This window comes from Microcaecilia unicolor, chromosome 5 (genome assembly GCF_901765095.1).
Source record: "Microcaecilia unicolor chromosome 5, aMicUni1.1, whole genome shotgun sequence".
NCBI classification, from domain to species: domain Eukaryota; kingdom Metazoa; phylum Chordata; class Amphibia; order Gymnophiona; family Siphonopidae; genus Microcaecilia; species Microcaecilia unicolor.
Window position 1 is genome coordinate 224,658,807 of NC_044035.1, and position 288,358 is coordinate 224,947,164.

The 288,358-nt window shown below is 45.6% G+C and overlaps 2 protein-coding genes across 2 annotated transcripts in view; both read right to left on the reverse strand.

Annotated features, from left to right (window-relative positions):
• Positions 1–12,597: 12,597 nt before the first annotated feature.
• LOC115470562 (interferon-induced GTP-binding protein Mx3-like) lies at positions 12,598–168,211 on the reverse strand. Its single transcript, XM_030203821.1, has 13 exons — positions 168,153–168,211; positions 139,047–139,230; positions 135,496–135,633; positions 125,681–125,835; positions 122,111–122,249; positions 112,835–113,033; positions 105,030–105,108; positions 100,498–100,620; positions 86,139–86,283; positions 67,931–68,089; positions 59,965–60,041; positions 45,477–45,722; positions 12,598–12,883 (listed from the first exon to the last, which is right to left on the reverse strand). Exons 2-13 carry the CDS (start codon positions 139,225–139,227, stop codon positions 12,653–12,655), a joined length of 1,872 nt encoding a protein of 623 aa, XP_030059681.1. The 5' UTR covers positions 139,228–139,230; positions 168,153–168,211; the 3' UTR covers positions 12,598–12,652.
• A 116,689-nt stretch (positions 168,212–284,900) lies between these two features.
• The window catches only part of LOC115471321 (protein FAM3B-like), an 81,391-nt gene continuing 77,933 nt past the window's right edge, over positions 284,901–288,358 (reverse strand). The window contains exon 5 of the mRNA XM_030205022.1: positions 284,901–285,637. Coding sequence (XP_030060882.1) covers positions 285,554–285,637 — 84 coding nt within the window. The 3' untranslated portion in view covers positions 284,901–285,553. The remainder of the gene's footprint in view (positions 285,638–288,358) is intronic.

Genomic DNA, 288,358 nt, shown 5'->3' on the forward strand with positions numbered 1-288,358 from the left:
GAGAGAATGGGTGAAGGCACCGGAGGCCACATGAGAGAGAGAGAGAGAGAATGGGTGAAGGCTAGAAGCACATCGCTGACTTCCTCACTCCTGAGGCAGCACAAAGAGGAAGGGGCCACTTTGGCAGTGGGTTTCTTTGACTGGTGGGGCTTTGGCATCCCCACCAGCAAAGGTATGATATCTAATGTGTGGTGTTGGGAGGAAGAGGAAATTTGTGCCCCCCCCCCCCCCCCCGGACTAATCAAAATGCAGCCCTGAATATTTGCTCGTTCTGCACTACTCAGTATTTTGTAGACCTCAATCACATCTCTCTTCAGCCATCTCTTCTCCAAGTTGAAGTGCCTAACCTCTTTAGCCTTTCCTCATATGAGAGGATTTCCATCTCCTTTATCATTTTGGTTGCTCTTCTTTCTATCTTTTCTGCTATATCTTTTTTGAGATATGGCAAGCAGAATTGAATGCAATACTCAAGGTGAGGTCACACCATGGAGCAATAGAGGCATTATAGTATTCTTGGTATTTACCATCCCTTTCCTAATAATTTCTAGCATCCTGTTTGCTTTATTTTGGCTGCTGCCGCACACTGGACGGAAGGTCTTTTTCTTGGGTGCTAACTCCTAATGTGGACGCATGCATCAGGTAACTATGATGTGGACTATTCTTCTCAATGTGCATTACTTTGCATTTGTCCACATTAAATTTCATCTGCTATTTGGATGCCCAGTCTTCCAATTTCCTACGATCTTCCTGCAATTTTTCACAGTCCACATGTGTTTTAACAACTTTGAATAGTTTTGTGTCACCTGTAAATTTAATCACCTTTCTTGTCGTTCTGATTTCCAAATCATTTATAAATATGTTAATGTAACCCGGTGGGTTATATTTATTTTTTTAATTTTATTTTTTATCTGGGGTCCAGGAGAGGATCCGCGCTTCTAGTGATTGTTGATGGACAGTGCTGTGGCTCCAGAAGTAGTCCTGGGCTTCATGCGCAGAACTGCGCTGTCTGTGACTTGCCCCAATGCTCTGGGCTTTGGATTTGTTTTTTTTGAGTGGGCATCGCTTGGGCATGTATGTGTGGTGATGCAGATGTAATTAGAGCGAACATCTCTAGTTTTATAGAAGTTATGATAGAGATTTATGATAAAAATCTGTAAATATCTTTAAATGTGTGTTTAAATTTATAAAAAATGCACTGTATGTATAGTTTGATGGCATTAATGATTACAAGATATTTTGATCAGATTGTATAGAAATTTTATGTTTGTTTTTCTAAAAATATAACTTTTCTATTATTTTCTATGGAAAGTTATTTTTCAAAATAGAGATTGTGAAAAAATGCTAATTAGGGTCCATGAGGCAATAAGTACATAAGTACATAAGTAATGCCATACTGGGAAAAGACCAAGGGTCCATCGAGCCCAGCATCCTGTCCACGACAGCGGCCAATCCAGGCCAAGGGCACCTGGCAAGCTTCCCAAACGTACAAACATTCTATACATGTTATTCCTGGAATTTTGGATTTTTCCAAGTCCGTTTAGTAGCGGTTTATGGACTTGTCCTTTAGGAATCCGTCCAACCCCTTTTTAAACTCTGCTAAGCTAACCGCCTTCACCACTTTCTCCGGCAACGAATTCCAGAGTTTAATTACACGTTGGGTGAAGAAAACTTTTCTCTGATTTGTTTTAAATTTACTACACTGTAGTTTCATCGCATGCCCCCTAGTCCTAGTATTTTTGGAAAGCGTGAACAGACGCTTCACATCCACCTGTTCCACTCCACTCATTATTTTATATACCTCTATCATGTCTCCCCTCAGCCGTCTCTTCTCCAAGCTTTATAGCCCTAGCCTCCTTAGTCTTTCTTCATAGGGAAGTCGTCCCATCCCCGCTATCATTTTAGTCGCCCTTCGCTGCACCTTTTCCAATTCTACTATATCTTTCTTGAGATGCGGCGACCAGAATTGAACACAATACTCAAGGTGCGGTCGCACCATGGAGCGATACAACGGCATTATAACATCCTCACACCTGTTTTCCATACCTTTCCTAATAATACCCAACATTCTATTTGCTTTCTTAGCCGCAGCAGCACACTGAGCAGAAGGTTTCAGTGTGTTATCGACGACGACACCCAGATCCCTTTCTTGGTCCGTAACTCCTAACGTGGAACCTTGCATGACGTAGCTATAATTCGGGTTCTTTTTTCCCACATGCATCACCTTGCACTTGCTCACATTAAATATCATCTGCCATTTAGCCGCCCAGTCTCCCAGTCTCGTAAGGTCCTCTTGTAATTTTTCACAATCCTGTTGCGATTTAACGACTTTGAATAACTTTGTGTCATCAGCAAATTTAATTACCTCGCTAGTTACTCCCATCTCTAAATCATTTATAAATATATTAAAAAGCAGCGGTCCTAGCACGGACCCCTGAGGAACCCCACTAACTACCCTTCTCCATTGTGAATACTGCCCATTTAACCCCACTCTCTGTTTCCTATCCTTCAACCAGTTTTTAATCCACAATAGGACATTTCCTCCTATCCCATGACCCTCCAATTTCCTCTGTAGCCTTTCATGAGGTACCTTGTCAAACGCCTTTTGAAAATCCAGATACACAATATCAACCGACTCCCCTTTGTCCACATGTTTGTTCACTCCTTCAAAGAATTGAAGTAAATTGGTCAGGCAAGATTTCCCCACACAAAAGCCATGCTGACTTGGTCTCAGTAATCCATGTCCTCGGATGTGCTCTGTAATTTTGTTTTTAATAATAGCCTCTACCATTTTCCCCGGCACCGACGTCAGACTCACCGGTCTATAATTTCCCGGATCTCCCCTGGAGCCTTTTTTAAAAATGGGCGTTACATTGGCCACCTTCCAATCTTCCGGTACCACGCTCGATTTTAAGGATAAGTTGCATATCAGAGGTCAGTCAGGAAGTGGAGGAGGGGCTGAAGACACTGAAGAGGGAAGATGTGTGTAGAGCTCTGACTGCTTGACAGGATTTCTGAGACAGAAAATAGTAAGTTTTTCTATAAGTGTTTGAGTTCTGAATGTAGGTGAAGTGAGCTGGAGGAGAAAGGTGTTGGATTTGAGCAGAGAAAAAAAAGAACTACAACTGATTTTTTTTGTTCCTTGTGTGCAGTTTAAAAGTTTTGCAGTTAAGACTGAGGTAGAGAGACCATGTGCATGATTGTGTAAAACAAGTTTATGCAAGTGAATTAATCCCAGTTAAGCCACTAGGAAAACTGGTCTCTAAACTTAAGGCTGGGCTGGCAGCATGTGTGTTCTGCATGGTTTACTGGTGTACTAGTGTGGAAGTTTGTATGATTTTGGAGAGACCAAGTTGCTCTGGGCAGTGTGACTACAGGATCCAATGAAGTTAGGGAACTCAGTAAAAGAATAAAAAAAAACTATTTAACATTACACAATTATTATTTATTTTGTTAGTTTGAAAGCCACAGTTATCCCTGAATCCCAGCTAGTGCTGTAACTGCTGTTAGTCAGGGAGGAAGTCTTTTTTTGTTGATTTTATTTAAAGTGTGAGGCAGTAGGTTCCTGTACTGGAAGAAAAGAACCTGACTACTGCAACCTACTCCTCACTGGCCTCCCACTTAGCCATCTATCTCCTCTTCAGTCCATTCAGAACTCTGCTGCATGTCTTATCTTCCGCCTGGACCGATATACTCATATCATCCCTCTCCTCAAGTCACTTCACTGGCTTCCGATTAGGTACCGCATACAGTTCAAGCTTCTCCTACTAACCTACAAATGCACTCGATCTGCAGCCCCTCCCTACCTCTCTACCCTCATCTCCCTACCCGTAACCTCCGCTCTCAAGACAAATCCCTCCTTTCAGTACCCTTCTCCACCACCGCCAACTCCAGGCTCCGCCCTTTCTGCCTCGCCTCACCCCATGCTTTGAATAAACTCCCTGAGCCCATTCGCCAGGCCCCCTCCTTGCCCATCGTCAAATCCTTGTTCAAAGCCCACCAATGTCGCCTTCAGCACCTAACCACCTACCTCTATTCAGGAAATCTAGACTGCTCCAACTTGACATTTCGTCCTTTAGATTGTAAGCTCCTTTGAGCAGGGACTGTCCTTCTTTGCTAAATTGTACAGCGCTGCGTAACCCTAGTAGCGCTCTAGAAATGTTAAGTAGTAGTAGTAGTTCCAACGTGCAAGCAAGGAGAAGAAAGAAGAAGCTCCAAGAAAGACCAAAGATAAGTCTTCACTCCCATGCACAGCTACGAAAGGACACTGAAAGGCCACTGAGATATATTAAGATATAAATTAGTTCAAAAAGAATCAATTCCTGAGACATACACTATAAAGGAAAATTTAAATAAACAACTAGTAACTTGTACTTATCATCTGTCTGGTTATTGGGTCTTAAAATCCTTAGTTTTCTTTCCTTTCCATGGTCTAGGACTTTGGAGGCGAGGTTAGTTTGTCTCCGAGCTCAGAAGTGAACTGCAGGCTTGAGGTATTTGGCCACGGGTAATAGTATTATTATTATTATTTGTTACATTTGTATCCCACATTTTACCACCTATTTGCAGGCTCAATGTGGCTTACACAGTACTGGAATCGGCTTTCACCAATACCGGTGTGAACAAATACAAGGTGATCTTGTGGTAGAATAAGGTTCATGTGTGATAGAGCTTGCAGGGCCTTCTGAGACAAAGAAGCTACATTAAAAAGCACTGGTCCCAGTACAGATCCTTGTGGTACTTCGCTATTCACCTTATTCCATTGAGAAAAATAGCCATTTAACCCTACCCTCTGTATTTTGTTCAATAACTAGTTCAGTTGCGTAACCAGACCTGATATTTTGGCTGGGCCCAGAGCTAATATGGGTGGGTACTATATATATATATATTCGAGATATATATATATATATATATATATATATATATAGTGCCCACCCATATTACCAAGGGCAATGAGGAGCCCATCCCCACCCAGAAATTCCCCAACAATAAATTTTAATAGTGACCACCAGCCCCAGGCAGGCAGCAGGCCCCAGCTAGCTCAATTTAAAAAAAATTACACAGCACACATCACACAATGTTAAAAATTATGATGAAAAAAAAAGTATTTAAATTTTTATTACCGACTCCTATTGCTGCTGGGCTCGCCTTGAAATAATGTCGAATCATGAAGAAGAACCTTCCAGGGCCAGGCTCATGCTCCTCACCTCCGCTCCGCAACCCTCCTGTAAAACATGCACTGCATGGCGTGCACGTGGTGGTGGTGGGCTGGACTGGAGTCCTGGACTGGCAGCTGAGCGGGTGCCACCATTCATTCCAGGCAGCTCCGCGCTCCGGAACTTTCATCCGATCTGGGCGCATTCAGAGCTGCCAAGGGGTCCCAATTTTTGAGAGGGAGATTTTTAGTACACACCCCCAGCCCTGCCCTACTCTGTATTGGCTCCACTCCCTGACACACCATAATCCCACTGCCATTTCAGAAAATATTTTATTTAATAGTCTAATACCCTTTTCAATTAACTTTCAGAGGCCAAATCCTCCTGCCTCAGGTCAGGACATCCTCTCCTGACCTGAGGAAGGAAGTGCTGGTCTCTGAAGACTAATCAAAAGTGTTTTAAAAATCAGTGAAGCTATCACCTTATTTTCTATTTTATGTTTTATTTGCATTTATTAGCCTTCATTAACACAGCTACCACATTGCTTTATCCTAAATTAAAAATAAAATTATTTTCTGTACCTTTGTTGTCTAGCCATTTACTTTTTCTAATTGTGTTGGTCCCAGTCAAGATTCTGCATTCCTTTGTCTTGTCTTAACTCTCTTGCCAGGGTTTCCTGTTCATTTGTAATTTTTCTCTCCTTTTTCTTTGTTTTCTTCAATTTATTTTTCTGTCTCACTCTCTATCCAGATTTAATTAATTCTTACTATCCATTCTTTAATTTCCCTCTTTTTACTTTATCTACCTATCCCTTTTCATCTTTTCCTCACTTTTGTTCTCCCCCTGCCCCTTCCTCTTATTCTCCAGTCTTTCATTAACTCTATCCTCTCCCCCTTTCTCTCCCTATCCTTTCAGTGTCTCTCCCTCTCTCTGAATCCAGCGTCTCCTCTTTCTCTCCTACCCTTCCATCCAGTGTAATCCCTCTTTCTCTCTCCATCCTTCCACCTATTACCCTCTCCCAATCCATCCATCCATTGTCTCCCTCTATCTCCCCTTCCTTCTAGACAGTTATCTCTCTACCCTTTTCCATTCAGCATGTCCTCTCTCATCCTACCAGTGGCTTTCCTCTTCCTACCCTTCCATCCAGCGTCTTCCCTCTTTCTGCTCCCAGCATTTTCCCTCTTTCTCCCTCCTTTCATCCAGCATTTCTCCATTTGACCAGCTAAGGTCTCCCCCAGTTTCTCTCCAGCAGCTTCTCTCTCTCTCTTTCCTGCCATTTTCCATGTCCCCTCCTTCTCTCCCCCATCTTGCTACTCATCTGACTCTCTCTCTGTACCCCTCTTCCATCTAGCATCTTCCCTCTTTCTGCCCCTCCTTCTAGCATTTTTCCTCTTCCACCCTCCTTTCATCCAGCATTTCTCCTCTTTGTCTCTCCATCTGACCAGTCAGGGTATCCCCCTTGTTCCCCTTCCTTCTCCCCAGCAGCCTGTCTCTCCCCTGCTCTTTTCCATGTCCCCTCTTTCTCTCCCCATCTCTCTCTGGCTCTCCCCTGCTCTTTTCCATGTACCTTCTCTCCCCATCTCCCACATGGCTCTCCCCTCTTTCTCTCCCCTGCTCTTTTCCATGTTCTCTCCCAATTTCTCTCTCTCTGGCTCTCCCCTGCTCTTTTCCATGTCCCCTCTCTCCCACTCTCTCTCTGTACTCTCCAGGGTCCTCTTCTTTTTTTCTCTCCCCTCTGCTCTCTCAGACACCCTTCCCCTACCAGCCACGTTTCCTCTCTCACTCTGGCCCTCTGAAGCAGGAGCAGCAGCAGCGTCGTCGTCAACACAAGAAGAAAAACAAGCACGGGGCCGCCCGCAGCAGCCTTCAGTCATGCGCTTTCGGCTCTCCCATCCTCTGCCCCCGCTGACGTCAATTTCCCGTTCCGGGAGCACAGGACAGGCAGAGCCGACAGCACATGACTGAAGGCTGCTGTGGGCGGCCCCGCGCTTGTTTATCTTCTTATGCCGGCTGAACTGAAGTGGTGGCTCGGCGATGCGCCTGTTTTTGTTCCTGCTGCTGCTCAGGAGAGAAGCGGCGGCGGCGGCGGCAGCGGCAGCAGCAGCTGCAGCAGTGGAGTTAAGCGGGAGACCGGAACGAAGGTGGAGATGTCGATGGGCGGGCCTGGAGGGAAAGTGGGTGGGCCTGGGCCCACCCAGGCCCACCCGTGGCTACGCCCCTGAACTAGTTCCTAATCCACAACAGACCATTGCCTCCTATCCCCATGACTCTTTAATTTTCTCAGGAGTCTCTCATGAGAAACTTTGTCAAAATCTTTCTGAAACTCTAGGTACACTACATCAACTGGCTCACCTTTATCAACACATTTATTCATGCTTTCAAAGAAATGAAGCAAATTGGTGAGGCAAGACTTCCCTTGGTTGAATCCAGTATCAGGCGAGTTCCCACCAGACAGTTTCCACCCACCAATTCCCCCCAAGACAATTTCCACTTAAGGGGGACAATTCCCACCAAGGACTTCCCCCCCCCCCCCCCCCCCAGTTATTTCCCACCCTCCCTAGCCTTTTTTTTTTACCCAACCATAGCTTCTTTCTTCTATTGCATCCCATAAGTCCTGGCGGTCCTTTTTTTTTTTTTTTTTAACGGCATCTGGAACAAGGAAGTTAGAGCAGCATATGGATGTATACAGAGGGCAAATAATAACAAAATAACTTTTCATAGGTAGCGTAGTAATTTGTTATAAATTGTAATCAGTGTGTCATTTTGAGGGGCTAAATTAGATTGAAACATAGTTTGGGAGGGGGTGTGGTGGGCATTGCCCCCCCCCACATGAACTGAATTTTGTATTTATCTATTTATGTATTTACTTATTTATGACATTTAGATCCCGGATTAAACATGAATTAGGTTGAAACCTAGTTTGGGGGGTGGGGGGGGACATTGCCCCCCCCCCCACACACATGAACTGTATGTCTGGAAGGGGAAAGGGATATATAAAAGATAATGTTGGGGGGGTGAGGGGTACTGCCCCCCCCCAAATGATCTAGAAGAGAAAAGGAAAGGAGATTACTTGCCTTGTGTGTTTTGTATTTTTTGGGTTATGGGTGGGAATTGTCCTCCCTGGTGTGGTGAGAATTGGTTCAGTGGGAATTGTCCAGATGGAAATTGGTGGGTGGGAATTGTCTGGTGAGAACTTTCCAGTTGGGAACTGACCTAGAGCCATTGCATCCATGCTAACTCTGTCCCATTAAACCATGTTTGTGTATGTGTTCTGTAATTTTATTCTTTATAATAGTTCCATTATTTTTCCCAGCACTGAAGTCAGGCTAAATTTGGCTTCCAGAACCTCCCTCCCACATTTTCCTGTCATTGGTACTAGCCTGTACCAAGACAGCCAGCTCCTCACCAGCACTATCTAAAATCATATCTAGGTGACGAGTGAGGTCTGCAACCTTCACACCAGGCAGGCAAGTGATGAGGCGATCCTCATGTCTACCAGTCACCTGGCTATCTATATACCTAATAATCAAATCACCAACTATAACAGCAGTTCCAACCCTTCCCTTTTGGGCAGAGGATCCTGGAGACACATCCTCGGGGCGACAGGATGTTGCATCCCCTGGTGGGCAGTTCCTGGCAACAGGATTACTTCCTACTTCACCTACTTCTTTCAGGAGACCTCCCTCCTCTAAGGCAGCACAGAGGTTTCCAGGCTGGAGGTGGGACTTCTCTACAAAAAAGTCCCTGTTGGCCTCCTTTATGTACTTCTCTGTCTCCCGCAGCTCCTCCAGGTCTGAGACTCTAGCCTCAAAAGAACGGACTCGTTCTCAGAACTAGGAGCTTTTTGCATCCAGCACACACATATAACCTTTTGTCAACTGGGAGATAATCATACATACAGTGGGGGAAATAAGTATTTGATCCCTTGCTGATTTTGTAAGTTTGCCCACTGACAAAGACATGAGCAGCCCATAATTGAAGGGTAGGTTATTGGTAACAGTGAGAGATAGCACATCACAAATTAAATCCGGAAAATCACATTGTGGAAAGTATATGAATTTATTTGCATTCTGCAGAGGGAAATAAGTATTAATCCCTCCGGCAAACAAGACCTAATACTTGGTGGCAAAACCCTTGTTGGCAAGCACAGCGGTCAGACGTCTTCTGTAGTTGATGATGAGGTTTGCACACATGTCAGGAGGAATTTTGGTCCACTCCTCTTTGCAGATCATCTCTAAATCATTAAGAGTTCTGGGCTGTCGCTTGGCAACTCGCAGCTTCAGCTCCCTCCATAAGTTTTCAATGGGATTAAGGTCTGGTGACTGGCTAGGCCACTCCATGACCCTAATGTGCTTCTTCCTGAGCCACTCCTTTGTTGCCTTGGCTGTATGTTTTGGGTCATTGTCGTGCTGGAAGACCCAGCCACGACCCATTTTAAGGCCCTGGCGGAGGGAAGGAGGTTGTCACTCAGAATTGTACGGTACATGGCCCCATCCATTCTCCCATTGATGCGGTGAAGTAGTCCTGTGCCCTTAGCAGAGAAACACCCCCAAAACATAACATTTCCACCTCCATGCTTGACAGTGGGGACGGTGTTCTTTGGGTCATAGGCAGCATTTCTCTTCCTCCAAACACGGCGAGTTGAGTTCATGCCAAAGAGCTCAATTTTTGTTTCATCTGACCACAGCACCTTCTCCCAATCACTCTCGGCATCATCCAGGTGTTCACTGGCAAACTTCAGACGGGCCGTCACATGTGCCTTCCGGAGCAGGGGGACCTTGCGGGCACTGCAGGATTGCAATCCGTTATGTCGTAATGTGTTACCAATGGTTTTCGTGGTGACAGTGGTCCCAGCTGCCTTGAGATCATTGACAAGTTCCCCCCTTGTAGTTGTAGGCTGATTTCTAACCTTCCTCATGATCAAGGATACCCCACGAGGTGAGATTTTGCGTGGAGCCCCAGATCTTTGTCGATTGACAGTCATTTTGTACTTCTTCCATTTTCTTACTATGGCACCAACAGTTGTCTCCTTCTCGCCCAGCGTCTTACTGATGGTTTTGTAGCCCATTCCAGCCTTGTGCAGGTGTATGATCTTGTCCCTGACATCCTTAGACAGCTCCTTGCTCTTGGCCATTTTGTAGAGGTTAGAGTCTGACTGATTCACTGAGTCTGTGGACAGGTGTCTTTCATACAGGTGACCATTGCCGACAGCTGTCTGTCATGCAGGTAACGAGTTGATTTGGAGCATCTACCTGGTCTGTAGGGGCCAGATCTCTTACTGGTTGGTGGGGGATCAAATACTTATTTCCCTCTGCAGAATGCAAATAAATTCATATACTTTCCACAATGTGATTTTCCGGATTTAATTTGTGATGTGCTATCTCTCACTGTTACCAATAACCTACCCTTCAATTATGGGCTGCTCATGTCTTTGTCAGTGGGCAAACTTACAAAATCAGCAAGGGATCAAATACTTATTTCCCCCACTGTATGACACTCAAAGCAAAAGACTAGGTAGCACCCCTCTCACTGCTGGACTGCTGTCTACATCTTAGTATTACTGAGTTGTTTAATTAAAATTTGTTAAGCTACTAGATGTATTAGACTAAGATAAAGAGCCTTAAGATTACATTTATTTAATGTTTGTTTCTCAGAAAGTAATGAAATGTAATTAAAACTCTGTAATGAAAATGCTCTTCTTGTTATCCTAACTAGAATAATTGACTATACATTTAAGACTATAAATGAAGAGATGTGCTAAGGGTGGGTCAGAGTTGGAGAGCTTGGGTGGGTATGAAGACTGAACTTGGCCCTGCTGTGCCTTCTTGAGGCTGTTAATGCTGTAGACTGTCACAATTAAGTTTCTACCTCTGGCAGAAAAAGTTTAAAACTATGGGGAAAAGGGTTTTACACTATGAAATCTAGTTAATAAGTTTGCTTTTCTAAATTCAAACTGTCTTTATCAATAAACCTACAATTTCTCTTGTATACCCAATATTTAAATCACCAAAGTACAGAGCAAAAAAAATTTTTTTTCACTTATCCAGAGAACATCCTCTTCTCTCAGAACCAAGGCTTGTATGAATAAAAAATAAAGGGGCCATTTTATTAAAGTGTGTTGGACCCTTAACATGTGGTTCAGTACATAGTAACGGATTTTGTATTACGACAGTTACCATACAGTAAATTGTGCATTAAAGGCATTTGGTGTTAGGGGGTGGGGACTAGGCAGGACATGGGTGGAGAAGGGGTGCGGAAGGCATTTTTGCTGGGCATGCCCCCAATAGATTTGCAGCTACTGTGTGTTATTATTCTGTGTTAAGTCACAGTAACTGCAAAATTTAACACAAAACTTTAGAAAAAGGGCTCAAACACATGTAATCTAATTTTAGGAAGTATGAAAAAACTTGAATTTTCACAGACTATTCATAATTGATTATTTTAAGCCAATACTGAATTTTGTTTTGTTAAAATAGAAACATAAAAGCATGCACAGAAAAGAGCTATTTATTTTAAAATCTTTAATTTCTTGAAACTCAAAGGTGAAAAAGTCAGTTGTAATGATCCCCTTAAGAATGAGTGATTCCATAAACCCAATCTGTAACATGTTAATCTCACAGGCACAAAATAAGTTACAAACCTTTTATAAATTGGACCCATCTTTTATTGTTTTAGGTATTACTTAATATGTGAGATTGTTACAGGACATAATGTTTGCAAGAATACTACAGTCCACTGCATTTGAATTTATTTTCAAGCACCTGTTACTTTCATAATCCTATGTGTTTTATCTTAAGTGAAGTTCTCCCCAGTAAAAATGTACCAAAGGGAAGTTTCTGTTTAGAAAACAGTGGGACAGTTCAGCTGCTCTTCTACTGTGCAGGAGGAAAGATACAGGGCCGGTCTTAGGCAGGGGTGACAGGGGAAGTCACACAGGGCCTCGTGCTCCTAGGGGCCCCGCATCTCTGGCACATCTGTCTTCCTGTCTCGGAACACCTCCCTGCTCCGTACCTTAATGTGCATCCACATTTCAGTAGAGAGCATCAGGCAGAAGCAGCAATTGTCGTATCCTTTCAGTTGCTGAGCCCAGAGCCTTTTTGCTGCTGCGTCCCGCCCCCTTTTGATGTCACTTCCTGCTTCCGCAAGGGTGGTATGCAGCAGGGAGGAGGCTCTTCTGGGCTAGGCAGCTGATGGGATATGAAAATTGCTGCTGTTGTCTGCCACTCTACTGAAACGTGGTGGATGCATATCAAGGTGTGGAGTGAGGTGGGGTTCCAAGAGATCTAAAACTCCTTTTAAACTGATAAATTATGGTTTATGGTGGTGGGCACAGGCAGGCATGGTCGGGGGGGGGGGGGACTGAACTGGTCTGCACGGGGCCCCGCAATTGCTAAGACCGGCCCTGGAAAGACAAGGGGAAAAAAGAGGAGTATAATCTAAGCTATAATTTGATTCTCTGAATGCACCATCGGTGCTTTATTATAAATCATAGAACTGGCTTAACCTGACAAATCCAACAGGTTCTTGCGAGCTTCTCCGAGACGCTCAACTTGATTCTCCAGTGCCATCCTCTTCTCCACAAAATCAGGCTGCTCCTCTAGAAGATTGTCAAATTCAGTCTTATCTTGAAGAATCTGAAACATTGCTTTTCCCACCTTATCGCCATATTCATGGAGAGCACAGAAATACAGTATCATAGGGATCTGACTGGAGAGACGGAGGAATGCACCCTGAAAATTGCAAGATTTTTAGATATATTGTTTATCTTTCAAAATCTGAGGTGAAAGTGAGTTACAAATTCAGGAATAATTAATAGGTCCTGACAGAGCATGCAATCTAACTTTATACCTGAGGCAATGGCGGGTGAAAGGACATTCCCAGTGCCACAAATATCATCTGGGGGGAAAAAGCACAATGTAATCTCTGGTGTCTGTGGGGGCTTTAGCCACTGGGTCACTCCTTCATCCCAGTCAACAAAACAAGAAGATTCCATCTGGAAAACTCACTGAGGGTGGGGAAGGGTTCAATTAATTATTTGGTGTTTTTTTTCATTGTATATATAGAGATATAGTTCTGCTTTTCTTAAGGAAATCAGTACTGCATCACCACAGATGCAACGAGGCAAAACAATATCAGCCTATTTCTTTGACATAAACCTATAAGATTAGCTAGCCATGAGGTGTTTTTTTTTTTTGTTACATTTGTACCCCACACTTTCCCCACTCATGGCAGGCTCAATGCGGCATTCATATTGTATACAGGTACTTATTTGTTCCTGGGGCAATGGAGGGTTAAGTGACTTGCCCAGAGTCACAAGGAGCTACCTATGCGTGAAGTGGGAATTAAACTCAGTTCCTCAATACCAAAGTCCACCACCCTAACCACTAGACCACTCCTCCACTCCCAAACCTGGTCCTGGAAGCACCCCAGCCACTCAGGTTTTCAGGGCATCTACAATGAATATTCATGACACAGATTTGCATGCCCTGCCTCCACTGCATGCAAGTCTCTCTCATGAATATTCATTGTGGATATCCTGAAAACCTGACTGGCTGGGGTGCCTCCAGGGCCAGGTTTGGGAACCACTGAACTAGCCCTAATATTTAAGTGGTTAATTTTCATAAGCACTCATCTGGACAACAGCACCTGTTATCCAGATAAGTGCTGCTCACCAGGATATTCAGAGGCACTATTTTATCTATTTATTGGAATTTATTAACTGCCTTTCTAAAGAAATTCACCCAAGGCAGTGTACAGTAGGTACAGCTTGAGGTAAAACTTAAAAATTTTGTTTACAGCGTAAGAATAGTAAATTGGCCAAATATAAGCATAAATACAATCAATGATATAAATGTGGAAATGGCAAATTGAACCCTAGTAATATGACTAAAATGATACGGTATCAGATATATAAACATTTAACAGCACTATAAAACAATCATATAACAGAAAAATGATGAATGCCAGCAGAATAGGAATGGTACCATAATGGGCAACATCAAACAACATTCATACAACACTTACATGATACTCAGAATGTCAGCACAATACAAATGAAACATCTTAATACGCATTTGTTAGAATATTCAGATAACATAGATCAGTGATGGTGAACCTATGGCACGCGTGCCAGAGAGCGCACGCAGAGCCCTCTCTGTTGGCATGCATGCCCAGCCACTTTCCCTTCATCCTTCGTGGCCGCTATAAAAAGAAAAAAAAACAAGCAATCGTGGCACCGCAGCCCAGGCAGCCATTGCATTGGCTGTTCGGCTCTGCAGCCAGTAGGGGGGTGTCGCCGGTGCACACCTTCCACTTAGCCACGTTCGCTGCGTCGTCTCCTCTCACTGTAAGGCTCCTCTCTCCCGAGTCCCGCCCAAGGAAGTTTGCTCCGTCTCCAGTCCAGCCCATCTGGACTAAACCTCACGGCTTCGCATCTTCCCCTACACCAGCACATCAGTGCGCCCGCCCACTGGTCTTCAGTGCTGCCACCGCTCCGCGACTCCCGCCTTCTGCTTCAGCTGCAGTGCTGCACTCCACCCCCGCCGAGCCACCGGTATCGTCGGCACTCGGCAGAAGAGAAAGTGAATGATACATACCTGTAGCAGGTGTTCTCCGAGGACAGCAGGCTGATTGTTCTCACGACTGGGTGACGTCCGCGGCAGCCCCCACCAACCGGAAAGAAGCTTCGCGGGACGGTCGGCACGCAGGGCACGCCCACCGCGCATGCGCGGCCGTCTTCCCGCCCGTGCGCGACCGCTCCCACCAGTTGAATGACTAGCAAAAGATGAAACACACAACTCCAAAGGGGAGGAGGGAGGGTAGGTGAGAACAATCAGCCTGCTGTCCTCGGAGAACACCTGCTACAGGTATGTATCATTCACTTTCTCCGAGGACAAGCAGGCTGCTTGTTCTCACGACTGGGGTATCCCTAGCTCTCAGGCTCACTCAAAACAAGAACCCAGGTCAATTGAACCTCGCAACGGCGAGGGTACAACAGAAATTGACCTACGAAGAACAACTAACTGAGAGTGCAGCCTGACCAGAATAAATTCGGGTCCTGGAGGGTGGAGTTGGATTTACACCCCAAACAGATTCTGCAGCACCGACTGCCCGAACCGACTGTCGCGTCGGGTATCCTGCTGGAGGCAGTAATGAGATGTGAATGTGTGGACAGATGACCACGTCGCAGCCTTGCAGATCTCTTCAATAGTGGCTGACTTCAAGTGGGCCACCGACGCTGCCATGGCTCTGACACTATGAGCCGTGACATGACCCTCAAGAGTCAGCCCAGCCTGGGCGTAAGTGAAGGAAATGCAATCTGCTAGCCAATTGGAGATGGTGCGTTTCCCGACAGCGACCCCTAGCCTGTTAGGGTCGAAAGAAATAAACAATTGGGCGGACTGTCTGTTGGGCTGTGTCCGCTCCAAGTAGAAGGCCAATGCTCTCTTGCAGTCCAATGTGTGCAACTGACGTTCAGCAGGGCGGGTATGCGGCCTGGGGAAGAATGTTGGCAAGACAATTGACTGGTTAAGATGGAACTCCGACACCACCTTCGGCAGGAACTTTGGGTGGGTGCGGAGCACCACTCTGTTGTGATGAAATTTGGTATATGGAGCATGAGCTACTAGGGCTTGAAGCTCACTGACCCTACGAGCGGAAGTAACTGCCACCAAGAAAATGACCTTCCAGGTCAAGTACTTCAGATGGCAGGTATTCAATGGCTCAAAAGGAGGTTTCATCAGCTGGGTGAGGACGACGTTGAGATCCCATGACACAGTAGGAGGCTTGATAGGGGGCTTTGACAAAAGCAAGCCTTTCATGAATCGAACGACTAAAGGCTCTCCAGAGATGGCTTTACCTTCCACACGATAATGGTAAGCACTAATCGCACTAAGGTGATTCCTTACTGAGTTGGTCTTGAGGCCAGACTCTGATAAGTGCAGAAGGTATTCAAGCAGGTTCTGTGCAGGGCAAGAACGAGGTTCTAGGGCCTTGCTCTCACACCACACGACAAACCTCCTCCACTTGAAAAAGTAACTCTTTTTAGTGGAATCCTTCCTAGAGGCAAGCAAGACCCGGGAGACACCCTCAGACAGACCCAACGCAGTGAAGTCTACGCCCTCAACATCCAGGCCGTGAGAGCCAGGGACTGAAGGTTGGGGTGCAGCAACGCTCCGTCGTTCTGCGAGATGAGAGTCGGAAAACACTCCAATCTCCACGGTTCCTCGGAGGACAACTCCAGAAGAAGAGGGAACCAGATCTGACGGGGCCAAAAGGGCGCAATCAGAATCATGGTGCCGCGGTCCTTGCTTGAGCTTCAGTAAGGTCTTCCCCACCAAAGGTATGGGAGGATAAGCATACAGGAGGCCGGTCCCCCAATGGAGGAGAAAAGCATCCGACGCTAGCCTGCCGTGTGCCTGAAGTCTGGAACAGAACAGAGGCAGCTTGTGGTTGGTCTGAGAGGCGAAAAGGTCCACCGAGGGGGTGCCCCACGCTCGGAAGATCTTGCGTACCACTCTGGCATGGAGCGACCACTCGTGCGGTTGCATGACTCTGCTCAGTCTGTCGGCCAGACTGTTGTTTACGCCTGCCAGGTACGTGGCTTGGAGGAGCATGCCGAACCGACACGCCCAACGCCACATCCCGACGGCCTCCTGACACAGGGGGCGAGATCCGGTGCCCCCCTGCTTGTTGACGTAATACATTGCAACCTGATTGTCTGTCCGAATTTGGATAATTTGGCAGGACAACCGATCTCTGAAAGCCTTCAGTGCGTTCCAGATCGCTCGGAGCTCCAGGAGGTTGATCTGCAGATCCTTTTCCTGGAGGGACCACAGACCCTGGGTGTGAAGCCCATCGACATGAGCTCCCCACCCCAGGCGAGAGGCATCCGTCGTCAACACTTTCGTGGGCTGTGGAATTTGAAATGGATGTCCCAGTGTCAAATTGGTCCGAATGGTCCACCAGAGCAGTGAAGTGCGGCAACTGGTGGAGAGGCGGATGACATCTTCTAGATTCCCGGTGGCTTGGAACCACTGGGAAGCTAGGGTCCATTGAGCAGATCTCATGTGAAGACGAGCCATGGGAGTCACATGAACTGTGGAGGCCATATGACCCAGAAGTCTCAACATCTGCCGAGCTGTGATCTGCTGAGACGCTCTGGTCTGCGAAGCCAGGGCCAGGAGATTGGTGGCCCTCGCTTCGGGAAGGTAGGCCTGAGCCGTCTGGGTATTCAGCAGCGCTCCTACGAATTCCAGAGACTGGGTTGGCTGGAGATGGGACTTTGGGTAATTTATCACAAACCCCAGCAGCTCCAGAAGTTGAATAGTGCACTGCATGGACCGGAGGGCTCCTGCCTCCGAGGTGTTCTTGACCAGCCAATCGTCGAGATATGGGAACACGTGCACTCCCAGCTTGCGTAGGTAGGCCGCTACCACCACGAGGCACTTGGTAAACACTCGTGGGGCAGAGGCGAGCCCAAAGGGCAGCACACAATACTGAAAGTGCCGTGCGCCCAGGCGGAATCTGAGATACTGTCTGTGAGCTGGCAGTATCGGTATGTGAGTATATGCGTCCTTTAAATCCAGGGAACATAGCCAATCGTTTTTCTGAATCATTGGCAGAAGGGTGCCCAAGGAAAGCATCCTGAACTTTTCTTTGACCAGGAATTTGTTCAGGCCTCTCAGGTCTAGGATGGGACGCATCCCCCCTGTTTTCTTTTCCACGAGGAAGTACCTGGAATAGAATCCCTGCCCTTCCTGCCCGGGTGGTACGGGCTCGACCGCATTGGCGCTGAGAAGGGCGGAGAGTTCCTCTGCAAGTACCTGCTTGTGATGGGAGCTGAAAGACTGAGCTCCCGGAGGACAATTTGGAGGCAGGGAGGCCAAATTCAGGGCGTATCCGCACCGCACTATTTGGAGAACCCACTGGTCGGAGGTTATGAGAGGCCACCTTTGGTGAAAAAATTTTAACCTCCCTCCGACCGGCAGATCGTCCGGTACGGACACTTGTAGGGCGGCTATGTTCCCGTGGATCCAGTCAAAAGCCCGTCCCCGGCTTTTGCTGTGGAGGCGCAGGGGGCTGCTTAGGCGCACGCTGTTGACGAGAACGAGCGCGCTGGGGCTGTCCCTGTGCCTGACGAGGCCTTCGGGCCGGCTGGTTGTACCTACGCTTCGCAAAAGAATAGGGTGCAGCCTGCCGGGCCCGGGAAAAACGTCCACCTGTGGAGGTGGATGCTGAAGGCGCCCGGTGGGAGAGCTTGTCGAGAGCGGTTTCCCGCTGATGTAGTTGGTCCACCATCTGCTCGACCTTCTCACCAAAATGTTATCCCCCCGGCAAGGGACGTCGGCCAGTCTCTGCTGGGTGTGGTTGTCCAGGTCAGAGGCACGCAGCCATGAGAGCCTGCGCATCACTATACCTTGGGCCGCAGCACGAGATGCCACGTCACAGGTGTCATAGATACCCCTGGACAGGAACTTTCTGCACGCCTTCAGCTGCCTGACCACCTCCTGATAAGGCCTGGACTGCTCCGGCGGGAGCTTCTCGACCAGGTCCGCCAGTTGTTGCACATAGGTCCGCATGTGAATGCTCATATAGAGCAGGTATGATTGGATGCGGGTCACGAGCATGGAGGATTGGTAGGCCTTCCTCCCAAACGAGTCCAGAGTGTGAGACTCCCGCCCCGGGGGCGCCGAGGCGGTATCCCTCGAACTCCGTGCCCTCTTGAGAGCAGAATCCACGACCGCTGAGTCATGGGGCAGTTGTGGCCGCATTAGCTCTGGGTCGGAGTGGATCCTGTACTGGGACTCTGCTTTCTTGGGAATGGTGGGGTTAGTTAATGGTCGCACCCAGTTCCGAAGCAGCGTCTCCTTAAGGACATTGTGCAGCGGCACCGTGGAGGACTCTCTAGGTGGTGATGGATAGTCGAGGACCTCGAGCATCTCGGCCCTCGGCTCTTCCACAGAGACCACGGGGAAGGGAATGCTAATAGACATATCCCGCACAAAGGAGGCAAAGGAGAGACTCTCGGGAGGTGAGAGTTTCCTCTCCGGTGAAGGCGTGGGGTCCGAGGGAAGGCCCGTAGACTCCTCTGAGGAGAAATATCTAGGGTCCTCCTCTTCCCCCCACGAGTCCTCATCCTCGGTGTCGGACATAAGCTCATGTAGCTGAGTCCTGAACCGGGCCCGGCTCGACGTCGAGGCACCAAGGTCTCGGTGTCGTCGAGCGGTGGACTCCCGCGCCGGCGGGGACGGAGCTCCCTCCATCGACGTCGACGGGGACTCCACCTGCGTGGCGGTCGAGACCGGCACCGCAAGCGGCGGCGGTGTCGACGGCCCCGGCGCCGGGCTAGAGCTCGCCGGCGCCACAGTCATCGGCGCCGAGGGCGCAAGCACCCCCGGCGCCGGCACAGCCTGGCGCATCAGCCCTTCCAGGATCCCCGGAAGGATGGCTCTGAGGCACTCGTCCAGGCCCGCTGCCCGGAAAGGCGGTGGGGCCGGTAGGGGTGTCGGCGCCAGAAGCTGCTGGGGGCCAGGAGACGGCACCGAGGTGCCGGAACCCCGACGCGTCGGTACCTCCACAACCGACGGAGACCTCTCCTCTCGACGATGACGCTTCGGCGTCGCCTCCTCTCCGATATCCGGATGCACCGAGGGCGACCGGTGACGACGCTTCTTATCTTTCTTACGATGCCCGTCACCGGCGCCGGAGGGCATGGAGGAGGAGGAGGTCGATCCCCCTCGGTCTCGAGGTACCGGGTCAGACAGGGTTCGGTCCCGTGGCCCACGAGCTGAGGGAGTGACCGGGGCCGACTGCCCACGCGGCCTCTCACCCCCACTCTCACCGGAGGACCGGCGGGCCGACGGGACCTGTTCTCCTGGGGTCGCTGCCATCGGTGCCGATGTCTCGGGCATCGATACCGGTACCGAAGGGCCGGGCGTCGATACCGATGCCTTCGAGGTCGACGTCGAGGGGCCGGCGCAAGTTCCAAAAAGACGGTCCCGCAGAACTTGCCTCGCAACCTGAGTCCGTTTCCGGAGACCGAGACACAGAGAACACGACTTGATATTGTGCTCCGGCCCGAGGCACTGGAGGCACCAAGCGTGGGTGTCGGTCTGCGAGATCGGCCGGCCGCAGCGACCACACTTTTTAAATCCACTCGGGACCTTCGAGGACATCGACGGAAAAATCGCGTCGGCGAAGTCAAAGTCGTCAATGGTGGCTGAAATCACACCACGAAAAGGAAAACGACCGTGCGGCCACTAGGCTGCAATGCGGTGTCCCCGCTGGAAGCGAGGGAAAAAGGGAGCGCGTGCTCCACACGCGCAGGGTTTCTTTTTTTTTTTTTTTTCAAAAAGAAACCGGACGGTAACTAACCTAAATAAACAAAGAAAAGCACGATCGGCGTAAACGCGATCGAAAATCCGGCGGCTGAATCAGAGAGAGCGGCGAGGCACGACTCTCTCCAGACGCGGAAAAAAAGGAACTGGCGGGAGCGGTCGCGCACGGGCGGGAAGACGGCCGCGCATGCGCGGTGGGCGTGCCCTGCGTGCCGACCGTCCCGCGAAGCTTCTTTCCGGTTGGTGGGGGCTGCCGCGGACGTCACCCAGTCATGAGAACAAGCAGCCTGCTTGTCCTCGGAGAAGAATCTTGACTTGCAGTTGGAGGAGCAGAGCAGACAGAGCCCAAGTAATATCCCCAAACTTTGGAGTTTTTGTCACCGTGAAATTCTTTATAGATTAGTTAGAAGTTTAATTGGCAGTGGAAGTTGAGGGTGGGGGTGGGTAGCCTTATTTATTGTCTCTCTTCCACCCTCCCTTAATACTTTCTCACAGATATATACACATTCTCTCCTTTGTTACCCCTGGAACTGGGAGGGCGGGAAGAGGGAGGAGGGGACCCTGGAACTCGGTGGGGGGGGAGGGAGGGCCGACTCTGGAACTGGGAGGGAGGGAGGGGGCCTGGAACTCGAAGGGAGGTGGAGGGGGGAAGGGGAGGGGGACGGGAGGGAGGGGGGAATAGCACTTTGCGATAAATAATTAGATTTTGGGTTGCTGTTTGGGCACTCAGTCTCTGAAAGGTTCGCCATCACTGACATAGATGATATATTAACACCCTGTGCTAAGGGCGACTCTAGCATTTAGCATGCACTAAAAATGCTAGAGCACCTTAGTAAACAAGGCCCCTACTCTAATATTTAAAGGAAGTTAATTCCAAATAGCAATAGCCTGGAAAGAAAACAGAATAGAGTTGAAGCCTGTAATGTAGACCTTTAAGAACTAGAAATTTTAGTAAAAGGCTGTTAAGAACCCTAGCGGAAAAAAAAAATGAATGTGAAAAAAACTGAATTAATAATTCTGAAAAGCTATCATAAAATACATGAAAAACCAAACAAATAGGTTAAAAAATATGTGCTTTTAAAGGAAGCCAAAGTCCCTGAAAATATTCAGAAACATTGTCATATTGTTTGAGGCAAAAAACCAGTCGCACTGCCGTGTTTTGTATCAATTGCAATTTATGTAACAGTTTAGCACTCAACCTAATCTATAAAGAATTGCTGTAGTTCAAATGCACTAATGACAACATTTGGACCAAAAGGGCAAAATGAGATCATGAAAAAAGGGTCTAACTAAACGTAACTGTCTCATACGACGGAAAGTTCTTCTCTATAGATTATTAATCTGAGATTCAAAAGTGAGAGAGCAATCTAAGGGGGTCTTTTATTTATTTTATTTATTTATTGCATTTGTATCCCACATTTTCCCATCATATGGCAGGTTCAATGTGGCTTACATATTGCTGAAAAGGCAGTTACAAAATTTATGAAGGTAGACCTTGGAAAAGCCACTGGTCATACCAATCTTGCTACTTTTGGGATCCTGACTGGTACAGGTGACCTGGACTGGCCACTGTTTGAAACAGAATACTGAGCTTGATGGACCTTTTATCTAACCTGTGTTACGATTCTTATGTACTCAACAGACAGAAAGCTAAAGGGCAGAATGAGATACTGGTAGTTGTGGTTACCTAATCTAAGGCGTGCTCACGATTTTAGCGCATGCTAAATGTTAGAGACGCTAATGCATTTATTTGGGCATCTCTAATGCTTAGTGTGCTCACATTTTTAGCGCGTGCTAAAATCGTGAGCGCGCCTTAGTAAATGATGCCCTAAAATAACTCCCAAAACCCTGGAATTGTTGTCAACCTGTAGGGTTTTACCACTAGGCAGCAGTATTGTTGAAGGAACTAACACTGATGGATTCCGAAACCAGAGAACTTTTGTTTTGTTTGGATTTAACTTAAGCATATTATCAGTAGCCCAACACTGAATTTTATTCATACAGTGAGATATCCTGGCAAAGGTATCATCCAGGGTGGCATATACCGGGACTAACATCAAAATATCAGCTGCATAGGAATACAAACATTCACCGTCTATCAGTGAGATGGCACCCAAAGAACTCATAAACTGATTGAATATCCTGGGCGATAATATAGAGCCCTGAACACCTCCACACTCTGAGTGCCAGCTCTGAGGGAACTTGCTGCCCTTCCAAAGACAATAAGAGGGGCATAATCGAACTGGGCGCCCAAGTTTTCATGAGGACGTCCTTGCAGGACTTCCCGGCAAAGGGGCGGGGAAACCCGTATTATTGAAACAAGATGGGCAGCCATCTTTCGTTTCAATAATACGGTCAGGGATGCCCAAATTGTGAAATTTAGGTCGACCTTGGAGATGGTCGTCCCTGGTTTTCGGTGCTAATGGAAACTGAGGACTCCCATCTCAGAAACGACCAAATGCAAGCCCTTTGGTCATGGGAGGAGCCAGCATTCGTAGTGCACTGGTCCCCCTGACAAGCCAGGACACCAACTGGGCACCCTAGAAGGCACTGCAGTGGACTTCAGAAATTGCTCCCAGGTGCTTAGCTCCCTTACCTTGTGTGCTGAGCCCCCCAAAATCCACTACCCACAACTGTACAATACTACCATAGCCCTAAGGGGTGAAGGGGGACACCTAGATGTGAGTACAGTGGGTTTCTGGTGGGTTTTGAAGGGCTCACATTTAGCTCCACAAGTGTAACAGGTAGGGGGGATGGGCCTGGGTCCGCCTGCCTGAAGTGCACTGCAGTACCCACTAAAACTGCTCCAGGGACCTGCATACTGTTGTCGTGGAGCTGGGTATGACATTTCAGGCTGGCATAGAGGCTGGCAAAAAATATTTTAAAAGTTTTTTTTAGGGTGGGAGGGGGTTAGTGACCACTGGGGGAGTCAGGGGAGGTCATCCCCGATTCCCTCCGGTGGTCATCTGGTCAGTTCGGGCAACTTTTTGAAGCTTGGTCACAAGAAAAAATGGACCAAGTAAAGTCGGCCAAGTGTTTGTCTGGGACGCCCTTCTTTTTTCCATTATGGGCCAAGGATGCCCATATGTTAAGCACGCCCCAGTCCCGCCTTCGCTATGCTTACGACATGCCCCCGGGAACTTTGGTCGTCCCCGCAACGGAAAACAGTTGAGGGCACCCAAAATCGGCTTTCGATTATGCCGATTTGGGCAACCCTGGGAGAAGGACGCCCATCTCCCAATTTGTGTCAAAAGATGGGCGCCCTTCTCTTTCAAAAATGAGCCCATAAGTCCTATTAAGTAACAATTCCTTAAACCAATTCAAGGCTGGGCCAACCATCCCAATCTCACTCAATTTGCACAATTACAGATCGTGGTTCACTGAGTTGAATGCAGCTGATATATCATACTGGAGAAAAAGTATCTGTTTATCCCTACACAAGTAACCTTTGACTTCAGTGGTCAAGGTCGGTAGTAAAGATCCTGTATTATGTTGGTCACCATATGTATTAAATGCTTGGAAGAAGAGCCAGGATTTTGTCTGCTTTCTGAAGTAGAGGTAGTCTTGAGTTTGGTGTAGCCCCATTAGGAGTCCGTCTCAGAGTATAGAGGTTACTCCTAAGAAGACTCGCTAGTGGGTATCACAATGTGCAATTTATTTTGAGGAGTGTACAGGTGATACTCCTTGAGAGGAACTTAGAACCCTCAAAGGTGTGTAGAGGGCTAACATTCTTTAGGTACTGTGGCCCATTTTGTCTGAGAACCTTGAAAATCAAAGATAAGAGTTTTATATTCCTCCCTGTAAGATACCGGTAGCCAGTGTAGTTTCTACAGAGAGGCTGTGATGTGATCAAACCACTTGCAGCCCTGTATCAGTTGTTCTGCAGCATTCTGAATTAGGTGGAGCTGGTGCAAACTCTTTTTGGTTTGACCAATGTTAGCATGGCATGGACCACTGTGGTCAGACTTGTCAATATATGGAGAGAGATTTTGTAGTTGCCACAGGTAACATAGTAGATGACGTCAGAAAAAGACCTGCACGGTCCATCCAGTCTGCCCAACTACTACTACTACTACTTAACATTTCTAGAGTGCTACTAGGGTTACGCAGCGCTGTACAGTTTAACAAAGAAGGACAGTCCAACAAGATAAACTCATATGTGCTACTTTTTGTGTACACCCTACCTTGATTTGTACCTGTCCTCTTCAGAGCACAGACCGTATAAGTCTGCCCAGCATTATCCCTGCCTCCCAACCACCAGCCCCGCCTCCCACCACCGGCTCTGGCACAGACCGTATAAGTCTGCCCAGCACTATCCCCGCCTCCCAACCACCAGTCCCGCCTCCCACCACTGGCTCTGGCACAGACCGTATAAGTCTGCCCAGCACTATCCCCGCCTCCCAACCACCAGCCCCGCCTCCCACCACCAGCTCTGGCACAGACCGTATAAGTCTGCCCAGCACTATCCCCGCCTCCAAAGCACCAGTCCCGCCTCCCACCACCGGCTCTGGCACAGACCATATAAGTCTGCCCAGCACTATCCCCGCCTCCCAACCACCAGGCCCGCCTCCCACCACCGGCTCTGCCACCCAATCTCGGCTTGTATCAGGTGATACAAACAGTTTTTAAAGGTTGTTTGAATTTGCAGGCTCAAAGTAAGTGATTAGTCTAGCAATATCCAAAGATTCTTGACGTGCGATTTTAGGAGGAGTTCACACGCCCAAATGGTATTTTGAAGTCAGACACCTGTCCACTTGTGTTAGGAACCCATATCCTATATAATAATTCTCACCTCCAACGTTCTGAGGCTGCCTGGAACCGTGGATCTCTCAAAGGTGGTCTGGTAGATGGAGTAGATCATCCCACTGATTGGCTGCGTCTCGGATGACGTCACCAGCCCAACGCACAGCAACAAACCACGACCCAGGCAGGGGGAGGAGTAGCCTCCCCTGCCAACCGCCCTCAAAAAACCGCCACCGAACTCCCTCTCCTCTCCCGAACCGCTGCCGCCTCTTGGAGCCTGAGTTGTTGGCTGCCGCCCTCCCTCTCCTCCAAGTTCCAGCCCCACCCTTGGACCCGCAGCACGCTCTCTCCCTCTCCCCGGGCCCCCTCCTGTCCCAACTCGCCGGCGCCGCTGGACATCACCCCGCCCTGAGCCCTCCCTCACTCACCCTCCTCCCCGATGTTCGCAGTTGCTCGCGCTCGCCATCCCGCCAGTGTTGCCAGGTGGAAAATTTTTTTCCCACCCAATCCAGCCCAAAACCAGCCCAAAACCCGCCCAAACTCAAACCCCGCCCCTGACACCCCCGCGTCATCACCCCGCCCCCGCCGTCATCAACCCCGCCCCCGCCGGCCCCGCCTCCCCGTCACCGGCCCCGCCTCCCCCGTCATCGGCCCCGCCTCCCACGTCATCGGCCCCGCCTCCCACGTCATCGGCCCCGCCCAAAAACATCACTAACCCCGCCCAAAAATGTCACTAACCCCGCCCCCCCACGGCCGAAAAAACCGCCGTGAAGCCGAAAAACAGCCCAAAAAACCGCAACCCGCCGCGGGCAAAAATTTCCCGCGGCGGGTCGCAGAAAACCGCCCAATTGGGCGGTAAAACCGCCCACCTGGCAACACTGCATCCCGCCGCGCCAGCAGCAGAACGACAGCGTGGATGCAGCACCTCACACGTTTCCTTAAATATGAGTGTATGGGAATGACGGCTGCATGGCACAGGGGAAACAGAGATTACCCTAATTGCCTTCCTTCCTTACACTGGACTACATAGGCTTACTTCCACTCCTGTCTACTACAAGATGGGAGGGAGGACGGTGAACAACAACGTGGATACAGCACCTCACAGGTTTGCTTTGAATTGAGTGTATGGCAATGACGGCTGCACGGCACAGGGGAAACAGAGATTACTCTGATTGCCTCCCTGGCTTACAGTGGACTACAAAGGTTTACTTTGAGTGTATGGCAATGACGGCTGCACGTTGCAGGGGAAACAGAGATTACCCTAATTGCCTTCCTTGCTTACATAGGCTTACTTCCACTCCTCGGAGGGGACCGAGGGAGGGAGGGAGGGAGGGATAATCTTGCTAGCGCCTGTTTCATTTCAGCCAGAAACGGGCCTTTTTTTACTAGTAATCTCTGTTTTGCTTGTGTTCATGCAGGGCCGTGCCTAGGGTCTCTGGCGCCCCCCTGCAGACTATCAATTGGCGCCCCCCCCCCCCGTGAAAATGATCACGCCCCCCCCCCCCATGAAATGATCGCTCACCACTTGCCACACTGAAAGGAATTGTCAGCAATATTCTTAGAAACAAATTGGTATACATTGCAAAATAAGATAGCAGATGTAAATTCTCAAAGTGGACATATTCCAAATGCTAAAATGAAAATAAAATGATTTTTTTTTCTACCTTTGTTGTCTGGTGACTTTCTTTTTTCAATCATGCTGGTCCAGTATCTGATTCTGCTGCTATCTGTCCTCTTAACTCCATTTCCAGGGCTTCCTTTCCATTTATTTCTTTACTTTTCTCCTTTCTTCTTCATTTCTTGCTCTATATCCATTTCCAGCAATTTCTCCTCTCTCCCTGGGTCCTGCCCTCCCATCCATGTCCATTCTTGTCCCTCTCTGCCCTTCCCTCCTCCATCCATAGCCAGCAATCCTCCTCTCTCCCCTCCCCTCCATTTCCAGCAATTTGTCCTCTCCCTGGGCCCCCATGTCCATCCTTGTCCCTCTCTGCCCTTCCCTCCTCCATCCATAGCCAGCAATCCTCTCTCCCCTCCCCTTCCAGCAATTTGTCCTCTCCCTGGGCCCTGCCCTCCCATCGATGCCTCTCTGCCCTCCCATCCATGCCTCTCTGCCCTTCCCTCCGCGCCCTGGGGCCTTTAAATCTTTTACTTCTGGTCGCAGCAGCGTCAGTGAAAGCGGAGCGCTGCCGACATCTCCCTTCCCTTTGCGCTCTTGGTTCCCTCAGTGTCCGCCTTCTTCTGACGTCAGAAGAAGGCGGGACACTGAGGGAACCAACAAGTGCAAGGGAAGGGAGACGTCGGCAGCAGTGGCGTAGCTAGGGTAGTTGACACCCGGGGCCGGACATTTTTTTAACACCCCCCCCCCCCCCAAATCCAGTACTAGGCATACCGAGAATACAAAACAAGACCTATATAGCAATTTTACCATACCATAAGCAGTCGTTTCTATGAGTCACACAAGGCAAAGGAAAGCATCTTAAGCACTACAGTGAGCACTAGAACATCAATTCACCTATTGTAAAACGAAACCAGACAGAATAGTACAGATCGTCGATCCTGCACAGTCAATGCCAACTGAAAGCCATGTCTTTTTCACAAACACAGATACACCCTAATCCACTATAGAATAAGTAATCATAAACTTTCTATTTAGACAAAAATTAAACTGAACCCCCAATGCCAGACTCTGCATACAATGCAACACCACAGAAACAGAAAATGTCTCCTAGTACTGTGCAAAATATAAAGACAGCAGATGTAAATTTGAAAAAACTAACAAATACCAATCACCACTTTACAAATTAACAAATAGAAATAAAACAAATACAGAAAATAAAATAATACCATTTTATTGGACTAATACATTTAACTTCCAGAGGCCAAAATCTCCTTCCTCAGGTCAATACAGTATAGTGCTGTTACAGTATCCTATCCTGATCTGAGGAAGGGGGTTTTGTTCTCTGAAAGTTAAGTCAAAATGTATTAAAATTAGTCCAATAAAAAGATTACCTTATTTACATGTTCTATTTATAAACATTTATTAACACAGCTAAAATACTATATCCTAAAGCATCTGTCTCCCACCCAGTCCCTTCTGCCCATCCAAGTCCCCCTCACCCCATCTGTCTCCCACCCAGTCCCTTCTGCTATCCAAGTGCCCCCACCCTCACCCCATCTGTCTCCCACCCAGTCCCTTCTGCCCATCCGAGTCCCCCTCACCCCATCTGTCTCCCACCCAGTCCCTTCTGCCCATCTGAGTCCCCCTCACCCATCTGTCTCCCACCCAGTCCCTTCTGCTATCCAAGTGCCCCACCCTCACCCCATTTGTCTCCCACCCAGTCCCTTCTGCTATCCATGTGCCCCCCCACCCTCACCCCCACCCCATCTGTCTCCCACCCAGTCCCTTCTGCCCATCCGAGTCCCCCTCACCCCATCTGGCTCCCACCCAGTCCCTTCTGCTATCCAAGTGCCCCCCACCCTCACCCTGTCTCCCATCCAGTCCCTTCTGCCCATCCGAGTCCCCCTCACCTCATCTGTCTCCCACCCAGTCCCTTCTGCTATCCAAGTGCCCCTCACTCTCACCCCATCTGTCTCCCACCCAGTCCCTTCTGCTATCCATGTGCCCCCCCACCCTCACCCCCACCCCCACCCTCACCCCATCTGTCTCCCACCCAGTCCCTTCTGCCCATCCGAGTCCCCCTCACCCCATCTGGCTCCCACCCAGTCCCTTCTGCTATCCAAATGCCCCCCACCCTCACCCCATCTGTCTCCCACCCAGTCCCTTCTGCCCATCCGAGTCCCCCTCACCCCATCTGGCTCCCACCCAGTCCCTTCTGCTATCCAAGTGCCCCTCACTCTCACCCCATCTGTCTCCCACCCAGTCCCTTCTGCCCATCCGAGTCCCCCTCACCCCATCTGTGTCCCACCCAGTCCCTTCTGCTATCCAAGTGCCCCCCACCCTCACCCTATCATCTGTCTCCCACCCAGTCCCTTCTGCCCATCCGAGTCCCCCTCACCCCATCTGGCTCCCACCCAGTCCCTTCTGCCCATCCGAGTCCCCCTCACCCCATCTTTCTCCCACCCAGTCCCTTCTGCTATCCAAGTGCCCCCCACCCTCACCCCATCTGTCTCCCACCCAGTCCCTTCTGCCCATCCGAGTCCCCCTCACCCCATCTGGCTCCCACCCAGTCCCTTCTGCCCATCCGAGTCCCCCTCACCCCATCTGGCTCCCACCCAGTCCCTTCTGCTATCCAAGTGCCCCCCACCCTCACCCCATCTGTCTCCCACCCAGTCCCTTCTGCCCATCCGAGTCCCCCTCACCCCATCTGTCTCCCACACCCAGTCCCTTCTGCTATCCGAGTCCCCCCCACCTTCACCCCATCTGTCCCCCACCCTCACCCTGCCTCGTCTTCTCCCTGCCACCCGGTCTTTAAAAATAAATTGCCGACGCGATAGGGAGCGCAGCACCTCTTGTGCAAGTAAAAGAAGCGGATCCGATCATCTCATTGGGCCTTCCTTCACTGTCCCGCCCTAGAGGAAATAGGAAGTTGCGTCAGAGGAGGGCGGGACAGTGAGGGAAGGCCCAATGAGATGATCGGATCCGCTTCTTTTACTTGTACACGAGGTGCTGCGCTCACTATTCGCGTCGGCAATTTATTTTTAAAGGGCTGGTGCGGGGGAGGGGCTGCCAGGAAGAAGAGCAGCGGGAGCGGCGGCACCCCCCTTTTTTTATGACACTCGGGGCGGACCGCCCCCACCGCCCCGCCCTTGCTGGTCGGCAGCGCTTTCACTGACGCTGCTGCGACCCAGGTGAAATATTTAAAGGCCTTTGCGGCGCGGGGCGAGGGTAAGCACCGCGGCGGCGCCCTCCAGAGGTGGGCGCCCCCCTGCGGCGCTTACCTCGCTTACCGCATCGGCACGGCCCTGTGTTCATGATTTTTGTTAATACCTGAGTTGTTGTTAGACTGGCAGTTGGTCAAAGCTGTGGGTAAGTCTGGTTCAGTGCGTCCGAGTGGTTGCAGATCATCGGCATAGATCAGAGAGTTGCACGGGGACAGAAATCTTACCCGTCCCCCTCTAGAATCTTACCCATCCCCACCTGTCCCCACAAGAATTTAACCCATCCCCACCCATCCCCGCAAGAATTTAATGGTACATAAAAAAAAATTCCAGTCGGCTCTCTGTCTCTCTCCAGGTTTGAGCCGCAGTACTGCAGGCAAGGAAGGAACAGAAGTTGGAACTTGGAACACTCTGGTGCACACATGTAAGGTGGCCCAGATGGCTGTACATGGTTCAGAACAAGGTATCTTTCAAAGATATCACCAAAACAGGGAAGATAGGGCATCCCAATAGTGAGGTTGCTATAACCAGCAGGCTCATTTTTGAAAGAGATGGACGTCCATCTTCCAACATAAATCGGAACATAGACGTCCATCTCCCAGGGATGTCCAAATCGGTATAATCGAAACCCGATTTTGGACGTCTCTAACTGAAGTCCGTCACAAGGACATCCAAATTTCAAGGGGCATGTCGATGGTGGGACTTGGGCGTGCCTAACACTTGGACGTCTTTGAGTCATAATTGAAAAAAGCAGGGACGTAACTTGGACGTTTTCACCTGGACATGTATTTATTACGAATAAGGCACAAAAAGGTGCCCGAAATGACTAGATGACCACCAGAGGGAATCGGGGATGACCTCCCGTTACTCCCCCAGTGGTCACTAACCCCCTCCCACCCTCAAAAAAGTCTTTAAAAAAATTTTGTGCTAGCCTCTATGCCAGCCTCAGATGTCATACTCAGGTCCATGACAGCGCATGCAGATCCCTGGAGCAGTTTTAGTCGTTGCAGTGCACTTCAGACAGGCGGACCCAGGCCCATACCCCCCTACCTGTTACGTTTGTGGAGGAAACAGTGAGCCCTCCAAAACCCACCACAAACCCACTGTACCCACATCTAGGTGCCCCCCTTCAACTGTAAGGGCTATGGTAGTGGTGTACAGTTGGGGGTAGTGGGTTTTGGGGGGGCTCAGCACACAAGTTAAGGGAGCTGTGTACCTGGGAGCAATTTATGAAGTCCACTGCAGTGTCCCCTAGGGTGCCCGGTTGGTGTCCTGGCTTGTCAGGGGGACCAGTGCATTACAAATACTGGCTCCTCCCACATCCAAATGGATTGCATGTTCTGAGGAGAGACTTGCGGACCTGAACATGTATACCCTGGAGGAAAGGAGGAACAGGGGTGATATGATACAGATGTTCAAATATTTGAAAGGTATTAATCCGCAAACGAACCTTTTCCAGAGATGGGAAGGCGGTAGAATGAGAGGGCATGAAATGAGATTGAAGGGGGGCAGACTCAAGAAGAATGTCAGGAAGTATTTTTTCACGGAGAGGGTGGTGGATGCTTGGAGAACTCTTTTATTTATAGAGACGGAAATCAATAGACAACTGTACATTAAAAATACATAAATACAAATCAGCCCACTATATACATATTCACAAGTCCCCCCCCCTACCCGGGAACCCTAATAAAACCAATACCCACCTGAAACCAAAAAAAATCATGACAGTTTTAACTTAACATGCTTCCACCAAATAAAAAATTTACCAATCCCTACCTCCGCCCTTTCCCACCGTGCTACCTCCTGGACCGCCCTTACTATATCCCAACTGACCCCCTCAACAGACCTGTACTCCTGACGCAGGGAAACCCCGCAGCGCGCCATCCAAAGACAGAACCTGACAATGACAGAGATCAGAAACCCCGTTACCGGCTCCAGCTGCCCTTTCCCCTGCTGTCTCCCATAAACCCAATCCGCGTAGGTGTAAGATCGAAAACTGGGAATTTGTAACAGAGAAGCCACTCTGTCACACACCTGAATGGAAAAAGGGCATTCCTTTAAAAAATGGTTCATGGTTTCTTCCTTTCCAACACATTCCCCCCTCGGACAGTCACGGTCCTTCATGTTCCTGTCCTTCAGATTTCCCCTTACATATAGCTTTCCATGCAAGGACAGCCAAGCAATGTCCCTGTACTTGTGTGGGATCCTTTCTGATGACACCATCCGCAAACCCCGCTCCAATACCGGCCCAGGAGCATCCCTAAGTACCAGTGGAGAGGAAAATCTCTGAGTGCGCACCCTTTCCAACCAAACCTCCCTCCTCCCTTCCTTTATTTCCTCTACCATAACACCCCACAACCGTACTAACTTGACCAGGGTCCGATAATACCCTACCCCCTCCGGAAAGCCTTTCCTCAAAACCCTCACCCTCCCCCCTCCCAGCCAGGGGACCCAATATTCCTTCCACCACTGAATAACACTCTCTGCCCACCCCGGGGGTTCTTGATCTACTGCCCGACCCAAATTAAATTGAAGAAACAAAGAACTGAAAACTAACACTGGGTTAACCATACCTACCCCTCCCTCATTCCTTGGCAAGTATGTGATGTTTCTTTTGACTGGGTTCATCCGGTTACCCCATAGCATTTGAAAAAACACACTGTAAAGTGCCGTGTAACAACGCTCTGGTAACAGACAGATGTAACTTAAAAATAAAAACATTGGCACTACATGGGATTTGATCAAACGAACCCGATCTGCCATCGACATCCTCCAGCCCTTCCACCTCTCTACCTTTGCCCTTGCCTCTTCAATCTTCTGATTCCAATTAATCAATCCATAGTCCCCTGCCTCAAACTGTATCCCCAGAACCCTTATCCTCTCTGTAGCCTGTGGGAACCCACCCTCCAATTCAAACCTTGCCCCTGCCGGTCCCACCCATAAGCTTTTACATTTCTGATAATTCACCCGCGATCCTGACGCTTGCGAATACCTTGAAATCATCCCTTGCAATTTCCTGCCTTCTGTCTTATCTGCTACCCAGACCGTAATATCGTCCGCCTAGGCCACCACCCGTAGTTGCTTCCCCTTGCTCACCTCCACCCCTTGCAATCCCTCTTCACCACTCAACTCCAAACGCCGCACAAATGAGTCAATGGCAAAGGTATACAGCAAAGAGCTCAAGGGGCACCCTTGTCGCATTCCTGCCGTAATCCCAAAATCCTTCCCCTTCCAGCCATTCACCAATGGAAAACACCGCACATTGGTATACAACAACCGAAGCTGTTCTACCCATCCCCTTGGAAACCCATAATGAATTAACACCTCCCATAAAAAATCCCACTGTACCCTATCGAAGGCTTTGTCCTGGTCCAGGGCTACCAGTAACCGCCCTTTCTGATCCTCCCGACTGCGCTCCAGACTCTCCCGTACCCATGCCACTGCCTCCAACACCCCCCTGCCCTGTACCCCACAACCTTGTGAGATCGCCAGCACCCCCCTAGATACCTGTCTCATCCGTGCTAAGAGCATATGCGCAAAAACCTTCCGGTTGCTATTTAACAATGCTATAGGCCGCCAATTAGCCATAAGCCGAGAATCTTTGCCTTTACTAAGGAGAACCAGTGCTGACTCTGAAAAAGACTTTGGCAAGGAACCTGTCCTCCGTGCCACCTCCCAGACCTCCAACAAAATCGGAGCCAGCTGGTGTTTGAACGCCTGATAAAACTCCGCTGGGAGCCCATCAGGTTCCGGCGAGGTCCTGCTCCGCAAGGCCCCAATGGCCTCCTCCACTTCCTGCAACGTCCAGGGCTGTTCCAGAACCTGGAGATGAGGCCCCCAGTTTCCCACCCCCGGGGTCCCTTCTACATACTTCTTCATGACCTCCTTGTCCAAATTCTGATCAGAAAAAAACTGCTCAAAATGATCCCCCACCACCCCCAGGATCCCTTCCCTTGAATCTCTGATGACCCCCCTTTCATCCCTTAACCCCTCTATTATCCTACGTTCCCTTCTCTCCTTGCAGCATACGAAAGGATCCGGGCTCAACAGTTTCCCAAAATCCCTTTCGTACACCAAAGAGGCGTACCTGTTATATTGCACCTTCTCCATTTCTGACTGCACCACCTCTATATCCTCCCTCCTCCCCCTCTAGAAATTAAATTATCTCTCCTCTTCTTTAATGCCATCCCTAGCCGGGTTACCTCCCGTCCCTCCCGTCTCGCCTGACGTATGAAAAAGACCTTCGTGCGCCGTTTCACTTCCTCCCACCAATCCCCTGGAGATGAAAAAATACCCTGTAAAGACGATTGATCTATCAGAAACTCCAAAAATTCCCTCTGTACCAGCCCCTCCCTTAGCCATTTTAAATTTAGTCTCCACATACCCCTTCCTGACCTGTGGATTCCCGCACCCCCTAACTTAATTAACACCAACCTGTGATCTGAAAAATCCACCTCCACCAGTCTAGGCCCCTGCCCACATGCCCCTCCCCGAACCAAAAACCTATCTATCCTACTTCTACAACTACCCCTGGAAAACGTAAAACCCTCCCTTCCTGCAAAATGTTCCAAAAACACGTCCACCAACCCTGCTCCCTTCATGATCCCTGCCAACTTCACCCCATCATAACGCACCTGTGCTGACCTACCCCCACTATCTTCTTTCCTCAGGATCGTATTAAAATCCCCTCCCCACACCAACTGACGGGACGTATACAGATATGGCCTGATTTTCCCGAACAACAGTGACCTCCCCCTCTTACTCTGGGGCCCATAGATATTAATAATTCTTAAAGCCACCCCGTGCAATAACACATCCACCACCAAACACCTCCCTACCCCTAACTCCACCACCCGTTGAATTACCACCTTATGTGTCTTGAACAAAATACCTACCCCCCCATACCTTTCCCCTGCCAGCCCCCAAACTGAAGGACCCCATCTCCATGCCTGTTTCGCCCGCCTGACAGCATCCAATGTCTGCAATCTCGTCTCCTGAATCAAGAAACAATCTGCCTGTATAGCAGAGAGGCCATCGAAGGCCACACATCTCGCCCTCTGGGAGGAGACACTGGCCACATTAAGCGTGGCAAAGAATAACAGCACTCCCGCCATCACCTCTATCTAGAGAAACGCCTCCCCTGCACAGACTTCTCCTTCCTCCCTTCCTTCTGCTCTAACCCGCCACCTAAATCCTGTACCTTACCATCCCCCACATCTTCCTCCTCCGCCCAGTCCCTCACTCCAAATTCAGAAATCCTCTCTTTCCTTCCCCCCTCCCCCCTTTTCTTCCTCCCCTTCTTCTTCTTCTCCTCACCTACAACCCCTCCTCCCCCTAAGGCACAACCATCTCCCCGCTCCCCCTCCTCCCCACCCTCCCCCCCCTCTCTCTCGTCCTCCGACCCTTCCCCCCCCTTATCTACTGCTTGAAAAACACCATTTCTTCCAGATTTCCTCTTCCCCCCTTCTCCCCTTCCTATACCCCCTTCCCCCCTCCCCACTCTCAACTTCCATATCCCCCCCCTCTTCCAAGCAACCCTCCTCCATCCTAACCTTTCCCCCCTTCTTCCTACCCCTCACCTTTCCCCCTCCCTCCCTCACTGCCTCCTGCCTGCTTCCTTCCCCCTCCTGCAATCCTCTATTATCCCCTCTTCCCTCCTCTACTATCTCCTCCTCCCTTCCTTCTACTTCCAAACCCCTAAATTTATTCCCAACCTCTATCCCTTGCTCTAACCCCCTCCCAGCAGCTACCCGCATCCCCATCCCCCTTCCCTCCCTTTTGTTTCTTTGAGACCCATAACCATCCTTCGTCCTTACCCTCCTGCCTCTGAGCTCCCCCCCGTTTCTCCCCCCCCTGACTTGTCAACTCTTCCTCCACACCATCCGTACCCTGGACCCCTGTCCCCTGTCCCTCCTCTCCCCTCCCCCCTCCTGCATTTGACTATCCCTTCCCGTGCCATCCTCTCCCCCATTATGAGAAGCCTGCGGACAATCTCTAAATGCGTGCCCCAGACCCCCACAAAGATTGCATCTAATGGAGGTACAATCCTCCGTGGAATGCTCCTTGGCATTACTGGGCAGGACATGCTAAAGTGCCGAAAGGACCCACACTTAAAACACTGCTTCGGCTGTCCTTTATAGAAGCACAAAATTCTGTCCCTCCCTATGAACGCCGCTGAGGGAATGTGCTGTATCACCTGGCCCACTTGATTTAATTTAACCAAAGCCCCCCATCCACCCGCCCATACCCTACTGGGGTCCGGGAGTTTAGTCAATGGAGTTCTCAACTCTGCATACCTCTGTAACCAGAAAGCCAGGTCTGCCCCTGAAATGGACTCGTTCCGCACCAACAGAGTCACCTGCACCAGGTCAGGTCTGCTGATCGGAACCACTTTATAATTTTTCCACTCCCCTCTCCCCCTTACCCCTTCATACCTCTCCCAGAAGACCTCCATTCCTCTCTGTGTCAAGAAACTGACATCGTACTCCGGGATGTTCACCGGATGTATGCATGCATAAAGGTCCTCTGGGATAAACCCTAGCCCCAAAACCAACCTCAATACTGTGTCCCTGGAAGGCATCCCCCCTCCCCCACCCATCTAACTTGTACCACATTCCGCCTCCTGGGTACTTGCCCACGACCTCTCCCCTCTTCCCCAAAACCTGCCCCAGCCCTACCACCCCATGGAAACCCTCCCCCCTCTCTTCTCCCCCCACTACCCACTACAGCAGCAAAGGACTTAGCCCCCTGCCCCAACCGCCCTCTCCCACCTTTCCCTGAACTCAGTGCATCCTGCCCATCTCGTACCGTCCCCCCCCCTCCGATTGCCCCCCTGCTATCCCTTCACTTGCCTCACCCTCCCCCCCCTGCAGTGCCGTGCCCCCTCCCCCTTGATCCCCACCTCCCTTTTCCCCAACAGACAAATGTATCAATTCAGAAAATTCCCCTTCACCCCCCTCCCCCCTCTTATCAATACACATATTTATCACATCAGATATGCCCCCCTCCTTCAAACATTCTCTATCCATAGCAACCCTCCCCCCCAAGTCCAAACTCAATCCCTCTACAGAGCTGTCCTTATCCTGCAGCAATACCCCACAGTTCAAAACCCCACAGGCCTGGGCTGAAGATCTGGTGTTTAGTTCTGTCTGCAGAGCATCTTCTGACCCCTGCTGGCTGTCTGTATGCTGTCCTCTCCACACAGGCAGGTCTTGCAGGAGACTGGTAGTTGATTTCACCTCAGGCTTTCCCCCTTCTCCTTCCTGATTGGATGGGAACTCCTGTCCATCCAACCCTCTGGGGCGTAGCTCCTCAGAACCTGGCTGCACAGCAATCTGAACTCCTGAATGAGAAAAATCGGTTGCTGCAATCAGAGAGTCAACTGGCTGCACCTGAGCCAGCCTTCCAGAGTACTGCAGTCCTTCTGCCATCTCTGTACAAGCTGTATCCACTCCTTTAACATGCAAACTGCTTTCCTCCTTCCTGGATGTTTCTACTAACACCTGCTTGGAAAGCAGACTGCCTCCCAAGTCTCCTTTCTCAGTTTCTACAATGTGCAACAGTTTAGGAATCTTTCTTGTTTCAGATTCTTGTCCCTTAGGTGGTATCACAGGTTCTGAAAAGACACCAGAACCAAGTCCAACCACCTCCTGTCTGGAGTCTTTTTCCACAGTGAGTACATCTGGCTGGCTTGCCAAAGCCTTCATAAAAGTTAAAGTAGCTTGATTATCAGACCCTGATAAGTCCTCTGTTACAGGCTGACGTTTAAACATACAAGCTGAGCCAGACTCTGCCTTTTCTCCTGCTTTCATAGACACCGTAGCCTCTTTCTGGCACACTTCTCTCTCTGGACACAAATGTTCAGAAGCAGAGGCCATTCTTTCCTGATTCAAATAAAGCTCCCTCAAGGGATTATCACTGCCCTTTTTTTAAGGAGCCCAACAGCTTCTCTTTCTGCTGGAGCTGTTTTATCAGTCGGATTTCCTCCTTCTTGTAAGCCTTCCTGTGTTCAGCTGGGGCTAACTTGCTCAAAGCCTTAGCCATTTTTTGCTTCTTCCCCAGCTCTGCACACTCCTTTTCCAGGGCCTTGATTTTCCTGACCCTCTCTTCCACGCCTTTAGCCGTGTCTTCTGGATCACAGCTTTCTAACTGGACCTCCTCCTCTTCCTCCTCCTCAGACCAGCCATCCTCGCTCTCTACCTGATCAGGAACAGGCAGAGGCTCCTGGCTCACCTCCATTCCCTCCTCTCCAACCATCCCCTTAGAGAGTTCTTCAGGGGTCTTTACCAACTTCCTCCCCTCTCCACATTCTTCACGCTCACCTTCCATGAGCAGCTGAGTCGTGGAGGGGGTAACGATCCGGCTTCCACCCCTGGACGTCTGCACTCTGCGGTCCACAGGACTCCTCTCCCTCCTCTCTGGGGCCAATCCAGAAAGAGAGCTACTCCTCCGGGCCTTCTGGTCCCTGGCCCCAGTAGGCCCCATGGCCTGGGACCTTCCTGAGGACTTCTCCCCAGGGACCCTCCTCATTGCTGGGGAAGGAGCTAGGCCCCGCTCCCCTCCCTCCTGGTACTGGCAGAGCCTCCGGCAGCACTTCCTCCTCTGTCAAGGACTAGCCAACAACTGAGCTGGAAAGCCCTCCCGCGGGAGGTGGTGGAGATGAAAACGGTAACGGAATTCAAACATGCATGGGATAAACATAAAGGAATCCTGTGCAGAAGAAAGGGATCCTCAGGAGCTTAGCCTAGAATGGGTGGCAGAGCTGGTGGTTGGGAGGCGGGGCTAGTGTGGGCAGGCATATACGGTCTGTGCTGGGGCTGGTGGTTGGTAGGCGGGACTAGTGCTGGGCAGACTTATACGGTCTGTGCCGGGGCTGGTGGTTGGGCGGCGGGGATAGTGCTGGGCAGACATACGGTCTGTGCCAGAGCCGGTGGTGGGTGGCAGGGATAGTGCTGGGCAGACTTATACGGTCTGTGCCAGAGCTGGTGGTTGGGAGGCGGGGTTGGTGGATGGGAGGCGGGGATAGGGCTGGCCAGACTTATACGGTCTGTGCACTGAAGAGGACAGTACAAATAAAAAAAGTAGCACATATGAATTTATCTTCTTGGGCAGACTGGATGGACCGTGCAGGTCTTTTTCTGCCGTCATCTACTATGTTACTATGGAAGGGTAGGACAGAGTGTTCTGTTCATTAGCTGGTGGGAGGTTTGATGAAACTGTTGGTCCTGATGGAGACCTTTACTTTTGTTGACAAATTATTTGGCAAGATCATTGCTGGTTAGCTGTGACTGGTGAGGCTAGTTCTGTTGTGGGGTTTGCAGTAGATGCTTACTGTTTTGAATAGCTGCTTGATTGAATTTGCAGTCTGTTCAACATGTTGAGAGAACTATTGTTAAGGCCTGGCAGTATCTTAACATGAGTTTTCATACAGTTAAGCCTGTCTTCATCTAGGTGAGATTTCCACCATTTTCTTTCAGGGTTGACCTTGACGGTTAAGGAACCATAGTTCTGGGGACAATGAAGAGGAGCATTTGTGCAAAGAGCATAGGACCTTCTTTAGTGGAGACATTTTTTTTCTAAGGCCATTGCTAAAGGGGAAAGGGAAATGGGACTTGATATACCGCCTTTCTGAAGTTTTTGCAAGTACATTCAAAGTGGTTTACATATATTCAGGTACTTATTTTGTACCAGGGGCAATGGAGTGTTAGGTGACTTGCCCAGAGTCACAAGGAGCTGCAGTGGGAATTGAACTCAGTTCCCCAGGATCAAAGTCCACTGACCTAACCACTAGGCTACTCCTCCACTGCACCAGTGGCGTACCTAGGGTAGTTGACACCCGGGGCTGGTCATTTTTTAACACCCCCCTCCAAAATCCAGTACTAGGCATACAGAGAATACAAAACACTCAGGACCTATAGAGCAATTCTACCATACCATAAGCAGTCATTTCCACGAGTCACACAAGGAAAAAGAAAGCATCTTAAACACTACAGTGAGCACTAGAACATCAATACACCTATTGTAAAACGAAACCAGACAGAATAGTACAGATCGTCAAGCCTGCACAGTCAATGCCAACTGAAAGTCATGTCTTTTTCACAAACACAGATACACCCTAATCCACTATAGAACAAGTAATCATAAACTTTCTATTTAGACAAAAATTAAACTGAACCCCCAAGATGCCAGACTCTGCATACAATGCAACGCCACAGAAACAGAAAATGTCCCCTAGTACTGTGCAAAATATAAAGACAGCAGATATAAATCTGAAAAAAAACTAACAAATACCAATCACTACTTTACAAATTAACAAATAGAAATAAAACAAATATATAAAATAAAATACCATTTTATTGGACTAATACATTTAGCTGTCAGAGGCCAAAACCTTCTTCCTCAGGTCAATACAGTATAGTGTGTTACAGTGTCCTATCCTGACCTGAGGAAGGGGGTTTTGTTCTCCGAAAGTTAGTCAAAATTTATTAAAATTAGTCCAATAAAAAGATTACCTTATTTACATGTTCTATTATAAACATTTATTAACACAGCTACAATACTACTTTATCCTAAAGCAAAAAAAAATAAAAATATATATTTTATTTACAGTTTGTTGTCTCTGGTTTCTGCTTTCCTCATCTTCTTTTCACTGTCTTCCTTCCATCCAGCATCTGTCTTCGTTCTTTCTCTCTGCCATCCAGTGTCTGCCCTCTCTCGCTGCCCCTTCCATTCACTGTCTGCCCTCTCTCTCTCCCCCTTCCATTTTATTTTTGTTACATTTGTACCCCGCGATTTCCCACTCATGGCAGGCTCAATGCGGCTTACATATTGTATACAGGTACTTATTTGTACCTGGGACAATGGAGGGTTAAGTGACTTGCCCAGAGTCACAAGGAGCTGCCTTTGCCTGAAGTGGGAATTGAACTCAGTTCCTCAGGACCAAAGTCCACCACCCTAACCACTAGGCCACTCCTCACTGCCTGCCCTCCCTTCCCCCCCCATCCATCCAGGGTCTGCCCTCCTTCTCCCCCCCCTCCATCAAGGGTCTGCCCTCCCCTCTCCCCCATCCATCCAGGGTCTGCCCTCCCCTCTCCCCCCCATCCATCCATCCATCCATCCATCGTCTGTCTCCGCTCTCTCTCTGCCCCTTTTTTAAGCCCCCAGTTCCAGCCCTCTTATCCCACCTGCCCCTAGTTCTAGCCCCAGCCCACATCTCCCACTTGCCCCCCCTTTTCAGCCCCACTATCCCATCACTCCACAGTTTCAGCCCCAGCCCTTTTCTCTCACCAGTCCCGAGCTTCAGCCCCAGCCACTTCTCCCTGTCCCCTTTTCAGCCCCCAGTCCCCCCAGTTTCAGCCCCTGCCCTTTTCCAGCCCCCAGTTCCAGTACTACCCCCTTATCCCACCTACCCTCCTTTTCAGCCCCCAGTTCCAGCCCCCTTCAGCCACATGCCTTGCATTAGGGACCCCTTTTCAGCCCCAGACCCATTTTCTCACCAACCCCAGGCATGGCTCCCATTTTCTTGCATGGCCCCTTCCCCACCCCACCCCCTTCTCCCCACCCATCCCCTTCTCCCCTTTTCTCCCATCTGAGATACCCCTCCCCACCCCAGTCCCCTTCTCCCATCTGAGACCCCCTACCTCCCTTCTCCCCACCCCAGTCCCCTTCTCCTCCCATCTGAGACCCCCCTCCCCACATCCCCTTCTCCCATCTGAGACCCCCCACCCCCTTATCCCATCTGAGATCCCCCTCCCCACCCCAGTCCCCTTCTCCCCTCTTCTCCCATCTGAGACCCCCTCCCCATACCAGTCCCCTTCTCCCATCTGAGGCCCCCCTCCCCAGTCCCCTTCTCCCATCTGAAACCCCCTCCCCAGTCCCCCTCTCCCATCTAAGCCCCCCCGACCCACCTACCACCTTCATCGAGAGACGACAGCCCTCGTCTCCTGCCTCCACCCTGCCTTTAAAGAAAAATCTGAAAAGCGGTGTGGCAGGCAGCGCTTCGCGTCTGCCCTGCTTGTGAAAGAAAGCAGCAAATCTCCTCGTCGACGTCACATCGGTTCTTCCCTCACTGGGTCCTGCCCTCCTCTGAGGTAACTTCCTATTTCTGCGAGGGCAGGACCCAGTGAGGAAAGACCTGACGTCGATGAGGAGATTTGCTGCTTTCTTTTACAAGCAGGGCAGACGCGAAGCGCTGCCCTTTTCAGATTTTTCTTTAAAGGCACACGATGGAGGCAGGAGACGAGGGCTGACTGCAGCGCCAACGGAGCACCCCCCCACCCACTGACACCCGGGGAGGACTGCCCCCACTGCCCCCCCCCCCACCTTGGTACGCCACTGCACTGCACTAAAGGTGCTTTCTAGATGGGTCAACCTGTTCCAACAATGTGAGCATCTTTTCATCCACATGGGGGTAGTACAAGACCTTTAGAAAACTCTCAGCAGTCAGTTTTCTCCTATCTCAAGTTTCCTTCCAAACTTTGGTTGGGCCAACTGTTTTAGGAAGGCCTTCATAGAAATTTTTAGTAGAAAATAATCTGCTGATAATTGTGGTGTTATCTCAACACCGCCAGCCTTGTTTTTAAAGATGTTGACTCCTTTGCAGAACACCAAGTCTAGCATATGGCCAGATAGTGCCTCTGACTATCCTCACAGACTGCCTCTGCACCATCCGGATAGTGCTTCTGTATATCCTTACAGACCACTTTTATACTATGCAGATACTGCTGAGGCAGAACATGGATGGAACCAGTGCAGTACCAGAACTTATTCACATGGTGGCAGTATTCAGTCTGCTACCCCAGTATTTCCATCATCCACAATGTCTTGTAAGCCACACTGAGCCCGCAAATAGGTGGGAAAATGTGGGATACAAATGCAATAATAAATAAATAAAACTTAGGGCAGATAGAATGCTGTCCTCAAACTGAATATTGCCACTATACAGCACTGACCACCTTATCTGAAAAATCATCATCAGTCACTATCCAGATAGTGGTACAAAATACCCTTGATATTTTTTAACCATGGCAGCTGGCATTTAAAAAAATGTGGACTACAGGGGCTCAATATTGTTCTGTAAGTGGATTGGGACAGTAAATGGTTTTTAAGGATGAGCACAGATACAAGAATGGGCACTAAAGAGAAAGGCCTTTGCCTTTGGATACTGACTGGGAATAAATGTAGTGAATGAATTCTGAAAATTTGACTTCCTACTTTTTGGCACTCACACCTTTAAGTTAGGTGGCTGAAAAACTTTCCCTTTATAACCTGTGTATCCCATTGAGATATGAGTAACTATTTTGGTGCCACTCTATAGCTCTTTGATATCTAGAAGGCGGTTATAGCCCCTCGGGCTCACTCCAACTGTAAAGGACACTAAAGATTCCATGAGAAAATAAGCATAAAGTAGTCTGGGCATTCACAAGTATGATAGAGCATATGTTGGGCTCCTGTATTTAGTATTTATAAACTATGGGGTCAATTATTCAACATTATTTAACGGGATAGGAAGCCTACTCAGTTAAATCATGCTGACCAGTACCACTCATCATTTTCAGCAACACTTAGCGGCACTATCTGGTTGAACATCATGTGTGACTCCCGTGGAACTATCCAGATAGTGCTAGGGCGGTCCGTGAGCTTTGCTGAGGCTGAGCCAGAAATTATCTGAGCACTGCCAATATGTAGTGGTTATGTCCAGAAAATTATCTGGGCAAATAGGACTACATATATAACAGTCCTAACTTCTCTGGATAGCTATCCAGATACTGGCACTGACACAACGCAACAATGATTTTGCTACTGAGAGATATACTATCAACTAACACATTTGCTTATTTCCGATCTGACGAAGAAGGGCAACCTTCGAAAGCTAATCAAGAAATGTATTAAGTTATGTCCAATAAAAAAATGTATCATCTTATTTTCTTTTCCATGTTTTATTTTGTTTGATTTCTACTGATAACCTTTAAGAGTGGACTATCACGGCTACCACACCTCTCTGCTGAGAGAAAAACACGTGATTTATACTAAATTGAACCCGCCAATTCCAAATATGAACTCTGAATTTGCCTGACACGTCTAGATTTTAAGTTATACATGCAAAGCCTATTCACTTATAATATTAATGCTTGGGATGCATTTGTGCTAGAAGTGCAGAACTTCCTTGGGAACAGACGAGCTGAAAACTATGCTGAACTAGTAGACAGCATGCTTAAAGCATATGAACAACTTGGCTGCCGAATGTCATTGAAAATGCATTTTTATTACATTCCCATCTTGACTTTTTCCCACCCAATTTGGGACACGTAAGTGACAAACATGGAGAGAGGTTCCATAAAGACATTTCTACAATGGAGAACAGATATCAAGGCCGCTGGAATCCCAACATGACAGGGGACTACTGTTGGTTTTTGCAAAGTGAAAATATGACTGGTCACAAACGCAAAAGTAGATGCCTGAAGCACCTTTAACAGTACTGGGCCTTGCTGAAGTAAGACTTTAAAACTGGAATATGAGACTTTTTTGAAATTTTGTTATTCCATTACATTTTCATATACTGTTTACTACGAAAACTTTGATGTAGATCAGGTAATTGTTGGAGTAAAACTTGTTCTGTAAAACATTATTCAATGCTTTCCAAGTGCTTAATTCATTTGGGCAAACTTATGCATAACAAAATTTCCTGACATGTTACAACAATTCTGACTTCGGATTTGGGAATATGCATACTGAATTTAGTATAGGACAAATGGTTATTGTCCAGTAGCACATGAAAATTTTTTTGTTGTGCTGTGATATCAGCAGCACCAGAATAACTTCTAGGAGCCAATGATGACCTGGATATTGAGTTCCAGTACCTGGATATGGGCTGCCACTGAATACTGGCAATCACCAGATAACTTCTGGGAGGCATGGATGAGCCAGATAGTCAGTGCCAGTACCTGGATATGGGCTGGCACTGACAATCTGGTCTAATTCAGTGTCGTATATTAAACAAATGCCCAATATAAATTTAGATGTTTATTTTCCAGTTAATTAGGGGTTCTTAGAAGGTATAAAAAATCTATATTTCTCAGTGTATTTGTGCCACAGGTACTGTTGCTAGGTACCTTTTCTAGCAGCATCAAATATGTACATTTGTGCCACCTTGGAGAAGCAATGTAAAAAAGGCACAAAAACTGAATGGAGGGCACAAACCATGTAAAGGGTAAAGAATATTAGGGGAAGTGGCGTTTTCCAAAACCACTTATTTTAATTTTTCTACATCAGGAGTGTGTCAGTGTTTTATTGGTTAAAACCTAAAATCAGAATCTCTAAGTATATGGAATGCACATATGCACTTCCAAAAGAAATACACCAGAATCAAATTCAAGGATCTATTTTTCAAAGTATGGCAACTCACCGAACAGTAAGCCTTTACATGATGTGCTGTCTCTGTAATCTGAGGCAGGTGTGGATTAACCACCCCAAGTATAAGATCATTTGCTGATCTTTTTTTACTTGCAGCACCATCTTGCTGTTGCTCTTTTAGTAAATCTCTGCAGTAATTCTTGTCCTGGACATATAGATGGTTTTCCATTGCAAACTGGGTTTCAATCATGTGTGCAGTTATTTCTTCTTGTTTTCTTCTTAGATTTTCAATTTTTGTCTGTTATAAAACACAAAGAAAAGAATATACACAGAGAGAAATAGTATCACATAAATGTTACCTTTCTAGTTTAGGATTAATTATTGTAGTACTCATTTTTTGATTAATGTGGCTTCATGACTTCTTGTGAATAAATATGAGAGTAATTGTGAATCAGTTTGATGTCAGATTCATATTTAATGCTTTATTTAGATCTGACTTACAAATTCCCCCAATGCACTATTCATTTCTTCTGGAATAACTACCCCAAGAAAAATTAAATTCAAAGATTGCACCTGAACCACACTCTCCTCCTCTAGCACCCAAGACGTGACTCATGATTTGAATGCCAAGGCAGTTGGGTAGCAGGTGCAGTTTAAAGCATAATTCAGGGCTTGGATAGTAGTAGCAGAAGGAAGAGGAGGATATATGATCTGAAGCACAGCCACTCTCCTACTACTAGTTGATCAGCACAGGGAAAGTGGATGACAATTATAATAAAATAAAAACTGGTGATGGGAAAATTAACAGAGAACAGCAGCAGATCTTAATGATGTTCCATTGGACGTTATGACGAAACAGGTGGAACAGAGGGACCAGTAAATAACATGCTTGTCTATAGGGCTGGCGGGACTAGGTGTCAAAGTCATAGTGCCTCAAACTTTCCGCTTCCTTTTCCCCTTTAGATCTTACAGTGTACTCACAATTTCTCCAAGGTATCTGTTTTCGTATTAATTCTCACTCTTCGGTGCTCCTAAGTGGCTCCCAATCAGCCACGCTCTGCAGCGCTGCAGCACTGCAAGGCATTTTGGACTTTAAAGGGAGAGATTGCATCTTGATGACATCAGATGCCGTGCATCTCCGATGTCCTAAAGCCCGATTCCACTTGCAAACAAAATTGTTCTTATGGTACAAGAAACCTCCATCGAAACTGGTGCTACCACTCTCTTTGTAAGCCTGTTCTTACTTCTTTCTCAATTTCCCTCTAGGTGCTCGGGGCTTTATTGGGAGATGTCGCGCCTTGATGACATCAGACACTTCACCTCTTTTATGTCCCGAAGCTTCCATTCCACTTGCAGGCAAATAGCTCTTCCATCACAAGATGTCTCCATCCAAACTGGTACTGCCAAACCATCTGAGTAAGCCTGGTATTCCCCACACTCTCTTTTCTCTCTTGATACTCCTTTAATACCTTACTCCTTTCTTCAATTACCTGGTTGTGGTGAATCAGCTCAACCAGCCAAAGCACACCAGCACCATAATACAGTGTTTAGCCAGCTAAAGACAGAAAATGTCCTTGGGCTGTAATATTTATAGATTTATGCATCCCTCCCTTTTCTGCAGGGGCTTCTCCTACTATTACAAACCATCCCAAATCTGGTTTGTTTAGTGTTTTAGAAAATGTTAACTCCTATACCTGGAAGAGTCACCAGAGGTCTTTACAATGAACAGAAGGACAGGGTGCTATGAGAAAGTTTAGCAGCAGATGTACTCTAGTCCAGGCATGAGACTTGTGACATAAGCATTTGGCTCCCTCCTCCAGCTCACATGAAAACAAGATGCTTCTCTCATTCGTTCTCTCCCTGCTTCTGTTCCTCCAACATCTATTCCCCCCTCACTCTCTCTCCCTTCCCCCCTCCCATGAGTTTGGCATCTCTCCTCACTTCACTCCCAATCCTTTCCCCCTGCAGTCCTCCAGACCTGTGTGTCTTTGCCGGCAGTTGCAGAGATTGAGCCAGGCTGCGTCCTGCTGGCTCTAGGGCCTTCCTTTTGCTGTGTCCTGCCTCCTCTGATGTAATTTCTTGTTGCTGTGTGGGAGGAACATGGCAGAAGGAATGCCCCAGAGATGGCTGGAGGCAGCCTGAAATAAACACTGCTGCTACAAGCAAGAACACACATTTGGAGGGCCATGGGGGGGGGGGGGGGGTGAAAGAGAGGGAGAGAGATGGACCCATGGAGGGAGGAAGGGGAAGATGCCAGACCAATTTCCTAATCCCTTTTCAGATCTGTCTTTTTCATCTGTTCCTTTCCAGTGTCTCTCAACCCTTTTCCACCTTCTCCAGTTCCTTCCCCTTCCCCACCCTCTCCCATCTTCCCCGTTCATCCACACTTTTCCCTTCTTACCCCCTCCTCTGTTCTGATCCCTTCTTGAAACTTCCCTCCTTCTTTCTTTTCATTCTGACTCCTTCCCTCCATTCTGAGCTCCTTCTCACCCTTTGCCTTCTTCCCCTGCCCATCCCCTTCCTCCAGCCCCAGGCTCTTACCTACCTCTTTGTTAGCCCTCAGCTCCCTTCAGTACTAGAACCCTTCTCCTACACCTATCCCTTAACATCTGCCCTTTCTCCCACTCCAGGCTGCCTTCTCCCAGCCCTAGAATCAGATCTTTTCCCTAGCCATAGTATGAGCCCCTTCTATCTCCCCACCATCTGCCAACAACAGCTCTCTTCTCCCACCACCAGCTATGTGTCAGCCCCCTTCTCCCACCCCCACCCCCAGCCCCATGTAAGCCTGCAGCCCTCTTCTTCCACCCCTAGCCCCTACGATAGCCTCTGGCGACTCCTGGCTTAGTGATTCAGCATCTCTCCCTCTCTTTTTTAACTTTCTGTTTTTTTTAGTTGAAAAATGTGGTTTGACAATAGAATAATGCAATCAACACAAAAAAGCAATAATGCCAACATATTCTCCCCACCCCATCCCCCTTACAATACAAAGAAGACCCCACACAATAACAATAGGACTCCCACAGGGACTCTTCACTTGGAGCCCAACACAAGCGCAAGGGGGAATCCACCCCTCCTCCCTCCTCATGTTCCAAAGACAAACTTAAATGGTGGAAAGCAAAGCAGATAGGTGACACTATTCCTCTTGCTCTGGATTAAAGCGTCCAAGATAGTGATCAGTCAGTTACTCCATATCTCAAACCACCCTGACCCGAGTCAGCCATTCATGCAATGAGGGACCAACTGGTTGCTTCCAACAGGCCGTAATCTCACACTTTGCTGTAGTCAGTCAGACAGATGTGTTTAACTCTAGTCTGTCATTTATGACCCCTGGAATTGCCCAAGCCAAGAAAACAAAATTTAGGAGTGCAGGGAAAGTCAGTACTCAGGGTTTGAGTAAGCATTCGAGTCACCTGCAACCAAAAAAAGCTGCAGGAGTGCACAGGGTCACCAGATGTGAAACAAATACCCCACATTTCCCCACAGCACCAACAGACTTCTGAAGGCAACTGAGGGAACATCTGCTTAAGTCTCTCAGGTGTATAATACCAACGGCTCACAACTTTATAGGCATTTTCCTTAAGCTGCACGCAAATAGAAACCTTTTTAACTTCCAAAAAGGCTCTGCCAGGCGGGCATATCCAGTTCTTCCCCCAGGTCCCTCTCCCAATCTAACATAAATTTATATTTCTGAAACCCCCTACCTACTAAAAAACGATGCAGAATAGATATAGGTCCAATAACTTTTCCCAGTTCCACCCATAAGTTTTCAAGATGTTCTACACATCCTCAAGATCCTCCTGCAATCAGCCCTGGAAGGAGATAAAATGCTTAACCTGCAGATAGGGAAAAAGATCCCGAGGCTGTAGAGAATACTGCTCCTGAAGCTCTGGAAAGCAACAGAGCTCTCCCACATCTATAAGTTGTCAAAAGCGAGTGAACCCTGCACAAGCCCACCTAGAAAAAACAGAGTTGTCCCTCCCGGCTACAAAAAGGGGTTCACAGTGAATAGGAGCCAAAGAAGACACCTGAAGCTCACCCCTCTGGTGCCTACACACCCTAAACCAAACCCACAACAAGTGCTTCATAAAAGGATGAGCAATTTGAATCTTGGCTAGGTGATCTCCATTAGAGACCCAGAGCAAATGCTTAAGAGAAAAATCAGGAAAGTGTGCTTGTTCTAAAGAAATTCCTGCCTTAAAAGGGCTAGTCTGAAAACTGTCACAATAATACTGCAATAGCTCTGTCTCCTAATTCCACCCACTGCCATAAAAGATGCCCATTCAACCGAGGTTGCCAACCTCCCCAAATAAACTCAGAAACCTCCCTTTGTAAATGAGTCAGCTGCCCAGTTGGAACTGCTATAGGAAGAGTTTGAAAGCAAAATAATCATCTAGGTAAGATATTCATTTTAATCGCACAGTACAGCCCACCAAGACAACCAAACCCTTTCCATCCAGCCAGGTACCAAGGAATCTAGATCAAAAGATTCACATAATTATATTTATAAAGATGACGAAGATGTCTAGAAATCTGAACTCCCAAATAACGAATCCGCTCTTTAGCCCATTTAAAGGCAAAAGAATCCTGCAACAGTTCTTCCTCCTGTGGCACAGTGGTAACACCTAATAGCTCAGATTTATGAAAATTCAGCTTGAACCCAGAAACCAAACCAAAATCTGTTAATTAACATAAAATAATTGGCAAAGTAATCTGGAGATGCCACATAAAAAAGAATATCATCCGCAAAGAGCGCAATTTTATGGGAGCAACCCACCATTGAAAAACCTCTACTGTCTCCATTTGCCCTGACCTACTGAGCCAAAAGCTTTATAAAAAGAGCAATCAAGACACGTCCCCCATTGAATAGGAACAGCTTCTGTATAACCCCCATTAATTTTGCTACAAGCCAGGGGTGCTTCATAGAGTTTATGTATCCATGAACAAAACCGGTCACCTAATCCAACCTTTGTCAAGACCCTCCACAAAAAGGACCAGCTAACCCGGTCAAACGCCTTATCTGCATCCATTGCTAACAAATGCCCCGATGATCAATTCCCTGCGCTGTTCAGAAATAGCACCTTAAAAATAGTGCTGGAATAACGCAGGGAATTAACTCCCCAGTGATCAACGCTAATAACATGCAAATTTATGTACATTAGTAGCATTGATCATCCTGGGAAAGTGCAGGAGGATTGTGCCTAAGTGCATCCTCCTGCACTTGTTTGACAGGTCTGGGCTGTCAAAAGCCTGGACCTGTCAAACATGGGCTGGAGGTCCGTGGGACCCCTGGACACCCCTCCCAAAACAAGGACCTGGTGGCCTAGTGCCCCCCAAACACCCACACATCCCCTCTACCATGAGGACATGCAGGGCTGGAGGTCCAGCAGACATCCAGACCCCTGAATACCTCCACACCCAAAAAAATATACCTGGTGGCCCAGGTGGGCTGCAGATTCAACCCCCCCCCCCCACCCTCGTTGGTGGTCTAGTGGTAAAAACTCCCCCCCCCCCCATACCTCTTGTGGGAGGAGGGAGCTACACTCCTTCCTCTTCCAGCCAGCGCCACCTACAAAATAGTGGAGCCCTGCCCTACCTGGTGCATCCTGGGATGCACCGGGTAGGGCTTCCCTACTATATAAGGGTAGGGGGCAGTGCCACCCAAACGGCTTGCCACCTCCTGCATCACTAGACCTGCCAAGTCTCCCTCATTGAGTGGAGACTCCCGCTTTGGCGGGTTATCTCCCACACTCCCACCAAAGTGGGAACGTCTCCTGCTGACAGGAGCGGTCCTGTGAGGCACCAAGTCTGCCGCACTTCTCCGGCATCTTTCCCTTCCTGCCACAGCTGCTCCCCAGACCGGCATCTCCTCTTTTCTTTCTTCCCTCCTTCAACCCTCTTCCTCTGAGTGCTACCTTTAATTTGTTTCAAAACTTGCCAGGTGGTGGCAGCAATTCAGAGGCGCTGTCCTGCTGCCAGACCGACATTCTCTCTCTACTGCGGTGCCCCCGCCCCCCCAAAGTAACTTCCTGTTTCCGCTGGGGCAGGCCACATAGCAAAGAGAGAAGATGTCGGCTGGCTGCAGGGCAGCACCTGTGAATCGCTGCTGCCCGCAAGTTTTGAAACAGATTAAAGGTAGGCTCGGAGGAAGAAGGTTGAGGGAGGGAGAAATAACAATTGAATATCACTAAAACAGCTTAAAACATTATTTCAGCTGGTAGAGAAACAACAGTTATAAACTGTAGTTTCTGTTCATTTTTCTACACTGTTCTATACAATACAGATGGCCAAATTTCAGTGAGGATATCCTGTTTCTTGATTTGATCACCTTAACTGTTGTTGTAATCTGCCTTGGGAAGCCTGGTGTTATAAAGATGGAATATACTGAAATTAAATGGAAGTAAAATTAAACTCTCCTTTCATTGGGGCACATGGAATCCTATCTGCATCTGGGAGAGGTGGGGCAGAGGGAAGGAGCAGAAGATGGATGGGACTGGGAGGAGCGGTGAGCAGAGGGCAGGAGCAGAAGATGGATGGGACTGGGAGGAGTGGTGAGCAGAGGGAAGGAGTAGGAGATGGATGGGACTGGGAGGGGTGGTGAGCAGAGGGAAGGAGCAGGAGAAGGATGGGACTGGGGGGTGGGAGAGGGGAAGAAGCAGGATATGAAATGAGGGATATGAGAAGAAGGGCAAGAAAAGAGGATGATGTGGGGAAAGGTTGAGACTGTGAATGATATGGAAGACTGGAGAGAGGATAAGAGGCATTGTAAAGGGATTTGGGTACTGGTGAGGGGTATAAGAGAAGGGGGTTGAGTTAAGGTGGAAAAGGGCTAAAAAGATGGTGAAAGAGAAGCTATTGGGCATGGGGTATAGGGTAACAGACAGAAGAGTGGCCTTGGAGGCAAGGGAAGGAAGGAGAGACATGGATGGAGCTGGGACCGATAGGGTGATGAGATGCAGTGGAAGGTAGATGAGGGCAAAGAGGGTGAGTACAGAGTATGGGAATGGGGGGCTAATGAAGTGGGTGAAAGATGGGAGAGGAATTTAGGAAACTGGGTAAGGGAGAGGCAGAGGGGGGAACGGGAGTGCTGCAGAGAGAAAGAGAGGAAGATGGTCTAAGCCAGTAGGTAGATGGATACTGAGAATTAAAGAATGAGAGAAAAGTGTGTGTGTGTGTGTTGGGGGGGGGGGGGGACGTAAAATGAAAGATCAGTGCCAGATAGATGCAGAGAAAGACAGGAAGAAGACAAGAGAAGAGCAAAGAAATGGAAAAACCAACCTGGAAAAGAATTTAGGAGAAGATTGACACATGGAAAGTGGAAAAGAGACCGGGACCAGACCAACTAGAAAAATAGAATGCTTAGACAGCAAAGGTAGAAAAGAAAACAGTCCTTAAAAAGCATTAAATAAAAAGAATAAGATGTGCCTGCTTTGTGAAATGTACATTTTTTTCTATTGTTGTATTTTGCAGACTACCGGAGAAAATACATTTCTGTTTCTCTTTTACCAGTATTTGCACTGCTTACAGAGTCTGGCTTTCTTGAAGAAATCTATATTTCAGTTTTTGTGGGCATGTTTTTTGTGGTTCCCTATTTTGTATCACATAAGAGTCTGTCCATGTTCTGCATATGTGACTGAGGTGATGGATTCTGCTGGCATGTAGTGTTTATGTAGGAATGTAGGAATGAAAACAACAAGAAGCAGCATAAGGAGTGTCAAAGCAAATGCAAGGCGCAGATAAAGAAGGCCAAGAGGGATTACGAAGAAAAGATAGCATTAGAGGCAGAAAAGCATAGTAAAAAATTTTTTCGGTATATTAAAAGCAGGAAGCAAGCAAAAGAATCGGTTGGACCGCTGGATGACCGAGGGGTAAAAGGGGCGATCAAGGAAGACAAAGACGTAGCGGAGAGATTGAATGAATTCTTTGCTTCGGTCTTCACCGAGGAAGATTTGGGTGGGATACCGGTGTTGGAAATGATATTTCAAGCGGACGAGTCGGAGAAACTTACTGACTTCACGGTAAACCTGGAGGACGTAATGGGGCAGTTCAGCAAACTGAGGAGTAGCAAATCTCCTGGACTGGATGGTATTCATCCTAGAGTACTGATAGAACTGAAAAATGAGCTTGCGGAGCTACTGCTAGTGATATGCAATTTATCCTTAAAATCGAGCGTGGTACTGGAAGATTGGAGGGTGGCCAATGTAACGCCCATTTTTAAAAAAGGTTCCAGGGGAGATCCAGGAAATTATAGACCGGTGAGTCTGACGTCGGTGCCGGGGAAAATGGTAGAGGCTATTATTAAAAACAAAATTACAGAGTACATCCGAGGACATGGATTACTGAGACCGAGTCAGCATGGCTTTTGTGTGGGGAAATCTTGCCTGACCAATTTACTTCAATTCTTTGAAGGAGTAAACAAACATGTGGACAAAGGGGAGCCGGTTGATATTGTGTATCTGGATTTTCAAAATGGCGTTTGACAAGGTACCTCATGAAAGACTACAGAGGAAATTGGAGGGTCATGGAATAGGAGGAAAAGTCCTATTGTGGATTAAAAACTGGTTGAAGGATAGGAAACAGAGAGTGGGGTTAAATGGGCAGTATTCACAATGGAGAAGGGTAGTTAGTGGGGTTCCTCAGGGGTCTGTGCTAGGACCGCTGCTTTTTAATATATTTATAAATGATTTAGAGATGGGAGTAACTAGCGAGGTAATTAAATTTGCTGATGACACAAAGTTATTCAAAGTCGTTAACTCGCTACAGGATTGTGAAAAATTACAGAAGGACCTTTCGAGACTGGGAGACTGGACGGCTAAATGGCAGATGATGTTTAATGTGAGCAAGTGCAAGGTGATGCATGTGGGAAAAAAGAACCCAAATTATAGCTACGTCATGCAAGGTTCCACGTTAGGAGTTACGGACCAAGAAAGGGATCTGGGTGTTTTCGTCGATAATACGCTGAAACCTTCTGCTCAGTGTGCTGCTGCGGCTCGGAAAGTGAATAGAATGTTGGGTATTATTAGGAAAGGTATAGAAAACAGGTGTGAAGATGTTATAATGCCATTATATTGCTCCATGGTGCGACCGCACCTTGAGTATTGTGTTCAATTCTGGTCGCTGTATCTCAAGAAAGATATAGTGGAATTGGAAAAGGTGCAGCGAAGGGCGACTAAAATGATAGCTGGGATGGGACGACTTCCCTATGAAGAAAGACTAAGGAGGCTAGGGCTTTTCAGCTTGGAGAAGAGACGGCTGAGGGGAGACATGATAGAGGTATATAAAATAATGAGTGGAGTGGAACAGGTGGATGTGAAGCGTCTGTTCACGCTTTCCAAAAATACTAGAACTAGGGGGCATGTGATGAAACTACAGTGTAGTAAATTTAAAACAAATTGGAGGAAGTTTTCTTCACCCAATGCGTAATTAAACTCTGGAATTCATTGCCGGAGAACGTGGTGAAGGCGGTTAGCTTGGCAGAGTTTAAAAAAGGGTTAGACGGTTTCCTAAGGACAAGTCCATAAACCGCTACTAAATAGACTTGGGAAAAATCCACAATTCCGGGAAGCTTGCCAGGTGCCCTTGGCCTGGATTGACCACTGTCGTGGACAGGATGCTGGGCTCGATGGACCCTTGGTCTTTTCCCAGTGTGGCATTACTTATGTACTTATGTAATGTGTAACAGTCCAGCTTGCTACAGTTTTCCAGTAGCAGGTATATTGGTGCTCTAGGGTCCAGTGTAATATTTATATCACTTTTTCATAGGTGGGTTAGGGCTGTTGTGTGTTTTCTGTATAGATTTTGAGTGTCTTTTTGTAGGGTTTTGTGTTATTTCATAAAGTGGCCCTATTGTTGTTGATATTTTGGCTTCATATTCAGCATTTTAGTCTGGTGCATGTGTGTTTGTTGTTGTTGGTTTTTTAATAGCCATAATGAATATGTATGAGATGTATATATGCATATGTGCAAAGCCACACCCTTTGACCCCAAATGAAACAAACTACACCAATGGTAGGGAAGCCCCACCCAGTGCATCCCAGGATGCTGCCATTTTGTACGTGGCACAGGCTGGAAGAGGATGGAGTGTTGCTCCCTCCTCCAACAAAAGGTAAGGGGGGGGGGAAGATTCACCACTAGACCTACAGAGATGGGGGGTTGTGTCGGCAGCCCACTTGGGCCACCATGTATATTTTTTTGGGTGTGGGCTGGTTAGAGGGGCTGGAGATCCATTGGACCTCCAGTCCCACGTGCCCTCTTGGCAGGGGGGGATTGGGGGCTGGAGGTCCGCTGGACCTGCAGCCCCACATGTCCTCATGGTGGTGGGGTGGTGCTTGGGGGGGCACTAGGCTACCAGGTGCTGCTTGACTCTGATTGGGTGGGGGAGACAGCTTTAGCCCTAACACCAGCTCTGAGCTAGCATAGGGTTAAGTTGCTATTCCACCCCTACGATCAGAGCCCTGTTCTCTGAGCATAGGGGTGGAATACAAGCAGAGCTGATTTAAATCTAATTTGAATGAGCTCTGCGTTATGGCTTTCCTCTGGCGCTTTCAGTCCGAAGATCATGAGGGTGCATGTAAATGCGGACACTAGTCAGGCACTAGTGGCCTCTAGCACCCGCATTTACCTTTGATTATTGGGCCCAAAGTGAGGTTACATCGGGTTAGCTGGGCCCCCATACTACATTCAAGGTACAGCGGACGTTATCAGCAACCTGGCATCAGGGGAAAAACCCTGATTGATCATTATGAATCAACGCGGGAAAAACCAGTGCCAACCGCTGAGATAAAATCTTAGCCATTAACTTAACATCCAAATTCAACTGTGAAATGGGTCACTAAGACCTGCAGAGCACAGGGTCCCTACCTGGCTTGTGAAGACCAAGATCCCCACTTTAGTCATACCAGGAGGTAAAGGATTGTCCTCCAAAAGGCCATTACCATTGAGGGGACTCAGCTCTCCTGCATACAATTTGTAAAAGTTGGACGAAAAGCCATCGAGCCCCGGAGCTATCCCACTTTTTAATTGTTTAATAGCCCAAAAGACTTCTGTACGTGCTATAGGTGCATCCAACTGTTCCCGATCCTCAGAGGACGAGGGAAGCTCAACAATATGCAAATACCTATCCATCTCATTCCCCCCCATATAATCCCAGGTAAAAATCGTAAAACCTCTTCCCCAATGTTTTTATAAGAATAGTAGAGCACATCACATTTGCCCTTAATTTTTGTAATGGTCTGGGAAACCTTGGCCAGCAGTGTGCCCGATTTATTATTATAATCAAAAAATTGCTGCCGCAGCCTTCTGCACATATAATCAATCTTTTCCAACTGAAGCCTATTTAACTCAGGCGAAGCCTCCTCACGTCTTGCAATAACTGTGAAGTAGGTCGAGCTTTATGCTGACTCTCCAAAAAAACAAATACTTCTCGTAAGGCTAGCACATCTCTATCATAGCTCCACTTCTTGCACACCCCCACTTTATCAGATGGCCCCTCACCACTGCCTTGAGCATATCCCACAAAAAACTCATTCACAGAGCCATTATCATTATCCTGTAAAAAATGCTGAATGACCTGACAAATATCCTTGCAAACCACTTTGTCTTCCAAAATATTTTCATTAAGCCTCCAAAAGGTCTGGCATCGAACAGGTTCCCATGGGATCACCTCTACCCAAATAGGGGCATGATCAAAAATGTGAATAGATTTGATATGGGTGTCATAAATTTGTCCCCTCTCTCTTTCCTCCCGCACCCCCTCCTCCACCATGGACCTGCATTTATCCCTCTCTGTTCACTCCACTTGTCCAAAATCTCTTCTTTCCTTCCTTCTGCCGCCAGATCCAACACCACCTTTCCCTCTCATTTCCCTCCTTCCTGTTCAGCATCTCTCCCTCCTCTGCCCCAAGGTCCAGAATTTCTTCCTCCCACCACCCCCACCCCAGCCCCTCCTTCCAGCATCTCTCCTCCAATTCCATCTTTCCCTGCCCGCAGTCCAGCATCTCTTTTTCTCAACTATCAACACCCCTCCCCAACTGCTAAAGTTCATTGGCAGTGGTAGGGCTTCACAGTCATTGCCTGCCTCAAGATTATCCCTCTAATGCAACTTCCTAAGTAGTGTATCTCACCGGCATTTGTCAAACTAATTGATTTAGACAGGTGACATGTCCACTTCCAGGTTCTCAGCCAATCAGAAGCAAGAACACACCCATATACCTCTCGAGTAATGCCCACTCCCTGCCCAAATCACACCCCCTTTGATGACATCACTGGATGTGACATCATAGCCCTGCCTAAGCCCCACCCTTTGCCCCACTTTATTTGCATTGCCCCACCCTAAATCCTGTCCTTTTGCATAATCCCATCTCAAACTCTGCCCCTTTTGATGATGTCACAGGAAGTGACATCATAGCCACACCCTTTTCCAAAGATCACGGCTACTACTGGACACATCGCGGTCACTTCCTGTTTCCACTACTAGCTGCCATCTTGGATGGGGTTACGTGATGGGAAGTGATGTCAAACACCCCTGACACCGCCCCCTACAGCCGCGGAGGAATGTGTGCAGCTTAAATTTTTTTCTCACAGTAAAGAAAATAGATATTTGGGGGGGGGGGGGAGTTTCTTTTTCTTTCAAAAGGACACCTTGTCCTTATTTTAAGCTGGATTGAGTTAGGTTCATCTGTTTTTAAGAACAACAGGCTGACTGCTGAATGATAACTGTTTTAGTTTTTAAAACAAAAGGCTCGCCCCCAGACCCTCCTCCAGGGCTGGCAGAACATGGTAAGCAGGGTATGCACAGCAGAGGCATGCCAACATTTGGGGGTGCTAGAAACAGCGTGTGTTGGACCGGCATATCTTTTCCTTCTCTCTACCCCCATCCATAATCTCCCTTACCTGCCCGGTGTAACTTAAAAAGTTACTGTATCTCACCAGAGGGTTTCCGTTGCAGGAGCAATTCAAACATGCTGCCTTCAGCCTCTTCGGCACTCTTCTTCTGCCGCCACGGTCTGCCCAGGTGGAATCAGGAAGTTGCATCAGAGGTGGGGCAGACCATGGCAGAGGGAGAGTGCCAAGGAGGCTGAAGGCAGTGTGTTTGAATCACTCCTGCAACAGAAACCCTCTGTTTAGACAAAAAACTAATTGGTTTCAATGTGTTGACGTCATTTTGTCTCATGTTTTATCCAACCTCCTTGGTAGCCACCATCTTGGAAAAAGGGGCTTGGCTGACATCATTTCCCGTGATACCACCTTAAGAGGAGGGGTTTGGGGTGGGGTTATGCAAAAAGGGTGATGTCACTAAAGGGGTGAGGTGTGGCTTAGGTGGAGTGTGGGCATGGTTTTGGCATGTCCTCGCTTCTGATTGGCTGAGAACCTGGAAGTGGGCATGTTAACTGTCAAAATCAATTAATTTGAATAATGTTGGTGAGATACAGTACTTTCCTGTTTTCATGTGGGGGGAACACGTCAGTATTTCCTGATATTACTCTAAAGTCTTCCACTCTGCAACTTCAATTCATCTCCTCTGGCTCTATCACTTTTCCATCTCTAGTAGAGATTTCGGTGTATATTAATATCTCACCAAACCACGTGAAAAAGGTGGTTTGGGCTCCTGGATTCTGGCTGATATGCACTTGTTAGTTATGTGAAGCACTTATGTGACTGATTGAAAGAATCAGGAGATTTTTTTGGCCACCAGTATTGAAGTAGCCCTGGGAAGGGTGATCCATTTTAAATATAACTTACATGAGAAGGCTAATAAGGTGAGAGAAGTAATTAAGAGACATATATACATTCGCCAGTACAGGTTGCCCAGAGGAGCCTGTTTTAGTTATTATGATATAGCCAGTCATTGCCCCATTATTGTCAATATGTGGACATTCAGATATTCCTTTCAGTTTAGATTCTTTAACCTTTTGAACCTGGGAGGCCAAGGGTATTAAATACTTTTTCCATGTTCTCAATGCAGAAAGTTGAGTAAAGGCAATTATATATTCAATGCTGCTGGTGATCACATAATTGCCTTAACCATGTATTTTCAGAAAAAAAAAATACATAGACGATATTGGGCCATTTAAATTGCTAAATGGCCAGATATTATCTTTATATTTGTGGGCTGGGTTAGGGCAGGAATGAGGGTAGGCTGAAAAATTATCTGTTTACTGCTTATGCTCCACCTAAATATTTCTGCTGCACATACCTACTTTAGGGGGTCTTTTACTAAAGCTTAGCTCGAGTTATCTGCAGCAGGTCCATTTTATTCCAATGGACCCTGCTGCAGATAACTTGAGATAAGCTTTAGTAAAAGACCCCCTTAATGTCACAACTATGCATCTATTTGTGCCACATATACTTTGAAGCATGAGGTAATTTTTTAAAAGTCTTTCATGTGTTAGAAAACAGCATTTTAAATGCAAAAATGGTTGATAAAATTATCTCCTTAATGTCCAGTTTTACTGCTGCCTAACAAGCCTCAGAGCTGAAGCAAAGTGCATACAGAGCCAGCTTCATACTTCTATCAACTTTTAGTATATGAGGGTCTCGCTTACCTTAGCAGTTTTGTCAAGATTGTGAAAAATACCAAAATGTTTTGTGGAATATTTTAAAAATGTTTCTTCTACAATCCCTATTAAAAAGAGAAAAAGAACATTTAACAAGTTATATGTCAAAGAACACTTCCTTTTACCAGATTATTTTTGGGGATTTAGCTCTCACTGAATGCAAGTTAGATTCATATACAGTGCATATATATATATATATATATATATATATATATATATATATATATATATATATATATATATATTTTTTTTTTAGTTACCTTTAAACTATGTGTACCTGTTTATCAAATTTTCCTCCCTTGTACAAAGCTGTGTGGTAATGCCAACACAGCCCGTTCACTTTGAATGGGCTGTGTCGGCATTACCGTACCGGAAGCCGCTAGTGCAGCTTTGTAAAAGGGGGGGTTTATTTGGTTTTTACCTGACTATATGCATTTTTCATATTTATTAATAAACCATCACAATTTCTCTTTAAATTCTTACTGCCATAGGCGCCCCGTATAAGAGGCTTGGGGAGGCTAAGCCTCCCCAGCCCAATCGTGGACTTTCTTTGGCTGCTGCCTTCACAAACGCAGCGGCAGCACTTTCGCCAGATAGCTCTCCCTCCGCCTCCTTCCTTCCCACTCTTGCAAGTCGCCGGCTTCCCGATTGGCAGCCCGCCATCCTCCTCCCTTACACCCCCTCTGGGCGCGCGCTTTAACCTTTTACTTCCCAGCGACGTCAATCAAGAAAAAGGCACTACAGGCTCGCCTCCGGCTCCAGCTTCTCCCTTCACACAGTGTCTCGCCTTCTCCGATGATGCATTTCCTGTTTCAGCGAGGGTGGGACACTGTGTGAAGGGAGAAGCTGGAGGCGAGCCTGTAATGCCTTTTTCTTGATTGACGTTGCTGGTTTGTGGCTGTTGCCTTCACTACCTTCTCTTCTGCTGATACTGACAGTCTTCTGCTGGCTTCCACCTCAACCACACAGCTACAGAGCAACCCCCAAAGCTAGTTGTGCTCCCAGGGTTCTCTCTCTTGCTAGCCATCCTTCAAAAACATTGCAGCCATCAGAAGGACAGTAACTTTTTTCCCCTTTTTTTTAAAACCTCAGATTACACAGGGATGAAAAGAAAGAGGCAGAGGGCTATTAAGGGGTAAGAGAAGTTATTGATGGAGGTGTGAGAGGTTAGAAATGGGGAAGTAAAAGTGGGGTAGGAGTGTAGATAAGGGGTGTGATGTAAGTCAGGAACTGAAGGTGGAGAGAGGATGAGTGATGAGGAAGAAACTGGTTGGTGAAGGGATGAGAGGCAGATGAATGTAGATGAATCTAGGAAGAGGATGATCACAAAGAGTGGAAATGGGCAACTAAAAAGTAGCTGAAAGACAAGGGAATAGGAGGCTGACAAAGAATGAGAGACATGAAAATGGGAGGACTAGAGAGGTAAGTGGAGGGAGACTGAGGACTGGAGGAGAGATAAAAACATAGATGAGAAACAAAGATCAGTGTCAGAGACAGATATAGGAGAGGAGAGAAAGGAAAAGAAAGGAGTTGGGCGTCATGAAGAAACAAAATGGAAATAAGATCTTGAAAAAGGACATGGTGAGAGAAAAAATATCAAATGGAAAGAAGACACTGCATAAAACAGAAGACACTAATAGAAAAACTAAATGCTCAGACAGCAAAGGTAGAAAACATTTTTTTATTCAGAATTTATTAATTGGAATATGTCAGCTTTTGGAAATGTGCATCTGTGATATTTTGCATGTAAGTTTCAATTTTTCTAGTATTGCTGCATGCTGAGTCCGACTTCTTGAGGTAATTTTCCAGTTCAGTATTTTGCCTTCATATCTGTTGTGTCGTGTATTTCATGTGTGATCAAGGTGCAGTATTCTGCTAGCGAGTAGTATTTGCAGCTCTTTTTGTTTTTTTGTTTTTTGTTTCACTAGGTTGTTTCACTAGGAGGGGCATAATCGAACGCGAACGCCCATTTGTAAAAACGTCCATCTCCGAGAACGGGTCCGTGAAGGGGCGGGCCGAATCGTATTTTCGAAAAAGATGGATGTTTATCTTTGGTTTCGAAAATACGGTTTGTGCCGGGCAAATGCATAGGATTTGGGCGTTTTTTGAGCTAGGCGTTTTTGTTTTTCAGCAATAATCGAAACCAAAGCGCCCCAGCTCAAAAACAAACAAATCCAAGGCATTTGGTCGTGGGAGGGGCCAGCATTGGTAGTGCTCTGGTCCCCCTGAGTTGCCTCTATGCCAGCCTCAAATATCATCCCAAGCTCTATGACAGCAGTATGCAGGTCCCCCAAGCAAATTTAGTTTAGTTGGTGCTGCCCGGACCCATGCAGAGAGCAAAAATCGGAAGAAAAAAAAACATGCAAGTGCAGTTGGGGACGTCCAAATTAAAAAAAATAGTAAAAGGGAGATTTGAACCAGCCACCTTCTGATTCCTAGCCCAGTGCTCTAAGCACTGCACCACATGAATCAGCTGTTTAGATGGCCTTCCCTTTCCATTAAGTCCCTCCAAGTTTCTGTCAGCCAATCACAGCTCATTTGGGCACCCACAAGAGAAAGACGTCCATCTCCCGATTTAGGTCGGAATTTGGGCGTTTTTCTCTTTCGAAAATAAGCTGGTAGGTGTTTTAGAGCCCGGTGTAATTACAGTGCTGCCTTTCCACGCATAAGGTTGTAGCTCGTCCTGTCCTTGGAATTAGTGCTGTTATGGTTTGGTAAGGTTATGAGTGTGTTTTTGCACAAGTTTGTGTATAGTGTTTTGCGGTGGAGAGATTGTGTATTGGCCAAACATCAGAAAGGGTTTTAGAGCCTAAATCATGACACACTACCTCTTGAAGGATCTACATATGGTCGTTAATAAAAGGAGCTCATTGTGAACACTATCCACCCTAAAAGGATGTTCAATGATTCTACATGAGAATTGCGATATCATGATCCCTTGTTTCATATTGTTGACGGTCTGCATTTTCCGTATGGGTGGTGTATTGGGGTCTGCCCAGTGTAATATTTATGGTACAGTAAGGTTCTGAGTGTGTTTTTGCACAATGTTGTGCATAGTGTTTTGCAGTCGAGCAATTGTGGTTAGTATATGCTTTGAGCAACCACTTTATTCTTTGACATATGATACATATCTAATATCTAAATTTAATAAAAGGTATTAATTGTGACTATTATTTTTACTTATTTTTTTTTCTGTGTGTTGTCAGACAATTATGGAGGTAAGGTCTGCCCCCTGGCCCCACCCCTAACCCCGCCCCATTTAGCTTCTCCAAACAGTTGGGCCACCGACTGCCTATGCTTACTGCGATTTTTGGCAGTTTCTGCTATCAGGATCATCACATCTAGTGAGCATTTGTTCAAAATACAGAACCATTTGTTAAGAAAGTCTTGGTCATCCAGGAACATATTGGGAGCAGTAGTGTAGCTACAGGGGGCCTCGTGGGCCTAGGCCCCCACACTCCTGTCTCAGGCCCCCCAGCAACGGTGGCCAGCCAGGTGGTTGCATGTCCGTGCACTGCACCCCTGCCCCCGACTGTCCACGAATGCTCCCGATGTAAGCGTCTCCCCTTCATTCTCCCCATGGTCCTTCCACTTTGTTTCCGCAGCAGCGCCACAGCGATTGAAGCAAGACAGACAGCAGAGCTGCCTCTGAGCCTCGGCGATCCCTGGAGCACACCCTGCCCTCCTCTGTAACTTCGTTTCCGCCTGCCCTCGCGGAAACAGGAGATTAGGGCGGGGTATGTTCCAAAGTGATGCATGTGGGTAAAAGGAACCCGAATTACAGCTATGTCATGCAAGGTTCTGCGTTAGGAGTCACAGGCCAAGAAAGGGATCTGGGAGTCATCGTTGATAAGACGTTAAAAACTTCTGCTCAGTGTGCTGCGGCGGCTAAGAAAGCGCACAGAATGTTGAGTATTATTAGGAAAGGGATGGAAAACAAACACAAGGAGGTTATAATGCCGTTTTATTGCTCCATGGTGCGACCGCACCTAGAATAGTGTGTCCAATTCTGGTCACTGCATCTCAAAAAAGGTATAAAGGAATTAGAGAAGGTGCAGAGAAGGACGATGAAATTGATAAAGGGAATGGAACGACTTCCCTATGAGGAAAGGCTGAGAAGGTTAGGTCTCTTCAGCTTGGAGAAAAGGCGGCTGAGGGGTGATATGATAGAAGTCTACAAGATAATGAGCGGAATAGAGCGGACAGATGTGAAGCATTTGTTTACATTTTCAAACAACAACAAAACCAGGGGACACAAGATGAAGCTAGAATATGGTAGATTTAAAACAAATAAGATAAAGTTTTTCTTTACTCAGCGTGTAGTTAGACTCTGGAACTCATTGCCGGAAAATGTAGTGACAGCAGCTGGCCTTACGGAGTTTAAAGGGGGTTGGACAGATTCCTGAGGGCAAAGTCCATTGAACGTTATTAAGAATTTTGTTTTGGGCGGGGGTTTTGCCAGGTTCTTGAAGCCTGGATTGGCCACTGTCGGAGACAGGATGCTGGGCTTGATGGACCCTTGGTCTTTTCCCGGTATGGCGGTGCTAATGTACTTATGTACACTCTCTCTCTCTCTCTATCTCTCTCTCTCTAAACATACACACTACAAGGAAAACGCATGGGGGTCTGGAACTCCGAAGACAGGGGGGCATGGAATTTGCAGGGGAGGGGAGGGACATGGAAATTGGAGGGAAGGGGGGGCAAGAACTCGGAGGGAAGGGGGGGCCAAGAACTCGGAGGGGAGGAGAGGAGAGAGAGGGAGGGAGGAAGGGGGGCCTGCACCTCGGACAGAAGGGGGGCCTGGAACTCCGAAGGGAGGAGAGGGAGGGAGGGAAGGACGGAGGGGGTCATGGAACTCGGAGCCCCACACATACTCACTCTTTGTATGTCACATTCACTCTCTCTCTCTGTCACACACACACACATTCTCTCTCTCTCTCTCACACACACACACACACACACACACAGTCTCTCACACATACTCTCACACACACATACACTGTCTCTCACACACTCTCTCTGGCTCACACACACAGTCTCTCTCTCTGTCTCACACACACTCTCACTCTGTCTCTCACACACTCTCTCTCTCTCTCTCTGACAAACACACACACACTCTGTCTCTCTCTCTCTCACACACATACTCCATCTCTTACACACACTCCATCTCTCTCACATACTGTTATGATTGGGGATGTGAGCCCTTGTGCCCCGACTGAGCATGGCGTGAAGTCAAGAATCAGTCCGAAGGTCTCGGCAGGCAGCAACACAGCGTGAAGTCAGTAAACAATCCGAGGTCAGGAACACAGGAAACCACTGGAACAGATGAAGACCACAACCTCTATGCTAATAGAAGCCGAAGCAAGGAAGGACTGGAAACAGGGCTTTAAATAGTGCAGGGATTAGGCTCAACCATGTGCAGCTGTTCCAAGATGGTCGCCCCCATCAGAGGAGATGCTCTACGCCCAAATATGGGCTTCCTTCCTGAAGCTGCTCAACTCCAAGATTGCTGCCACAAGCTGAGATGCCAACTTCAAGATGGCCGTCCTATCCTAGAGATACCACATCCAAGATGGCCGCCACATCCTCGAATGCCCATACCCTGCGTGAGCAGGCTGCACCTCTGGAGGAGTGTAACAGAGCATAACACATACACACTCCGAGGAAAACCTTGCTAGCACCCATTTCATTTGTGTCAGAAACGGGCCTTTTTTTCACTAGTCATGAAATAAAAATTGAATATCAACAGCTTAAAATTATTGTGGCTGTTGGAAACAGCAGTGATAAACTCTGTATTTTGTGCACATTTTTCTACACTTCTCTATACAATACAGATGGCCAAATTTCAGTGAGGATATCCTGTTTCCTGATTAGGTTAATTTTATTTATTTATTTATTTAACACATTTGTACCCCACATTTCACCACCAATTTGCAGGCTCAATGTGGCTAACATCAAACTGTAAAGGCAGACACCAATCCGGTAACTATACAGATAACATAGTGTAGAGGATAGGGAGATCAAAAAACGGGGTATAAGGGCAAAAGGTGAAAGGGTAAAAATGGTCAATTTGGTCCATTAATCTGTTGATATAGGGACTTATGTTGGATCCTTGGGGTAGGCCTTTCCGAATAAGCTGGTCTTGAATGATTTTCTGAAATTAAGATGATTGTGGATTGTTTTCATAGCTTTTGGCAGTGCATTCCATAGTTGTGTACTTATAAAGGAGAAAGTGGATGCATAAATGGATTTATATTTGAGACCGTTGCAGTTAGGGCAGTGGAAGTTTAAGTAAGAACAGGATGATCTGGATATATTCCTGGGGGGTAGATTGATTAGGTTTGTCATGTATCCAGGAGCAGGGGTGGGGCATGGCTGGGCTGAAGAGGAAGAGAGCAGGAAGGAGGACTAGGGAAGGGGAATGGGAGGGGTTATGGACCACTGGGGAGTAAGGGGAGGTCATCCCTGATTCCCTCCAGTGGTCATCTGGTCATTTAGGGCAGTTTTTTTTAGGCTTATTGGTTAATTAAAACGGGTCTAGACCAAAATGTGCAACTTATAGCCCTGGATGTTTTTGATTTCTTCCATTATGGCTCAAAAACATCCAAGTGCTAGGAACGCCCAGATCCCGCCCTTAACACACTCCTGACATGCCCTCTTGTGATTTGAACGCACTTCTGATGGACTTCATAGAAAAATGTCTAAAAATTGGTTTTCAAAATACCAATTTGGAAGTTTTTATGAAAACACCCTATCCAAATGCAGATTTATACCAATTTTTGGAGATTTTTCATGTTTGAAAATGAGCCCCATTGTAACCTATGGAACTTTGTAAGTCTATGTGCTTTGAAAATGAGCCATTTATGTATGTGTATTTTATACCATATTCATATCATATGCTTTGAATGCTGTATATCTCAGTGGGGAAGGGGAAGACATCTTAAAGTGGAACTTTGCAAGTAAAATATTGTTAGTAATACAATTGGATTGTTGGATTGTTGGTTCAATCATGAATTGATAATGAATGTGACTATTGGGCAGACTGGATGGACCATGCAGGTCTTTTTCTGCCATCATTTACTATGTTACTATGATACATGCAGTTAACTTTAGAGTTAACTGCATAAATCATTTAAGTTGAACATTTGTTGCTGCTTCCATATCATTTTTGGCTTCACTTTCTAAATGTATAATTGTAAAAATGTGCATCTGGAAGAGAGCTGGGAGGCATTCCAGGGATCAGAACAAATTATTTGGATAGCACCAGTATTCAGTTCTATCCAAAATAACTATCAATTTAAATAGGAGTGATTAAGTAGCTGTCCTAACTAAAATGGATAAGTTATCTGTTTACATTTAGAACTGCGTAGTCAGCAGTCCTACTTAAAGGACTGAATGATTGAAAATCTGGCATAAGGAAATGTGGATATGTCATCTACTTATCTTCATTCAGTGACTGCTTCTTTCTGTTTTTAAATGTGTTTGCTATTTTGCCATGGCTCAGTCACATAGTAACATAGTAACATAGGAGATGACAGCAGAAAAAGACCTGCACGGTCCATCCAGTCTGCCCAACAAGATAAACTCATGTGTATACCTTACCTTGATTTGTATCTGCCTTTTTCAGGGCACAGACCGTATAAGTCTGGCCAGCACTATCCCCTTCTCCCAACCACTAGCCCTGCCTCCCACCACCAGCTCTGGCACAGACCTTATAAGTGTGCCCAGCACTATTCCCCGCCTCCCAACCACCAGTCCCGCCTCCCACCACCGGATCTGGCACAGACTGTATAAGTCACATGTTCAAAAAGCAGGTGCAAATTACACAGATGATGTTAGTATGTGTACTTTGCACATGCTCATTTTGAAAAACTGCATAAAACTTGTGGGATATTTGAAAATTATACACACCCTTGGTAGAAAGCTCATAAACAATTCAAAAGTTTAGACTCACCTATCAATATCCTTCCACTTTCCAGAGCTGGCACCCTTAATTCCTGGATGTGGTTTCTCACTATCATCTCAAAGGTCTGGTAATTGATATAGCCTGGCAGTTCTCTTCCACGGTACTTACTATCAAATTTCTTCAAATTGTCTTCTAAAGTTATGTCAACTGAAATATTAAAGTGAAAGCTGTACATCACACTTTATTTTCTAACAGAGATGTCCTACGTCCCAATCCAGGTCCTTCTCTGCCCCACTCCACCTCCTCTACTATACTTTTCTGCCAGCACTGTAACCCTGAATAGCTTTAAATCTCATAGCCCACACTTCCCTGTTAATCTCATGGCAAAAAGTGTCAGCAGTGAGATTTCAAGCTGCTCAAGGTCAGGTACAAGCAGAGAAAAATTGAGTGGTTAGCTCCTGATTCTCCATAAGAGTTTTCTGAATTTGGCCAGGAAAAGGCTCTCCAAAGTAGGATTCTCCCACTCCATGCAGGATATTTGGAAGGTCTCCTCTGATCCAGCATGGCATGGTGTACTCAAAGTTAAACACACCATTAAATCAACCACACTGGGACACCTTTTGAAGATAGACTTCTAGTCATGCTTTCATTCAAGCAGAACTCATGTACACAAGTAAGCATTATTAGAAGTCTGAAAGTCATCCTCTCACCATACCTGGCAACTCTAAAGTTTTGATCCAGAGTTCTCTGGGTTTATAGACTCATCTCCAGGAGGGAACCCAGGGTCTCAAGAGCCTGCTGCTACCTCTTTTTCTCCAGTATCAGGCAAGCACTAGAACTGTTATAGAGAGAGTGGCTGGGAGGAAGCTTCCCTCAGTATCAGGGCTGGCACTTCCATTAAGCAAACTAGGTGGTTGTCTAGAGTACCAAGATTCAGGGGGAGCAACTGGCATGTACTTTAAAGTTTTTCTTCTTCTCTCACCATTCCCCAATTGCAGGGGGAAAAGCAGTTAATAGCACATCAGTTTCTTCTGCTGCATGGAGCCAGTCTCGTGATTATGGTACGGGGCTTGCACCAAAAGACATACGAGAAGAGACTGGAAAACCTGAATATGTATACTGTAGAGGAAAGGAGGGATGGGGAGATATGATACAGACATTTAAATACTTGAAAGGTACTAATGTAGAAACAAATCTTTTCCAGATAAGGGGAAATGGTAAAACTAGAGAACATGAATTGAGATTGTGGGGTGGTAGACTTAGGAGTAATGTAAAGAAATTCTTTTCATTGAGAGAGAGTTCGATGCCTGGAATGCCCTCTTGAGGAAGGTGCTGGAGACAAAAAACAGTGACACAATTCAAAAAAGGCATAGGTTGAACACTGAGGATCCCTAATCAGAAATGGATTGTATAAAAAACAAAACTTAAATGACTTCATATGTCTTGACATGTCAAATGGTGCTTAGATGGCGACCCGAGCTGTAAAGAACTAAGGCCAGTGCCAGACAGACTTCTATGATCTGTGTCCCGTATATGGCAAGACAGTTTAGAACGAGCTGGAGGGGGCTTTGATGGCAATTCCAGTAGTTGGAAAGTAAATACAGTGTTGGGCAGATTCTACAGTTTGTGTCCCATAAATGGAAAAGAAAGAGCAGGATCAAGTATTTTATACCACATTCATTGTTAGTTTAATCATAAACTGATAATGAGTGTGACAGTTGAGCAGACTGGGTGAACCGTTCAGGTCTTTATCTGCCATCATCTACTATGTTAAGATTATGGGGAGGGCCTGGTAGACCACTGGAAACCTACGTGAGAAGAAAAACAAAACGTAACAGATAAACCAAAATAAATAAAAATTAATTAGATGGTTACTCCACCTGGACCCCTAGTCATTAAGATGCGATCTTGTGACACAATTTCAAACCAGGGTCTATTGATAATAGCACTGCAGTTAGCTATCAGATCCTATCTGCCTGATCATCAACACAGAGGATTAAACAGAAAATCCATGCAAACAGACTACCTGGCCTCAGTCACAAACACTGAACACAAATAGACCCTTGCCAGGTACAAAATAAGTAACCACAAACTTAAAATATGGATGTGTAAACTAAAGCCCAAGAAGCCACCCTCTGTAGGCAATGCAACACTAGAGAAAAAGAAATAGCATCTTGCATGCTTCAAACCAGGGGCGTAGCCAAACAACAGATTCTGGGTGGGCCTAGGCAAGAAGTGGGTGGGCACCAAGTGTTCTTCACCACCACCACCACCAAAAAAATATCTCAGCTGGCGAGAAAACGCTTCTTTCCACCTTGGCTTACCATGAAAGGGAGTCTTTAGCTGATAGACTTGGGATCTCCACCAGCTACCACTAAACGTATGCTACTGTTGGGTGGCCCTGAACCCTAAGTGGGTGGGCCCTGGCCCACCCAGGCCCACCGGTGGCTACGCCACTGCTTCAAACTATAAAAAAAAGCCTGTGTAAATTTACTGTGATACTGATATTTTCTATTCACTGAATTAAGAATAAAATTCTTCTACCTTTGTTGTTTGGTTGTTTTGGGGTTTTTTCCAATCATGTTTGTCTCAGTCTCCAGTTTTTTCTTTCCTTAACTTTCTTTACAAGATCTCCAGTCCATCTCCTACTTTTTCTCTCCCTTCCTGCCTTCTTCTCCTATATCCATCTCTAACTTTGATCTTTTCCCTTCAGCTTTCCTTCATTTATTTTTCTCTCTCTCAATCTGCTCAGACTTCATTTGTAGTATTCAATCTCCTTTTTTCAACCACATCTACCTACAGCTTTTTATGTCCCTCACCCCAATCATCCCAATCTTCATCCTTATTCCTGTTTTTTTTTGCTAACTCTCCTCTCTTCCAGCACCCTCTCTTTCTATTTCCTCCCTTCTATACAGCACCCTCTCTCTCTATTTTCATTCCTCTGACCAGTATATTCTCTTTCTCTCACCCTCTTCTGTCCAGCATATCCTCCTTCCCTTACTTCAATCCAACATCTCTCCGTCACCATACTCCCTCTCATATCCAGCACCCCCCATGTCAGTTTCTCCATTATATCATTATTCCTCCCATGCCCAGCATATTCCCTCTTTGTCCCCATCATAGGCGCCCGGTATAAGAGGCTTGGGGAGGTTAAGCCTCCCCAGCCGATCTCTCTCTCATCTCAGACTACGGACTTCCGGTCTCACGCCCTCAAGCCTTTGTGACTCTACATCCCAGCATGTAGTGCACAGGCTCCAGACTTCCGGTCTCGCGCTCTCTTAAGTCTTTTTGACTCTGCATCCCGGCATGCACTAGGGTGGAAGGTGTGCTGCTGTGCGAGTGAGTCAGTCCATTGGTTGCTATTATTTGAGGGAAGGTTGTGTTGTTGTGCCGCTTCCTCGCGTCTTGAAGCCGGTACCGGGTGAAGATGGCGGACAGCGGCAGCAGCAGTGCATCGAGCGGCGGCCCCTCAGCAGCCGGGGGTGGCGGTACAAACCCCGCTTCCCTGCCACCCGGGGACTCGCAGCTCATCGCACTGATCGTGGAGCAGCTCAAGAGCCGCGGCCTGTTAGACGGCTTCCGCCGGGACTGCCTACCAAGGTATGTCCAGGAGAGCAGTGCGCAATGTTCTGCCACCCTTCAGGGGTGGTTCCAGCACTCCTTCCCTTCTCATACACTACTTGGAGCCCAGCTTAAGTTCAGAGTGGCAGAGGAGGCAGAACCCATCTCCTCAAGAAGGGCTGAGCTGTCTCTGTTTCCACTCTTTGTGTTGCACCTTGACAGGGGAGGGGGAGGCTGAAGTGGATTCGTACTCGCCCCACATTATTTCTACTCACCAGAAGACATTTAAAAGGGGATAGAGTGAGGCAGGAGGGATGGAGCACAGCAAAGCAGTATATCAGACGAATGAGGGGCGGAAGTGGCAGCCCTACCAGGAGCACATCCACCTTGCTAAACCCCGCCCCTGGCCCCACCCCTAACCCCGCCCCCTTTAGCCTCCCCAAACAGTTGGGCCACCGACCGCCTATGGTCCCCATCCCCATCCAATGTCTAGCACCCCCCCATCATTTTCTTACCTCCCCATTTCCAGTATCTCCCCTGTCTTCTTACTCACCCTATGTCCAGCATCTTCCAATATTGCTGTACACTGCCTTGAGTGAATTCCTTCAAAAAGGTGGTAAATAAATCCTAATAAATAAATAAATATCCCTTTTTCCTCCCCAGGGCCGCCGAAAGACTGGGCCAGGCCCGGGACAAGGCCGCCCCCAGGGCCCCCCCACCCGAGGTCACCAGGTCCCCCTCCACCCGCCACCGGGCCCTCTCTCCACCCTCGAGCCCTCTGCACTGACCTTAAGTGCCTCACCTTCGAAAGCGCAGCAAGCAGCGGCAGACCACTCCTTCCTTCCGTGTCCCGCCCTCGCGGAAGTTACATCAGGCGAGGGCAGGACACGGAAGGAAGGAGTGGTCTGCCACTGCTTGCTGTGCTTTCGAAGGTGAGGCGCTTAAGTTCAATGCCAGGGAACGATGGAGAGCGGGCGGGCCAGACTGCGGCGGCGGCGCCGGGCCCTCTCCGGAGGTCCGGGCCCGGGGAATTTTGTCCCCCCTGCCCCCCCTCTCGGCGGCCCTGTTCCTCCCAGCATTGTCCCTCTGTGTCCTTATCCCCTCTCTGTCCAGCATTGTCCCTTTGTGTCCCTGTCTCTATGCTCCCTCAATGACAAGCATCTCTCTTCTCTGTCTCCCTGACACTCTCCTTTCTCTTCCCTTCCTCCTACATCCCCTACTGGGGCCAATATGTCTGGCTCTCAATTCCTACCATCCATTCACGGTCCAGTGTCTCTTCCCCTTTCCCCAAGTCCAGTCTCCCTTCTTCCCTCCTACCAGCTATTCCACATCTAAATCCCTTCTCTCCCCCAATCCAGCACCTCTTCCACTCTGTCCATCATCCCCCCCCCCAAATATCCAGCTCAGCAGGACCTGCACCTCTCTCCCTCCATCCTGTAGATCCTCCACCTGCCCTCCATTCACCCCCACCCACATGGTTCCATCACCTCTCTCCTCTCAAAGGTCCAGCAGAACAGTACCTCCATCTTTCTTCTTTTCTCACCCCCCCCCCCACCATTCCAGTGTCTCTCCCTTTTCCTTCCTCCTCACAGTCCGATTATCCCTCTCACTTGCGTTGATCGCTGCCGGTAGCGGCACTACAGCCAGCAATAACAGCAGTCTGCCTCAGACTTCCCTGCTACACGTCCCACCTCCTCTGGTACAACTTCCTGTTCCGCATAGGCGGGATGTGTGGCAGGGAAGGCCGAGGCTCTGAGACAGATTGTTGTAATCACTGCAGTGCCGCTACCAACAGCGATCAAGGGAGTGGGAGAGGTTAGATGCGAGATGTCAGCAGGGAGGGGGAAAGGGAAAACACTAGAAAGAAGCAGCCTCAGGTCTCAGCATCAGCCCGTTACCAAGAGTTTAGCGCCACACAGACTCTCGGCTGCGGCTGTCCGACCGAGGGAAGGCAGGAGGGAGGAGCTGGGTACAGGCTTAGAGTGTGCAGACATCGCCAGGGGATGGGTAATGCACAGCCCAGCCAGGGATCCTGTCCAGAGGCAGGCAGGGCACCTGACTGGGGGGCCTTAGTCGAGATTGAGGGGGCCTGGGCCCCGAGGCCCCCTGTAGCTATGCCCCTGGCACAACGCAGCATCCCATCTCTGAACTGCTTTCATCTATTTAACCACTCTTCCACCTCTGCAATAAGCTCCCTTTGTTCAGATTTCCATCTCCATCTACTGTTACAGCTCTTAGAACTTTGAAGCCTCTTGCCTTGGGGCATGAACCTCTGAACATCTACTGACTGAGTAAACTATCTACATTTATTCAATTAAGTACTGTTTAGTATAAAGCTGCCTGGTTTTGTAAATCAGTCAGCTTTGTATATATATAACTATTCCCTTATCTATGATCTATAGCTATAGCCTGTGTCTTTTTGGCTTTCTCAGGGCCAAGTTAACAGACAGGCTTGCTTGGCCTAAAATAATGGGCCATAAACTTTAAAGCCTCTGTTTGTTTCAAACAGACTCTGAACTAATACAGAGAAGCACTTTCAGTGAAGGAAATATACGTTTTAAGATATTCAGGGAGATTTGGGGTTGCAAAGGGCAAATAATGAATATTTGGGAAAAATACCAAAGAAATAGAATTATGTGAAGGTGACCTTAGAAGTCAGAGTTGAAGAATACCAGATAAGAGAGAAAATATAAGGCATTAAGTGATTGGACAAAATGGGGCTTCAGTAATCTGACAAGCACAATTTGTGGTAGTCTGGCACACACACACACACACAGATTTTATTTTCCTTATACTGAAATTTGGACTGATATAAATAAGAATTCAATTTTCTGTAACACTGGGATAAAATAATTTTTATTGTAACCATTTGCTCTAATAAATTTTAGCATTATTATAAAAGAGAAAAACTAATCTCAAGAGTGTTTCCTTTGCCAGAAGGGCTTTCTTTCAGTCTTCGATTTTGGTTAGCTTCCCTTTAGAGGCAAGAGGGTTGTTAATTGTATAAACAGTACATTTCAGAAAAAGAAAAGAGACTTCTGGGTGTGCTGATGTGCCATGGTTACACTTCTTGGATATTAAGGCCTTAAGGATATTACGCTTTAAGAGTCCAGTTTCTGACCTCATTTGCAACTCTCTTTAACTAGTCCCTTATTTTCGTACTCCTGTTACTCTATCTTATCTATCTCTATGTTCCATCTTTGCTTACACCTTATGCTGTCTATTAAAATGTTTTATTTTATATTGTGTTGACATTGTAATGTAGCATACTATGCCATAATTTGTATTGTTTGAATATTTTTACTGCTGTAATTGTCTTTTGCTTATGTTTGACTTATTCTTGCTGTACACCGTCTTGAGTGAATTCCTTCAAAAAGGCAGTAAATAAATCCTAATAAATAAAATAAATAAATAGTGTAAACATCCACATCTAGATGTTAGATAGAATATATGTAACTTGTAGTGTTATATAATTTTACGTATGTACATGTGCACTCCACTCAAACCGTGCTCAAGTGAATGCCCACCAGCAAAGCACATGCCATCAAATCATGGCGTTTACTGTGCTGCTAGTTGGTATTATATAAGAGATGATGTACACATGTAAGCGGCTACTTAACACATGTAAATGACTAAAATACCACCACTTACATACATTCCTACCACCTATCTGGTAGTGGAGGGCGTTTGTGTTGCTGTTGCGACACCAGAATTTGAATGGAATCTTTTTGTGTGCTGGATTGTAAAGTGAAATGTCCTACTTATGCTTTGTCCCTATTGTTGGGAGAGTTTTATTGGTTAGTCTGGGAATGTTTCATATATTTCAAAAAATATATGGATAACATTGGACCATTTAAATTGCTAAAGTGCCAGATATAATCCATATATTTGCGGGTAATATTAGGGGAGGAATGAGGGCAAGCCAGAAAATTATCTAGATAACAGCGATATTCGGACACTATCAGGGTAAGTGGTATGCTAGCTTAAGTTTGCCAAATAGCAGACCTAAACTAAACAGATTGTGCTGATGTGGTCACTGCACTATCCATTCATTCTGCACCACTACCTATACAGATAACAGCACTAAATATAAGGATTCAATTAAATAGCGGCACTGGCATTTAACTTTTGCCAGTTATTGTACTGGCTGAAAATTTACCCCTATTTGTGCAAGGTTTTCCATAAGATTGGTCCTAAAAATGGGAGGCACAAAAGTGAAAATTAGTTCATGGCATCATAACCCCTTGAGCCAGGACTGCGGATTATGTTTTTCTTTGTCGCGTTCTCGAGGGCCTTGGCAACTGTCAGGTCCTCAAGGCAGCACTGGGAATTGTGAGCCCTTGGGCCCCTGCCGTGGAGCGGCAGAGGCAGGCAAGACCATCTTGGAACTGGACGTCCGGAAGGACCGAACCGGAACTCTGGACTGGAAGTAGGCAACTGAACCGGCAGAACAGGAACCACTTCACCTGCACTTAGCCACCTTTCTGCTAGAGTTGAGCTCTAGCGTGCGGGCGGCCGACAGGACTTGTAGAGCAAGGCCGGAACTGAAGATCCAGAGGACCCACCTCGGGTCTAGGAAACACAGGGAAACAATACTAGACTGCACTAAGCGCTGCACGCAGCCGCTAAGCCAGGCACACCAGACAGACTAGACAGACAGAAGCTTATCAGGAGCAGGGACTAGGGCAGACATGCAAGCAAGGAAGAAGGGGAGACTGGGAATACCCCCAGGGCAAACCCACTAGCTAGGTCGAGGCAGGTAACAGGATAACTCCCCCAGAAGATACACGCTAGCTAGACAGATTCAGGAATCAGGATACATAAGCAGGGATCCGGATAAGCACACAGGATATACAAGCAAGGTACAAGGTAGACACACAGGACAGAAGGTAGCTAGGCAGAGCGGGAAACCGGATAACACTAGCTAGCCAAAACCAGGACTCAGGACGAACAAGCAGGGACCAGGATGTGCACACAGGATATACAAGGTTCAGGATGTGCACACAGGATATACAAGCAGGGAGTAGGGCAGGCTGCAAACAGACGGGGAAACCAGGGCTGAACAGCAGGCTCTAAACACAGACTAAAGGCAGAAGGATAGCAGCCAGGATGTGCACACAGGATATACAAGGTTCAGGATGTGCACACAGGATATACAAGCAAGGAGTAGGGCAGGCTGTAAACACAGACTAAAGGCAGAAGGCTAGCAGCCCACGCAGAAGGGCAAGCAGCCCACAGATACTGGGAACCGAAGGGCACTAGCCCACACAGAAGGGCAAGCAGCCCGCAGGTACTGGGAACCAAAGGGCACTAGCCTACACAGAAGGGCAAGCAGCCCACAGGTACTGGGAACCAAAGGGCACTAGCCCACACAGAAGGGCAAGCAGCCCACAGGTACTAGACAGAAGGGCAAGCCCACACAGAGGGGCAATAAGCCCACACAGAAGACAGGCTTAGAAGCAGCGCAGCAACACACTAACTAACCTGTCGGCCTCTGGGCATGACACCAGACCATGCAAAGGCCCTGACTGCAAGCACAGGCCTTCCTTATAAAGGAACTCACTGATGAGTCACCACCAGCAGGAAGTTCCTTGCCTCCAAACAGAGGCTTGACACACAGAGGAAGTGAGCCCACAGGAAGGACAAGCAGGAGCCATCTTGGATACTGGCATAGAGGAGGCGGCAGCCATCTTGGAAGAGGCATAGCCCACACAGGTGAGGTCCAGTAAGGCAATCAGCACACAGAGCCAGAGAGAAACTAAGACAGAGACAGACACAGAGACAAGCAGAAGCCAGCATAGCCACTGACTCCCAGAAACAGGGTAAGTATGAGGGTGGTCACGGCCACAGACGTGACATTCTTCACTGTGGGATGCTTTTCCGAGGACTGCTGAGCAGAGATGGTGTCCAGCTATCAAAGAAGGGAAGAAGTGTTTTCAGTAGCAGACTGGCTAACCTATTGAAAAGGGCTTTAAACTAGAATCATTGGGGTTGGATGATCAAAGCCCCCAGGTAAGTACAATCATTCAGGTAAGAAGCATTAAATGCCTCTACACAAACTGGAAGAAGAGGCAACATTTGGAAAGCAATACATACTAATGCCCATAGTATGGGAAATAAGGTTTTGGATCTAGAGGCTGTGATAGTAGAGGCTGATTTGGATTTAGTGGTGATTGATTTTGGGTCTTAGCAAGTTCTGTAACATATCCTCTTATATTGCCAGACTTCATTGGCTTCCGATCCATAAACATATTTCTTTTAAAACTGTTTGTTCTTTCAGATTTTATACGGATGTACTTCTGAATTATTGATCAGTATTGTATATGGCTCTTTGTTCAGCCAGTCATCTCATTTACAGAATCAATGTATATTATGTGCAATTACTATTGGTATTGTTTGCTTTCTTAAAATAGCTGGCACTCTCTTTTTAGCAATGGGACTGACACTATGGAATTCTCTTTTGCATGCTTAAATTTATAGAATACTGCCATCCATGCAGGTAAGTGCACTCTTACACACATACATGGTAGTAGCGTGGTTAAGCACTTAATGGCTAAGAATTATTAGGAAAGAAATGGCAAATAAGACCAAGAATATTATAATTCCTCTGTATCGCTCCTTGGTGCAACCTCACCTAGAGCATTGTGTTCAAGATATATCGGAATTAGAAAAGGTTCAAAGAAAAGCATCCAAAATGATAAAGGGGATGGAACTCCTCCCATATGAGGACGGCTAAAGAGATTAGGCCTCTTCAGCTTGGAAAAGAGACTGCTGAGTGGGGATATGATTGAGGTCAACAAAATCCTGAGTGCAGTAAATGAGTAAAAGTGAATCAAATTTTCACTCTTTCAAAAAGTACAAAGACCAGGGGACACTCAATGAAATTACATGGAAATACTTTTAAAACAAATAGGAAGAAATATTTTTTCACTCAAAGAATAGTTAAGCTCTGGAACTCGATGCCAGAGGATGTGGTAACAGCAGTTAGTGTATCTGGGTTTAAAAAAGGTTTGGACAAGTTCCTGGAGAAAAAGTCGATAGTTTGTTATTGAGATGGAGTTGGGGGAAGCCACTGCTTGCCCCAGGATTGGTAGTATGGAATGTTGCTACTAATTGGGATTCTGCCAGGTACTTGTGACCTGGATTGGCCACTGTTGGAAGCAGGATACTAGGCTACATGGACCATTGGTCTAACCCAGTATGGCTATTCTTATGTTCTTAAATAAACTGAGTGCCCTTGATATGGGCCCTAAAGTGACTGAGTGGGTTAGGAACTAGTTCAATGAAAGGTGAAAGAGGGTAGTGCTCACTCTGAGGAAAAGGATGTCACCAGTGGTATGCCTCAAGGTTCAGTTCTTGGGTCAGTTCTTTTTAAAATTTTTGTAAGCAATATTGCTGAAGGGCTGTCTGGTAAGTTTTGCCTCTTTGCAGATGATACCAAAAACTGCAATAGGGTAGATACCCATGATGATGTGGATAACATGAGGAAAGACCTAGCAAAGATTGAAGAATGGTCTGGAATTTGGAAGCTAAGATTTACTGCTAAAAAATGTACGGCTGCAAAAACCCGAGGGAACAGTACAGTATAGGAGATGAAGAACTTTTGTGTGCGATCATAAGATGGCCAAACAGGTAGAAAAGGCAACGACGAAAGCTAGAAAGATGTTTGGGTGCATAGAAAGAGGAATGGCCAGTATGAAAAAGGAGGTGATGGTGCCCCTGTATAAGACTCTGGAGAGATCTCATTACAATATTGTGTACAGTTCTGGAGACTGCACTTTCAAAAAGATATAAACAGAATAGAATTGGTCCAGAAGGCGGCTACTAAAATGGTTAGTGGTCTTATAAAGCGTATGGGGACAGACTTAATGATCTCAATATGTATACTTTGGAAAAAGGTGGGAGAGGGAAGATATGATAGAGACATTTAAATACCTACATAGCATAAATGCACAGGAGGAAGCTCTGGAATGAGAGTGCATAAGATGAAGGTGAAAAGAGATAGGAAATACTTCGTCACAGAAAGGGTGGTGAATTCATGGAATAGCCTCCCAATAGAGATGAAAACAGCAACTGAATTCAAGAAAGCTTGGGATAAATACATAGAATCTCTAAGGGAGTGAAAGGGAGAGTAGATGGCATGATTGAGCAGACTGGATAGGCCATATGGTTTTTATCAGCCTTCATTTTTCTCTGTTTCTATTTGCTACTTTAAATTACCTATTGCATGTAACTATATTCACAGCTGCACAAGCACAGACTGACTCACAGATTTGGTCTGATTATTTTGTGAATAAAGAACATGTTTTTCATGAGTCTGTCAGGCACTGTTAAACATCTAAGGTGGTTATAAACTCCATCAATGAGCCTGCTACTAACCTGAGGTGGCATTAACATCTGGAACCAGATTTTGTAGGGTTCTTTTTCACTGGTAACTTTAGAAGGCATCTATGAGATTCTTCCGTCTAAGCATAATAATTGGTGCTTACTTGACCCTTTCAGAATTCATACATTTTGGCGACGATTTATGAAACTGGAGAGTTCCTGCGATGTTTAGTCCAAACTTCCTTATCAGATGAACTTCTAATTCTCCAAGGACAAGCAGGCTATCAGTATTCTCACATCTGTGTGATGTCATCCAACGGAACCCGGTGTGGATGCTGCCAGTGTACATATCTTCCAGAAAACTCTAGCAGCATCCCACAGTACATGTATGAGTGCCTTCCTGCCCGATGTGCAAATGCAAGTTCCTTAGTCTGTTTTTTCAGTGGAGCTGAAAGGTCACATCTTTGTGAACTCTTCTCAGTACGTGTGAACAGATATATTTTCATGCCTTCCCATGTGAACTTTTTCTCCTATTCAGTACTTTTCCTCAGTTTCTGTTTTAAATACCTTCTCCATTATTATCTTAGTTTTTTTCGGTTCTTCAAGCTTCCTTTGTTTGTTCTGTGGGTTTTCAGGCCCTTTTAGCCCCGAGCACTGTCTTCAATTTCAGCTCTGCCTCTTTTTTATTGCTCAAAATTGAAGAGTTTAATTTGGCCATGATTCTTTTTTCGATATCTAAGATGACCCCCAGTGGCTCCAAATGGTGTGCCAAATGCAGTTGGATGATCTCTGCAATGAACCCACACTCGGTGCATTGGGTGCCTTGGGTCTAACCATGATTCTAACTTTTTTCTCTTTATTTAAAAATGCAGTTGAGAACACAGCACAGCAGGTCCAACAGGAGAAATGTTTTGGCACCTTCTGACCCCTCCCCACCTCAAGAGAGGCATAAATCTCCACCTGAGAGTCTCTCATGCACCAGTTTTGTCAAGGAGATGGCTTCGTCCATCCCATTTAAGTTGGATAGGGAGGAGGAGCCTACGGCAGAGATGTTGTCTGTCCTGGACTATGACTCTCCAAAGGAAGGGGTAAATGTTCCATTGCACCCTATCCTTAAAGATGCACTGACGAAGAATTTGGACCTTCACTCTCAGTGCATGTGGTACCAAAGAAGGTAGATACTCAGTATTGTATCCAGAAGGCTCCCGGATTTGAGAGGGCGCAATTGCCTCACCATTTTCTGATGGTCAAATCCACTCTCAAGTGAAACAGAAGTTCCAGGACTCATGCCTCGGCTCCCCCAGGTAGGGAGGCTTGGACCCTGGATTCATTTGGGAGAAGGGTTTACCAGACCTCAATGCTTATTAACCGCATCCAATCGTACCAGCTCTATATGAGCATCTGCTTGAAATCATTGGAGCGCAGTATACTCAGTCTTGCAGACTCGGTCCCTTCGGAGCAGGCTGCAGAGCTTCGCCAGTTGACCACCAAGCAGCTGGAGTGCAGGAAATATCTGGCCAGGGGCACTGATACCTTTGATATTGTGTCCAGGCTCTCTGCTATGGGTGTGGGAATGCACAGACTCTCATGGTTGCATCTTTCTGACCTAGAACCAGTGATTCAGGAGAGGTTAGCGGATGTACCATGCCAAGGAGATAATCTTTTTGGAGACAAGGTGGAGGAGGTCATGGACCTCATTAAGAAACATACTGACACCATTTAATCCCTTTCTCGGCAGTCTCCAGCTTCCTCCTTCTCCCAGGGTCTTGGCAGCGAACCTATTACTCTCAAAGGTGTAGGTTTCCACCACCTTCCCATTCTGCCCAGCAGCCCCAGACCCAGCCCTCCTGGCCCATCAGTCCCATCCCCAGAAGACCCAGTAGGCTCCACAGTCAAAGCAAGGAATGATCTTTTGACTGACTCCAAGAGAGTATAGCCACCATCCAAGTGACCATCCTAGATGGCCTACTGATTAGAGAGAAGCAGAATTTTTACCAACAAAGGTGACCCCTTACAACCACCAACCAGTGGGTTCTTCAAATAGTCTATCTTGGTTACTCTGTTCATTGGCATCAGAGACCACCAAATTTCCCAATGACAGCATCAGCCATCAGATCTCAGCCCAAGCACATACTTGTAGAGGAAATCTCCACGCTTCTATAGGCCAGTGCAGTCAAGCCCATGCCTCCCATGGAAGAAGGGAAGAGATTCTATTCCAGGTACTTCCTTGTGCCCAAGACAGCGGGGGATTTCATCCCATCCTAGACCTAAGGGCCCTGAACAAATTCCAGGTCAAAGAACATATCAGGAGGATTTCCCTGGGCACCCTCTTTCCCATGATTCATGAACAAGATTGGCTGTGCTCTCTTTTTGGAACTGAAGGATGCCTATACCTACATTTCGATACTTCCCAGTCACTGGAATTATTTCAGATTTTGAGTAGGGAAGTACCACTACCAGTATCGCATTCTGCTTTTTGGCCTTGCATCAGCTCCCAGGGTTTTCACAAAGTGTTTAGCAGTAGTCGCAGCATCACTATGCAGCCTGGGAGTTTATGTGTTTCTCTACCTGGACAATTGGCTGGTCAAGAGCACATCACAGGAAGGAGCACAGGAGTCATTGCAGAGAACTATTCAGGTGCTAGAGCTCATAGGGTTTATTATAAACTACCCCAAGTCCCACCTCCTCCCAACCCAGTGATCGGAATACATAGAAGCCCTGCTCGATACAGTGCAGGTTTGGGCTTTTCTGCCCCTAATGAGAGCAGAGATCTTGATTGTGCTCTCCTCGCAGGTCTGAAGCAGCAGGCAGGTCACAGCTTGGCAGATGTTGAGATTGTTAGGCCATGTGGTCTCCACGGTGAATGTCACTCCCGTGGCCTACCTCCATTTGAGAGGTGCCCAATAGAATCTGGCTTTCTAGTGGTCTCAGTCTTCTGTGAACTTAGCAGATGTCATCTCAGTTCTTCCAGAGCTCATTAATTCCCTCCTCTGGTGGATACATTTGGTCCAATTTAACTGTGGGTCTCCCATTCTAAATTCCATCTCCTCAAAAGGTGTTGAGAATGAATGCATCCAACTTGGGATGGGGGGCTTATGTAGATGGGCTTCACAACCAAGGAGTGTGGCTTGCTTAGGAGACAGATCTCCACATCAATCTCCTGGAGATATTTGGAATGTTCTAAACACTTTAAGAGATCAGTTACAGAACCAAATTGTTCTCATTCAAACCAACAACCAGGTTGCAGTGTACTGGTTGAACAAGCAGGGAGGTACGGGCTCATCCTTTATGTCAGAAGGCAGTATGGGTGTAGCAGTAGGCCCTCAAACAAAAGATGGTACTATGAGCAATGTACCTGGCCGGCATGAACAACAGCCTGGCAGATAGACTGAGCAAGATAATTCAATCTCACGAGTGGTCTCTCAATATGGGTTTGGCCAAAAGATCTGCTAAAAGTGGAACACTCATCACTGTCTCACCACTCACCTCAACAGCAATATATTAAAAAACATGTGTGTGTCCAGCAGAGTTCTATGGAAAAATTTAGCCACATGTATTTGGCCAAACAGCGCATAGTTTGACGTAGGCTGAGGATGTTTAAAAGGTAATACATTCAGGGGGAAATTCTATAACCTAGGTACTCAGTTACAAGTGTAAATGCTTAGAGTACTAGCATATACACACATCCATAGGATGCCACCTAAGCATTATTCTGCAAATACCCACTTACCTTACACAGCGTGTATCTGCAAGGCAGATGTATACAAATGTGGAGCATTGGGAGGACATAGCTGGGCTCCCATGTACGTGCGTAACTTGCAGAATACTATCAGCTACGCAAGTAGCAGCCTCATTTACTCGCTCACATTTACACTAGCTCTATGGCTGGTATAAATCACGCACTTAAATGTTAGATATGTCAAAACTGAATTATGCTAGTATTCTTTAACGGAATTTAGGTGCCTAGGCTCTTTTTTAGAATAGGCTTCTACCACACACCCTCAGCATAGGCGTCGGAACAGGGGGGAGTCACAGGTGCCACGGCATCCCCCAAAATTTCTTACAGTTGTCGAGCCATTGCTCTGCATCCTTCCCCTGGCTTCAGCAATCAGAAGACAGCCATATGGACTGCCTGCTCACTGAGCCTCAGATTTGAGCTGTACCACTGCTGCTGCCAGAGCCTTCCATGTTGGACTAATGCATATACAAGTTCCGCTGCAGCTCAAACCTGGGCAAACAGCCCATGCTGTGGCTCATGTAGGCACCCCATATAAGAGGCTTGGGAGGGGAGAGGGGCTAAGCTTCCCCAACCCCAATAGAGACCATCTGTTCTCTGTTGCTGCTGTTACTCTCTTCCCAGATTGATGGTATCAGCGCTAAAAACAGTGGAAAGACAAGTGGGACCATTTTCCAGCTTCTACCACCACTAGCCTCTGCCAATCACACTTCCTCTGAGATAATCTGGAAAATGGTCCCGCTTAGGTGGCATCCTATGGATGTGTGTATATGCTAGTACTCTAAACATTTACACTTGTAACTGAGTACCTAGGCTATAGAATTTCCCCCTGACTGTATTACTTTTTAAACAGCCTACATCAATGTAACTCATGCAAAAGCCACAACAAAAAATGTTCAACATGATGTGGGTATTGAAAAGAGTCAAACCATTCCTCCCCCAAAAAAACTTTCCGTAATCTGGTACAATCCACAATACTCACCCACGCCGACTATTGCAACAGTATCTTCATTGGCTGCAAAGCCCAAATCCTGAAAAAACTCCAAACCGCCCAAAACACAGCAGCCAGACTCATTTTTGGCAAATCACGCTTCGAAAGCGCAACACCACTCCATGAAAAACTCCACTGGCTCCCTATCAAAGAGCGTATAAATTTCAAAGTCCACACCATAATCCACAAGATCCTCCATGGAGAAGCTCCAGGTTACATGACCAGCCTGATTAACCTTCCAGCCAGGAACAGATCCAAATCTTCTCGTACATATCTCAACCTTTACCTTCCCAATTGCAAAGGTCTCAAATACAAAACCTACTACGCATCCAACTTCTCCGTTTAGGCAGCCAAATCTGGAACGCAATACCAAGACATATCCGAACAACCAACGAACACCTACCCTTCAGAAAACTGCTGAAAACTTACCTCTTCAAACAAGCCTATCCAAATGACCCAACATAACTCATGAGCCAACCCACACTACTAACACTACCTCTACCTCCCCTCACATCTCTTCCTCTTGTCCCATTCCATACAATTATGTCATCTTTGTGTTATTTTGTACCATACATTGTAAACCATTATCTTTGTGATACTTTGCACTGTACATTGTAAGCCGCACTGAACCTGCTATCGAGCGGGGAAGAGCGGAGTATAAATGCTACAAATAAATAAATAAAAAATCCTTCCACTGCTTTTAGCACTGATACAGCTTCCAGCCAGCTGACAATCAGGTAAAAGTGCAAAAGGATGAGCAAGAAGGAGGGAGCAAGAGAGGAAAATTGGTGATGCTGGCACTTAACTGGTTAAGATAACCACATAAATAGGACCGCATAAGATGCAGGTCTATCTTTATGCAGTTTACCGTAGCTGTTTAAGTGCTGAATATAGCACTTATTAAGCTGCGGGAAAAAAGATCCTACAGTAGCGGCGGGGGCCATTTTTCCTGCGTACCAGGGCCCTTTTTACTGCAGCTGGTAAAAGTCCCCCCCCCCCCCCCCCCCGAAATGGCCACGCAGTAAGATAACTCTTACCACATGGCCATGAGGTGAGGATCCCTTACCATCACCCATTGAGATGGCGGCAAGGGCTCCTGCAGTAACCCAGCGATAACCTGGCAGCGCGCAGCGATGCCTGATTTCCACCGGGTTACCTCCGCGCTAACCATTTCCGGGGATTCCTCCCCCCCACCCCCGAGAAATGGCGCACGCTTGACTTGGAAATACCGCCAGCGGCCACGTTGGGCTGGCGGTAGTCCTGGAAGAGCGTTTTGCATACCACTGATCTGTAAAAGGGCCCCTTAAACTGGCTGTTTTCACTGGCCTGAATAAACCCGGAAATTCAATGCTGTAGCCCGCACATTGTCCAGCAGTGAATTTCTGAGTATGACGCTGGCAGTGGTGAGCAAAATGTTGATCACCACCGACTGAATAATGGGCCCCAGATGTTTAAGTGGCACACCCTTTTAGGCTAGATCATTTTATACATCAAAAACTATCTGTCCAACATCTGTGATTTTTAAAGTATTTATGCAGTTGGCCCCACCATAAGCCACATAAGTGCTTTTGAATATTGAGCTGATACGTTATTTGTTTTTTTTCTCTTTAGTGTAAGTACAGTGTACAGTTTTATGCACTTACGTTGTTTAGTACTGGCATCAAGGTCTTTCTGCCAGTTTTCAAAATGATTTCGGACTGTTCTAAAAAGCCTTGGAGTATTTGCATCCAATAGTTTTTCTTCGCCCTTTGTTGCGTTACAGATGTCCTGAGTAAAATTAGAAATTTTCTGTAAAGAAAGAAAAATATCTCTACTAGAGAAAACGAAGAGAGAACATTTTCCCAATGTGGTTTTTCCTTCTATTGAACCAAAATGTCAGGCTCTGCGGAGAAAATTTTGTTTATTTTTTTGTTTGTTTGGCACATTGTTTTCTGTTGCTTTTTGCTTCACTTTTATATAATTTCATTTTAGCGCACACTAACATGAAACAATGTACACTAACATGAAACAATGTACACTAACATGAAATAGCATATGCACTATTTTATTTAGCCAATGCTATTTTAGGGGGCCTTTTACCAAAGGGCGGTAAGGTTATCATGCTGGTAGCATGCAGGAAATCAGCACTACCGCTGGGCATGCCCAGCGGTAGTTCTGATTTTGGCATGTGCCATTTCCCGAGTCAGAAAATAATTTTTGTATTTTCTAGTACAGAGGCAGGGAGTAGGCATGCCTGGTGGTAATTGGGCAGCGATGCATGCTGACTGACTACCGCCGGGTTAGCGTGTGAGCCCTTACCGCCTACTAAATAGGAAATGGTAAGGACTCAGGCAGTAAACGGCTGCACGCCAATTTTTTATATTAGCGCATGGCCATTAAAGACATTAGTACAAAATAAGGATTTTTCACTGGCACAGTAGTTAGTGGCCTTGGCACATGGAAATTCCACGCACCTATACTACCACAGGCCACTTACTACCACAACTTAGTAAAAGGACCCCCACATTTGTTTATGCTAAATTAGTGCATACTAATAAAATAATATGTATTAAAATGAAATAAAAATGCACATTCCCTAAAATGTTATCTCCAACATATTCCAAAAACTTGCTGGACAGTCCAAGGGCAATTTCAAAGGCATTTAACTAGGTAAAATGGCCTGACTGAACACTGTCCATAGTTAAATTAAAATCCTCAAACAAGATCAGTGGATAATCCCTCAAGGTAAGACATTGTAGCAGGACTTCCAATAAAAAATCATGAGTACTCACTACAGGAGCATAAATATTAGCTACTAGGATCACATGACATTGCCATTTTTAGGTGGCCAACACATAATGACCAATCGGGTCCACTACGGTTTGGAGAAAGCAACCCTGAAACTGTTTGTCAATAAGAATTGCCACTCCTGCTTTGCACTCCCCAGAAGACACTGAGAGAACCTCACGGACTCAGTCTCACTGTAATCTATGGTGGTCCTATTCCATAAGCCATGTGTCCTTAAGGCAAGCCAGTTGAACCTTATATCTCGAGTTCGGTAAGAATTCTATAACTCTTCAGAGGGGAGCCAATTCCGGAGACATTCCAAGTGGCCAATCTTATAGTAGGATTAAGTGTTGTCATGCAAAAAATAAAGAAGATAAAAATAGAACAACATCCATAGAGCAGGACCCGACACCCAGCCCTCATCAGGTCCCCCAGCATGCACAGCTATAATATATAAAATTTTACAGAAGGTATAATTCCATTCCACACCCAAACTACAACAATGCAGATCCTAACACCCAGGAACCCAACTCAACTCCCCTGGAATAAACCCCCCTTCCCCTTACTGCAAATTCTACCCCCTCTCACCCCCCCCCCCCCATCATCATGCCATGTCGAACTCCCTCACCCTTTTCCCTCAACATATATGATGGTGTAGGAGAAGTCCATCCCCATAGTCAGAAAAAATCTCTCAAACACAGTTAACAGCACTTTATAGTATTCAATAACTCTCCATGCACTTAAGCCCAAATCAAGGTACTGTAGTAGGCAAATTCTGTGTGGCAGTAGCAGAGAACAATGAGCCTAAATGTAGCTGAGTTTCCTCTGGCATTTGAAAAACTTGCATCAGTTCTTTCTGCCAGACCCGAAGCTGTGCCAGATATTGCAAGGAAAATCAAATATCCTTCCCACATAATGTCTTATTAATTGGACCAAAAGCACAATGCTAAGCCACTACTCCTGCAGAATAATCTTTGAAAAATGAGGATTTGCTTACCCTCAAATTGGATATCACGAGCCTTATGATAATTACGTAGTATAAGGTCTTTATCACCCAATGGAGAATCCAGGCTATAACTGCCCGCGGGCGAGTGTGTTCCTCTGAGGCTCGGCCCAAATGATGTGTCCGCTCAATGCTTATAGGACCCAAAGTATTCTCTGGTAAAAGTTCTTTAGCCAACCACTTGTCCAAAAAACTTACAAGTTCTGCATCCTTAATGGACTCCGAAAAGCTCAAAAGTCACAAGTTACTTCTGCACAAGCAATTTTTTACATCCTCAAGCCAGTCAACATACTGTCATGCTTCTCACGAAACACTGGGTCTGTGAGCCCCCAACACAGTCTCGAAGGCTGAAAGATCCGGACCGGACCACCTTCTGGAACATGGGAAACAGCCAGCAGTCAGTCCAACGCAGCCACCAGGTCTAACCACCAGGGGGCGAGGTGAAGGAGAGCATGAAACATGGGCACAATCGTAACAGTACCTTCCCCTCAAAGCCTCCCTGGACTTCTCAGGAGGTCTGGGTTTCCATGGATATTTTGGGTGGAATCTGCTGGCGAGTTTAGTTGTGTAATCAACACCCATAGCACTGGGCGCGGGTTGTGATGTGGTCGGTTGAGGGCAAGGCTGGACCTTGTCAACAGAGCTGGATCGAGTGCCCAGCGCTAGAGTAGGGCTACAGGCCATGGTTTGCTGTGAGCTATACTTAAGATCCTTAGATTTCCAAATCTCAGGACTGTCCTGGACCTGGGACCTGTCTTCTAGGTAAGGTGTGAGACAACCAGCCTCGATGGCTGGAATCTGGGGGTTGGGCACGTTGCAGGCTGACTGCTCTGGGGTAAAACACAAGCGCAGGTCAGACCAACTGCAGAAGCATTAGAGTCCAGGGAGTCACTAATATCCGTCCAAACATCTGAGTCTTGGTCCTGCTGTTCGCCGACAGTACTATCGGTGTCAGGGATAAGACAAAGTTTTCTGCAAGATTCACCCCAGTTCAAAATCTCACCCCTTCCCCAATCTAAGATTGGATTATGTCTCTGGAGCCAAGGTAGGCCCAAAACAATGGGTCGCACTGCTGACTGAAGGACGTAGAGAGAGATGTCCTCCCGGTGATCGCCAATATCCAAGCTCACCGGAACCGTTTGGATGCTTACATATCCCTGGACGCACTCAAAAACTGAAAAGAGCATAATAGTCTTAGATAATTCTTGTGTAGGAATGTTAAGTTGTTGAACAAGAGACTCAGCTATAAAATTCCCACCAGCCCCGGAGTCCAGAAAAACCTCGGTAGCCTCCTTTCTGTGCCCTTGATCGAGCACCGCTGGTATTAGAAGTTGGCTACGCAGAAAGTCAAAAGGTCGGCTGGTTATAGTACCTGCAATCAGACTCCTGAAATCGAATATCAATCATAGTACACAGTCCAATCAAGTCATCTAATCTGGTAGGAAGTTCACATCTGGCCAACTCATCTTTAATTTGGGGTGCCAATCCCTGCCAGAAGGTCGTGACCAGACTCTCGTTATTCCAGGCCAACTCAGAAGCCAGAGTGCAAAACTTAATAGCATAGTCACCCAGGGTCTATGTTCCCTGCTTTAAACTCAACAGTGCAGAAGTAGCAGACGTCATCTTCCCGGGCTCTTCAAAAACTCGTCTAAACTGATCCAGGAACCCTTGGAGATCATGAAGCACGGGATCCCCCTTCTCCCAGAAAGGGGATGCCCAGGCTAGCGCCTGCCCGGACAGTAGTGACATAATATAAGCTATCCGGGTTCTTTCAGTAGGAAAGTCTTGAGCTTGAAGTTCAAAAATTATTGCACACTGGTTGAAAAAGCCCCTACAATCTTTAGGATTACCATCATATCTCGGGGGTGACTTAAGATGGATCCCTGACATGACAGCAGCTCTTGCCGGTGTTGGATCTGGACCCAAAACTTGAGAAGGGGCTGGTCTCATAGATGCCATCATAAGGTTCTCCAGCTGGCTTATCCGGACCTCCAAGGTATGGAGGGCATTGCTCACCTGTGAGAGCTGCTGAGTGTGCTCCTGGAGCGCCTGCAGGACGGGTGATCCCTCCAAGCTCATGGCCTTGCAATCTATCATGCTTCTCATGAAACACTGGGTCTGTGAGCCCCTGGGCCATCGCCGAGGAGCGGCAGCGGCAGGAGAATCACCCAAACAGGAGACAAGGCAGAACACAGACAAACAGGTACAACCCAGACTGGAGCAGCTGGGCTGGAACAGAAGCAAAAGCAGCAAGCAGGAGAATAGTCCATGAAACAAGCAGAGTCTTACTGGCAAGCAGCAAAGCAGCAGGGAAACCAGGAACCACACAGAGTCAGTACGCTGGCGGCAATCAACCGGAACCCAGGAATCAAGCAGAGTCTTGAGCAGGCAGCAATCAGTAGAATAAACCAGGAAGCACAGGGCCAGTCTTAGCAAGTGCGGGGCCCTATGCAGACCAATTTGGTGGGGCCCCATCCTAGCCCCGCCCCATCCTAGCCCCGCCCCCACTCCAGCTCCACCCCATTGATAATATTAATCAATTTTTAGAAAATTTTTTATTTATGAAATTTCAAATAAAGACAAATGAAGCTAAACTTGTACAGAAAAACTGATTGAAATAATAAGCACAATGCTATCATGACCCCCCCCCCCCGAAATTATTCAGTTCAAGTCCACTACAATTAGTTCCAATTCTCATAACCCCGGGGGGGGGGGGGGGGGGTCAGAGGTGCGGACACACAATCTCTCCACTGCAAAACACTATACACAAACTTGTGCAAAAACACACTCATAACCTTACCAAACCATAACAGCACTAATTCCATGGACAGGACGAGAACAACCTTATGCGTGGAAAGGCAGAACTGTAATTACACCAGGCTCTAAAACACCAATACACTACCTCGTGAAAAAAAACAAAACAAAAAGGGCTGCAAATGCTACACGCTAGCAGGATACTGCACCTTGATCACACATGACAACAGATATGAAGGCAAAATACGGAACTGAAAGGTACCTCAAGAAATCAGACTCAGCATGCAGCAATACTAGAAAAATTGAAACTTACATGCAAAATATCACAGATGCACATTTCCAAAAGCTGACATATTCCAATTAATAAATTCTGAATAAAATACTTTTTTCTACCTTTGTTGTCTGATCATTTTTTTTCTATTCGCTTTGGTCCCAGTGTCTTCTGTTTTATGCAGTGTCTACTTTCCATTTGATATTTTTTCTCTCACCATGTCCACCATCCTCCTGTGTCCTTATGTGTCCTGTCTACCATCTGTAGCACTGTCCCTATCCTTTCTCCAGTTTCAGCATCTGCCTTCAAAGTGTTCCGATCCAGCCCTTAAATTCAGCAATTTCCCCTCCATGCATATCCAGCATTTCTCCTCACTCCCCTACTTCCATGTACATCTACTTTCCACCCCTCCCCTACATCCATGTCCAGCATTTCTCCTATATCCCTTCCCCTCCATCCATGTGCATCTCCTTCCTTTGTCTTTCCTTCCCTCCATTCCTGCCCAACATTTCTCCTCTCTCCCCTGCCCTCCATGTCCAGCAATTTCTCCTCTCTCCCTGGGCCCTGCCCTCCCATCCATGCTCCTCTCTGTCCTCTGCCCCCTCCATTCATCCCTATCCAGCAATTCCCCTCTCTCCATGAGCCCTGCCCTCCCCTCCCATCTATGCTCCTCTCTGGCCCCTGCCCCCTCCATTCATCATCCCTATCCAGCAATTCCCCTCTCTCCCTGAGCCTTGCCATCCATGCCCAGGTCCTCTCTCCCTTGCCCTCCCGCTCCCAAGTTCAACTGCCTGCCTGTCCGCCCTGGCTCCCTTTTCTTCTCCCCCCAACCAAGGATTTTTCTTTTAAATTTACCCTCCGCCGCCCGGCATCCCACAGCAGCGTGCTTCACTGAAAGCGCTCCTCCCCTACCGAGTCCCCGCCCCGATGTCTCTAGCAGAACGCAGAAGCTCTTCCTGATTCGTTCATTCTCAGTGTCCCGCCCTCGAGGGTGGGACACTGAGAATGAACTAATCAGGAAGAGCTGCGTTCTGCTAGAGACGTCGGGGGGACTCGGGAGGTGAGGAGCCCTTTCAGTGACGCACGCAGGACGCTGCTGTGCTGTGGGATTCCGGCAATGGAGGGTAAATTTAAAAGAAAAATCCTTGGTTGGGGGGAAGAAGAGGGCGCCAGGGCGGACAGTGGCGGTAAGCATGGCATGACGGCGCCCTCCAGCCATGCTTACCGTCCGTGTCGGAGTCGGACCGGCCCTGGGAAGAGGCTGACTGAGGCACGCCGCGCGGGGCCCCCTAAGCGCGGGGCCCTATGCGGCCGCCTCGGTCGCCTCGGCCTAAGACCGGCCCTGAGGAAGCAATCAGAGTCTTGGCCCGGCAGCAATCAGTAGAATAAACCAGGAAGCAATCAGAGTCTTGGGCAGGCAGCAGTCAGAAGGGCAAACCAGGAAACCAGTACAGTCTAGCAGGAACAGAAAGTAGCAAGGAAAGCACAGCAACAAACACTCACTGAAGAACACTCTTCTGAGGACCTCTGTTGCAAGGCAAACTAGAAAGCTTCCAGGTGGTTAATAAAGGCAGCATACAAGGGAGTTCACCAGGTTCAGGTACTGCTTAGTTCCAAAAAACTTTCAACACAGTCTCGAAGGCTGAAAGATCCGGACCGGACCAGAATACCTTCTGGAACATGGGGAACAGCCAGCAGTCAGTCCACCGCAGCCACCAGGTCTAACCACCAGGGGGCGAGGTGAAGGACAGCATGAAACATGGGCACAATTGTAACACATACTTAGTCAGTATGGCTTTAAAGGGAGCAAGTTCCATGTTAGATGTAGCAGCGTGATCCTCCAAATCACTGACCCATTCCTCAATACTTGTAATCCGATTGCCAAAGGCCACCACATTCTGTGATAAATTCTTCTAGCAACAGAGCAGACCTGAGGTTCAAAAGTTAAGTGACGATCAACGACCACTCCCAGCAATCTTAAGAGGATAAGAGACCTGGTCAATAGTGAAACTATCTAAAAGGGTGTGATCAAAAGGATTAGTGATGACCAGGAATTTAGTTTTGTCTGTATTTAATTTCAATTTAAATACAGATGCCCAAGATTCCATAAGGTCTAAGGCTGATTTGACCAATTACAAAATGTCTTGAAAGTCAGGCGGAAAAGGAATATAAATAGTAACATCATTGGCATAAATAAAAGAATGAAATCCATGATCTTACAGAAACTTCCCCAAAGGCACCATGACGACATTAAAGAATGTGGGAGACAGAGGGGGAACCCTGAGGCACAGGGGACCAGGAGGGTGAAATAGAACGTGATAGTTTCACTTGGTAGGACCAAGCCTTTAGGAACCCTTGGAACTTTAAGGACATCGGCACAGATCCCAAATTGGTCAAGCAGATGAAGTAGTATATAATGGTCAACTACATCAAATGCGCTTGACATATCAAATTGTAACACTAGAACTCCTGCCTAAGCTAACTTCAGGGTCCAAGAAAACAAAAAGGCAGACGATCTGCAAACTCCAAGATGAAAAATAAACAAAGCAGATCGTTAAGAAAAAATATAATTTATTAATGAAAACCAAAAATTATATATATAAATCAGCCCGACACAGGCCGTGTTTCGCTCAGCAGGGCTGCTTCAGGGGCTACAAAATAAAATGAAGATACTTACCTGTAGCAGGTATTTTCCGAGGACAGCAGGCTGGACATCATCAACGCATGAGTCGTCGTCCGCGACGGCTCAGGAGCTCCAGAATTTAAAGAAAAACTTTAAAAAGTTTCTAGAAAATGCGCCACGGGTGCGGGGAGAATGCACTGTGCCTGCGCGAGTGACTTCCCGCCCGCGCGCTTCCCTCAGTTATATAACAAGCAAACTAGAAAGAACAACTCCAAAGGGGAGGAAGGAGGGTTGTGATGATGTCCAGCCTGCTGTCCTCGGAGAATACCTGCTACAGGTACTACTACTACTACTATTTAGCATTTCTATAGCGCTACAAGGACATCATCAACGCATGGGGTATCCCTAGCACCCAGGCTCACTCAAAACAATGAACAAGGTCAATTGGACCTCGCAACGGCGAGGACATAACTGAGATTGACCTAAAAACAAACACAACTAAGTGAGTGCAGCCTGGAACAGAACAGAAATGGGCCTAGGAGGGTGGAGCTGGATTCTAAACCCCAAACAGATTCTGTAACACCGACTGCCCAAACCGACTGTTGCGTCGGGTATCCTGCTGAAGGCAGTAGTGAGATGGACTGATGACCACGTTGCAGCTTTGCAAATCTCTTTAATGGAGGCTGACTTTAAATGAGCCACTGATGCAGCCATGGCTCTAACATTATGAGCCGTGACATGGCCCTCCAAAGTCAACCCAGCTTGGGCATAAGTGAAGGAAATGCAATCTGCTAGCCAATTTGAGATTGTGCGTTTTCCGATGGCAACCTGGGATCAAAAGAAACAAACAACTGGGCGGACTGTCGATAGGGCTTTGTCCGCTCCACATAAAAGGCAAATGCTCTCTTACAGTCCAAGGTATGCAACTTGTCCTCACCAGGGCGGGTATGCGGACGGGGAAAGAATGTTGGCAAGACAACTGACTGGTTCAGATAGCATTCCGACACCACCTTCGGCAGGAACTTAAGATGAGTGCGGAGGACTACCCTTTTATGATGAAATTTAATGTAGGGAGCATGAACTACCAGGACTTGGAGCTCACTGACCCTACAAGCTGAAGTAACAGCCACCAAGAAAATGACCTTCCAGGTCAAGTACTTCAGATGGCAGGAATTCAGTGGCTCAAAAGGAGCTATCATCAGCTGGGTGAGAACGACGTTGAGATCCCATGACACTGGTGGAGGTTTGACAGGGGGCTTTGACAGAAGCAAACCTCTCATTAAACGAACAACTAAAGACTGTCCAGAGATAGGCTGACCTTCTAAACGCTGATGATAAGCACTGATTGCACTAAGATGAACTCTTACTGAGTTAGTCTTAAGACCAGACTCTGACAAGTGTAGAAGGTATTCAAGCAGGGTCTGTGTAGGACAAGAGAAAGGATCTAGGGCCTTGCTGTCACACCAGACAGCAAACCTCCTCCATTTAAAAGCATAACTCCTTTTTGTGGAATCTTCCCTGGAAGCAAGCAAGACTCAGGAGACACCCTCCGAAAGGCCTAAAGAGGCAATTTCTATGCTCTCAACATCCAGGCTGTGAGAGCCAGAGACTGGAGGTTGGGATGCAGAAGCGACCCCTCGTCCTGAGGGTCAGAAAACAGTCCAATCTCCAAGGTTCTTCTGAAGACAAGTCCAGAAGAAGAGGGAACCATATCTGACGAGGCCAGTAAGGTGCTATCAGAATCATGGTTCCGCGGTCTCGCTTGAGTTTTAGCAGAGTTTTCCCGATTAAAGGAATGGGAGGATACGCGTACAGGAGACCCCTCCCCCAGTGATGGAGAAAGGCATCTGACGCTAGTCTGTCGTGGGCCTGAAGCAAGGAACATCTGCCATACGGTGCTGGGTCTTCTGATCCCGGTCCGAGGCACGCAGCCAGGAGAGTCTGCGCATCACCATACTTTGAGTAGCCGCCCAGGATGCAGCATCAAAAGAATCAAAAGCTCCCCTGGCCATGAATTTACGATACGCCTTCTGCTGCCTGACCACCTGGTGAAAAGGCTCGGCAAGCTCAGGAGGAAGAGCTTCAACTAAACTGGACAGTTGCTTTATTGAGTTCCGTAAGTGGATGCTGGTGTACAGCTGGTATATTTGAATCTTGGCCGCGAGCATTCCGGCCTGATACGTACACCTCCCAAAAGAATCCAAAGTCCTAGACTCTCTGCCCGGGGGCGCTGAGGCATAGTCCCTAGTACTCTTGGATCTTCTGAGAACAGAGTCCACCACCATGGAATCATGAGGAAGTTGGGCCTTCACCATCACAGGCTCACCGTGGACTCTGTACTGGGACTTGGATTTCTTGTTGACCACTGAGTTAGATAGAGGGCAAGACCAATTTCATAACATCACTTCCCGGAGTGTATTGTGCAAGGGGGCCGTTGCAACCTCATTTGGCAGAGAAGGATAATCCAGGACCTTGAACATCTCAGCCCTGGGCTCATCCACAGCCTCCATGGGAAAAGGAATGTCCCTAGACGTTTCCCGTACAAAAGATGAAAAGGAGAGACACTCAGGTGGAGATTGTCTAACCTCAATAGGTGGAGTGGGATCAGATGGAAGCCCCTGAGAATCTTCCTCAAAAAAAATATCTGGGGTCCTCCTCCTCTCCCCATGAGTGCTCCTGTTCATTGTCGAACAATAGCTCTCGAACAGCAGCCCGAACCCGAGCCTGCCTCGACCTCGAGGATCGATGCCCTCCTGAAGACCGTCAAGAAGTGGACCCTAACCTGGACTCCGGCGAAGCTTTCTCCACCGACGTCGAGGGAGAGTCCACCCGGGTGGCAACCGGCTCAGGCACCGCAAGCGGTACCGAGGGCGGGGACCTCCGCGCAGAAGATGGGCCAGACGCCGTCTCCAGTAGGTACCATAGGTTCAAGCACCTGCGGTACTGAGGCAGAAGGACGCATCATCCCCTCCAGAAGTCCTGGAAACATGGCCCGGAGACACTCATCGAGGGCTGCCATTGGAACAAGCTGTGGGGCTGGTACAGGAGTCGGTGCCAGAATCAGATGAGGTTCAAGAACCAGTACCTGGCTGCCAGACGACCGATGCGTCAGAACCTCCTGAATGGAGGGTGAGCGGTCCTCCCGGTGCCGACTTCCTCGGCTCCCCGGAGCTCTCGGTACCGTGACGGGAAAGAGATCGATGGCGATGCTTCTTAGCCTTCGCCCGATGCCCGTCATCGACACTCCTCAGTACCGATGAGGAGGACTTGGAATCCTCACACCTCCTTGGGGCCGGGTCCGACAGGTCGGTCCCGGGGGGCCTGCATAGCAGTAGACCTCGAGACGGATGGAGACCCACTCGATGCCTCGCTGCTCCCAGCTGTAACAGGTCTCTCGGCAGCAATTACCTGGACTCTCGATGCCGCCTCCCTCGACGCTGATGTCGATGCTGTCGACCTCGGTACCGATGTCGATGCTGACGTTGAAGGACCGGACCGATTTGGAAAAGCTTCTCGCGCTGAGCCTCTCGAGCCACCTGGGTCCTTTTTTTCATCAATTTACAAAGCTTACATGAAGCTGGTAAATGGTCAGGCCCGAAGCACTGGAGACACCAAGCGTGAGGGTCGGTCAACGAGATGGTCCGGTTGCAGCAGGAACAGCATTTGAAGCCACTGGGAGTCCTTGATGACATGGGAGGAAAAATAGCGGTCGAAAAATCAAACGACTCAATGGTGCCAGCAAAAAGGCACAAAACAGGAAAAAGCAATGCGACCGGGCGGCCTAAAAGCGGCCGTGATCGGAGGAGAAAGGAAACTTAGAAAACTCGAAAAAACTACGAAAATAAGGATATAAAAAAAATCCAATAAGGGTGGCAAAAAAGGACAACAGAGCGCGTAAACACGACTAAAAAACGTCTCCTGGGCCACAAACGTGAGGAGCGATCAAAAAAATAACCCCTCTTTGCGAAGCGGAAAAAAAAGAGACTGAGGGAAGCGGGCGGGCATCGCGGGTGGGAAGTCACTCACGCATGCGTGGTGTGTTGTCCCTGTGCCCGTTGCGCTGTCTCTAGAAAATTTTAAAAAGTTTTTCTTTAAATTCGGAGCTCCTGGGCCATCGCGGACGACGACCCCATGCGTTGATGATAATATCCAGTCTGCTTGTCCTCGGAGAAATGATATAACACGGCCTGTGTCGGACTGTTTTATATATATAATTTTTGGTTTTCATTAATAAATTATATTTTTTCTTAACAATCTGCTTTGTTTATTTTCCGTTTTAAGCTAACTTCAGTCCTGAAATGTGGCCCAAGAGTGATTAACACCATTTCAGTGCTGTAACACAGTCTGAACCCCGACTGTGAGCTATGCAAAAGGGAGAAGGTAGAAAAAAGTTCCATGAGCTGCAGCCCACTAATCCCTCCATTACCTTAGTCAAAATAGGAAAAAGAAACAATCAGTCTGTAATTAGTGGCATCACTCCTGGAAGCATGAATGTTTTTTTGGAATTGGAGTCAACATAATAGAACCCTTCTTTGCAGGAAAAAGTCCATGTGGCAACATAAAAGATACATGGAAGTAAAGAGATCAATAAAGAGGCCAGGAGCAATTTACAGAAGGTAATTCAGGCAAGCATCCAAGGCGCATTGCAAAGATGAATATTTTAGTAAAACAGACTTAACATCATCAGACGTAGGCAACTGGAAGGATGACCAAATTCTATCAACTTTAACACCTCCACTCGGAGAGACCAGCACTCCGTGAAATTCCTCCAGATCACCCCCAAAGGACAATACACCATTTCTCATCTTCAAGATTTTTTGTTTGAAATAGGTAGCTAGCAGAAGGAGACATTTAAACGATTGAGAGATCCTTGGTATTGAATAGGGTACCAATCAGGTTGTAAAGCTTTCTAGTGTTCAAGGTATCACCACCCACAAGTTTACTATAATAATGTTTTTTCACGTCCCTTATAACATTTTTATAGTATCTGAGAGCACTCCTCCACAACAATTCAGTCTTATCTGTGTGAGCTTTCGACCATTGCCTCTCAAGCTTCATAAGAAGTGTATCTTGAGTGAACCATGGCGAGAACTTGTGTGTTGGTCTAATCTTGATCTGAAACGGGGCAATGTCATCTAGGATAGAACCACAGAAATCAACCCAGTTGGACATAAAATCTTCTGAGTCAGCCAGGGGGAACTGCTGGCTATTGAAGACTACAGGCCAGAACTTCACAATATCAATCTTACCCCGCATACAATAAGATGAAAGAGCATCTCGGTGCCTTGTGTTTCTAGAAGTTTCCCTCCAATAAAGAGTAAACCCAAGCCCACATGATCAGACCAAGGGACAGGGACCCAGTGTTATCAACAAAAAAATTATCCAGACTGGAAAACCTATAGGGAAAAAGATTCAGTAGATAGCCTCTGCAGTGAGAAGATGATGCAGGTGGCTGGAGAAATTGCCAGAAAGCTAAAAAAAATCATAAAAACTTCTTGAACTTGCATCCACAAAATTATCCAAATGAAGGTTGATGCCCCAATCAGCAACAGATTGGCAAACTGCAGGCAAATACTAGAAACAAACTCTGAAAAATCCTCCAATGAAGCTTGCCAACTACCCGGTGGACGATAGAAGAGGACAAGTCAGAATCAGAAAAGGAATCGTCATTATTGTTACAAGCAATAATTTTGAGAGTGGAAGAGTTAAGGCTCAAAATTAATTCAGCCCTGAAAAAAGACGTATAGATAATTGCTACCCCACTTCCTCTCTTTCTATCCTGCGTTTGGTGAAGGACCTTGTATCCCGGGGTACAAACATCAGTTAGTAGCAGCCAGGTCTCCAAGATTAGCACCAATTCAATCTCATATAATCACAGCTTTATTCATAACAGTCCTAGCACTGACATACCCAACAGGAATCGGCAAGTAAGTGACAGCAGTATCGCAACTGAGCTTAATGTAGGCTAAATGGCCTTGGACAGGAGTAGAAGTTCTCCAGGTAGCATTATAGTAATGCAAGTATACCGGGGAAAACGCCCGCCGCATTACACCCCAAGCAGCTGACCCGATCAAAGGAAGAATCCCTGCTAACCTGGTAATATAGCTCAGGCAATTTAAACATTGTTTTGCTCACAGAAATGCCTTATAAAATTACCCCCTACAAGTGTTTGTTTCAATCTTGACCTCTTGTCCTGATTTTTGAAGTACATTAGGAAATTATACATAGCAGATTATGGGTCTTTTTATTAAACAGCATTTAGGTTTTACTTTAAGGAAAAACTTGAACCCTATGTTCTATTTTATAAAGGGAACACATCCTTTATAGAATAGCATTTGACGAGAATCCCACATCTAACTTACACCTGCTAAAAGCATAAAGCAGCATGAATGTTTTTGGAATGCCCCAGTATGCCTTTTTATGATTGATACACAAGGTCAATGGCCTTCATAATTACTGATAATTTTGTAGCATTCCATTCAGTTGCTAATAAGCAAGAATTTTTTTTAAAGGATTTAATTGCCAAAGTTTTACGGCCTTCTATGCTTAGCCCTGAAATCATACAGTATATTATCTGTGACTTACCCTCATAAGGTACTCAAACACAGCATCCTCTGACTCCGGAATTTCTGTTCTATAGAATTCTAACTCTTCCATTGCTTCCCTCATTTTACTGTTTATCTGTCTTTTCAAATCAGGTAGAGATTTCTGAAAAAGAAAGAAATGTAGAATCTAACAGTATATAGTTTCTTTAAGGCCCATGCAGTCTGCCCATTTTCAATTCCTCTTGCTTACTGCAGACTGTACTTGGTTTCTTCTTTACTTTTGCTTTCCCACAAGAATTTTTGGTGCTTTTCCCATGGCTTTTTGATTTCTAATGCTGTGTCTGCTACCACTATATCCATTAGATTATAGAGTGGACACCAATCCCAACAAATAATCATAGAGACTAAAAATGGTAATTCTGTAAGCTGGGAGCTAAATTTATGTACTGATAGGTGTGTCTGTATACTAGCACCTATGTGCATGATTGTCAGCAATAATGGAAAGTTAAGTGCTAGGTTCTACTCTTTAACTAGCGTGCATAAGTTACTTAGCATGGAACTGCAAGGGAGTGTGCATGTGGGCAGAGCATGGGCATGTCACAGGCCATGCCGTTTATAGAATACTATCAGTTGTATGCGTTGCATGGTTCACTTAGGCATGCCAGCTTATACCAGCCATTGACAGGACATTAGTTGGCACATTTAACCTCTGATGCAACTAAGAGGCTTTGTACTAGTATTTTACAGTGGCATAGGTGCGCCAGAAGCCATTATAGAATTGACGCTAAATGTGCCCCATTGTAGTACCTATATCTTGGGGCCAATTGGTAGAATTGCCCCAAAATCCTTTTCTTTGTTTCCCAAGTAAAAGTTAATTATTATTATTATTAGCATTTGTTTAGCGCTACCAGACGCACGCAGCGCTGAACAACTGACACAGAGAGACAGTCCCTGCTCAAAAGGGCTTACAATCTAAAAATACAGACAGACAGGACAATTAAGAGTGAGGGAAGTAGTGGGTGAGAAGGAACAAGGGGAGGGCAATTGAGTAGTGGCTAGGAGCCAAAAGCAGTGGTGAAAAGGTGGGTTTTGAAAACAGGTAGATTTGAAAACAGGTAGAGATGGAGCTAGACGTACAGGCTCAGGAAGTCTATTGCAGGCATAAGGTGCCTCAAGGGAAAAAGAACGAAGTCTGGAGCTAGCAGTGGAGGAGAAGGGGGACGACAAGAGAGATTTGTCCAGTAAGCAGAGTTCATGGGGAGGAATGTAGGGAGAGATGAGAGTGTAATGGGGGGCTGCAGAATGGATGCATTTAAAGGTCAGTAAGAGAAGTTTGAACTGTTTGCGGAAGCAGACAGGGAGCCAGTGAAGTGACTTGATGAGTGGGCTAGTGTGGGTATAACGATTTTGGCAGAAAATAAGCTGTGCTGCAGAATTTTGGACAGACTGGAGAGGAGAGAGATGGCTGAGTGGAAGACCAGTGAGAAGCAAATTGCAATAATCCAAGCGACAGGTGACAAGGGTTTGGATAAGGGTTCTGGTAGTGTATTCAGAAAGGAAGGGGCGAATTTTGCTAATGTTGTAGATAAAGAAACCATAGGTTTTGGCGATCTGTTGAATATGCGCAGAGAAGAAGAGAGAGGAATCAAAGATGACTCCAAGATTACGAGCCGAGGAGACAGGGAGGATGTGAGAGCCCAAAGAGAATGGGGGAAGAGAGGAGGTGGGTTTAGGGGGAAAAACGAGAAGTTCAGTTTTAGTCATGTTTAGCTTCAAATGGCGTTGAGAAATCCAAGCAAGTTAATGGATCTTATCTTTCAACAGTACAAGACAAAGTATTGCATGTTAGTGAGAAAAGAGAAAAGCAAGGCGAAAAAACCGAGTCATGTCCTTTTTGTAGTCTTCTATTTTAAATGAAAAAGATTACACCCATGGAAAATGTTTTATAAAAAGACTCACATTCACAGTGTAACATTATATAATACATCTGTATTTGGTTTAGATATTCAAAAACTTCTTGAAAAGGTAGGTTTTCAGTTTTCTGCAAAACCACATATAATCATGCTGATATCTTAATTTACGTGGTAATTCATTCCAAAACAAAGCCGTTTGATATAAAAGAGATTGTACCAAAATTTTCTTAAATCTTACTCCCTTAGCATTTGTAAATGCAATGCCAGTTGCTGTTTGAAGTGTAATGTTCTAAAAAAAATAGTTGGAAACACTATCATATGACACATAAAAGGTGCTTGAAATGTATTAATTTAAAAACCAGACACATGAGTTTAAATAAGGAATGAAATTCTACTGGCAACCAATGCAATTTTTGAAGGTATTTACTAACTCAATCAAATTTACTAGCATTACATAATAATTTAGCCACAGTATTCTGAAGAGTTTGAAGTCTAACATGTAATTTGTGGTGACACCAATTAAGATAATCTAATTGCTTAAGTACATAGGATTGCACAATGAGCTTAAATTGATCAAATAAAAAATTACTGTGTATTCATTGCAATTGTCTAAGGGGCCCTGTTACAAAAGCTTAGCATGCTCTAACAGATATTAGCATGTGCTAAGTACCATGTGACCCATGGGTATAAAATAGGACATGTAGCATTTAGTGCATGCAGATTCTGTTAGCTTGCACTAAGCTTTAGTAAAAAGGCCTCTAAGTTTCCAAAACATATGCAATGGAACCAAGAAGTGGCATCTTCACATTCATTGGATCTAATACAAATTGAGGGGCATTTTCGATCGGGGACGCCCATCTCTAAGGGCGCCCATTTCCGAGGATGGCGCCGCGAAGGGGCGGGGCCAATCGTATTTTCGAAATGAGATGGGTGTCCATCTTTTGTTTCGATAATATGGTTGGGGGGCGCCCAAATCTCAACATTTGGGTCAAATGCTGAGATCGCCAGCTGTAGAGATGGGCACCCTCGGTTTTCAGCCATAATGGAAACCGAGGGTGCCCATCTCAAAAACAAACAACTCCAAGGCATTTGGTCATGGGAGGGGCCAGGATTCATAGTGCACTGGTCCCCCTCACATGTCAGGACAGCAACCAGGCACCCTAGGGGGCACTGCAGTGGACTTCAGAAATTGCTCCCAGGTACATAGCTCCCTTACCTTCGGTGCTGAGCCCCTCCAAAACCCACTCCCCACAACAATACACCACTACCATAGCCCTAAGGGGTGAAGGGGGGCACCCACATGTGGGTACAGTGGGTTTGAGGTGGGTTTTGAAGGGCTCCCATTTTCCACCACAAGTGTAACAGATTGGGGGGATGGGTCTGGGTCCGCCTGTCTGAGGTGTACTGCACCCACTAAAACTGCTCCAGGGACCTGCATACTGCTGCGATGGACTGGAGTATGACATTGGCGTGGAGGCTGGCAAAAAAAGGTTTATAAAGTTGGTTTTTTTAGGGTGGGAGAGTGTTAGTAACCACTGGGGGAGTCAGGGGAGGTCATCCCCGATTCCCTCCGGTGGTCATCTGGGCACTTCGGGCACTTTTTTGTGACTTGGACCTAAAAAGAAAAAGGGACCAAATAAAGCGGACCAAATTCTCACCAGGGACGCCCTTCTTTTTTCCATTATCGGCCAAAGCCGGCCATGTCTTAACCACGCCCTCTCCCGCCCCGTCCAGCCTTCCATACCCTGCCAACACGCCCCCTTGAACTTTCACCGGCTCTGCGACGGAAAGCAGTTGGAGCCAACCAAAATCGGCTTTCGATTATACTGATATGGCCGGGTTCATGAGATGGATGGCTATCTCCCGATTTGTGTCGGAAGATGGCCGGCGATCTTCGAAAATAAGCTGGATTATGTCTTATATGTATAGATACCGAAACTCATAATGTTATCTCCTCCAGTGAATATATTCCATCTCACCACCCTTTCAGTGAAGAAATAATTCCTATATTTACATATTTCCAACCTCATATTATGACCCCTTGTTGTAAGGCTTTTTTTTCACTCTGCTATAAGGTGCATATCATTATTTCGTCTATCATGTACATTTCCCTTAGGTTTTTGCACCCAAAATGCATGATTGTAATTTATTTGCATTATACTTTAAATTATCATAGTATTCATCAAATTCAAATTAGATAATTTCAAATTTATTTCTATGGCTTGTGGTGTCTCTACTCTGTTGCAGATTTGAGTGTCCTCTGGTAAAATGCAAAACATGGAAGGTAATATAACAGGGCACTTATAGACAATTCCATAGATCCAAGAAATGAGAAAAGTTATTGTATGGATATTAGAGATTTCGGATCCAAGAGCCAGCTAACAGCAAGTCACTGCTGCATTAAAGACACCTTCATGCAATCATTGGTCCCAAAGGCAAAATATACCTTTTCAACTTGTTTAGTTTTACATTGTAAGAAAAAACAATTTCACCCAAACTCCCAGAAGCAAAATATGTCATGGAATATTCATATATAAACCTCAGAGTGTTCAAACATTAAAGTTGAATCAGCTGCTTCAGACATCCTTTCCAGGTAGAAAAGCACTGAAGCTACAATGAGCAGTTAAATATACAATGTGAGAAATATTTATCATCTTACATAAATGTGATTCACAAGTTCAGTTGTCAGTGCTTCTGCCAAAATGGGAATGGTAGCCTTGCCTTCATCCAGAAGAGAGCTGCAAAATACAAAACAAAAACCCAAATACATTAACCCCCTCATTCTATTTCAGGTCACCTATATTTAAACACCTTTTTAAAAAATTCACTTTATTTATTGGCATTTAGAAATAAGTAAACATAATTTACAAGTGCATAAAGTGAAGTAAAACGTTGCAATGAATGTTAACAAAATGGAGTAAAATGGAGTAAAAGCACAGTTAACTCTAAGAGGAATTGGAATGATCAATATGGTTGTCATCCGTCAAGGAGAAGTGAAGAAAGTCTTCAACTGTCTTCCATGTTATAGTTACGGCATTGAGGGGTTCTTTTATAAGCAGCAGTAAGGCTAATGCATAGGTAGAGCGCACCAAATCGGCACTACTTCCGGGGTAGCTTGGGCACCCGATAATAATTCCAAAGTTGGCGCGCACTATTTCCTGTGGTAGAAAATATTTTTCTATTTTCTACCACGGGGGCGTTCCCGGCAGTAATCGGCATCGTGGCCACATTGGCACTCACTGCATGGTTACCACATGAGTAGCTCGTGAGTCCCTACCACTAGGTCAATGGATGGCAGTAAGGGCTCAGGCCATAAATAGGTGTGTGCTAGTTTTAATTTTAGCGCATGCCCATTTCCTGGCCCATTAAAAAATGCCCTTTTTCCCAGTCATGGTAAAAAATGGCCCAGTACACGGCAAAAACATGCACCCATACTACCGCAGGCCACGTTTTACTGCGGCTTAGTAAAAGGACCCCTGAGTGTGTTCACTTTTTCAGCAGCATAAGGTTCATATCATTTGTAAAAGCAGATGGTATTTCACCAGAATGTTTCATTGAGAAATTTTGTATTTTTACAATGTTTGAAAATTTGCTGTATACTGATTATTGGAGATTCCTATGATTGTGGGTTTACTGACCTGCATGTTACCAGTAAGTACCAACCGTACCATCATTATCATCCTGACAAGGACTGGGTTATAAAGTTACTGTTGGACCTCATGGCCATTTGTGCCACTTCTCAATTGTTCCACAGACGTGTTTTCATTTTGAAATAATGACAGGTAAGTAGATGTTGTTACTTATTCATTTGTTGTACAGAATTAATGATATGAATTTATCCAGTGCTGCTACTGCTAGGTATTATTAGGAAAGGAATGGAAAACAAAAATGAGGACGTTATAATGCCCTTGTACCGCTCCATGGTGCGACTGCACCTCGAATATTGTGCCAATTCTGGTCGCCACATCTCAAAAAAGATGTGGAGGGGCATTTTCGAAAGAAACGTTTAAGTCGGAATTTGGACGTTTTACAAAGACGTCCAAATTCCGAGGCAGGGAGAAGGTCTTTTTCGAAAAAGATGGACGTCCATCTTTTGTATTCAAAAATACTATGGACGTCCTTGGATTTGGATGCTTTGCGATTTGGATGTCTTTGATTTTCGGCCATTTTCGAAACAGAGACGTCCAAGTCTAAAACGTCCAAATTCAAGCCATTTGGACGTGGGAGGAGCCAGCATTTTTAGTAGACTGGTTCCCCTGACATGCCAGGACAGCAATCGGGCACCCTAGTGGACACTGCATTGAACTTCATAAAATGCTGCCAGGTACACAGCTCCCTTACCTTGTGTGCTGAGCCCCCCAAAACCCACTACCCACAACTGTACACCACTACCATAGCCCTTACGGTTGAAGGGGGCACCTATATGTGGGTACAGTGGGTTTCTGGTGGGTTTTGGAGGGCTCACAGTTTCCTGCACAATTGTAACAGGTAGGGGGGGAAGGGCCTGGGTCCACCTGTCTGAAGTCTACTAAACTACTCTAGGGACCTGCATGCTGTTGTCATGGACCTGAATATGACATCTGAGGCTGGCAAGTAATGTTCTTTACCACACTTTTTGGGGGTGGGAGCGGTTAGTGACCACTGGGGGAGTAAGGGGAGGTCATCCCTGATTCCCTCCAGTGGTCATCTGGTCATTTGGGGTACCTTTTTGTGCCTTATTCATAATAAAAACAGGTCCAGCTCAAAACGCCAAGTTTTAGTGCTGAACGTTTTTGCTTTGTTCCATTATGGCTCAAAGACATCTAAGTCTTAGGAATGCCCAAGTCCCATCTTGAACATGCCTCCGATACGCCCCCTTGAGATTTGGATGTTCTTTCAACGGACTTCTGAGAAAGACGTCCAAAATTCGGTTTCGATTATACTGATTTGGACGTTTCTGTGAGATGGACGTCCCAAGTGCCAATTTATGTCACTTTTTGGACGTTCATCTCTTTCGAAAATGAGAAAGGCTAAAGTGGCTAGGGCTGTTCAACTTGGAGAAAATGTGACTGAGGGGAGATATGATAGAGGTCTATAAAATAATCAGTGGAGTTGAATGGGTAGACATGAAGCATCTGTTTACGCTTTCCAAAAATACTAGGACTAGGGGGCATGCGATGAAGCTACAAAGTACTAAATTTAAAACGAATCTGAGAAAAAGTTTGTTCGCTCAACGTGTAATTAAGCTCTGGAATTTGTTGCCAGAGAATGTGGTAAAGGTGGTTAGCTTCGCAGAGTTTAAAAAAGGTTTGGACGGCTTCCTAAAGGAAAAGTCCATAGACCATTATTAAATTGGAGTTGGGGAAAATCCACTATTTCTGAGATAAGCAGCATAAAATGTTTTGTACTTTTTTGGGATCTTGCCAGGTATTTGTGACCTGGATTGGCCACTGTTGGAAACAGGATGCTGAGCTTGATGGACCTTTGGTCTGTCCCAGTATGGCAATACTTCAGTACTTATGCCCGTGAATTTGTCACTCATTTAGCCCATGAATTTATTACACATTTGCCTTTGCCCAAAAGAACTTCGAAAGTAGCGCTAGAGGTAGAAAACCCCACTTTGATCAAGGGACTACCTCATAGGAATACCACATTGATGACAAGGTGTTCACGTTCAAATTTTGACCCAGGCTTAAGAAAATGACATTTTTGCCAAGTTGGCAAATGGCTTCATCTGTGGCTTACTAAATTTGCCTAAAGAAAATTCTCAAGATGAAGATTCCCTTACTTGGGTCCACATCAATCTTGAGATCATGTCACCCAAGTCACGTTGTCCCGGATGTATGAATTGTTGACATAACCCAAACTAACAATGAAGCAGAATAGCTTCTTTGTTTTTTAGCTACAGAAACAAATTTTGAAGATTCTGTACCTGGGTTTCATGTTGATTGGAGCTGTTTCCAAATTGATTGACTCTGTTCCCATACCTGGTGTCATTCTTCAAGATATTCCTGATTTTCTGCTTCCCAATCCACTTGTTGTTCTGAACATTTCTTTCCTTTGTTCCCTCATGTTTTCCATGGTCTAGTACTGACTTTTGGATTCCTTTTCCCAAGAATGTTGTTTGTGTTGGGGGAGTTTGTTATTTTTTAATTTTACCTTGCCACAGATCCAATTGTTCCTGAAATTGAAGTTCTAGATGTGTTTTGTAGACATCTTATTGACTTTATTCCTGAACTGTGTCCACTCCTTATGTTTTAAGACTCTCCATCATCACCATTTTATGGACCATTTTGTTCCTGTTTGCTGTCTTCTTGGTGCTGGAAGTTGTCCTTCTATGCTGCATCATTCATCAAGGTCCACCACCATTGACTCTGACATCGCAAGATTTTGTGGAGAATGCCCCTGCTTAATTTCTCCACTCCAATATCTTTGTTTTCAGTATCAAGTTACAGTGGGGGAAATAAGTATTTGATCCCTTGCTGATTTTGTAAGTTTGCCCACTGACAAAGACATGAGCAGCCCATAATTGAAGGGTAGGTTATTGGTAACAGTGAGAGATAGCACATCACAAATTAAATCCGGAAAATCACATTGTGGAAAGTATATGAATTTATTTGCATTCTGCAGAGGGAAATAAGTATTTAATCCCTCTGGCAAACAAGACCTAATACTTGGTGGCAAAACCCTTGTTGGCAAGCACAGCGGTCAGACGTCTTCTGTAGTTGATGATGAGGTTTGCACACATGTCAGGAGGAATTTTGGTCCACTCCTCTTTGCAGATCATCTCTAAATCATTAAGAGTTCTGGGCTGTCGCTTGGCAACTCGCAGCTTCAGCTCCCTCCATAAGTTTTCAATGGGATTAAGGTCTGGTGACTGGCTAGGCCACTCCATGACCCTAATGTGCTTCTTCCTGAGCCACTCCTTTGTTGCCTTGGCTGTATGTTTTGGGTCATTGTCGTGCTGGAAGACCCAGCCACGACCCATTTTTAAGGCCCTGGCGGAGGGAAGGAGGTTGTCACTCAGAATTGTACGGTACATGGCCCCATCCATTCTCCCATTGATGCGGTGAAGTAGTCCTGTGCCCTTAGCAGAGAAACACCCCCAAAACATAACATTTCCACCTCCATGCTTGACAGTGGGGACGGTGTTCTTTGGGTCATAGGGAGCATTTCTCTTCCTCCAAACACGGCGAGTTGAGTTCATGCCAAAGAGCTCAATTTTTGTCTCATCTGACCACAGCACCTTCTCCCAATCACTCTCGGCATCATCCAGGTGTTCACTGGCAAACTTCAGACGGGCCGTCACATGTGCCTTCCGGAGCAGGGGGACCTTGCGGGCACTGCAGGATTGCAATCCGTTATGTCGTAATGTGTTACCAATGGTTTTCGTGGTGACAGTGGTCCCAGCTGCCTTGAGATCATTGACAAGTTCCCCCCTTGTAGTTGTAGGCTGATTTCTAACCTTCCTCATGATCAAGGATACCCCACGAGGTGAGATTTTGCGTGGAGCCCCAGATCTTTGTCGATTGACAGTCATTTTGTACTTCTTCCATTTTCTTACTATGGCACCAACAGTTGTCTCCTTCTCGCCCAGCGTCTTACTGATGGTTTTGTAGCCCATTCCAGCCTTGTGCAGGTGTATGATCTTGTCCCTGACATCCTTAGACAGCTCCTTGCTCTTGGCCATTTTGTAGAGGTTAGAGTCTGACTGATTCACTGAGTCTGTGGACAGGTGTCTTTCATACAGGTGACCATTGCCGACAGCTGTCTGTCATGCAGGTAACGAGTTGATTTGGAGCATCTACCTGGTCTGTAGGGGCCAGATCTCTTACTGGTTGGTGGGGGATCAAATACTTATTTCCCTCTGCAGAATGCAAATAAATTCATATACTTTCCACAATGTGATTTTCCGGATTTAATTTGTGATGTGCTATCTCTCACTGTTACCAATAACCTACCCTTCAATTATGGGCTGCTCATGTCTTTGTCAGTGGGCAAACTTACAAAATCAGCAAGGGATCAAATACTTATTTCCCCCACTGTATGTACTAATCTATGCTGATGCTTTTGTCATGCATTATGTAGTACCATATGATTTGATTTTGATTATAGTTTCATGTGTTAAGATATTTTACTAATACCATACTATTTATTCTAGTATTCATGTATTTGCTGTATTAATTTTCATTTTAAAGAGTGTTAGTTTTGAGGTTGCTGTTATATTCACATTTTGATGCTCTCTATAGTCTTGATCATGAGTCCTGGTTCTAACCGGTCTAATTGTATTGTTATTTAGGTTGGCGATGGAATAGACTCCCTTGTAGTTAATTCCATCTCTAGGGGGTGCGGGGGGAGCTATAGGGGTCTTTTCCTGCTGTCTCACTTTTGCTGGTCAGAGGCCTGTTAAGCCTGAACCATCTTTTGCTGATCTAATATGGATTCTACAGCCTGTGGCCTGAATATATCAGAAACCAGCTTTCTACATAGCTGTGATGGCTTCATCCAAGAACATATTGTTTACTGTAAACTAACCCCCAGTTATCTCCTGGGAAAGCGAGGAAGCATACCTCATCGAGACAGAGTCTATGGCAGCATCTGTGAATCATGAGGGAGTTTGCTACCATTAGACTTGTGACTGATAACAGACTCTTTGCTGGAATCACAAGGCCTCTCATTGTCATGACCGTGAATTCTGCTGGCCAGAGGTACTCTGTTTATGATTGGTCCATAAGTGTCACCTGGACCGAGAGGGATGCCAGTGTTGGACAGAAAAGAAAGAGGAAGAGAAAAGAAGTTTTGTTGATGGATAGATCTCTCTCAGAGGAACTAGAAAGACTGATTTTTCCCCAAACACCAGTGAACTGAAATCCTTGTGATAAAAGCTTACAAGGTCAGTTAATTTGCGGCTCTGTAGCTTCCACAAAGACTGCGAACCAGTGCACAGAACAAGGACCTTGGAACTTTATTCCACAGCCACCCTGCTAGAGTCTCAAAACAGGAATCCGATTCATCACCGGAAGTCAGGAACCTACGGACTGCGAAGGGTGAGAGAAGCAGGAGTTTCCTTCCTATAGTTGAAGGTTAGCTAGTTTATGGTTTTACCTGCAACTTTGGTTATAACAGGACCTGTGGTTAGCTGAACTTGCTGCTAAGTGTTGGTAATCTTTTTTCAGGATATTATAGTTTTGTAATTACTCATATATGTATTCATTTATCTATTGGTATAATAATCATTATTTTGATAGTGTACAGAGTTTTATAACTTGCTTTGTATTTTGCTGTATTGTTATTTTTATATCTATAATAAACAATATATTTCCTGGAGTCCGATACAGGGAGAATAGCAAAGCAGAATTGTATGGCAGGGGAGAGGAGAGAAGCCGCTAGGCATCCATTCAGGTCGCTGCCATCACGTGACCCCCAGTCCATAAACTATTATTAAGGTGGACATGGGGAAACCCCTGGATGTTGGGATCCTGACTTGTGTCCTGCAATGGCCACTGTTAGCAACAGGATACTGGGCTTGATAGACACTTGGTCTGAACCAGTATGTCAATTCTTATATTCTTATTTGTGCCATCCTGTTCATTTATATTGATTTTGGTTTATTTTATTTTTTATATTGCATTGTTTATTTTTATTATATATATATATTATAGGGGTGGGCAACCAAGGTCGTCAAGGGTCACAACCCAGTCAGGTTTTCAAGATTTCCATAATGAATATGCATGAGATCTATTTGCATACAATGGAAGCAGCACATGTAAATAAATCTCTTGCATATTTATTGTGGGAATCTTGGAAAACTGACTGAGTTGCAGCCCTCGAGGACCGTAGTTACTCACCTCTAATATATCAAGATTAACTATTTTTTGAATTTTATTAGATGCCCTTTTACTATGCCACAGCAAAATCTGTGCTTAGTGCATACTAACACAGGATGTTCTGCATGGTAAGCCCAGATTTAGGACCCTGTTTACTAAGCTGTGCTAGAGCTGTGGCAGCTCTTTTAGTGTGTGCTATGCATTAGCATGCACTAACTGTATAGATGCCCATAATATTCCTATGGATGTCTACAGAGTGCACACTAATTTTTAGCATGTGCTAAAATCGCTAGTGTACCTTAGTAAACAGGGCGCTAAGTGTGGCAGTATAATAAAGATTTATTAATTATTATTATTTTTTTAAATATGTAAATCCTTGCCAAAAAAACATGGAAGCACTTACCACCTTCTAGTTAGGAAGTGCTAATATGAACTTGTTAGCTGAATAACGCTTCCACACTCACTCCCCGAAAAATATTTTTTTTAATTTGTGCACGATTAGCATGCATTAAGAGGCGAACTACCGACAAACGCTTTAATGTATTCTGTGGTAGGCCTTTTTTCCCATGTTAAGCTTTGGTGATAACACTTTTTGCGGTGCTAGGAAGGTGGTCTATAGCTATTTTCAAATAAATAAATTGCCTGCCATTCATACTACCTGAAATATTTATGATCTTTGAAAAAGGACTCCTCTTTCTGTATTGCATCCTTCACTGACAAACTGTCACTGATATCCTGCTGCCCACGGCATTTCACAATCTTGTAGCCCTTTTTCAAGGGGATCACAGAGTTGCTCATGATCTTCATAACATAATTTTCTGTTCCTTTGTCAATTAGATCTGGTTTTGTTAGGATGCCTGTGAAATAATACAAAAGATTAGTGCAATCCAAATAAAAGGTTCATATACTTCCAAAAAGCAAAAACAAAACAAAAACCTCCAGTTGTGGCTGAACACTTGGATTTTTAAAAAGTATCTTCTTTGAATTCATAATATATTTTTGTATTTGAATTAACCTGACATCTGCCTGTTTCTCTCTGCACCCCCTCACCTGGTCCTACCTCAGAGCTGTTGCCTGTCACAATTCCTGTAAGCAACCTAAGCTGGCCCTACAGGCTTCTCTCTACTACTTTCCCGCCAAAAAAACAAGAAGTGACATCATTGAAGGCAGGACATGATAGAGAGCATCCTGCAGGGCCGGCACAGGATGCCTATAGGAATTGCCGCCGGCAGTAGCTCTGAGGTAGACCGGGAGGGGGGATTCCAGAGAGAGACGGGCAGATGCCAGGCCACGAGTGGAAAAGAGGGAGAGAGAGTAGTGAGGCACTGCCACTGAAGAGTTTTGGGGACCTCATGGGCTGCTGACTGGGTGGGCCTCAGCCCATCTAGGCCCACCCTTAGCTATGCCACTGGCATACCATTACATTTATCTTGTCCACATCATTCTACCACACCATACCATTACTGTCTCATGCCCTCATGTTATTACAGAGCACCTCAAAAAGACTGTGTTATTGGTGTGTCTGGAACTAGAAACATTGATGCAAATCGCCAATGGCGATGTTGAGAAATATGTATTCACAACATTATTTAAAACAGGCCCAACACGGTTGTGTTTCGCCCTCCTAAAGGGCTGCGTCAGGGGCAGTAGCATGCACTTTCATCTTCAGAGATAGAATGGATTGTCCTCTATGGCTCAATGTTTCTAGTTTCAGACACACCAATAACACAATCTTTTTTAGGTACTCTGTAATATTTTTTGTGCGTAACCCCTCAGATACAACATGGTGTTCCTGAACAAAGGGATACATATATAACAGGGTGCCTAGGCAAGAAAGGCACTAACCAGTGAAGCTGGTGCTGAAGTTGCATTAAGGGGACTTCTTTGAAACAGATCTATGAGCGAAACATGAATCATGTCAGATCCTGTCCCCAGCCCAGCAGTGGTGCAACGTTTAGATGGGTATTTAAACATTTCTATTAAAATAACTTATTTATAAAAACCATCAGTGGGAACTTTTGAACCACAATACAAATACAGTGCACTCCATTTAAGTGCACATCGGATAAGTGCATGATCTGTTTAACTGCATGCCGTACTTCGGTCCCGTTTTTGGCACCATCAATTTCTATGGGGACAAACTTCGGTTTAGGGCACCACTGATAAGTGCAAGATTCGCTTATATGCATGGTTTAAGACCACTCCTCTGCAGGAAAGACTCCGCATAAGCAAACGGACGGAATCTGGAAGCTGATTGGCGCGTGACAACCAACGAAATTTCAAATTTACCACCCCTTTAACTGCTACAGGCAGAATAAGCGAAAAAATTTTGTTAGAGTATATACTAGGGTTGTCATCGCGGCAGCGGAACTGTAAGACTTTAACACTGGCTAAATGAATAGAAGTTCTTAAAAAATTAGAAAACAAACAAAGTCAAGCATCTATTGCTAAAGAATATGGTGTCAATCCCAATCAAATTTTACGTGTCTTGAAGCAGAAAGACCAGCTTCTGGAAGACTGGCAAAACAATTCAAATCCACAACAGAAACGAAAACGGGCGGGAAAAGCTGAGGAGGTAGAAGATGCTCTTCTTCGTGGTTTTCTCAAGAGCAGACACTTTCCTGTCAGTGGTCCACTGCTTATGGAGAAGGTTAACCAGCTAGCTGAAAGTCTTGGACTAACTGAATTCAAAGCCACTGTTGGATGGTTGGAAAGATGGAAGGAGAGGAACAACATAAAATTCAAGAAACAGCATGGTGAGAAAAAAGACGCTGATGACTTTGGTGCTGAAAATTGGGTTGTTTCAGTTCTTCCTACCATCTTGAATGAGTTTGCACTTCGTGACATTTTCAGTGATGATGAAAACGGTCTCTACTGGCGAGCAATTACTGATGGAAAACTTGCATTCAAGCATGCCAAAACTACTGGAGGTAAAACGTCGAAGGAACGACTGACGATCCTCCTTTGATGCAATATGGATAGGAGAGAGAAGTTGGACCCCTCATCAATGGAAAGAGCAAACAGCCCCATTGCTTCAAGAAAGTTAAGCGACTTCCTGTGTCATACGAGGCTAACACAAATTCATGGATGACTGGGGAAATTTGGAAGCAGGGGCTAAAGAAGTTAGACACTAGAATGCAGGCACAAAGGCGTCAGATTTGTTACTTTGTGATAATTGTGCTGTACACAAGGATGATGTCAGGCTGTCTAACATCAACGTGGTCTTCCTGCCACCAAACACTACCTCTCTGATCCAACCCTATGGATCAGGGCATAATAGCCAATTTCAAACAACATTATCGGGCTCTTGTGCTACATCGTCTGATGAGCGTTATGGATGACCAGACTGGCAAGGATAAATGTGCTGTTGAACTGGCTCGTAATCTATCACTGTTGGATTCCCTACATATGCAGAAAGAAGCCTGGAATCATGTTACACAGGCAACCATTGTGAACTGCTACAAGCGGGCAAGCTTTGTTAAGGATGTGGAGAGGGATGAAACAGATGTAGCTGTTGCAAACATGTCAGATGAACAGGTTATTGACATCCCAGCCGGTGTTACTGAAGAGGAGTTTCATCGCTACGTAGCTGTTGATTACGATCTACAAACAGCTGATGACAGCACTGATGTGGAGATATGCGCCTACACGCAGGCAACAACGGCTGATGATGAAACAGGATGAAATGAGCAGTGAGGCACATGCTGACGAAATTCAACAACCTCCACCTGTCACTTTTGCAAGAGCGCTGGAGAGTCTCAACACCATGCGGGCCTATCTGGAGGCCACTGGATGTCAGTGCTATGACAGTTTTTACCATCTGGCAGACGTAGTCAATGGAACTCACAGACACAATAGTGTACAGAGGACTATAACTGATTACTTCAAGTAAGCCTAATGTCAGTTAACGGAGACTGTATACTGTACGTATAATAATAAACAGCACTGTACATATGTTTATCAGATGTCAAACTTCTTTGGGTCACAACGATTAAGTGCACGCTCCGGTTAACTGCATGCATTTCTTTGGTCCAAACCCTTGCACTTAAGCGGAATGCACTGTACTGAGATTTAATGTTTAATTTTTCTGTGGAGCCACTGAGGATGTTGGTGCTATAATCGTCGTAAATGCTTGAAGTTTCTAGCCACGAGTTGCACCGATGAGGCTTACACACAGTGCTTTTTTTGTGCCGGTACGCAACGGTACGGCGTACCGGCACCTTTTTTTTTTGCTCCCCCCGCCCCGTGAGTCCATGTCCCGCACGCAGTGCCAGCCCCCATTTCCGGCCGCTGCTGCTTCTCCTGTTGAGCAGCAGCGGCCGCTACACAAAGAAAAAGATTTTAAAAAAAATTCAAACCTGGCTGAAAAACGCGGCACCCTGGCACTGTAGACAGCCATTAGGCATTGGCTGTTGCCCCGCAGCCGCTCCTCCTCTTGCCTCTACGTCACTGCGCTCCTCCGGGGTCTTCCTCCAGGGGCAGTGACATAAGGCAAGAGGAGGAGCGGTTGCGGGGCAACAGCCAATGCCTAATGGCTGTCTACAGTGCCGGGGTGCCGCGTTTCAGCCAGGTTTCAATTTTTTTTTAATCTTCTTTTTCTTTGTGTAGCGGCCGCTGCTGCTCAACAACAGGAGAAGCAGCAGCGGCCGGAAATAGGGGCTGGTGCCGCGTGCGTTGCGTCTTCGCGCCAAACTTGGCAGGGAGAGGGAATCCAACAGAGGGAAGGATTGGGGAGAGAGAGAAAGAGGGAAAACAACAGAGGGAAGGATTGGGGAGAGGGAAAACAACAGAGGGAAGGATTGGGGAGAGAGAGAAAGAGGGAAAACAACAGAGGGAAGGATTGGGGAGAGGGAAAACAACAGAGGGAAGGATTGGGGAGAGAGGGAAAAACAGATGGAAGGATGGGGAGAGAGAGGGAAAAACAGATGGAAGGATTGGGGAGAGAGGGGAAAACAGATGGAAGGATGGGGATAGAGAGAGAGGGAAAACGGAAGGATTGGGGAGAGAGGGGAAAACAGATGGAAGGATGGGGATAGAGAGAGAGGGAAAACAGGGAAGGATTGGGGGGAGAGAGAAAGGGAAAACAACAGAGGGAAGGATTGGGGAGAGAGGGAAAACAACAGATGGAAGGATGGGGAGAGAGGGAAATACAGATGGAAGGATTGGGGAGAGAGGGAAAAACAGATGGAAGGATTGGGGAAAGAGAGAGGGAAAACAGATGGAAGGATGGGGAGAGAGAGGGGGAAAACAGATGGAAGGATGGGGAGAGAGAGAGGGAAGATGCTGGATGGAAGAATGCAGAAAGAAATAGGGGAGACACTGGAAGGATGGGGAGAGAAAGCAGAGCTGCTGGATGGAAAAGGGGAATAGAGAAAGACTGGAGAATAAGAGGAAGGGGCATGGGGAGAACAAGGGTGAGGAAAAGATGAAAAGCCACAGGTAGATGAAGGAAATTAAAGAATGGATAGTAAGAATGAATTAAATCTGGACAGAGAGAGAGCCTGAAAAATATTGAAGAAAGCAAAGAAAAAGGAGACAAAAATGACAAATGGCACAGAAGAGTTAAGCGAAAAGAAAAGAAAGCAGAATCACAGACTGGGACCAATATGGAAAGAAAAACAGTCACCAGACAACAAAGGTAGAAAAAAATCATTTTATTTTCATTTTAGTGTTTGTAATTATGTCCAATTTGAGAATTTACATTGGCTGTCTTATTTTGCACTGGGTATACTGGAGCTGTAAGAGCTTACAGAGATTATTTATAATGAAAAAAATCACTTTATTTTTTTCTCCTATAGTACTATAATATTTTCAATGATGTCTGTTTATATGCGCCATGGCTGGTATAGGGGGTGTGGTTAATGTGGGTGTGGCTATGATAGGGGTGGAGCCATGTGTGGTGACCCCGCCATAATGAGTACCGGCACCTTTTTTTCTACAAAAAAAGCACTGCTTACACAGTATAACTTTCATTGCTGTAGGGGTTAATGCTGTATATAGTTAATAAAAGAAACATATGCCTCCATGTCTTCCCTAAAGCTCTCACCCAAGGCTATACCAGTAACTCTGTACATGTATGTGCCAGTAGAAATCAGTTCAAACTGACACATTTTTAAAAGTATGTGCATAAGCACCAATCCCATTTTCACTCATTCTCCGCTCTCAGGAATCCCCACACCCATATTGCAAATAGGTGCCATGTTTTCTGATTTCCTACTTTATGCATGTATATCCCACTATAATTTTATAAGCACCTACTTACTTGAGCATGTAAAATGCTGCTCTGTATACTCAAGTTGTTTATAAAATTTTCCCTAGTACACTTATCAGGAAAAAGTGTCTTCTGGCAAATGGTGGAATACACACATGCACCCTGCCAAAGATCTGTCTCCCATGGCTAATCAGGATCGGGAGGCTTCTGGAAACAGCAACCCTAGCACTCAGATCCCACATGACACCAGTTCTGCTGTCCCCTTCTTCTCAATGTTGCTGCTTTTATCAGGCCACATGGGTCAGCTGATCAAAGAAGACAGCTTGGAGGAGGCAGTGGTAGAAGCACAGCAGCAGTAGGAGGAAGGGAACAGTGACATGAGTACCATTAGGTCGGGGTCGGGGTTGGGGGGGGGGGGAGGAACAAGTGTTAGGGTTGAAGCTAGTGTTTTCCAGGTATCTGTCAGAGCATGATATCAAAATGCTACATATAAATTTCATAATGTTTTGCAACACCTCAACCATCATGTATAAGAAATGTGTGCAATGCAAATTTCTGTAATGATTGTTCAAATGAAGGATTTTATGCAATAGCTATTGAATCAAGAACATAACATTCAGAGACGTGGAGGGGCATTTTCGATTTGACATCCAAGTCTGAATTTGGACGTTTTACACAAAATGTCCAAATCCAGAACAGGAAAAAAGGTCATTTATGAAAAAGAAAAACGTGTATCTTTTTTTTTTTTCTAAAATACTATGGACGTTGTATTTTTTGGTCCATTTTCAACATAAATGTCCAAATGCAAAATGTCCAAAATAGAGGAGGAGTGGCTTAATGGTTAGTGCACAGGCTTTGATCCTAGCAACAGGGGTTTGATTCCCACTGTAGCTCCTTGTGATTTTGGGGAAGTCAAATGCACAAGGGGCATTTTTGGATATGACATCTAAGTCTGAATTTGGATGTTTTTTGTTAAACGTTCAAAATCAGAACAGGAAAGGTCATTTTCTACAAAAAAAAACATCTATCTTTTCCTGGTGAAAATGGTGTTTGGAAAAACATTTTGTGATTTGGATGTTTTATTTTTTGGTCCATTTTCAAACAAAAAAACATCCAAATGTAAAACATACAAAAGACACAAGAAAATCCACAATACAGTGAAACCATTCACATGTTCTAAGTGTGGTAAATGCTTTGGTTGTAATGTAAATCTCAAAGTGCATCAGAAAGTCCACACGGGAGAGAAACCATTTGCATGTATAGAGTCTGGTAAAAACTTTGGGCAGAAGGTAAACCTCACAATGCAGCAGAGAACACACACAGGAGTGAAAACATTTACATGTCCTGAGTGTGGTAAATGCTTTGGTTGCTAAGAAAGCCTCACATGGCATCAGAGAATCCACACAGGGATGAAACTATTTACATGCACTGAGGAGGTAAAAGCTTCAGTTGCATTGGGACAGGTAATTAGGGAATGTACACTCTTGCTATGAAGTATGGAAAAATAGCACTCTGGTATTTAGATATATGTAATCAGACCTCCTTTTCATCTCTAGATCTGAATTCAAAACCCAAATCTAATGATAAAAAATAGACACAAGGCTCAGATGTTATAAAAAAAAAAAAATAGAAAGCTTGGCATCAGGTAGAATGGTGGAAAAGTGGCATCCCAGGAAAGCATTAGGGCCTCCTTGTGGCACTGCAGTGGACTTTATAAAATGCTCCTAGGTACACATCTCACCATTGCTCCCTTACCTTGTCTGCTGAGCCCCCCAAATCCCACCCAAAACCCACTACCCACAAATGTACACCACTACCATAGCCCTTACAGGTGAAGGGAGCACCAATATGTGGGTACAGTAGATTTCGGGTGGGCTTTGCAGGGCTCACAGTTTCCTCCACAAGTGTAACAAGTAAGGGGAGGTAGAAGCCTGGGTCCACCTGTCTGCAGTGCACTGCACCACTACTAGACTACTCCAGGGACCTGCATGCTATTCTAATTGACCTGAGTATAACATCTGAGGCTGGCAAGTAATATTTTTAATCACATTTTCTGGGGGTGGGAGGGGGATAGTGACCACTGGAGGAGTAAGTGGAGGTGATCCCTGAGTCCCTCCAGTGGTCATCTGGGGCACCTCTTGTGAGGAGTAGCCTAGTGGTTAGTGTAGCAGACCTTGATCCTGGAAAAGTGGGTTCAATTCCCACTACAGCTATTTGTTATAAAAACAGGTAGGTCTAGCTCAAAAAGTCCTAGACGTTTTTGTTTTGTTCCATTATGGCTGAAAGATGTCTAAGTCTTAGGAACGCCCTGAACACGCCCATGAAACGCCCCCTTGAGATTTGGACGTATTTCTGATGGACTTCATAGAAAAACGTCTAAAAATAGGTTTCAAAAATACTGATTTGGACGTTTTTAAAAATGAGCCTGATAATAAAGGGCAATTTTACAAATACTTTCTATCTGTAAAACCAAATTTTATGTGTAGAAGTGGGCTATGCAACTCATTGCCATATAAACATACTAGTAAAACATGCCCGTTTCTGACATGCCCCCTCCCTCCCCCCTCTTATCCGAGTTCCAGGCTCCACTCCCTCTCCTCTGAGTTCCAGGACCCGTTCCCTCCCTCCCTCTCCTCCCCTTCGAGCTCCATGCCCCCCCCTCTCTGAGTTTCAGACCCCCGCGCCTCCCTCCCCCTCTCCCCTCTGAGTGCAAGCACGACCTGTCCTCCACCTTCCTAAGTGCTGGCTGTAATTTAAAACTTGTTACCTCGTGGTCCGGCGGTAGCAGTGAAATCGAGCAGGCACGGCGCTTCAACATGCCTTCCCTTGTGTCTCAGCTCTGCCTCTGGTCCTGCCCTCATTTCCTGTTTCCGGAAGGGCGGGACCAGAGGCAGAGCTGAGACAGAAGGGGAGGCACGTTGAAGCACCGTGCCTGCTCTCCTTCACTGCAGACGCCGGACCCCGAGGTAAGAATTTTTAAATTCTGGCCGGCACTTAGGAAGGCAAGGTGCAGGTGGAGGACAGGTTGTGATTGCACTCAGAGGGCAGAGAAAGAGAGGGAGGATGCGCGGGGGTCTGGAACTCGGAGGAGAGGGGGGGCATGGAACTCAGAGGGGAGGGAGTGAGGGAGGGGGTTCTGCAACTCGAAGGGGAGGGGGGCCTGGAACTCGGAGGGGAGGTAGGGGGGCATGGAACTCAGAGGGGAGAGGGGCTGGAACTCGGAGGAAAGGGGGGAGGAGAGGGGGCCTGGAACTCGGAGGGAGGGAGGGGGGCAATTCTCCCACAATTCTCTCCTCACTTCCAATGTTCTATGGCTGGCTGGTGCTGGCTTCCCTTCACTCTCACTGATCCGCCCTCTGACGTCATCGCGAGGGCGGACCAATGGGAAGTGTGTTACGAACCCAGGCATCCAGACATAGAACGTTGGAGGTTCAAATTATTATATATGGAGTTTAGGTTTTCTGGCAGACATATATACATTTGTATTTATGCCTGCTTCAGAGTAGATGAAAATAGATACAAGTGCCTGCCACCGCTAGTTACGTATAAGTGGCATTTAATAAGTAAAATTATAAGTATGCTTTCCTTTTATAAAGTGGCTTCTTTGTCCACATACATGAGCCGCATTGACTCATGCAGCCAGTTCATAAAATCACCTCCATAGATAAAGGAAAGGAAAGACAGACAGAGATAGCAGATGGCTTAATTTATACTTTATCTTACCAAGAGTTCGTTCCCCATTCAGATCCACCTCACGAGCCATAGCCAATGCTTCAGTGGTTGCTATATCCACATTACATGGCATCACTACTAAATTTATAGTCTCTCGTCTTTTAATGTATTTTTGAATTACTTTCTTGATCTGTAGTGAAAGAATAGAGCAAAATATTACAACAAAAAAAAAAAAAGAGTACAGGAAAAGATAATTCCATCAAAGAGAGAGTGGCAAGTCTCCAGAGCAAGGCTTGCCATCTACCTGCAACTATATTGTCACTATTATATTATTAACTCTGAAAAAGTGCCATAAAAAATGTCAGCTGATATGGCCCACTGAACACACTAAAGTGGCCACCACCACTGTTACAACTATTTTCAGGTCTGAGACACATGAAATTCAACTGCAAGCACCAAACAAGATCTGTAGGCCTGCTGCCATTCAGCACTACTGAAGAGTTAACAGGCACATGAGGACTGGGGGCCCCAAAACAAGCAAGCGTGATATGCACAAACCAAGCTACATATGATATAGGTTTCATAGGTGCCAGCTCTGTGGATACTATGGGTGCTTGAGCACACCTAGTATTGAACAAACTCCTTCACTGTGTCCAAGAAGGAGCAATTTGTATTAGGTTTTGCTCCTCAAATCACTTTGAAAAGTTGGTTCCTATGATAGGTTTAATAAGACTGAGAGACCACTCTTACAAACACGAGAGGTCTCTCAGTCTCATAGGCAGCCTAGCAATATCAAACCTACAAAAGTATGTAATTCTAATACTGAAGAACAAAATAACAAAACCTCACTGTTACACTTTAACAGGGCGCCTCCATTTAGCCAGCTGAATAGCATGGGAGTGAGCATGTGCAGGTGTCCTTATTTAGAATACTAGTTTAAACCCAGCATCAGTGACCAAAACATAGGCACGAATGTTTATGACAAATCTACCAGTGGCATATCCAGTTAAGTTGAGTGTGTTGCATACGCACCCCCTGTCAGACAGTTTATCTGCATTCTCCCAAATGCCATCCATGGCAGACGGAAATAACGAAGAATATAGATAAACTGTCTGACATCTCTCACTGCTCTCCCCACCTGCCTCCCCCCACCCCATGCCTTCAAATCACCTCTCTGCTCCAGTCTTCACCCAGGCAGTGGCAGTTGCACTCATATGTTGCCTGCCCCTGCACCAGGACTTCCTTTTTGAACTGCCCTGCCCTTTACAAAACAGGAAGTCGCATCAGAAGGGGAAGGACGGCTCAGAGAGAATGTCCCGGTGCAGGGGCAGGCAGCCTATGAGTGTCGCTGCTGCTGCTCGGGCAAAGACTCGAGCAGAGAAATAATTTGGTAGGGGTGCAGGGGCAGCATGGGAGGGGGGGTGGAAAAGAGGATGGGAGATGCACTCCCTATTAATTATTCCTGCATACATTGCTGTTACAGTTGCGGAGATTAGATAGCGACGCCGGTAATTGGGAAGCAAAACCGGTGCTGGGCAGACTTCTACGGTCTAAGCCGTGATCATGACTGAATAGATATGGATGGGCTGGAGTGTAAATTTTAAGGGGTTTTGGCATTAGCTTCAGAACTTAGTACAAGAACAGTGATGGGCAGACTTTTACGGTCTGTGCCCTGAGTATGGCAAGGACAAATCAAACTCGGGTATAAAGTATCACATACCATGTAAAATGAGTTTATTTTGTTGGGCACACTGGATGAACCGTACAGGCCTTTATCTGCCGTCAGTTACTATGTTACTTTGTTACCACATGTAAGATTGGATGGTGCTGTCAACCTCAAGTATAGCACGAATTAGCATCCAAAGTTAAGTGCGATTTCTATTTTTGATACATTATATGTTTGGTAGCCGTTATAGATGAGAATTACAGTTTTGATGTTTTTGAAGCTATCAAACAATTTTTGGAGGTTTTTAGACCTATGATTATGTTCTGACCGAGTACAATGCTGAGTACAATGCTCATTTAAACTTGAGCCTCAGTATCGTTGACAATGGTCTTTATGAGGTATTTTCCTCCTTATTTTTGATAAGGCTTTGCACTTTTCCTGCTATTTTCCATCAATACAAAAGTGTATATTTTAGATATATTCTACTTTTTATTGATGTAATAGATCTTATTTTTTTTGTTATTATAACTTCAAGTACTCTAGCCCATTTCCTTTAAGATATCTGACTTTTTGCTGAGTCTCAATCAATTTCATTTTGTAGCACACCTTCAGGTTTGCACAGTCCTCGTGGCACACGGAGCCAAATTTTGCATGATACTCATCCTCTTTCACTCCCAATGGCTGGGGGCAATCAGCACTTTATGCCTGTGTGTGCCTCATCCTACATATTCAGAAGTTGGATTGAAACCAGCAGAAACAGTGAGTTCCAAGAAACTAAAGGGCCCCATGAATTCAAGCATCAGATTAAAGTTGGCAGAAAAGACACATAAAAGAAAAAAGTGCAGCTCTCCCAGTGTCAATGAGAAGAAGGGAGGTAGGGTAAGGTTACCAGACTTCTGGTGGGTGAATTTGTGACATGTTCCTGTATTGCTAATAACATAATAAGATAATAAATAATGGCAGATAAAGACCAATATCGCTCATCCAGCCTGCCCAGTATAGCACCTTCCCCTAGCTAATGCCCTCTCACTCCTCCTTTATTTGATCTTCTCTCTGAAATCTGTTGCCCACCCCACCCCTGAACCTCCAGATAATCTATTTCAGTAGAAACTGACCAGGGTGTATCTACTGTTATACTGTTCCAGACCACCCTGGATCTTTTTGCCCCACTTATGCAGTTCTATGCTGAGATCCTGTTCCCACCTTTCTCCTCCATGACCTTGCCCCACTGGGGTATCGTACTGTGCCAATCATGGAGGGATGGGGTGTGGGGGCAGGAGCAAACTCGTCAGTAGCTCCAAAGTTGCTCTTCCTTGATTTTACTCCATGCTCTAGGTCCTTGATTTCTGGAAGGTATAAATAGAGGATAGGTGCTCCAGGGACAGTTTTGCATCTCCTGTGCAGGATGGGGCCAATTTGTATGCACTGTACAACTCCTGAATGGAAATGACTCCCATATGCATGTTCTCAGCAGCTCATGCACAGGCTATAAGCAAGGAATAAGGAAACACACCTCACAGCCCTAATTCTTTCCAGGTGTAAGATGTCTCTTGAGTGATAGCTCTTGAAAACTGTTGACTAGTAAATATTTTTGTTTTCAGGTACAGCTGTTTCATTGCTTAGTATTATCTATTCCCCCCCCCCCCCCCCACCAAGTTGGTTTGGACACCCCAAATCTGGCCCTGCAGAAGTGACTGTGTCTTGTCTTAAAATTTCACCAGGAGCCACATGTGACCCCATTGGATGGTTTTATGATATCATTTGGGGTACAATATTGGAAACACTGGTAGAAGTGCTTCACAGCGTAAGGTCACAGAGCCCATATAAATCTGTTACACACAGTTATTTATGTAGATCACTTCCATTGTCAAAGTCTGTTAGGTCTTAGAAAGCTCAGAATTTTGCTATGACTTGCAATTAAACCTCTGCTATACATTGTCTAGCCTCTGTCTCACCTGATCTCCAATGTCCCTGGGCTGATCCCCTACAGCCACTCTTGCTATCCCAGGTAAGTCAATCAGTGTCAAATCTGGAACATTTGTAGAGATTATTTCCAAGCATATAAAATCTTCACAGATTTGAAGTCCATTACCAGCTATGGCATTCTGGGCTAGGACAAAGAAGGACAAAGTAAACAAATGCAGTTATTCAAAACGTATGGTAGGAACTTTAAGCAGAGCAAGAAAAACAGAGGGATGCAACCAATACTTTGATCTCCTATTGATAATATACTATTATATCACCATCAAAATGCTGGGCCCTCAACAATTACTCTAATAACAGTTTGTCTAACAGACAATTGATCTAATGACAGTTGGCCTAAAATACACGATGGTTAATGGGTCAGTTGGTCTAATGGCTCAATTGCTCTAAACAAGAGGAGATAGGATATTGATGCAAAAATCAATGTAATTGTGTAAGAAAAAAAAAAGCTACAGCAAGATACAGGTCTCAGTCTTTTTGATTTTCAGAAATTAAAGATAAACGCACAAAGTTTATGAAAAAAGTAAATTTTATAAACTTATACATATATCAATGAAGAAAGCTAATATGAGAAAATTAAAAAGCATTAATGTTTGTCAATGTTGTTCTAAAAACGCAGATTGTAGGCAATGCCATGTAGAAAATCCAATATTCATGAGGCTCACTGTTCAAAAAACAGACATCATACGATCTTCATGGCTTCTTTCATCATTTTTTTGTTTCTTTTGTTGTTTACCTCGTATTATGCATTCCATCTGACCTTCAACATCTTTCTGCTCTTTCTGAAATTCAACAATCAATTTACAAACTCCAACATGTGCTCTTCCAACCAACACTTCCAGTCTTTATGTCATGATTCCACTATTTTCTGTGTTTTTTGTATGCCCAGGTCAACATGAGCATTCAACCAATCACAGTGAAGGTGGAAACAATGGAGGTGATCTGCTTTACTGGTTGTGAAGAGTCCTACAAACCCATCCACGAACATAATTTTCATCAAACCACTGGGCTACATCGTCATAAAGGGCTTCAATCATTTCAAACCATGCCAGTTGAATTTCATTAGGAGGAAAAAATGCTAGTGCTACAATTTGGTGAACCTTTATACTGAAATCCTAATCTGTTGTGTATTGATATGAGAGTTCTTGGCCCTGTATCTTCCTATATATACTTTGCCCAAGATGGAAAAAGCAAGTATTATGAATGGAGTGGGAAAATTCTTCTGCAGAGGCTTGTAAGGCTGCCTGTTTGAAGTCAGAAATAACAATGGGAGCTTTCAGAGAGATATTGTTGTCATTTGCAAAGTCCACTAAGAATTTGACTTCTGTCATCAGGTCCAATAGAAGCATGTTTTGAATATAGCTCAGTTCATATGGTGGGAACGGTTTTGAATGTCCCATCCATGATCCAGTATTGACTCTTGCTGAGCTTGCAAAAACATTGGCAACTGTTGTGAACGGCAGGACTTTCTCTGAGTCAACATCTGAGTTCTTAATAAGAAAGTTTCCCTGCTGAGAATCTTTGAGTATTCTGGAGGAATAACCAAATCAGTCAAGGTCAAAGGTTCTAGATGATATTCTTTTCGGACTCGTTTGACAGTTTCCTTGTACACAGTGAGGGCAGAGCTGCCAAGTTACCCATTCCAGGAGGAAGACTTTGACCAGTCCTGGTTTTAAACTTACATCCCAAAGCAGTGTGGTATTTGTAGTCCATGATTCTCTGTTACCATTTTTGTGAAGAAGGACCACATCCATTCTTCTCCAAACCCATGAAATCTTTTGTCTCCAAGGATCTATTAAATCTTAATAGGACCCACCCACCATAACCTCTCTGAGCTGCCTCAGTATCATGGGATCTACCTCATCCATCCCCATGACTTTGTCTATTTTCAGTTTTTAATTGTTTATAAACACTTTCTTCTGTGAATGGTATGATATCTGCTCCAATCCCATATATATCTTTGTCAGCTGACCATAGTCATTCTCCAGGATTTTTTTTGTTACATTTGTACCCCGCGCTTTCCCACTCATGGCAGGCTCAATGCGGCTTACATGGGGCAATGGAGGGTTAAGTGACTTGCCCAGAGTCACAAGGAGCTGCCTGTGCCTGAAGTGGGAATTGAAGTCAGTTCCTCAGGACCAAAGTCCACCACCCTAACCACTAAGCCACTCCTCATCCACATTTTTTTCACCACTCTCCACACAGCAGTCTCAACATCTTTTAGTCTTAGGATTCCATTTCTGGCCTTTCTCCTTTAGTCAGCATACCTGAAAAAAGTCTTGTCACCTATCTTTACATCTCTAGCCATTTTTTTCATCTGCCTATGCTTTTGCCAGCCATATTTCTCTCTTTGCGTCTGAGTTTTATCTGGTATTTTTCTCTTTGTTTCTCTTCCTGTATTCTTCTCTATTTCATGAGTTCTATCTCTTTTGCCTTTAGATTGCAGCCACTTATTTAGAAAAGCGTATTCTTTTTCCTCTTGATTGTTATTTAACTTCCTTATATAAAGATCTGTTGCCATTTAAAAAAATATTTTTATTGATATTCAAGGAGGTGCAAGTTTCGTTTAGCATGGACCACTGTCCTTCCTGTCAGCTCTTTCTTCAAGTACTCCCCATTTTACTAAAGTCAATATGTTTGAAATCCGTGATTTTGAGTTTTATGTTTGCACTCCACTTTAGCTCTTATACATTCATAAATAAGAACATAAGAATAGACATACTGAGTAAGATCAATGGTCCATCTAGCCCAGAATCCTGCTTCTAACAGTGGCCAATCTAGGTCAGAAGTACCTGGCAGAAACCCTAGCAACATTCCATGCTACCAATCCCAGGGCATGCAGTGGCTTCCCCATGTCTATCTCAATAACAGACTCTGGCAATGAGTTCCTGAGCTGAACTGTTCATTGAATGAAAAAATATTTCCTCCAATTTGTTTTAAAAGTACTTCCATGTAACTTCATTGAGTGTCCCCTAGTCTTTGTACTTTTTGAAAGAGTAAAAAAAAAAAAAGATTCACTTTTACTCATTCTACACCAATCAGAATTTTGTAGACCTCAATCATATCCTCCCTCATCCGTCTCTTTTCCAAAGTCTTTCTCTAACCTGAAGGCCCGAATCACAGCGCACCAAGCCGGAGCTATTCCTATCGCCCTTTTATAAAAGGCCCCTTAATCACCTCACTTGTTGCTCTGATTTCCAGATCATTTATAAAATATATTAACCAGCATTGGTCCCAGTATAGATCCCTGCAGCACTCTACTATTCACCCTCCTCCATTGAGAAAAATGGCTATTTAACCCTACCCTCTCTTTTCTTTCCAATAACCAAATCCTAATCCACAACAGAATATTGCCTTCCTGTGACTTTTTAATTTTCTCAGGAGTCTCTCATAAGGTACTTTGTTAAAAGTTTTCTCAAAATCTGGATACACTATCCAGCTTATTTTCGAAACAAAAGGGCACCCATCTTTCGACACAAATCGGGAGATGGCCGCCCTTCTCTCAGGGGTGCCCAAATCGCCATAATTGAAAGCCGATTTTGGGCGCCCCCAACTGCTTTCCATCGTGAGGACAGCCAAAGTTCACGGGGGCATGTTGGCAGCGTACCAAAGGCGGGACGGGGGCGTGCTTAAGAGATGGGCGGCCTTAGCCGATAATAGAAAAAAGAAGGGCGTCCCTGACGAGTATTTGGCCGATTTTACTTGGTCCATTTATTTTTAGGACCAAGCCTCAAAAAAGTGCCTGAACTGACCAGATGACCACCGAAGAGAATTGGGGATGACCTCCCCTGACTCCCCCCAGTGGTCACTAACCCCCTCCCACCCTAAAAAAATTTTTAATAACTTTTTTTGCCAGCCTCTCACGCCAGCATCAAATGTCATACTCAGGTCCATCGCATCAGTATGCAGGTCCCTGGAGCAGTTTTAGTGGGTGCAGTGCACCTCAGGCAGGTGGACCCAGGCCCATCCCTTCCCTACCTCTTACACTTGTGGTGGTAAATGTTGAGCCCTCCAAACCCCCACAAAACCCACTGTACCCACATGTAGGTGCCCCCCTTCATCCCTAAGGGCTATGGTAGTGGTGTACAGTTTTGGGGAGTGGGTTTTGAGGAGGATTTGGGGAGCAATTTATGAAGTCCACTGCAATGCCCCCAGGGTGCCCGGTTGGTGTCCTGGCATGTCAGGGGGACCAGTGCATTACAAATGCTGGCTCCTCTCACGACCAAATGCCTTGGATTTGGTCGTTTTTGAGATGGGCGCCCTCAGTTTCCATTATTGGCAAAAAACGAGTTCGCCCATCTCTAAGGTCGGCCTAAATGTTGGGATTTGGGCAGTCTGGACCGTATTATCGAAACGAAAGATGGGCGCCCATCTTGTTCGATAATACGGTTGGCTCCACGCCTTCCAGGGGCCATCCTCGGAGATGGGCACCCTTAGAGATGGGCACCCCCATTTGATTATGCCCTTCCACATCAACCAGCTAATCTTTATCCACATGTTTATTCACGCCTTATGGTTGTTCTGTGTACAGTGCCCTTGTGACCTGTTGTATGTAGGGAAGACCAGAAGACAGTTCAAATTAAGGATTATTGAGCATAGAAGTGCATTCACTCACAATGTTGCTGAGAATCCCTTAGTGGAGCCCTGTACACAGAACAACCATAAGTTTGATCAGTGGGACAATGTGATGGCCCCTAGAGTCACAGTATTTGGAGACAAACAAGTTGTTGTGCCTCGACTGCAATGCCATGAATATACATCATCAAACTGGCTGCAGCTGGGCTTTTTTTTACTATAAGAGGAGCTGCAAGCTAGGATAGGGTGGAATTCCATCTGAAGTGTGACCCACCTCTACGTCCATCTGAGGAATACTCTGACATCTGCTGAACACCTGTATCATCTTCCAAGGTTGTATGTTTGCCATGTATCTTTGTGTAGTGCTTTGAGTATAGTAAAAGGCTGCATTAGGAACCTTAGGAAAATGTGCATTTACTCTGTGCTATTCTCATGATAAATCACTGCTGTTTCATGATTTGCATTTTCATTCTGTTCTTGCTGCTATTGTAAATAAATGAGCACTCTGTTTTTACAATACTCTCAGTGTGGAGTTAGTTCTGTTTATTATTTTGGCACTGTGAGCTTGGATCTAGGGATAAGTGGGGACACTTACTTCTGACACTAGTTCTCATCAGAAACCATGGCAAAGTGCTGCTCCTTTTGGTAATTTATACTAAGTGTCATGTTCCCCTAATAACACCGCAAAAGGTTGTTATCTGTGTACACCCTACACTCCCCCATCCAGAATCTCCTGTCTCTTTCTCTGCTTTCTATGTTGCATCTCATCTCTCTTTGCACCCCTGCCCTATCCATGCAGGATCTCTTCTCTCCCCTATGCCCCTGCCATATTCATCGAGGATGTCTTCTCTCTCCCCCTCCCCCTCCCTCTTCCCCATTTCACCCAAACCATCAAGGATCTCTTCTGTCACTCTGCTCCCACCCCTTACCTCATCCATGTAGGTTCTCCAATCTCTCCCCCTTTTCCGCCATATTCATCCAGGTTTTCCCCTCTCTCACTGTCTCTCTCTCCGCTCCCCCAGCCACCTAGGATCTCCTCTCTCTTACACCCCCACCAGTATTGCCTCTCTGTCTCTCTCATCACCGCTCTTTCTTCCTCCCATCCATTGCCCCTCTGTCTTTTTCACCCTATCACTTTCTTTTCCATCTAACATTGCCCTTCTGTCTCTTATCCCCTTAAAGCCAGTGTTGCCCTCTCTTCTTCCTCTCCATCCAGCATAGCCTATTTCTCTGCCCCATTGTCCTGTCTCTTTTTTCTCCCATCCCCCACCATGCAGCACCATTCATTTTTCTTCCCCTCACCCCACCATCACCCCATCTCTCTCTCACGCTGCCCCCTCCCCTATTGGTCACTCACTCTCAATGGAACCTCCAAGGCAGCTGCCTTGTAGAGACTATGAGCTTCTGTTCCCTTCTCTTCAAATCCTGATTTGTGCTGCCGCCTTTCTGACACGGCTAAAAATAAAATGAAAGTATGAGTGGGGTAGCTCTACTGCAACATTGTAAAAGAGCCCCTTAATGATTTTTATTCATTTTGGGCTACTTATTTATTTTAATTATAACATTTTATTGATGATATTTCATTAAGGAAACATCATTTTTAATGAATTTTAGATGTTTTTAGGTAGGTATAATATGAATTTTATGCTTTTTCATAACTTACCAAACACACATCTAGGAGCCATATCATGAAACACCCTAAATGCCAACATCAATGTCTTAAAAATACTGTGTTTACTAACTGAAAGCCAATGCAACGTGGAAAGGAAAGGAGTAATATGGTCTTACGAACTCAAGTTTTTCAACAGTTGGAACAGCTGCATTTTGAACACACTGGAGCTCTTATCAGGCAACCACACAAACAACGCATTACAAAATTTAATGCACAACATTACGTAAGCATAGAGCAACTAAGCAAAATCAGGCTCTGAGAAATAGCCACAAATCTGATGCAATTGACACAGATAATAGAATGAAGAAGAAATCAATTGAGAAAAATATATATCAAAAGTTAATCCAGCAATACTCCTAGACTATGCACTTGATCCTTCACAATAAAAGTGGTCCCTTCCCATAACAAAGATGGATGAGAGAATTTACAATTGTCTCTCCATATCCATAAAAATTCAGTTTCAGATGCATTCAGTTGCAACTTATTCCTCACTATCCAACTCTTTATCTCAATCAAACAGCTCTGCAATTTCTCCAACTGAGCCTCTCGGGTTGATCCTAGTGCAATAAACAGCTGAATATCATCATCGAATGAGTGAATATTAATTCCATGTCTCAAAGCAATATCAATAACTGAACACAGATACAAATTAAAAAACAAAGGAGACAATAAAGCATCTTGTAGTATGCCATGCTTCAAAAATTTGGGCCTAGAAATTTCCAATTCAACAAGAACCCTTCGATACCTATTTTTATAAAAATTATTTAAACCAATGTAATGCTACATCACAAATCCCAACTTCCATCAATCTAGTCAATAAAATCGAATGATCAAGCATATCAAAGGTGGCACTTAAATCCAATAAGACCAATAAAACATATTTCCCTTTATCTAGATACTTCTAGCAATCATCAACAATATCTAACAAAACTGTTTCCATACTGTGAAATTTCCTAATCCAGACTGAAACTCAGAAAAAACACCCTGCTTCTCCACAAAGTCAAGCATTTGAGTTAAAAACCACCTTCTCTAAAACTTTACATAAAAATGGCAAATTAGACACTGGCCTAAAATTACTTGGTTGACCTATATCTAATGTAGGTTTCTTCTGCTAGGATCATGGTAGCCATTTTGAGGCCAAAGCCATGATGGGCAGAAGCAAGTGGGCATCTCTTCTGCCTGTAGGACCCCCTTGACCACAAGGGATATATAAGGTAGGCTCAGGGGTGCCTACATGGGTGGTGGATGTGGACTGTGTCCTAACTTTAGCCACTTAACTGGTTAACGGTTTGAATATTGTCGCGAACTGGTTAAATACTGGCTCTACCTATGGACCACCCAGGCACTAATCGGACACTGCCAGGGCTGTTAGTGCTGATATTCAGCAGTACTGTCTGGTTAAGTGCTGCAGAGTATTAGCCAGGGGCATAGCCAGACCTTGGCGGAAGGGGAGTCCAGAGCCCAAGGTGTGTGTGTGGGGGGGGGGGGTACATTTTAGCCCACATCCCCCAGCCGCTGACCCTCTCCCCGCCACTTTCGATCCTCCCCCGCAAGCTACCTTTGCTGGCAGGGGGTCCCCAACCCCCACCAGCCTTAGTCTTCTTCAGCGCCGGTCTCCGGCACGTTCGCATGCTGATCTGTCCTAAGAGTCCTGACGTCCTGCACGTTTGAAAGTGCAGGACATGTTGGACGTTGGGACTCACAGCACAGATCAGCGTGCAAACGTGCCGGAGACCATCACTGAAGAGGACTAAAGCTGGTGGGGTTGGGGACCCCCGCCAGCAAAGGTACCTTGCTGCGATGGCGGCGGGTTGAAAGTAGAGGGGACCAGGACTAAATCTGTGGGGGCCCATGCCCCCAGCTAGCTATGCCCCTGGTATCAGCGGTTAAGAGGCCACAAGCAATTTAACTGGCTAGGAGGCTGTCCTGCCTGGTTAAATCACTTTGCGTATTGTGAGCACTCTGAAGTGCTGACGTGGGGAAAAGGGGATAGTGGTTCTTTTAGACGTCAGCCTCCCTTGTCAGTCAGCCCTGTTCAGCGAGCAGTGCGCCCTCTGGTGGCTAAACTACCAGAGAAAGCTTTAGTACAGGAGAAAAACTACACTCCCCAGAAGCCAATGCAGGGTCAGCTGAACTCCCAGGAGGGGGAGGGAGGAACGACTGATTGGGAGATGAGGTCTGATCCTGGAGATGAGGAACAGCTGGTGGAGCTTGGGGAGGAGGAGGAGATGGATTGTAATAAAGAGGAGGAAGAAGGAGAAGGGAAGGGGGGGGGGGGTGTATGGAGGTGGGTGGTTTGGCCCTATCTCGTGCAGACAAGGTGAGAGTTTTTGTGGCCTCTGTGTTGCCCCGACTGTGAATTCTGGGGAAGTCAAGAGTAAGGCAGTGGAGAGGAGGTTGGGTGAAATGTCTTGCCACAGAACTGCCTGCTCTTAAAAGGTAGTGCTGGGAAAAGGTGGATTGAGTTGCTGAGCAGGCTTGTGCATGTGAAAACACCTTACCACCAAACCTGTCTGCTGTTAAGAGATATTGCTGCTGGAGGTTCGGTGGAATTTGGAACAGAGGTTTGCAACTGTCATGTGGGAAATGAGTCTGCACTATGTAAAGAAAGGAGGACTGTTAATACTAAGATAAGCTATAATGACTGAAAGAGGTGTTTCAAGTCGGAATAATCTGGTGTCAAGAGAGTTGAAACAATAAAAACATTTGATTGTTTTCTTAGACGTTGAGTGTGCGAGAGTTTCTAAGAGCAACCAAGAGAGAGAAGGAGAGTTTACAGGCTGACTCAGCCCACGGGAGGTGAAGGAGCCCCATCTGGATGGGTGACCTGGTTACAGTATAGACCAGATACTTTTTTACTCAGGCTTATGGGACTTGGGAGACTCAGACTGGGTGAAGTGTGGCTAGCCGATAAGTATAGAACATCTTTGTTGTCTGAACGTTATGCTATTGGTGTGTGTTAGGCTCTTTCCTATACTTTCATGGAGTTCTTTTCTTTACTGTTGTTAATTGGGGTTTTAAAAAAAAATTCTAAACCACTGTGTCCTATATAGCCCAGTGGTATAGCAAATTTTAATCAGCCTTAAATCATAAGCAATTTCTATTGGTGACATTTTTTTGTGACCTTGGGCGAGTCACTAAATTCTCCAATGCTTCAGGTACAACTTAGGACCCTGTTTACTAAGGTGCACTAGTGTTTTTAGTGCATGTTAAAATTAGCACACTCTAAATACTAGAGACACCCATATATTTGTTAAATTGTACAGCGCTGCATAACCCTAGTAGGGCTCTAGAAATGTTAAGTAGTAGTAGTATATTCCTATGGGTATCTCTAGCATTAGTGCGCACTAAAAATGATAGCACACCTATAGCACAGCTTAGTAAACATGGCCCTTAGATTATAAGTCCCCTTAAGCAGAGAAATAATAATAGTACCCGAACTGTAACACAACTAGAGATCAGACTTGGAAAAAAAAAGTAATTAAAAAAAATCTAAAATACAAGGTTTATGGAGGACTGAGAGATGCAAATGATATTTACCATTTATTATAGCATCTTCCACATCAGAAGGACTTCTGAGTTTTTTCATGACATCGCTGTAACTAATTTTTCCACTCCATCCTTGGCCAATTTTTGCTTTTATCAGTTTAAGCTCCAAGGGACATCTTGTAACAATACCTGCAAAATAAATGGGGAAAGAAGTTTATTATTTGGATTATAAGTGTGACTTTTGTGAGCCCTTGGCCCAGAGGTGGCCGCGTAAGAATCACCCAACCACCTCTGGGTAGACCGAGTCCCCTCAGAACTGCTCCCAAGAACTGGACCGGACCACAAGTGGAGATGAACTGAGGCAGCTTTATTAGCAGCAAAACATAGGGCTAAAAGGGTAGCCAAACGGCACAGAAAGGAAAACAGGCAGCCTAGCTATACAGTCTAACCTGGCTAAAGCAAGGCAAACCTAAAACATAAAATAAGGTAAAGTAGAACAGCCTAGCTGTATCATAAGCAGCCTAGCTGCACAATGATTTAGAGATGGGAGTAGCTAGCGAGGTAATTAAATTTGCTGATGACACAAAGTTATTCAAAGTCATTAACTCACGACAGGATTGTGAAAAATTACAGAAGGACCTTACGAGACTGGGAGACTGGGCGGCTAAATGGCAGATGACGTTTAATGTGAGCAAGTGCAAGGTGATGCATGTGGGAAAAAAGAACCCGAATTATAGCTACGTCATGCAAGGTTCCACGTTAGGAGTTACGGACCAAGAAAGGGATCTGGGTGTCGTCGTCGATAATACACTGAAACCTTCTGCTCAGTGTGCTGCTGCGGCTAGGAAAGCGAATAGAATGTTGGGTATAATTAGGAAAGGTATGGAAAACAGGTGTGAGGATGTTATAATGCCATTGTATTGCTCCATGGTGCGACCGCACCTTGAGTATTGTGTTCAATTCTGGTTGCCGCATCTCAAGAAAGATATAGTAGAATTGGAAAAGGTGCAGCGAAGGGCGACTAAAATGATAGCGGGGATGGGACGACTTCCCTATGAAGAAAGACTAAGGAGACTAGAGCTGTTCAGCTTGGAGAAGAAACAGCTGAGGGGAGACATGATAGAGGTATATAAAATAATGAGTGGAGTGGAACAGGTGGATGTGAAGTGTCTGTTCACGCTTTACAAAAATACTAGGACTAGGGGGCATGCGATGAAACTACAGTGTAGTAAATTTAAAACAAATCGGAGAAAAGTTTTCTTCACCCAATGCATAATTAAACTCTGGAATTCGTTGCCGGAGAACGTGGTGAAGGCGGTTAGCTTGGCAGAGTTTAAAAAGGGGTTAGACGGTTTCCTAAAGGACAAGTCCATAAACCACTACTAAATGGACTTGGGAAAAATCAACAATTCCGGGAATAACATGTATAGAATGTTTGTATGTTTGGGAAGCTTGCCAGGTACCCTTGGCCGGAATTGGCCACTATCGTGGACAGGATGCTGGGCTCGATGGACCCTTGGTCTTTTCCCAGTGTGGCATTACTTATGTACTTATGTAGAATTTCTCCCCATTCCTTCCCTTATGCCCAGCATCACCCCTCTCTATGTCCCTTCCCCCCACCTCCATTCAGCCTCTCCTTTTTTAATTTCTCTATCCTCCTCTGTGTCCTTATTCCCTCTCCCCTCCCCTTGTGCACTAGTGTTTTTCCTCAGGGTCCTTATTTCCTGACCATCCTCTTCATCTCACTTCTAAATTTCCCTGTCCTCTGCAGCATCTCCCTTCCCTGCAGTCCCGCCAGACAATCACCCATAGCTGCCACCTGAAGACTTGCAGTGGTGATATGAAGATCAGCAAGCAACTTGGGACCTCCCAGGCATGTGCAGACTTATGGCTCTGCAGTGTCCTGCCCCCACAGAGACAGGAAGTTTGTAGCCTAGGGCAGTGATTTTCTATTCAGGGACCATCTGGCTAGTCAAGTTTTCAGGATATCCACAATGAATGTGCATGAGATAGATTTGTATGCACCGCCATCTTGGTATGCAAATCTCTCTCGTGCATATTCATTGTGGATATCCTGAAAACTTGATTGACCAGGAGTTCCTGAAGACTGGGTTGAAAACCACTGGCCTAGGGGATGGATTGCTACAGAGCCATCAGCATACACGCAACTGGGAGGTCCCATGCTACCTTCTGATATAGACATCATTGCTTTAGATCTTTGAATGGCAGTGTGAGCCACACAGCAGTGGATGAGGGAAGAGGTTAAGAGAAAACCCTCTGTGTCCAGCAGTTGGCAGAAAACTGGCACTTACAGTGGCAGGTTTTCTGTTCTGCTGGCCACCATTCTCTCTCTGTGAGAACAAGCCAGGTCAGCCACTGCTGGGTGGGCCTGAGTCAAAACTGGATAGGCCCAGTAGGTGCCTATTTCAAGCCTATTTTATAAAAATTGCATAGGCGCCTGGTGCGTAGGGGCAATGTGTCAGAAAGTACACTTACACTGAAGCTTCTTTACCACTGGTAATTTCCAAATACAGCAAGTTGAAGAATGCATGCTCTATACATTGAACAAATGCACTTTTCACTGGGTAACTAGATGGGATATGTATGTGTAAATGTAGTACTGTGTGGGTAGTAATCAGATAGGGTGTGCATATGTGGGGATGGGGATAAGAGGGGGAGGTAGGGTAGAGGGTATGTCTGGACAAAGCACTATATCTGGGGGAAGGGCAGTGTCAATGGAGAAGTGAACAGTATGAGTCAACACCTACCTTCCCCTTTTTCTCGTCCCTTCCATCTCCTCTCTTCCCTCTCTCCTTCCCCCCTTCCCTTTCTTTATCTTACTACTTCTTGTCTCGGGCCAGCTCTTCACTCTACCATATCATTGTATGGTACGCCTGGAATAAACTTCCTGAGCCCCTACGTCTTGCCCCTTCCTTGGCCACCTTTAAATCTAGACTGAAAGCCCACCTCTTTAACATTGCTTGTGACTCGTAACCACTTGTAACCACCTGCCTCCACCTGCCCTCCTCCTTCCTGTACACAGTAATTGATTTGATTTGCTTACTTTATTTTTTGTCTATTAGATTGTAAGCTCTTTGAGCAGGGACTGTCTTTCTTCTATGTTTGTGCAGCGCTGCGTATGCCTTGTAGCGCTATAGAAATGCTAAATAGTAGTAGTAGTAGTAGTAGCATTGTGAATCTAGCCTCCTTTTCAGCTGGTGAGAATAGGAACCTCACCAGCTCCCCTCTACTGCTCCTTCATGGGTCAAGTCACATCTTCAGCTAAGGGAGAGTGAAAACCTTCCCAGCTCTTAAGATGCAAAAGCAAGATAATATGGATAGATGGATAAAACAGAGATAGGATATACAAGAGATGCTATTGATTTTGTGCAGAATTGCCTAAAAGGAGAGGGAAAACAGTCAAAAATGAATTTTTTGGAACAAGGAGAAGTTGGCAAGACTCAGATGATTGCTGGTCAGAATTTGATTTCTCACATCTAGCTGAACCCTGAACATGAACACTAGGGTGCCCAAGTAAGCTTAACAGGTAAATATAGTGCAGACATTATAAAAAGATATTGAATGATTTGTAACATTCTTACCGCTTCCCCTGGGAAGAGCGACTCCCGTCAGAGCTTCTAGAACTGAACTTTTTCCAGAGCCTTGATCTCCTATCACAGTGATTGCTGGTAGCGACAGATCCTTTTCTATCCTCAGTGAGTCAATCAGATCAATACAAGGACGAATCTTCTTCTCATATGGGTTATTCAAACTGCTCCCCATTTTCTGTTAAAAGAAAAAGTTGGTTATAACTGGAATAGGATTCTTTTGTAAGCACTGGCGGTCTTTTTTATTTACAAAGGAACTGATGGAGTGGGTACAGGTTAATATTCTGTCTAGATTGAAGCTGGGAAGGTTAATAATAGTACTGCAGAAATGATAGAAACAAAACAATGAATATGGTAAAATTAGAGTTGGACTTTAAGCCTCAGTGGAAGAATATGAAAGGTTAAGCTGCTCAACGTGGACCTCGGTATTTACTAATACAAAGTGTAAGAATAAACTGAGAGACCTTCCAGAGATTCTGTTAATGCAATTCTTTCATCTCTGGTGTGTTGTAATTACAGTTCTTCAAGCCATATGTGCAAATTATAATTAAACATAAATGGAAATTGAGTTATTATAAGGAAATCAGTTAAATTCAAAACATTTGCTCCAAAACAGGCAGAATTGTGAGGGTGAGAAAATTCTATGAGAGAAACCAGTCTCATCCACATTTTTGCATACTTTCATAAAATATAAGCATATGGGGACAGACTTAAAGATCTCAATATGTACACTTTGGAAGAAAGGCAGGAGGGGGAGAAATGAGCGACATGTTTAAATACCTTTGTGGCATAAATGCACAGGAGGTGAGTCTCTGACGGAATACTTCTTCACAGAAAAGGTAGTGAATTCATGGAAAAACTTCCGAGTAGAGGTGATGGAAACAAAAACTGTATCTGAATTCAAATCAGCGTGATAGCCGGATATTTTGACTGAATATTAGCACTTATCTGGGGATTCTATATAGTGCACCTAGAGATCCGCGCCAAAATCCAGGCATATTCTATAACTAGGCATCTAACTTAATTGGCTTAACAAGCCAATCAGCATTTTTAACAGCACTTAATAAGAAATAATGAGCACTAATTGGCAATCATTACAATTTACATGCACAACTTGCTAAGCCCTTCTCTAATGAGCTGTTCCTAAATTCCAAAGTACACAGTTCAAAATTGTGACAAGGCTACTGCCAGGGGGGCTAGGATGAAGCATTTAGACCCTGAAATACAAGTACCAGAAGCCATTGCAAGGAGGGAGGCAGAGAGTAATCTGGAAACAAAGGAATGGATTCCCAGCTCCAACAGAGGGAGCCAGGGGGATAGCCAGGCTGAGCCTATAATTTCATCCCCCAATAGGAGAAGGTAGAAGGAAGAAGCTCAGTTCCCCTGGATACGCAATCAATATACCATGCAGCCCAGCTGGAATAGAGAGGGGCCCATGGAGAGGGAAGAAGATGATTGGATGGATTATATGGAAGGAGAGATAGATCAGAGGGGAGAGGAATCCCAGGACGGAGGAGAAGCCTCGATGGAGTGGGAGAGTTCCAAGGCAGGGATGGCCAGCTCCTGAGGGTTTGGAAGGGTGTTGGAGGTGAGAGAAACTTGCTTTATTGAAAGCCTGATGCATTTGGAAGCCTGCTTTATTTACCTGCTTTACTGGAAACCTATGTGGTTGGAACCTGTTTGTTTGGGGATAACCTATGTACTGAAGTTTGTGACAGCTGTTATTGGCTTGATAATAAAAATCGTTTGATCTAGCCACTGTCTGCAACTGTGGTGAGATCTGGAAAAACGGCTGCTGGATGACTCCACCTTGCAGGGAAGCAGTGGACACTTTTCACAAAATGAATTTGTACAGTTCAAAAGGGGCATGGTTATGGGTGGGGAAATGGGCATTTTGTGGGCGTTCCAAAATTTACCCTCGTAGTTATAGAATATGGGCCAGTGCGCGTAAATCTATACACCAGGATTTATGCCAGGTTTTTGTTGGTGTAAACAGGCGCGCATTGATTTAGGCGCTATGATATCAAGTAAGCGTATTCTATATACCACACCTAAATCTTATAGAATATGTTTAGTTGAAAATGTGTTCCACGCTGAATTTTTAGGTGCCCCATATAGAATCTGGCCCTTAGTGGCTAGCTTGATAACTGGCTATTTTGGTCAACAGCCGGTCAGCGTCAATATTTATCAGCTGGCTGGCTACATTTTGTGGCCAAAACAGGCTGCAGAAATAGCAGGCCTATCTTTGGCCACCATGAACTTAGCCAGCCAGCGCTAAATATAAACTTGGCCAGCTAAGTTCATAGCGGCCAAAAATAACAACATATTCAATGCTGGTCACTGAAACAGCCTGGCATTGAATATTTGACCTCACCACCAACTGCAGGAGTTAGCTGGGCTGCCTCTCATGATCTGAATACTGGCCCCATTGATTCCATCTTAGATCATCAGTATTCAGTTCATATTAAAACTAAAGATATTGGGGCTGATATTCAGACCGTAGGAGGTAGCTGAGCTAGCATATTCAATGTCAGGCTGTTTCCGGTGACCAGCATTGAATATCCGGTTTATTTTTGGCCGGTTCCAACTTAACTGGTTAAATTGATATTCAGTGCTAGCCTGCTAAGTTGAAACCAGCCAAAGGTAGACCTGATATTGATGTGGCCAGATTTGGCCGCCAAACTTAGCCAGCGATGCACTGAAAATCGGTGTATAGCTGGTTATATCTTGTGATATAACCAGCTATACACCGATTTTCAGTGCATCGCTGGCTAAGTTTGGCGGCCAAATCTGGCCACATCAATATCAGGTCTACCTTTGGCTAAGCACTAACCAGCAATATTCAGTGGAAGACAGCCGGCTATCTCCCACTAAATATGGCCGGATAGCCAGCTAAGTGACATTTAACTGGCCAGGTGCCACCTGGCTGGTTAAATGGTTTTGAATATCAGGAGGATTGTTCAGTGCTTTGTTCAGTTTTTTTCAAAGACTTTAAACAGCACAGAACCCTAGAGATGCCCTTCTTAATTCGATCTTACATACATTCCCCCTGATATTCAAAAGTACTTAATCGGCCAGGAATGGCACCTGGCCAGTTAAATACCCTCAACCCAGTTATCTGCCAATATTCGATTAGAGATAACTGGCTATCTCTCGCTGAATACCCCAGTCAGCAGCTAGCCCGGTTACTGGCTTTGTTGTATGACATAGCCAGTTACCGCCGATTTTCATCGGCTGACTGGCTAAGTTTAGCAGCCAGATAAAGCCGTGTAAGTGTCTGCTCTATCTTTTGGCTGCTATAACTTAGCCAGTCAGCCAATGAATATCAGCTTAACTAGCTATGTGTGGTGCCTTTCCATCTGAAGCTAATCAAGCTCTCATCACTTTTGATACCCTCCTGTGGTCCAATTTCATTGTTAAACATTGATCTTGGCTTTGATACATCAACATATATATGGTAAGATTCCACAATATTTTGTGGACTCTTTACTCATGTATGAACCACAACAAGAATTATGTTCTATGGTGAAGAAACAGCTACAAACCTCTGAAACAAGAAATTGTACATTCTCTTTAGTTGGGGCTTATTTGTGGAACAGTCTGCCAGGCAATTTAAGACTTTGTATAGATTTTCAGAAGTTTAAAATATTATTGAAGACTTTATTTTGCAGAAGCTTATATGGATGGATAATAATTGCTGTGTCTTGACTACTCTTTCTATAAGTCAATGATGTATTAATAAAATTTTATTTTATTTGTCACTGTTTGATATTTTTCTTTTATACTGTATATGTTTTTACTGTAACCTGCTTTGAGTTTAAAGCAGGATATCAATTCTTGAAATTAATAAATAAATAAATTTGAAGATTTTGGCTAAACTCATGGCCCTGAGATTAGGTTACATCCAATTTTTAATGTTCAAAAGATTTTAGCTGCTTGGGAGTACTGACAGGCTTATTTTCGAAAGAGAAGGGCGCCCATCTTTCAACGCAAATCGGGAGATGGGCATCCTTCTCTCAGGGTCGCACAAATCAGCATAATCAAAAGCTGATTTTGGGTGTCCCCAACTGCTTCATTGGTAAAAGACACAGTTTTTACCACCAGCCCCCCCAAAATCAGTGCTAGCAATCTCTGGATGCAAGCAGATACTCTGTAAAAGTGGCTCCAATAAAAGAAGAAATTAATTCAGGGAAAGGGGGCATCCCTACCTCATTCCCCATTGTACCAAAAAGAGGAGGAAATTATACCATTAATTAAAATTGGAGCTATGGGCTCATGATAGAATGCCAGTACTTCTCAAAAGTGCAAACTGGTTGATGTTTATGCACAGTATTACCTATAAAATTCTTCTCCTGGTTTTCAAAATTAAACATTCTGGATCTCCTCCCTTCTTGGCGCAGTTATTGACCTCATATGCTCTTCTACACATTCTTCGATCATCCCAACAACACTTATTGGTTGTACCATCATTTCAGCATATTAGATACAATATAACATATGATTCAATTTTTTCAGTTGCAGGTCCAACCCTATGGAATGCTTTACCCCTTTATCTCAGGTCACAGACCTCCCTGACCAAATTCAGGACAGACCTCAGGATGCCTTCATACAACCCTAGGAAGGTCTTGGAATTGGGCCTGCTTGCCAGTTTGGACTTATTTCTCCTCTCCTCTACCACCAGTTAATACCCATCTTTCTATCAAATAATGGAGTTCTATTTCTTCTCTCCCCTTACTATTCTTCCCATCTCATAATTTCCTTTGTTTCTATCTCTCCCTAGTTTTAGTATTGTAAACCACACAAATATCCTTTTTTTGATGTGTGGGATAACGTCTTTAATAAACCTGAAAACTGAAAATTTAAGCTGCTATTTTAGAAGCTTCCCATGCCAAGCCCCTCACTATCACATTTTCAATAGTGAGGGGCAGGCAAGCTCTGTAGGATTCCAGGGAACCTGCCTGTCTCTAGTGATTGAAAGCACAATATTGAAGCACACCCCCCCCCCCCCCGTCCTATGATGACATCCTTTAGGTTCTCCATGGCCTGACACCACTGGGAAGCCAGGGTACACTGGACGCTTCTCAAATGGAGGTGTGACATAGGAGTGCCATGCATGTGACTGATGAAGCTGTGCAGCTCGCTCCGACAGGAGAGTGTCTGCAAAGTCTAGTGCACTATACACCAGAGAATCCAAGCAAATACTCGTGTAGAACTGGTAGTTCTGGATACAGGAGATAAGCATTGAGGCCTGGTAAACCTTTCTCCATAAAAGAACGCAATGTTTGAGCCTCTCTGCTTGGGGGAGCCGAGGCATGAGTATTTGAATGCATGGCTCCTTTGAGAGTGGATTTGACCACCAGAGTGGTGCGGCACTTGAGCCTTCTCAAATCTGAGAGCCTTCTGGTCTCTGTACACAGAGTCTGTCTTCTTAGGAATGACTTGCACAGATGGTTTTCCCAATTCTTCATCTGCATATCCTTGAGAATGCTGTGAATGGACACTGTCACAGTCTATCTAGGTGAGGAGTTGTAAGCAAGAATGGTCAACGGTTTTGCCCTGGGCTCATCCTTAATTTCCAATTTAAACGGGATGGCCTCAGCCATTTCCCACATATAATCAGTGAAAGAGAGCTCCTCAGGGAGAGATCTTCTTTTCACCTGTGCTGTGGGAGGGGTCTGAGAGAATGCAAAGGGACCTCTTCTCTGAGAAGTTCTCTGAAGGCTGAAGCTAGTCTGTCTAGGCTAGATACTGGATGCTTAGGTATGGATCTACCCTGAGACTCCAAGGTAGCTTCCTTCCCCGAAATTGAGAGAATCATCACAATGGTCATTGGCAGCCCCGATGTCCGACTAGGCATAGGTGTCAACAAGCAGCTGCAGCAAGTCCACAAGCTCTTCCTTTACTATGGCCCAGATTTGTTCTTCGATGGTAGGCATTGGTAAAGGTTGGGCTAGAGTCAGGTTGAAAACAGCCTGTGAGCCTGCTGTTGTTGAATCGGAAGCAGGGCCCAGCTGCATGGAGACTGATGCATCAACACTGCTATAACAGTGGGGGTGGTCCTCCCAGCACCAATGTTTCTTAGGTGTTGGTGATGGTGATCCCTGGAGCTCCAAGCACCATGCTTTGAGGGGAATCATGCTTCTTAGCCTTCACTCGATGCTCGCGCTAGGGTCTCTATTGCCAATGAAGACAACGTCAAATCCACACGTGTCCTCGGTGTCGGGTCTGATGCTAACCAGTTCTATGGCCCAAGTCAGCGCCCATTTTCAAGGCTAGCAGAGACCTCCTCGATGCCGGTGCACTCCCATTGTCCAATGCAGCTGTCACAGCCATGGGGATCAATGCTTCCGATGCCAATGTTGATGGACCAGACTAAGAAGTGCAAAAAATTTTTTTTTGAGCTGAGCCTCTCTACTTTTCTGGATTCTTTTCTGCATATGCAAACAGAGAACACAGTTAGATGCCCCGTGGTCTGGTCCCAGGCACAACAGATGGGGTTCCGTCCCACAGATAACCCTGTTGCACCAGGCACAGCACTTAAAGCCACTGGGAACTTTCTGAGACATGAAAGGGAAAATCGGTGATGCAAAATTAAACGACTCAATGGTGAGTGAGGGAAAACTATCTCATCTCAGAAAGAAACAAGGTAGCCTGGCCAAAGATCAGACCTAAGAGGGCCTCAGGAGTTGCAAAACAAAATAAACTTAAAATGGGCTGTAACTCTAGGGAGATACTAAAATGGAAGAAAAATAAAATATATGAGGAAACAAACAAAAATGAGTGCAAGGGAAGGCGCCAAAATGAAAAAAAAAATATTGAAGAAAAAATAGATGTGACCTCTCTGCTCCACAGAGAACAAGAGATTGATGGTCCCATGCTTTGATGCCAGCCAGGTGGGAAGGAATTCATGGATACGTGGTGGGAACACTGCCAAAAGCTTCTTAAAGTAACAGAATGTGAGGTAGCATCTGCACCAGGGCTTTGTTGGATGACGCCACCCATGTGTAGGAATTAATGTCCTGCTTGTCCTCAGAGAATGATGCACACGCTAGCTGTTACAGCAGGCCATTCCTCTGCTCCACTCCAGTCACACCCATGCACCACCCATTCCAGCAATAAGCAGCTAGAACGGGATTTTACCATGCTGGTTGCTTTAACTTGCATTAGGCCGTCTTCAAATCTAAGCTAAAAGCCCACCTTTTTGATGCTGCTTTTAACTCCTAACCCTTATTCACTTGTTCAGAACCCTTATTTTATCATCCTCACCTTAATATTCCCTTATCTCTTGTTTGTCCTGTTTGTCTGTCCTAATTAGATTGTAAGCTCTGTCGAGCAGGGACTGTCTCTTCATGTTCAAGTGTACAGCGCTGCGTACGTCTAGTAGTGCTATAGAAATGATAAGTAGTAGTAGTAGTAGTAGTACAGGTCCATGCTAACACTTAATATGTAGTAAGGCCCATGCAAACTGTTTTGCGCAGCTTAAAATAAGACCACCTGAACGATTTCATTTGGATGGAGATATCCTAGATACCAAGGTTAATGGCAAATTTCTTTAGTCACCTTATTTTCTAACTCCTCTAACTCTCTTACCTATCTATGTGTTCCATCTTTACTTATACCCTATCCTGTCAATTAAAATGTTCTATTACTTATTGTGTTGACACTGTAATATAACATACTATGCCATACTTTGCATTGTTATATGAATATTTTTACTGCTGTATTGCTCATGTTTGATTTATTCTTACTGTACACCGCCTTGAGTGAATTCCTTCAAAAAGGCGGTAAATAAAAACCTTTAAAAGTGGTACACTGTGACAATGAAGTAAACCTGAAGATGGGAAAATTGAATCCTAATAATAGGAGTAACATGATACAGTGTCAGCAATATAGAAATTAAAACAGCACAATATAAATTTATATAACATTTAAAATGTTCTGAACCCACACTTAGGAGGAAAGTTATCAATGTGGGCTATCATTAAGATGTGTTATTTTACTGTAAACTCCAGTTTTTAGTAACTAGGTCTCATTGCATAAAACAGCATGAGTTAGTGAAAAACTAATCTCTTAATGGTAGCCCCAGGGCAGTCGAGAGACTAAGCTGGGCCCGCCCCCTCCCAGCATCATCACTGCCGCCCCCCCCCCCCGATCATCGCTGCCCCCCCCCCCCCCGCCACAACTCCAAATACCTTGGCTGGTGGGGGTGCCCAAGCCCCACCAGCAGAAGCCTTCTTCCAGTGCTGTTCTTCACTCCAACGCATTGCCTGCTGTGCTCCTGCAACTGCTTTTCCCCTGACGTCACACATGCTCAATTTCATCAAAACCAAGCAGGCGTGATGTGAGAGGAAAAGCAGCCACAGGGCAGGCAATGCAGCAGAGTGAAGAACAGCGCTAGAGGAAGGCTTCTTCTGCTGGTGGGGCCTGGGGAACCCCACCAGCCAAACCAGAGGCACCGAAGCCCTGTGTCTGCTCCTCCCCAGCCTCTAAGGGGGGCCTGGCACCGGAGTTTTCTCTCTCCTGCTCCTGTCGAGACGCAATCACTTGGGTCCCATCAGGAGCAGGAGAGAGAGAGAGAGAGCCCCGGGCACCGAGCCCCCCTTGGAGGCTGGACCCGGGGGAATCTTGTCCCCCTCCCCTCTCTGCAGCCCTGGATAGTCCAAATTGATAACTATGCCCCTGAATTTTTATTATCTTTAATTTTTGTATATGTAAACTAATGTGACTTTTGAATTTTGATAACTAATTTTACCCCATCTAGATTAGTTGTCAGTAGGACTTTACTTAAAGTAACTTCCTAGCTACCTCAGTCCTATCTGAGTCTTTTGTGAAGAGATGCCAAATTGACCTTTCACTTAAGGCCTGATATTCAGCCGGTGATGGTCAGCGTTTTGCGGTGTTATCCCCAGAAAGTCAATGCAAGACTATTTCCAGGCCCTAGAATTGAATATGGAGCCAGCAAAAACATAGCCGGTTAAGTGTGATATTCATCACTTAACCAGCTATGGTGAACCTCATAAAGATAGGACTGCATTTTATGCAGTCCTATTTATGCAGTTATCTTAGCCACTCAAGTGCTGAGAATCAACATTTAAGCAGCTAAATGCCAACTCCATCCTTGGAATGCCAACACAATAACTGGTTTTGGCCTGGGCGGTAATTGGGCATTTTCAGCAGCACTACCTGGTTAAGTGCTGCTGAAAATTCCTGGTTAGCCCTGGGAAGGCAAATTAAAAAACCAGGAACCTTTCCTGGCCATTTAAATAATTTTGAATATTGCACCCTTAATTGATTCAGCATCTTCCAGAGGAATTCAGGAAGACATAAACAAGGATGTATGAAGTATTGAACTGATGGAAGGCCATTCCATTGAGTGTTTCTGTCCAAACTGCCTGGGAATACCGATGCAGTTTAATTAAAATGTTACGACAACTTTTACCAAATAAGACTGTAAATGGTAGATGAAAACAGGTCGCCACCTGTACACAGTATGACAAGGTAGTAGCCAGGGCTTGTCACAAGAGTGGGGGAAGCCTACTACATGTCCCAGAAGGTACTGAGTGCACCAACTCAAAAACTTGGAGTGATGCTGCCTTAATGGAAGAGGTGCCTACCCTTCCAAAGGCGAGGTTTGGTATAGTCCCTCCAGTAAGCAGCCATAACGTAGTATTGAAAAAGTTTAGATTAGTATTTAGATGACACGAATATGGGAGTTGATATTAGGTGCTCTTTATAATGTGGTTTTCTTTCACAGAGATTTTATTTGTTCCTTCTGAAGAAGAATGGCAAAATGCGGTTCAGGATCGGGGAACAATTGAACATTACATTTGATAGTGTGTTCACTGCATGGAGTTCATATACCATGTGACCAGATAACCATAGCGGTTTTGAGATCTTCAGCTGGTTTGCAATCATCATGGAGAAATAACTGAGTCCAACTGATTTATATAATGTTTAAGTGAAAAACTCAGTGTTTTGGATTCAGGAATTATGCTTGGATGACTTTAATGGACCTTGGATGTCCTTTGTTATGGATACATCGTTGGAGATGGGGGGGTCTTTTTCTTAAACTGAATTATAGCTCAAAGTTTGGGGCAGGTACTCTTGGACTAATTTGATGAGATCTTTTTGTTCTTGTTTTGTGCAATATCAATATGTGGATTATGTATTTTGAGTGGCTAGTGTGGAATGAATGAATGGTATGAATGAGTTTATAATGATATTATGCACATGTTTTATATTTGTATATGTTGGTGGGCTGGAGTACATTTGTTAGTAAGAGTTAATGTAATATTTACTCCAGTTTATCAGTGATTATCCCCTGTATTTGAATTGATGACCAGAAACAGAGCACAAGCCAGCATAGGAAGTGCTAAACATTGTGAAAGGTCTAAAAAAACATATATACTTACAGAAAAAGCTAGAGAAGTCTATGAAGCCCAGGTAGAAAAATATGTATTTCTATTGGACAAGCTCTGGTTTAAGGTGGAGAAAGAAATATTTCAGGTTTCAAAGAGGAGCAAGCCTGAAAGTCACCATGCAGAGCCATTGCAAGCCATCCATAACCAGTACCAGCTAGGGCTCTTCAGCTTGGAGAAAAGGCGGCTGAGGGGAGATATGATAGAGGTCTATAAGATAATGAGTGGAATGGAATGGGTCGATGTGGAGCATCTGTTTATGCTTTCCAAAAATACTAGGACAAGGGGGCATGCAATGAAGCTGCAGTGTGGTAAATTTAAAACGAATCGGAGGAAATTTTTCTTCACTCAACGCGTAAACTTTGGAATTTGCTGCCGGAAAAGGTGGTTAAGGCGGACTTCAAAAAAGGGTTGGACGGCTTCCTGGAGGAAAAAGCCATAGAATGTTATTGAATGGACGAGGGAATAATACAGTATTTCTAGGATGGGCGGGACAAATTGCTTGTTCTTTTGGCCGCTGTCTGTGACAGGGTGCTAGGCTCAATGGACCCTTGGTCTGTCCCAGCATGGCGATGCTTATGTACTTATCTTTTGACACAAATCAGGAGATGGGCGTCCTTCTCACAGGGTCGCCCAAATCGGCATAATCAAAACCCGATTTTGGGCGTCCTCAACAGCTTTCCGTTGCGGGGACGACCAAAGTTCACTAGGGCAAGTCAGAAGCATAGCAAAGGCGGGACTGGGGCGTGCTTACTCATGAGTGTCCTCGGCCGATAATGGAAAAAAGAAGGGCGTTCCTGACGAGCACTTGGATGACTTTACTTGGTCCATTTTTTCTTGTGACCAAGCCTCAAAAAAGTGCCCAAACTGAACAGATGACCACCGGAGGGAATCGGGGATGACATCCCCTTACTCCCCCAGTGATCACTAACCCCCTCCCACCCTCAAAAAAACTTTAAAAATATTTTTTGCCAGCCTCTATGCCAGCCTCAAATGTCATACCCAGCTCCCTGACAGCAGTATGCAGGCCCCTGGAGCAGTTTTAGTGGGTGCAGTGGACTTCAGGCAGGCAGACCCAGGCCCATCCCCCCTACCTGTTACACTTGTGGTAGTAAATGTGAGCCCTCCAAAACCCACTACAAACCCACTGTACCCACACGTAGGTGCCCCCCTTCACCCCTTAGGGCTATGGTAGTGTACAGTTGTGGGGAGTGGATTTTGGGGGGCTCAGCACACAAAGTAAGGGAGCTATGCACCTGGGAGCAATTTCTGAAGTTCATTGCAGTGCCCCCTAGTGTACCCAGTTTGTGTCCTGGCATGTCAGGGGGACCAGTGCACTATGAATGCTGGCTCCTCCCATGACCAAATGGCTTGGATTTGGTCATTTCTGAGATGGGCGTCCTCGATTTCCATTATTGCCGAAAACCGGGGACGACCATCTCTAAGGACCTACGTGTGGGTACAGTGGGTTTGTGGTGGGTTTTGGAGGGCTCGCATTTATCACCACAAGTGTAACAGGTAGGGGGGGATGGGCCTGGGTCCACCTGCCTGAAGTGCACTGCACCCACTAACAACTGCTCCAGGGTCCTGCACATTGCTGTGATGGAGCTGGGTATGACATTTGAGGCTGGCATAGAGGCTGGCACAAAATATTTTAAAAGATATTTTTTTTTAGGGTGGGAGGGGGTTAGTGACCACTGGGGAAGTAAGGGGGAGGTCATTCCCAATTCTCTCCGGTGGTCATCTGGTCATTTCGGGCACCTTTTTGTGCCTTGGTCGTAAGAAAAGCAGGACAAGGTAAAGTCGTCCAAGTGCTCGTCAGGGACGCCCTTTTATTTCCATTATGGGTTGAGGACATCCATGTGTTAGGCACGCCCAAGTCCCGCTTTCACTACGCCTCCGGCACGGCCTCGTGAACTTTGGTCGTCCCTGTGACGGAAAGCAGTTGGGGACGCCCAAAATCGGCTTTTGATTATACTGATTTGGGCGACCCTGTGAGAAGGACGCCAATCTTCCGATTTGTGTCGAAAGATGGGCGTCCTTCTCTTTCGAAAATGAGCCTGATAGGGAACTATATCCTTTTTTGGGAAACAGCAAAGCTGTATTACAAGGGGAAATTATTGCTTATTCCAAACGGAAACGTAAAACGCATGATCAACATATTTTGCACTTGGAGAATCAAGTTAGCAGATATGGGCAAAATTTTGGGCTGTCACCAACGGCTCATAATAAAACTCTCCTGTTAACCTCTGAGCTCAATACATTTCTTCATCAATGGGCCGTCAAGTTCATAACTTATTATAAATATCAGCTGTACCTCTATGGCAATAAAACTGGCAAATTGATGTCCCATTTAATCCATGCTCTCTCAGGCCCTAAAAAGGTCTTATAACTGCAACAGCCTAAAGGATCGCTTACACATTCAGATGCGGAAATTAATTCCATTTCTGGCAATATGTTAAAACCCTTTATGGCCAAGCAAACTACATGCCAAGATCTATGTACTTGGAAAATTTAGACCTCCTGAGGATGAATCCTTCTCAAATCGTCATGCTTAACACACCCATAACTCCTGATGAGATTCATTTGGCCATTCAGTCTAGTGCATTAGGTAAGGCATCAGGACCAGACAGCTTTCACACTGAATTTTATCGACTCCTAGCATCACATATATGCCCACATTTGGTCACCATGTATTCTGCCATTATTGAGGCCCAAAGCTTGACTGATTCATTACAAGTGACACAACTGATTGTTTTACTTAAACCTGGCAGGAGTCTTCTTCATCCCTACTCCTAACATCCTATTTTTCTTTTAAATTTTGATACCAAATTATTGGCCAAAGTTCTTGCCAATCGACTTGCGAAAATTTTGCTTTCTTCTTTGGTTGATGAGTCCCAAATTAGCTTTTGTGCATGGCTGCACAGCTACTACAAACATTCAAGCTATTTTGGCTTCTTTGGAATAGGTTCAGAGGGGGGATACACCTTCTCTTCTCATTAGCTTTGATGCAGAGAAGACATTTGCTAGGGTTTCCTGGGAATTTTTAATTGCGGTCCTTGCTCGATATGACTGTCAGGGGTATTTTCTTCAAGCTGTATGGTTTATATCATAATTCACAGGCTGTTCTTTCTGTTAATGGTATTAGCTCCCCCTTCTTTTCTATTCATTGAGAAACTAGACAGGATTGTTCCCTCTCGCCTCTTCTATTTGTTCATAAATTAGATTCTTTAATTCAAGCGATATAATCTCATCCAGAGGTCACTGGGGTTTCCATCCTCAATACCCATTTCAAAATGTTGGCCTTTGCAGACGATCTTTTAGTCCATATCCCTGACCCCCATTGCTCTTTGCCTGCTTTAATGCAGACTTTTGAAATATAGGGAGACTACTCTGGTTTTAAACTGAATTTTACCAAATCTTTGCCATTGACATCCCAGGACCACTTTCGATGAAATTGGCCTAGGACCTTTCCATTGAAGTGGGCTCTGGGTGCCTTTTGTTATTTGAGAGTGCAGTTGACTATTTATACTTCTCAATTATGTCCTTGCAATGTTGACAAGTTGTTGCAATCTACCTCTGAGACTTTGGCTGAATGGCGCCATCTTCCCCTTATTCTTCATGGTAGGATTCAGTTATTTTGCAAGGTAGAATTTCTTCAATGGTTATATATCTTACATATGTTACCGGTACGCCTCTTGAAAAAGGATCTTTGGAAATTGCAATGGCTGTTGACTAAATTCTGTTGTGGGGGGGGGGGGGGGGAGGAGGAAGAAGCACAAAATTCCTTTTTGGCAACTCTTGGGGCCTTGGCGTTTGGGTGGGTTGGGCTTGTCTAATTTTAAATGCTATAATCAGGCTTGTCAACTACGCCGTCTGAGTGACTGGATACTGGATCGGTCCGGTTATACACCATTAACATTGGAACATAATTTTTTCCACCTGTGGCACCTTGTTTATTTACTTCATGCAACAAGCTCTCTTCTCCTATCAGGTATTACAACTAGTATCCTTCTCCATCTTCTGAGAGCCTTCCGTAGGGATCTTAAAAATCTTTGGGCTGTCTCTGCTGCTATTTCGGATTTGCTTCCTATCCGTGACAATGCTGTCTTTAGTTCTGCTATGGATAATCCATTTTTTGTCGATGGAATCTTTTAGAAATGCACTCCTTGTATCAGGTCCTAGGAGACTGGGGATGTCTAAAGCCTCTAGATCAATTGGGAGGGGGACTTTGATGTGGGTGCTCGACATCTATGCATTAACAGCAACTTGCACATAATATATCTTCTTTGAATTTGGAGGCTCTTGGGACCTTGTTGCACCTTAAATTTCAGAACCTTTGACCATGGCTAGTGAAGATCACCTTTCAGTATCTTTTCTCCATACTTCACTGTAACACCGTTATCCTACACCCAATTTGTCAGATCTGTCAGTGAGATGGGGTAGAGATCTGCAGCATTCCCAGGATTCTCTAGATTTACATTTCTTAATTACTAAGATTTTGAGTGTCATTGTAAGTATAAATTATAGAGAATGTTGATTTTGCATTTTACACAGAGCCTATCTTACTCTTACACAACTTTTCAAAATGGGGAAGGTGGACTCCCCTATATGTTCAAAATGCAATCTAGCAGATAATTGTTTCTTCCGTGCTTTTTGGTCCTGTCCTCAGGTTCAGATTTTTTGGAATGTGTAGGCAAGAAAACAATTTTGGGGGTTTGGAGAGCAGCTGATCCCCCTTTATTTTGTACTTGATTCCTCTTGGTATGGGACAAATATATTCAATCTCTATCCCCTAGGGCATGTGGTGAAGTGGAAGGAAGAAAGGAATCTCTACTATCATTTAGAGGATGTTTAACACTTCACTTGAAATTCTTTATCAAGAGGGTCATAAGAACCAAGACCCTCTGAACTATGTTACTGTTAATCTACTAATCATTTCAATTGCGCTACTAGATGCATGCAGTGTTGTACACATTATATGCATGTACTTTTTCTGTCCCTAAAGGGCTCACAATCTTGGGGATCCTTTTACTAAGCCGCGTAAGAGTCTATGCGCACACAACATGCACCAAAATAGAGTTACCAAACAGCTACCATGTGGCTCTTGTGGTAATTTCATTTTTGGCACGCATATGCGCAGCCGAAAAATAATTTTTATTTTTGGACGTGCGTATCAGATGCACGCCAAGTGGCATTTGGCATGCATATGTCATTACCGCCCGGTTACCATGTGAGACTTTACCACTAGGTCAATGGCTGGCAGTAAGGTCTCAGACCCAAAATGGACGTGCGGCAATTTTCATTTTGCCACACATCCATTTTCGGCAAAAAATTTTTAAAAGGCCTTTTTTACAGTTGTGCTGAAAAATGCGCCTACACTACTGCAGGCCATTTTTCAGTGCACCTTAGTAAAAGGACCCCTAAGATTTATTTTTTTTGTACCTGTTGATCTGTTGTAATCTGTTGATCTGTTTTTGGGTGGGTGGGGGAGGGAACGGGGGCTATATGTTATAAAACTTTGATGACCATTTCTATTTGGTTTGTTTTCTTTGTTGACAAGTAATAACAAAGAAAACAAACCAAATAGAAATGGTCATCAAAGTTTAAATCAATAAGCATGATTTAAACATAAGCATACATTAACTAATAGTTATCTTAGTAACTTCAGTCACTGATGATAAGCACAGTGCATACACTCCAGGGAATTATGCACCAAAATAATACAACATAATAAACAGAACAGTATTTGCAGTATTCTGGAAATATATACACCTACTTTAACACATGAATCAATGAATAGATATCTAATATTTTTGTTGAAAAAAGGAAGAATAGGAGACAACCAAAGGAATTCCAACACAAGGGTAGCTTTTTTAATAGTAACCAAAGAAGTAGGCACAACTGTACAATAAACCTGAATAGTCTTTCTTATTGACAGTGTATCGAATAAATGCAATAGACTTTTCAATGGACTCAACACAGCCCTGCATTTCAGCGCAAGAAGCGCCTGCCTCAGGAGTCCCAAGCAATTCGGTCTAGTTGATAATACAAGGATACCAGTCAATAAGACCAAACAAAGTACAACTGTAGCATCATCAGTTCAGAAGAACCACAGTGCAACTATTCACAAACTGCGCTGTTTCTTCTCTTTAGCTTTTTTCTCCACCTGTATTGCATGTTGTGCTAGTGACAGAGCGTGGGCATGTGATAGTACCTGCTGTAGTTCCTGTTGTTGAGACTTTTTCTTGGAGTGACCTTTAAGCTTTGAGGCTATATTCCCTGCCTCTTTCTTTTTTGTGCTGTTTTTTTTTTTTTTTTTTTGCACTATACCTGGTTTTGTGTAGTGGTCACATGTATGCCTGCAAGTTGAGCAGAACATTAGTGAATGGCCATTAATAAAATAAACAGAAAATCTGGGTTTTTATGGCCACAGTACAAATGGCCTTAGTACATAGCAATGGCCTGGATAAGGGTGCACTGAGGCCATCTGGTACCACAACTTAGTAAAAGGAGCACTTTATTAATAATCTGGACTAGAAAAGTGCATCAGGGTCCAACACAGCCATGTTTTGGTAAACATATCACAAGATTGCCACTAGAGGTCATAGCAGCCATTTTGAGAGCAGAGCCAGGATGGGCAGGAGCAACTGGGGTTCACTCCTGCACTGACTATACCCCAGGACCACCAGAGATAGACCTCAGCATGGCAGCTACAGGTGGGCACGAGGGGTTGGGGGGGGGGGAGGGAACAGCCAGCTCCTCTTCAGAAGGGAAGGAGAGGGAGGGAGACAAACAGGACAAAACACAAATTTTTGGCTTCTATTAAAAACGCATGGTCAGTTTCATCCAAAATTGAAACCATGGCCGTAGCATTTCAGACACAACTGAAACTGGGCAGACAACGGAATTTGGGCCAGTTTCATCACTGTAACCAAAACCGAAACTGAAATTCAGTTGGCCTCTAGATGGCTCTAGGGTCCCGGTGTGCCCTGTTCATTTCTTAATCTGACAATTATGAATCAATATACCAAGGAAATCAACAACATACACCCATACCACTTTTATATCATCAAATAATAATATAATATATTACCACAACTATGAATTATTTCAAATTCTTAATTATATACAACAAAATTTACATTAAAATACTGTAGAAATATAAAATCACATACTTGTAGTGCTGCTATCCACACAACCTGAACATATATCACCACTAAACATATAACACCAAGTATCCTTTACATTGTACCCAATGGAACCCGCACCCTTCTGATTAGTGGGATTAATAAAAGTCTTCACAAAAATTGATGTACTTATCTCAACAATCTTCCAACAGTTTATCTTATGAAGTCCAATTTGCTTTGCACCAAGCTGATGCGGTGCAATAGTTATATATCCAAAAATGCTCCATAATCAATATATTGGTCATTTGAGTCAACTTTCAAAGTTATGACAATTTCCAAAATCATATGCAGTCGGGTGCCACGGCATTGTACTTGAATATAGAACAAGGGTGATAATACTGAAACTTGAGCCTGTTTCTGCAAATTACCAAACCCAACACAGTCCATGTATTGCTCCACAGGGTGTAACAGTGGCGGGGCATGTGTCCTGTTTTTCTTTAGGGCAAATATGGTAACCCTAACCATCTCCCTCTGCATCACACAGTTTCTCACAGTCCTCCTCATACACACTGCTGAGTAAATAGAACATGCAAGAGACAGTGTTGGGGGGGGGGGGGGTACAACTAGGGCAACTGCGTTTGGCCCCCTAGCTAGAGAGAACCCCAGGCCAACTGAAACTGAAGAAGGTGTAGCCTGTTAGTAAGCTTTTGTGTCCCCTCCCAAATTTCTGCCTTGGGCCCCAGCCATATCTAGCAGGATGTACATTTCAAATCTGACGTATTCTAGTCACAAAATAGAAAAATAAAATTATTTTTTTCTACCTTTTGTTGTCTGCTCATTTTATCCTTCTGTCTTCTCTTAACTCACTCACCAAGGTCTCATGACCATTTGATATTTCTACTCTCTCTCTCCATGTCCACTATCTACCTTCTTCCACCTCTGTACCTCTATCTTCTTCCATGTTTAGTTCCCTTTCTCTGTGTCCCTATATTTCTCTGTCTAGCTTCTCCCCTCTCTTCGTCCCCAATGCCAATATATCTTTACCCTCTCTGACCCTACCCATCCAGCTTCTCTCCCTCTCACTCCCTCCCCTTTCCAGCATCTGGTTTGGTTGCTTGATTCTCTGCCTACCCATCCACCCTGTCCTCCCTTCTTCCCTTCCTCCCTCATGCTGTAGGTTTAGTATTTGATACCCTCTTCCTTCATCTCCTTGGTCTGGTATCTGTTTCCCTTCCCTCCCTCCTTGTGCTGTTCCAGCAGTTCTCTCGCTTCCCTCCAGTTCTCCTCCCCCTCTTCCTCCCACGTCCAGCAGTTCTCTCCCTTCTCTCCAGCCCCCTCCTCCTCCCACATCCAGCAGCTCTCTCCCTTCTATCCAGATCACCTCTTCCTCTTCCTCCTAGGTCCAGAAGTTCTCCCGTCCATCCAGATCCTCTCCTCCTCTTTCTCCAGCACCTCTGTCCCTTCCATCCAGTCTCCTCCTCCTCTTTCTCCCAGTCCAGCAGCTCTCTTCCTTCCCTCCAGCCCCCTCTTCCTCTGAAGTCCAGCAGCTCTCTCCCTTCCATCCAGTCCCCTTCTGCTCTTCCTCCCATGTCCAGCAGCTCTCTCCTTTCCCTCCAGTCCCTTCTTCCTCCCATGTCCAGCAGTTCTCTCCCTTCTCTCCAGTCCCTTCTTCCTCTTCCTCCCATGTCCAGCAGTTCTTTCTTCCATTCAGTCCCCTCCTCCTCTTCCTCTCATGTCCAGCAGCTCTCTCCCTTCCATTCAGATCCCCTCCTCCTCTTCCTCCCACATCCAGCAGCTCTCTCCCTTCCCTCCAATCCCCTTCCTCCCACAAGTCCGGCAGCACTATCCCTTCCCTCCAGCCCCTGTCCTACTACTACTACTACTTAACATTTCTAGAGCGCTACTAGGGTTACGCAGCGCTGTACAGTTTAACAGAGAAGGATAGTCCCTGCTCAAAGGAGCTTACAATCTAAAGGACGAAATGTCAAGTTGGGGCAGTCTAGATTTCCTGAATAGAGGTGCTGAAGGCGACATTGAAGAGGTGGGCTTTGAGCAAGGATTTGAAGATGGGCAGGGAGGGGGCTTGACGAATGGGCTCAGGGAGTTTATTCCAAGCATGGGGTGAGGCGAGGCAGAAAGGGCGGAGCCTGGAGTTGGCGGTGGTGGAGAAGGGTACTGAAAGGAGGGATTTGTCCTGTGAGCAGAGGTTACAGGTAGGAGCCTTAAGGGGAGATGAGGGTAGAGAGGTAGGGAGGGGCTGCAGATTGAGTGCTTTTGTAGGTTAGTAGGAGAAGCTTGAACTGTATGTGGTACCTAATTGGAAGCCAGTGCAACTTGAGGAGAGGGGTGATATGAGTATATCGGTCCAGGCGGAAGATAAGACGTGTAGCAGAGTTCTGAATGGACTGAAGGGGGGATAGATGGCTAAGTGGGAGGCCAGTGAGGAGTAGGTTGCAGTAGTCAAGGCGAGAGGTAATGAGAGAGTGGATGAGAGTTCGGGTGGTGTGATCAGAGAGGAAAGGGCGAATTTTGCTAATGTTATAGAGGAAGAAGCGACAGGTCTTGGCTATCTGCTGGATATGCGCAGAGAAGGAGAGGGAGGAGTCGAAGATGACTCTGAGGTTGCGGGCAGATGAGACGGGGAGGATGAGGGTGTTATCAACTGAGGTAGGGAGTGGAGGGAGAGGAGAAGTGGGTTTGGGTAGGAAGACAATAAGCTCGGTCTTGGCCATGTTCAGTTTCAGGTGGCGGTTGGACATCCAGGCAGCAATGTCGGATAAGCAGGCCGATACCTTGGCCTGGGTATCCGCAGTGATGTCTGGTGTGGAGAGATAAAGCTGGGTGTAGTCGGCATAAAGATGATATTGGAAACCGTGAGATGAGATCAGGGAGCCCAGGGAAGAGGTGTAGATTGAAAAAAGAAGGGGTCCAAGGACAGATCCCTGAGGAACTCCAACAGAGAGTGGGATGGGGGTGGAGGAAGAACCATGAGAATGTACTCTGAAGGTACGGTGGGAGAGATAAGAGGAGAACCAGGAGAGGACAGAGCCCTGGAACCCAAATGAGGACAGTGTGGCAAGAAGTAAATTGTGATTGACAGTGTCAAAAGCGGCAGATAGGTCGAGGAGGATGTGGATGGAGTAGTGGCCTTTGGATTTGGCAAGGAACAGGTCATTGCAGACTTTAGATAGTGCCGTTTCTGATGAGTGTAGGGGGCGAAAGCCGGATTGAAGCGGATCGAGGATGGCATGAGAGGAGAGAAAATCAAGGCAATGGCTATGAACGGCGCATTCAAGTATCTTGGAGAGGAAGGGTAGGAGGGAAATTAGGTGGTAGTTGGAGGGACAGGTAGGGTCAAGTGATGGTTTTTTGAGGAGTGGGGTGACTACAGCATGCTTGAAGGTGTCAGGGACAGTTGCAGTGGAGAGAGAGAGGTTGAGGATATGACAGATGGGGGGGGGTGACAGTAGGAGAGATGGTGTTGAGTAAGTTGGTGGGGATGGGGTCAGAGGAAGAGGTGGTGCATTTCGAGGAGGAGAGAAGATGGGCGGTTTCCTCTTCGGTGATATCAGGAAAAGAGGAGAAGGAGGCCTGGGTTGGTTGGTTGAGGCAGTGGGTTAAAGGGTGAAGAGGAGGAGATGGTTTGGTGGTGAATTTGAGGTTGATCTGCACCTTGTCGCGGAAGTAATCAGCCAGTGATTGAGGAGAGAGTGAGGGGGGGGTGGGAGCGGAGGGCACTTTGAGGAGGGAGTTAAGGGTGGCGAAGAGATGACGAGGGTTAGAGCTTAGGGAATTAGTCAACTGGGTGTAATAGTCCTGTTTGGCGAGGAATAGGGAGGACTGGAAGGAAGATAGCATGAATTTGTAATGAATGAAGTCGCTATGGGTGCGAGATTTCCTCCAGAGGCGTTCAGCCGATCGGGCGCAGGAGCGAAGGTATCGGGTGCAAGGGGTCAGCCAGGGCTGGGGATTAGTGCACCTTGTGGGACGGGAGATGGATGGTGCAAGGGTGTCCAGTGCAGAGGAGAGAGTGGCATTGTAAGTGGAGACAGCCTTGTCGACAGGCTCGGAGGACATAATGGAAGGGAGGAGATTAGAGATACTAGAGGATAAGGTGGGAGGGTCGACAGCCTGGAGATTCCTGGAAGTAGTGGTTAGTGTTGGGCAGGACTGAGGGGGAGGGTGATGACGTGTGAAGGTGATTAGGTGATGGTCAGAGAGAGGAAGAGCTGAGGCGCAGAGATTGGAGGGTGAGCAGGTAGAGGAGAGGGCGAGGTCAAGACAGTGGCCAGATTGATGAGTAGGGGTGATGGAGCTCAGTTGGAGGTTGAAGGAGGAGGTTAGAGTGAGGAACTGAGAAGCATAAGAGTCGGATGGGTCATCAGTGTGTATGTTAAAGTCTCCAAGAATGAGGGATGGGGATGAGGGCTCAAGAAAAAAGGAGAGCCAGGCATCGAAGTCGGTAAGGAAGGAAGAAAGGGACTTATCAGGGGGGCAGTAAATGACTGCAACTTTGAGTGGCAGTGGGTAGAATAGACGGATGGAGTGAACTTCAAAGGATGAGAAGCAGTGAGACTGCGGTAGGAGGAGAGGTTGAAAACTGCAGGAGGGCAAAAGTAGTAATCCGTCGCCGCCACCGCGGCCAACTGGGCAGGGAGAATGGGATAAGAGATAACCTCCATGGCATAGGGCTGCGACTGAGGTAGAGTCGTCGGGGGTGAGCCAGGTTTCAGTTAGGGTGAGCAGTTGAAGGGAACAGGAGATGAAGAGATCATGGGTGAAGGAAAGTTTGTTGCAGACCGAGCAGGCATTCCACAGGGCACACGAGAAGGGGAGGGAGGAGGGGAATAGAGATGAGATTGGAGACATCGCGGAAATGTTTGCATGGATGAGACGAGGACGAGGGCAGGTGTGGGGGACCTGGGTTGGGATTGATGTCTCCCGCGGATAGCAGGAGAAGGAGCAAGAGAGTGCGGAGGAGGGTGGGGGAGGTAGGGCGACGAAGGCGACGAAGACGGGATGCGCTTAGGAGGAATGGGGAAGGGTTCATGGCAGGAAGGTGGTGTTGAAGGTTGAGAGCTAGGAAGGAGGAGGAGGACAGTACAGATGGTGTGGTGGTGGGGGACAGAGGTGGGTAGGGTATTTCAGTAGTGAGCAGGACGGGAGAGGACATGGATGGGCAGTGAGTTTGTGCGGTATACAGCGGTGGGGGGAGGGGAAATAGATTAGGAAGGGACAGGGCAATGAAGAGAATGTGTAAGGGGGCCATAAGTAGTGGCTGAGGTGTTTACGGGTGCATATGTAGTGATGGTGGTTTGACAGGCAGATTGGGAGGTGGGAAGGTAGGTAGAGGGGCTGGCAGACGGGTAGGTAGGTTGATGGGGGGCAAGCAGGCAGGTAGGTTGCTAGGCTGGGGGGCAGGCAGGCAGGTAGATGGGCTGGGAGGCAGGCAGGATGAAGGGTGAGCAGTTAGTCAGGAGAGTGATGGGTTGGCAAGGCGGCAGGCGGGGAGGCAGGTAGGTAGTTGTGCAGGCTAGGAGGCAGGCAGGTTGTTGATGGGCAGACAAGCAGGCAAGTTGAAGGGCAGGTTGGTTGATTGGCTCCTCCCCCCACAAGTCCATCACTTCCACCTTCCTCCAATCCATCCTGTCCCAATCCAACACCCTCGCTGCCTTTTCTACCTTGGCTCCGGGTCCGGCTGTCCGGGAGCGTTGCCTGCCTCAAATTCTGCTCCTCCCCGCTGCTGCCTCAGTCCCTGCAGCTTCCTTTTTTTGTGCCGCCACCGGCAGCGCTGCGATTCACACAGGCAGCTCTTCACTCCCAGATATTCAACCTCCTCATGGTTTCAGTATCCCACCCCCAACACCTAGCGTGCTCCCAACCACCATAGGCAACAATGGGGCTCATTTTCAAAGCACTTAGCCTTCCAAAGTTCCATAGGTTTTTGAAAATATGAGTGAACGTCACAATATGAAAAAGCACAAAAATTGACAGACAAAAGGACAAACCTCTGAGACAGCACCTCACTTGCACATACTGTGGCATGTAGCCTGTGGGCCACTGTGCATGCAGACAGAAAAGTGGACAAAACAGGAAAAATCCTCTGTTCAAGTTTAGGTATTTTTAGGCCTGGTCCCTTTAAAAAGGGTTTGACTCAAGGTTGCCAATTGGGTGGTTTTCCCGCCCAATTGGGCGGTTTTCCGCGACCCGCGGCGGGAATTTTTTGCCCGCTGCGGCTCGCGGTTTTTTGGGCTGGTTTTTGGTTTTTTTCGGTGGTTTTTGTACGGTTTTTCAGGCCGGTTTGGGCGGGGCTAGTGACGTTTCGGGCGGGGACGGTGACGGAGGAGGCGGGGCCAATTACGGAAGAGGCGGGGTTGATGACGGCGGAGGCGGAGTCGATGACGGCGGGGGCGTGGTTGATGACGGCGGGGGCGTGGTTGATGACGGCGGGGGTGGGGTTTGAACTTTTTGGGCGGGTTTCGGGGCCCAGTACCTGGCAACACTGGTTTGACTACAACTGTCAGAAAGCTATGCATTCTGAAACCAGAGGGGCTGTGCTCAGAGAGGGGGAAGCTGCTGACTCATCAGACTTCCAGCTAGGCTAATCAGTAGTACCTTTCTGGAATGTGAAAGGGGAATTTAAAAGGAAGGTTTTAGTTTTGAGAAGGGAGACACACACCAAAGGGGAAGAGAAGCACTACAGAGTCCTAGAGAGGCTCCTGGAGGGGGAACTCTAAGGTTAGAGGCCAGGGCAAGGCTCTGCTCAACCCTGTCAGCTCACAGCAGTACCTGGAGTGGGAAAAGGAAACTTCCCTGTAAGAGGTGGAAACCAGTGTTGATAATGCTCTGTAGGGAAAGAAGCCCCTGCTTAGAGAGAGGTAAAGATGGAGCAGTGCTTTTGTGGGTGATTGAAGAGAAGGTTTAATGCTTAGGACAAGAGAGCAGGATTCCTTGAGGCTAGGAACTAGTCCAGTGGTTGGGACAGGAGGGTTCAAGCTCTAACAGAGACTCAGACAATGAGCTCAGTTTTGGAGGTTGACGTTCCACTCAACCCAGAGGATCTCTATGAGTTAGGGTAAGTTCCCAGACAGTTCTTTGTGTTTGCTCTCCTGAGTGATGTGGCAAAGGGAGAGGCATCTGATGTTGTATGGAAGTCTGTGGGAACAAGGGAGAGGCATCTGATGTTATATGGAAGTTTGTGGAAGCAAGAGCACAGAGACAGAGAATACCCTGGCCTGGATAGTGTAGTGGGGGAAAGGCTAGTAGAAAAGCAGAAACTCCATAGCTATTTCAAGTGACAAAAGAATAATATTTGTTCTGGTTACAAGAGGTGTATTTTCAAAGCACTTAGACTTAAAGTTTCATAGTAACCTATGGAACTTTGTAAGACTAAGTGCTTTGAAAATGAGCCCCATCCCTTGGTAACACTGGGTGGGTGGGTGGGAGGGAGGGCTAGTGGAAAAAAAGCCAAAGATATGTAGCTGATTTTAAAGGGTGAAAAGAAATGGTGTTTTGAGTTTGTAAGGTAGTACAGTGGAGGAATAAGTCAGTTATTGAATACCCCATAGCTACTTAAATGGTTGAAAAAGAACGTGATTTAATCCTTATTGTAAATGATATAGGGAAAAGGTCCCATTGACTGTAAAATGAGCCTTGCTTAGAACTATGCTGTATAGGACCAGTAAGAAAACCTGGCCTGGATTGTGTGTGTGAGCAAGGTCAGGCAGGAGATAGTAAGAGGTTGCAGGACTATGTGGAATATATTTTCATTACAAAGTTTGTTATATGCTGTTTAGTTCAGACATATTAAAGAACCTGCATAATTACTGAATGGTCTTTAGTTTGTATCATAGTGTGGGCAGCTTTATGGAGCAACTGGTGCAGGAGCCGACGAGAGAAGGAAAAATTCTAGACTTGGTCCTTAGTGGAGCGCATGATCTGGTGATGGACGTTATGGTACTGGGGCCGCTTGATAACAGTGACCATAATATGATCAGTTTTGACATCAACCTTGAAGTAACTGTACACAGAAAGTCAAATACGTTAGCGTTTAACTTTAAAAAAGGAGACTATGATAAAATGAGAAGAACGGTAAAAAAAAAACTTAGGGGGGCAACTGAGAGAGTAAAAACTGTACAACAGGCGTGGACGCTGTTCAAAAATACCATCCTGGAGGCCCAGGCCATACATATTCCGCAAATTAGAAAAGAAAGACGGAAGTCCAAAAGACACCCGGCCTGGTTGAAAAGTGAGGTGAAGGAAGCTATTAGGGCTAAAAGAAACGCCTTCAGAAAATGGAAGAAGGAACCGTCTGAAAATAACAAGAAACAGCATAAGGAGTGTCAAAGCAAATGCAAGGCGCAGATTAAGAAGGCCAAGAGGGAGTATGAAAAAAAGATAGCATTAGAGGCAAAAAAACATAGTAAAAAAATTTTTCGGTATATTAAAAGCAGGAAGCCAGCAAAAGAATCGGTTGGGCCACTGGATGACCGAGGGGTAAAAGGGGCGATCAAGGAAGACAAAGACGTAGCGGAGAGACTGAATGAATTCTTTGCTTCAGTCTTCACCGAGGAAGATTTGGGTGGGATACCGGTGTCGGAAATGGTATTTCAAGCGGACGAGTCGGAGAAACTTACTGACTTCATGGTAAACCTGGAGGACGTAATGGGGCAGTTCGGCAAACTGAAGAGTAGCAAATCTCCTGGACCGGATGGTATTCATCCTAGAGTACTGATAGAACTGAAAAACGAGCTTGCGGAGCTACTGCTAGTGATATGCAACTTATCCTTAAAATCGAGCGTGGTACCGGAAGATTGGAGGGTGGCCAATGTAACGCCCATTTTTTAAAAAGGCTCCAGGGGAGATCCGGGAAATTATAGACCGGTGAGTCTGACGTCGGTGCCGGGGAAAATGGTAGAGGCTATTATTAAAAACAAAATTACAGAGCACATCCGAGGACATGGATTACTGAGACCAAGTCAGCATGGCTTTTGTGTGGGGAAATCTTGCCTGACCAATTTACTTCAATTCTTTGAAGGAGTGAACAAACATGTGGACAAAGGGGAGTCGGTTGATATTGTGTATCTGGATTTTCAAAAGGCGTTTGACAAGGTACCTCATGAAAGGCTACAGAGGAAATTGGAGGGTCATGGGATAGGAGGAAATGTCCTATTGTGGATTAAAAACTGGTTGAAGGATAGGAAACAGAGAGTGGGGTTAAATGGGCAGTATTCACAATGGAGAAGGGTAGTTAGTGGGGTTCCTCAGGGGTCCGTGCTAGGACCGCTGCTTTTTAATATATTTATAAATGATTTAGAGATGGGAGTAACTAGCGAGGTAATTAAATTTGCTGATGACACAAAGTTATTCAAAGTCGTTAAATCACAACAGGATTGTGAAAAATTACAAGAGGACCTTACGAGACTGGGAGACTGGGCGGCTAAATGGCAGATGATGTTTAATGTGAGCAAGTGCAAGGTGATGCATGTGGGAAAAAAGAACCCGAATTATAGCTACGTCATGCAAGGTTCCACGTTAGGAGTTACGGACCAAGAAAGGGATCTGGGTGTCGTCGTCGATAACACACTGAAACCTTCTGCTCAGTGTGCTGCTGCGGCTAAGAAAGCGAATAGAATGCTGGGTATTATTAGGAAAGGTATGGAAAACAGGTGTGAGGATGTTATAATGCCGTTGTATCGCTCCATGGTACGACCGCAACTTGAGTATTGTGTTCAATTCTGGTCGCCGCATCTCAAGAAAGATATAGTAGAATTGGAAAAGGTGCAGCGAAGGGCGATTAAAATGATAGCGGGGATGGGACGACTTCCCTATGAAGAAAGACTAAGCAGGCTAGGGCTATACAGCTTGGAGAAGAGACGGCTGAGGGGAGACATGATAGAGGTATATAAAATAATGAGTGGAGTGGAACAGGTGGATGTGAAGCTTCTGTTCACGCTTTCCAAAAATACTAGGACTAGGGGGCATGCGATGAAACTACAGTGTAGTAAATTTAAAACAAATCAGAGAAAATTTTTCTTCACCCAACGTGTAATTAAACTCTGGAATTCGTTGCCGGAGAAAGTGGTGAAGGCGGTTAGCTTAGCAGAGTTTAAAAAGGGGTTGGACGGTTTCCTAAAGGACAAGTCCATAAACCGCTACTAAACGGACTTGGAAACATCCAAAATTCCAGAAATAACATGTATAGAATGTTTGTACGTTTGGGAAGCTTGCCAGGTGCCCTTGGCCTGGATTGGCCGCTGTCGTGGACAGGATGCTGGGCTCGATGGACCCTTGGTCTTTTCCCAGTATGGCATTACTTATGTACTTATTATGTACTTATGAGGGAGGCTTCCTAGAGCAGAGGGTAAAAGCCTTATTCCTGAAGCCAGAAGGGGGTGCCCCAATGGGTGGTATAACACACACACACAAGAGATTGAACATAGCACTAGGGAGTGAGAAGAAGCTGCGCAGATACAGACACAGAGGACTCACAGACACAGAGGACTCAGATGGAGCAGTGTCTGGAGAGGGCTCATAGGTAGTGATGGAAGGGTGAGGGGACTATGGGAGCAAGCAAGACAGTGGGCTGTTATCTGGAGGGAGAGGGCAGGTAGCTGATGTACATTAACAGAGGGGTTGCAGATGATAGACCTGGCTGGACAGGAACAGTAATCAAGCTAACAGACTCTCTCTCAGCTCTGATGTGTAATGCTAGCAGCCCCAGGGACATGGTGCAGTGGCACTTATTCACCTTTTAAATATAGTTTAGGTTGCAACATTCAGCTTGCATTGGATGTACATTGACTTACTATCGACTCATGCCCTGTACCAACCCCGATACACCTCTGGTGGCCCTAGACATTTTTGCGGCTTAAACCTTTTGCCCCAGACTTTTGTAAAATGCCAGTTTCTATGTTTTGACTGTGAAGTGACTGTGAAGAGATCTGTGTGCCAGTATTCCGATGAATAGTGCTTGTAAAATTACCGCCATGTTTGTTTTTAATCTTTATATGTATGTAACATCAATATGTGCACACATTGATTTTTATTTCCATTATTGTTTTAGAATTCTAATTTTGTTGATTGTATGTTTTTCCATTTTAGAGTGCATAATTTGTCCCTGACACAGGCATTTGCTGAAACATGGCTGTGTTGGCCCCAATGCACTTTTTTAGTCCAAATTATTAAGTCAGTTTTTGGCAACAACTATCATTCTTTCTGGCTTTTCTCATTTGGGCATCTTTGTAAAGTGCTATGTACCCTTTGAGTGCATTTTACAAATAATGATAAGAATAATTGAATTCTCCATAAAAAGTAAACATGCCCCCCCCCCCCCCCAATGAAATAAGAAGTAAAACAAAGTTCCTCCAAAGCTGTAATAAGTAAGACACAACTTTCTCTCAGAAATAATAAGAACTAAGTTCCCCCCAGATTTCCTGCAAATAAGAACTATTTGGTCACTCTATTTTTCTCATCTCATCTGCATGTATCTATATTTCCAATAGTAATTCTGTGCCTTTGTAAGTATGGTGCCAGGATATTCAGTAGCTTACCTGCCAGAAAGTAATGTGCAGCCTCTGTGCTCCTCACAATATCCTCCAGCAATGAAAACACCTGGTACCTTGAAGCTGCAGGTGGCTTCTGTATTTATCCTTTATTCAATTTAAATTTTCTTACGTCAAAGGTGAGAAACGAAAGCTACGGTTCTTGTAAACAAAAACAAAAATTTTCTTGGAAAGCAGCCAAGTATGTGCCTTTGAAAGTTACTCATCACAGTTTGGCATTAGAAAAAGGTTGTGAAACTCATTTTAATGTCAAGTCTACACAGGAAAGAAATGCACTCTAACACTGAACTCCTCTAAAGTTGCATCCCTCTATAGAGCGACCCAAATAAGGAGCTTAAAAGCACACAGAAAGGTAGAAAAGACAGATCCAGGAATGGCCAAGGCGACCATTAAAGGTAACAGTTAATTATGGGTCCAAGGCATAGGCGGTCAGTGGCTTAGCTGCTTCGGGAGGCTAAAGTGAGAGGGCCTGGGGTGAGGCTGTGGCTGAAGTGGAGTACGAGTCCATAATTGTCTGAGAAAACATATTGAAGAACAAAAGTGGAAAGAAAAATTAAACAGGGCACACTTCAGTAGATATTTCTTTTAGGCAATAGAATTACAGTGTATTGAAAAAATTGTAAATGATGCCTACACTTCCCTAGAGGCCTGCACTCTCTCTTTTTCTTTCTCATCCCACCTTCCCACAAGAAGTGTAGCTAGGTTGACGGTGTGGGGGGAGCAGACAGTGGACTGTCAACAGCGCGTATTTTAAACATGACAGATCGTGTCAAAAATAGGCGCCATCGGAAGTTTATTTGGGGGAGCGGCCGCTGCCCTGGCAACCCACCTAGCTATGCCTCTGCTCCCCACAGTCAGTCTAGCCCCCTCTCTCTCTCATTCCAACTCCCCACAGCCAGTCTACTCACCATGCTCTCTCACATATCTTCTCTCCCTTCCTTTCCATCGTCAGAGGGGTTCTTGATTTTCCTGTCCCATGAGATTGGGAGCTGCAAGATCAACAGGTTCATCATGAACCTTGTCTTTCACAGTGAGAGCTTAGTGGCTACACAGTGCAGTTGGAAGGAAAGTACAGTTCTGCAGCACTGACTACCAGGACTTTCAGATGACACAAAATTGCCAGTGCCAAGGTCCAATTTCCAGGCACCATGGCAATCTGACACTCGGGGTTTGTCAAGCCTTGACATGAAGGACCTATATATGGCTAATGTTTCATATTATTAGCAAAGACATATGAGCATACATTTATAGTTATCCTAGTAGCTTCTGTCACTGATAAGCACAGTGCATACACTCCAGGGAATTATGTATCAAAATAATACAACATAATAAACAAAACAGTATCTCTGGCAATATATGCTCCTACTTTAATGCATAAAACAATGAATAGATATCTAATATTTTTGTTGTACATTGAGCAGGGGTAAAGAAAATGCTGCTTATGGGGGTAGAGGAGGGAAGGAATATGCTAGACCAGCATGCAGAGATGACAAGTGTGACCCATCCCAAAAAGTGAGACATATTACCCTAATGAGTGAAACTGAAGGCCAATGAGTGAGGTTTTGCACTTGGTATATAAACTTAGCATGGTCATGAAGGGACTGAGGCCTAAGGAAGGCCTGCTGGTTATTCTTATTGACAAGTAATGCCTTCATGTCAGTGGTGTGCTGGAGCCGGTTGTTCTGTTTTGCAGAATTTAGTGAGCCAGTTGTTCCCCAGCACATGGGCTCCAGCTGGCTGGCTGGCTGACTGGCCTGCCCCCCCCCCCCCCCCCCCGAACCTAACTTAACATGCCCTGGTGGTTTAGTGGCCTCTTCAGGACAGGAAAGGACCTCATTCTTTCCTGCCCACTGCCACTACCACATTCAAAATGGCTGCTGAGACTTCAAGCGACAGCCTCGTGAGACTTCTACTTGAAGTCTCAGCAGCCATTTTGAAGAAGTGGCAGTAGCAAGCAGAGCAGCTGGCAGGAAAGAGTGGAGATCTTTTCTGCTCCGAAGAGGCCACTAAGAGGTTTTAAGTAGGTTCAGGGAGGGCACCCTGAGGCATTGGGGGGGGGGGGGGGGGGAATGGATGGAATTGTGTGAATGGGGGGGGCTGTAAAAAAAGGTGGATCATGGATGTAGGGAGGGGGACCTGTAAAAAGATGGCTGGGTGGGGAAGATGGATGGAGTTGTGTGAATGGGGGGGGGGGGGGGGGGCTGTGAAAAAAAGGTAGATCATGGATGTAGGGAGGGGGACCTGTAAAAAGATGGCTGTGGATGTAGGGAGGACTGTAAAATAAAATGTGGATCACGGCTGTGGAGGAAGGTATGAAGAGTGGAAAGGGGCTGTAAAAAAGGTAGATCATGGCTGTGGATGCAGGGAGGGGTGCTGTAAAAAGATTGGTGAGGGGGGCATGTATATGGAGAGGGAAAAGGGGGACATGCAGCACATGGATGGAGAGGAGAGCAGGACATGCTGCTCACCGATGTTTGCTTTTTTGGAAATATACATCTTTTCTAATTTTGTATTTAGCAAAGAATGGAAGAAAATGCATTTGTTACTTTTACTAGTATTTTCACTGCTTAAAGAATCTAGCTTTCTTGGGGATCTCTAGTTTTTGTCTGCATGTTTTGTTTTTGCCCCCTTTTTTATATCATATATCACTCTCCAGCTTATTTTCGAAAGAGAAAGACGCCCATATTTCTACCCAAATCGGGAGATGGGCGTCTTTCTCCCGTGGGCGTCCAAATCAGTATAATCGAAAGCCAATTTTGGGCTTCTTCAACTGCAATCTGTCGTGGAAACAGCCAAAGTTGATGGGGGCATGTCGGAGGCGTGGTGAAGGCGGGACTGGGGCGTGTTTATCGGCCAAGGAGAGATGAGCATCCTCGGACGATAATCGAAAAAAGAAAGGCGCTTTTAGCACGAATTTGGGTCATTTTTTTGGACCCTTTTTTTTCACAAACAAGTCCCAAAAAAGTGCCCTAAATGACCAGATGACCACCGGAGGGGATGACCACCCCTGACTTCCCCAGTGGTCACTAACCCCCTCCCACCCCAAAAAAACAACTTTAAAAACTTTTTTTTTCCAGCCTGTATGCCAGCCTCAAATGTCATACCCAGCTCCATCACAGCAGTATGCAGGTCCCTGGAGCAGTTGTTAGTGGGTGCAGTGCACTTCAGACAGGTGGACCCAGGCCCATCCCCCCCTACCTGTTACACTTGTGGTGATAAATGGAAGCCGTCCAAACCACCTCCAAAACCCACTGTACCCACATCTAGGTGCTCCCCTTCAGCCATAAGTGCTATGGTAATGGTGTACAGTTGTGGGGAGTGGGTTTTGGGGGGGATTTGGGGGGCTCAGCTATGGACTTCAGAGGTAGTTTGCTTAGTTTTTTTAATTGTTACAAGTGCTCCCTAGGGTGCCCGGTTGGTGTCCTGGCATGTCAGGGGGAGCAGTGAAACCATGCTGCCTTGGGTCTTGCAGTCCATTCAGTTCTAGAAACGTCACAATCCTCTGCTTTAGATGTGTTAGCATTAGTTTACTCACCACTGAATCATGCTAACATGTCGTAATTCCCAACCTCCTCCTTCTTTCTACTCTTGTGCAGAGGAACCACATCTGCCCTTCTCCAATCCTCTGGGACCACTCCAGACTCTCTAAGGAAGCATTGAAGAAGTAGGACAACAGAGTCGCAAATACTTCCCCAAGTTCGTTGAGCACCTTTGGATGTATCCCATCAGGCCCCATCGCTTTGTCTATTTTTAGTTTAGTTAGCTCCTCCAGAGTCTTCTGTAAATCGATCCTGGTCTACCAAACATCCATTTCAATTAAAAATTGTTTTCGGTGGCCCTGCCCCCGACCTTTCATCCGTGAAAACAAAAAAGACATTTTTTTATTCCTCCCCTCACTATCCCATTTTGGCACTTCCTCTTATCGCTTAGATATCTAAAAAATGTCTTGTCCCCCAGTTTTACTGTACTGGCTATCTTTTCTTCCATTTGTATCTTTGCTTTCCTGACAGTTTTTCCAGCTTCTCTACGTATTTTTGTCTGTCTTCCTCTTTCTGCATCATCTTGTACCTTATGAAGGCTAACTTTTTTTTTCTCTTATTTTCTCAGCTATTACATTTGAGAACCAAAGCAGTCATCTTTTTCCTCTTTCTTTTGCGTACTTTTCTAACATGAAGGTTTGCCGCCTTTAACAGAGCTCCTTTCAGTTTTGCCCACTGCTGTACTACTTCCTTCATCTGTTCCCATCCAACTAACTCTTCCTTGAGTTACTCCTCCATCTTGGCAAAGTTAGTTCTTTTGAAGTCTAGAACCTTCAATCTTGAATAAGCCCTCTCCTCGATGGTCTTAATATTGAACCACACCATCCGGTGATCACTAGATGCCAAATGATCACCTACCATAACACCAGAAACACTCTCCCTGTTTGTAAGCACCAGGTCCAGAATAGCTTCATTCCATGTGGGCTCCATTACCAACTGCTAGAACAATTTTTCCTGTAGAGAATTCAAGATCCCCTTGATTCTAGATGACTCTGCAGCAGGAACACCCCAATCAACATCTGGCATATTAAAATCACCTATCAGTAATAATTCCCTTTCTAGCCACCTTGTGAATGCCTTCGATTAAGTCTGTCTATTTCTTCTGATTATGTGGGAGGCCTACATATCACACCAATGCAAATACCTTTTCCATTCCCTCTTTCCAAATTAAACCACAGGTCTTCTTCCTTACCCCATATGTCCTGCCATTCTGTCACTGATTAAAGTTGTATATATAAAATTATTCCTAACATATAACACTACTCCACCCTTTTTTTTCCTGAATAGATTGTAGCCAGGTATAACTACATCCCAGTCATGGTTCTTTATGAACCACATCTTCATGACTGCTCCTAAATCCAAGTCAGCATCTACCATTACCGCCTCCAGATCCAGAACTTTGTTTCTCATACTATGGGCATTGGTATATAAGGCTCGCCAGATATTGCTCTTCACCATTTCTATAAAAGTTTTAGATATCTTACATTCCCGAGAGTTATTAATGACTTTAGGGATTTTCTCACCCATCCCCATTGAATCTAGTTTAAAGCCCTCTTTAGTACATTAGCCAGTCTGTTATGGAACACACTTCAACCCTTCATTGATAGATGGATGCCATCTCTGCTCAGTAGGGCTTGGGAAAGCACTCCATGGTCAAGGAAATCGAAGTGCTCTTGCTGCCACCATCCATAAAGCCACACATTCAGCTCCAGAATACGAGCTTCCCTTATTTGGTCTTTACCCTCAACCAGAAGGATCGATAACACCACCTGTGCACCTAACTGCTTCACCCTCTATCCCAGAGCCATGAAGTCACATTCATATGTTTAGCAGAATGCCTAGCAGCAGCATAGGATGATGTTGAAAACTTTTATTTGATGATGACTTGATATGGTAGCGCTTGAAGTCTCGGCTACCATTTTGAAATGGTGCCAGCAGTGAGCGGTCAGCGGCAGTGCCAGGCAGGAAATAGGGGGTTCTTTCCTGCCCTGAAGAGGCCACTAGACTACCAGGGCACAATAAGGCATGTGAGGGGAGGGCACCCTGAGACCCTCTAGCCAGCCTGCCTGCCCGCAAACCCAGACAAATGATCAGGCTGGCAACATCCACTTGGATGTCCCACGGTGCCCTCAAGAAGAGGGCATGTCTGGGTACCCAGACATATGGTAACTCTAAATCTGATTGATGAATCCCTGTGTCTCAGTGCAGATACAATAAACATTTTCTTATAATGCTATGAGAACTGTTATTTAATTGGACTGTTTCAGATTGCCCAGGGATACTAGTTACCGCTTGGCACCAGACCAGGTAAGAAAATTTATTCTTACTACAGTGCTGGGTTTGGCTAGGTTTTCTCTATGGTCCCTTCACTGCCTCTTGATCTCTACCTTTTTTCTTTCCTCCTGCTAGTACAAAGCCTATATGGCATTATAGAAACTTTGAAGGTGTTTTTTTTAACCAGGGCCACGGAGAGACACTGCTAGGACTGGGACAAAAAATGTGCTCCCCCCTCCGCCACTGCTGACTCCCCCGCCGCCTGCCTGCTGCTGCCACCACCGCACCCCCGCCTGGCTCATAAGTACATAAGCATCGGCATGCTGGGACAGACCAAGGGTCCATCGAGCCCAGCACCCTGTCACCTACAGCGGCCAAAAGAACAAGCAATTTGTCCTGTCCATCTCAGAAATAGTGGATTATTTTTTATTTTATTTATTTTTGTTACATTTGTAGCCCGCACTTTCCCACTCATGGCAGGCTCAATGCGGCTTACTGTATTGCATATTGTATAGAGGTACTTATTCCCACGTCCATTCAATACCATTCTACGGCCTTTTCCTTCAGGAAGCCGTCCAACCCTTTTTTGAAGTCCGCTAAGTTAACTGCCTTAACCACTTTTTCCAGCAACGAATTCCAGAGTCCAACTACACGTTGAGTGAAGAAAACTTTCCTCCGATTCGTTTTAAATTTACCACACTGCATCTGCATCACATGCCCCCTTGTCCTAGTATTTTTGGAAAGTGTAAACAGATGCTCCACATTGACCCATTCCATTCCACTCATCTTATAGACCTCTATCATATCTCCCCTCAGCCACCTCTTCTCCAAGCTGAAGAGCACCAGCCTCTTCAGTCTTTCCTCATAGGGAAGTCGTCCCATCCCCTGTATCATCTTTGTCACCCTTCTCTTCTTTCCCTCCTCCCCTTTGCAAACAAAGAAGCAATTTACCTCTGGCTTGCCTCTGAAGTGTTTCCTCTGCTGTGTGTCCCGCCTGTGCGTGCAGACACAGGAAATAGTTGTGTCAGAGGAGGCGGGACAAAGTAGAGGGAACACGTAGGAGGCCAGTTGGAGGTAGGTTGCTTTCTTTTTTTGATGCTGCCAGTAGCTTGCAGGAACACTGCCGAGGGGAGGATGGCAGTGAGGGGAGTGAAACACAGATATTTTTTTGGTAGTGGGGGGGGGGGGGGGGGGGGGGGGGAAGAACATTTGGTGCCTACCCACTTCTTGCCTAGGCCCATCCAAAATCTGCTGTCTGGCTACACCCTTGCTTCTCAGTATGTTTAAAACCACTATAGAAGAAAAAGAGACATTAATTTGAACTTTTATTTTTCTGAGTGCTTTAACCTCTGAGGAGAGGGGAGATATTTATGGGCACAGGGCTTTAAGTGTTCTGTGAAACCAAAGAAGGGTCTGGGTAAAAGACGGATCCCCTGGACCCTCCAAATCTTGCAGATCCTGTAAGCACTACCTTTAAAATGGAGTGCTGTTCTGTTTTGACTGCCGCCGCTGCTTTCAGTATGCAGTGAGCCCTTGCGCTGAGGTGTTATGTTCATGTCTGTCGGGCCCCATTCCCTCTGACACATCGTTCTTTTCCAGTGGAGGCGGAACCCAGCAGACAAGGGCAGAGCACATCCGCGCAGGGACTTCCTGAAAGGAAATGGCCCTGAGTATCTGAAGGATAGGATGATCCTTTACACACCACCAAGGACACTAAGGTCCTCCCAAGGACTTTCACTAACCACACCCTCTCCAAAAGACTTTATACAATGTGATACCCGCAAGCGAGCCTTCTCCAGAGTAGCCCCCACTCTCTGGAATGCATTGCCTGAAAGGCTCCACTTAACACAAGACTCTCTCTACTTCAGGAATCAGGTGAAAGCTTGGCTCTTCAACCAGGCCTTTAATGGAAGAAGTAACTAACTTGTTAGTCTCACTCACACACACAAGGAGGGACTCGGGCTGCACATACTGCAGTGGGACATGTTTATCCACTCCTAACCTAGCTAAGATAATATTTAACCATCTCTCTGACCTCATGTGCAACTTTCCTCAAATCAGTCACCTTACTTTCTAACTCTTCCTACTTTCTTACCCATCTATATGTTACAACTTTGCCTTACCCTTCACTATCAATTATAATATACTGCTACGTATTTTGATGACATTGGAAGTAGTATACCATGCCATACTTTGTATTGTTATTTGAATATTTTTACTGCTGTAATTGCCTATTGCTCATGTTTGATCTATTCTTACTGTACACCGCCTTGAGTGAATTGCTTCAAAAAGGCAGTAAATAAATAATAATAATAATAACTAAAACATTAATGGCAGTCAAAACAGCGCTGTTTCTTATCTATTTACAATTGAGCTTGGTGTGGCTGGGATAGAGGAAGTCTAATGGCCTTTGCAACAGGGAAGGGGAGAAGGGAAGCAAACTGAGATGCCCCGATGTTCAGAAACAAATGCAGGTATTAAGAGGCCATTAGCACCTGCATGTGCTAGTGAAGAATGCTCAGAGGGCTCTAGCATGGGAAATGAGTGCGCCAAAGGATAGCGCAAATAGAATGCTAATATAGTAAAATGAGGTCATTTCCTATTCCCTCCCAATGCTCAGAACAGCACACAAAAACAAAGCTGCTTACTGCTGCAAAAATAACATTAGCTTGGAGCAGGCATTAGGATGCTTGTGCTGAGCCAGAGGTAGGACTGACTTGATTGTGTCTACTTGCAAGCATGCATGCCAGGCTTGGCTCCTTGCTAAAGAGGCTGCAGCAAACATTAAACAATTCATGTCCTCCAAACTGCAAAGTAATTCTGGTCCGGCTGGGCTAGCGCTGCGCTGGGGGGGAGGAGTAACCCTGGTAGCGCTTTAGAAATGTTAAATAGTAGTAGTAGGAGGAGGAGTTCCTGCATGAGCTTGCCAGTCGGACTAGGCACGCGCACAAGAGCTACAGATCTCATGCACATACGTCAGGCACAATCCTCCCGCTTAAATTCCTAATGCTCAACCGTAACAGTGTGCCAATATTTGCATACCATTAGTTTTGAGCATTAGGAAATCATTTTGCCACACTGATCCAGCGCTATTTTTCTGGCACTGTTCATCGGAGTTTTGAGCATTGGGACAAAAGAGAGGGAATACGTTGGTGGGTGTGGGGCAGAGGAAAAACAGATGATGTAGGTAATGGGTGGGAGGAAGGAAACATTCTGGAGATCAAGGGGGGGCGGATAAGAAGGAGAGACAAGCTCCTTCTTACATCAAGGGGGCAGTGAAGAAAGACATGCTGGAAATTAAAGAGAAGGGGAAGGGAAAGAGGTAGATACTGGAGATTCTGGTGGGGGGGGGGGGAGAAGGAAGTAGAGAGAAGATGTAAATCATGGGAGGGAAAAGGAAGGAGAGAGGGGGGAGCAGAAGGGGAGGAATGCTGAGCATCACAGGGAGAGAGGAAAGGATGGAAATGCTGAACAACAAAAGGGAAGGTTCAGAGGTAGGGAACAAGAGAAATGTTGGATGCCATGGGGGGGGGGGGGGGCGGCATAGGGGGGTGATACTGAACAATGGAATGAGAGTGAAGGGAGGGGAAGATTCCAGTTTTAGGATCAGAGCTGGGGGTGGGTTCGTGAGGAGCTTGTGTCCCCCTGAACTAGAGAATGACAGGGGGACAAAATTTGTCGCTATACCCACCCCATCCCCATGGGTTCTGTCTCCATCTCCACCCCATCCCCGCCCAATCCCCATGGGCTCTGTTCTCATCTGCAGAAGCACCGAACACTTATGATTTTATATTTAAAAAGGAACAATATGCTGTGCAACTGTTGTATATAAATTACAAATAGAAAACAATAATAACAACTAGCAGCTTAACCTTCCCACCACCACCACCCTCTACCCTTCCAACCCCAACAATAGCTGACTTCTATTACCCCAAGGAATCCTAATCCACCCTGTTAAATTGTCCAGGGGTACAAAATACAACCTGTTCTGTATGCCTTAGAGGGGAGAAATATGCCCTATGAAGCACTGTTATTTTTAATCTGTGAATGAATAAGAAGTCATCAACAGGATTCAGTCTAGCTCTCCTGTCTTCCACAGTCCCTCCTGCAATAGAAGATGTCTTCTTAAAAGATATGCTGGTAGCAGGATGTACAGGATCCCCCATGCAAACCTTGCTAGCTGTGGCCAGCATGTTTGCTTGTTTTTCCAAAAAGTAAAAATATTGTCATCTGCATCAATCAAACAAAGTTTGTCCCCGTCCTTAAGGGATCTGTCCCCGTGGGCTCTGTCCCCACCCTGTCCCTGTGGGCTCTGTCTCCGTCCCCGTGTCATTCTCTACCCTAAACAAAAAAAAAATAGTTCAGATGGTCACAAATGTTGGGATTTTGAAAGAGAAGGAAAAAAAGCCACACACACTGGAACCTGCAGCTCCTTGGCAAGGCATCCATATCCCTCTTTCCTAGTGGTGGTTCACTCACTTGGGGCCTGTATTTTCTTTTCCCACTTATCCTTCTTCCAAAGCAGAAGGGCTGGATCCAGAACCTAATCTCACCAAAACATATGGATTCACCTGGATCCAGCACTTATTCCCACCTGAAGAGTGAGATTTACCAGGATCCAGCACTAATTCTCATGAGGGCTAGATCCACCCAAACCCAGCACCTGATGCCACCAGAAGAACTGGATCCTCCTGAATCAAGCATTAATTCTCACCAGAGGGGCTGGATCCAACACATAGTCCCACCAGAAGAGCTGGATCCATCCGGATCTAGCACCTAATCCCACCAGAAGGGCTGGGTCCACCAGGATCCAGGTCCAATTTTCAGCAGAAGGGCTGGATCCACACGGATACAGTACTCATTCCCACCAAAAGGGCTGGATCTACCCTGAATGCAGTGCAAATTCTGACCAGAAGACCTAGATTTAACCAGATCCAGTATGGAATCTCACCAGAAGGATTGGATCCACAGTCATCCAGCACTAATTCCCTTCAGAAGGGCTAGATCTACCCAGATTGCGCACCTAATCCCCTGGATCCAGAAGGGCTGGATCCACCTGGTTCCATCACTAATTACCACCAGGAAACCTGGATCCACCCAGATCCACCATTAATTCCCAGCAGAAGAGCTGGGTCTGTCTGGATTCAGTATGAAATCCAACCAGAAGCCCTGGAACCTGCTGGGTGCAGCACTAATTCCCATCAGGATTAGATCTTGCTAGATCCAGGTCTAAATCACATTCAGGGCCGGTTCAAAGGGTAGTGGGGCCCTGAGCCAACTATTTTGGCAGCGCCCCCCCCCCCACACACACACACACAATCACACTGCTTCCGGCACCCCCTCCTCCTCCCCCCTCCTCCCTCATCCCTTGGGCTGGCATCTCTCATCCCCCCATCCAGTATTTCTGTCCCCCTCCCCACGGGTCCAGCACTATTCCTTCACCTCTCTAATTCCCCTGCAGTCCTGTAAAGTTGGTCTCTGGTGGCGGCAGCAGCAGCAGCATTATGGTAGGCTATCTTTGGTCAGTCCCTAAGTCTTCTCTCTACCGAACCCTGCCTCTCTCTGATGCAGTTTCCTGTGATTGGGACACGGCGGAAGGAAGACCCAGGGGTTGGCCGAAAGCAGTCTGTCATGCCACTGCTGCTGCTGCTGGCAACCAACGTACATTTTCAAGATTGCAGGGGAGTAAGAGAGGTGAAAGAACAGTGCCAGATGTGAGAGGAGGGGAGAGACTGAACCTGGGGGTGGGGGGGGGGGGGGGGGGGGATGGAGGGTGGGAACAGGCCAGGGCCGCCAAGAGGGAAAGCAAGATTCCCCTGGCCCGGCCTCCAAGGAGAGCCCAGTGCCAGTGATCAAAAGAGACTGCTCTGCTGGCCATGGATCCTTCTTTCTGCCACGTTCTGCCTATGCGGAAACAGGAAGTTACTTCAGAGGAGGCAGGAAGAAGGCCCTGTAGCCAGCAGAGCGCACTCTCTCATTCACTGCAGCGGGAGAGAGCAGCAGAGACAGCGATGAGGGGCTGGGCCCTGTAGATGGTTTGCCATGGGCCCAGCTTTGTCTTTCAATAGCCCTGGGTGGGAAGCTTAACCTGTTGTTATGGCGGAAAATGTGAGCCCTTGTGCCCCGACTGAGCACGGCGAAGATGGAGTTACACCGCACTCGGTCAGGCAGCCAGACAACCCCTAGCTTCACCTGGGAAGCGACTGCCGTTCCCTGAGAGTTGAGCCCTCAGGTGTGGGCAGCCACCAGGACTTCTGGAACCGGCGGGGTTGCATGGCCACCAACCCGACAGGCGAGAGAAAACTCAGTCCAGGAATAAAGGGGTCAGCAGTGCAGCGAGTAATCAGGAAACAGTCTGAGGTCTGGGCAGGCAGCAACACAACGCGAAGTCAAGAAACAGTCCAAGGTCTGGTACACAGGAATCACTGGAACAATGTAGCCATCCAGGAACACGGGACGAGAACCACGATCTCTATGCAGCAGAAGCCGAAGCATGGAAGGACTGGAAGCAGGGCTTTAAATAGTACAGGAATTAGGCTCAACCATGTGCAGCTGTTCCAAGATGGCTGCCCCCATCAGAGGAGATGCTCAACACCCAAATATAGGCTTCCTTCCTGAAGCAGCTCGGCTTCAAGATGGCTGCTACCACCTGAGATGTCCATCACCAAGGTGGCCGCCCTAACCTGGAGATACCCACATCCAAGATGGCCGCCGCATCCTTGAATGGCCATACCCTGCGCAAGCAGACTGGGCATTTTGGTGCCCTTAATCGCTGGCACCCTGGGCCAGATGCACACCAGGACAAATGGTTAAACCAGCTCTGATCACACTAGAGGGACTGGATCATAACAGGGGTAGAAATAGAGATATGGAGGAAATACAAAGCAGGGAAAAATAGGGACATAATGGGGAGCGTGGGTAGGGACAGGGACGCAGAGGGGAGATGCTGTACAGGACAGATATGGATGCAGGGAGAACATGAGTGGTGGACATGGAGAGAGGAGAAACGTCAAATGGACAGAAAGTCTTGCAAAGATAGATACAAACAGAAAAGAGCCGAAAAGACACTGGGACCAAAGTGAACAGAAAAACAAAATGCTCACACAACAAATGCAGAAAAATGTATTTAATCTGAATTTATTGATTGGAATACGTCAGCTTTTGGAAATGTGTTTCACTGATATTTTGCATTTCAGTTTCTATTTCTCTAGTATCACTATACATGCAGAGTCTGAGGTTTCCAGTTCAGTTTTTTTGCCTTCAGATATCTATTACTGAACTGTGGTCCCTTGTTTCACATTTGTTGAGTGTCTGTCTTTGTTTTGAGTGTGTGACCAAGGTACAGTATTCTGCTAACATGTAGTGCCTGTGTAGAGATCTTGTTGCAGTCGTGTTTTTGTGTTTTTTCACTAGGTGGTGAATTGGTGTTTTAGGGCCTGGTGTAATATTTACAGAGCTGCCTTTTCATAGATCAGGTAGTTGCTTTTTGCATCCTGGGAGTTAGTGGTGTTATGGTATGGTAAGTTTCTAAGTGTGTTTTTGCACAAGTTTGTGCATAGTGTTTTGCAGTGGAGGCATTGAGGGGTATTTTTGATATGACATCTAAGTCCAATTTGAGACGTTTATATCTTTTAAAAAAATCCCCATCTAGCTCACAGTCATAATCAAAACAGAAAATGGAAAATGTCTAAATTTTTGTTTTTATTATGGCTTTGAGCTAGATGTTATCATGCTCAACATGTCCAACTGTAAGTACTATTAAGAAAAAAAACTTCCTAGGAAAAAACATAGAAAAACAAGCCATAGGGATGTCTGGTAGCATTCCCAGTAAACTGGCCATACAGAAGTCTCAGCAATGCAAAGTGGCTGCCTAGTGGTCAGTGCAGTGGTCTTCACATAAAAGAACCCAGATATAATTCCCACCTACACCTCTTCATATTCATATTGGAAGGTGAGCCCTCCAGGGACAAAGAGAACCTACTGTACCTAAAGGTCCACCCCTACAAAAACCCTCAGGCTTGCAAGTCACTTATATATTTAGGTATAGGAGGTATTTCCATATTCCAGGAGAGCTCACATTTGTACTGAAATTAAAGAATTAAAGTGGGAATTGAGCCTGGGTCCCATTGTTCAATGTCCACTGCACTGACCGCTAAGCTACTCCATCCACTTGTTTGCTGCTTTCTTAGAAATTGGCCATAACATCTGGAGTTTTCATTCAGCCTGGTAAATACTGTCACTGTCACATCTTTGGGGGCTGGGAGGGGGGTCAGTGACCACTGGCGGATTAACAGGGGCTATACCTTAATCCCACAAGTGGTCAGTTGGTCAGTTGATAAATACATACTCTTTTTGCCCAGAACTTTTTTTTTTCTGTTCCATTATCGCTGAAAAACGTCCAGATTTTAAGCCCACCCAGAACATGCCTCCGTCATGCCCTCTTGCAATTTAGACAAACTGCAGAGTAATATGTCCCAATTCTGAGTTTCGAAAATGACCAATGTTTTTGTGAGAACCCATCTGCGGCTTTATGCCAATTTTGAGATGTTTTCTCTTTTGAAAATGAGTGCCATTGTGTGTTGGTATTATTGAGGTGATATCAAAACTTTAATTTAGTTTGTTTTAATATCAGACATAGTTTTAGAAAATTTTGCAGGATCTGGTATGTTGAGGTGGTTTGTCTTTATAGTAAACATGTGTGATCAGGTGTAAAATATGGGGCACTGCCCCTTGAGTGACCTTTAAATACAGCTCAGTTGTTTCCAGAGATGTGTATTGGTTTAGTGTTGGTAAGTGCTTGAAATAATGAAGTTTAAAATATGTAGAATGTCACCCATGAGGCAGAAGTCCATTTTTAGGTGCACATGAAGGCATGACTAGTCAATAAGAGTAACCAGCAGCTCTTCCTTGGAACTCCCTTCATGACCATGCTAAATTTATAAACCAAGTACACTGCAAGAAAAGCTTGCTCATTGACCTTCAGCCTCACTCATTAGGGTAGTATTATGTCTCACTCTTTGTGATAGGTCACCCTTGGGATCTCTGCACCCTGGTCTAGCATCTTCATTCTCTCCCCTACCCCCTTGACCAGCGTTATTTTTACCCCTGCCCTATGCACAACAAGAATACTGGATATCTATTTATTGTTTTATGTGTTAGAGTAGGTGCATATATTTCCAGAATACTTCAAATATTGTTCTGTTTATTATGTTGTATTATTTTGGTGCATAATTCCCTGGAGTGTATGCACTGTGTTTATCATCAGTGACAGAGGTTACTAGGGTAACTATTAGTTAATGTATGCTTATATATCATCTGCTGATAATTGAGTCTCTTGATTTTTATGCTCATAATATGAAACATTAGATATACATAGGTCCTTCATGTCACGGCTCGACAAATCCTGAATGCCAGATTGCCATGGTGCCTGGAAATTGGACCTTTGCACTGGCAATTTTGTGTCATCCAAAGGTCTTGGCTATCTAGGCTGCAGAAATGTACTTTCCTTCCAACTACACTGTGCAGCCACCAAGCTCTCATTGTGAGAAACAAGGTTCATGATGAACCTGTTGATCTTGCAGCTCTCAATCTCATGGGACAGCAAAATCAAGAATCTCTCTGAGGGTGGAAGGGGAGGAAGAGGAGAGGGGAGAGTAGGGGAGGTGGGATGAGAGAGCGAGAGGGCTAGACTGGCAATGGAGATGTGGGATGAGACAGAGAGACAGACTGACTACAGGCCTCTAGGGAGATGTAAGCATAATGTACAATTTTTTTCAATCCACTGTAATTCTATTGCCTAGAAGAACTATATATATCTACTGAAGTTTGCACTGTTTAATTTTTCTTGCCACTTTTATCTTTGACATATGTTCTGAGACAATTATTGACTCACTTAGCCTCAGCCTAGCACCTCACACTTTAGCCTCCCCAAACAACTGAGCCCCCACCCACTTAGGACTGATTGTAAAGGAAAACATTAGATTAATGGGCCAAGATAAAGTAAAAAAAAAAAAAGGAGAAGGAAAAGGATTTAGTAATAATACAGTGGCTGAGGTCAGAGAAAAAGACTTGGCTACTTTAAAGATATCTAGAGAATGGTCAGAAAACCAGTACGTTATAAAATTTGTCTGCAAATACCAATTGAAGTGGGTAAACTAGAGAGTCAGGCAGAATAATGGGGAGTACAGTGGGCACTCAGGTATAGCAACATAAGTATGCTAGTAGCACTAGTTCGGATGAGAAAGGCACTCCTTTCAGGAACAAAAGGGAAATGGCCATATTGAGTAGAAAAGAGCTCTTGTGCTAGTATGCAAAATGTGCAACATGACTCCTAGCACTCCCGCCCACTGCATCGTGGCCAAGCAATGGAGTGAAAGGGGTGCAATTTTGGTGTCTCTGCCACCCTTGCGCCCCATGCGGCCACATTACGAGCACATCCCTGGATGCATGTGACACATTAGGCCAGTGTTCTTCAATGCAAGGCCTGGGAGCCAGTGATGGCCCTCGGAGACTTCAGGGATAGAACATATCATCTTTCTGGTGGTGTTTTCTGCTACTATCTGTCTCTCTAACCAAGCTCAAGACAAAAGGAGGAAGTGGTTGGGGAAGAGCTACATGCATGAATAGTCAAAGAGAATGCATGTGGAAATGCTCTCCTCCTTGAGGATACCCTCAGTAAAAAGTTTGAAAGTGGGCTGGTGGAGATGGATGTCATTGACACACACTGGTCAGCAGTATAGTGGCCCTGTATTGGAAGATATTTTGGAGAATCCCCTTCAGCTTTTTTTGATCCAAAGTGGCTCTGACTTAAAAATTTGTGAAGACCACTGTATTAGGCAATGTGTCACTGTATGTACATTAGTTTGGTGCTAGAGGAAGCTCTAAAGAGCCTAGAATGCTGGGAGATCATCTCCCAGCATTCTAGGCTCTTTAGAGCTGTAAATCCTGGGAGTCTTGTCAAGGAGGTTTATTAACAGGAGATGGCATGATGTCACAAGGCTGAAGCCGGTCTCCACCCAAGGAGGTCTAAATTCTTCCCAGTGAAGCTGCTGCCATCTTGGTACACCCAAAAACAATGAAATTGATAGAGCGACAAGCTCCACCTACTGGCTTCAGCCCACACAATGGGCCAGATAGGCTCATGCCATCTCCTATTATCAAACCTCTTTGAGTCCTGTACTGAAAAGCTTATATTGAAGGGAGGCAGTCTGGGAATGGTAGGGCTCAAGACACAAGTGAAGATTAACTGAGCACTAGAGTCAATGAGTCTGCTGATGAAGGGAAGAAAAGCCCAAACTGTTTGCAGGTGTAACCTGGGATTTTTAAAAGACTAAAAGTCACTTTGGTAATACTGGACTTTAATGTGGACACATTCTGATGCTGATGTCACAAGGATGACAGCATGAGATTCCATGCTACATTGTTGTGGCAGTTGGTAGGCCTGGCCTGATTAGGTAAGGTGTGCAAGCTGGGTGCCTGTGCTGGTCATGATTTCTAAAGACAATAGCGTTAGTTAGCTAGTAAGAGTCTGAAAATGACATTTGTACGACTGATTATGAATGCAAGTTGGCGCATTAGTTAGGTGTCGGAAAACCAACTCAGTTGTTAGGAGGCTCTACAGGGAAAAGGTGTGTGTTTAAAAAAACCCCAGTTTATATGAGCACTGATATAAAACAACTTCTGCTAGAAATTATTAAATTAACTAGCAGGGAACAGTTTTAATCCAACCTGAGCTGCAAGTTTAAAAACAGATCAACTCTGGTGACTGAAGAACTGTTTAGTATTAACAGTTTTGAAAAGGCTGAATTATTATTTCTCTTGTGAGCAGCTAAAGTCATGTTAGAGGAAGTTTAGCTAAAGACAGTTTACTCTGCTTGATAAAGATTTCTCTGCCAGTGATGATATTAAGGATATATTATGAAAATGATAGGACCCACAGCTCAGAAGGGAATATCAAGAGTTAAGCATTAAAAATGTGAAATTGAGATAATTTCAAGACAGAGCAGGACAGATGCATTTAACCTAGTTGCAATTTGCTGACATTTGCTGAATTAATAGTTTCAGCAAGATTAAGTAATGAATGTTTTGTTCAGATGCTGGGAAGTGTCACTAAGAACATGCATGTTTGAAAGGGAACAGGGAAGTGAAACAAAATATGCAGATGTAATATGAAATGATGTATGCTACTTTCATATTCTACTACTACTACTACTTATTTCTATAGCGCTACTAGATGTACGCAGCGCTGTACACTTGAACATGAAGAGACAGTCCCTGCTCGACAGAGCTTACAATCTAATTAGGACAGACAAACAGGACAAATAAGAGATAAGGGAATATTAAAGTGAGGACCATAAAATAAGGGTTCTGAACAAGTGAATAAGGGTTAGGAGTTAAAAGCAGCATCAAAAAGATGGGCTTTTAGCTAATAAATGTTAATGAGCATTACTGGAATGATAATGATTTTTACCAAAATAGCTGGCAGCTGTCTGACCTTTGCTCTCTAGAATGCTGATAGAAGTTGAATATAACCTTCAGCCAATGAGCATATATATCTTGTACCATCTATACCATGTATCCAATCATGTGCATTGTATACCTGCTGACTGACCTCATGACTTAATGCATTCCTTTAGTCAATAACATTGAGCAGAGAGCTGGAAGGGGTTGAGATAATTTTAAGTATATGGCTTGACTGCAGGTGTAACCCTCTTCTCTCTCCCAGAGGCCTCAGTAAATAGATTTATTTACTGCAGAATTGTGTGAGTGTGTGTGTATGTATTTTTATATTGGTAAAGTGATTTTTGATTTCCCAGTAGAGAACAAAGGACTGAGGGGGTTTGATGCTTTGAGAAAGGATCCTCACCACTGGCATAGCAGCACACCTACGATGTGGCTGGCAGGGATCCCCAAGCCCCACCAGCCGAAAAATCCTAACAACTGTCCCTCCTGCGTACCTTTTAAATAGAAGATCTTTGCCTGCAGCGTGCAGTGACTGATATATACTGTTCGCACCAGCCCCACAGCCTTATCTCTGATGTATTCCCGCCTATGCGGAAACAGGAAGTTGCATCAGAGGGAAGGCTTTGGGGCCAACATGAGCAGTGTGTCCCCCCCCTCCAAACGTCATATCCTCAACCTCTCTCTCTCTCCACTGCAACTGTCCCTGACACCTTCAAGCATGCTGTAGTCACACCACTTCTCAAAAAACCATCACTAGACCCTACCTGTCCTTCCAACTACAGCCCCATCTCCCTCCTACCCTTCCTCTCCAAGATACTTGAACACGCCGTTCACAGCCGCTGCCTTGATTTTCTCTCCTCTCATGCCATCCTCGATCCGCTTCAATCCGGTTTTCGCCCTCTACACTCGACAGAAACGGCACTCACTAAAGTCTGTAATGACCTGTTCCTTGCCAAATCCAAAGGTCTCTACTCTATCCTCATCCTCCTCGACCTATCCGCTGCTTTTGACACTGTCAATCATAATTTACTTCTTGCTGCATTATCCACATTTGGGTTCCAGGGCTCTGTCCTCTCCTGGTTCTCCTCTTATCTCTCCCACCGTACCTTCAGAGTACATTCTCATGGTTCTTCCTCCACCCCCATCCCACTCTCTGTTGGAGTTCCTCAGGGATCTGTCCTTGGACCCCTTCTTTTTTCAATCTACACCTCTTCCCTGGGCTCCCTGATCTCATCTCATCTCATGGTTTCCAATACCATCTTTATGCTGACGACACCCAGCTTTACCTCTCCACACCAGAAATCACTGCAGAAACTCAGGCCAAAGTATCAGCCTGCTTATCCGACATTGCTGCCTGGATGTCCAACCGCCACCTGAAACTGAACATGGCCAAGACCGAGCTCATTGTCTTTCCACCCAAACCCACTTCTCCTCTCCCTCCACTCTCTATTTCAGTCGACAACACCCTCATCCTTCCCATCTCATCTGCCCGCAACCTTGGAGTCATCTTTGACTCCTCCCTCTCCTTCTCTGCCCATATCCAGCAGACAGCCAAGACCTGTCGCTTCTTTCTCTATGACATCAGTAAAATTTGCCCCTTCCTCTCCGAGCACACCACCCGAACTCTCATCCACTCTCTCTTCACCTCTCACCTTGACTACTGCAACCTGCTCCTCACTGGCCTCCCACTTAACATGCCCACCAGAATACAAAATCACCCACTGGACAAGAAATGAAAAAAAAAGAGGAGGCGGAATAGCTATTATCTACAAACCCGAATTCACCATCACAATCACGGGTGAATCTACCTCGCCACAACTTGAATTTGCATCGACAAGAATTAACCATCCAAACCTAATAGGACACCTTAACACAATCCTATTCTACAGGCCACCAGGAAAATGGCAAGACTCCCAAGCACAACTCATGGATTTCATCTCGAACTCCTGCGTATCTGCCTCAAACATCCTTATACTAGGAGATATCAACCTACACCTAGAAGATGACACCTCACCAAGTACACGAAAATGCAAAGAATTCCTAAAACTCTGGGATCTGCAAGTACCCAACACGCAACCAACACACAAAAAAGGACACACACTTGATATCATAACAAACAAATTTGAACCGGACTCAACTATCATACTCACTGACACAAGATGGACACCTACATTATGGTCAGACCACCATAAAGCAAATGTCTCTCTCTGCTGGTGAAAAACACACATAAACACAATCAATAAACAGGAGCGAACAACATACACAACGAGAGGAAAAATAGAACCCACAATATTCTGGCAACAGATCTACCAGAACGAATGATCAACAAACGCTGACACCATCCAATTCCTCCAAGAATGGGACGAACTATGCACAACAACATTAGACAAAATTGCCCCAAACCAAACCAGAACATCACACAGGAAAAAAGCAAATCCATGGTTCACCGAAGAGCTGAAAAAACTTAAAACACAAGTCAGGAAAATAGAACGAGAATGGAGCAAAAAGAGAGACGAACAAACACTAAACGCCTGGAAATTACTTCGGAGAAAATACAAATACACCATAAAACAGACCAAAAGACTACATTACAAAACAATAATAGGACCAAACTACAAAGACACACATAAACTCTTCAACCTTGTGAACAAACTGTTAGACACCACACCAGTTACAAACAATGGCAAAGATACACCAGATGTGGACAACCTTGCGAAATACTTCAAGGAGAAAATTATACAAATACGACTCAAAATACCCGCTAGCCCTATTGAGTACGCCACACTTTTAGATTGTCTAGATCCAGAAGAAGGAATACACCCAGCAGACAGAACATGGACCGAATTCGAAATACTATCAGAAGACCTCATCTCTGAAACTCTCAAAAGATATGCCAAATCCCACTGCAAACTAGACACATGCCCAAATAACCTCATGAAATCTGCTCCTCAACAATTCATAATAGACCTAACGAACCATGTGAACTTCATGCTACAAAACGGACTTTTCCCAAAAGAAAAAGGAAAAATCTTACTCACCCCAATTCCTAAAGATACAAAGAAAAGCACGAGTGAATTAACCAACTACAGGCCAGTAGCATCCATACCACTAATAACCAAAATAACCGAAGGAATGGTAACTAAACAACTCACAAACTATCTAAACAAACACTCAATACTGCATGATGCCCAATCAGGATTCCGGTCGAATCATAGCACAGAAACAGTATTAGTCACACTTATGACTAAATTTAAATGAATAATTGCGACTGGCAACAACATACTCCTCCTACAATTTGACATGTCAAGTGCCTTCGATATGGTTGACCACGGAATCCTATTACACATACTCGAATACTTTGGCATTGGAGGAAATGTCCTGAATTGGTTCAAGGGGTTCCTAACCCAACGTTCGTACCAAGTCACATCAAATTCGACCACGTCTAAGGCATGGACACCTGAATGTGGAGTGCCACAAGGATCACCTCTCTCACCAACCATTTTCAACCTAATGATGATCCCTCTGGCAAAACTCCTATCAAACCATAACCTCAACCCATATATATACGCTGATGATGTGACAATATACATCCCTTTCAAACAAGACATTAACGAAATCTTCAACGAAATCAATCAAAGCCTACACATCATGAACACATGGGCAGATGCATTTCGTCTGAAATTAAATGCAGAGAAAACTCAATGCCTGATACTCACCTCCCAATACAACACAAAGGAATTTACCGCTATAAACACACCAAACCTAAACCTTCAAATCTCAGAAATGCTAAAAATCCTTGGAGTCACTATCGACCGCCACCTAATGCTCGAAAATCACGCAAACAACACAACTAAAAAGATGTTTTATTGCATGTGGAAACTGAAAAGGATAAGACCATTCTTCCCAAGATCCGTCTTTCGCAGCCTAGTACAATCCCTCGTACTCAGCCATCTGGATTACTGCAACTCACTATACGCAGGTTACAAAGAGCAAACACTGAGAAAACTTCAAACAGCCCAAAACACGGCAGCCAGATTCATCTTTGGAAAGCCAAAATATGAAAGTGCAAAACCACTACGAGAGAAACTGCACTGGCTTCCACTCAAAGAACGCGTCACTTTTAAAGTATGTACATTAGTCCACAAAATCATTCACGGTGAAGCCCCAGCCTACATGTCCGAGTTAATAGACTTACCACTCAGAAACGCCAAAAGATCATCCCGAACCGTCCTCAACCTCCACTTCCCCAATTGCAAGGGCTTGAAATACAAGACGCTACACGCGTCAACCTTTTCTCACATGAGCACGCAGTTTTGGACTACACTGCCGCGCAACATAGTAACATGACGGCAGAAAACGACCTGCACGGTCCATCCAGTCTGCCCAAGATAAACTCATGTGTATACCTTACCTTGATTTGTACCTGTCTTTCTCAGGGCACAGACCGTATAAGTCTGCCCAGCAGTTTTTCCTGCCTCTCAACCACCTGTCCCGCCTTCCATCACCGGCTGTGGCACAGACCGTATAAAAGTCTGCCCTCCCCTATCCTCGCCTCCCAACCACCAACCCCTCTTCCCCCCACCTGCTCTGCCACCCAATTGTAGCTAAGCTTCTGAGGATCCATTCCTTCTGCATAGGATTCCTTTATGCACATCCCACGCATGTTTGAATTCCGTTACTGTTTTCATCGCCACCACCTCCCGCGGGAGGGCATTCCAAGCATCCACCACCCTCTCCGTGAAAAAATACTTCCTGACATCTTTTCTGAGTCTGCCCCCCTTCAATCTCATTCCATGTCGTCTCGTTCTACCGCCTTCCCATCTCCGGAAAAGATTCGTTTGCGGATTAATACCTTTCAAATATTTGAACGTCTGTATCATATCACCCCTGTTCCTCCTTTCCTCCAGGGTATACATGTTCAGGTCAGCAAGTCTCTCTTCATACGTTTTGGAACGCAAATCCCATACCATCCTCATAGCTTTTCTTTGCACCGCTTCCATTTTTTTGACATCCTTTTGACATAAGAACGATCCACGAGCAAGCTTCCTTCCGCAAACTACTGAAGACCCATCTTTTTGAAAAAATTTACGGAAAGAGCCAAAACACATAAAGTCCACACTTACTGTTCATTAATGCATCATACATCCACTTCTGAACTCTCATCCCCCGTAATCTCACATCACTCATACCTTTTCTCACAGAAATATGTATACCATATGTCTTTTGCCTTATGATCGCCCTTTAAGCTCCCATTGTCTCCTTCCATCGTTTCAATGTTTGTGTTCCTTTGTTACTTTCCTTAACGACCTTTCGATTGTCTCGCATTACTCTGCACAATGTAATCCATAACCAATTTGTAACAACTGTATTCCCATCATTCATCTCAAATTGTAAGCCACACTGAACCCGCAAAAAGATGGGAAAATGTGGGATACAAATGCAATAAATAAATAAATAAATCTATCCCCCCTTCAATCCGTTCAGAACTCTGCTGCCCGTCTTATCTTCCGCCTAGACCGATATGCTCATATCACCCCTCTCCTCAAGTCACTTCACTGGCTTCCGATCAGGTACCGCATACAGTTCAAGCTTCTCCTACTAACCTACAAATGCATTCAATCTGCAGCCCCTCATTACCTCTCTACCCTCATCTCCCCTTAACGCTCCTACCCGTAACCTCCGCTCACAGGACAAATCCCTCCTCTTAGTACCCTTCTCCACCACCGCCAACTCCAGGCTCTGCCCTTTCTGCCTCGCCTCACCCTATGCTTGGAATAAACTCCCTGAGCCCATACGCCAAGCCCCCTCCCTGCCCATCTTCAAATCCTTGCTCGAAGCCCACCTCTTCAATGTCGCTTTCGGCACCTAACCATTGTACCTCTATCCAGGAAATCTAGACTGCCTCCAATTTGATTGATTGCACTTTTTTGTCCTTTAGATTGTAAGCTCCTTTGAGCAGGGACTGTCCTTCTTTGTTAGATTGTACAGCGCTGCGTAACCCTGGTAGCGCTTTAGAAATGTTAAATAGTAGTAGTAGTAGTAGTAGTTGTTGCTTGCTGCCGGTGAAAATCTGCTATTTAAAATGTGTGCGGGGGAGGGGGATGTTTGAGAGACTATATAGCGTGCAGATGAGAGAGGGAGAGACCAAATCACTTGTGGGACAGGGAGGAGTTCTTCTGCCTAACCATCTTGGGCACAGGCCCACCCAAAATTGTGTGTCTGGCTATGCCCCTGACAAGCAGACACCAGTTAGGAGGCAGCCCACAGAACCTTGGAAAGGCAGTATTTAAGATACCCTTTCCAAAGTGAAGCACTGCTCAAGAACCTGAAGTGGTGATATTACCAGGCAGCATCATTGTGGGTGGTTAGCTTAGGGACCCTGAATTAATTGATTTATTATATTTTATTTTTTTATTGGGCAGTTAGTGATTATCTAGTGACCCAAACTCATAAAGAGTACCTTCATACTATAGAATTTGTGTATTAGTGTTAGGGTTTCTTTCCCTTTGAAGTTATTTAAAGTTGGGCAGTAGCAATGCAAAGAGAAGAAGAGGACCACAGAGTGCGTGCACCAGGAGTGAGGAGAGCTAGCCAATGCAAGCAAGTATTGAGCCAGTGAAGAAGGGTTGTTTTTTTTTTTTTAATTTTCAGAGACTGAGCAAAACGATACACTTAGGACTCACTACTAATACAAAGAAAAGATGTAAATACATGAGCACCAAAGTAACTTATATACTGAAGAGACTTATTTTGATAATGAGAAAATGTTTAGAAGTTTTATTTGATTTAGTAAGGTGATATTTGTGAACAGATAAGAAACATTGTTTATTAGAAGCTTCTGTGACTTAGTATGTAATTTAATAAAAGTCAGTTGTTATTTGTATGCATGACTAAGTTTTATTGCTAAAGGTTACTGTTTTTGTCACCTAATAAACATTTATTGACTCATCCACCATCACTCTAAAGCAAGATTGCCAAAAACATCATTTCGCAGCACCGTGACATTTATTAAGGGAAATCGTAATCTTGCTAAAGAATTGGGTGGCGGGGTACAAGTGGCAATATATTCTACTTCAAATTTTTTAAGTTCTTTCCACTGTTTATATGTAGAAATTTCCTCTACAGTTTGCACTTCGGTCTCTCTTGAAATCAGAGCCCCTGAGAAGCATGAGGATGGAGGATTGGTGTACAGAAATACTGGCGATGCACAGAAAGAAAGAATGAGAAGGCAGGAGGAGGAATTTCATAACGTGCAAGAAGAACAGAGATAAGAGTGAACATTGAGTGGTTTATGGAAAACCCCAGCACTGCCGCTATGTATATACCTAGGGATAAGAAGATTCCAGATTTTGCAGGTCAACCTAAGAAGCACGGAGATTTAACCATAGAGGAGTGGATAGAGCGGGCAAAGGCAGCCCTTAAGGTGCTAAGAATTCCAGAAGAGGATCAGCTGGAGGAGGTTATGAAGGCAGAAAAATCTGGACGAAATTTCAGCGAATCTATACTATATTGTCAAATAATAAGCTGAACTCTGTTGAACAATCTATAAGTATTCATAACCCATAGGATGTGATATCTATCTTTTATCTCTTTTTTTAGTATTGTAATCTTTCTTACTTTTTTTCTTCTTTTTTTCTTTTTAATCAAGATGGAGAAAAAGACCTCATCAGTCCTTGCATGACGTTATTCTTGTTCAATACATACATCATCTGCTTTCTTAGGTCTCCATTATAATCCTTGGTCTTGAAAAACTCCACCTTATTTTTTTTATAACAAAAATATCCTACTCAATTGTAATATTTCAATCGTGATATTATCCAAATAACAATTTTAATTTAATGTTACTTAGCCTTTGCTCTGCCCTATGGGGCTCTCCGTTTCGCTATATATTATATTATATGCTTCTTCAGGGGGCCAAGTAACGACTGGCAAATCACAGTATCTACAATCAAACAAAAAGATACCACATCAATCTTCATTTAGAAAAATTTAGGTATTATTTACAAACACATACGACATCTACCCACACACCTTATAACATGGCGTCTCCTGCTCATATGACACCGGTAGTGAACGCATCACCCGGAAGGAGTGACTCTTATTTTATAATCACAACTGAATTCAATCAAGCCCCAATAGGGTTCCTAAAATGTATTTTAAATTCAATCATGTATTTCTTCTTCAAAAACGGGAATTAAAAAAATGCGGACCATTCTATTTGTGAATTCAACCCTCTTGGTTCTAAAGACTGTAAAATATAAATCCACTTCTGTTCTTTTCTAATAAGGATCTTATTTCTGTCCCCACCTCAAATGTTATATGGAATCTGATTAATCGCAAAACATCTCAAAGAGTCAAAAATATGTCCCTTATCTTGACAATGTGCAACTAATGGAGCACCTTTTTTATTCAATTTAATGCATGAACGGTGTTCTGTAATCCATTGATTTAATCGGCGCTTAGTTTTTCCTACGTAAATTTTCTAACAGGGACATCTCAGAATGTATATGACGTATGTCGATTGGCAATCAGTGTGGAATCGCAATTTATACACTTTACCATCAATAGGATTTCTAAATTCAGTCAATTCTTCAGTGATATTACAGGTTTTACATTGTTGACATTTTTTATGTTTTCCTATTGTATTGTGTTGCATCAAAGAAGGTAAATTTGCAGGACTCACAATCTCTTTCAAATTGCGTGTTCTTGAAAAAGCAATTCTAATTTGTTGATTATGCAGGATTGGATGTGATTGCATTATAGACCAATTTCGTTTGATTATATTCCTCATCACATCTCCTCCCTTGAAAAATTGTATAACAAAGGTATTGATATCCTCTATTTGTGATCTTGTAGCACTAGATAACAATAACTCTCTGTTATTGTGTTTTGCTCTTTTATATGTGGTTTTAATCACTTTATCTGGATATCCTCTTTTTTTAAGATCTCTCTGGAAAGCCTTGGCACATCTTTTAAAGTCATCTTGGTTTTTACAAACCCTCTTGAATCTTAAAAATTGGGACAGGGGGAGGCTATCTTTCAATTTTGTAGGATGGCAACTTTGATATTGAAGAAAGGTGTTTCAGTAGATTTTTTATAAATCTTGGTGTTAAACTTCTGATTCGTTATATTAACATCTATATCTAAAAAATGCACATTATCAGCTGAACATTCATGTGTAAATTTAATATTGCCATGGCAAGAGTTAAGCCACATTATAAATTGACCCAGCGCTGTCTGATCTCCATACCAAAGTAAAAAAACGTCATCGATATAGCGTTTCCACATGGCTATATGTTGTTTATAGGGGGAATTATTAAGCCACATTTTTTCATACCGTGCCATAAATAAGTTGGCTATTGAAGGGGCACAGGTAGCCCCCATAGCGATTCCTGAAATTTGTAAATACAATTCCCCATTAAATAGGAAATAATTTCTTGTAAGTGCAAGCTCTGCTATTTGCAACAGAAATTCCGTAGGGATTCTATGTGGTCTCATTCTCATTTCTAAAGTTTCAAAAATAGCCTCTGTTTGTGGAATTGACGTATATAAAGATGTTATGTCCAATGTTGACAGTAGCAAATTTTCCCCAATCAAATGATTATGTTCTTCCAATATATTCAAAAAATGAGTACTATCTTTTACATATGAAGGGCATTCACTCACATAAGGCTTTAAAATAGCATCTATAAATGAAGATAATGCTTCCAAAACTGACCCTCTAGAAGAAATAATTGGTCGGCCAGGTGGAGCTTGTAAGTTTTTATGTATTTTTGGTAATGCATAAAAAACAGGTATTGTCGGATGTTCTCTATTTAGGAATTTAAATTCCTTCTTTGTTAAAAACCCTCGTTGTAATCCCATCTTTGTCAATTGTTTGATGTCATTCTGAAGATCAGTAGTACAGTCAGTGTCTAATTTACGATATGTAGTCTCATCTGAAAGTTGCCTATTGATTTCCCTAATATAACAGTCCCGATCCAGTATCACAATAGCTCCTCCTTTGTCAGCTCTTTTTATCACCAAGTCAGTCTTATTTTGTAATTCTTGGATCGCAATCCTTTCATTTTTACTCAGATTGTCATGAAATCGCCAATGTTCGTTACTAAAGTGGTCTTCAATATCTCTTAACACTAGAGTGCGAAAAGCTGAAACTAAGGGATCCATGGGGATCGAAGGGGTCCAAGTAGACTTAGGAGTTACAATGGAACAATCCTGCATTGAATCTTTTCCAGCAAAGAAAATTTTTAATTGTAAAGTCCTCAAAAAATTTTCTAAATCAATCCTAAACTGAAATGGATTATAATTAACTGCTGGTACAAACGATAGACCCCTAGATAATAGACTCATTTCGGTATTAGATAGCAATTTAAAGATAAATTAATCACTTCCGACGTGTTCTTCTCTGTGACCTCATTGGGAAATTGCTTCTCCCTCTGTTTCTTGTTTGTCGACTCATTACACAATTTTCTTGATTGGATCCTAAAAAACTTTCTGATGACCCATTACTACTTGAACTAGAGCTCGTTGATGCGTCTCTGAAACCCACTCGTTTATATTGAGTGTCTTGACCTTCTTGACGTTCCTTCCACATCCATGGATATACTTTGCCATCTTTATAATCTTTCTGATCTCTAAATAATTTTTTTAGTTTTTAATCTTTTGATATTCTCTTTAAATTTATCCATTGATTCTTTAAATTGAAGATGTTGTCGATCAAAGTCATCCGATGGTACTTTCTCTTTGATATTTACGAGTTCTTTGTCTAAGGAGTCTTTGTTCTGTTGTAATACTAGATTGCTTCTTTCAATAATCAACAGCATTAGATCTAGCGAACATTTGTTTAGGATCATATTCCATGTAGATATAAATTCTGAATCTTCTTGAAAAATCTGTGGAGCTTTATAAATTCTCATACCTTGGGGTATATGTTCACGTTTACAATACTCTATTAGTGCTGCACAATTTAAGTCCATTTTGATGTATTCTTTAAATTAAATATATAGGGAATCCCAATCGGAATTTGTACCATGATATGTATCATCACCAAATTCAGTGTTCTTGTTCAATAAGGTAGTGGTTGTGTCTATAGCAAAGCTAAATCCTGTGCGCCAAGTATTGGCTGCCATGATAGTCCCAATCAGCTGTAAACACAGAAAAATCTGGACGAAATTTCAGCGAATCTATACTATATTGTCAAATAATAAGCTGAACTCTGTTGAACAATCTATAAGTATTCATAACCTATAGGATGTGATATCTATCTTTTATCTCTTTTTTTAGTATTGTAATCTTTCTTACTTTTTTTCTTCTTTTTTTCTTTTTAATCAAGATGGAGAAAAAGACCTCATCAGTCCTTGCATGACGTTATTCTTGTTCAATACATATAATCGTCTGCTTTCTTAGGACTCCATTATAATCCTTGGTCTTGAAAAACTCCACCTTTTTTTATTATAATAAAAATATCCTACTCAATTGTAATATTTCAATCATGATATTATCCAAAGAACAATTTTAATTTAATGTTACTTAGCTTTTGCTCTGCACTATGGGGCTCTCCGTTTCGCTATATATTATATTATATGCTTCGGCAGCCTTCTGAGCTCACTCATTTGAGGAGCTCAGAAGGTTCTGGCTCCATAGTGGCTAATGTTATCTTGTCCTTAGTACATGTACTGGGCAAGATGTTCCTGATGTGATACTAATCAGGAGTGGGCCACAAGCAGTTCTTGCTAAGGTGCAAATGCAGGCTAAAATTCACTCTGCTTTAAGGCACAGTCTTTGGAACAAATTGCACGAGGTTGTCAAGCCAAGCTCTATATTACACCTATATAGGCAGGGGTCCAACCCCTACAAAGGGAAACGTAAAGGGGAGAGACCTTAGGGAAGGGAAAGGTAGAGGAGGAAACATGCTGCACATGAAGGGAAGGGAAGGGAATGGAATGGAAGGTGGGAATGCTACATATGAACAGCTAGAAAGGGAAGACAGGGGAAGAGATGCTGAACATGAATGGAGGGGAAGGTAGGATTACTATATTTGCCGTGAGAAAAAAAAAAGAGGACAAAATATAATTCAGCTATGCTCTCTGTCATACCCCACCTCACTCCCTGTCACACCCCTGCCCCACCACAACCCTGCACCGCATTGTCAACCTGACCTCCCAAGAAAGCCAGATTCTCTCTCTCCCCCCATTGTATATCCCCATCCCCAATCTTTTTTCCAGCTTCCCTCTACCCACATGACTCCATTAACATCCCCTCCTATTCATTATCGTAGTGCCCTGGTGGTCTAGTGGCCTCTTCGGGGTAGGAAAGAGCCCCCTCTTTCCTGCCCAGCGCTACTGCAGACCTCTTACTCCCGGCGCCGCTTCAAAATGACTGCTCAGAGTTCAAGCAGTAATCTTGCAAGACTTCTATCCAATCATCAAGTTTTTCTACTTCATTCACTTTGGCATGAAGACAGTGCGTACCAAGGGGGGGGGGGGGCGGTGGGAGCGGTCCGCCCCGGGTGCACGCCGCTGGGGGGTGCCGCGGCACGCGCCTGCTCCTCCGAGTTCGCTAAACTTCGTTTGTTCGCTGCAGCTCCCTCTGCCCCGGAACAGGTTACTTCCTGTTCCGGGGCAGAGGGAGCTACAGCAAACAAACGAAGTTTAGCGAACTCGGAGGAGCAGGCGCGCGCTGCGGCACCTCCCCCCCAGCGGCATGCACCCGGGGAGGGTGTCATTTCGCCGGGGAGGGGGGGCGCGCTGCACCCGGGGGGGGGGGGGGCGCATCGGTGCTCAGCCCCGGGTGCCATCCAGGCCAGGAACGCCACTGCATGAAGATCTACTGGCAGTCTTGCATCTCTGCTAACAACAACTCAGGTGAATATTCTGGCCAATATTTTTTCTTTCAGTTTAAGTCTTTAATCATGTAGGGTTCTGTTAAATCTTTCACAGCAAGCATTTCCCTGCGGGTGTCAGGGTGTGGTTTAACTTTTGTGAATGCCATACAGCTTGCAAAGCTCTTTGATTACACTGGACTCAAAATTCTAACCTCGGTCAGAGTGTATCCATGCAGGTGCCCCACCATAGTTAATCCAGTTTCTCACTATCGCATTGCCACTGTCGTTGCCAGTTGATTTCTTGTAGGGATGAGGACTGTAAAATGAGTGAACATTTCTGTCATAATTAGCACATGTTCCATTCTATTTACACTTCTGTCCAAAACTGTAAAGTCAACGACTAGAATCTCCAGAGGTCTTGTTGCTTGAAAACATTAAAACATGGCTCTCTCTCTGGGCCACATGTCTTTCTTTTGCAACTCTGCATCCAATTATTTATATCAGCTACCATCCTAGGCCAATAGTAGTCTCTACGCACATTTCTTAGAGTGGCCTCTTCACCAGGATGACCAGCCAGCTTGTGTTTTGCCACAAAAATTTCCTTTTTAATGACCTCCAGAACTAGCAGCTAAAATACACAACCTCTCTCTCTGTTGCCATCATCTCTTCTGTTGAAGAGGTCAACTACCGTAGTTCAGTGTATTTTTGCTTTTCAACCTTTGGAACACTCTTCCACCAAATAACTTGAACATTGTCTCCTCATCTTGGCCTCTGTCACATCATTCTTTATGACACCAAGACGTTTTCTCACTTCTGCACTGATACTCAAAAAAATCTCTCATTATTTTCTCTTTCAGGGTCTTCGTCCTGTGCTTTCCTTTATAATGCATAAGGGAAAGGGGAAATGGGACTTGATATACTGCCTTTCTGATGTTTTTGCAACTACATTCAAAGCGGTTTACATATATTCAGGCACTTATTTTGTACCAGGGGCAATGGAGGGTTAAGTGACTTGCTCAGAGTCACAAGGAGCTGCAGTGGGAATTGAACTCAGTTCCCCAGGATCAAAGTTCACTGCACTAACCACTAGGATACTCAAGCCACTACATTCTTGCTTCCAGGCTTATAGCTAACTTCAAAAGCAAATGCCACCAACTGGGCAATCCATCTTTGTTCGGTAGTTTTCACATTAGCTGATTTCAGATATCACAGCAAATTGTGGTCAGGTCTGACCCCAAACTTCTGGTACAGCAGATAATATTGGTATTTCTCCATAACTGCCCATTTTAGCTCAAGCAGTTCTAATGTAAACACACTATAATTCTTATCACTACTTTCTGACTTTCGTTGGTCATGGCTTGCATAAGAAATCATGTGCTCCTTTCCTTCTTGTATTTTACTTAAAACTGCGCCCAAACCTCTGTGGCTTGCATCATTCATCAGGATAAATGGCAAGTCGAACCTGGGATAGGCCAGGATTGAGCAGTTGTCAGCTTCTCTATAAGTGTCTCAAAAGTGGACTGACATTCCTCATTCCACTGCACCATGATTGACTTGTTTTTCTGTTTACTCTTGCCAGTCAAACTATGTAGGGGTGCTGCTGTTTGAGCAAAAGCTGCACAAACCTACGATAGCAACTAGTCATCCCCATAAATTGTTTTAATTCAGTTGTTGTCTGAGAAACCTTCCAATTCTGCACTGCTTCCACTTTGCACCTATCTACCGCCATTCCTTTCTCTGATACCACATGACCAGGATAATTCACCTCCTTGAAGATCAGCTTGCACTTTTTAGGCTTTAACTTCAGCTCACACTTAGCCAGCTTAGTTGGCACCTTATCTAGCCTCTCCAAATGGGTAGCAAAATCTTTTGAGAAAATCAAGATATCATCCAGATAAAGCAACTGAGCACAGTTTCCATAAGTCTTTGAAATATAGCATTGCATAGGCCAAATGGCATTCTCATCCATTGATACAGCCTAAAAGGTGTAGTCACTGCTGTCTTTTGCTTATCCGCTTCTTCATTGCTACCTGGAAGTAGCCAGATGTTAAGTCCAAAGACGAGAACAATACAGCTTCACTTAAGGATCCAAAGACTCATCTATCCTAGGTAGCAGCTAGGCATCCTTAATGGTCACTTGATTTAATTTTCTGTAGTCGCAGCAAAACTTTTTTTCGAGTGATCACTGCAGGTGATGCTCAAGGATTGGTGCTGTTCTTCAAAATGATCTGTGCTATAAGGTCCTGAACAAGCCTCTTAAATTCATCAAATATATGGGGTGAGACTCCTTGATACCTCTGCTTTATTGGAGCTGCATCCCCTGTTTTGATCTCATGGGGTGAATATTATCAGAGTAGCCAATGTATATGTCATGACTTGAAAACACATTTCTATGCTTTGCCAACATTGTTCTCAACCTAGATGTTGCTGAGTAGTTAGTATGCTCCAATCCACTTGTATGGGGATATCCACCACCACATCCTCTGTTAAGTCCATATCAATGTTTGCCAAACTCTGTACTTAACTGTATCCCCTTGCCAATGAAAGGAAACTGGTACAGCTATATGTACCTCCATGGGCTTGATCACTTCTGCCACTGTAGATCTTGGCGGTAAGGACACCGGTCAACAACTGGAATTAACCAGACGCAGTCATACTTTATCTTTATCTGAAGTAACTAATGTATTAGCAACTTGAACATTTGGAGGCAGCACTGCTAGTTCTCTATTGGTGACCAACTCTGACTGGCTTGTACTATTTCAAGATGGCACAACTTCCCAACAGCATTGCTTCAGACAAAAGGCAGTAACACTGTTCTTCTCCAACCCACTAGCTTCACATAACTAATTCTTGCCTGCTCCTGTTTTTGTACTTGCTGCCAAACTTTGTATATCTTGCTTTTCTGGACCCAATCTTGTGGCAGGAGAGACCAATCCAAATCTTGTAGCACGTTCATTCCTATAATTCTCAGTACCTTTTCTTCTGACTCCAGCTTTGACTCTCCATCCTGTACAATAAAAACACATTTCCTTTTGAAAATCTGCCCCAAGCAGGAATTTCAGCTTTTATGCAACCCTGTACTGGTACATTAACCCCATTTAAAGCTGTGAGCCTGATCCAACTCATGTACTCCAGCAGGAATCTGCTCTGAAAATACTGCGCGAAGCAACTGGCTTCAATTTATTTTTCCACATCCAAGCCTGTGTCTAGGTAGCATTTCACTGGAACTTGACCTATCATGGCCTCTATCAGTGGACTCCTCCCAAGCATCTTCCGCTTAACTTCAGCCACAACTGGCACAGTTGCTGACTACATCCTAACCACAGGTGTGGAAGTGGAGGCTTCAGATGTTTGCTGAACTCCGACAGCTGTTGCTGATGCTTTGCTTCTGTCCAGCCACACGTTAGCATTGTCCTCTCTTCTTACATTGCCATTGTTTTAATTTCCCCCTCTTGGACCTCTTTCTGACTCCAGATCACACGGGGGACTAAAGATACCTATTTCACATAACAGGTTCTGTCTGGTTTCTCCAACCTCCATTGTCACCCAATCACAAGGAGGTCTGCTCTGGGTTTGCATTAGGGGCTGTAATCGAATTCTAATTCCCATAACTACTGCTTTCAGTCTTCCTGGATCTAGGTATACTCTGAGCCATTTATGTTCCCAGATAATGCCTATTAAAAAAACTGTCTAAGTTTCTCCAGAGACTGAGTGTATGTGATGTGCCTTGTAAGCTAAATGTAAGGTAAAGAGAAGATAGAATAAAGACAGAGATTGGTTTAAATAGATAGATACATTTTATTTCTTACCCAAAGACAAGTCTTCAAGTTGGTACGAATACAGACATCAGACTTTAATCAGGTACATTCAGCAGACAGATTCTGGGTACATCCGGACAGAGCCCTGCCGTCTGACAGAAGCGTTGGGGAAAATTCCAAAGCTATGGCAATTTGTCCCCTCTTTTATACACAAACCTCTCCATAGAAGTCTATGGTGAGATACCTAGCTCTCAATTTCTGAGATGATACTTTCCCACACAGTCTTATCAGCATGTTTTGGGAAGCGTTGAGATAACAGTTCCACATCTGTCTGTGTCGCAATACTTTTCACACCATCTTGAGAACTCTGTATAACCTCTGTAGCCTTCTATACAAAACTAATAAACTCCATTTTGTTCATCTGATTTAAAGTGACAGTTGTACCAGTTTGTGTCAGGACTCATTGTTCAGACCTGCTTTTTGCAGATTCTCAAATATTAAATCACTTTCTTGTTGTTTGGCCTAGTCAGTACTTTTTCAGTTGTTTTAGCTATTTAAGGTATGTAAATTGACCCACCACTATTCCAGTGGATGGATCCCAAGCGGGGACACATATTAACTTACAGGAAAAGCAAGTCCTTGCGCAGCCAGTCATAGATTTTTAAACCTAGCTGGTATTTTTACAGCCTGAGTCCTAAAATCTGGCCTTCCACCCTTCCGGTGGATCCAGTGAGGGTCTCTTGCTGTAGTATAATTATACATTCCCCACTTGTCACCCCCTCTGGAGAGGGGTGACACAAAACTCGTCAAGCGTGTCATCATCTATTCCAGAAGGTGGCAAGCTATTAAACGAGAGGGGGAGTTTTGCTCTTATGGGTTGCTAGCAGATATTATGCCAGACAGAAAACTTCATTTTTAGGTGGTATATTTCTGGGCATATGGAATTCCCTTTATATTACCCAACCCCTTGGGCCTTAATCTTGATGTTACCCCTCTTGAGGTGTACTCAAACCTGTAGTGAGAGAGGTTTTATGAATGGGACAAAACCATGAGTTCATCTACAAAATCTCATGAAGTATAGGTATACGGGTAATAGCAATTTCAGGTGGATCATACTAATAAATACTTTCAGGTCTTGTTATGACTTAGTACATGGGGAGATAATCTAATGTATCTATCTCAGTGGTCTTGAGAAGGAACAGTGGTTTCGATTAAGCATTGTTATGGGCTCAACAAATATATGGCTAGTATTCAGATTGCAGGCTGTTTAAGGTTTGTAGGTATTCAGAATCCTTAAATAGGTCGGGATTCCTGGACCTTACTAGTACTCATCATTGGCATCCAACCATGAGCACTAATAAGTGGATAGTAAGCATGAGGTTGCCTCATACAGCAAAAAGAGTCAATCCTAGAAAAATTCATATCACCAGAGGTCATGCATGGATCTTGACATATGCATAATGACCTGGAAGTATGGGAAGCAATTTATATATCCATTACCCCACTTGGAGCTTAGTCAAACCTACAGAAAGACATGCAACGTAAGTAAGCCTACACCAGAGTTAAACAATTGCATAGCTGGTTGATACTAACAGAGTTTACATCTACATTATGATATCTTAGCCCGTACTAGGGTTTGATGTTACCCTTGTATCTGAGCAAGATCAACTTCAATTTTAAATTACCTAAACAGAAATAACAGGGAAACTCTTAGAAAAACAATTAGAACAATAAAGGAAATAATAGGAAAATAAAATAAAACCTTTTCAATATCTAGATAGGATTACTGCTAAACTGAAAATAAAACATAATATGAATCTATAATGTCCATAAACAGCAACAGTAGTTCTCAAATTAAGTATCAGTTCTAAAGTTTCTTTCATCGAACATGGTCGAGGCGGTGGAAGCGTTGAAGAATCTGGACGGAGTTCTGGAAGATCCAACAGGGCTGGGAAGTGGCCGGTCTTGAGATGGTTAGGCTGGTAACATCTGGTTCTGCGGCTGAGTAAACACGTATATCTTTCACATGTGGTCCAGTAGTTTGCAAGGTGTAAAGATTATTGCCACAACCTTGGGGGATCTAACATCATTTGGACCTTAAAGACGTACTTATGGTGTACAAATTGGGATCTTTCCATGTCTTTATTCTAGGCATATACCATCAACTTAAAATTAAATAAAAAATAAAAAAAATTGGAATTGGGATTTGGAATTGGAATTGGGATTTGCATAATATATCCCCACTTCTGGCTTGCATAATGTGCGAGACAGATTGGTAATTTTTAGAAAGACATGATCAAATAACAATGGTAAAGTATATGGAACAAAAGAGAAGATTACAAAAAAACAATTAAAATTTAGAGATGATGGTAAATGTTCAATTATTGATATATGGAGGGCAATGCGTCGCAATCTATCGCCAATAGATATGGAATCTTCACCTACGATGACTACCATTCACCAAGGGTTGAGCCCTCAGCTGCAGGAGGCCAGCAGGACTTACGAGCTAGATGATTCAGAAGGAAGGGTAGAGGCCAAATTTTCTTGCAACTCCAGGTCTGTGGTCACCGCGGTCTACGTTGATCCGGGTTCCAAAAGGGAATGACTGTCGTTCTTGTCGTTCTTGCCGGACTATATGTCTGGGTCTGTTTTGTAATGGTTGTGGACATTCACGTGCATAATGGCCATATTGCTGACAACGGAAGCACAGGACATCTGGAAAGCGATCAGGACTAGGTCGGGAACGGGAGTCTCTAGGGTGTCTATTATCACCAGGAGGTTGCCAGCGACGACCTCTTTCTTCTGGGTAATCATTTCTACGGTCTGAGCGGTAGGGCCGTGGGCCCTGATTTCGGCCGTTAGTGTCATAGCGTTGGTCAGCATACATAACAATAACAGGGGGAGAAGTGTCAGGAGTATTGGTATCAGTGTTAGAGCTCTTAGAGGCTCTTTTCTCTTTTAGATCTTCAGTCTGTAACACTTCCAAGTTAGTGTGTACTGTCTTACGATGTTGGGCTTCATCTTGCTTGCTTTTAATAAGCCGTCTGCAATGATGAAGGATGTGTTCACGAATTTTAGGCCATTTTTCCAGGTGGAGACCCACAGTGTTCTCCAACTTTAGTTTAATTTCTGAAGGTAAGGTTCCCTTCAGTAAATGATAGAATACTGGAAGAGCATTATCAGAATCAAATTTTTCCTCAGTCTCTTCTTTATATAGGTCTTGGAGTCTGAGTAAATAAGCCTCAATAGGCTCTGAATCCATTTCCCATCTTTGGGAAGTGATAACTGAAAAGTCTTTAAAGGTCGGATACATGGTCCGAATTTCCTGAAATACTTTGGTCTGAATCTCTGTTAAAGGATTGCCATCATACTGAGTATCTGTGACAAATTTTGCATAGCCTGATTGAGTGAATATGTCAGTGACACTAGCGTGTGGGGTTCTGCCCAGGAGCGCTTTCATATCTCCAACTGATAGAGTGGTCCCCAGGGTAATGTCCTGTAATTTCTTTAACCAACGGTTGCCTCCCTGTGCAATATCCGGGAGCTGTAGTATGAGGCTATTCAATTCAACGGCTGAAAGTGGAGTATATTCCGTATGAGGGACACCTCCGGACATTTTATTCAACAGGGGAAAAAGTTTTACTTTCTCCAATGGTTTCGTGGCGGTTGGGGGAAACTGATTCTCATACTTTTTCCAAACCTGAAAGCCCTGGATTAGATAAAGTGTTGTTTTCTGATCCCAATGAGGGTCAGGGTGGTCATAAATAAGATCTCTTACAAGTGAAAGCTTGTCAGACCGTAAGGATCCTTCACGCGGGAAGAGGGCGGACTGGGGCTGGAGTGCCTCAGACCATCCTGCAAGATTATCAATCCATGGTTGAACATAATGCCATGAATTTTCATGTAATGCCACATATTGGGCAGGTGTGCTAGGCGGACCAGATAGGATAGGTCCTGTACTGGTATTTAGGGCGGGCAAAACTGTAGAATGATGGGGACTATCAATGACTGTAAGGCAGCGGCTAGATCCCTCATTAGTAAGATAACTTTGAGGGTGGCGTTGTCTGGTATGATGAGAAATAAGATCATGTTGTTGAGGAAAATCAGATTTTGGTGCAACAGATACTACGGTGTCCGGGGTATCAGGGCGCGGTTGTGTTGTCAGGGACTTGCGTAAGGAACGAAGTCCTTCTGAAACAAACGCGAGGCCATTTCCCATACTAGCCAATGCCTGACCGTATTGTTCTTCCGAGGGGACTGGGGTATTAGGTAACGTGAAACGAGGTGAATCGTCTGCAAGGGAAGGGATTACTTCACTATCTGAAAAAGGGGAGAAATGGAACATCGGAGGAGGCTCATTTCGAATATCCTCTATGTCCGATTTTGTGGGGAGTTGTTGTTTTAAAACTTCCCATGCTTCGTCTAATGGGGAGAGTCTAACCTTCGGTCGCTCCTCATTAGCTGGTTTGGCTGGGAGTACCAAGGGACGCATTGGCCGTGCACCTAACGTGTCCCATCTAGGAAGAGTAGAACACTGAGGTTCCAGAGTGGGCATTGAAGGGGGCGGTTTAATGAAACCCCGATCATAGAGTTCCTGACAAATAGCCCGTGTTTGTGTAGCAGGACTACATGGAATGAAACCCATTTGTCGCAATTGGGATAGGATAGACTGTAGGGATTCAGCGGGCAAGGGACCAGTTTGGACAGAAGAGTCCAAACGTAGTGGTGGAGGTGATGTTTGAGTTGTGTGCCCCATATGTGGGTAGGTAGTCGTTTGGGTGGTCATGTGTGAGGTCAACCCGGATCCTAGGCTAGGGTAGGTGGAGGTCTGGGCAGCTACGTCAATTTGACTGATAGCAGGATGCTGGACGGTGACCGGAACCAATGGGTTCGGGACACAAGGATATTGCTCAATAATGGGTGGGGGTATTTCAATCTCATAGCCTCCAATAGTACGATATACATGAGGCGGTGGTGGGGTTAGCGTCTGGGTTGTTGCTTGCATCGTTGGAACAGTAGTAATAGTAGGCAATTGGGCGGTGGTCGTGACTACTGGGGTTAAGAGCGTCTGGGTTTGTACTGACCCCTGAGATATTGGAATTGGGTCTTTTTGTGATGAGGGAAGAGATAGATCAACTACACCAGCAATATGCACGGTAGTAGGTGGGTCAAATATTATAGGAGCGGGAGGTACCGCAGGCAGCGAGGGTATCACTGTCTGTGATCCTTGAGATGAGGGGATCTGTGTCTGAGATCCCTGAGAAATCTGTAGCTGAGGTTTATCACAATATCCCGGGGGTATTGGGGTATATCCCACTGCACATGGTAGGAGCTTGGTAGTACCTGCAGCGGCAGCAGCATCATAGGGTGGAGGGGTCGTAGGTGTTATTGCCTCTTGGCAAGGGGCTTGATCGCAATTAGACCTCGCTAGGGCTCTGTCATTCTGGTTTTGTGCAATAAGTATGAATTTATTAATAGCAGCTAAATGCTTATCCCTAGATTTTCGTGTTTTGTTGGATTCATTGTAACAGATCAAAGCTTGGAGCTTACCCTGATCGAATGAACCCTTTGTTGGCCATTCCAGTCCTGGGTCTTTAGCGGACCAAACGGTGTGCCAGGTCTGACATAAACGGGAAAGTTCTTTTTTATCAGCGGGGAAAAAGTTAAGAACTCTTTCCAGGGGGCTAGTAGAGGACTGAGTGGACATAATGGAGTCAGGTATAGGGGAAAAGGAATCCACATGGGGGGGGGTGTGCAGTGTAAAATGGCAAATTAAATTTCAAGTTGGATCCTAGTTCAAAGAATTATAATAGGTACCTCTATAAATATATATATATATAAATATAAATAAAAAAGGTGCAAAAGAAGATCATTCAAAGGAAAACATGCATCATGCGTATAGAAAACACCTTTATACTCACGCGTCTTCAAGAGCGTCCCAGTAACGGAACCTAGAATAGAAATTACTAATTGGCGGAAAGCCCTATGCTTTTGCCGCAGGTTAAATAAACGGACAATTGAAAGCCACAAAAGTGAGAAGAAAATAGAGCAGAAGGAGGTCAGTGTCAGCTATTATATATTTATACTACTCTATCCCAAATTAACAAATACTACTCCCCAGAGTGTGCTTCTAAAGACAGCTACAACATGCCTGCCAAAAACTACACTGGTAATTAGTGGCCATGGGCTCCAACGCCATGATAGAGCCCCCAAAAAGGGACATTGCAAACACTCCCAAAATGAACCCAGAAAAAACCTGCGAATAAGGTCCTCTGAGTCGAGGAGCAGCGGTCCACAGGGTCCCGCTGATTAGCTACAACGTAATCACCCCAATGAACCTTAAGTGGCTACAACGCACGTAGTGAAATAAAAAATTTTATAGGTTAGGCTCTCCCGCGTATACAACTAACCATTTCTAAACAATTTTAAATTACCCGAGTCAACCTGTACACAATCGCAACGAAAGTCGTTAGACGTCTCTTTATTAACCCCGCGGTCATCTATACAAGTAACTCATAGGTGGGCAATAGTGCCGAAACCGCAGGCCACTCCGAAAAATGGAATGGAAGTCTGCTCAAAATCTAATAAATGAGATACCGTCATCCATTGAAGGGGCACCTTCGATGGATGTGAGTCTCAGACATCAGTATCAAAATTATAGCATGACACTAGTAGAAGGAAATTAAATAAATAAAAAATTAAGAAATAAAGGGAAAAAGGAAAAAGGAAATAAGAAATATGACGTGTTCCTAGAAAAAACCTCAGAAATCTAATCCAGTGAAAGGAAAAACAAAAGGCAAGAAAGGCATTATAACATGTGTAGTGTGGAGCTATACCCCTAGAATAAATGGAATAAAGTTAAATACATATTAATTGCTTTTGGTTGGAAGTAGCATCTAAACATGAAAATATAAGAGAAGCATATATTATAATAAATTGTGAAACAGGACACAGTGGTGTAAATATGACAAGTTAAATACCCATAAATATGACAAATTAATACTCATACATTCAGAAAAGGAACATAGTAAATAAAATAAACCCGAATGCGATGGCAGGAAGCTTTTGTGTCTAAACAGGTAAAAGGGGAAAAAGAACAAATTAATACATTTGATTCTTACAAGAACTTCCAATGATACGGCATAGAACATACATACTAGTCAGTGACTGAAATGATATGTCTAAATGATGACAAACAGAACAGCTGCAGCATTAGAAGGAAAGAGAAGGTGGGTTGGGTTATAAAGAACCTAGTTCACAATGCTGTCGAGTAAAAACAGAAAACTTATTATAAAGGCTTACACAATTTAATTCTTTATAGGATCATATTATTTAAAAGTGATTGTCATTCTCAGGACGTGGAAACAACATAGCTCACTTTTACAAGTGTTTAAAATAAGTCAGGCTGTATGCAGTCGGAGGACGAAAACCACAATGCAAGCGAGGAAGTGCAGTATTTCCTGTAGATAACGTTATAATATAGCAAACAGTACAAAAGCAATCATGCAAGACAAACAAAGCTGAAAAAAGTCTGTAGAACAGTTTTGGTATACGTAGCTAGACTGAAAATCTAGAGATGGGGAATCATAAATCTCATTGGCGCTAAGGGAAGGACCCTTGCATAAGTCCACCGTCGAGAATATGTTGGAAAAAAGTTCTACCAGTTTCGAGATGAAACCGGAATTGAAAGATATGAAAAAGATATGAGAGGAGTTAGTTAGATGGATTTAGGAGCAATACAGTTGACAGAGGATAGACAGTGAGAGGTTAAAAAGAATACCTGTGTAAATGACTGTTTAACTTGTACCATTTCAGTATAGAACAAGGACAAAAACGAACGGAAAAGGTGGGAGGGGAAAAAAAAAAAAAATCACTTTCTGATCTTTTAAAAGTGAACTGTAGAGCCTCCTCAGCCAAAGCAGTGCTGGACTGATAAGGCAGCTAAAAGTGGGCAATCTTCCCAGATTCTCATGTCCTTGAGGTAATGAACTACAGCGCTTGTTAGGGAAAACTTTTAAAAGTTACAGAAAGAAATGGCAGTTTCAGGAGCCTGGATAAGGATAAGGGAAAAGCCAAGTAATGTATGTCTGATGGTAAAATACCCTTTTAAACGTTGCAACCACACGGGGTAGCACAATAAGGTCTATCAAGCTGTCACTTGCAGCACAAAAATAAAGAAACCTGTCTCGGGGTTAAAATCATGGCTCAGAGACAGAATGAGAAAGCATTTGTTTAAGGGAGATGAGATGAAAGAGAAAGAAACGCTCAAAAGTCAAAGCAGTATGAGCAGAATAGTTTGGGGAGTGGGAGACAACAACGTAATCTTAAAAGTGAAAGCAGAAATACATCCGTACATTCTTACATGCTCAGAGGTGCACGTATAACGAACTTGGCAGCAGGAGACATGAAAAGATCAGACAAGACAGATTAAGCTTGTATTATGCTTTTTCTGCAGCTGGCAGGCAGAGAGTTAAAATGTAAAACTCACTATGGTGTAGAAGTCGGTAGAGCATCAGAGAAGAGGGCAGGGAGGATTGATATGGCAGAGAAAGCGGGAGAAGAACAAAATGTTGTGGAGGAGGGAAATCAGATTGGACTTAAGGGAAAAAGAAATGGCTATGGGGGGTGGGGTGAGAGCACAGAACTGAGCAGCAGTGAAAAAGGACAATTAGGTGAACTACGCAGTAAATAATAACGGGCAGGAAATGCGCTTCAAAGTGAAAAAGCCAAGCCAGATTTAGACAACGGCATACAGAGATAAGAACTAAGAAAAACAGAGACAGTACAGTATAGTGCACTCAAATCAGACGGAGTGCAAAAACACACACAAAGATGTAAAAGAAAAAAAGAGCGCACCCGCCCCCAGACCACAAGACAGCCATATACTGCTACGGAAGTTAAAAAGGGGAGATAAGAGATACAGAATCAGGAAATGTATGCAACAGCGGAAAAGATAACACAGGAGCAAGAGATAGAAACTACATATCCGTGAGGAGAAACGGAAATCAGAGGTTCTAATGCTGCACTATGAAAGAGAGCCGAGAAAAGTACAGGAAGAAGGGGGGCCGTGGGCTGTTAGAGGGAAAGCATTGTTCAGAGAACTAAAAGAACTGAATAGGGTCTTATGGGAAGTGTAGTGCACAAAGATTTGGATACGGCTTGCATTTGTTCAAAGTCATGGGAGACAGAGAAGTTTAGAGATAAGGGGAAAACAGCAGTTGAACGGCGGTAAGCAGCTACAAAGCTGAGCCCCGTAATTAATGTTTGCAGCTGAAAAAAGAAGAGAGTTGTAGGAAGTAGGAGGGACAGTCCCGAGGCAATAATAAAAAAAATCTCGAGGATAACTGTGTCAGCATAAGCAAAAGTATATGCCGCACACACAGAGTAAAGGCAATAGCAGATGTGGAAAGGTGGGGGCTGTCAGGTATAGGAACAGAGAAACCAGAAGGATTTTAAGGGAGAGCAATCTGAAAGCGTGCTGTTCTCCTAGGGTAAAGAAAATTCCCCCGATCCGGGAGTATACAGAGAAGAACGGAGCAGGATTAGACCCAGGGGATTAATAGGAAGAGGTAGGCAGAGGAAGTTAGGATGAAGGAGAACAGGAAGAGGGATAGGGGAAGAAAAGTAAGGTCGACAGAAGGAGGAAGAACAGAATACATAGTGAGAACAAGGGAACAGGGATTTGAAAAAGGGGGGGATTAAGACAGAACACAAGATGGGATGGGAAACAGAAAATGCGCAATCTCTAAGGATTGTTAAGCGAGAAATGCTAGCATAAAGACCAATCCAAAGATTTTGAACATTGAAATAAACTTACAGCAAACCCCAAATCGCAGTCGCCTGGATTCGGTGTTATGCACCATTCACACAACAAGCACAGTCTTGCGCACATCTCGCAAATCAAAGAGGTGGACAGAATAGGAGAAAGAAAGAGGGTGAGAAAGAACAGAACAGAATATAGAAGTGAAAGTTAGAACTCAAAGAATCATCCCCAGTAGATTAAAAATTAGGGAAAGAAATCAGCATAGAAAAGGGCAGAGAAGCAGGTGTGTTAGTGCAGCGCAGGGCATGAAAACATTCAGGGAAGAAAGTAAAAAGACAGAAGAATAAAGGAGTATTTAAAGTGGGGGTGAGAATGGACAGAACATTAATGCCCCTGAAGTGGGCAGTGTCCATGATAGGGATAACAGTAGAACAGCAGGGAAACAGGAAAAAGGTGATAGAAAGATAACATAGAACATTTGAACGCACAATACAAATATCCCCTCTTGCGTGCAAATGGGGGTCAAGAAGGGAAGCGAGTACGGACAGCGCTCGGGGTCCACCACTGTTTTAATTTCCCCCTCTTGGACCTCTTTCTGACTCCAGATCACACGGGGGACTAAAGATACCTATTTCACATAACAGGTTCTGTCTGGTTTCTCCAACCTCCATTGTCACCCAATCACAAGGAGGTCTGCTCTGGGTTTGCATTAGGGGCTGTAATCGAATTCTAATTCCCATAACTACTGCTTTCAGTCTTCCTGGATCTAGGTATACTCTGAGCCATTTATGTTCCCAGATAATGCCTATTAAAAAACTGTCTAAGTTTCTCCAGAGACTGAGTGTATGTGATGTGCCTTGTAAGCTAAATGTAAGGTAAAGAGAAGATAGAATAAAGACAGAGATTGGTTTAAATAGATAGATACATTTTATTTCTTACCCAAAGACAAGTCTTCAAGTTGGTACGAATACAGACATCAGACTTTAATCAGGTACATTCAGCAGACAGATTCTGGGTACATCCGGACAGAGCCCTGCCGTCTGACAGAAGCGTTGGGGAAAATTCCAAAGCTATGGCAATTTGTCCCCTCTTTTATACACAAACCTCTCCATAGAAGTCTATGGTGAGATACCTAGCTCTCAATTTCTGAGATGATACTTTCCCACACAGTCTTATCAGCATGTTTTGGGAAGCGTTGAGATAACAGTTCCACATCTGTCTGTGTCGCAATACTTTTCACACCATCTTGAGAACTCTGTATAACCTCTGTAGCCTTCTATACAAAACTAATAAACTCCATTTTGTTCATCTGATTTAAAGTGACAGTTGTACCAGTTTGTGTCAGGACTCATTGTTCAGACCTGCTTTTTGCAGATTCTCAAATATTAATCACTTTCTTGTTGTTTGGCCTAGTCAGTACTTTTTCAGTTGTTTTAGCTATTTAAGGTATGTAAATTGACCCACCACTATTCCAGTGGATGGATCCCAAGCGGGGACACATATTAACTTACAGGAAAAGCAAGTCCTTGCGCAGCCAGTCATAGATTTTTAAACCTAGCTGGTATTTTTACAGCCTGAGTCCTAAAATCTGGCCTTCCACCCTTCCGGTGGATCCAGTGAGGGTCTCTTGCTGTAGTATAATTATACACCATCTAGTGAATCAACACTTGGTCAACCCCACTATCTCACTAGCACACTCCTTAGCCATATGCCTTGGATCATTGTATCAGTAGCGTATCAGCTCCCCCTTCTCATTTCTCAAAGAACCTCTCCTAGGCACAAATCTAGCACACTCCTGATTCATCCAGTCTCCACAGCTACTTCTCTGCGTAGGTGCAAACCTGTGACCACCAGTTGCCCTACCTTGCACCATCTGAAACAGGTTCTGCTGTTGCCTAATAAGCTGCTCTTACGGTTCTAGAAATCTCTTGTCTTCTTGTGTTAGATTTTCAATTTCTATCTGCACATTTGGCTCCACTATAGCCATTCGCAACTCTGTACAACCTCTTGATAAGATGCAGGATCTTTCCTCCATCAAACCAAAATTGTCCTCCTCTGACCACATGACTGCCAGTTGGAGTAGCTCTTGTAAAGGAGAGGTGTGGCTCTTTCATGACCCTTTTCTGCATCTCACTTCTCAAGTTCTGATCCCTCATGCCTAATACAAAGCACTCCTTTAACATCTTCACAGGAAATCTCTCTCTTGGGCAGTAAGTGTGGCTAACTTTTCTTGCAGACAATAAGCGTAGGTTCTGATGTCTTCGTGTGGTGCTTGTCTATGGTTGGAGAACTCTCAAAGGGTCACAGGCACTTTATCTCCATACACTATCTTCAGCAGATCAAATAAGTCATCAATGTGTTGTGAAAGTCTGGGGTGCATATGTAACTGTATCCTTTGCCAAGTCTAATAGATGGCCCTTCACCACCTCCAGCTGATCCTCTTCTGAAATTCTTAGCACCTTAAGGGCTGCCTTTGCCTGATCTATCCACTCCTCTATGGTTCCCCAAACTGCAACGTGAGGGATGTAAGATGGATATTGGACTGGAATAACCCATGTCAGGGTGTTTGGAACAGAGTGAAGTATTTATCTCTAGAGATAAGGCATCTTCTAGATGTGTATATAAGACGCATCTCTGAGGTTCAAGATGCTATCTGATTACCCATCAGATCCAAGCCGAGACTGGTCCCAGTGCGACTGCAGCTTGTATCCTCTGCTGGGCTTCTCTACCTGATACAGCACTGCAGCATCACTTCAGAGGTTCTCTGCCAGCCTGACTCCTCTGGACCTGCAGCCTCCCTAGGGAGAGGGGAAAAGATTGAATATGAATGAATATGCAGCAACAAATAATATGCTTGTTTATACAGTTTGTTATGAATGATTGCCCATTGTTATATTTCTTAGAATGGATGTTTTAGTTTGCTGTGCTTTTCTATCAAATTAATGGATTTCTTATATGTTTTTTTTTTAAATATAATATGTTATTTTTAAGATGTAAACAGTTCTGTTTTGTCAATGCAATTAGAAACGGTATAATAAATAAACAATAAATGATTCTTCACTAACAGGTTTTATGCAGCTCTGTGATTGCTAGTGGGTAATTGAGGAGGCAGAATTTAAGGCCTGTAGAGAAAGCGAGTAAGTGTTTATGCAGTGTAGCAAAGAGGTTTATTGTATTTCTCTGGGCATCCTATCCTGTCCAGTGCATGTCTCACATTGTAACTACACTGTTTTTATCTTTGGCTGCTACCTGCTTTTAAATAAATACCCATCTTATACGGTCTGTGCCCTGAGGAGGACAGGTACAAATCAAGGTAGGGTATACACAAAAAGTAGCACATATGAGTTTATCTTGTTGGGCAGACTGGAAAACTCTTTTTATTGGAAAAAACTAAAAACAAATAACATACAAATCAAAAACAAGCCCCTAGCTATACACGGTCCTCCTATCTATGTACACCCCCTCCCCCTCCTCAATGGTACAGTGGAAACTGTTTATTAGAAAAACCAAAGAAAAAAACCGGACATGCAAATCAAACCCCAAGCTCCTAGCTAGACATGGTCTGCCTATCTATGTACACCCCCTCCCCCTCCTCAATAATACAATGGATCAACCCCCCCCCCCGACCCCCCCCCCCAAACCCCTTCAGACAACTGGCACACAATCCCCTGGATAGCATGTCCCCTCATGGCGGCTTAAGCCTCATGTTTCTCCACCACCTCGAAGCCACCCCCACCCCTTTTTCCACCCTTTCCCACTTCGCCGCTTCCTGCACTGCCCTTACCACATCCCAGCTGACTACCTCCGCCGGCCGGACCTCCTGGTACAGGGACACCCTGCAGCGTGCCATCCAGAGGCAGTACCGCAATATCACCGAAATCAGAAAGCGTGTTACCGGATCCCCGCGTCCCCCTCCACCCTCTGGGCCGTACACCCAGTCCGCATAGCTGTAGTTGCGGAAACTGGGGATCTGCAGCAACGAGGAAACCCGGTCAGAGACCTGGACTGTAAATGGGCACCTCACCAGGAAATGCTCCATCGTCTCTTCAGTTCCAGCACATTCCTCCCGTGGGCACCCTGTATCCCGCACATTGCGATATTTCAAATTTCCTCGGACGTACAACCGTGAAAGGACAGCCACGCCAGGTCTTTACACTTCGCCGGGATGCGGTTCGAAGCAATCAACCGTAACCCCTGCTGCACCCGTGGGGGCGGCGCTTCCCTCAGCACCAGAGGAGCTGAGAACACCTGCGCCCGTACTCTGTCCATCCAGACCCCCCGATGTCCTGCCTTCACCTCCCCCACCGTCAGCCCCCACACCCTCACCAATTTCACTAGGGTCTTGCAATAACACCCCCCCTCCCCGGGGCCCCCCTTCGCAGTGCCACTACCCTCCCCCCCTCCCGCCATAGGTCCCAATATCTCAGCCACCACTGCAGGACACTCCTTGCCCACCCCGGTGGCTCCCGCCCTACCGCCCTCCCCAGATTGAACTGCAGGAACAAAGCGCTGAAAAACAGGACTGGGTTTATCATGCCCCCTCCCCCCTCCTAGGCAGATATGTAACATTCCGTTTTACCGGATTCGTCCTGTTGCCCCAGAGCATCCAGAAGAACAACCCATACAAGGCCGTGTACCGGCTCTCCGGCAGCAAGCAGATGTAACTGACGAACAGAAACAAAAGAACTAAGTGTGCCTTGATGAGCTGTACCCGCTCCCCCATGGTCATTCTCCACCCCTTCCATCTATCCACCCTCCCCTTCACTTAGTGGAGACACCTATCCCAGTTGTAGAGCCTATAATCCCTCTTCTCGAAGTATATTCCCAAGACCCGTATACGTTCCACAGCTGTAGGAAACCTACCTCCCAACTCAAACTGCAGCCCCTGATCCCCAACCCACAGGCTATTGGACTTTTGAAAATTGACCTGCGACGCTGTTGCCTGCGAGTATTCCTGGATCAGGTTCTGCAATCTACCTCCCTCCCTCTGGTCCGCTACCCACACTGTAACATCATCTGCATACGCCACGACCCTTAACTGGCTATTGTCCCCCACCTCCACCCCTTCCAGCCCCTCCGCCCCCCTTCTCCAGCCGTCTTATAAAAGGGTCGATGGCGTATGCTTACAACAGCGGGCTGAGCGGGCACCCCTACCCCCTCCACCCGTTAACCAGGGGAAAACACCCTGCATGCCGATAGAGTAGCTGTAATTGCTCTATCCAGCCCTTCGGAAACCCATAGCGCTCCAGAATGCTCCATAGGCCACCCCACTGCACTCTATCAAACGCTTTTTCCTGGTCGAGTGTTACCAACAGCCTACCGTGCCCTCCCATTCTACTGCGTTCTACTCCCTCCCGCACCCACGCTGCCGCTTCCAAGACCCCTCTCCCTTTAACCCCACATGCTTGCGAGGCTGCCAGCAAATCCCCAGACACCTGCCTCATTCTCTGGAATAGCATTCGTGCGAAAATTTTCCGATCTGGATTAAGCAGTGCTATAGGCCGCCAGTTGGCCAGCATCGCCGGGTTCTTCCCCTTACTTAGTAGGATAAGAGCCACCTCTGTCAGGGAACTAGGCAAGGAACCCTCCAACTGGGCTGCCCCCCATACCCTCACCAGGATCGGCACCAGCTGCTCCTTAAAGGCCTGGTAGAACTCAGTCGTTAGCCCATCCGGCCCCGGCGAGGTCTTCCTGTGGAGCGCCCCGATGGCTTCCTCCACCTCCTGTTCTGTCCACAGGTTCAAGAGGGCCTGAAGCTGGGGTCCCCTGTGACCTATCCCCGGGGTCCCTTCCACATAACGCTCCATCTGCTCTATATCGATCTGCTGGGCTGAAAAGAACGCCGCAAAGTGGTCCCTCACTGCCCCCAGAATCCCCTCCTGGGTGTCCTGCAGGACCCCCTGTGCGTCCGGCACCCCCTCCATCACCCTGCGCGCCCTCCGCTCCCGGCAGCATGCGAAGGGGTCCGGACTACACATTTTCCCGAAGTCCCGCTCGTACACCAAGGAGGTGTAGCGGTTGTACTGTACCTGCTCCAGGAGTGCTTGGAGATCATGTATTTCTTCCTCCCTCCCCCCCTTGTGAAATCAGTGTGTCCCTCTTTTTCTTTATCGCCATGCCCAACTTTGTCCTTTCCCTCCCCTCCCTTCTCGCCTGTCTGAGAAAGAATCCCCGCGTTCGTCTTTTCACTGTATCCCACCACTCCCCCAATGACTGAAATGCCCCCTGCACTGACACCTGATCTTCCAAAAACCGGCGGTACTCCTCCCGCACCTGCTCGCTACCTAACCACTTTAAATTCAGTCGCCATAACCCCCTCCCTGGCCTCTGCGCTGCCGTCCCCCCCACCTGAAGGAGGACCATGTGGTGGTCTGAAAAGTCCACGTCCACAGTTCGTGGACCCCCCAGACAAACCCCCTTCTTTACCAGGAATCTATCGATTCTACTCTTACACTGCCCTCGAAAGAACGTGAACCCCTCCTGTTCCTCACAGAAGGCCACATGCGCATCTACCAGCTCCGCCTCCTGCATGATCCCTGCCAGCCTCACCCCGTCATAGCCTACCTGTACCGATTGTCCCCCACTATCCTTTTTCCTCAATATGGTGTTAAAATCCCCCCCCCCCCAGACTACTTGGCGCGAAGTGTATAGGTAGGGCTTGATCTTCCCAAGAGGAGCACCCTTTCCTTCTTGCTTTGGGGCCCGTACACATTCACCACCCTCAGTGCTCTATCCTCCCAAATTGCATCCACAACAAGACATCTCCCCACCCCCAGCTCCACCACTCACTGAATATTCACCCAGTGGGACTTAAATAAGATCCCCACCCCACCATACCTCTCCCCCGCCAACCCCCACACCGAGGGACCCCACTTCCAGGCCCGCCTCGCCCACCTGATCACCTCAATGGACCGCAGCCGAGTCTCCTGCAGCAGGAAGCAATCTGCTCGGACCCTCGCGAACCAGTCATACGCTAAACCCTGCTTCTTCGGAGAGGCGATGCTGGCCACATTCAGCGTGGCAAATGTCAACACTAAGCCTGCCATCCTCATTGCGAGTCACGGGTCTGCTCACTCCCCCCTTCTTTCCTTATCTCCTGGGATACCCCCTTCTTACCCTGAAGCAGGTCCTCTGCTATGCGGTCTACGTTGTCCCCTGCCAGATCCCCCCCCCCCCCCCCGCGGCCTTCCTGTCTGCACCTTACCCCCCGCCCCCTTTCTTCCTTCCTTTCTTCTTTGCTCTATCTGGACCCACCCCCTGATCCCTCCCTCTCCCCTCTCCCTCCCCCCCACCTCCTCCTCCGAGTCCTCCACCTCCCCCAAGTCCTCCAGATCCTCCTCTAGCTCCACTCTGTCCCTCCCAAGCCTGCACTTGGGCCTTCACCACCTGCCCGGCCCCCTCAGCTTTCCTCTTACTCCCCTTTCCCCTCCCTCCCTTCCCTCTTCCTCGTCCCTCACCCCTCCCCCTCCCCCAAGAGACTTCCCGCCCTTCTTCCTACCACCAGTACCCTCCGCCAGTGCTTCCTCATATTTCCGTTTGCCCTCTCCGATCCCCCCTGCTGCCCCCTCTTCCTCCATTAACTCCACCTCTTCTCCTTCCCCCTGTTCTTCCTCCTCCCTCCCAACCTCCCTATCCTCCTCCTCCACCTGAAATATGTTTCCCCACCCTCCGAAACTTCCCTTTTCTCTGTGGCACTTGTACCCACTCCCCCTCTCCCCCCTGCTCCACTCCTGACCCTGCCGCCCCCCCTCCTGCATCCCCTCCTTCTCCCCCCTTGCCCCTCCCTGCCTATCACCCCCTGCCCAAACCCTGCTTGGATCCAGTAACTTTGTAAGCGGGGATCTCAGCTCCGCGTACCTCTGTAGCCAGTAGGCTAAATCTGCCCCAGAGATAGACTCATTTCTCACGAGCAGGGTGACCTGCACCAGGTCCGGCTTGCTGATTGGAATGGCCCTGAGGTCCCGCCACTCCCCCTTATCCCTCACCCCCTCGTACCTTTCCCAGAATATTTCCATCCCCCTCTGGGTCATGAAGCTCAAGTCATATTCTGGGATGTTGATGGGGTGTATACACGCGTAAAAGTCCTCGGGTATAAACCCCATCCCCATCACCAGCCTCAAGACCCGATCCCTGGAGGGCATTGCCCCCTCCCCTATCCATTTCAGCTGTACCACATTTCGCCGCTTAGGCAGCTGTCCACCCCCTGTCCCCGCTCCCCCCCCAATCCCTCCCTGGGCCCTCAAAACCACCCGATCTCCCCCCTCCTTCCTTCCCCCTCCCTGGACTACTGCCGCAAAGGACTTGGACCCCAGCCCCCACCGCCCCCCCCTCCACACTTGTTCCAGCCCTTCCCTCTGCCTCCCCCCCTTCTGTCCCTCTGCCCCTCCCCTCATCCCTCTCCCTTCCTCAATATCCACAGCCCCTCCCCCTCCCGCTGTTCCCCGTCCCCTTCCCTCTCAGAAAAACATCCAGCAACGTCCATAGTCAGTTCTGCTGCTTGGGCTGCCTCCAACTGATTGTCCTGCCCGTCTCCACTTCCTGGAACGTCCCTGCTCATCCCTACCACTGCAGGCTCCAGCCTCTGGGCTAATCGCCTCCTCTCCTCTGTCTCCTGGCGATACTCTGGCTCCTGCCCAGTCAGGTCTGCAGCTGGCGATACCAGACTCCCTGCTTGCTCCGCCCCTGAACTCCCTCCAACCTCCGGCACCAGGGGCGGAGCCTCCGGAACTCCGCCGCTCCCCTTGGCTCCTCGCTCCCAGCCATCCCTCTGGCAGGTCCGCTCCACCACCTGCTGCACATCTGTTGGACTTGCCATGTCCACTTCTCTAGTCAACGAAAGTCTCTCAACAATTGGATTACTTCCTCCTTGCTTCTGGTGCAGTCTCTCCTGCGTTCTCCCAATGGCTGGCGCTTCCCGGGGGCATGGCTTGTCCGTTCCTGATTCCGCCACAGGCTGGCTGTTAGCACCCCCCGATTTCACCTCTTTTAATGGACAGCTGGTCAAATGAGCTCCCAGCTGCTGCCCGCTCCTATTCCTCTCTCTCTGATCCCTCTCCTGTAAACCGCCAGCTACTCCATGCTCAGGGAAGACCTCCTCTGCTCCCGGACTTTGTGGGCGGGGCTTCTCCAGACGCCATGCTGCCTCGGTGTCCACTTCAGCCATTGCAGACCCGGCCAAAAATACCGGAGTCTGCCTCTGCTGACCCTTTTCCAACAGGGCCTCCTTCACGGCAACTGTCTCTGCTGTTTGCACAACTGCAGGTAAGCCCTCTGAGATTTCGACCACCACCTCTGTAGAAAACAGGCTGCTACCTGTGTCTCCCTCTGCTGCCTCCATTATCTGGAGTTTTGACAATTTACTGAGTTCTTTCCTCCCCTCCACAGGTAGGATCTCTGCTCCAGCCCCCACCCCAGAGCCATCTCCTGCCGCTGCCTCCTTATCCTCTGGCTGCTGGGTAAGTGCTCTGGACTGTCTTGCCAACTGTCTCATGAATTTTAAAGTGGGGTCACCTCTGAACCCAGACAACTCTTTTGGTTCTAATGCTGCTGAAGACACTGAAGCTTGCTTCAACTGTAGTGTTCCTGAACCCCAAAGACTTTGGTATAGAAGCCATCCTTTCTCGGTTAACATAGAGCTCCCTCAAAGGATTCACAGAGCCCTTTTTTAAACAGTTCAACAAGTATTCTTTTTTCCCCAACAACTTTGATATCTGGGCTTCCTCTTTAACATACATTTGTCTGTGCTCCGCTGGGGCAAATTTACACATAGTTCTTGCCATTTTCAGACGTTTTCCTAGCTCCACTACTTCTTTTTCCACCAGCTTAATTCGTCTTACAATATTTACAACACTACTTGCTGGATCATCAGGGTCATAGCTCACTTCAAGGAACTCCTCATCTGACGATCCACTCTCCTCACTCTCACTCTCATCTGCCTCCAGCAAAGGCTTCTGGCAAACTTCCATCGCCTCTTCCTTCTCCCTTCCTTGGAAGCGCCCTTCTGGGGCCTGTACTATCTTCCTCCCCCCTCCACTGTCTTCTTGCTTACCTTCCGCAAGCTGGGCCATGGAGGGGGAAATGCTCTGGTGGCCTCCACTGGGCTGCTTCTCCCTTCGGTCCACTGGACTCTTTTCCCTTCTCCTGGTAGTCAAACCAGGGAGAGAGCCACTCCTTTCGGCTTTCTGGTCCCAGGCCCCAGGAGGCCCCATAGCCTGGGACTTTCCTGAGGCCTTCTCCCCAGGGACCCTCCTCATCTTTGGGGAGGGAGCTAGGTCTCACTCCCTTTCCACTGGAAGTCTGCAGAGCTCTCTAAAACACCTCCTTCCTCCTCAGCAGACTGGATGGACTGTGCAGGTCTTTTTCTGCCGTCATCTACTATGTTACTATGTAAATCTAACATTTATTTCTCAGAGGACAAGCAGGGATAATATTCTCACATGTTGGTGACATCATCCATGGAGCCTGGTGTGGACACTGCCAAAGTGTACTGTCTCTAATCTTTGAAGCAATGCCCCCATCAAGAATGAATGGATGCCTTCTCACTCGACAGTCAAGCATGGGATCTGCAATCTGTTGGTTTCTGCAGAGCAGAGAGGTTGACTTTTTAATCTTTCCTCAGTGTCAAACTGCCCTTTTAGTGCCTTCCCTTTTGCGAGACATTTTTCTTCGTATTTTTCTTTTTTTCAGTGTTAAGTTATTTAACCTACAGTATATAATTCTTTTTCATTTTTTCAATTTTTGGCCTTTTGGGCCTCTGAGCCCTTCTTTTACTTGGGAAGCACCGACTATTTTTGGGTCTGCAACTACTCGAGGTCCCTGGGTCATAGAACCTTTTGACCTAGCATTGGCTGTTTTTTCTTCTATGTCAATGAGGGTGCCAAGTGGCTTTAAGAAATGTACTCAATGCAATAGGGCTATATCAGGCACAGACCCCCATAATTGGTGTGTGCAGTGCTTGGGTCCAGAGCACTGGGACATAAAGTGTAGCCTCTGCCTGTGCATGCAAGCGAGGACCCTTAAAATCCACAGAGTCCAGTGTGAAATATGTTTTGTTCTGCATCAACATCATCATAGATCATGGCAGGGGATTCGGTACTCAACACGGAACCTGCGTCGGCATCAACATCGGGCGCACCAACGCAGTATCAAGAAGGTCTGACATCGGACTCAGTACCGTTCTTTATCCTCGTCATCAATGCTGAGTGCATCGAGGGGTTTGCAGCATAAAAAAACCTAAGAATCATTGCCAGCATTCTCCCTCTAGTCACTCTGCCCACACCTCCCCTGCATCAACATCCTCGAAGCATGGGAGGTGTCCAAGCCGCAGTGACTGCTCTCCTTCTCTTCAGATTATCAACAGACTTCGAGGTCATCCAGATCTCCTCCTATTTCTTCACAAGTTGTAACTCAGGCTGCATCCACACCGCTTTTTCAGCCGGTATCAATGCCTAATCTTCATGAGGAAATCCAGGCTATGCTCAAGGAGGAGCTTTTGGGGCTACTGCATTGGCAGTCTATATACAAGCTTACAGGGTGCTTGCACCAGCCTGTTGATGCATCAGAGAGACAGTCACAGGAGAGGTCCCACATGCCAGCTCAGCATGGACTATCCATTGCCGTACAAATGCGACCAGCACATGCGTCAACATCACCAGGAGAACTTTCTCCAACTTCGGAGACTCATCTTTCTCAATTCACAGCCAATGCTCTAGTTGACACTCTCTTCCATGTACTTCCCATGAACAGTACTTTAAAGAGTCGGACTCAGACCTCTCCTGGGAGACAGATCAGGTCCCACAGGTCCTCTCAGATGAGGAATCCTATGGCATTACATCTGATCCTTCTCCGACATTTCAGAGATGTAGATCTCCTCCAGAAAGTATATCTTTTCCTAGCTTTGTCCGTGAAATGGCTCAAGCCATACCTTTCAAATTAGAAACAGAGGGAGAACCTCATTCAGAACTTTTTGAGGTTCTAGATTATGACACTCCCCTTAGAGAAGAAATTACTGTTCCACTTCATACCATTATGAAAAATACTCAGCTAAAAAATTGGGAGACTCCTCTGACAGTTCAGGTAGCCCCAAAGAAGATTGATACCATGCATAGAATACAGAAATGCACTGGGTTTGAAAAATCGCAATTATCTCATCACTCGTTCAATTAGAAATCTAATAAGTAAGGACTCTCTTAAAACACTGACATATGCGTATATCACCTCACGCCTAGATTATTGTAATGTTATCTATGTAGGGATTACTACAGCTAATTTAAAAAGAATACAAAATACAGCGGCTCGCATGATTTGTAGGGCTCGGAGGGATGATAGAATAACACCTCTATTATACCAACTTCATTGGCTTCTGATTGAAGCAAGAGTCAAATTTAAAGTACTTGCTCTGACACATAAGGCTTTTCATTCACTTATTCCTAGCTACCTATCAAATTTGACGATTCCCTACTCTCCTATGTGGACACTTAGATCATTAACAGATAATAGGTTAGTCATTCCTCCGCTTGCTAAGGCTCGTTGGGAATCTGTAAGAGGATCAGCTTTTTTCTTTCTGTCTCCCTCTCTTTGGAATGGGCTTCCAAAAGAGATTAGATTAGTGAAGTCCTACATTCACTTTCGAAAACTTCTGAAAACTTTTCTCTTTACAAACTGTATTGAACAGAACTTATAGTAGAGACGGTGTAGAAGTTTAGGCTTAACTGTATTTAATTTGTAGATTATACTAGGTATGTCTTTCTTTGTCATTTTAGGTTGCTGTGCTTTTCTATCAATGATTGGAGTTCTTATTTGTTTGTATGTATGGGTTGTATTTTTAAAAAATGTAAACTGTTCTGTTTTGCACCAGCAATAAGAAACGGTATATAAAATAATAAATGAAAATGAACTTGCAGTGCCAGATCTCATGCTTCTGCTCCTCCACGAAGAGAAGCCAGAATATTAGACTCTCTTGGCAGAAAACCTTTCCAAGCTTCAGTGCTTACCATTTGTATATTAGATCCATCAGCTTTATTTTTCAATATACTTAAAATCTCTAATACAAAGCAGTCTATCACAGAAAGCTTCTCGACTGCTGTAAATATCTTTCAAGACAAGCCTTTGATGCCTGTGATGTCTTATTCTGCATTTCTGCTTTGGCAGTGACAATGCAATGTCTCTCCTGGCTCAGAGTCTCCAATCTCGAGCCTGCTGTCCAGGACTGTCTAGTAGATGTCCCTTGTCATGAAGACAACATGTTCGGAGACAAAGTTGAGGAAGTGGCCAATCTAATTAAAAAAACCATACAGATGATTTATAAACATTATCCAGGCCACAATCTCCTCCACACAATTGGAGTGGAGGAGTGGCCTAGTGGTTAGGGTGGTGGACTTTGGTCCTGGGGAACTGAGGAACTGAGTTCAATTCTCACTTCAGGCACAGGCAGTTCCTTGTGTCTCTGGGCAAGTCACTTAACTCTCCATTGCCCCATGTAAGCCACATTGAGCCTGCCATGAGTGGGAAAGCGCGGGGTACAAATGTAACAAAAACAAAAAAAAACAATCTACTACTGCTGCTGCTTCTACTACAAGATTTACAGGCAGTTATAGATGCTGAAATTACTATGGGGACTTACTTTTCAAAGCACTTAGACTTGCAAAGTTATGTAGGTTACTATTGGGCTCATTTTTGAAAGAGAAGGATGTCCATCATTCGACATAAATCGGAAGATGGATGTCCTTCTCCCAGGGACGTCCAAATCGGTATAATCAAAACCCGATTTAGGAGATCTCCAACTGCACTCCGTCACAAGGACGGCCAAAGATCAAGGGGCGTGTCAGAGGTGTAGCGGGCGGGACCTGGGCGTGCCTAACACTTGGATGTCTTTGACCCATTATTGAAAAAAGCAAGGACGTCCCTGACGAACACTTGGACGTTTTCACCCGGACTTGTTTTTCTTACGAATATGGCATAAAAATGATCAGATGACCACCGGAGAGAATCAGGTATGACTTCCTGTTACTCCCCCAGTGGTCACTAATCCCCTCCCACCCTCAAAATAATCTTTAAAAATATGTTGTGCCAGCTTCTATGCCAGCCTCAGATGTCATACTCAGGTCCATGTCAGCGCATGCAGGTCCCTGGAGTAGTTTTAGTGGGTACTGTAGTGCACTTCAGACAGGTGGACCCAGGCCCATACCCCCCACTATCTGTTACATTTGTGGAGGAAACAGCAAGTTCTCCAAAACCCACCACACACCCACTGTACCCGTATATAGGTGCCCCCTTCACCCGTAAGAGCTATGGTAGTGGTGTACAGTTGTGGGTAGTGGGGTTTGGGGGGGGTTTGGGGGGCTCAACACACAAAGTAAGGGAGCTATGTTCCTGGGAGCAATTTATGAAGTCCACTGCAGTGCCCCCTAGGGTGCCCAGTTGGTGTCCTGGCATGTCAGGGGGACCGGTGCACTACAAATTCTGTCTCCTTCCATGACCAAATGGCTTGCATTTGGCCATTTTTGACATGGACGTCTTTGGTTTCGAAAATCGCTGAAAGTCACAAGTGTCCATGTCTAGGGACAACCAAATCTAGGGACGTTCAAATTTAAGGATTTGGACGTCTCTGACGGTATTTTGAAACAAAAGATGGACGTCCATCTTATTTCAAAAATACGGGTTTTTCCGCCCCTGGATTTCGCCATTTTGCAAGGACGTCCAAATCGCAACTTGGACGTCCCTTTCGAAAATGCCCCTCCATATAACTTTGTAACTACTCAGTCACATGGCTTCTACAGTCCAGGTAGCATGATTAGCTTGCCTCCCCTTCTGAATTCTTCAGTGGATGCTCTCCTCTCAGTGGTCCCAAGCCACAGGACTTCTATCAGCTCAAATTCAAATCACTCTGCAACTCCACCACTCTCTACAGTGGTGACGGTGTCTCAAAATCTCACCCAGGGTCTTCCATTTCAGCCCCTTCCCCATCACAAAGTCCTCACCACAGATGCTTCCATAATAGGTTGGGGAGTGCATCTCAATGGTCTCCACACTCAGAGTTCTTGTTCTTCATGAGAGAGAACACATAATATCAGCCTCCTGGAATTAGGAGCTATTTGCCCTTAAAACCTTCATGGACCATCTCCTAGGTCGGGTAATACTCCTCTGCATGGACAACAGGTAGCGATATATTACCTGAACAAACAGAGAGGAACAGGTTCTTACCGTCTTTGTCTACAAGCAATCTAGATATGGACTTAGGCAGCTTCTCAAAACATCTCCATAAGAGCTGTTTACCTAGCAGGCAAGCAGAATGCTGTCACAGACAAACTGAGCAGAGTCCTTCAGCCTCATGAGTGGTCCCTCAGTGCCTCTGTAATTCATCAGATATTCCAGTGGTGGGGGACCCCAGCAATAGACCTCTTTGCTTCTCAGAACAGCAAGCTTCCCCACTTCTGTTCCAGGATATATGCTCCTTACCAAAACGCCCCAGATGCCTTCCTATTCCACTGGGAAACAGACTTTCTCTGTCATAGGGAAATCTCTTCTCAAACTGCATCAAAACCAGGGGACCATGATTCTAATAGCTCCTACTGGCCCTGTCAAATATGGTTTCCTCTTCTTCTAGAGTTATCATCCAGGGAACCATGGAGGTTAGATCCTTTTCCAAACCTGGTAACACAGAACAAATAATCCCTCCTTCATCCAGACCCTTGTTCTCTAGCCCTGTTGACTTGGTTACTGACAACATAGATTTATGTCCTCCACACATTCCTGATGCAGTCTCTAGAATACTCCTAGCCTTTAGGAAACCTACAAGGAAATGTTACCGTTTAAAGTGGAAAAGATTTGCCCTTCGGTGTACAGCCAGAACTCTTAAGCAACTGCTCATTCTCTGCCTATTCTGATGGAGTATCTTCCACCTTTTGAATTTCGGCCTAAAGACTAACTTGGTTTGAGTACATTTAAGTGTTATTACTGCTTATCATTTTCCAGTTAATAATAAGCCAGTTTCAGTCCATCCCTTAATAACTAGGTTCACGAAAGGTTTGTTTCACACCAAACCCCCTATCAAACCACCTCCAGTAGCGTGGGGTCTCAATGTTCTTTTAACAGCTCTCATGAATCCTCCATTTGAACCATTTTATTCCTGCTCTCTGAAGTGTCTCACATACAAAGTAGTTTTCTTAATAGCTCTTACTTCTACTAGAAGAGTCAGTGAACTTCAAGACCTTGTGGCGGACCCTCCTTAAACCTAGTTCTACCACAACAGGATTGTACTCCAAACCCACCCCAAATTTCTTCCTAAGGTGGTATCGGAGTTCCATCTCAATCTATTGTACTACTAAGCCACACACTAATCCTGGAGATGCAGCACTGCATACTTTAGACTGCAAACATGCTCTAGAATACTATCTAGACCACAAAACCTCATAGGAATTCATACCAGCTTTTTGTGTCCTTTGACCCTTATTGGTTGGGGATTCCCATCACCAAGCAAACAATCTCAACTTGGCTGGCTGACTGTCCTGCTGATAATCGAAAGAGAAAAACGCCTATATTGCGACCCAAATTGGGAGATGGGCGTCTTTCTCCCGTGGGCGCCCAAATCGGTATAATCGAAAGCCGATTTTGGGCGTTTCCAACTGCAATCCGTCGCGGAAACGGGTAAAGTTGACAGGGGCGTGTCGGAGGCGTGGTGAAGGTGGAACTGGGGTGTGGTTATTGGCCGAGGAGAGATGGGCGTCTTTAGCTGATAATTGAAAAAAAAAAAAAAAGCGTTTTTACCGTGATTTTGGGTCACTTTTTTGGACCCTTTTTTTCACAAACAGGTCCCAAAAAAGTGCCCCAACTGACCAGATGACCACTGGAGGGAATCGGGGATGACCTCCCCGGACTCCCCCAGTGGTCACTAACCCCATCCCACCAAAAAAACCCCCACTTGAAAAACTTTTTTTCCAGCCTGTATGCCAGCCTCAAATGCCGTACCCACCTCCATGACAGCAGAATGTGTTCTATCCTGTGACAGCCTTTCCCTGGTTCTGATGTGGCTCTCGGGTGAGTGTGACACCTTTTCTGTTATGCGCACTGCAGAGTCACATCAGCAATGCATTGTGATGGGTGTAGGGTATTGGGCTCCGTGATTCCACTAGCTTGTGTTAAATGCTCACGATGTTGGTAGTTGGTAGGCTCTACTCCCATGGTGCTTTTCCCCCTGCTTACTGGGTCAGTGTGTGCCCTGTTTTGTTTCCGGTAGTCCATGAGGTAGTGGCCATTTTTGTAAGCCAGTTTTAGATCCCTTTCATGTGTTAGCCACGTTACAGAACTTAGTTCTTACCTTGAATGTGGCTGAAAGAGGGCATTGTACACCATTCTGCCAGCTCTGACCTATTGCTAATCTCAGTACCAGGGAGACTCATTGCCAGTGGGGCACAACCTCTGATCTGCAGTTAACTGTAAGTAAGCGTGCTTATTCCAATAAAGGACGTTTTCGGAGAGATTAGTCTTCAGGGGTCAACTGGTGTGCCAATGTTATATAGCAGCAACAAGTCCTAGAGGCCTGCGTGTATGCAGGTCCCTGGAGCACTTTTAGTGGGTACCGCAGTGCACTTCAGCTAGGTGGACCCAGGCCCATCCCCCCCTACCTGTAACACTTGTGCTGGTAAATGGGAGGCCTCCAAAACCCACTGTACCCACATGTAGGTGCCCCCTTCACCCCTAAGAGCTATGGTAGAGTTGTACATTTGTGGGTAGTGGATTTTGGGGGAGGGGGGTTGGGTGCTCAGCACCCATGGTAAGGGAGCTATGCATGTGGAAGCGTTGTCTGAAGTCCACCGCACTGACCTCTAGGGTGCCCAGTTGGTGTCCTGGCATGTCAGGGGGGTGAGTGTACTACGAATCGTGGCCCCTCCCACGACCAAATAGCTCGGATTAGGACGTTTTTGAGCTGGGTGTTTTTAGTTTCCATTATCGCTAAAAAAAACAAACGCCCAGCTGCAAAACGTCCATTTTTTTGAAAATACGGTCTGTCCCGCCTCTTCATGTACCCGTTTTCGGACATAGACGCCCATGGAGATAGGTGTTCGCGTTCGATTATGCCCCTCTGTATCTCCTACACGTATACTCGGGCTGACCCTTCATGGCCGTGTCACTGCTCACAATGTGAGAGCCATGGTGACTTCAGTAACCGATTCTCACACCAACTCCATAGAAGACATTTGCAAGGGTGCTACTTGGTCTTTTAGCCACACTTTCATTGCTCATGACTGTCTGCAGCAGCATTCTTGGTGGGATAGTCAGTTTGGACAAGTAGTCCCGCAGAACCTTTTTTACTACTTGAACGCCAACTCCACCCTCTGGTCCTTTTTTTTCCACTAGGCTCACTAATGCTATTGTGAACTGCTATGATGGAGCATTCCCTAGGCAGTATTTCAAATAAAGGAGAAACTTGAAACTTACTTACTGTGGTGTGCCTGGTAGCTAGTGAGTCCCACATGTGAGAGCATGCCTGCTTGTCCTTGGAGAAAGCTAAGTTACTTACCTATAACAGATGTTCTATGAGGACAGCAGACATATATTCTCACATTCCTCCCACCTCACCTTGGAGTTATCTTCTTAGCTTTAGTACTGTTCTGTTAGTCCTGTGCTTGAGTGTCAGGCAGAAGGCACCCATGCATTCACGGTGGGGGCACTGCTTCAATGATTTAAAGTGACAATACACTGTGGCAGTGTCCATACCAGGCTCCATGGATGATGAAACCCACATGTGAGAATATATGCCTGCTGTCCTCGAAGAACACCTGCTACTGGTAGCTTTTCATTATAATTGGCCTGGTTCATTTCTTGTCAGTATTATTCAGAAGGAGCCTTTGAACTCACATTTGCTTAATTCGAAGGGATATAACCTAATAATCCTGATAAAAATGCTATCATTACACATAAATGGCAATCTCTTTTATATAGTATTAGGAAGCGCTATGTATCTATTTTGCCTTCATGTACAGCACGTCTCCCTTCTTCCCTTCCCTTCATGTACAGCATTTCTCTCCTTTCTTTCATGTGCATTTTTTCTCTCTGCCATTCCCTTCCCTTTATGTGCAGCATGACTCCTCTCTATCTTTCCCTCTGGGTACATTGTTTCTTCTCCTTCCCACCCCTGTTCCCTCCTGTGGGTCCAATCTCTCTTCCTACCTTCTTCCTCCTCACCCCTTGAGTCCCGGTCTCTCTCCTCTCAGCTACAAGTTTACAAACTTGTGGCGGGTGGTGGCAGCGATTAGATCAGACCTTCCTCTGGCTCCCTCAAGGTTTCCCCTCTGCAATATCCTGCCTAAGGAGGTTTAATAGAAAAGGAGATGGCATGGCGTCACAAAGTTGAAGTTGGTCTGTCTGTTCCCCCCCCCCCCCCCCCCCCCCCGGCTGCTGCCATATTGGTTTACCCAAAACAAACCCCTAAAACTCTTCCACCCCCCCCCCCAACTTCCTTCCTAACAGAATGCAAAACAAAGGAAGTTTAATAAAACAATATAAACCTCACAAGTTTCTATTGTTTTTCAATAGCATCTGCAAATGGTTTGGGTCACTCAATATGACTGAGTGCTTCATCCCACATAATGGGCCAGATAGGCTGATGCAATCTCGTGTCCTATTAAACCTCCTTGGTCCTGCCCAAGTGGCAAAGGAAGTTGCAACAGATGGAAGGATCTTGGGGCTGGCCAGAGGAAGACCTCATCTAATTGCTACCAACAACTACTAGTACTACTACTTATTTCTATAGTGTTACTAGACAAATTGCCACAAGTTTTGTAAACTTGCGACTAAGGGGAGAGAGACTGCATCCAAGGGATGGAGGAGGAGGAAGGTAGGGAGGCGATGCTGGACTTGCCAGGGAAGTACGCTGATTCTGGTTGGGGTGGCAAAGGGGGTGGCAAAGTAATTTTTGGGGGTGGCATTTGCTACCCTGTAGCAACACCTATGGAAGTAATTGCCGAGTTCCTTACCCAGGGAGCCAAGCCAGAGGGCCCAGTCTGTCACAATATTTATCAAAGTGCCTTATAGCTTTGTACTATTTGGCAACAGCTTGTGAACAAACTAGGCATGTTGGTTTTATATTCACTTCCACAAGCAATATAAATGTAACCTGTCAGCTATGAGCTGCACACAGTTCTGCTTCTTTTACCTTTATTTGTAGTCATGGATTTAGCCGAGTTACCTCCAACTGCATTCCATTCAAAGGAAACAGGTTTGACTAAAGAAATTACTCTACCCATAAAAGTTGTCAGCAGATGAAAACTAATATGAAGTATTGTGTGTGAGTGAAAGGCTGTAAAGAGAATCAATTGATGTTACAAGTCTTCATATAACACACACAGGTAAGAATAGATAAACTATTCAATAAAGTGCAAACAGTAGATTTATTGCACCTGAAATTAGTTATAACTAGTTAAAAATATTAAAACCACTTTAAAATCTTATAAATAACACAATAAACAAAGTTCCAACCTACTGGATCCAGATTTTACAATGCTAATACTTTTTCTTTCAAAGGTGCTTGTATTTTCCCAAAGAACATTCAGGAGAATATTGCACATGAAATATTACTTAACTTTTAAGTTAACAAAACAAATTGAGTTTTAATTTAGTAAATTCTTTTCCCTTTCCTTATAGGGTGTACTATAGAAGTAAGTATGGTTTGTAATGTAAGAAATAAATTGCATATCAATAAAAGTTTGAATATTGCTACACTTTTTCTAGTTTTCAGGTCCTTCAAAGTAAGTATGAGTAAGTATGTGTAAAAATGTAAATGTCTAAATTCTTCTCTCAGTCTAAAGTCCTTTATAATTATTTTTCTTCTTCTTTACTTATCTCTATCTTCCAGCTCTCATGGGGTCCATTTACTAAGGTGCACTGAAAAATGGCCTGCAGTAGTTTAGACTCGTGTTTTGGGTGCACGCAGAATTATTTTTCAGCGCACCTACAAAAAAATGCCTTTTTAAAATTTTTGCCGAAAATGGACGTGCAGCAAAATGAAAATTGCTGTACGTCCATTTTGGGTCTCAGACCTTACCACAAGCCATTGACCTAGCATAAGGTCTCACGCAGTAACCGGGCAATAATGGTCTACGCATGTCAGAAAATAAAAAATATTTGTCAGAGGCATGCCAAAATTAAAATTACCGCAAGGGCCACATGGTAACATAAATACATAAGTAATGCCACATTGGGAAAAGACCAAGGGTCCATCGAGCCCAGCATCCTGTCCACGACAGCGGCCAATACAGGCCAAGGGCACCTGGCAAGCTTCCCAAACGTACAAACATTCTATACATGTTATTTCTGGAATTGCGGATTTTTCCCAAGTCCATTTAGTAGTGGTTTATGGACTTGTTCTTTAGGAAACCATCTAACCCCTTTTTAAACTCTGCTAAGCTAACCACCTTCAGAGTTTAAAAAGGGGTTAGACGGTAACTGGCCGGTAACTCCAATTTGGCATGCATTGGGTGTGCGTAGGTGCCTACACGGCTTAGTAAAAGGGCCCATTGGTTTTTCATTTCTTCATCTGTCTTGGATGTCATGGAGGGGCATAATTGAACGAAAACGTCTATCTCCATGGGCGTTTATCTCCGAGAACGGGTCCGTGAAGGGGCGGACCGAACCGTATTTTCGAAAAAAATAGACGTCCATGTTTTATTCGACAATTTGTGAGCTGGGCGTTTTTGTTTTTCAGTGATAATGGAAAATGAAAGCGCCCAGCTCAAAAACGAATAAATCCAAGGCATTTGTTCGTGGGAGGGGCCAGGATTCGTAGTGCACTGGTCCCCCTCAAATGCCAGGACACCAACCGGGCACCCTAGGGAGCACTTTTACAAAAACATAAAAAAAGGTAAAAGAGCTCCCAGGTGCATAGCACCCTTCCCTTGTGAGCCCCCCAAATCCTCCTCAAAACCCACTGCCCACAAGTCTACACCATTACTATAGCCCTAAGGGGTGAAGGGCACCTACATGTGGGTACAGTGGGTTTGGGGGGGTTGGACGACTAAGCATTAAGCAGCACAATTGTAACAGGTAGGGGGGGGATGGGCCTGGGTTCACCTGCCTGAAGTCCACTGCACCCCCTAATAACTGCTCCAGTGACCTGCATACTGCTGCCAGGGAGGTGGGTATGACATTTGAGGGTGAAAATAAAAAGTTGTGAAACATCATGTTTTGTGGTGGGAGGGGGTTAGTGACCACTGGGGGAGTCAGGGGAGGTCATCCCCGATTCCCTCTGGTGGTAATCTGGTTATTTAGGGCACTTTTTGGGGCCTTATTCGTGAAAAAACAGGGTCCAGGAAAAGTGCCCTAAATTCTAGCTACAAACGCATACTTTTTTTCCATTATCGGCGAAAGGCGCCCATCTCTCCTCGGCCGATAACCACGCCCCAGTTCCACCTTCGCCACGCCTCCGACACGCCCCCGTCAACTTTGTACGCTTCCGCGATGGAGTGCAGTTGAAAACGTCCAAAATCGGCTTTCCATTATACCGATTTATTCGTTTTTGTGAGATAAACGTCTATCTCCCGATTTGGGTCGAAATCTAGGCGTTTTTCTCTTTCAATTATAAGGTGGATAGTAACATAGTAAATGATGGCAGAAAAAGACTTGAACGATCCATCCAGTCTGCCCAACAAGATAAACTCATTTTACATGGTATGTGATACTTTATATGTATACCTGAGTTTGATTTGTCCCTGCCTTTCTCAGGGCACAGACCGTAAAAGTCTGCTCAGCACTGTTCCTATACTAAAAGTTCTGAAGCTAACGTTGCAGCCCCTTAAAATTTACACTCCAGCCCATCCATATCTTTTAAGCCACGATCAGGGTGCAGACCGTAGAAGTCCGCACAGCATTGGTTTTACTCTCCAATTATCGGCGTCGCCACCCAATCTCCACTAAGATTCCATAGATCCATTCCTTCTAAACAGGATTCCTTTGTGTCTATCCCACGCATAGTCCACTTAACAGTTAGTGGAATGGATGCTGCAAGGCCTCCATTGAAGGCCTTCCATTGTCCGGGGGAGGGGGGACTGTAGTGGGATTACATTGCCCATATCAGTTTGTATGCATTGTCGAACTGAGGCCTATGAACCAAACTCTGACTAGACCAGGAGCCATCTTTTTAGGACAATACTGTCATGGTTGTTACAAGACTCCCTACAACAATGGACTGATATTTGAAGGGACATCTTCTCCCTAAACCTTTACTTTAAATAAAAATAAATGGAGAGAAACTACCTCCTGTCACAGGAACCTTTACTGCAAATTCTATTTTACTAAAAATAAAATTTTTCCTCTGTTCTGGTTTCCTGACTGACTTTATTTGACTTTTGATTTTTTTTTATCTAACTGATGAGAGCAGGTCCTCTTCACTGGTGCAAGCTGTGTCATTGAAGTTCTTATAGCATTCATAAAACACACACACACACACACACCTAACTCTCATGCACTTCTCAAATAGAACCACGAGGTGTTAATTTAAAATATTCTCTCTTGTTTTCTCTGAGTTCACATGAACCATATATTTGTCTGGTTCTGATTCCTTTTAGAGAAAACATGTTGGCTCCATATTTTTCTTTATAGGCTTAATCTATATTAATAATTCTCACCTCCAATTCTGAAGCTCACAGTGTGGCAGGGAACCACTGAAGCCCTGCACTGCTGTATCCTGTCAGCACCATTCACTCTCACTCTCACACCCACCCTCAGCCACGCCCCTTCCGGACATAATTCCCTACCTCAACGTTCTATTGAGGCCCCAAGCTCCAGCCACTTCCGTGAAGGTTTCGTGGATTCATGGTGGTGAAGCCTCGCATCCAACGTTATGACGTCGCGGCCGGAGCGATTTTCAAGATGGCGCCGAACAGGAACGTGATGACGTTGCTGACATCGCAATTTTCTGCAATGCGAATGGCGCCAAACAGGAATGTCAGGACGCTACGCCCACACTGATTTTCACCAACGCGACGAAACGAAGATGACGCCCAACACCGGCGCAACACAAATGCACAAAACCGCTTCGGGGGCGACGCAGCCAGCCACACACACTGAACGTCGGACGGTGCGAGGGACGGATGACAACGTGGATGCAACACCTCACAGGTTTCCTCTTCTGTCCCTGTATGCCGATGACGGGAGGGGGAGGGGGAGGCGGAGGGGGAGGGAACCCTGCTAGCGCCCGTTTCATTTTTTAAAGAAACAGGCATTTATTGCTAGCATTTTTATAAACCTCTGGGAATATTTTTTTCCCTCTCAGGAACAGTATTATATTAGTTCCTTAGATGATTTCTCCAGATTCACCAGAGTATTTTCACACTCTCAGAACCAGCACCTAAAGTTATTCTTCTCATAAATTTTAATACACCTCCTTATAACCTTTAAATAGTCTCAATTTCTACACACTCTAATATCCCTTTATTTCAGTCAAACTTTTTCATTTGTTCCTCACTTTCCACTCTCTCAATCAGACATCTCAGGAAACACCACTTCTCTCTCACCAACTGTTTCTTGTCCAGTTCCTTTCTGGAGTAGTGCAGCCAATCAGAAAGCCCCATTCAAACCCTCAGCTCTATACCAACATTACATTATGCATTTTTAATTAAAAATACTGCTTAAAACCTTTTGTTTTTGAATTTTAACTTAATAATTCAGATTAGAGCAGTGCCCTAATGTGTATTATGTAAAAATGTGCATTTTAATAGACCCTCAAATACTAATTTGCATACAACCAGAGCAAGCTTCCTACATCTAAATACTTTCATCAAAACCCTTGCACACTCTTTTAAAATAATTTTTTTTAAATATTTTAGATTGCAGGTGTCAGTGCAGGTCTCCAGTGACCTAACTGAGCATGCGCCCAATTCACGCCATTTCAGGGTTTCCTTGGTTACCAGGATGCTCACATGAGTCCCCCTGCTTATCCCAGCAACGACTGGGCTTCTTTAATTAAAAATGTGCCATATGTGCATGCATTCATGCATGCGTGATTACAATTATGCCCCAATTTTGCCCACATTAATATTTTTCAATAACAGACCCTTCCCAGGTCAAAACAAGTCCCCTGTCGCAATATTTTAATAAAACATTGGTGGTACAATGGGTTTTGAAGCTCCGGTCCACCACCAGAGTCATCAGGCATATTTTCCTTACTGTGCATGTGGGCATGATGTCACTACTGACGTCATTGCACCACTCTAATGCTGCACATGCTTGTACAGCGATTCCCGGCTCCTGCAAGCCTCAGCAAGACCAGGACACCTCCCACCGGCCATGCCTGACTCCTTACTGTCCAGCTACGGTCTGGTACCCTGCGATCTGTGCCAGAAGCTTGATTCCCAGACCCGGCAATCCCACGGTGGACCCCCCCCCTCCGGCCACAGACTACTCCAGCACCCCCCTCAAGAGCTCCTAGGGCCAGGTAATTAAACACTAAATATTTTATACTGGCTACATAAAGCTCTCTTCTTTTCATGAGCCACACAACATTCTTTGTCATCTTTTCTTTTTGTGACTAACAATTTCAATTGTTATTCACAAGAAATCTACTTCTACTAGAAATGGTTTTCAAGGATGAAGATGTACCCCAGGGTACTGAAAAAGCTCAAACATGAAACTGCTGAACATATCTGTAACCTGTCATTAAAATCATCCATAGTACCTGAAGGTTGGAGGGTGGCCAATGTAATGATGATTTTTTAAAAGGGCTCCAGGGGTGATCCAGGAAATTACAGACCGGTAAGCTTGACTTCAGTGCTGGGCAAAATAGTGGAAGCTATTATAAGGAATAAAATTACAGAACAGATAGTCAAGCATGGTTTAATGGGACAGAGTCAACATGGGCTCAGCCAAGGAAAGTCTTGCCTCACCAATTTGCTTCATTCCTTTGAAGACATGAATAAACAAGTGGGTAAAGGTGAGCTGGTTGATGTAGTATATGTAGATTTTCAGAACGATTTTGACAAAGTTCCTCATGAAAGACTCCTGAGAAAATTAAAAAGTCATGGGATAGGAGGCAATGTCCTTCTGTGTATTGGAAATTGGTTGTTGGACAGAAAACAGAGGGTAGGGTTAAATGGCCACTTTTCTCAATGGAGAAGGGTGAATAGTGGAGTGTACCAGGGATCTGTACTGAGACCGGTGCTATTTAATATATTTATAAATTATCTGGAAATTGGAATGACAAGTGAGGTAATTAAATTTGCAGATGACACAAAACTATTCAAAGTTGTCAACACACAAGTGGATTCTGCAAAATTGCAGGAAGACCTTAGGAAACTGGAATACTGGGCATCCAAATGGCAGATGAAATTTAATGTAGACAAATTCAAAGTGATGCACATTGGGAAGAATAATCCAAATCATGGTTACCTGATCCACCTTAAGAGTCAGCACTCAAGAAAAATATCTAGGTGTCATTGTAGACAATACACTAAAATCTTCTGCTCAGTGTGTGTTGGCGGCCTAAAAAGCATACAGGATGCTAGGAATTATTAGGAAAGGGATGGTAAATAAGACTGAGAATACTATAATGCGTCTGTATTGATCCATGGTGCGACCTCACCTTGAGTATTGCATTAAAAGTTCTGGTTCTCGTATCTCATATCAGGAAAGGCTAAACAGATTAGGGTTCTCAGCTTGGAAAAGAAACAGCTGAGGGGAGATATGATTGAGGACTACAAAATCCTGAGTGGTGTAGAACAAGTAGAAGTGAATCAATTTTTTTTTTACGCTTTCAAAAAGTACAAAGACTAGGGGACACTCAAGGAAGTTACATAGAAATACTGTTAAAACAAATGGGAGGAAATATTTTTTTCACTCATCGAACAGTTAAGCTTTGGAACTCTTTGCGAGAGGATGTAGTATCGGTGGTTATTTATTTATTTATTTTTAAATTGCATTTGTATCCCACATTTTCCCACCTATTTGCAGGCTCAATGTGGCTTACAGAGTTTGGTTATGACATAATCATTCCATGTTATCATGGTTAGCGTATCTGGGTTTAAAAAAGATTTGGACAAGTTCCTGGAGGAAAAGTCCATAGTCTGTTATTGAGACATGGGGAAGTCACTGCTTGTCCTGGGATTTGTAGCATGGAATGTTGCTACTAATTGGGTTTCTGCCAGGTACTTGTGATCTGGATTGGCCACTGTTGAAGCAGGATACTGGGCTAGATGGACCATTGGTCTGACCCGGTATGGCTATTATGTTCTTTAGATTGCTTGGTGATGATCTGTTCTGGAAATCATTGAATTAAAAAGAAGACAATGTCTTTATGCAGAATTTAAAAAATTGCCACAGGATCTACTGTGCAGGCCAGAAGAAGAAGCACTTCAGCAACCAAGCCTGAGAGTAAAAAGGAAGCAGGAGCAGCTGAGTCACAGGGGACTGAAAAATAGAGTGCAGCTGTGACCAGGGGCGTATCTGCGTGGGGCCACAGGGGCCTGGGCCCCCGCAGATTTCGCCCTGGCCCCCCTCCCCGCCGTCAACCCTCCCCCGCTGCTTACTTTTGCTGGCGGGGGGCCCCAACCCCCGCCAGCCGAGGTCCGACCCGCAATCTCCGTATTTCGTCTTCCTCCGTGGCCATGTGCTTCAAGGAAGTAACGCTGCAGTGCTGATTCGTTGAATCCAGTTTGGCGTCTGACGTCAGACGCCAAACTGGATTCAACGAATCAGCACTGCAGCGTTACTTCCTTGAAGCACATGGCCACGGAGGAAGACGAAATACGGAGATTGCGGGTCGGACCTCGGGTGGCGGGGGTTGGGGCCCCCCGCCAGCAAAAGTAAGCAGCGGGGGAGGGTTGACGGCGGGGAGGGGGTGGAGAGAGGCGGCGGCGGCGGCGGGAGGGGGGAGGGGGGAGGGAGGCAAAAATGTGCCCCCCCTCTCTGGCTCTGGCCCCCCCTACCGCCGGATTCCAGATACGCCCCTGGCTGTGACTAAGCATGGGACAGAATAAGGATTCAGAAGAATGCAGTTACAACCAATGTGCATAGGAGCCAACTTTTCAAAATGATTGGGGGTGCTGAAATTTTTTTTTACAGGTGGTGCATTCCCCCTACCCCTCGTCCCCCCTCCCTCTCATCCCCATCCCCCTCCCTTCCTTTGAGTTCCAGGACCCCCTCCCTCCCCTTTCTCTCTCCTTTCCCTCCTCCGAGTTCCAGGGTCCCTCCCTCCGAGTTCCAGGTTCCCATCCCTCCTACCCTCCCAGTTCTAGGGTCCCCTCTCCCTACCAGTTCCACAGGGTCCCTCTCCCTTCCTCCCTTCCCCCTCCCCCTCCCTCCGAGTTCAAGGGTTGTTGCCCCTCCCTCCCTCCCTTCCTTTGAGTTCCAGGCCCCCTTCATCCCTCCCTCCGTCCAAATTTTAACAGTCATCTCTTGACTTGTCTTGACTTACCTCGTCGAGGACGGGTTACGGCGGCCAGCAGCAGCAATGATGAAATGCATGCAGGCTCGGCCCTTCTCCCTCTTTGTCTCTCAGCTCTGGTCTTGCCCTTGCGGAAACAGGAAATGAGGGCAGGACCAGAGCTGAGAGACAGAGAGGGAGAAGGGCCGAGCCTGCAGCCCTGCACGCATTTCATCACCGCTGCTGCCAGCCGCCGTAACCCGACCCCAACGAGGTAAATCAAGAGATGACTTTTAAAATTTGGACGGAGGGAGGGAGGGATGGAGAGGGCCTGGAACTCGAAAGAAGGGAGGGACGACGACCTTGGAACGCGGAGGGAGGGAACGAACTACTTCCGGTGGGTGGAATATTGGGGGTGCTCGAGCACCCACGGAGTCGGTGCCTATAGTGTGGGACCAGAAAGAGCAGATTATAGCAATGGTTCTAAAGGATGTATTGGGGGAAGGAAGAGAGAATGGGAGAGTTGGCCCTGAATAGGAAGTTGGGAGGGGGAACAATCTTGGGCTGGGGGGGGGGGGGCAGTAGATAGGTTCACCCTCATATTCCCTTTATCTCTAAGTTGTTGAGAGCTGAATAATTGATTTGTGAGAAGGGAGAAGAAAGAATAGGGAAGTCCGCTCTAGGAGGAGGAGTGAAGCCCAAGTTGTGCAGGTCCTGCTCCCTGCCCCCAAGAAATGAAGAAATGGATATTATGCAGCTACCAGAACATTGCAAACTGTGGGTAGGAACCCCAAATGAGTTAACAAAATCTGCATTTGGGGTTCCAACTTTGGTGGGCTTTCCATATGTCCATCATTACTCTACACCTTTGGAGGGGGGGGGGGGGGTCACACAATTTTATTTGGCCATAATTGTGGAGTCTATCTCACAAAGACTCCAGTGTTTTTTTTTTTGTTTTTTTATTTATCAAAAAACTTTTATTACTATAATTATATTAAAACCTTCCACTCATACCATCCTGTCACCCTTCTTGCCCTGTGCTGCACTAAACAATGTTTCAATTAACTTACAAAATTCACATTTTATTCTATTCACGTTGTTTCCACATTTTAGTTAACAATTACAAAAACACAACTCAGTCTATAGAATGCAGTGATTCACGCCGCGCTTTCCACTTGGCCACTGCACTCATAAAGCAAACAAATGCTGATTGTGTTAGTCCCAAATGTATCACACTCAGTTCAAATGTGAATCCACTGTTTACCGCTACCAAGCCAAAAAACACGCTTGTACAGCATTATACAGGTGCTGAGAAGTCGGTGAGTAGTATTTCATTAATTTACCCTTGGTGTCTCCAGTTTATGTCGGTTCCCCGATGCTGGACCGCATTTCACTAGATCTTCCTCAGGAGGAACCACCATTACATCTACAACAATTTAACAAAATCCTCATTATTACCATCATAACCACCCATAATTTGCTCTCATTATTACATTATACATTAAAGTAATACAGTCATTTATCTAATCGGCTGCATGCCAGATTAAGGCTCCCTTAGGCGTAGGCCACAAGACGCCGCACCAGGAGTTACGTCAGACGTCCCTATCTAAATTTAAAGGGCTGCACACATCACCAAACCCATTGCATTAAAGAAACAATACCTTACACCCATTTGACCTCAAGATTGAGGCCATAGGGTGTAACCGTTCCCCATGAAAAAATATATCGCTGCTCCATAACTAACAGGCTAGCACTGACATCCCCACCTCTATTGGACAAAGAAAGGTGCGCTATTACGGCACACCGAAGTTGATCAACCGAATGATTATTTAAAGTCCAATGTGCTATTAGCGGGTTTTCCTGTTTGTTATGCCGAATATTACTAACGTGCTCCGCTAACCTACTTTTAAGCTGTCTCTTAGTATGCCCTATATAGTACAACTTGCATGGACAAATTATACAATAAACCACGCATTCAGTATAACAGGTGGTAAGATGCCTTAAGGTGTGCTGCCTGTTAGAAAAGGGAATGGGGATGATTGAAGTATCCCACTGATAACGGCAGTATGCACACTTACCACATGGGGAGTGCCTGCTGATTTCAATGTTTCTACTAGGTACATAAGTACATAAGTACATAAGTAGTGCCATACTGGGAAAGACCAAAGGTCCATCTAGCCCAGCATCCTGTCACCGACAGTGGCCAATCCAGGTCAAGGGCACCTGGCACGCTCCCCAAACGTAAAAACATTCCAGACAAGTTATACCTAAAAATGAGGAATTTTTCCAGTCCATTTAATAGCGGTCTATGGACTTGTCCTTTAGGAATCTATCTAACCCCTTTTTAAACTCCGTCAAGCTAACCGCCCGTACCACGTTCTCCGGCAATGAATTCCAGAGTCTAATTACACGTTGGGTGAAGAAAAATTTTCTCCAATTCGTTTTAAATTTACCACACTGTAGCTTCAACTCATGCCCTCTAGTCCTAGTATTTTTGGATAGCGTGAACAGTCGCTTCACATCCACCCGCTCCATTCCACTCATTATTTTATACACTTCTATCATATCTCCCCTCAGCCGTCTCTTCTCCAAGCTGAAAAGCCCTAGCCTTCTCAGCCTCTCTTCATAGGAAAGTCGTCCCATCCCCACTATCATTTTCGTCGCCCTTCGCTGTACCTTTTCCAATTCTACTATATCTTTTTTGAGATACGGAGACCAGTACTGAACACAATACTCCAGGTGCGGTCGCACCATGGAGCGATACAACGGCATTATAACATCCGCACACCTGGACTCCATACCCTTCTTAATAACACCCAACATTCTATTCGCTTTCCTAGCCGCAGCAGCACACTGAGCAGAAGGTTTCAGCGTATCATCGACGACGACACCCAGATCCCTTTCTTGATCCGTAACTCCTAACGCGGAACCTTGCAAGACGTAGCTATAATTCGGGTTCCTCTTACCCACATGCATCACTTTGCACTTGTCAACATTGAACTTCATCTGCCACTTGCACGCCCATTCTCCCAGTCTCGCAAGGTCCTCCTGTAATCGTTCACATTCCTCCTGCGACTTGACGACCCTGAATAATTTTGTGTCATCGGCGAATTTAATTACCTCACTAGTTATTCCCATCTCTAGGTCATTTATAAATACATTAAAAAGCAACGGACCCAGCACAGACCCCTGCGGGACCCCACTAACTACCCTCCTCCACTGAGAATACTGGCCACGCAATCCTACTCTCTGCTTCCTATCTTTCAACCAGTTCTTAATCCATAATAATACCCTACCTCCGATTCCATGACTCTGCAATTTCTTCAGGAGTCTTTCGTGCGGCACTTTGTCAAACGCCTTCTGAAATCCAGATATACAATATCAACCGGCTCCCCATTGTCCACATGTTTGCTTACCCCCTCAAAAAATGCATTAGATTGGTGAGGCAAGACTTCCCTTCACTAAATCCGTGCTGACTTTGTCTCATCAGTCCATGTTTTTGTATATGCTCTGCAATTTTATTCTTAATAATAGCCTCCACCATCTTGCCCGGCACCGACGTCAGACTCACCGGTCTATAATTTCCCGGATCTCCTCTGGAACCTTTCTTAAAAATCGGAGTCTTTTGAGCAACTCGCCCAAATTTGCCTGACGTCTGTATGCTACTCTGGGGCTCTCGCTAAACTCGGGATGCACCGAGAGAACCTGCCAATGCTTGTGAACAATAGCACTGATACCAGAGGCCTTTGAAGAATAAGGGATGACACAAGCCAGAGGGCTACGGGGGGACATTTGTCCAGTGGATAGAAGCCACGGACGATGAGCGTACAGAGCCCTTTTATACGCTTTTTTGAGGATCCCCATGGGATACCCACGGTCCGAAAACCTATCAATCATAGTGCTGGCTTGTCTCTTAAATTCCATCGTCGATGAACACAAATGATGTAAACGTAACAACTGACCGACCGGAACACCCCGCTTAAGCGCCTTATGATGGAAACTCTGAAAATGTAATAGGGTGTTTCGGTCGGTAGGTTTACGATAAATAGTGGTGGAAAACTCCCTCTCTTGAGATCTCATAATTTTAATATCCAAGAATTCAAGCTCAGCATCACTGATTCTGGAAGTAAATTTAATATTAGGATCCACCGTGTTAAGGTACTTAATGAAGATCCGCAATTCATGCAAAGGGCCCTGCCAGAATAATATTATGTCGTCAATAAACCTCTTCCACATGACCACTCTGCTAATCCATGGAGACGTATAAACATACGTCTCTTCAAACCGGGTCATATAGAGGCAAGCTAATGAGGGCGCTACCGTCGCCCCCATCGCTATCCCTCTAACCTGTATATAAAATTTGTTGTCAAAATCAAAATAATTATGACTTATAACCAAAGTCATAAGTTGTTCCAACACCTTGATTTTAGACTCCGGTATATGTATCTTAGCAAAGTGGTCATTGGCCAATTGTATAGCCTCACTCTGGGGAATATTTGTGTAGAGAGTGGTGACATCCAGGCCCACCATATAAAAGTCATCTGCCAACTGAGGCTTCATTGCCTCCAATAATTGGATGAAGTGCATAGAATCCCTGATGTAAGAATCCGCCTGTTTCACCAAGGGGTTAAGCAACATGTCCATATATTTAGATACTGACTCCAATACGGAGTCACGGGTAGAAACTATAGGCCGCCCGGGTGGATTTTCCAGTGATTTATGGATCTTAGGGACAAAATAGATGCAGGGAACCTTGGGACATGGATGGCACAAAACTTCTGCTCAGCTTTAGTAAAAATTCCATCAAGAACAGCGCGATTTACACATTCCACAATCTCACCTTGTAACCTCATGGTGGGATCATGATCTATCAATTTATAATACTGAACCTGACCCAATTGACTATAAGCCTCCTGCATATATTTGTCCCTGTCCATAACCACCGTAGATTCACCCTTGTCAGCCCTCTGAATGATGATTCGCTGATCATCAGCTAACTGTTGTATACCCTGACGCTGAATGTTGGAGATGTTGCTACCACCCTCAGTGCATCGATCCTCAATCTTGGCTATATCAGCCAACACCAATCTCTGATAAGCCATTATAGACGGATCCACTGCGCCAGGGGGCACCCAGCGGGATCTACGTCCCGCAGGGGGAAATTTAATGCTGCCTTGATCACTATTATTGGTGGTGCCAAAATGTAACCGCAATCTAAGATCTCTAAAAAATCTATAGAGACCACGCCTGGTCTCAAAGGCATCATATCTATTAGAAGGTACAAATGACAATCCCTTGGCTAAAACTCCCTCCTGCTCCCCTGACAAAGTCACTCTAGAAACGTTGATAATGTTATTCATTTCTTTAAAACCCTCTTTGTCTTGATTATTTTGCTCCCTTCCCTCTCGGCCGCTACGCCTGTTGCCTGATCTGGGAGCCTTAAAAAAGAATCAGGCAGCCTTGGACGGATTCTACTGATTTCAGTGTAGTGGCTGGTTTATGCTGTTTTTTAGTTTTGTCGTCATCCCCTGAAGACTCACTCGATGACAACTGAAACTGCACTCTCCTTCCCCCTGTCTTACTTCGCCGCCCATGGCGCTTTTTGTCCATCCAACTATAGACGTAGCCTCTGGTATAGTCATGTTCATCCCTTTGAAATTTAGCTACTTTGATAGCTCTTTGTTCTTTTGTATATGCCTCGATTTTAGCATTATGTTCACCCAAGCTTTTATCAAATGCTAATTTGTCCTGAGCACCTTTCATAGCATTCTGTTTATGAAATAACTCATCCCTTTGCCCCTGGATCTCATCCTGCAACACATCTATGGTAAGCAGCATGAGATCCAGGGAACATTGCGAGATCACTGAGTTCCACCTGGCCACATATTAATCATTACCGAGAAATCTCGGTTCCTTAGTAATCCGGAGCCCACCCGGGACCCGTTGCACATGGCAATACTCATCAATGCCACCGAGTGAAGCTCTGCACGCACTAACGCCTTATGAACTCTAAGCACTTCGTCCCAACTGCTCTCATTATCCTGTTGTTCTCCCGTGAATAAACGAGCGCCTCCTAGTAACTCCGTGATACGGTCATCTGAAAGCCCCGCCTTTGACTCCCATCCAGCCGCAGCCATACCCCTAAATCTCTTGATAACAAAACTGCTAATCAGGGGATACAACTCAACTCCCAGAGCCAAACTTAGAATCTATCTCAAAAAGACTCCAGTGTTTTTTTTGTTTTTTTATTTATCAAAAAACTTTTATTACTATAATTATATTATGGTGTAACAGATACAAAAAAATGGCTGCTGCTTAAAGGACTTAAAAACCGTTAGCTCCTTGTACCATCACTGAGATAAGCCATTACTTGACTTCAGATTGGCCCTACTTTGTTCGTAACGGCTTCATTTGATACCACGGAGCTCTCTGATTATCGCTTTTTCACCTGTCTCAGCCCGAAACATCATAAGAAATAAATAAATCTACCATAATGAGCAACTGTCTGTTGTTCCTGATCATCAGCTTGTCAGTTGGCCGGCGGCGGGCCCGATTGCTTCGGCGGTGTGATGGTGGGTGCTGGAGAGAGAGGACCAGTTCTCGATTGGGTGCGGTGCAATGCTGGGGGCTGGTGGTCGGCTCGTCCTGGTCCAGTTTTTCCTCCAGCCTGTTTGCCGGGCCGTTGGCGTCTCTGCACTGTGGGCCTTCTTCCTGTGAGTTCCGCCTGAGCCACCTGCCGCTTGGCTTTGCCTCTTGTCCAGGGTCGTCTCCTACATTGCCAGTTCCGGCGGCTGGGCATTTACAGCTGCTTTCTGTTGGGGAGTCTTCTTGGAGGATGCTGCACATTGTGCTGGTCTCACTTTCTTCCGGACCGCTGGTCCCAGCAGTTGGCTGTTGCCTGCATTCTCTGTCTTGTTTGACGGGATCGGTTTCCAGTCAGCTGTTTCTGGCGAAGATTGTGGGAGAGGAATTGATTGCTATTACACCTGTCTTGGGGGTTGGAGTGGACGGATGTAGAGAACAGATTAACTTCCATGTTTTGTCGTAACTAGTCAGCACCTTCTCAACCTATGGCGTCCGAAGTTCTTTAACAGCTTTAATTGACCATTTTAGTCCCCTTTATTTCTACTCTTTTTGTCTTCTTTTTCTCTACTTTAATTATTTGTCTATTTAACTATTGTATTTGTATAACCACTGGATTGGCGAAAGCCTTTTCAATCTACTGTAAGCCACTTTGAGCCTGCATCCTGTAGGAAAAGGTAGGGTAAAAATGTGATAAATAAATAAATAAAAAGATTGATAAGCACTGAGCACTGTATTGCACACTCCCTGGCTGTAACTATAGACTTTTTTTTGGAGACCAGAGAGTACGGTGAAAGAAGAGCAGCAGCAGTAGCAGTCCGTAGTCATGTGCTGCATCCACTACTGAAACACAGACATGCCAAGTCACATGCATTCAGCGTGTGACACACAAATTTTGACCCCTTCTCCAACTTACATGCTTAAGGGGCCCAATCTCACACATTGGCTGCCAGCTACCCCTATAGTCCGGCAATTCTCCCATAGGTCTGGCAGCTCTCCCTCTACCTCCTCTCCCCTCCAACTCCAGTAGCATCTCCTCCTCCTCCTCCCTCCCCCTCCACCACAGTCCTCAAACACCAGCAAGTTGCAGGCAGTGCTAAAGACACACTGCTGCTTCGGACTGCCCTGGTCCTTCTGTCTGCTTGGTCCCATCTTTTTGATGCAACTTCCTGTGCGCATGTCCAAGCAGAGAGAAGGACTGGGGTAGCCGGGAGGAGCAGTGCATCTTTACCACTGCCTGCGCTCACTGGTGTTTGAGGAATGGGGGATAACAGATGCCGGACCAGCGGTAGAGGGACATGACAAGAGGAAAGTTGGGCATGGAGGGAGCCTAGGGACAGGGACGCAGAGGTACAATGCTGTACACGCGAGGGGGGGCAGGGGATCACTGAGAAAGCAGATGTGAAACATGGGAGGAAGATAGAGAGAGGGACATAGAGGAGAGTTGCTGGATAGGACAGATAAGGAATGCAGAGGGAAAATGGGTAGTGGGCATGGAGAAAAAAGAAGTGCCAAATGGAGAAGGATGTTCTAGCAAGATAGTTAAGAGAGAGGAAAGCAGAAACCAGAGACTGGGACCAACACCATTAGAAAAGTAAAATGACTAGACTACAAAGGTAGAAAAATAATTTTATTTTCTATTGATTAGAATATGTCGGTTGTTTGTAATGTACATCTGCCAGAACTGGTTTTAAACATGCCTGGGGCCTGCGAGAAAAACCTCACTCATTGGCCTTCAATCTCCAGCACAGCAGTGGTAAATCTCCTGCTTTGGGATGGGTCTCTGAAAACATGTTCCAACTAGCTAGCACTGAGGCAGAGATGTTTAAATTTTCAGGTTGACAGTGCTAATCTCGTGATGCACACGATTACAATTACTGCTGCAAATAGCAAAAATACTGCCTCAGTAAGGCATAGGAAAACTAAGCACATGCTTAGGGCCCAAAGGTTTAGGTTGAACCTGTCAGATGTGTCCGGATTAAGAAGGATAGGACTGCAATTGTCTGGATATTTTTCAGAATTCTACAGATTTGTAATTAATTACTGTAGACAGATAAAATAGCTGGATATTTTTTAGAGTTTAACCCTGTACAGCTCTCCAATACTTCCCACTTCCAGTGCAGAAACTGGTAGAATCTAGCCAGTATGAAACCTGTTCTACAGAAGGAGGGGCTAGCTGAGATGGAAGTACTGTGAGAGTGGGAAGTATATTTTGCACAGGGCCTTGGAGAGAGCTAGTGAAACACCCATGACACTCACTGGAGACAGGCTCTTGACAATGGGTAGGAATGTAAGTGGAATAGAGCAGGGGCGGACTGATCAGGTAACCGGGCAGTGCCTGAGAGCCCAGAGGCTCTGCCCAGTTGCCTGCTGCAGCACACTACAGCCCCCATGGAGCCCTGGTGGTCTAGTAGCTGCTGTCACTATTCTCCCTGGTTGCACCACTGTGTTTACAAAATGGCTTCCAAGACTCACGTGATAGTCTTGTGAGATGCGAGACTACTGTGGGAAGTCTCAGCCGCCATTTTGTAAACATGTTGCCGTGCTGGGCGGAGTACAGGCAGCAGGTGGGCAATTAAGAAATTTATTTCCTGACCCTAAAGAAGCAACAGCCACTGGACCACTAGGACCTTTCAAGGTAGGAGGGAGGGACAGCAGCAACGGGGTGGGAGGGAGGCAGCAAGACGAGGGGGCACTGGTGGTGGCAGCAGCATGGTGGGGACAGCAGCAGCATGACAGGAGGCGGGGTGGCAGCAGCATAGTGGGGGGGCCCAAAGTAGTCTCAGTCCGTCCCTAAAATAGGGTAAAATGTGAAAGGTTTGCTGCTGCAAGCAATGGCTGCAAATGCAATCATAATGATTGGCAGAGCTATTCTGTGTATGTAGTGGTAATGGTTGGGGGTGGGGGGAGGGGAATAACTGAATAAACACAAGAACAGCGGAAACTGAAAAGAATCAGAAGACCACAGGTATCGCTATGGGGTGCCAAGTACCACCCCAAAATCAGCATGCAAGTCTGCCATTGCTTCTGTACCTTCCTCTCCCATTCCCTCCTGCGCATCCGGCATCTTCGTTTCCCTTTCCTGCCCCTCCTCCCCCACCGCTGTGGGCCCTACAAACTTGCGTCTTCGCCGGGCCACCGGCACTCCTTACATCAGGCTCTCTCTGGCCAGCCCTGGGGTCCTTCCCTCTTTTGTAACTTCCTGTTGCCGCGTGAGCAGAAACAGGCAGAGAGAAACAAGAAGGTCTGATTGAGAACGGGAGACGCATGGCATCAAAAAGTTGAAGCCAATTAGTCTCTGTTTCTCCTTCCCAGCACAGCCATCTTTCCACGTACAGTCAAAACAAAGCAAACAAACCTATGAACTGCTGCATCTACATTGTCGTTCTTTATTGTTGATAGCATTTTTATTTAATCTTACATATATTTTCAAACACACAATGTGCATTTTTATTTAATTTCACTTAAAGCAGTAGTAGATGGTGGCAAATAAAGACCTGTACATTCCATCCAGTCTGCCCAACAGAGGAAGTATAATAACGGACTAACTTTTCATAGGTAGAGTAGTAATTTGTTATAAATCATAATCAGTGTGTCATTTGGAGGGGCTGGTTATAGGGACACCCTAGCATGTGCTATATTCACGCAGAGATTTTTTTTCTCCTGGTAAAGGGCCACTAAAACACACATCATGAGAATCGGGTGCTCAACTTTCAGCGTTTTCTATTTATTTATTTACTTATGACATTTGTATCCCACATTAAACATGAATTAGGTTGAAACCTGGGCGCATTTAAATTTTTTTTCTTTTCTTGTGCCTAGATCAAAAGAGAAAGATGGTTTGTGGGAACTTGCTCCTTTTGTTTTGTGGAATGCAGTGGAAAATTATAAAAATGAAATTAATACTGTTTATTACTACTATTTACTACTACTACTTATCATTTCTATAGCGCTACTAGATGTATTTAAAAGATAAATATTCAATAATGAGGACAGCTACCTTCATACAGAAGTCCAGAGTCAGTCTAGTGCCAACATTTTACTGTTCTGTGATATATATATTTATTTCTTTTTCAAGTTGGTTTGGTTATAAAAGGCATGGTTTTTGGGGGGAGGGGGGTTAATCTTTGTCTCCTGGCTGTGTGTTTATATATAGATGAGTCCTAGAAATAATGATGGCTAAGGGCAGGGACTGTCTCTTCATGTCCAGTGTACAGCGCTGTGTACATCTAGTAGTACTATAGAAATGATAAGTAGTAGTAAGGGAAAGCAGCAGTTGAACTGATGGAGCTAAATGACATTTATGTTTTCCAAATTGTGATGCATGGCTTGATAGGATGTCCTTGTTGTAAGAACAGCATAAATAATTTTTTAGCTTCTTGTTTAAAATTATCCAAGGAGGAACAAATCTAGTGGAGGGAAAATGAGTCAGCATAGGTTCAGCAAACAAAATCTAGCCTTAACATTAGCAGGTTGTTATTCAGCAGACATTAACCAAGTTGACGTCAAGCTTCCTAATATGATTTGATAACAACATTTTATCAGTTATTACCCAAATGCGAACACAATTATAATGTTAATTAGTAAGTTTTGGATGTTACTGAATTCTTTCTTTTTTAATATTTATTTTATTTTATTGCATTTGTATCCCACATTTTCCCACCTATTTGCAGGCTCAATGTGGCTTACAGAGTTTGGTTATGACATAGTCATTCCATGATGTCAGATACAATTAGTAATGTTCAAAGATTAGGTAAGGGAAGAGAGACGGAAGGTATTAGGCAGGATAGAGGTGGACTGTAGTGATTGTGTGGATTGGTGAGGTAGTTTTGTAGGCTATGGGTTCTCTTTGTAAGCCTTGTGGAAGAGATGTGTCTTCAGAGATGTGCGGAAGTTAGTTATTTCATCGATAGCTTTCAGGGCTGTAGGTAATGCATTCCACAGCTGCATGCTCATGTAAGAGAAGGTGGTGGCTTGTATCAGCTTGTATTTTAGTCCTTTACAGCTGGGGAAGTGCAGATTGAGAAATTTGCAGGATGATCTTATGGCGTTTCTGGGAGGCAAGTCCACAAGGTTCAGAATGTAGATTGGGGCGTCTGCGTGGATGATTTTGTGTACAATCGTGCAGATCTTGAACGCAACGCGTTCCTTGAGTGGGAGCCAGTGAAGTTTCTCTCTTAGGGGTTTTGCACTTTCATATTTCGTTTTTCCAAATATGAGTATGGCGGTGGTATTCTGGGCTGTTTGGAGTTTTTTGATAATCTGTTCTTTGCAGCCAGCGTACAGTGCATTACAGTAGTCCAGATGACTTATTACCATTGACTGTACCAGGGTATGGAAGATATATCTCGGGAAGAAAGGTTTTACTCTTTTGAGTTTCCACATGGAGTAGAACATCTTTTTCGTTGTGTTCTTCACGTGAGTATCGAGTGTGAGGTTTCGGTCTATGGTAACTCCAAGAAGTTTTAGATTTTGTGCGATGGGGAGAGAACAGTATGGTGCGGTTATTGTAGAGTAGTTGTTTTTGTTGTGTTGTGAGGTGAGTACAAGACATTGTGTTTTTTCAGCGTTGAGTTTTAGCTGAAATGCATCCGCCCAGGAGTGCATGATTTGGAGGCTTTGGTTGATCTCGTTGGTGATTTTGTTTAGATCATGTTTGAATGGGTTGTAGATCGTGACGTTGTCTGCATATATGTAGGGATTATGTATATATGTAGGGATTAAGGTTTTGATTGCCTAGAAGTTTGGCTAAAGGTATCATCATTAGGTTGAAAAGAGATGGTGATAGGGGGGGATCTTTGGGGAACTCCACATTCAGGTGTCCATGGGGGTGATATGTCTGCATTCGTTGTTACTTGGTATGATCTTTATCTTTATTGACACTAGAAACAGTATGAAATGCATAACAAACACAAACCAGTAATAGAAGAGTGAACAGAACTAAACATTCTGGTCATGAACACACAACACAACTTTCAGAAAGTTCTCAAAATCTAGTTACAATATGTCTCTGGTACTTTCCATAACAAAATAACCCCTTCCCCCCACCATCACCCCTCTTCTTGCCGAGTGGGATGAGGAAACAAATATGGAGTAAGTTCTCAACAGTTACATTGGATATAATTTCAGAAATTGCTTCCATATTGCACGTTATAGACCCCATCTCCCAGATAGAGACTGTGAGAAAATTGTGTCATCGCCCAGGCGGCCATGGCCATCTCACGCATAAAGGTAAGCCAGGCTGCAGAAGAGGGTGCCACAGGGTGATCCAGGACTGTAAAATACGTTTCTGAACCAAAAGAAGGGCTAACTGTACAAATTGACACTGGGCATCAGGCAATCCTTGGGCTCACAATGTACCTACATCTCCCAGGAGCAAAATACTATAAGCCCAAACAATATCCAACTGTAAGATATGGCCCATAACTTTTAAAGCAGCAGTCCACAATTCCTGTAATTGTGGGCATTCTAGAAAGGAATGCAACAGAGTCCCTACAGCTTTCTGACAGCTTAGGCAATGCGAGTCATTCCAAAGACCCATAGTCGCACTGCCCTCTTGGGTAATATACACCCAATGTAAGAGCTTATCCTGGATATCCTGAAGGGCTGCATTAGGAATAATCTGGTGAATAGCTTGAAAAACTTGTAACCTATGAGTCGAGACCAGCTTTGCTACATCTGTCTCCCACTATCGTACTAATTCGCTTAGATAAGGGGCTGATCTGGTCTCACAAATAATGCGATAGTGATACCATTGAGATAGCTTATTCATACGGGAGGGAAGTTGAAGAAAAATATGATCTAATTTGGAAAATGGCACTACAAAGGTTCCAGGAGGAGTGAGAGAAAAAAAAGTAATACACAAAGAAGTGCTGATGGGGGAGGTTCCAGGCCTTTTGCAGTTGTAAATAAGATGGAAACGAACCATCACCCAATTGTACAAAGTGCCCCCTCAAAATTTCCCTCTCTCGGAATACCACTGTCTAAAATCTCTTTGAGTTCATGCCCACTAGGAAGTCTGGGTTACCTTCTAAAGAGATGAAAGGGTCCACCCCCGATCTCACACCCTGGAAGTCTCGCCACCAGGACCATGCCTTCTCAAGTGCCCCAAAAAACAGGTTATTACGAAGTGTACCCAGATGTTTCTTGTCTCTGCAAGACAAAGCTGCAACAACGGAGTAGGGAGCACACCAATTAGACCAGAAGTCAGTTGGTGCAAAAAAGGAACAGGATCTGTACACTTTGTGTAGCCAGCGTGCTAAAGTAGCAACATTGTATGATCTAAGGTCCAGAAGGCGAACCTCACCCAAATGTACATCTAAGGTTAGTTTAGTAAGACTAATGCAGGGTCAAGGGTAAAGCAGCTTTGGCAGAAGAATCATTTTAACTAATGCCACCTTCCCCAGGAAATTAAGCGGTAAGTCCTTCCATTTAATACAAAGCTGACAAATAAATCTACAATATTTTTCCAGTATAGCCAGGTGTACTCAGCTCCCAGGAAGACTCCCAAGTACTTAATACCCACAGAGGCCCACGCCAAAGGGAAATTAGGATCCCTAGTACTTAGACAAGGGCAAGAAATTGGCAGAGCCTCGGATTTAGAGAAATTAATCTTTAAACTTGCAAAGGTCCCAAAGCAGCATATAAGGTCCATAATATAAGGCAAACTGATAGAAGTGTTGTCTATGAGAAGAAGCATATCATCAGCAAATAAATTTATCCTATATTCAGTCCCCCCAGTGGCAATTTCCCACACCCCTTGGTCTTGCCATAACTTGGCAGCAAGGGGCTCCAGGGAAAGAATGAACAGTAAGGGGGAAGAGGGCAACCACGTTGAGTTCCTTTTTGCAAGTGAAGAACCGAAGTAGTGCATCATTAATATTTGAGCTGTGGGGCAACTATATAGCACCCGGACCCAGTCCAAAAAGTGCCTATGAATGCCAAATCTCTTCAGAACCCAAAAGAGATATTGCCAAATGACCTTATCAAAGGCCTTTTTGACATCCAAGCTGGCCAGTATCGCATCACCTGGATCCCCTGCACCCTCTTGTAAAATGTGCAGGAGTTTCAAAATATTAGCTGATGCAAACCGGCCCGAGACAAAGCCCACCTGGTCAGGATGTACCAACTGGGGAAGGAATTTGTTCAGCCTGGACATCAGCACCGAAGCCAAGATCATGACATCTTGGTTCAGGAGAGATATGGGGCAATATGATCCAACCAACTTGGTATCTTTTCCAGGCTTTGAGAGTACTGTGATAAAAACATGAGTTAAAAAATTACCCATATCCTGAGCAACCCGTACATGCGTGCACATATCAATATATGGTGGAATAATCAGGTCTTGCAAGATTTTGTAAATCTTGATGCCCAGACCATCAGGCCCAGGAGCCTTGGCCAACTTTAATCTTTTAATTACCGCTTGCACTTCAGGTTTTGTAAGAGGTGCATTCAAAGAATGTACCTGAGAGGTAGACAGGCAAGACAGCTCAAGGGATTGAAAAAAAATGTTCACAAGTCGTCATATCAAAAGTGCCCCGATCGTAAAGAGATTCATAAATGTGAATTAAAGTCTGTTGGATATCAGTCTGCCAAGTATGGAGGACACCCTGGGGTCCCTTCATTGTATTAATATAATTCTTGCCAGAGCACTATTTAACTAAATTAGCCAGAAGTTTTCCAGTCTTATTCCTCCATCTCTGTAATTTATACTTATACAATTTAATACTAGAGAGTGCACGCTTGGCCATCAGGCCCTGCAATTCCTGTTTTGCAGGAAGGTATGCAGCCCTAGTTTGAGCAGTGGCCTTTGATAGGAAACCCCTCCTAGCCACCCCCAATTGTGTAGTCAATTCAATAAGGGTCCTCTTCTGATCCCTGTGAACCCTAGAGGAGTTTGCTATGATTTTACATCTGAGCACCACTTTGGCTGCTTCTCAGTACACCCAGGGACCCACTGCATCTACATCATTATCAGCTACATAATCTAACCATGCCTGGCAGAGATAAATCCAGAAATCTTGTTGGGTATAAAGAGTGGGATTCATACGCCAGTGCGGAGATCTAATTTCTTGTCTCATCCTCATATTAACCCCCACCATGGAATGATCAGAGTGAAGGGCTGGCTCAATGAAAGACTGTGACACCCGTCGCAACATCGATTGAGAAAGAATACAATCTATACTGGCACAGACCCCATAGGGGTGTGAAAAAATGTGAAATCCCTCCCTTCCCCATGCAATACTTGCCAAAAGTCAAGGAGAACCCCTCTACTTTCCTGGTCTTTGGCTGTTTTTTTAGCGGGGAGACAGTCTGTAGTGGGGTCACTTGTGGAATTAAAGTCACTAGCCACAATAAGTTCATACTCATCAAAAGAAGAGAGTTGAGTAGAAAGCTGAGCAAAAAATTTGTGGGAATAAACATTCAGGACATAGATACTGCAGCGAGCCACTTTAGTCCCCTGGAGTTCTCCAGTTATTTTATTTCTTTATTTATTTATTGCATTTTGTGAGAGGTTATTGAGTAGACAGCCTCAAGGAAAGCGAGAGCAGCCCCGGAGGGAGATGAGGAGGCATTCACAAAACTCTTAAAGAGGGGGAGGGCGCCCTCCGATGGACAAGAGATTTATTGGAATAAGGAATAGGCCCAGGGACCACCAGGCCCACAATGCACCTGACCCAATACAGGACTCACTGGAAGTGAAGAGGGAGGGGCAGGATTGGGAGATGGCTTCTAATCAGGGAGATGAGGAGCAGCTGGGGGAACCCTGGGAGGAGGAAGAAGAAATGGAATGGGATAAAAAGGAGGCTATAGAGGAGAGTGAGGAGGAGGGTATGGAGGTGGCTGCCTTAGCACGGACTGCTTGGGCTAAGGTGAGAGGTTTCCTGGCTGCTGTACTTCCTCCACTGTCTAAAGTGGATAAAACAGAATTGATGCAGCTGGGAAGGAATCTGTGGCAGCAAGTAACCCAGAAAGTTAAGCGTGGGGCAAAAGTTAAATACTGTGTGTGGTAAAGATCTGGTGATTAGCAAATTGATCAGTGACGAGCCCAGAAGGAGGAAGGGAAAATTAGGTTCTTACCGTGATAATTTTCTTTCCTTTAGTCATAGCAGATGCAGCCATTACAGATGGGATGTGTCCATCAACCAGCAGAGGGAGATAGAGAGCACACTTTTTCAGTGCCTCATACCAGCTTGCTCCACTGCCTCTCTTCAGTATTTGAAGCTTCCAAAGCAGTATGGCAAACCGCAATGGGAATAACATGAGCTTTCCTCACAGCGAACGATGGCCCTACAACAAAGGGCATTAACTCAGAGTGGAGGGAATGAAACATCCTCCTGGAGGGCATAAACTCATCCTCCACTGAGACATAACTGGCTGGAATAAACTCATCCTCCCGGAGGGAATAAACTCATCCTCCAAAACATGAAACTGGAGGGAATTAAGTCATCCTCCTTTAATTGAACAAGAATCCTGAAGACTGTTTTCCGACTTTCTCCCAAGGACGGAATCTACTACTACTTAGGAATCTCCAGGAAACATGAACAGAACCTGAAATAGATTTACAGCAGATAACAATCAGACAGGGAGGGATCATGGCTGCATCTGCTATGACTAAAGGAAAGAAAATTATCACGGTAAGAACCTAATTTTCCCTTCCTTGTCATCAAGCAGATGCAGCCATTACAGATGGGATGTATCAAAGCAATCCCTAGATAGGGTGGGAACAAGCCACACAACGCGCCAGCACTTGCGCTCCAAAATGTGCGTCCTTCCTGGCAGCCACATCCAGCCTGTAATGTCGGGCAAAAGAGCTTAGAAACCCATGTTGCTGCACTACAAATCTCTTGAAGAGAGAGTGCTCCAGTTTCAGCCCAAGAAGAGGAAAATCCTCTAGTGGAATGCGCCTTAAAGGCATCAGGCGGAGGCCGGCCGGCAAGCAAATAAGCTGAAAAGATAGATTCTTTGAGCCAGCGGGCAATAGTGGCTTTAGACGCTGGAGACCCTCTGCGTGGACCTGATAGCAAAACAAACAGATGATCAGAGGTCCTGAAAGAGTTAGTAACTCGCAGATACTGCAGCAGAGTCCTGCGCACATCCAACAGGTGCAATTGCCCAAAAGATTCTGGAAACTCCTCCTTGACAAAGGAGGGCAAGAAAATAGGTTGGTTTAGGTGAAACGCTGAAACCACCTTAGGCAAGAAGGAAGGCATGGTCCAAACCGTGACCCCGGACTCTGAAAATTGCAGAAAAGGGTCTCTACAGGACAGCGCCTGGAGCTCTGACACCCGTCTCGCCGAAGTAATGGCCACTAAAAAGATGGCCTTCAGTGTCAAATCTGTCTCTGAAGCACGCCGAAGCGGTTCAAAGGGAGCACCCTGAAGGGCTTTCAGCACTAGCCCCAGGTTCCAAGCTGGACAAGGTGCACGCACGGGAGGACGGAGCCGAAGCACCCCTCTAAGAAACAGTGCCACATCTGGATGAGCAGCTAAAGACACGCCTTCAACCTTGCCACGCAGGGAGGCCAACGCTGCCACTTGCACCCGCAGGGAATTATAGGCCAAGCCTTTTTGTACACCATCCTGCAAAAAGTCCAGAATCGGTGAGACAGGAGCCCGCAGGGGTGTGATCTCTTTGGAAGCACATCAGACTTCAAACTGGCGCCAAATCCTCGCATAAGCCACGGAAGTGGAACACTTGCGGGCTTGCAGGAGAGTGGTAATTACTTTATTGGAATAGCCTTTGTCTCTCAATTGCGCCCTCTCAATCGCCAGGCCATAAGACCAAATCGGCCGGTGTCCTCCATGGTCACCGGACCCTGTGACAACAGGTTGGGAACCAGAGGTAACTGAAGGGGATCCTCTACGAGCATCTGTCAGAGGTCCGCATACCAAGGCCTCCTGGGCCAATCCGGGGCGACGAGAACCACTTCTCCTGGATGCAGCCGAATCCGCAGGAGCACTCGTCCTAACAAGGGCCACGGAGGGAGCACATACAGTAGGCCCGGAGGCCAGGGTTGAGCCAAGGCATCCAACCCCGCCGAGCGAGGATCTCTCCGTCTGCTGAAAAAGCACGGGACTTTGGCATTGATGCTTGTTGCCATTAGATCCATCACGGGCTTGCCCCACTTGGCACATATCTGCAGGAATACTTCGTCTGCAAGTTCCCACTCTGCTGGATCGATCTGATGCCTGCTTAGATAATCGGCTTGCACGTTGCTCTGACCTGCAATGTGAGCTGCCGACAGAAACTGTAGATGCAGCTCGGCCCAGTGGCAAATTTGTTCGGCCTGCGTGGCTAGAGCTCTGCACTGAGTGCCGCCTTGTCGATTTATGTAGGCCACTGCTGTCGTGTTGCCCGACATCACTCTGACAGCCAATCCTTCCAGGGTCACTTGAAAAGCCAGAAACGCCTGAAACACCGCTTTCAACTCTAGGCGGTTGATGGACCACTCCGACTCCTCGGGTGTCCATAGACCCTGGGCATGCTTCACCTTGCAATGTGCACCCCAGCCTTTCAGGCTGGCATCTGTAACCACTAGGCACCAATCAGGGAGCGCCAGCGGCATTCCTCGCCGCAGCATGCTGTCTAAGAGCCACCACTCCATACTGAGTCGGGCCGCAGGGAGCCAAGAGAGTCTGCATTGATAATCCTGAGATACTGGAGACCATCTTTGGAGTAGAGCATACTGTAGAGGTCTCAGGTGCGCTCTCGCCCAGGGCACCAGTTCCATGGTGGCCGTCATCGATCCAAGCAGCTGGACAATGTCCCAAGCTCGCGGGCGGGGCATCCTCAGGAGCAGACGGACCTGATTCTGAAGCTTGCACCGCCTTTGCTCAGGTAGGTACACATACCCCGAGGCTGTGTCGAACCTGGCCCCCAAATATTCTAGAGACTGCGAGGGGGTCAGGTGACTTTTGGCCAAACTGACGACCCAGCCCAGAGATTGAAGTACTGAGACCACTCTGGCTGTTACATGCTGACTCTCTGCAGCAGTTTGCTCGAGTGAGCCAGTCTTCCAGGTACGGGTGAACCCGAATACCCTCTCGCCTTAGAAAGGCAGCTACTACCACCATAACCTTCGAAAAGGTGCGGGGAGCTGTGGCGAGGCCAAAAGGCAAGGCCCGGAACTGGAAATGCTTTCCCATCACTGCAAACCTCAGAAACTTCTGGTGCGGGGGCCAAATTGGTATGTGCAAGTAAGCTTCTTTCAGGTCCAGAGACGTGAGAAACTCTCCTGGCTGTACCGCCGCAATGACGGAGCGCAGGGTTTCCATGTGAAAATGCCCCACTCTCAGGGACTTGTTTAATTCTTGTAAGTCCAGAATAGGGCGAAAAGACCCTCCTTTTCGCGGCACCACAAAGTAGATGGAGTAGCGGCCGCAGCCGTGTTCGGTGGGAGGTACCGGAGACACGGCCCCTATCTGAATCAGACCTTGCAAAGTCTCCTCTACCGCCGCCCGTTTGGCGGCAGAACCGCATTGGGATTCCACAAACACGTCTCTTACAGGGGTGTCGAATTCTATTCTGAAACCGTCTCTGATCAGGTCCAAGACCCACTGATCTGAGGAAATGTTGGCCCACTTCTCGGCAAAGAGGGAAAGACATCCTCCGATGACAGGACTCGAGGAGAGGGCCAGCGCACCATCATTGAGAGGGTCACCCCTGAACTCCAGGCCTTGAGCCAGTGGCTGTGGAACGTTTGTCCGAGCGAAAGGAGTTCCTCTGCTGAAAACAGGCACGAGAAGTGAACCCAGCAGAACGCCCCGGGCGGTACCTTCGAGCTTCACGGAAGCGAGGTCTGTAAGAGGAGTGGACCGCCGCACCCTTAGAGGAAGGCCGAGGCCTATCTTCGGGCAAGCGCTGGGGTTTAGCCTCACCCAGGCCCTTCACAATTTTCTCCAACTCCTCACCAAACAGGAGAAGGCCTTGAAAGGGCAACTTCACCAACCTTTGCTTAGAGGCCATGTCCGCCGCCCAATGCTGTAGCCAAATGCCATGTGTTTAGCCGAAGCTCTGACAACATCATAAAGGACGTCAGCAAGAAAGGGCAAGGCCGACTCCATCCGTGGAGCCACATCTGAAAAGGGCTCCGCTCATAGGCGCCCAGTATAAGAGGCTTGGGGAGGCTAAGCCTCCCCAGCCGCAGGATCGGATCCTGATGACGTCATCAGCTGATCAGCTGTAGTTTCGGTCGGACCCACCATGATGCGACGACGCCAACACGACACAGTTCCGCCCGCCCGGGGCTTGCCGCTCGGCCCAGCCGCAGGATCAGCTGTTTCGGAACTACGCGACCCCATCATCAGCCGCCCAGTTGAGTTCCGCGGTCCTGTGTCTCTGCAGCCAGTGCTTCTTTCTTCGCCTCGCCGGCCTCAGGCAGCCAGAGCCAGTCAGCCTTCCCTACGAGTGCTCGCTCCTGGCGTCCAGTCATGTACTTCCTGTTCAGGAACGCGCAGGAGGGGCCTCACGTAGGGAAGGCTCAGGCTGGTTAAGAAGAAGAGAGTCAGTCATCAGAGTTCCCTCCCCCACTTCCTTCCAGTAGGCGCAGCGCACGTTGTACGTTGGATTTCAGCTCAGTAGACAGAGAGGTAGGTGCTGAGTTGACTGAAGGTTTAAAACAAGTCAAAAAAATAAATATTTTGTTTCATGCACATCTCTTTTGTTTTTAAACATAACTAAATGGGCTATGATTGCTCTTTCTTGGGCATACTTTTGATTATAATAAGGTAACTTGCCCAGAGCCACAGAAAATCCACCAGGGGAGCTGGACTTTTAAGGGCTGCCTTTCCTTTGGCATTTCTGTATCCTCACTGTTGGTACTGCCCCTCCTCCACCCTTTTCTACCTTGCATGAAGCCCAGTCAGGGGATTTTTGACTGCTGCTGTTGCTGGAGAACATCGAAAGCCTTTAAGATGGATTTTAACATTTCATGTAGGTGTGCTGTGTCTTATATACCAGACCCCCCCTCCTTTTGCAGTCTCCGTGCTGTATGAGCTTTATTATTGTAACCCACTTGGCAGCTGTTAGTGGAATATTAAGTGAAATGAATTGATTGATTCAAACTAAACTTTATATTAAATATTTGGTTTGTTGTCTTATTTCTTGGGCAGGGATTTCCATTTTCTTCGTAGCAGATTGCTGTCTGCAAAAGCCATCAGGTTTGCTGCAGCTTATATACATTTGAATGTGCCATGACCTAGTTTTGCAGATAAACCCAATTTTTGTATTCTGCTGTCTCCACTGATTGTAATAATCCATTTGGAGTGGAGGAATTACCTAATGGTTAGTGCAGTGGACTAAGAACCTGGGGAACTGGGTTCAGTTCCCCACTGTGGCTCCTTGTGATCTTGGGCAAGTCACTTAACCCTCCATTGCCCCTGGTACGAGAACTTAGGATGAGGGAGATGCAGTAAGCATTGAGGTAGTGACAGCTGTTCTATAAAATACTGCACGAAAAAAAAATACCATGGCATTCTTTAATCAGTGAGCATATAAATTACTGCCACATAATTGGCTCAGGCACCAACAGGAAGTGTGGTGTTAAAAGAAAACAAAACACACTGGCATCTTCCGTCCACCCTCCCAAGCCAGCATGATCAGGCAAAGGTAGAAAAGATCATTTTATTTTCATTGTAGTGTTTGGAATATGTCCACTTTGAGAATCAGGTGCTCAACATTCAAAGTTTATATTTATTTAATTATTTATGGCATTTTATCCCACATTAAACATGAATTAGGGTGTTTTGTGGCTCTACATGAGTATTGTGATGATATGATCCCTTGTTTCATATTGTTGACGGTCTGCATTTTCCGTATGCAGGGCCGGTCTTAGCAAGTGCGGAGCCCTATGCAGACCAATTTGGTGGGGCCCCATCCTAGCCCCACCCCACCATAGCCCCGCCCCACTGTAGCCCCGCCCCCACCCTAGTTCCACCCCATTGATAAAATTATTCCATTTTTAGAACATTTTTTTATTTATGAAATTTCAAAGACAAATGAAGCTAAACTTGTACAAAAAACTGATTGAAATAATAAGCACAATGCTATCATGAAACCTCCCCTCCCCAGAAATTATTCAGTTCAAGTCCACTACAATTAGTAGTTCCAATTCTCATAACAAAGGAGAATAAAGGAAAAATATTAAGAAAAGATTCAGTACTTTCAAATTCCCCTATTACTCTGTAACCCATATATGCAATAAAATAAAAATGAAATGAAAAGATATACAATAAAATTAAGTGATATGTAAAATATAATGTACAATATAAAAACATATAGACCACCAAGGTATTAAAATTGTTTTAAAATATATACCACAACTCTCTGACTCAAGAAGACTCCGACTCTGTCATCCATAATTGTCTGACAACACACAGAAAAAAAATAAGTTAAAAAAAAAAGTCACAATTAATACCTTATACACCAATATACCAGCCATATGGAAAATGCAGATTATCAACAATATGAAGCTAGCAAGGGATCATAATATCACAATTCTCATGTAGAGCCACAAAACACCCTTTTAGAGATAGTGTGTCATGATTTAGGCTCTACACCCTTTCCGATGTTTGGTGCCACCTTAGTAAGGCCAACACACAATCTCTCCACTGCAAAACACTATACACAAACGTGTGCAAAAACACACTCATAACCTTCACAAACCATAAACAGCACTAATTCCAAGGACAGGACGAGCTACAACCTTATGCGTGGCGTGGAAAGGCAACTGTAATTACACCGGGCTCTAAAACACCAGTGCACAACCTAGTGAAAAAAAACAAACAAAAAGGGCTGCAAACTATACGCTAGCAGAATACTGTACCTTCCTTGATCACACCTGAAAAACACATGAATGCAAAATACTGAACTGGAAAGTTACCTCAAGAAGTCAGACTCAGTATGTAGCAATACTACAAAAATTAAAACTTACATGAAAAATATCACAGATGCACATTTCCAAAAACTAACATATTCCAATTAATAAATCCTGAATAAAATAGTTTTTTCTACCTTTGTTGTCTGGTGACTTTGTTTTTCTGATCATGCTGGCTCAGTATCCGATTGTGCTGCTATCTGTCCTCTTAACTCCGTTTCCAGGGCTTCCTTTCCATTTATTTCTTTACTTTCTGCCTTTCTTCTTCATTTCTTGCCCTACATCCGTAAGTAAAAGCTGGGTCCTCCGCAGACTTGACTGTCCAGTGGATCCAGCTTCTGCCTATTTTCTATATCTATGTGCACTTTATCTCCTCTCTTCCTTTTCCCTCACCTCATCTCCTTCCTCACTCTTCCCTCGCCTCCATCCATGTCCAGCATTTCTTCTCTCCTCCATCCACCCATGTCCAGCGACCCTCCTGTCCCCTCTGCCATCCATGTCCAGCAACCCCCCCTGTCCCCTATGCCCTCCCCTGCCATCTACCCATGTCCAGCGACCCTCCTGTGCCCCCTGCCCTCCCCTGCCATCCATCTATGTCCAGAAACCCCTCCCCTGCCACCCACCCATGTCCAGCGCCCCTCCTGTCCTCCCTGCCCGCCCCTGCCATCCACCTATGTCCAGAAACCCCCTCCCCTGCCATCCACCCATGTCCAGCGACCCTCCTGTCCCTCCTGCCATCCATGTCCAGCAACCCCCCCGTCCCCTATCCTTTCCCCTGCCATCCACCCATGTCCAGTGACCCTCCTGTGCCCCCTGCCCTCCCCTGCCATCCACCTATGTCCAGAAACCCCCTCCCCTGCCATCCACCCATGTCCAGCGACCCTCCTGTCCCCCCTGCCATCCATGACCAGCAACCCCCCTGCCATCCACCCATGTCCAGTGACCCTCCTGTGCCCCCTGCCCTCCCCTATGTCCAGAAGCCCTCCTCCCCAACATCCACCCCATGTCCAGCGACCCTCCTGCCCCCCTTGCCAACTGCCATCCACCTATGTCCAGTAATCCCCCCCGTCCCCCCTGCCCTCCACCCACGTCCCGCGACGCAAGTCTCCTCGTTCCCCTGCTGCTCTCCCTCCCTCCAGCCACCTGAGACATCTCCCGTCTGACCCACCCCCCTCCCCGACCCGCCAAACGACCCTCTTCTTTCGCCCGCACCTCAACTGACCCGACCCAGCATTTAAAAAAACCTTCAAGCGGCGGTGCCGGTGCCTCGCGTCTGAGGGCAGAAAACTCGCTTTGTCGTTGGCCGGCCTTCCCTCCAGTCCCGCCCTTGCGGAAGTTACATCAGAGGGCGGGACTTGAGGGAAGGCCGGCCAACGACAAAGCGAGTTTTCTGCCCTCAGACGCGAGGCACCGGCACCGGCACCGCCGCTTGAAGGTTTTTTTAAATGCTGGGTCAGGTCAGTTGAGGTGCGGGTGAAAGAAGAGGGTCGTTTGGCGGGTCGGGGGGGGGTCAGACGGGAGATGTCTCAGGTGGCTGGAGGGAGGGAGAGCAGCAGGGGAACGAGGAGACTCGCGACGTGGGTGGAGGGCAGACGAGCGTGGTCGGCGAGGCAGAGGCGAGGCGAGGCACGGCGCGCGGGGCCCCCTTAGGCGCGGGGCCCTATGCGGCCGCCTCGGTCGCCTCTGCCTAAGACCGGCCCTGTCCGTATGGGTGGTATATTGGTGTATTAGGTTCTGCCCAGTGTAATATTTATGGTACAGTAAAGTTCTGAGTGTGTTTTTGCACAAAGTTGTGCATAGTGTTTTGCAGTTGAGCGATTGTGCTTAGAATATGCTTTGAGCAACCACTTTATTCTTTGACATATGATACATATCTAATATCTAAATTTAATAAAAGGTATTGTGACTCTTATTTTATTTATTTATTTTTTCTGTGTGTTATCAGACAATTATGGATTTAAGCTCCACCCCTAACCCCGCCCCCTTTAGCCTCCCCAAACAGTTGGGCCACCGACCGCCTATGGCTCCGCTCCATCACTGGGCTGTTCCACTGCCTGTTGCAACCAAGCCAGGCAGGCTCTAGCAGCATAACAACTGCATGCAGACGCCCGAATAGTGAGACCTGCAATTTCAAATGACCGTTTAAGTGCTGATTCCAGTCTACGGTCTTGAATATCCTTCAGGGTAACACCTCCTTCAACAGGGAGGGTAGTTCTCTTTGTCACAGCTGTGACTAGGGCATCCACTTTAAGCATAGCAAAGCGAGCCATATGCTCCTCACTCAGAGGGTATAATTGCCCCATAGACCTGGAAACTTTCAAAAGTCCCTCGGGGTCAGCCCATTGAGCCGAAATAAGCTCTTGGATGGAGTCATGCAAAGGAAAGGCTCGAGCAGGCTTTTTGGTACTAGCCATCCTAGGATTCACAGAGGAGGCTGTGCCACTGGCAGGGTCCTCAATAGAGAGAGCCTGCAGGGCATCAGAAATAAGCGCTAGCAGCTCATCACGGTGGAAAATCCTCACCGCAGAGGGATCGTCCAGATCCTGAGTCACTTCTGCACCAGACTCTGGCTCCTCAGACCATGAAGGCCTGCCAGAGTCCTCTGAATCCTCGCAGCCCGACCACGGGGGGGGGGGGGGGGGGGGGGGGGGGGGGAAATGGAGGTGCAGCACTCTCTGAAAGAGCCCTTCTGCATTTCATATTCTGCCAATTATCAGGGAATAACGCCTCAGAGGGCATACCCAGGCTAGAATCCACCGGGAGGGGGGGGGGGGCATTAGAAGAGGCCCCTGCAGGGCTTTGTGGGAGAGCTCTTTTAAGCATGTATGCTTTATGCATTAATAAGACAAAATCAGGGGAGAAAAACTCACCCTGGGCACCCGGATCTCTGCCGGGGCTAGTAGCTCTCATATCAGCCTCACTCCGAGGCCTCCCCCCGGGCTCAGGACTCTCCGTCCCAGCGGAGGTCGCGCCATGTGGTAAATTCAAAATGGCGTCCGCTGCCAGCTCAGAGCACGAAGAATCGTCGCTCGCCATGCTCGGGCCGGCTCTAACGTCTGTACAGCACGATTTACAGAGCCCCGCTGCTGATCTGCACTTGCCACACTTGGAACAGCGCTTTACTGTCTCCGCAGCCATCGCCGAAAACGGCGGTAAAATTCAAAATGGCGGTTCACGCCAAATCGCCCTGATCGCGGGCCCACCCCGGAGGAGTCAGAAAACACTCTTACCTCACTGGACCGAGTATCACAGCTCTGGTCCCACAGAAAAAGGCAAGGAAAAACCTCTGTTCCTTTTTTTTTTTTTTTAACGCTGTGAGGAAAGCAGAGGTAAATAGAACTCCGGAGGCTCAGGTGAGTGGGAAAGGCAGGGAAAGGGCGAATCTATGTGCCTTTAAAGTGAAGCTGCTATAGCCTCCAACACCCCTGCTAACAACTGGCAAAAGCACAGGAGCAACCTCCAGGCAGATTTTAGATGGAGCTCGGAGAAGCTGCAGCCACTCTGCTAGGGGAGATAGAGAATACTGAAGAGAGGCAGTGGAGCAAGCTGGTATGAGGCACTGAAAAAGTGTGCTCTCTATCCCCCTCTGCTGGTTGACGGACACAACCCATCTGTAATGGCTGCATCTGCTTGATGACAAGGAAGTGGTGGTTAAAAACATTGTAGTATGATCAGCAATGAACTCCTGTTTGGCATTGTGAATGTGAACAAAGATCAAGGAGTTTAAGGTGAGACAATATTCTGCACTGCTGAAATTACTACAACTGAACTGATGTAAATAAAAGAGCTTCCTTTATTATAAAACAATTGGAGTCTCTGTCCATTTGTTGGGATGTGTGGACTAAAGGCACAGTGATTCAAGGTAACCAGGCTGTGGAGATTGGCAAATAGGAGTAAGGCAGATACTACAAGGGACAGGAACCCTTTCAGCATATCTGCTAAGTAGGGTCAACCTGGACCAAAGAGTGGAAGGGTGACCTGCTTACAATTTGTATCCCACACTTTCCCACTGTATGGCAGGTTCAATGTGACTTACATATTGCTAAAAAGGCAATTACAAAATTTAGGTTTGTAGAAGTCTAGTACATAATACAGAAGTACATAAACGCTTAGGTTGATATATTAGCATACTAGTGAAAAAGGCCCGTTTCTGACAGGGTTTTCCTCGGAGTGTGTATGTTTGAGATAGTGTGTGTGAGATTGACTGTGTGAGAGTGAATGTGCGAGTGTGTGTGTGTGACAGAGAGAGAGTGAGACTGGGTGCGAGTGTGTCCGTGAGAGAAAGTGTGTGTGTGAGAATCAGAGTGTGTGCCAGGGGCCCCTCCCTGCTCCGTCCCAGTTCCAGGGTCCCCCCTCCATCCCTCCCTCCGAATTCCAGGGTCATCCCCCCCTCTGAGTTCCAGGGTCATCCCCCCTTCCTCCGAGTTCCAGGGTCCCCACCCTCCCAGTTCCAGGGTCACCTTCCCTCCCTCCTTCCCAGTTCCATAGTCCCCCTCCCAGTTCCAGGGTCCCCCTACCAGTTCAAGGGTCGCTCCCCCTCCCTCCCAGTTCCACGGTCCTGTCCCCTACCTTCCTCCCTCCCTCTGAAGTGCTTGTTGGGGGGGGGGGGCTGCTATTTGCTGTCAACCTAAGGAGACACTGCTTCTGGCATCCAGCAGCTAAGTCCTGTCGTGACCCACAGGCAGCTGGAGGTCCCTCATACTGTTTCAGTGACACACATTGACAGGAAACGGCGGGGCTGACGCAGCCATGGGCACCCTGAATAAACTTTGTATTGTTGACAAATGATTTGAAAATACAGAGTTTAAAATTGCTGTTTCTACCAGGTAGAATAATTTTTAAAGCTGTTTTAGTGATATTTAATTTAGATTTCATGATATTCATATGTACAGATGGGTAGCTTTCAAATTAAAAAGGTATGCAGTAAGAAAACAAAAACAAAAACCTTTTGTCCTTTACCTGTTAAGATGCAGTTTATCCAGTAGAAACAGCTTTAGACGTGTTTCAGATGTAAGAAGAAAAAAAAATGACAATGTGGATCAGCAGCTCCTAGGTGTGCTTGGTTTTGAGTGTATGGGAATGACGGCTGTGTTGGGGAGTGGAAACAGAGATTAACCAATGGGCTTCCTTGCTTATAGTGTAGTTGATTGGGTCACCTCCACTCGTGTGTAGTAATCGTCTTGCTGCATGGCCAGAGTCGGAGAGGAGAGGGGGTGCGGCGGAACGGTGAGCGAGCGGCTGCGGGAGGGTGGGTGAGGGGGACTGTGGGCGGGGGGATGGGGGTGCAGCGGCGATTTTGTTTGGTTTTGAGTATATGGGGATGATGGCTGCGTTGGGGAGTGGAAACAGAGATTAACCAATGGGCTTCCTTGATTCGTTGAGTATCTGTGCTCCGCCCTAATGTCATCAAGTTTGATGTGAGGGCGGGGCAGACACTCATGGGCAGTGTTGCCAGGTGGGCGGTTTTACCGCCCAATTGGGCGGTTTTCCGCGACCCGCCGCGGGAAATTTTTGCCCGCGGCGGGTTGCGGTTTTTTGGGCGGTTTTTAGGGCTTCCGGGCGGCTTTTTGGGCGGCTTTTTGATTTTTTTCGGCCGCGGGGGCGGGGTTAGTGACGTTTATGGGCGGGGTTAGTGACGTAGGAGGCGGGGCCGGTGACGTGGGAGGCGGGGCCGATGACGTGGGAGGCGGGGCTGATGACGGGGAGGCGGGCCCGATGACGTGGGAGGCGGGGCCGGTGACGGCGGGGGCGGGGCCGGTGACGGCGGGGGCGGGGCCGGTGATGCGGGGGTGGGGGTGTCAGGGGCGGGGTTTGTGTTTGGGCGGGTTTTGGGCTGGTTTCTGGCCTGGATTGGGCTGGAAAAAAAATTTCTACCTGGCAACCCTGCTCATGGGATCTACACAACTACAAATTTAGAAGGTTGAAATGTTGGAGGCTTCATTAGAACGTTGGGGTTGTGAATTATGTCTGGATGGGGTGTGGCTGAGGGTGGGTCTATGATGAGTGGTGCTGACAGCCTAGCCTACCAACAGTACAGGGCTTCAGTGTTTCCCTGCCACAGAGTGAGCTTCAGAACGTTGGAGGTGAGAATTATTTATGTAGATTGTGAGAGGAGTTAATATTATTGTTTTCCATTTCTGAACATTTTGTGATGTGTGGTGGTGTGGGATTAGGCAGATCCAAGGAGGAAAGACTTCTTGAAAAGATGTGTTTTCAGTTTTTTTCTGAATTATAGGTAGTTTTCTGTGAGTTTTAGGTCTTTGGGGTAGTGACTTCCAAAGTTGTGTGCTTATAAATGAGAGGCTGGTGGTATGTGAAGATTTGTATTTTATACTTTTTTTTTTACATTTGTACCCTGTGCTTTCCCACTCATGGCAGGCTCAATGTGGCTTACATGGGGCAATGGAGGGTTAAGTGACTTGCCCAGAGTCACAAGGAGCTGCCTGTGCTTGAAGTGGGAATCGAACTCAGTTCCCCAGGACCAAAGGCCACCACCCTAACCACTAGGCCACTCCTCCACCTTTGCAATTGGGGTAGTGAAGGGTTAGGTAGGTTCTTGCAGTTCTTGTCACGTTTCTTATTTGTAGATCGATAAGTTCTGTCATGTAATCTGGTGTGAGTCAGTAGATAATTCTGTGGACTATTGTGCATATTTTGAAAGTTATGCGAGTGTTGATAGGAAGCCAGTGTAAATTTCTTAGGAGGGGTTTCGTGGTTTCGAAGTGTGTTTTTCCGAAGATGAGTCTGGCAGCCGTGTTTTGTGCTGTCTGTAGTTTTCTTATGATTTGATCTTTGCAGCCTTTGTAAATACTATTGCAGTAGTCTACATGGGTGTAGCACCATGGTTTGGATCATGTTGTGGAATGAATCACTGGGAAAGTAAGGTTTTATACGTTTGAGCTTCCACATAGTGTGGAACATTTTATTGGTCGTGTTCTTAGCTTGACTTTCTAGCGTTAGGTTGCAGTCAATTGTTATGCCTAAGATTTTCAAGTGGTCTGAGATTGGGAAGGATGAACCCTGTGTGTTAATTGCCGAGGGGGAACATTATTGTATTGGGATGAGAGAATGAGACATTGGGTTTTATCTCTTTTGAGTTTTAACTTGTATGCTGATGCCCAGGATTCCATAATGGTCATGCCAGGGGCGTAGCTACGGGTGGGCATGGGTGGGCCCAGGTCCACCCAATTTCAGCTCAGGCAGTGGCGTTCCTAAGGTGGCTGACACCTGGGGCGGATTGCCGATGCGCCCCGGGTGCAGCGCGACACCCCCCCCGGCGAAAGGACACCTCCCCCGGCGAAATAACACCCCCCCGGGTGCATTTTTACCTGCTGGGGGGGAGGGGGGTGCCGCGCACCTGTCTGCTTCGCTCGTTCCCTGCTCCCTCTGCCCCGGAACAGGAAGTAACCTGTTCCGGGGCAGAGGGAGCAGGGAACGAGCATTGCCGACAGACGCGCAGCACCCCCCCAGCGGCGTGCACCCGGGGAAGAGCACCCCCACCGCCCCCCCTTGGTACACCACTGAGCTCAGGCCCGCCCACCCAAGTGCACACACACTGTGCAGCAGCCCAGCCAGCCTAGCGACCACGGCAGAAACGAAGAAATGGCACCCACTCGCTCTGGCTCAGCTGAGCTGAACTCTCCAGGCTCCAGCCCGATTTCGGCTCACGCCTGCTCACCCAAGCACACACACACTGCGTACCGTCGCGGGCACCCACTCAGGGCCGGCTCAGCTGATCTCTCCACGGCTCATCAGCCTACCTTCGGCTCGGCGCTGCTGAAAAATGCACTTCCAGCAGGTCCCATCGCAGCCGCGCAGCGTCATAGTTGTTGACTTGTTCCCTTCCCTCCATCCATACGCGGTAGCGGTACCGATGACATGGCTACTGTGCGCAGCGGCGTGCTCAGCCTCGCTCTCGCTCCGCTCACATGAGGGCAGGCTAAAAAAATAGCTGCACGTGCACGCAGGCCGGCGGGTTGAGTATTGAAGTTGAACTAGTGCGACGTGAGCCTCAGCCTGGCCCTGCCCTGTAGAAACGTGGGAATTGGCCGGGAAAGGTTCTTCGAGTCCGAGATCATCGAGAATCGAGTTCCTGCCAGCCCAGCCCAGCCCAGCCCAGCCCAGCCCAGCAGGTAATAAAATTGTAAATGCTTTTTTTTTTTTTTTTTTTTAAATCATCATCATGTAATTTTTTTTTAAATTAAGCTAGCTGGGGCCCGGGCACTATAATTAAAATTTATTGTTGTGGAATTTCTGGGTGGGGTAAGCACTTCACTGCCTAGGGCAAAATGTATATATTTAATGATTAAAATATACCTTTTTTTGCCCTGCAGTGAAGAGCCCACCCCCACCCAGAAGCCCCACCATGACCAGCCAGCATTTTGATTACTCTTTTGTAATCAAAATGACGGCTGTGGTCTGGTAGTTGGCTTCTGGATGGGGGGGGGGGGGGGGGTAGACGTTTCACTGCCAGTGCCTAGGGCAATGAGGAGCCCATCCTCAACCAAAAATTCCCCAACAATAAATTTTAATAGTGCCAAGCTAGCTTAATTTTTTAAAAAGTTGTCTTTCTCTCATTTTGGTGGGTTTTTGGGTGGGGATGGTCTCTGCAGTACCTAGTTTAAAATAAAAAAAAAAGTGTAGGCGCCGGCTGTTTTCTCTGGGTGGACCGGTGCGTGCAGAGGTGGGCATGAAAAAAAAGTCTTTTTTTTTTTTTTCATTCCATAGGGAGTGGGTAGGGAGTAGGACAGGGCTGATGCTAGGCTACAGGGAGGAGTAGGGTGGAAGAATAGAGCTGATGGATGGTGGGGAAGGGAAGGATTGATACTGGGCTACAGGGATGGATGGGGGGGAGGAGGTAAGGTAGGGAAGGGCTGATGCTGAGCTACGGGGATGGATAGAGAGTATTGAAGGGAAAAGCTGATGCCAGGCTGCTGGGATGGATGGGGTAGGGTAGGGAAGGTCTTTACGTTTTTGTAATATGTTTTAAAATTAATGTGTTTTGAATTGTAATCTGTTTAGAATTGCAGAGGTAATGTGGCATAAAAATTTAGAAAATAAATCAATAAATTTATAATTTTTGGTCCTTTATTCTGTAATTGATGAGGGTTGGTCTGTGGTCTGCACGTGACCACAAGCAGATGGCAGTTTCTGCTGGCAAGTGGTTTATATGGGGATCTATGAATCTGACTTGTCTGGCTTTTCCAATGGGATGTGTATTGCTGTTGTGTATATTCACTGTTGCCTTTTTAAAGGTACCGTTATTGGAACTGGTGTTATGGTTTGCAATATAGGCTCTAAGAAGCCTCTTTGCAGGATTTAGTGTTACTTCACAAAGTACCTGGAAGTGACGGGATTTTATTGCTATTATTGAGGTGCTACCAGAATTTGAATACATTGTTATATGTCATTGCTGTAATTATAATTCAGGATCCTGTTGTGTGCGTTGAGATGTTTGCCATTATAGTAGACTTATGTCTGGTCAAGTCTGATATGGCATAATGTAACTATAATTACAAATATTGGTTTATGTGGTTTCTATTGATGCAGGGCAGCTGTTGGGCAGCATTCTAAGGCATTATTTTATAGTATCCCCCCCAAAAAAAGAAACACTACTCATACCTATATACATAGTGCCCACCCATGTTAGCTCTGGGCCCACCCAAAAGTCAGGTCTGGCTACGCTACTGGTCATGCTGTTTAGTCCTTGGTGATTTCTGTGGGGTTCTGTTTGAAGGGAATATAGATGGTGATGTCATCTGTGTAGAGAAATGGATTGAGGCCTTATTTGGGTAGAGATTTAGCCAGTGGTGTCATTATTAGGTTGAATAATATAGGTGAAAGCGGTGATCCTTGTGGTACTCCACATTCTGCTTTCCAAGGTGGAGATATATCTGAGTTTGATTTGACTTGGTATGTTCTGGATGTCAGAAATCCCTTGATTCCGAAGAGTACTTTTCCTGTAATTCCTATCTTGTTGAGGATTCTCAGTAGTCTGTGGTGGTTGACCATATCGAATGCACTTGATAGGTCAAACTGGACTCTGATGATGTTATCCCTGACACGAGAAATGGGTTCTAGATAACCTGAGAAACTATACAAAGAAAGAACTTCAAAAACAAATTGGTGAAGCAAGTCTTAATTTATTATTTCAAAATACAATCTTGCAAGAATGGGTGTCTCTTATAGCAAGCAAGCACACCCATATCTTAATTCTTACAGCTTATATTCCTTTCTCTTGTAACATAGGTTTCTGCCCCTAAATTCTTCATTGGATACTAATTTCATATCTGTAACCTATTACATTAGTTCTAAGCATAGTATGTCTACCCCCACCCCTTATTCTGTTCCCTTTTTCTTTTCTTCTAAAAACTGTAAATTTGCCATGGCTACAGAGTTTCTATTTCGAGTATTATCTTACATGTGTCCACCCATGGGTAGCTCATATGCTTTGCATACATTCTCTTATCTCAGTCTTCAGACCTTCGTGTCCTGAAGACTTACATAAATGTCTGCATCAGCAGTTTCAGGCGTGGTAGGCTTCATCCCTCCTCCCCCCCCCCCCCCCCCCCCACCTACTGGTTATAGCTTATCTTGCTTTTCACATTGCTTGTTAGCTAGCAACATCCTGCTTTTCAAACTGCCAATTCTTAAAGCAAATTAATATGTTATATTAATTTCTATGTATTAATGTGGTGGTCCTTATTAGGAAGGGCATGCAATATTAGTACACAAACTCATACAAGTATAGTTACACCATTTATCCCCAAAGATTTTCCTTTTTAAAGGGGCATAAACTATGCATTTTACTTTTCAATTTTGTTAAGTGAAAATGCAATATATTTACATATTTTCACACTTGCCACCCCCCCACCATGCAGCTTCTTCCTTGCCCTCCCCCCCCCCCCCCCCCCCCCCCCCACTGTACAGCATCTCTCTCCCTCCCAAATACAGAATCCCTCTACTTTTAAAAGTTATTCTTGCCACGATCTATGCAGTGCTGGCACTCTCAATAGCAGGCTGCTTCAGCCAATCCCAGGGCCTTCCTTCAACAATGACAAAGCTTCCAGTAGCTCTTCCTCCTTCCTTCCTGGTTAGCTGCCATAATACAGCCTCTTGTTACCACAGATTGTAGTATGTAAAGAAACAATGATACAGTACTAACTCCTGTATGAAAGGAGTGGTTTTGCTTCTGTTCTGATATAGTTTATTTATTAGGATTTATTTATCGCCTTTTTGAAGGAATTCACTCAAGGCAGTGTACAGTAAGAATAGATCAAACATGAGCAGTAGGCAATTGGAGCAGTAAAAATATTCGAACAATACAAAGTATGGCATGGTATACTACTTCTACTTCATATTGTATTTACCACATGGTACTCAAAGTGTCCTGGTCCTTGCATGTGAATCCAATTATATGCAAAATATGCTAAATTTATTAAATGGACCTCAGAACTTCCCAGCTTGACTGTTCTATTCAGAACACAATTTGCACTCTATTTACATAAGTGCGCCGAAGCTGCTTCATGGAGGTAATTTTATCACTGGTCCAATGTTTATTATATAAATGTTTTCAGGCTCAGAATTCACAACTGTTTTTCACCCTCAAATGTCATACCCACCTCCCTGGCAGCAGTATGCAGGTCACTGGAGCAGTTATTAGGGGGTGCAGTGGACTTCAGGCAGGTGGACCCAGGCCCATCCCTCCCCTACCTGTTACAATTGTGCTGCTTAATGCTTATTAGTCGTCCAACCCCCCAAACCCACTGTACCCACATGTAGGTGCCCCCCTTCACCCCTTAGGGCTATAGTAATGGTGTAGACTTGTGGGCAGTGGGTTTTGAGGGGGATTTGGGGGGCTCAACACACAAGGGAAGGGTGCTATGCACCTGGGAGCTCTTTTACCTTTTGTTTTTGTAAAAGTGCCCCCTAGGGTGCCCGGTTGATGTCCTGGCATGTGAGGGGGGACAGTGCACTACGAATCCTGGCCCCTCCCACGAACAAATGCCTTGGATTTATTCGTTTTTGAGCTGGGCGCTTTCATTTTCCATTATCGCTGAAAAACAAAAACGCCCAGCTCACAAATTGTCGAATAAAACATGGACGTCTATTTTTTTTCGAAAATACGGTTCGGTCCGCCCCTTCACGGACCCGTTCTCGGAGATAAACGCCCATGGAGATAGACGTTTTCGTTCAATTATGCCCCTCAATGTGTACTAGAACATTATAATTGGTAGTGAGGGGTAAGACAAAGTTATAACATATAGATGAGTAAGAAAGTAGGAAGAATTAGAAAGTAAAGTGATTTGAAGAAAGTTGCACGTGAGGTCAGAGAGATGGTTAAATATTAGGGTAGGAGTGGATAAACATGTCCCACTGCAATATGTGCAGCCCGAGTCAATCCTTATGTGTGTGAGTGAGACTAACAAGTTAGTTACTTCTTCCATTAAAGGCTTGGTTGATGAGCCAAGCTTTCACCTGCTTACTGAAGTAGAGGTAATCTTGTCTTAAGCGGAGCCTTTCAGGCAATGCATTCCAGAGTGTGGGGGCTACTCCGGAGAAGGCTTGCTTGCGGGTATCACATCATGTAATGTCTTTTGGAGAGGGTGTAGTTAGTGAAAGTCCTTGGGACAACCTTAGTGTCCTTGGCGGTGTGTGGAGGATCACCCTATTCTTCAGATACTCCGGGCCTTTTCCTTTCAGGGCCTTGAAGATCAGACAGCCCTGTATTGTACTGGTAGCCAATGACGATTTTGCAAAAATGGTGTGATCTGTTCACATCGCTTGCAACCTTCTATGAGTCTTGCTGCTGCATTCTGAATCAACTGGAGCTGGTGCAGGCCCTTTGTAGTCAGGCCATTGTATAGTGCATTACAGTAATCCAATCTTGATGTTAACTTGACATGCACATAAGATTTACCTTCTCGATGTAACAGAGGGAATGTGGGTAAAGGGTTTGCATTTCCCCTCGGGGGTGGGGGTGGGGATTCAAACCAGATGAATCACTTGGCAATGAGAAAGCTCCCAGCTGTAATGTAGTCCCTCTTCACCATAGCCGGTATTATATACTGAAATGATAATATGGTACTGTATAACAGAAGTTTTGCTTTTACTCTGATATAGGTAAAAGGCTTGCATCTCCCCTTTGGGGAATATCCCAGCCTCCCGCATGACAGGTGGGGATACTCATCACTATGCTAATGAGGAGGAGCTGCTGCAGGAATTGATAGGTGCTCTCTGCTTTGTGAGCACAGGATTGCAGGAGCATTTGCCAGCTATGAAAAGTGATTTTAAACATGAGGGGAGAGGAAACTGGATAACTCTTTGCTTCTGCTTTTTCTGTCAAGTGATGCAGATTTTCCCTTATTATATATTTATTTTTACATTTATAGCCCATTTTAATCTCAAAGCAGCTTATATAAAAACATTCATAAAAATATCACAAAACACCAGATTAAAAAAGGGCTGTAGGACAGTCCATAAATCATAAACGCCTGTACAAAATAAAAAATCTTTAAAAATTTCTTATAAGTAAAACTGAGTTTGTTGTTGTTGTTTTTTTTAATTTGTCTTAATTATTAGTGAGTTATGCCTCACATTGTTTTGGTACTTATGACTCAATATTGGACCAGGGGTGTTCAAGATTGGAAACCCAATTGGCCTCCACAGGGCAGTAGTTAATATTTTCCTGCATCGTGTCTCAGCGTGAAACTGTCCAAGGAAGGCAAGAACAATACTACCATCCTGCTAGTGGTCACCTGGCAGCATTTAGGTCAGGATCGAGTTGGGATTCAGAGATGCCAAGTCTGTGGAATGTGTCACACTCATTTGAAAGCTTTCTCAATCTCACACTTTGAGCCCTTTTTCTCACTCATCAGAGCTTCAGTATCAGTGCACTGATCTTGATCACTGCTTTCATGAGAGGGAAGCCTTAGAGAAGTAAACCAAGTGGTCCAACCAGTAGGAAGAAATCTGAGCACTCCTTCCTGTCTACTGCTTCCCTTTGCCCTGTCCCTTTTCCCTTCATTGCAACTACATGTGCTCTGAAACTGATGTACGTACTTTTAACTATTGGGTAGAAGACAATTTTCAGCTCAAAAAATTTACCCAAATTGCTTCCCACTTTCTATTCTTTCAGAGGCTCCAAAGAAAAGCCAGTATCATCTAATGCTGCCTTGATTCATTTGCAAAGCAATACCACAGTTTATTTAGACTTTCTATAGGGAAAGGGGATGTGGAACAACTTTCCCTCCTCTCAGTTGATATGCCTCTGCAGTCATTTACCCCTGCATTCTATATAGTGCAACTTTAAATTCCATGCATAAATCCAGTCATATACTGGATTTGTGTGCGCAACTTAATTACTTAACAACCCAATGATTACCACTTAAGCAATTGACACTAATTGGCATTAATTAGAATTTACATGCAGAACTGTGTATTTTGTAACGTGATACATGTAAATTCTAAGTCACATAGGTGAAAAGGGGGCTTGGCCATGGGCATGGAATGGGTGGCTCATGTGCATTTCTAACATCCATGCACATTGTTATGGAATACACCCAGTCCACGCGTAATTTAAGCGTCAGCATTTTCACCAAATTTTACTTGGCGTAACTATCTGTGACTAAATTTAGTTGCGCAGATGGGCGCTCAGTGTATTCTATAAACCGTGTAGAAATTTAGGCTTATTCTATAAATTATGCCTAGGTGTATTTCATTTCAGCACCAATTTTTTTTTTACGCATGATATATAGAATCTAGTCCTTAAGGTCCTCCTCAAAACCTTCCTTTTCTCATCCTCTTTTTTTCCTCTACCAGATCTTAGATCTTTGCTCGCCCCTCTCGTCCCTCCCCCTGCCACCCTGCACCCCAGTACAGATGGCTTTGCTTTTAGCTTGTGGTAAACTGCATAGTTGCCTGTATGGGATCAATTTGCGGTATATCAAATGCCTGGAAATAGACTTAACATTGTCTTCTTGTTATTTTATACCAGTTTATTGTATTTATTTCCAATAAACTTTATTTTTTGAGACCACATAGCAATTCCTTTCTGTTGGAGATTCATTGATACTTCCCTACTTTTTGTTGGACTCCATTCCAGTAGGGAATTCATCTTCCCTTTTTCCTTTACAACAGCCCTAATGCCAACATCACCTTCCTGGCCCCCCCACAGCCTAGATTTTGAGAGGGTAATATTTAGTGCACCTAGTCTTCTGAAAACATCTGTTAAATTCTTCTGGATTTTAGAAGAGACGACATTAAAACGTCTTATAGTTTTTAATGGAAGAGGTTTGCTGCTCATCATGAGGGAAAGGACTCGGATTCATTTTCCTGTCTTGCACAAACCCTGTAAGAATACTTTCTAGATCATAGTCAGATTCCTCTCCGGTGCAACTCACTCACATAACCGCCAAGAGGGGGGGGGCATGGGGGACAAAATTCCCCAGGCCCAGGCCTCCAAGGGGGGCCCGGCGCCGCAGTCCCACCCACCCTCCGTCGTCGACCGTCTGCCAACGGGCCAGGCCCCTGGATTGAAATCACAGTGCCTCTCACCTCTGTGTGAAAGCGCTGCAGGCAGCAGGTCGCCTCCCTTCAGGCCTCCTTCCCTCCCTGTATCCCGCCCTCGTCTGATGTAACTTCTGCAAGGGCGGGACACAAGGAGGGAAGGAGGGCCGAAGGGAGGCGATCTGCTGCCCTTTCACACGGAGGTGAGAGGCGCTGTGATTTCAATGCAGGGGGCCTGGTGGCGGACGGAGGGGGAGAACGGTGGCGGTGACCTTGGGGGGGGGGGCGGCCTTGCCCCAGTCTCTCGGCGGCCCTGCCTGTGAGCTGAAGTACCTGATCTGGAAAGGACTATTTCTTGTGGTGGTCACTTTGACATGCAGAGCCAGTGAGATTCAGGCAGGGGTGTAGCCAGACAACATATTTTGGGTGGGCACAGGGAAGAACTGGGTGGGCACCAATTGTTCTCCTCTTCCCCCAACCACCACCCAAAAAATATCTCCGCTGATGGGAAAACGCTTCTTTCCACCTTGGCAGTCTGCAGCAGGCATACGCTGAAAACTGAACATATGCAGGTGCCGGTATCATGGAGAGTACCATTTTCGTTACCATCAGGAGGAAGTCTTCAGCTGGCTGAGCTTGGGATCCCACCAGCTACCACTAAACGTTTGCTACTGTTGGGTGGGCCTGAGCCCTAAGTGGGTGGGCCCTGGCCCACCCAGGTCCACCTGCGGCTACACCACTGGATTCATGACACAGTGAATGATCTAAACAAAGTGAGAGAGTTTCTGACGTTGTGAGAGATTGGTGAATAAAATTGAACTGAAGACTTGTTATTAGTGAGGAACAAACATATAATCTCACATACTGAAATCTGGTGATTTAGCTTAAAGCTGGAAGGAAACAAAGGGGCCCTTTACTAAGTACTACTACTACTATTTAGCATTTTTATAGCGCTACAAGGCGTACGCAGTGCTGCACAAACACTGCACTAAGAGGTCGCCTACGCTATAACTAGTGTGTGGATTTCCCCGCACGCAGAGGACACTTTTAGTGCGGCTGTAAAATGCCTGATTTTTCATTTCTTCAATTAATGACCACCCACTTCCCAATTAGCACGATTCCCATACCGACAGCTATTTTGTAGACGGGAAGGGCTCATGTGCTAATCAGTAGGCACGCGGCAATGTAGCTGCACTAACTGATTAGTGCTCTCCACCCCTTAAACACACCCTCACGGCTAAAATATAAAAAGTATTTTTTAGCATGTGGGAAGTGTACGCAGATGCCAAAACTACAGCAGGACACCTGAGTGTGTATTTTCCTGCACAGTAAGCACACGTTTTAGTTCTTACCACTGCTTAGTAAAAGGACCCCAAAGTCTGTTCTAACAGCTGTTGAAATCAGTGAAGCTATGGACTAAAGGGGGGTGGGGGATGGAGGTTGGGACGGGCAGAGGAGATGCTAAGCTACAAGAGAGGGTTGTCTTGTGCTCACCCACGTTAACTCTGGGGCCATAGCAAATGTCAGATCTGCCTAAAATTAAGAGAGAATGTGGTCACAGATAACAATATAGTTGTAGTTAAAAAAAAAAAAAAAAGATTTGGGTGCCTTTTGGGAGACAGGTCTATCAACAATTATTAGCTACCTAGGCTTGGAGATTGCCATTTCTGGTAACAAAAATAGGGAATGGATTACCTCATTCAGATCTGCCAGGTAGGTCTAGTGATCCAGATTGTTCACTGTCAGATATAGGATGATGGGCTTTATGGACTGCAGGCCTGACCAAGAATAGCATTTCTTATGCTCTTATATATGGAGTGGAGGAGTGGCCTTGTGGTTAGAGCACCGGTCTTGCAATCCAGAAGTGACCAGCTCCAGTGGTGTTCCTAGGGTGGCTGACACCCGGGGCGGATCGACGATGCACCCCCCCCCCCCCCGGGTGCAGCGCGACCCCCTACCCCCGGCGAAAGGACACCTCCCCCTGGCGAAAGGACACCCCCAGGTGCATTTTTACCTGCTGGGGGGTGCCGCGCGCCTGTCGGCTTCGCTCGTTCCATGCTCCCTCTGCCCCGGAACAGGAAGTAACCTGTTCCGGGGCAGAGGGAGCACGGAATGAGCGGAGCCGACAGGCGCGCGGCACCCCCCCAGCGGCGTGCACCCGGGGCGGACCGCCCCCCCCCCCCCTTGGTACGCCACTGGCCAGCTCAAATCCCATGGCTGCTCCTTGTAATCTTGGGCAAGTTACTTAACCCTCCATTGCCTCAGGTATAAACCTAGATTGTAAGCCCTCCTGAGACAGAAAAATATCCAGAGTACCTGAATGTAACTCACCTTGAGCTACTACTGAAAAAGGTGTGAGCAAAATCTAAATAAATAAATATATCCCATACAACAATTTTTTTTTAGAAAACTCTGACTTCTTTTTCCTTGGGGCCGCAGCCATCAAAATGAGTGCTCATTGAACTTACATTCACTTCTACATCTGCTTTGCTTATGACACATTGCAAAGTAGAACAGAAATCAATGGTTGGCACGTTCATCATGGTTACAGATCAGGCCCATTTTGGATATACTGGTTACAGGTTCAGATGTAAGTACATTAGTTTAGGCTTTCACATGAGCATATAATAATCCTCTGCCTTTGAGCTTAAGATAACTAAATACATTCAAATTAAATTCCATCCCCGCCAAGACAGGATAAAGGTGGGATGGTCACTTTGATTCAAGTTATGCAAGATGAAGACGGCTTTGCAAGAGATGGTTCCTATCCAGTGCTCAATCCTCCTCAGTGAGTCAAAAGCAAAGGGTGACCTCTAGCCAAGAAACTCATCGCTCTTCACCACTGTGCACTCACTGCCACAAATCACAGAATGTGGAAGAGCAAAGAGAGCTGTTAGGTCATCAGGTGGGGAGAGGAGCAAGAACATATATTTATGAACCAGGTATCGCTGAGCATTCATATTTCTCAAATACAGCAGATAATAAGCACACATATTTCATCTCTACCATTTTATAACTGGCTTGAAAGCCATGGGGTGAATACACCTGAACCAAAATCAGATCAAAAACACCTTCACCCATCCCTACTACCAGTGTTCATAATTTAAATTTGCTTGTTTTTCCTTTTCCCCAAATAAACATTTGGACCCTATGCATTCTAAAAACTAATGCAAAATGCAAGGGCTCTGATTTAAACAATATATACAGTGGGGGAAATAAGTATTTGATCCCTTGCTGATTTTGTAAGTTTGCCCACTGACAAAGACATGAGCAGCCCATAATTGAAGGGTAGGTTATTGGTAACAGTGAGAGATAGCACATCACAAATTAAATCCGGAAAATCACATTGTGGAAAGTATATGAATTTATTTGCATTCTGCAGAGGGAAATAAGTATTTGATCCCCCACCAACCAGTAAGAGATCTGGCCCCTACAGACCAGGTAGATGCTCCAAATCAACTCGTTACCTGCATGACAGACAGCTGTCGGCAATGGTCACCTGTATGAAAGACACCTGTCCACAGACTCAGTGAATCAGTCAGACTCTAACCTCTACAAAATGGCCAAGAGCAAGGAGCTGTCTAAGGATGTCAGGGACAAGACCATACACCTGCACAAGGCTGGAATGGGCTACAAAACCATCAGTAAGACGCTGGGCGAGAAGGAGACAACTGTTGGTGCCATAATAAGAAAATGGAAGAAGTACAAAATGACTGTCAATCGACAAAGATCTGGGGCTCCACGCAAAATCTCACCTCGTGGGGTATCCTTGATCATGAGGAAGGTTAGAAATCAGCCTACAACTACAAGGGGGGAACTTGTCAATGATCTCAAGGCAGCTGGGACCACTGTCACCACGAAAACTATTGGTAACACATTACGACATAACGGATTGCAATCCTGCAGTGCCCGCAAGGTCCCCCTGCTCCGGAAGGCACATGTGACGGCCCGTCTGAAGTTTGCCAGTGAACACCTGGATGATGCCGAGAGTGATTGGGAGAAGGTGCTGTGGTCAGATGAGACAAAAATTGAGCTCTTTGGCATGAACTCAACTCGCCGTGTTTGGAGGAAGAGAAATGCTGCCTATGACCCAAAGAACACCGTCCCCACTGTCAAGCATGGAGGTGGAAATGTTATGTTTTGGGGGTGTTTCTCTGCTAAGGGCACAGGACTACTTCACCGCATCAATGGGAGAATGGATGGGGCCATGTACCGTACAATTCTGAGTGACAACCTCCTTCCCTCCGCCAGGGCCTTAAAAATGGGTCGTGGCTGGGTCTTCCAGCACGACAATGACCCAAACATACAGCCAAGGCAACAAAGGAGTGGCTCAGGAAGAAGCACATTAGGGTCATGGAGTGGCCTAGCCAGTCACTAGACCTTAATCCCATTGAAAACTTATGGAGGGAGCTGAAGCTGCGAGTTGCCAAGCGACAGCCCAGAACTCTTAATGATTTAGAGATGATCTGCAAAGAGGAGTGGACCAAAATTCCTCCTGACATGTGTGCAAACCTCATCATCAACTACAGAAGACGTCTGACCGCTGTGCTTGCCAACAAGGGTTTTGCCACCAAGTATTAGGTCTTGTTTGCCAGAGGGATCAAATACTTATTTCCCTCTGCAGAATGCAAATAAATTCATATACTTTCCACAATGTGATTTTCCGGATTTAATTTGTGATGTGCTATCTCTCACTGTTACCAATAACCTACCCTTCAATTATGGGCTGCTCATGTCTTTGTCAGTGGGCAAACTTACAAAATCAGCAAGGGATCAAATACTTATTTCCCCCACTGTATATATATGTAAATCACAACTCACAATACCCCAGATGCAAACCACTGCTTCAGCCTAGAGTAGAGACACCTTCCATATCTGATGCAGCAGAGTGAAACTGGTCACTTTCTGTTCAGATCTGCAATTATCAGAGTAACCATAACATGCGGTATAAAAATTGCACAAAAAGAAATACTTAAATATGCTTAATATTTATCACTTTTCAAACAAGGCTGAATTCACCATAGCAGTACTTCAATTCAACCATCTGTCTGATTATTTCAGTGTAAATTGTCTGATCAGGCAAAATGTTATAGGGTTAAAGTGGGACATTGTCCTGGTACCTAACTTATTGAAAATGACCTCAATCTGAGATTATCTTCAACAAAGTTGAAAAGTGCTAGAATATCCAATGCTGACATGAAAGAGGTGAAAATAGGGCACTTGCCCTGGGCCCCAATGCTAAAAGGAACCACAAGCTTGCCCACAAAGCTTTGTGGCTTCCCTTGCAAATTTCTACCCTGGGCACCAGCATGTCTAACACCAGCTCTGTGAATATCCATGCGGGAGTGTATATTTGCAACTCTTCCTCTTTGCCAGTGTTGATTAAGTCTTGTTTTAATGTGATTTCCTACAAACATCCATGGAAATCAGCAAAGGATGAAGACTGATTCCTTAGTTCTAAGGCTTGGGGATACAGCCGTCAATCTGTATTTCTGCTGGCCAGCCACTGTACGGGTTTCTGCTGTCATCAGAATGGTTGATCTGTCAAAAGAATATTGAAGAGAGATGTTGAAGAGCAAATGTTCTATGGATCGATTCAGTCTATAGTATGGTGCACAAGGGAACCAATATCATTATCACAGCCCTGGTTCCTCTTCATGACCTAGCTATGGCTGGTGACATCTAATTTTTTGTTCTGCTAAACATAGTTCCCTCTGTCCTGTCTAGACTCTTTCCCTATACTATATGGTTCCATTAATAAACTTACCTCAACCAAACACTAAATATGAGGCAAGAAACTATCTCAGAGTACACCTTCCAAATTGCAGAAAAGTGATCTACAAAACTGTCCACTCAGCAGACTTCACTTACCTAGGAACCAAATGGTGGCACTCCTTACCACCCAAAATAAGAAATATACAGGAATATACTAGATTCTGCAAAATCCTCAAATCATTCCTATTCAAATGAACCCTCACAAAGAACAACGATATCTCAAACAACTAATTATTACTTGAATTGGTTATTACTCTGTTTACCATTAACTTTCTCTTTGCTTCATGTACAATTTCTCGTTCATAATAGATTTTATAAATGTTAAACATCCATAGTTATCGCAGTATGTTTATGATACTATATTGTAAAATTGGATTCTTACAGCAAATTACTTTCTTATGCATTATTGTTTGTTATGGATCCTATACTGTTTATTGTAAGCCACATTGAAGTACATAAGTACATACATAAGTACATAAGTAATGCCACACTGGGAAAAGACCAAGGGTCCATCGAGCCCAGCATCCTGTCCACGACAGCGGCCAATCCAGGCCAAGGGCACCTGGCAAGCTTCCCAAACGGACAAACATTCTATACATGTTATTCCCGGAATTGTGGATTTTTCCCAAGTCCATTTAGTAGCGGTTTATGGACTTGTCCTTTAGGAAACAGTCTAACCCCCTTTTAAACTCTGCCAAGCTAACCGCCTTCACCACGTTATCCGGCAACGAATTCCAGAGTTTAATTACGCGTTGGGTGAAAAAAAAGTTTCTCCAATTTGTTTTAAATTTACTACACTGTAGTTTCATTGCATGCTCCCTAGTCCTAGTATTTTTGGAAAGCGTGAACAGACGCTTCACATCCACCTGTTCCACTCCACTTATTATTTTATATACCTCTATCATGTCTCCCCTCAGCCGTCTCTTCTCCAAGCTGAAAAGCCCTAGCCTCCTTAGTCTTTCTTCATAGGGAAGTCGTCCCATCCCCGCTATCATTTTAGTCGCCCTTACACTGTTTATGTTTGGGATAATGTGGGATATAAATGTCACAAATAAATAAATTCTACTTCCAGCACTTTTTTGATGGCCAGAAATTGTTCTGGGGAGCCTGCTGTTTGAACCAGTCAATTAAAAAAATTTAAAAAAAAAGAATTTATTTTCCTTTCCCACTATTTTGACAGACACCACCTACTAACCACATCAAGTGACAGACACCACCTACTAACCATACCAATCTATATGACAGTGCAGAGTCAGGATTAGATAGAAAGGCACTTTTATGAGAGGGTTCATGTTTGTTAGGGACAGCTTTCTGGGTCTCAGATTTGAAAAGAAATGATTCTGAACAGTGGTGCATATTGACTTTTAAGAGTAAGCACACCGTTTTTTTGGGTCCTTTTACTAAGCCGAGGCCCAAGGGGGCTGTTTTTGATGCGCACTGAGGCCCCCTTTTACCGCAGCAGGTAAAAGGCTGTTTTGGGTTTTTTTTTTTAAGAAATGGCCGTGCAGCCATTTCAGAGGAAGCACTTACCACCACCCATTGAGGTGGCGGTAAGGGCTCCCGTGTTAACCCGGCGGTAACCAGGCAGTGAATACCGCCAGGTAAACACTCACACTACAAAAATAAACATTTTTTGTAGCACCAGAAATGGCACATGCTGGGGGTGGGAACTACCGCCATGCTGCTGCAGTAGCCCAGCGGTACTTCCAGTTTAGCAAGCTTAGTAAAAGAGACTCCCCCCCACCCAGGTGCATTACTTAATAAACACCACAAAGCAGTGAGCTGAGACGTCCACTAGATGTTACTGTTCCTTGAATATGATTTCAAGTCAAGAAACATTATGGGGCCCTTTTGCTGCTGCTGTAGGATCTTTGCCAGATCCCGTAGATCAGGTTGCGTCGGCGAGCTCATGGCTTTGGCTTCCTGTCCTGTTTGATGACCTTGTGAGCCCTTGGGTCCCGCAGGGGACAGTCGTCTTCCCCAAAGGACAGCCGAGCAACCCCTAGTCTTCACCCGCGGCGACCGCCGTTCACCAGGAGTTGAGCCCCCAGCTCCAGGCGGCCAGCGAGGCTTCCGGAACCTGGGGGTTGACGGACTGACCAGGCACCGAGGGACCAGAATCACGAACAGCAGCCGTGCGGCGGGTCCAGGCAGGTGGGAGCAGAACAGTCCAGGAACAGGCTGAAGATCAAAGCCGGCGGCAAACAGAGTAGTCCAGGAACAGGGAAAAGGTCAAGGCGGGCGGCAAGCAGAGAAGTCCAGGAACAGGCAAATGGTCAAGACAGAGCGTCAGGGAAAGCCACAAAAACAAAAGACTGCACACAAAGGCTGGAACCTCTGGAAACAGAAGCTGAAGCAACGTCCTGCCAGGAACCTGCTCCTTAAATACTGTCAGCTATCAGCAGCAGAACCCCAGCTGACGGGGGCGGCCACTTTGGACGACGTTGCCTAGGGAATCTCCCAGATTGGTTCAACCCTGGTCCGCAG

Coding starts and splice junctions, on each gene's coding strand:
- LOC115470562 (XM_030203821.1), bottom strand. CDS start 139,227: ATGGGGAGCAGTTTGAATAACCCATATGAGAAGAAGATTCGTCCTTGT. Junction 113,034..122,110: donor GAATGGGGAACGAACTCTTG/GTAAGATAAAGT, acceptor ATTATTTCACAG/GCATCCTAACAAAACCAGAT. Junction 86,284..100,497: donor TGTTTGAGTACCTTATGAGG/GTAAGTCACAGA, acceptor CTTTCTTTACAG/AAAATTTCTAATTTTACTCA.